This window comes from Trichogramma pretiosum, unplaced genomic scaffold, assembly GCF_000599845.2.
Source record: "Trichogramma pretiosum strain Unisexual culture from Peru unplaced genomic scaffold, Tpre_2.0 scaffold37, whole genome shotgun sequence".
NCBI lineage: Eukaryota > Metazoa > Arthropoda > Insecta > Hymenoptera > Trichogrammatidae > Trichogramma > Trichogramma pretiosum.
In genome coordinates this window covers 833,115-1,099,329 of record NW_019641622.1, presented here as the reverse complement: position 1 = coordinate 1,099,329, position 266,215 = coordinate 833,115, and the positions used below count along the sequence as shown (strand labels likewise).

General features: G+C 41.2%; 10 protein-coding genes across 28 annotated transcripts; 6 read left to right on the top strand and 4 right to left on the bottom strand.

The window, feature by feature from the left end:
* Positions 1-1,552: 1,552 nt before the first annotated feature.
* Positions 1,553-6,397, bottom strand: LOC106649484 (FK506-binding protein 5-like). Its single transcript, XM_023458985.1, has 3 exons — positions 4,544-6,397; positions 4,153-4,309; positions 1,553-4,062 (listed from the first exon to the last, which is right to left on the bottom strand). Exons 1-3 carry the CDS (start codon positions 6,395-6,397, stop codon positions 1,553-1,555), a joined length of 4,521 nt encoding a protein of 1,506 aa, XP_023314753.1.
* Positions 6,398-12,131: 5,734 nt separating this feature from the next.
* LOC106649610 (SET and MYND domain-containing protein 4-like) lies at positions 12,132-15,508 on the top strand. 2 transcript variants are annotated; one of them, XM_014367082.2, is made up of 6 exons: positions 12,132-12,838; positions 12,915-13,473; positions 13,550-13,827; positions 13,901-14,248; positions 14,325-14,614; positions 15,046-15,508. In XM_014367082.2, exons 1-5 carry the CDS (start codon positions 12,437-12,439, stop codon positions 14,595-14,597), a joined length of 1,860 nt encoding a protein of 619 aa, XP_014222568.1. In that variant the 5' UTR covers positions 12,132-12,436; the 3' UTR covers positions 14,598-14,614; positions 15,046-15,508. The 2 variants fall into 2 exon arrangements, with proteins under 2 accessions (XP_014222568.1, XP_014222569.1); XM_014367083.2 differs by lacking the exon at positions 15,046-15,508 and having other exon boundaries at positions 14,325-14,651.
* Positions 15,509-18,367: 2,859 nt separating this feature from the next.
* On the top strand, positions 18,368-51,617 carry LOC106649701. Of its 4 annotated transcripts, none has more exons than XM_023458926.1 (9): positions 18,368-18,413; positions 19,504-19,831; positions 31,749-31,904; positions 37,603-38,306; positions 38,401-38,683; positions 46,907-47,185; positions 47,668-48,004; positions 48,090-48,346; positions 48,885-51,617. In XM_023458926.1, the coding sequence occupies exons 2-9, from the start codon at positions 19,667-19,669 to the stop codon at positions 49,005-49,007; spliced, it is 2,304 nt and encodes a 767-aa protein (XP_023314694.1). In that variant the 5' UTR covers positions 18,368-18,413; positions 19,504-19,666; the 3' UTR covers positions 49,008-51,617. The 4 variants fall into 4 exon arrangements, with proteins under 4 accessions (XP_023314694.1, XP_023314693.1, XP_023314691.1 ...); XM_023458925.1 differs by having other exon boundaries at positions 38,377-38,683; positions 46,910-47,185; XM_023458923.1 differs by having other exon boundaries at positions 38,377-38,683.
* Positions 51,618-95,013: 43,396 nt separating this feature from the next.
* LOC106649706 (putative ankyrin repeat protein RF_0381) lies at positions 95,014-97,700 on the top strand. The gene is made up of 2 exons (XM_014367280.2): positions 95,014-96,625; positions 96,836-97,700. Exons 1-2 carry the CDS (start codon positions 95,095-95,097, stop codon positions 97,456-97,458), a joined length of 2,154 nt encoding a protein of 717 aa, XP_014222766.1. The 5' UTR covers positions 95,014-95,094; the 3' UTR covers positions 97,459-97,700.
* A 1,542-nt stretch (positions 97,701-99,242) lies between these two features.
* Positions 99,243-129,909, top strand: LOC106649641. 12 transcript variants are annotated; one of them, XM_014367144.2, is made up of 19 exons: positions 99,243-99,728; positions 105,537-105,950; positions 113,225-113,413; positions 113,541-113,790; positions 113,854-114,120; positions 114,182-114,466; positions 114,555-115,202; positions 115,273-115,526; positions 115,604-115,806; positions 115,881-116,184; positions 116,322-116,508; positions 116,981-117,526; positions 118,217-118,253; positions 119,376-119,518; positions 122,448-122,813; positions 123,562-123,567; positions 123,890-124,321; positions 124,405-124,878; positions 124,961-129,909. In XM_014367144.2, the coding sequence occupies exons 1-19, from the start codon at positions 99,697-99,699 to the stop codon at positions 125,030-125,032; spliced, it is 5,109 nt and encodes a 1,702-aa protein (XP_014222630.1). In that variant the 5' UTR covers positions 99,243-99,696; the 3' UTR covers positions 125,033-129,909. The 12 variants fall into 12 exon arrangements, with proteins under 12 accessions (XP_014222630.1, XP_014222628.1, XP_014222633.1 ...); XM_014367142.2 differs by having other exon boundaries at positions 116,307-116,508; XM_014367147.2 differs by having other exon boundaries at positions 116,301-116,508; positions 116,981-117,511; positions 119,397-119,518.
* A 386-nt stretch (positions 129,910-130,295) lies between these two features.
* On the bottom strand, positions 130,296-133,357 carry LOC106649642 (ubiquitin-conjugating enzyme E2 N). 4 transcript variants are annotated; one of them, XM_014367154.2, is made up of 3 exons: positions 133,164-133,357; positions 131,449-131,712; positions 130,296-131,367 (listed from the first exon to the last, which is right to left on the bottom strand). In XM_014367154.2, the coding sequence occupies exons 2-3, from the start codon at positions 131,691-131,693 to the stop codon at positions 131,157-131,159; spliced, it is 456 nt and encodes a 151-aa protein (XP_014222640.1). In that variant the 5' UTR covers positions 131,694-131,712; positions 133,164-133,357; the 3' UTR covers positions 130,296-131,156. The 4 variants fall into 4 exon arrangements, with proteins under 4 accessions (XP_014222640.1, XP_014222644.1, XP_014222643.1 ...); XM_014367158.2 differs by lacking the exon at positions 133,164-133,357 and adding an exon at positions 132,891-133,115; XM_014367157.1 differs by lacking the exon at positions 133,164-133,357 and adding an exon at positions 132,757-132,884.
* A 531-nt stretch (positions 133,358-133,888) lies between these two features.
* Positions 133,889-134,588, top strand: LOC106649483 (tctex1 domain-containing protein 1). The gene is made up of 3 exons (XM_014366919.1): positions 133,889-133,928; positions 134,008-134,320; positions 134,394-134,588. Exons 1-3 carry the CDS (start codon positions 133,889-133,891, stop codon positions 134,557-134,559), a joined length of 519 nt encoding a protein of 172 aa, XP_014222405.1. The 3' UTR covers positions 134,560-134,588.
* Positions 134,589-136,370: 1,782 nt separating this feature from the next.
* Positions 136,371-245,006, bottom strand: LOC106649660 (inactive rhomboid protein 1). Its single transcript, XM_014367190.2, has 18 exons — positions 244,967-245,006; positions 229,546-229,806; positions 194,893-196,554; positions 193,104-193,715; positions 192,411-193,001; positions 158,756-159,196; positions 158,489-158,675; positions 153,481-153,570; positions 144,551-144,915; positions 144,111-144,239; positions 143,767-143,937; positions 142,129-142,312; positions 141,102-141,338; positions 140,915-140,941; positions 140,530-140,720; positions 140,145-140,444; positions 139,912-140,065; positions 136,371-139,830 (listed from the first exon to the last, which is right to left on the bottom strand). The coding sequence occupies exons 3-18, from the start codon at positions 196,521-196,523 to the stop codon at positions 139,399-139,401; spliced, it is 5,742 nt and encodes a 1,913-aa protein (XP_014222676.1). The 5' UTR covers positions 196,524-196,554; positions 229,546-229,806; positions 244,967-245,006; the 3' UTR covers positions 136,371-139,398.
* On the top strand, positions 170,153-173,284 carry LOC106649661 (ankyrin-1-like). Its single transcript, XM_014367191.2, has 2 exons — positions 170,153-170,589; positions 170,812-173,284. Exons 1-2 carry the CDS (start codon positions 170,393-170,395, stop codon positions 173,120-173,122), a joined length of 2,508 nt encoding a protein of 835 aa, XP_014222677.1. The 5' UTR covers positions 170,153-170,392; the 3' UTR covers positions 173,123-173,284.
* Positions 245,007-264,149: 19,143 nt separating the features above from the next.
* LOC111693658 lies at positions 264,150-265,190 on the bottom strand. The gene has a single exon (XM_023458983.1). The coding sequence runs from the start codon at positions 265,188-265,190 to the stop codon at positions 264,150-264,152; it is 1,041 nt and encodes a 346-aa protein (XP_023314751.1).
* Positions 265,191-266,215: the final 1,025 nt, after the last annotated feature.

The following is a 266,215-nucleotide window of genomic DNA, read 5'->3' as shown; positions in this document are numbered from 1 at the left end:
CCGAACATCCCGGAGGAAGTCGCCAAGCTGTGCGCCGCGATCAGGGAGATGCAGAATAAGCAGTAATCGTAGAACCACCGCAAGGGCTCAATCGTATCTATTATATTGTACGTGATTATTAATGAACTACCGACCAAAAGGATCTGTTATCCTGCATATGAAAATTTTCACGAGTTTGTATGTTACTTTCAAGTGACTCGAATAAGTTACAATAAATAGGACATTTTCAATGATAAACGAGAGCAAAATAACCATTTCATTTCTGTGACGCGACTTTGCTTGATCATAATAATGAAAAAATATACACTCGGCAACAAAATATCGCAACAAAAAAATTCATTGAAATTTTGTCGATTTTTAAATGCTTCTATCTTGGGCTAGATTTATCGTATCGACACGCTTTTTTTTTAATTTCTTGGAAATTTTGTCCTCTTTAAATCCATATAAATTAAGATAAGATTTGAGTTAATGTTGAGTTACCAGTAGTATTTGAGCGTGACCCTAAAAATTACTGAAAAAAAAATGACTGTTTGAACGTGTACCAGTACCATAGTGATTTTTTTATCGAAATCTAACATACACCATCGCAAAGTGCTCTTTTTAACGAGTAATTTAAAAAAAAAGACCTCTCTACGATTTTTTAACGCTCTGCTGGTCGTTTTGAAGATACCATTTAAAGTACGTAAAATCCCCCGTTTAGCTGAAATCAAGACGATTTTCTGGGCATTTTGCGTACATAAACCGTACCTTCAAATCGACCTTCAGGGCGTTAAAAAAATCATAGAGAGGTCTTTTTAAATTACTCATTAAAAAGAGCACTTTGCGATGGTGTATGTTAGATTTCGATAAAAAAATCACTATGGTACTGGTACACGTTCAAACAGTCATTTTTAGGGTCACGCTCAAATACTACTGGTAACTCAACATTAACTCAAATCTTATCTCAATTTATATGGATTTAAAGAGGACGAAATTTCCAAGAAATTAAAAAAAAAGCGTGTCGATACGATAAATTTAGCCCAAGATAGAAGCATTTGAAAATCGACAAAATTTCGATGAATTTTTTTGTTGCCGAGTGTATAAGAATAAAAATGTCCCTTTCTCATCTCTGAACAAAATCTAATTATTATTATTTGTTATTCATTTAGTTGAGTTATTATTTAATATTCGTTTGAGAAAAGAAAAACATTTATTTGAATAATAACAAAATATTGACGATTCAAATATTACCAATTTATTCTAGCGCAAAATATTTTTATAATTTCAAGAATAAAATTTATAATATTATTGATTCACATCAATATATTACAATACATCAATGTCTGAGCTTTGTACGTTGAACATCGTACAAATTTATCGTATCATACTTTCCTTACAAAGTACTCAATCGTTGCTTTTATTGTTTTTATCGATCTTGGGTTATTCATAACTTCGCAGAAAACATAAAAGTCCATTTGATAATAAGATAAATTGATATACATGATATTATGTAACGAGATAATTTCTAACTTGATTATTTTTGATTTTCCCTAGTAATTTTCATCGATGAAAACTATCTCAAGTCCCATTTTTCAACATACTTGTAGAAGAGATCGAGCTTATATGAATCATCTATATATTCGCCGATTGCGTCATAATTTTCTTCGTCCGTAGAGTTTTTAGCTTCGCTAGATATTTCAATTGCCCGAGGTTCATCGGCGGGTATAGGTTCTTCAACCTCATTGGAATTTTCATATTCCTGAGGGTCCTCGATGGGTACAGGTTCTTCAACCTCATTGGAATCTTCATATTCCTGAGGGTCCTCGATGGGTACAGGTTCTTCAACCTCATTGGAGTCTTCATATTCCTGAGGGTCCTCGATGGGTACAGGTTCTTCAACCTCATTGGAGTCTTCATATTCCAGAGGGTACTCGATGGGTACAGGTTCTGCAACCTCATAGTAGTCTTCATATTCCAGAGGGTACTCGATGGGTACAGGTTCTGCAACCTCATTGTAGTCTTCATATTCCAGAGGATCCTCGACGGGTACAGGTTCTTCAACCTTATTGGAGTCTTCATATTCCAGAGGGTCCTCGATGGGTACAGGTTCTTCAACCTTATTGGAGTCTTCATATTCCAGAGGGTCCTCGATGGGTACAGGTTCTTCAACCTCATTGGAACCTTCATATTCCAGAGGGTCCTCGGAGGGTACAGCTTCTTCAACCTCATTGTAGTCTTCATATTCCAGAGGATCCTCGGCGGGTACAGATTCTTCAACCTTATTGGAGTCTTCATATTCCAGAGGGTACTCGATGGGTACAGGTTCTTCAACCTCATTGGAACCTTCATATTCCAGAGGATCCTCGACGGGTACAGGTTCTTCAACCTCATTGGAGTCTTCATATTGCAGAGGGTCCTCGGAGGGTACAGCTTCTTCAACCTCATTGAAATCTTCATATTCCAGAGGGTCCTCGATGGGTAAAGGTTCTTCAACCTCATTGGAACCTTCATATTCCTGAGGGTCCTCGGCGGGTACAGGTTCTTCAACCTTATTGGAGTCTTCATATTCCAGAGGGTCCTCGATGGGTACAGGTTCTTCAACCTCATTGGAACCTTCATATTCCTGAGGGTCCTCAGCGGGTACAGGTACTTCAACCTCATTGGAGTCTTCATATTCCAGAGGATCCTCGGAGGGTACAGCTTCTTCAACCTCATTGAAGTCTTCATATTCCTGAGGGTCCTCGGCGGGTACAGGTTCTTCAACCTCATTGGAGTCTTCATTTTCTGCAGCGTCTTTTATCTCGTTAGAGGCCTCAGTTTCATTTGAATTTTCTTTACTTATAGAGCCGTTGATTTCTTCAAAATTTTTAGATTCCAAAGAATCATCTGCACTCTTGGAATCTTCACTCTTTTGACTGACTTTTACATCATCAGATTTTTCAACTTGCTCGTCTGTTTCATTAGAGGCTTCAGATTTCTTAGAAACTTTAAAACTCACAGAGGCTTCTAAAGCATCGCGTATCTCTACGGCTTGAATCATATCGTCGATGTCGATGTTATCAGTCTCTTCCAAGATTTGGATTGAATCCTCGATAACGGAGACTGTTCTAGAACTATCTAGAGAGTCCTCCAGTTCCAGTTTGCAGTCGTCGCTCTCGTCAGAGTCTTCCTTTTCATTGGCTTTTTCTTCGTCTTCAGGAGCTTCGGCTTCCTTAGAGACTGTCAAGCTCGTTGAATTTTCAGCGCCATTGCAGTCGTTACTCTTGTGAGATTGTTTCGTTTCCTTGGATTTTTCTTCCTTTTCAGAGGTTTCAGATGTCTCCGAAATTTTAGAACTCGAAGTGCCTCGCACAACGCTGCGCATCTCTGATGCGTCTTTAGTCGTATCAGAGACTTCGATGTTGTCAGTCTCTTCAGAGGCTTTGGTTTCCTCGGAATCTCGGAAACTCGTACGAGCTTCACCGATACTACGGTCATCAGTTTTATCACAGTCTTTTTTTTCATTGGATTTTTCTTCATCTTCAGGGTCTTTGGCTTCCTTAGGGAGTGTCGAACTCGTTGATGATTCGTGAGTCTTTTTCGTTTGGTTAGATATTTCTTCATTTGCAATGGTTTCATTAGATATTTCTTCATTTGCAGCGCTGCGAATATCTGATAAGTTATCGGTCGTATGAAAGACTTCGATTTTATAAGTCTTTTCAGAGGCTTCGGTTTCTTCGGTAACAAGGAAACTCGTACGGGCTTCCTCGATACGACGGTCATCATTTTTATCGCAGTCTTCCGTTTCATTTTCATCTCCAGAGCCTTCGATTTCCTTGGAGTCTTCAACCGTTAGGGATACATCTTCCTTCATAGCAGCTACAATTTTATCCATGAAAGAATTCGAGTCAACTGCCTCGGGAGAGTCTTCTTTTTCATTGGATTTTTCTTCATTATTACTGACTTGATCATAGACAGTTAAGAGTTCCCCCAGTACAGAATTAAACGCTTCAGTAGAACCGCCGGGCTTGTTATTGCAGTTCGCCGTCTCTAATTCAGCCTGGGCAGCTTTTTTTCTTGCCTCATCGGCTTCTCTCAGACTTGCTACAAAATCAGGATCAAAAAAACTCACCATCTTTTTTTGTGCGACCCCTACTGAATTCATGAATTTTGCTGCCCGGCTCGTTTCCTTACTCTCCAATAACTTTCTTAACCTCTGCTGATATTCGTTGTTTACCAACCGCATCTTAGCAGCCACTTCGATAGCCAGTTCGTCGCAGTTGTCCGTCATTTCTTTCTCACCGTCTTTGTCATCGTCGACGGTCTCGACTTTGCCATCGTCGAGGCTCGGCTTGGCGTCGCTGCTCGCCGGCTTATTATTTTTCTTCCCCTTCTTCTTCTTTCCCTTCTTCTTCGTCGTCCCCGTGGAGGAGGTTGGAGTTGCTGCTGCTGCTCTGGCGGAGGCGGCGGTGTCGTTCGTCGGAACTTCCGCAACCGGTGACGTAGGAACAAGCGGTGTCGCATCGGCGGCGGCAGTCGAAAGGAGTCTCTGTTCGAGGCCCTCGGGGCGTCTCGTCTGACTGACGCTTTGCACGCGTTCGGTGAAGGAGGCGCCCTTCGTCTTCGTTAGATACCCATTCACTTCTTGTTTCATTTCGTTGATCGACCGGGCCTCGGGCTCGGGACTCTTCTGTGGCTCCTCGAGACTATCGACGCTGCAGCTCCTCTCGGCGGGGACCGACGGCTCTGGCCCAGGAACACGAGGCACCGGAAACGTCCGATTCAGCAAGAGTGCCGAGACGTCGAGCTTCAAATAAGTAAGCTCCGCAGGTGGGATCGTCGGTAGCGGTGCGACAGAAGCGTTGGAATCGCGATTCGAATTGTTGGAGGGCAGCGAGGTAGGAGTCGACGGGCGGGAAGTGGCGGATACCGTCGACCGGCGGGAAGCAGACGACGCCCTCGATCCCTCGGTACCGACGGTGCCCTTCTGTATCTCGAACCAGTTCTTCAAATGAGGCTTCGAGCCCGGCAAGATGTCGTCGGTCGGTACAGCTGGTCGTGCTGGTCGGGCTCGTCGTGGTTGCGCTCGCGGTAGCGGCGGTGGTAGCGTAGGCGATAGCGGCGGTGCGGCGGCGACGCTGGTGGCACTGGTGGAGCCACTGGTGGAAGCGACCGGCACCTGCTGTTCCACTTGGACCGTCGGGCTCGACGAGTAGGCCGGAGGTGGCGAGGGTCCGCGATCGTCGTCGCTGTCCGGACCATCGGCTGGAAGGGAAGTCCGGTCGGGCGAGCTGTACGGCGGAGGTGGCTCGTCGGGCTCGCCGGGAAGAGAAGCTCTTCGATCTTCCAACGGTATTATGTACTGGGGCTCGAGGCTCGTCGACGCGCTCTCCTCCGTTCCAAGCCTGCTGTTCTTCGTATTTTCTGCCTGCACGCTCGGATCGTCTTTGCCCTCCTCCTCCACCTGCACCTCCTTCTCCTTCTTCTTCGTGTTCCGCTCCCTTGCCTTCTTCAGTTCTTCCTCGAACTTCGCTCTGGTCCGAGCGTGCTCCAACTGTAATGCCTTCACGTCCGCGCCGGGATTCGAGTTAATCTTGACGATGTTCATATAGTTGATGCACAATCGCTTCACGCAGTCGACCTTGTACCTCTGCGCGAGCATGAGCAACGGCAAGCACCACCTGTCGATGTTGTCGACCTGGCCCGTGTAGATGCAGCGCAGAAAGACCTGAAAGGCGTTGGCCTGAACGTCGTGCAGCGACACCCAGACCGGAAAATCGGGCGAGGCCTGGACGCGTAACTTCTCCCGGAACGTGTCGCTGCTGGCCGCGAGGATCTCGCGGTGCGCCTTCATGATCTGACCCTCGACCACGAATTTTACGTCGGCGCGCTCGCCCTTCCACCAGAGCTCGTTGAAGTACTCGCACAGGTCTCTGTGTATGTGGATGGCGGGAATCATTATCCTCTCGGCGATGTCGGCGGGGGGCCGCTCGAGGGTCACGACGATCGCGAGTCTCGAGCTGTCGCGGATCTCCGATACCGCGATGAACTCGTGATAGAACAGTTCGAAGGAGTGGCCGCAGACTCTCACGGGAAGGCCCTCGGCGCCCTTCTTCAGCTCGAAGCTGTGTCGCTTGATGTCGCTCCTCTCTTCCACCATCACATCTGTCTCGCGTGGTACGATTATCCTCCTCTCGTAGATCCAGATGACGTGGTGCAGCGTCTCGCCGCACTCGCGGCACTTTCCCCCGGCCATCGGGGCCGTGTCCAGCGTCATCTGGTACTCGCCGAACTCCGTGTAGAAGGTGGGCGACTCGAGATGCAGCGTGTCCCGATCCAGCTCGGGCTTGATGTCGATCAGCCACGTGAACGTGGGCCGTGGCGCGGCCTCGATTTTCCCCGGAATCGAGCAGAAGGTTTGATCGAGGGGTACGGCCATGATTACGAGACGATTTTATTATATATTAAAAACAGCGAGATCGACGGTTGTAATTTGACCACTGGCCGATCGATCGTGATGTACGTAAATCCGTACCGGTCGGTGTGTGTACAGACCGTTCGAATTTATTGACTCGAAAAATCGACGGGGAGGTTCGGGAGTGGGGTGCGCGCGATTCGTCGTATGCGTACGAGTCGAAATTCAAACGCGTTCGCGATTTCGATCGCGCTGAAAAGTACACGGTAATGATCGATTAAAATTTAATCGGATCGAATTGAGGTGGCGCATCTCCGAGCTTTCGAAAAAGTCGACCGATTTATTCGTTGGTTTATTTATAACGTCGGTTGTCAGCCACAATCGGTGCCTGACACTGCGACGATAAATTTTTATTTTTATTATATACACACCGGCACAAAGAAAAAATGGACCATCAAAACGAAGAGCATACGGATACGGATACGAATACGGAGGAGGAGGAGGAGGAGGAGGAGGAGGAGGAGTTGTTCCAAGTCACGAAAGCGCCGCTGACGTGCGCGAGCGTAGCCCCGGTGATGCTCGAGCAGAGCTGGGAGAGCGTCGTCGGGCCCAAGCTCGAGGAGCTCGTGACGTTCGAATGGACGGTGTATAATTTTCAACTTGTGCAGGGCAGAAGGCAATCCCCGAATTTTTACGCCTTCGGCCACCCGTTCAACTTCGAGCTGCAGTTCATCACCAACGACGAGTGCTGCCCGGGTCTCCATCTGACGGTCCTCCTGTACAGCGACGACGTCGAGCTCTTGAAACCGTCGGACTTTGAGATTTACGTGCGAAATTCCAAAATGGCTTACGCGTTGACGTTATATTCCGACGAGTTCTGCGAAAACATCGAGCACTGGGTGGAGAGCTTCTGCCTGTTCGTCGGCTTCGTCCACTACGACCTCGTGAAGGATTGCAATCACATCAGCGTCATTTTTCGAGCCAAGCAGGATATTTTGAAGGAGAGAGTAACGGGAGCTGCGATCGCGAAGGACGAGAAGCGGGAGATCGACGACGCCAACGAGCTAGAGCTCGCTTCGAAGGACGACGATTCGAGCAAGCAGCTCAACCTGGAGCCGCTGTGGAGCTCGCACGAGTACCTGTCCGATCTGGCGATCCAGTGCGACGGCGAGCGCTTCCACGTGCACAAGTGTATACTGGCCGCGGCCTCTCGCGTCTTCCGCGCCTTCTTCTGGCTAGCCTCGCGCACGAGGACGCGCTGCGATCACCTGGTGTACGACGACAATATCGGGGGCCGCGATCTGCAGGCGTATCTGCGCTTCCTGTACACCGGCGAGCTGCCGGCGACGGCGGCGGGGTCCGATCTCGCGCGCACGGCCGTGGCCCAGCTGAGGCTGGCCTCGAGGTTCGACACGCCCCGCCTCGAGGAGCGATGCCGCGGCTACCTGCAGGCCTGCGTGAATCGCGCGGCCGACTCGATCGCCACCGAGAAGTGGTACGGCTACTGCTGGATGACGCTGAGCGACATGCGCTACGGCATCGACGACCATCCGTCGCTGCTTTGAGAAAGAAGAGAGTCGTCGATCGTTTGCGCGTGACTCGCTGAAAATGTCGATGCAAGCTTTTATACCGACGAAGAGTGTCGACTTTTATCCTAAAAATGTACATAGCTTTTGATCGATATGATTTTTAGCATCATAGATTGCATCGAGTTATGTGATAATTTGACTCGTTCGCTTTGATTCTTAACTTTAACATAAAAAATTTTTAATTGTACGAATTGAACGTAGTTTGAATAAAGAAAAAAAAAGATTCAAAAACCCAAAATTCAGTTCATTTGATGAAATTCTAAAATATGAAATCATTTGTTTTGATCGTACAAATTTTATCTCGTTTAATTACTAACGATGAAATACTCCTAGTTGTACACGAATTGGTAAAATATCAATTGAAATCGTTTCAATGAAAATCTTGGCGCTACTGCTCCTCACGAATCCAGAACTTTAAAGAACTGATTCAGTTTAATTTATATCATTCCAATAAGTCCTTTTGATGTTTGATATAACGCGAACGATTAATAATTTTTTTTTTTTTTTTTTTTGAAAATTTGATTTATAGGTCGTAACAGTTTACGAGGATATAATTTTATTATCATATATACAATATTTACGTATTGCCTGTGTAAGCGAGGAATACACCGGAGACAGAGTGTAATAATAATTGACACATATTTTCAATACACAATTTACCATCGCGTGACAATGCGAAATATTGAGATTCGTGAAAACGCGTTCACCCGATGTTTATGATTATAAACACTGGAACTCGAGCCTCGTCGTAGAGATCTGAAAATTTATAATTATTACGTCTATATTCAAATAGTAAAATCGCGAGACTCGCGAGTTTGTATGTGTACGACTTTCGTAGATCGCACATATAACTATCTCACAAATTATAAAAACGAATAAATATACTTTTCTTTGAAAGTATTTACAATTGCGCTCGTCGTCGTTACTCTTACGTATAAAAGGCTCTTGGGAGCTAGATCGAGAAATAAAAAATGTTTGGATACAAACTAATTTCTAAAATTAATCGAGTCGCGGGACGGGGAGATCAGATTATAGTCCTTTATCGATTTACAGTTTCCTCGCGCACAGAGTCTACTTGTTCCTCTTGGCTTGCCGTTTACTCAGTTTTATCGTCCTCCTCGAGGCGACCGGTTGGAACGCAGGCTGGGCTGGCGCTCGCGCTCGCTCTGGTTCCGGCGCTGGAACCCGTTCCATTTCGGCCCGCTGTTCTTCCTCGGCTTGCCTCGCAGCTTCTCGCTCCACCGAGGCTCTGGCTTCGTCGATGGCCGACAGTTGCGGTGGCTTTTTCTGAACTTTTTTCTGCTTCTTTTGTTTGCGCCTGTTGATGGGGTTCGTCGTCTCCGGTGCCGACGCCGCATCCTGTTGCTGATCCGAGTCCGTCGCATTGGCCGCGTTTCCATTCGCATCGGCACCGGGTCTGTTCATCTCGATGATCTTCCTCTCGAGCTCGCTGCCCCTGGCTAGCTCGGCCTCTAGGCACAGCTGCTGGTACTCGTGGTCGAATTCGAAGACGAGGCCGCTCGAGGCGGGCCGACTCCGGAGCGGCTCGTCCAGATCGATGCCGGCGTTCGTCAGGACGATATGGGCGAAATTGTTGAGGACGCGAAGCAGGCTAGGCACGTCGAAACGATGGGCCAGCAACAAGTAGTCGTGGAAGTGCTCGCGCAGTCCCTCCACGACGCCCGTGTAGATGCACTTGAGGAAGACCTGGAGGGTGCGCACGGGCACGTCATTGATGACGATGGACTCGAGCGGCTGGTCTTTGGGCGCTTTGTCGAACAGTTCCCTCAACACCACCGAGGCCGCCGACAGTATGTGCCGGTGCACTTTGAACTCGTAATCGTCGCACTTGATCGTCGCGTCCGAGTATTCGCCGCTCTTCAGCATGTCGAAGTAGTTCGCGTAGATGTCCTGGTGCACGCCGATGCCCAGTGACCTGGTGCGCGGATCTTCGCGGGTCGTGTCGAGAAGGCACGAGTCCGACAGCCGGCACTGGATCCTGAAGATTTTTATGCCGGACTCGGTCAGGTTGGGCTCGTGCGCCAGACCGATCTTGCCCTGGAAGGTCGGATTTTGGTTGTCCAGCCGGCAGAAGGAGAACGCGTTGCCGGACTCCGTGGCCATGCGGAACTCGAACTTGTTCGACAGGTTGATTCCGGCGGCGCCGCAGTCGGCCCGGCAGTACAGATGCAGGTGCCAGGCTTTTTGCTTCTGGTCATTCTGGCAATTCTGGCAAGCCTCGTAGACCGGCTGGGCGCTCATGCTGACCTCGAGGTAATTGGTCTTGAAGATCGACGAGTGGACGACGACATTGCGCTTGATGTGTTCGGGGTCGAGGACGATGTGCCAGTTGAACGTGAAGTACTCTACTTCCTCTTCCTCTTCTTCTTCCTCTACTCTTCCTTCTTTTTTCGCTTCCTCTTCTGGCCTCCTGTGGCCTGGTGGTTCCGATATCCTCGGCAGCAGCACCACCTCCGGCTGCGCTACTTTTTTGGCTTTGGGCCGATGATGATCGTCGTTGCTGATCGCGGCCGTCGTGGAAGCCTGGCCGATCTTCGCCGCTCGTTCCGTCGCCTTGCGCGTCTCGATCGACTCTCTGATCCTCTTTTGCTCCGCCTCGTTCTCGGAATTGGGCAGATCGTCGTTGGTCCCGATCGAGGACGAGTCATCCTTGTTGCTGATCGCGGCCGACGTGGAAGCCTGACCGATCTTTGCCGCTTGTTCCGTCGCTATCCGCCTTTCTATCGCTGCCATGGTCTTCCTCCTCTCCAACTCGTCCTCGGAATTGGGCAGATCGTCGTTGGTCCCGATCGAGGACGAATCGTCTCCGCGGCTGCTCATTTTCGCCCGATTATGATTATTATTATTATTATTTGCGGACAGCGCAACACGGCACACGAACTCGAGCAAGGGAGGAAGGTGAGGAACTGTAAACCGCTTCGCTGGGCGAGCGACTGGAGACTTGTGTGTCCCGGAGAGATGAATAATAATCGAATCGATGTACTTCCACAGTTGAAAGCGGATATTGTTATTGTGGAAGTGGGGCGATATAACCAAGTATTTCATTGGTCGCGGCTCTGTCGGATTACACGTACAAAGATACCGATTTCATTTATAAATTTTGGGTAATAATACGCACTAATTTTGAACGCATAGTTCTTGATTAAAAAGTTTCTTGTATATATTAGCCATGATATCGGAGTTTTTTCGCTTGAATAGAAAAAGTCCCTGCATTTGAATGGACTAAATTTTCAAACTCAAGTTAATCAAAGACTTAAAGATCTTAGAATCGAAAAAGAAATGTTGGAAACATTTTTCCCCCTTATTGATTCGCTCAATTGTCATTCGAATTGCAGAAAAATTATGATGAAAAGAAAAAACCGTTTAAATTTAATCAATTTTTTCGATTTCAAACATTTTTCGGGCCTTCAATGTATTAATAGTGCCTCAAAATAAAACTCATCACACAGGAATTATTAAATTATTAAAAAAGTTCGTGAATAATCTTCTGTACATTTTTTTATGTAAAATGCTGTCGTCAAAAGATAGATAGCAGATCATCCACACGTAGTAACCCAGAACGTATTTAAAAACGTTTAAATTAAAGTACCTTCGAAGTAATACATGCAGCAAATTAGTTTTTTTTTATTAAGTTCAGTAGTCAACAATAAAATTCAAGTCTAATCATAATAACATTTTTTTCATGATAATTGATTTTGAATAATTGATATGTAAAATTTTATTATACGCAGCGCAAAAATGTTTCAAAACTCGGATATTGAAGGAACTTTCCAGCTTTGTAAAACGGACGATGTATTGATTGAGATAAGAAACGAAGGATCCTTTATTTTGTTGCATAAAAACCATGCTGATAACTTTGATCGAACCAATTTGAATTTCAAACATAAAAAATTTCAAAATTAGAAAAATTTTCCAAGAGGGTAGAAAAACTCTTGCAGCAGTTAATTCTACTTCGGAATATTTTTCAGTTTTTATTTCTGTTTATAAGGCTTAAACGTATGAAAATCCCGAGAAGTTCATCGGTCGTAGACATTCTGTTCAATTCAAATGGCAAACGTACAGAAAAGTGCGTTATCAAACCTGAAGCGTCGAAGAAAACACACGAGCCATACGCTGTGGCGCGAATCAGTCAGTAACGGCCGAAACGCTCGCACAATCGTCTCGACCAAGGTGACCGTGAGCCACGGAGCAATCGAGCAATCAGCGGCAGCTAAGTAGCGTCATCTCGACGTACGAAATTCGCCCAGTCGCTCTCGAGTCGCACTGTTGACGATACACAATAAGATTCTCGGAGAAACGTTTTAAAACCGCCGCAGTCTGCAGTGTGTGAATCGGTGTTTTTATATAGAATAGAATCACATTCGATTCGATTGCGCGTCGTTGCACGATTCGCGTCTCGTTCGAAACGTTCGTTTATTTATTTTCTTTGTCTAAAGTTTTAAAGTTCGACGCGATGTTGAAGCAAGAGCGAGAGTTCATCGTCAACGAATTGCTGAGCTCCAAGTTCCTGAAGGACATCGCGGCGAGAAACGTGCACAACGAGGCCAAAGACCCCGAGGAATCCGACAGGTACAGAAAGGAGGGAAACGCGCTCTACGCCCTGAGCGGACACTCGGCCGTGATTCACGAGAAGATCTTGACGCGCTACACGCAGAGCCTGGCTTTCGCACCCTCGAACTCCCTGCAAATGGCCCTGGCCTACAGCAATCGATCCGCACTCCTCTATCATTGCGGCAAATACGTCGACTGCATGTTGGATATCGAGAGGGCCATGCGCTACGAGCCGCTCTGCATAAAGATCAAGAAAAAATTGATCGACAGAAAAGTCATGTGCTTGAAATATTTCGACGGCGAGGTGAGACGATATGTTTTTTTTTATCGGAAAGGTAGTTTTTTTATCGACAACTGAAAGATGTTTTATTATTGTGTAGGTGTTTGATCGTTTAACGGCTAATGATGAATCTTCAACAAAAGACGCAGATCGTATTGAAATGCTCACCAAATTACTCGAAAAGTCCAAACTCGAGGATCAAAAACTTGTTTCACAAAAATTAGTTGAAAGCACTGACAAAGTAGCAATAAAATACAATGCAACTTTTGGCAGACATTTAGTTGCTACTAAAAACATAGAACCCGGTGAAATTATTTTTGTTCAAAAACCTTATGTTTCTCATCTAAATGTAAGAACACCTTACAGTCAGTGCTGTAACTGCCTATCGTACGCATATTCGTCCATACCTTGTGAAAATTGCAACTGGTTTGTATTCTGCTCAGAAAAATGTAAAGTTGATGCATTGGAAAATTCTCATCCTATTGAATGTAGCATCGTACCATATATTCTTCATTTCCTTGGTGTTATTCAACAGCAAGTTGATGAGAAACTATCGTTTGATGGTCTTAGCATTAAAGCATTTTTAAAGTATCTCAAAATTCATGGTAATAATTTAGAAAAATTATCAAAAGAGTTGGAAATCATTGAAAATTCCAAAGGTATGGATAATTTATCTAAATTTATTTAAAAACTTTCTTATCCCTACATTTAAATAAATTGTTATTTTTAATAAAGATGAACGCTGCAAAGGATTTATCAAGAATGGAAAAATTGAAATTGATGATTTTCGTAGTTTATTTAGTCTAACACATGAATATCCTGTCACAGAAATGAGAAGATTCATTATTTTTGCTTCTGTAACACTTGTATGTCTAATGAAATTCACCAACATTTTTGGAAAGGTTGAACCATTTCCTAATCTTCAAGCAGTAGCTAATTTGGACTCTCGTGCTGTATTCGTTGGTGCTTTGCTTCTTCGACTAGTACAAATAATCAGTATTAATAGCCATGTGGTAAGAAATATTATTTTTTAGTTACAGCTTTTTGAACAATTTTTAATCAAGAATAATTAATAAATTATTTTAGGTAATGAATTCTAATGACAATTGTAAGTATGGATCCTCTATGACAAAATGTAGGGCAGAATTGACTTGTATCAGAGGAGTTAGTATTACGCCATTAGCTAGTTTGATCAACCATAGTTGCAACCCTAATGCAAGAAGGTGTTTTGGCAAGAATCAAGAATTTATATTATATGCTATACAACCTATAAAAAAAAATTATCAGATTTTTGACTGTTATTATTGCCCATTTTATGATGGACCAGTACTGGAAAGGGCAAATATGTTAAAAATGTTTTTTGGATTCAATTGTAAATGTGATGCATGCTTAAATAAGTGGACACATTATTCATTGACTCAACTAAATTCAAAAGTAAATTTTATCACAGTGCAAAGTAAATTCCAAATTAAAGTTTTTTTTCTTAATAATATGAGGATTTATTTTACAGAATCTTGATAATGTTCCATTGAATACAAAAGAAATGAGTACTTGGAAAAAGAATCAAGAACTTATAATGAAGATTGAAGCACAAGATAATTTTGATAAAATTGCAGCTCTGAATATCATGTCAAAAGCTATTTCTTATTCTGTGTTACACTTGCCTCAAGATTCTATCATTACTTGTAAACTATTTCGAACGTTAGTAAAGTTATTCGAAGATACATTTGGATATGATACGCAAGTCTTCAATCATTGTTATGGTCAAAAAAATGTTGACTGAAAATTTTTTTTTCAATTGTAAGAATACATAGAATACATTTCTCTTTTTTTTTAATCTTTCTGAACAATTTCCATAAACAAAGAACGAACATTTTTTTTTCTAAATTACTATTTTTTCATTTTAGTTAACATAAAATTTATGCTTAATTTTAGAACAATATGTTATAAAATTTCAATTGATTGATTTAATTTTAAATGATAAATTATGAAATTTTAATTGGTTTGAAAAAGTAGTAGTATTAATTAGTATTAATGCTGTACAAGCAATGAATGTGAATAGACACTTTTTTGAAAAAGGCACGATATTTTTAACGTTAACTCGTTATAATGAAACTCCTAATTTTATTTGTCTATTGGAAATTAAATGAACACTATGATATATTGTCATAGATAAACGTAGCAGTCTAAATGGAAGAGTGTAAAAAAATCAGACAATTGCATTTTCACAGAAGTTCGAGTCAGCTACGAGCAACGTATACAATCAATGCACGCAGCAACGGAAGAACGAGGGAGACTCCGGAGCATTAATATCTATCTAAAGCGCTGAGATCTCGTCTAATATAGAAGGTCAAATCACGTATGAATTTTCTCCGAATGGTCATCATTTTCTATAGAGAAATTAATTGATATCCATGTGAAATTATGGGTGAATAATTAACTCTGAAATCAATTATCGACACAATCACGGTGTTTACCTAATTGGAGATTCTGTTGCTGGTCTAGCCATATACAATAAATCTAATTTCTGAGTAAGTGCTCTCAATAAGTGAGTAATAAAAAAGTACATCCAAAACTTTCACTTACTTATCCAACAAAAGATCATAAAAAGGCGCACAGGCATCGAAACAATCCGGTCAATAAAATCGCATAATTTGTACCCGACAGAGAAGATGAACGCGCAATAGTAATACATAAAAATAAAAAGAGAAAAATCATTGAATAAAGGCGCTGATTTCGAATCGCATTTCCATAACCCACTAGCGGCCACGGTCGTATAATCGAGCCAATCTATACATATATCTGAATCATTGCATATTATAAAATCGTAAAAATAATGCGACGACGCAACGTGTATAATATCATAACGGTCGATCGGCCGTCGCCGTCGTCGCTTGCGTGCAGTGCCAATGCTATTACGTGGGTGTACACTTTCCAGGTCATTAGTCATACATGAAAAATCTTATTTCCCATAGGCAGTGTTATAATACGTTGAATGAGAGAATCGGTGAGATATACATGGAAAGTAAACGAATGATTACTCAAATCTTTGCTTGAGCTTTATTCGCGCATCCTATATATGTGTAGGCTAAAAACTGCATACTCGAAAGCAAATGTTTTTTAGAAAAAAAAACCAATGCCCTAAAATTTTCCACCAGCTATCAGAATGTTGTCAGTTTGATATCAGATAAGTAAAACGCATGTACGCGTGATCGTAATTCAGCCACATGATTTTGACGCGAGATGTCGTAAGTAGTTGCGTCCATGAGTAGTTCGTGTCTTTTAGGTATATGTTTGTCAGTCATGCCTCGCGCGCTTATCATTCGAGTCCGCGCCGTGCATCCCTCGTGGCGGCGTGTACAGTATACATAAGACGTCGAGAGTCTGCCGCAGCCAGAGCCGCATATAATGCAAGATTAGAGGCAGCCCACAGGCGGGCAACTAACAGCAGCAGCCGCTCGGCGGACGATTTGTAATATTATCATCTCCTCTCTCGCGGCGAGCGATTATTTTCGGAGCGAGTTATTTAAAGATTTAGAGCTTATACGCACACATACGTACACCTTGCTCGACTATAAGACGACGACGATGATGATGATTATGTGAAAAAGCTCCCCGCCGCATTATCTTCGCCGCACTGCTTCTGTGCGTTCGACGCTTTGGGAGAAAAAACTTTGCGTGAATAGACGCGCAGCATAACAGCAGCAGCAGCCGTATACGCAGCCTCCCACGCGCCCGTGACGATGATTATGTAGATAGGTGCATCTGGATGATGGAAAAGTTTTCTCGAAACTTAACAGCCATCATCGTCTTTGCATAAGAAAAAGTGTTTATAGCTTTTTCTTTTCGTTCATCCATTATCGCACAGAAAAAGTTATAATACGTAATACACACACTTTGTGCAGGTGCCTGTATATGTACATACGCGCGCTCAAGGCAATGATTCGAGCAATCATCAATCTTTTAACAGAAAATTTGACGAGTTAAAAAGTCTCTCTGAGAAACGATCCATATCCGCCAAATAAAAAAAAAAATAATAAAAACGTGACTTTGATTTCTCGGAAGGCGAGTTTGTGCGTGTGCTGTGCTTGTGTGTGCGTGTCTGATGACTTAACACCTGGAACGGACCTCGTCCGAGAGCTGCAAAGAGCTTCGGGTTGTAGATAATAACGTCTTGAGCTTACCTTATACACTGTACCCGTCGTCGTTGCGTTGTGGAATAAATATTACATCATTTTTAAAAGTCCATATGTATGGATTTGAATCAGTCGATTGTTCTTCAAAATTATATTTAATGATGAAAATGATTGCGATGGTGTGCGCGCTGAACGGATTACTTCCATGCCGGCCACACGTACCAAATCCATCTAACCATCATAAATCATACTTGCTGCCAAGCGCATCAGGTATAATCAAAAATCGGACTTACGGTTCATCGAATTTGAGAGAAAAAAGTAAATAAATCACATATCTACTTATACATTCATACACGAATTCATGTAAAGAGATGCTCGCAGGCACATATCGTAAGTGCAAGAGCCCACAGCTCAATTACTCTAAAGTTGTGTGCAAGTCATCGCCACCCGTTTAATAATCCTATATGCGCGCGACGCATGTACACGAGAAATTCTTTGGGAGGGGAAAGTAACTGGAAAAGTGTCGAATGATCAAGTGTTAAAGGTGATTTCGAACCTATATTCGTGTTCGACTTGTCCAGAAATCCGTGCACCTCACAGTAGTCGACTGCATTTCGGCGAGAGCACACGTACGTTTTCCAACTGTTGTAATATCGTTCGGTGTATCCAGATACAATATTCAAACGCTGCAGCTCAATGTAAGAAACAATAATTTATTTTATTTTATTTTATTCATTTAATAATCGTAGCAATAAATATATCTTTAAAATCCGATTCTTCATTTTCGTATTCAAAATAGGGTACTTATACCAGTGATTGACCGCTTTCGACCAGTAAATGACCACTTTTGGATGTGCAATAATTATCGTTTTTCCTTATTAAATTATGATCAAACATAGAAAACAAGATGCATCGTTCACTAAAAAATTGAATTACGTCCATAGAAATATATTTTTAATTGTTTTTCATATGATATTTTCTAAAATGGTCATTCACCGGTACCCGGTCATTGATTGGTCTGACTACCCTACTTATCATTCTTAAAAATTGTTTGCATCTCTACTATTCTTCAAATTATGATCGCGCTCTAGCTCTCCGAAAAACGCATCTTTGACTGGCGCGCGCTCGCGAGGCAGTTAACGGCTATTGGTGAAATATAAAATTTAACACGGCAGCAGCAGCAGCAATTTACGAGAAAAATTTATATCTATATATCTTTGCCTGGCTATCGAGAGGGACGATATACTTGCTGTACTATACTATAGTACTCTACTCTCTCCCCACCGCTCGGCGTCGCACACACACACACACACACGTACATGCGCATAATCAAAGCCGCGCATGAGGCATGCGCGCCGCACACCGCTACGCTGCTGGCTCCATCGGTGTGCCCGACAACGACGAGTCGAGAGAGATACGCGCTGTCTCTCGCAGTAGTGTCTGATTCAACGTCGAACGGTGAGGTACTGCTGGATTTTTTCGTACCTTTTAAAAACGTGCCTGTCTCTCTATCTGTCTCTCTCTCTTTCTCTCTTCTCTCTCCTGGTGTATATAAACGCACGCGCCTGTACATATACCCCTGTCGCCTTCTATCATATCTATCTCCATGTCTGCGTCGGTTTTCTCGTAAGATTATTTATTATCCTCGGCTCGTATCTTTTTTTCTTTTCTTTCCTCCTCTTCCCCGTCCGTCCTTCTCTATTTCCTTTATCTTTGCTCGTGCTCCTCCCTCCCCTCTTTTTTTTTCTTCAACAACTCTCTTGTGTTCTATTCGCACACGATACTGATATTGTATGATATTGTGCGTGTGTGCTGTGCAACACTGTGATAACAAGAGATAGAGTATCAAGAACAAAAAAAAATAAAGCATCGGATTCTCTTCGTCTTATCTTCTTCTCCTGCGGCGGATCATCATCATCATCATCATCATCATCATCATCACCATCTTCATCATCAATACGCACGATACGATACTACAGCGAGGCACACACAACAACGAGCGAGAGAAGGCCAAGTTTTCTGCGTGTGAAATTTTTTTTCTTGTTTTTGCTATGACGATAACAGCGACGTTATAGTCGCTGCCCACCGCCGCCGCCGTTGTCATCGTAATCTTTTGCGATCGCTTATACGGGACGTCGCGTTGTCTGGCGGCGATCATCATTCAATACGCATCGTACGCGATCGTCCATGTACAACAGCTCGTCGTCGTGGTCGTCGCGGTGCTCAAAGTCGTTATCGTCACCCTCGTGTTGTGCTGCTGCTGGTGCATCATCGATGTTGTGCGCTACTATAAAACTGCACGTGCACGCGCGCTTCGACCGAGAAGAAGATCGCCAGAGTTTCGCCGCCACATAGTGCTCTGAGTGTTGTTGTTGTTGCCGTTGTCTGTTTCGTTCTTATTGTTGTTGTTGCTGTTGCTGCTGCTGTTGTTGTTGTTGATGATAACGGCCCGTACGAAGAAGAATAGTTGATAGAAAATAGTTTTAATATATTAAAAAAAACCAGTGCAACGAGATCAAGTGATTGATGTTTTTTTCGTTTTTTTTTTTTTAGTTTGCAGCTGTTCCTCGTGTACCCGAGGTAGCCTTATCAGTGCATGCAAAACCAAATCAAAATTATTTGCTTTTACAAGATTCGTGTAGATTTTAATCTACACAGGCAATATATATACAATATATATTGCACGTAAATAAAGCTTCAAAGTGTGCTCACAGAAATGTGTTCGCCAATGGACAGTGCAAAGATGTTATTACCGCCCAGATATCACGAAGTTTGCCGATTGTGCCTATCAACTAGTTATGCCTACAATGTTAATCTGTTCAAAGAACAAGTCAAAGGCCAAAAATACATTGAAACGATCCTCGACACTCTTAAGCTTCAGGTAAGAAAGATTCATTAATGCTATCTTTTTTATTCACTGCTTTTTTGATTTTTATAATTAACAATATCTTCCCGTGAACGCTTCGTCTAAAATATTTATAGATAAGGCATAGGCTCATCGCTTATAAAGTTGTATATCTATAAAACGAGTTTGAGAGGGGGCACATATACACATGCACGCTTTATACTATACACACGAAAGGCAAGGATATGCCTGTTGCTGCTGGTGTATGTTATATATTATAAAAGGCGCGAGAACGTTTAATCAATGTTTACTTGATTATATTTAAATGATAATATTTTGATGATATTTGAAAAATAACGATTTTTCGTTCCTTTCGCTCCGAACTTTTCGCGCAGTTATTTGTGTATACACGGGCGAACAAACGGACAGTAAGATGTTCACACACATACATACACGATTAGCAGCAGGCCAATGATTCAAAGGGAGAGTAATACCTCTATCGCGCGAAACGAGACACAGGAGATAAGATGGAGGCAGGCTTCGAAGTTTCTGTAGTATGCTGAGCAACTATATCTATAGGCACTCATTGATATTTATATACTGGGTATTGTTTTTCAATGTTATATGACTCTAGCAATTTTTCATAATAAAATCATGAGCTTGCCAAATTAATGAGAAATTTGATCAAGAATATTTTCAAGTATTTTAGCACTTGTCTTATTATTTAAGTTGAGTAAAACTTTAGTACCTATGTTGACATATACTTAAAATAATAGATAGTATAAATGAGCAGTCAATAATGCAATTGCAATAAAAATACAACATTATAGTATTCTGAAAAGATTATCAGAGTAGATCAAAGGAATTTTAAAGGCATCTTTTGAGTTATATCAGTTTTAAATTTGAAAATGATTGGTCTAATGTTTCAGGATAGTAGTCATGACCTTACTATCCTTTGTTGATGAATTAATGTCAAATTTGTATAATTTTCACATTAATTTGTAGTAGAGATACCAGTACTTTTAGGTGTACTAGATGATAAAATTTGTTTCCATATTAATACAGTATCATGAATATTCTCTGTCAATGTTTTCAAAATGATTGTTGTCAAATCAGTTGTAGCTTATACATAATCAGATTGATACATTCTTATTTCAAATGATCAAACAAATTTAAGTTTTAAAGTTACAAAAATCTTTTAAATTTTACTAATATCACCTAGATAATGCATCTTTGTGTAAAAAATAATTGCTTTTTGAATGAATGCTTTTTAGATATATCTCATTCATAAATTTTATATTTGTAATAATTAAGAATGGTGAAAAGTAAATACTTTAAAATATAGGGCACTTTAGCACCTTCATTCTTAGCAGCTATTAAGGCAACTGTTCATTACTAAAAAATAGTCAATTGCTTGGACCAGTAAAAAAAGGAATTCCTCTCAGCTTAGTTAGATTGAACATTTTTTTTCAAATTATCATTTCTGATCATGATACTTCTAATGTATATTAATACACTCTCATGAATGCTATTGAACACTTATAAAATATAAAGTGCACAGTGCACGCTATCCGCAGGCAGCTTTGCAGGTTATGTGTTTCCTGCTGCATCGTAGCAGCAGCAGCAACAGCAGCTCCTGCACAAGCAATGCCGTCTTATCTTTCGCAAGATTCAAAGCTTTATTCAACATTACGCAATTATTTAAAAAATATACCGCGATCAGCGGCGACTATTTTGCATATAATGAAATAATGCTATAGGTTATAATCGCAGCCCAATATAGCTACATACGAGTGCGATCGCGTATTATAGGTATACACACGCAGTAGGTATATATAAATTGCATTATGTAGGTCAGATGTGCAAAGCTCTCGATCCCCGCGCTGAAACGAGCGTGGATATAACGTCTCGCTTCGGCTCTTTCTCTGCATTATATATCCTCTTTCTCCCTTGCATCGACACTGATAACAAAGAAAGACATTTTTTTTCGCGCTACGCTCGTGTATACAAACACCAACGACGCGATCAACAATGAGAAGACGAGCCTCTTTTTACGCGTCGTTCTTCTTCCCTCGCCTTTATAATACTCGGGCCGGTTCAAGGCTGTGTGTGCCGCTACACAAGATAAGAGAATTACGTATTTGTACGATTACAAATTGTGGGTCAGAGCACACGCACACACAACAGCAGCTACCGTTGGTGCTGGTGTCTCGTGCCGCCGCTTCGTGCATCGTAAGGTGCGAGACTTGCTTACGCTACGAAGATAACACACTTCTCTATACTTGCGGCTGTACGCGTGGGCGTCTTGTGTGCGCATCGGTCTCTCCGTGTGTTTGCTCGTCTGCGCGCGCGACAACTCTTTGTTTTCTTTTTTCTTTTTCTTTTTATTTTTTATAAAAAAGCTATAGCTTAATCTATTGAGAATTCGATATTAGTAAGAAGTCAAACCGAAACGATTTGTTGTGTGTACGCACACGCTCGCATCCTCACACATGTAGTGCGATGAGCCGAGCCGGGCTCAGGTGCTCACGTACTGCTTCTCTCTTACTCCGGACTGCGAGAAGCACGTGTATGCTGCTTGTGTCTGTGTGCCCGTGCCTGTGTGAGTGTATATATTTTGTCGGCGCGCGCGCGCGAACGAAACTATTAGCATGGGAATCGCTGAATTAATGCTAATTTTTTGTTCCTCTATTTTTTTTGTTTTTTTTTTCGAGAGCGAGAGAGGAAAAAGAGGAAGAACACTTGTATTTACACGCGGATCGTGTTTACACGGTTGAATTTACGCGCGGACAACACGTGTGTATGCGAATCTCGGCACCCGATGACCCGATGGTATCGCTCGGATATTTTGTTCCTCTTGACGTTTACATATTATGTATGATCAATGTTCTAATTAATTGCACTTTATCGGAAATAGATAAAGAAACGTTGTTTGAGGAAGCTGCTGTCCGGTGGCGCTCGACAGTTGAGTAATAATATTTAATTTGTCTGTACACACACTTGGCTCTGTCGCTTCACAGATAAGACGCCTTTTATTTCAATTCATTTTTTTTTCTCGATACAAGAGAGGAATTGGATTTCTCTTTTCCGTAGACTTTATAATGCTTATCATCCTGGAGCAGCTGTTAATATTGATTTAGAATCAGATGGTATCGATAAATCCATGCAGTATTTTTGAGAAAAGAAAGAAACTGATATCTTATTCTTGTATCAGCCCAAATTTCCATTGAGATTTATTTCGACTTTCGGACCATAAGAAATTTAAATGAACATCTGGACGTTTTAGGTACTCTTTTTATTCAGAAAATGACCAATCATTATCATAAAGCCATATACCGGCTATCGTGGAGTCTTATTTCTCGGAACTCATAAAAATTTTTATTTGGCTTAGCATTCCTCCAAAATCTGATATAGAAATTTTCTAATTGATGCTGCAATCAATTAAAATTGCTTCAAAATTTTGTAAACCCAGTTTTTTTTCTCTAATCACACGCTGCCTTACGTAACGACAAATTTCGGTACCAGACGAATTGTCTTTAACACTTGTTAAGCTTAAAACACTTTACTTTTTTATTCCTTACACGTGGTCAATCTTCTATTCCACGAAATAGAAATTCAACACCTACGCACGCGAGCTCGCATCCCAATAGCTACATTACACTATAATACACAGCGGACGGAGAATCCAAAAAAAGTGCGCGTCATCGTTATCAATGCAAATGAAAAGAGAGGAAAAGAATAATTTTATTTCATTTTTTCTTGATCTCACTCGCTCGAGCCCATTCACACGTCCCTTACTTAACTCTCTTTATCTTGGCTCGATACATAATGTAGGCACATTACCGTGAATTCACGTGCGTGCGGTTTCTTGTACAACAGCAGCAGCACAGCACGAGTGAGATGCTGAGACCGGAAATTCGACAAAAATTTTTTTCTGCTTGTGCGCTCTTATTCTCCATGCATCTTATATGTATGTGCGTGTGTCCATGCTGTTTGTGTGCGCGAACCAGCTTCTTTTTCTCTATATACTGTCAGAGCGCAGCAGCAGCAACAGAAGCAAACGAGAGAGAAAGAGAGAGAGAGCAAAGCCCAACAGAACAATGAGCTATATAAGTGAGGGTAGAGGCAGGCAGAGGATGATGTTGGGGAGAGGGTACAGAATGCCCAAGTATAGTGGAAGAATATATATATAGAAGGGTTTAAAACAAGAATTGATAAAGGATTCGTTTTTCTTTCTCTCTCTCTCTCTCTCTCGTTCTCTCAAATCGTTTCTTCTACTGTTGCCCGCTGCTGATGCCGTGAGTATGCGCGCATAGGCTTGTTCGCTCTCTCTCCTTCTCTCTCTCTCTCTCTCTCTCGTCCTCATTATCATTCTCATTCTTCATCCTTCTTCTTTCGTCCGCTGGTTTGCGTATGTTTCTCTCCTCTCTCTCATTCTCTCGGTTTTTTTTTTTCCTCCACTTGGTCCTTTCATCGGCTTGTACTATATGAAGATAAAAGAGCAGTGTACAAAACGCGCGTGTGCTGCGCTCGTTCGCTCTCTCGCTTGAGAAACGTGTGCTGCAACGACACGGGACGAATTAACATTTTAACCGAATGATCTGTTGAGTCTTGACGTGATAAGGACAATGGGATTGGCTACGTCACGTGCTTGGCCGCTCTAGCCCATCGTATGGAAGAAGAAGATGATATTGAGGAGAGAGATAGTAAATGAGTGTTACGCAGCCGAGTGCGAGGCTAGTTTTTTTTTATGGAACGTATCAAATTTCTATTATTTCCCGAGCATTCTCATTACGAATTGAATTAAAGTGTACTTTCTAATTAAGCAAGGATTTTAAGTTCAACTTCCGGTTTCGATGGTAATTCATCATTTTCAACTTCAATTACAACTTGACTTTTGAATTCAAGTGCTCATAATCCGCATTGATAAAGCGCAATGCACTTGGAAAGAAATTTCTAAATTTCCCGAGAAATTGTACTTTTTTCATATTCTCAGTTCTATTCACTTTTACTTATACTCTCTTTTGTAAATCGTACTTTAAAATTTGTTTTCATGTTCTCACGTGTAATAATTTTTATTCTACAATTTTATGTCCGGTGATTAATATGTTTCTTACGACATTTAATTCCCTCCGAATATCGAGAAAGAAATGAAAAAAACAAAAGAAAACGAATCCACGGGGATAAACACGTTTTCTATTGTTTCTGCTTATTTTTTCTTTCGATACCGTCAAAAAACCAGTCGAATTAACGTTTTCATATACAAAAGTAATTACGAGCTATGACGAACTCCAATTCACGCACATAATAGACGCGGAAGATTTATGAATACTTCATATATATATTACGCATATAATACAACAGTCGCACGTGTGAGCAGAGCACTCACACACACAAACAAACACCACCAAACACATGTACGTGTACGAAACGTGAAAATGTTGTGCCTGCCTGCCTGCCTCGTGCTCGCCACGTTATATAGGAAGGAGACCGACCTCGATCCTTATGCATTGCTGTTGCCTGGCGCTGCTTTATGCATTGCGCGGGAGAGACACGCGCGCTGCACTCGCTGAGCTCATGCCGCCTGCACAGCCGCCGCCGCCATCGTGCACAGCACAGGGCAGAGAAAGTTTCGGCGCAGTTGCCGAGAGCCGCGAGTTCTTATACGATGTGCCCGCGAGATAAGAGAAAAAGAGAGGCGGCCGTATCGTGTGTGTATGCATGTGTATGTGCCGCTCTCTTATCCTCCACGAGCATGAGTACGTGTGTGGGTGAACCTCGCATTTCTTACCCCTCTCTTACTCTTTTACCTCTTTATACTTTAACGTTAAAAATATTCATTTATGCTGTGTACGGCGTATGTATATTCGTCGTGTTTACTCGTAAACATTTTTGATAACGATTTCCTTTAATTTACGCATTAAACGCTTACGTGTATAAATACACGATACGAGTTTTATATCTCGATGCCATGAGAGGCAGATTTATTCTCTGCACCCGTGAGAAAGATAGAGAGAGAGAGAATTTTTGTGGGAGAGAATGTCAATTTTACTATCATCGATGCTAACGATATTTCCCCGAAAAAATGGGAATCGGCAGCAGCAGCATACAGCGACGCATAATAGGTCCACAAAAAAGAAATGACCACCAGCGAGCAGCAGAGACTTGACAAGCGATTCCTAGAATTATTTATGATACCGTGGTCCCGAGAAACTCTCCGCTATATACGCGCGGTGTTATATGCGCAAAAGTATAAGGAGAGAAGGAAGGAAAAAAAGGACTCTCTTAATACGCTCGCTGAAAGATCGTCGTTAAAGTAAAAGTCGCCGTGTGCACGCGCGCGTACATACATATATACGGTATAACTTGTGTGCGCGGGCACGCGCGCGGCTAGATCTCTGCCAGTGCTGCTGCTGGACGCCTATAGGTTAATTAGCGAATGTAAACGGACACATACATAGGAGCACGTGTACGTGTATGTGTGTGTGCATTTATCGGATAAATTTTTCCAGCTCTTGCGCGTACGCTTACATCCTTATATACTTTTGAGTTTAAAAACCGTAGAATATTGTATATTTATCTTGCATTGCTCGGCGTGCATAGGCCGCCGCGCTGCGCGACTCTCCGACTCTCCCTCGCGCGCGCGCCGATTGAAACGGCGCCTCGAGGAAAAACATTCGGAAAGAGGCATTGCATAATATGCTGTCTCTTTCTCTCTCTCTCTCTCTCTCTCTCTCGCTCTAATCTGCGTCATGCTGAGCGGTAAAGAAAGAAAGAGTCGAGTTGGATTTTCCGGGATACGAGCTGAAAATTTGCCTCGCAAATCTCACTCGTAGCAGTAACCCCTCCCACGCATTGAGATGCACTTAGGCGCAGAGACGTATATCTGTGGTTAATGCTGCTTCTTCATCTTCGCTTTTTTTTTGTTCGCGCATTGACCTCGTTGATCGACGAGTATGTAAATGACGAGAGAGAGAGGCAGTAAATTTTATTCAACTGCACTTGCCAGCTGAACTTCCGAAGTTTTTGGGGTACAGGCGAAGATAAAAAATCGTTATCAAATTAGTACTGCAGCTTATACTCCGGGCTTGCTGTACGCGTCTAAGATGCGTAATGCACAAATCGAACTCACGAGTATAGAGCGAGCGAAAGAGACAGATATGCGAGAAAACAGTTAGTTAACCATGATGGAACGTGGGACTGATTAACGTTCATTCACACTGGCGCTTGGCTGCGCAGAAAGAGAGAGAGAGAGAGAGAGAGAGAGAGAAGCTCACACAAACATATACACAGACGTACTCGAGGCTCGCTCGCGCTCGTCAATTTCTCCCGATGACTGACTTTAATACGTAATGCATGCAGCACCGACTGACGCACATATGATATGTATGCACGTTCTCTTGTACAGATATGTGTTTCTATTCGCAAAAAAAAGAAACAAGCTATATTTTACACGTATTGTTATTTATAATCTTCTTAGGAACAACTGATCCAATCGTGTGTTGTTTAAAAATGCACTTTAAAGGTCTTGAAATTTTTTTCATACGATTCGTTGTTACGCTGTGATAAGCTCAATACTTTTCGAGCGCTCACTGAAACATTCGGAAAGCTCATTAAAAAATTGTTCAAAGTCTACGCTTCATAAACTTGTTTACAAGAATTCACTTTTCACGATGGAATTTTCGGCGCTAAAAAAATCAGAAAAATTATAATAATTCCATATGTTGTGGCCTAGTGAAGCATGCACCGACTCGCTCGCTCGCACCCATAAACTATATGAATTCCTTGTACACTTGTATGTGTGTGTGTTTATTATAGCTATATACCAGCGAGTACTCGAGACAGCAGCAGTAGGCGCACAAACAGTAGTATATAGTAAATACCGAGGAGTAGGTGCTCTCCTCGAAGGATGAATCAGCCGCGAGATGATTCCGAATGATTATACCGATGGCGATGACGACGATGACGCCAACAAGGGGGACATTTCCCAAACGAGATCGTATTGAGTTTTAATAAAATGTATATCGCGTTGCTCTTTACGTGTTTATAAAAAAACAATGCTGACGTCTATCGAACCCCGCGCGTATTACGGCCTTACCTTGTGGTTTCGTTGTCGTCGTCTCTCTCTCTCTATGAGTAAACTCTCTCGGCGCATCTGTGCCTCTCTCACTCTCGCTCACTCCTTCGCTCTCTCAGGTATATATATATTAATAATGACTTCATCGACGACAAATTTCATATCAAGATTACATAAAAAAACTCAACATATATATAATGTATAATACAAGCTCGCTCGCTGATCGAGAGCTGTTCTCCGTGGAGAGTCGAACGTAGGTATATAATTGACGCGGGCGGCCGCGACGCGTCATTCGTGTCAGTTCCCTCCCACTCGTCGTCGTCGTCGTCGTTATACTCTTATCATTATCTCTCGCTCACTCATGTTGGCTTGTGCGAATGGCCCAATGAAATACGTTCACTGCTGCTGCTGCTCGCCCGCCGCAGCAGCTCGGCAGTGCTTCCCGGCCAAGTAAGGTAAAAATCATTGGAAATCGCTTGCGCCGAGCGCGAGGAGAGAGATACGTGTGCATCATTACCCCCACCTTTTAACGAGCGCATATATATATATACACATACATGCACACATGCTGCGGAGACACACAGACTCGGCAGCAGCAGTATCGAAGAGAACCTCGATTCTCTTATCTCCTATCTTTCTTTTCTCTGTTTCTCTCGCTCTCTCCTTCTTTCTGCCCGGCCAGAGCTGCAGCAGCGGCAACAGCAGCAGCAGCAGTTGTGTATATAGTTCTTTCTCTCTCGCTCTCTGTCTCTCCTCCTCCTCCTACTCGCTCTGGCTCTTGAGCGCAAAACGAGCCAAGAGAGTTCAAAGCAGTAATAGTATACAGAGACAGCAACAGCAGCTTGCTCGCCTCGAACGAGTGGGGATAAGAAGAGACAGACGAGAAGAAGTAAAGGAAGGGACGGGTACCTCCTTATTTGGCAGGGCCTCTCTTATCAGGTTTCACGCGACGACGTTCCTTGGCTATCTCCTTCTTTCTCTTTCTCTCTCTCTCTGGCCCGCGTATGCAATGACTCTCTTTTATATTCTCTGCATCTGGCAAAAGACAGTTTTTATCACGCGCTCCCCAACACATTCACATACAGGCACGTAACATTTATCGGCGGATACACTTATATATAATATTATATTTATATGTGTATCTCTCGGTATAAAGCGCTGTGTTATAACACTGATACGCGCGCAACCTGCCAGCCTCAGCTTTAGCAGCAGCAGCCGCCGCTGCATTATTTCGAGTTACATTATAGAGAAAATAAATAATATGATTATTCAATTTATCGTAATGCAGCTGCAGCTGCTGCCGCTGACGACACGATACCGATTTTCAAATCAGGTTGATGCGGAATATTTAATAATAGATTCAGATTATCGCTCGCTCGTTCGCACGCGCACACAGTAAGACACATCGACAACGGCAGCGGCTAACTATATATCTTTTATATATTATAATCCCCGCGAGATGACAGAGATCGTTTCTAATCTCGTATACACCTTTTTTTTCATTTCGTTCCGTCTCTCCGCGCGCTCTCCGATATCTGTGTTGCCGCTGCTGCTACTGCGTGTGATGCAACAGCGAAAAACTCGCGCGCGAGAAAGAGAGATCGAGGCACACACAAATGCATTATACCATTATCATGATCGGCCGCGTGAATACATCCATTTGCCGGCCTCTCGTGTGCGCGCTGTAAACGAGGAGGAAGGTGGTGGGCGACGCGCTATATACTATACGAGCGATATGCATTTATGTAAAAATGAACTTGATTTTGTAACGATAGTATATTAGCCGGTGTTGTGTGTGCTGCGTGTGCATCGTGTGCCCGCTCGTGCTCGTCGCATTAATTGGTCAATCATTATCATCATCATCGTCGTCGTCTTCGTCGTCGTTGTACTGTATGTGCACACAACAACAACAAAAAAAAGCGCGTTCGGTCATATGCACGCTTTATTACTCTGATAATGATATTTCTTCTTCCTTTTTTTTTCGTAACGGCTATTGTTTATTCAGTCAGGCAGGCAGCAGCAGTGGTATATGGACTTTCACGTGGTCGTTTAAATAAATGCAAGCAGCAGCAACAGCATAAAACTAAGGCGGAGATGAATCGAGCGAAGTGCATAATTAATATCCTCTCTTTATGATTTTGTGTCAAGGAGTGTGCAGATATTATGCATATGTTTCGTATATCCGATGTATATCTATATGGATAGCGATGCTGCTGCCTGCCGTTTCTGCGCGCACCGATTTATTTTGCAATCGTTGCACCGATACATATAGGCAACGAGAGAGACGCACATGCACACACACATAGACACGCTACTTCCTACAAGGAAATACGTGAAGTCATTGTTCCTTCTGTCTTTCTTTCTGCCTGCTTGGCTATGTGCGCGCTCAATCGCTGTCGTTTTAGTTTATGTGAAGCAACGTTTACCTTTAAATATATATCTTATAAAGAAACAGGCGCGCGCACGTAATGTCTGTCTTTTCTGGCCGCCTGCAGTGTGAATGCCTATAACATTAAGAGCGGCCTGCCCCCCACCTCCCGCTCCAATATTAAAATATATAATAATATACACATGCATATAATATGTATATATAAATACGGTAGGATTGACCTGATTTAGGGTCAATTGCATAAATATCAATCTCGATTACTTTTAGCATCAAAACCCGCGCGCCCGCGCCGCTGACGCGAATGATTACGCGATATTGCTCGATTTCTACACGAGACTTTTATGTACACAAGCACAACATTAAGCCAGGCGTGTGATGTATTTTATATCTATGCGCGTATCTCTGCCTCTGGTGTATTATAATAATATAAGCAAATAAGCCAACGCCAGATTTTAATGCATCTGCGTGTATATCGTACACGCGATGCGAACATAACGCGCGCTTCCTTCCGCTGTATAGCCCATGGGCGCAGCAGCAGCATGAGCAGCGCGAAATATCATCTGCTTTCGATTTCTCGCTCTCGTATTTCCAAAATATATATTATAACGCCGCTCGGCGCACGGCTCAAACGGGACACGCTGCTGTGTGCGCCTATATCATATCGTGTTATATTTTGGTGCGCTCCGTTATCTCGCAACACAACGACGACTCGTCGACGACGACGACCAAGAAGACAAAAAACCTTGAAAAATCTCGGGAGCGCAGACGGGAGCGAGAGAGTCTCGGAGCAGCAGCAGCATAAGTGTCGCACGATGTTATATACATCGGAGATGTTTCGCCTCGAGAATACGAGCGAGAGAGAGTTTAAATCTGTCCTATACGCGCGCCGTTTGTGTGCGCTACCGCTGCTGCTGCTGCATCGTTATCACGTCTGGTGGGTCTGGTAACACAAACTTAGTAGCCTCTTGCGCCATCGCGTCGAAAAGCTCGCCGCACTCCGTCTTATATACGTACATGCACTCGCACACAGTTAGAGAAGATCGTCTCTCTTTTTGCAGTAGTTGTAGTAGTAGTAGTAGTAGTAGTAGTAGTAGTCATTTAAAAATAGCCAACCGCCGCCCCATCGCGCGCTTTGCGAGAGATAAGCTAAAGTTAACGCGCCCCGGCTACCGCCCGCCGACTGCTACTACTACAACAAGCGCGGCGACTCTCTCTCTCACTACATGCGACGAGCATGCCTAAAATTGCATGTAATGTATATACGAGCCAGCGGCGGTGCTCTGCGACGAGTCTCTCTTTATAAACGCACGCACATGAAATGTGCATTATTATAATGTGTCGCGGTCCTTTTAACACCTCGACACAATGTTGATCCTATATATATATATATATATCTCTGAGAGATACATGTTGTGTACATGCTTGAAGGATGAAGATGTATCGTTCATTTTTTTTATCCTCCCTTTTTTTCTTTTTGCTGCTTGCAGGTAAGCAATGAGGACCAGTTACCGCCGGTCATATGCGGCCGCTGCGTCTCGAGGCTAGAAGCGATGGAGAAGTTTCGACTGACCGCGCAAAAAGCCGAAGACTCGCTCAAGACGTACGTCGAGGAGGCCAAAACAATGAACTCACAAGATGAAATGGTAAGCGTTTTTCTTTTCGCATTTATAATAATATGTATAAAAGTCTTCGTTTTTCGACATTTACATTGTGTATATCAAACGTCGTGTACTTTGCTTCCTTTTCAATCGCTTCTCTCTCTTTCTCTCTCTCCGCTTCTTCCTTCGAAGAAAAAAAGGTGCAGATTCGTTTAAGAAGGAAGTGCTTTTTGCATTTACTTTATTTTTATTTTATTTTTTTTCTCTCTCTTTGCTTGCTTGCTCGCTTCTCGTTTGTAATTCATCTTTCGCCTCCCATTCGTATTTACTCGTGTATGTATAATAATGGGCATAATACGTTCGTTTTCATTGATTAAAAACGGGAAGAGCGCCTCTGCGTGTACTAACGCAGTACCACGTTGTAGTTTAGCAGCAGTTCTCTGGCTCGCCCGCGCCGCGTCCAAGAAAAATCTCGTGAGAAATTATTATAATACACGCACAACGTGTTATATCGCACGCATGATGCCTCTCAAACTACAGCGTGCGTACGTATTAGCGCGATTTCAGCGTAACGCGTCCAAGTCCCGAGATTCGAGTGAAAAAAATATTATTCATCGATTAACAGAGCCTTCCTAAAATAATAATAAAAATTCTGAAATCGCGCGCGTACGTACGACGCCTTTATTAACTCTCCGGCCCGTATTATAATAATGTATATCGCGCGATACTACGGCTAGGCTACATAAGACGCGCGCATACACACACGGCATTCATTCAGTGATTGTAATGGAATTCAAGGTGACCGCGATATCATAACGCCGCCGAGCTCACGCACCTTGAAGGTACATTATAAAAATACATACATATACACGTGTATTTTTTTCATTTCGCTTTTCCCACGTGACTCATTCGATAAAAAAAATAAGAAAAAAAAAATTACGTGTGTATATAATATGTATTTATATTTGTATTTCTGCTGCGTGCGCGCACTTCGCGTATAATAGCGCCGCGGACCTACGTAATCGCAGGCGCATTGCGTGTATATGTGTGTGTGTGTGTGTTTGTGTCCACCAACGGATTAACGAGCGCGCGCGTACACAGATTTTCACGCGTCGGCCCTCGGTTGACGCATTTTTCAATTCCTCGATATATACGCGACGCGAGAGATTCGGATTTTCGTCGCGTTTTTTTATTCTCGGATCTCTTTTTTCCTTCCCGAAGGATCGTTAAAAACTCATTAATCTCCGTTGTTAATGATTGCACACGAATAATGAGTGGGATACTATTCCGTAACACGTTGGTAAAAGTTCTCTAACGAAATCAAAATTAAAAAAGAAGAGAGGCAGCAAAATCGAAGGCGTTTGCAAGCCCATTTAACGGATACACAGGTGCATTATGGTCGCAGAGAGGAAATAGGCGTTTTCGTACGTCGTATACCCAAATCGTAAACACGAATTACTTATGTATTAAAGTAGACCAGAATAGCGATATGAGAAATAATTTCACATAACAATCGAATTTTCTTCTCTTTAATAAACTTGGAATGTACGAGAGGTGTGAAAAAATCTCAGTTACGACGGACACTCGGTAATTAATTCAAAATTAATCACGAATACGTAACTGTGACTGCTACGTCGTAGATACGGAGGGATTAACGCGTCTTTTGATAAGCGTGGAATTATTTTTTTTTTCTTTTCGAGGCGTTGTTGTTGTTCAAAGCCGTGAGATTACAGTCATTGACCCGCATCTGCGATAGATACGAGGCACGTACTAGACGCAAAACGGAGTCGTCTCTTTAAATTCTGAATATTTTTCCATCACTACTTATCTGTGACGTAACGAAATATATTATACGCACACATATGTCGAGTGAAAGCCCGGCATTAGGATTATCTCTCCGGGGTATCCGACGCAAGCTGGGGAATCACCAAATTGTGATACGCATCTGATTACAATGCATAAACGTGCAGTAACATAAATCGGACGCAGATCTTATATCATCGTTTCGGGTCATCGTGTGTACTTTTTCTCTCGGCCTGGTTTCCCAAAATGGAAAGAAAAAAAAATCAATTAAACGCCCCCTGACCGTCACGTAAAACATTTCTGATATACGATTGCGTATAATACACGATACGAAAGCTCATCCTGCAGCATCGTGCGTGTACGAACTCCCCACTCGCGCGACATTAGCTATCTAACTGTATATTTTCTACACATCGCAAAAGGTTTGGCGATCGCGCTGCTCCTTAAACTTTTTCAAACTCCGAGCGTACAATTAATTGGCCCACATTTCGACTGTGCACGAGTTGCTCTATTTTTTCCACGGAGTTTTAATTTTTTTTCCGCGATGCACTGCACTTTTGAACGCGGTTGTCGAAATCCACCGTACGCGCACTGCAGCGCAATTTCGCTTTATCCGCGATTGCGAATCGATATACATGTACGATATATTTAAGTATGTATACAAATTTAAATGTATCTCGTGTGTGTGTGTGTGTGTGTGTGTGTGTGTGTGTGTGTGTGTGTGTGTGTGTGTGTGTATACATACGTGTGCGTACCAACACGCGTATCTGTCTCTCTCTCGGTGCCGTATACACACATACGAACCGATTTCAATTGAAAGTTTTTCGGTACGTACACACATCGATATCTCCATGCACGCGCGCGCGCGGCTAACGCTCTGCAGTGTGTTGTATATGTATACATCGAAAATTACGCAACAATAAATGCGCCGCTGTTGCTGTATATACAACATGGCACATAGTGTTGGCCACTGGCGCGGTGCACAGTAGCTGCTGCCTGCCAGTGCCAGTGCCAGTGAGCTCTCTCGCGAACGGCAAGGACTGTATAGCTACTACTCCACTCGTGCCTCTTTTTCTCTCCCTTACGGTGCACCACACATACAGAGAGAGATTATGCGCTATATATATATAGCGCAGAAACGGCGACGACGACGACGTCCAAGCTTTATGCTATAGAGAATTACGAGGCGCTCTCTCTCTCTCTCTCTCCCGCGAGCCGCCGAGTTGAGCCAAGCGAACGAACGCGCGGGTATATATAATGAGGCTCTCGATGGCTATCTTATCGACAAAGCACGGCGGCAAGCAGCGGTACGCTTTGAAAAAGACGGCAAAACGGCACGGGCAGCAGCAGCAGCAGCAACTCTGCACAGCGCGGCGTTCTCTCTCTCTTTCTCTCTTGCTGCTATACGCTCGCCTCTCTGAGAAAGGACATGCACACACAGACACACACGTAGAGCACATTTACAAACGTATATATAAGAGGCATACATTATATGTGAGATCACCGCGAAAAAGAGAGAGAGAGAGAGAAACTCTTTGACGACGATGCTTACTGCTGCTGCGTACATGTAAACACGCGTCGTCGACTCCTTTTCCCGAATGATAAGGATGACGTATAGGTCCACAACGAACGTGTGTCATATTTTCGGGTGAAAGTCTCTCAAAAGATCAGAGAGAGAGAGAGAGAGAGAGAGCAAAACCCCCGCGCGCTGAGCAGATATCTCTTCGTGTGGTCGCTCCGAAAAACTTTTCGCGCAATTCGTGCTGCATTCAAAGCAGTATATTATATTCCCTTATGCAGTCATTACATATACATTGCTCCTGCTCGAGCTGCCAAAGTCGCGGAGAGTAGCGAACGTGCGAATGTGTTTGTTTGTACGTGTGGGTATAATGTATGTGTGCGAGCTTGTATTTGTACATAATCGCGCATGCACTCGTGCGCTGCTGTTGCCGCTGCTGCCGCTGCTGAGTGCAGCTATATAGACACCGCGCGCACGAAAGAGCGAGAGAGAACCGAAGGTTTTGCTATCAAAAATGGAGTGAAAGTAGTATCCCCACCGCGCGCCACGCGGCTCACACAATCCTCTCTTCGTACGGTCGTCGTCGTCGTTGAACTCTCTCATCTTGGGTATTTGCGGCTCGGATAAAGTTTGAAGTATTTTATGTACTCACTCACTCATGCACACACGTATACGCATACACGTACACATTTACAATTCGGTATCATGCGGACTTGCTGCATATGATGTTGTGTTGTGTAATTGCTCGATCATCATCATCGTCGTCGTCGTCGTCGTCATTATCCCTCCCTACCACCGCGATGCACTTTGTTCTTCGGCTTATCTCTCGCGTATATTTATTAGGCAAACCGATACGAGCGTGTTCTTTTTTTTTGCTGATGCTGCTGCTGCCGCTGTTGCTCGAGCGCGCGGGTTTTTTTCGCGCATTTTTAAGTAATTAAAACCGACGCGCGACCAATCGCAGCAAACGAGCTCGTCGGAGCTGCCTCGTAACTCTTTCATTTTCTCCATCTCTCTCTCTGTCTCTGTTTGCCTCTTCATTTCTCTTTAATCGCGTATTATACCAGCGCGATATTTTTCTCGCGTAAAAACGTTTCGTGAGTATCGATGCCTGTGGGCGATCGGTCACACCTGTGGCTGTAAAAGCCGCTTCGACGTCGCGCGTCTATCTGCTACGCGTGTGTGATGTGCATCACAATGCGCAACGCGATAAGCGCAACCGCGCGTCGTCGTCGTCACATTTTACGTGCGCAGCACACATAGAATTCATAGAGCTCTAGCTGCGACCTCGATACACATGCACACTTTTATATTCTCTGACTCTTCAATTCCATGCGAAATGCACACGTATTATATGTACGTATCCAACAGTACTAGCTGCTGCTGCTACTACAACATTCATGCGAACGCAACACTAACAGCGTCGTAGTAAGCAGCAGCAGCATCGGCAAAAAATTCTCCGCGAGCATGTGTCTGTCTCTCTGCTGTGTATGTACGTGTGCTGCACCGTACGCTTAGAAACGAGTAAAAGAGAGACAAGTGGTTCGGTTATCAGAAGCGCGCGATCGACCTGTGTCCGTGTGTTTGTCTGTGTGTGCGAGCATGTATGCGACACGTGAATGTGTTTGTATGTACGTTTATATGCGTCTGTTCGTTTGATGTCTGCACATTCCCGTATCTATGTGTAATACCACCACGAATATACGTATCTGTGTTGTATTCGCGTGTGTATGTGAGAGCTCGCGATCGCGAGTACCTACTAGCGTTGTTGCATCATTACATGCGCGTACGTACGAATATATACTGTACTCGGAAGAAACACTTTATACGGCGCTGCTACTGCTGATACGTGCAACTTTGAAAAAAAAAATAACATAAGACAGTAGCGCGCGCATGCAGCAAAGATTTTTAATTTTTTTTTTTTTGCAGTATTAAGAGAGAGAGAGAGAGAGAGAGAGAGGAAATACATTTTTCTTGTTGCCCATTTTTTTTGTTTGTTAAGCGTCGAGTAGTGCGCGTACGCGCGCAACAGGTACCCCATGTGCGCGCGAATCTTCTAAAAAAATGAGATAAAAAAAAACAACAAAATATGTATATGAGGAGGTAAAACTACGGAGCAGGAAGTCGAGTCGGTTGAGCATGGTTTCGGGTATATACCTGCTATAGCGCTGCTCTGCCGATGCACGGCGCGCCGCGATCGTTTTCTTTGTGCCTCCGGTAAACGCTGTGAAGTGTATACAGCGAGTCTCTCTTACTCTCTTAAGGGTATCCCGGAGAACTGAATATCGATATATCGATGAACTTTCCTTCCTCTTCTTGCCTCTCGAAAGCCAATATCATTTTTATGTTAAAGAGATACGTCGAAAAAAATAACAGCAACTTGGATTCTAATGCGCCATTTTTCTTTTTCTTTTGACGCAGGAACAAAAGCTGTCAAAGATCACCAGTTCGGGAGAAGAGGACCATTTAAGGGATATCGATGAGCCGTTCAGTAATGATTTGCCAAAGCAAGAACCAACAAAGTTGGAAAACTCAACAGAGGACGTGCTCGTGAAAACCGATGTCCAGAAGGAGGAAGCAGGAGAAAAAGAAGCGCCACAAAACGAAAAGAAAGAGTCCCCGAGGCCGGGGTCGAGCCCAGTGGCACCAACAGAAGAAGAGCCCAGCGAGAGCAGGGCGAGCGATACCAAAGTTTCGCCAGCGCACGAAACTGACTCGAGAGGAGAGCAAAATTCGGTAGTGGTCGAGTACCCTCCGAGCCCCCTCCAGACGACGAACGACATCAACATGATGGACACCTCGTCGGTGGACGATTCTGATCCTGAGAGATTGGAAATCGAGGAGGAGGACGACGAGGAGCCGCCCCAAATACTGCCGGAGGTCACGATCAGAATCGAGAATGGCCACGAGCAACAGCAACAACCCTTGAACAAGAAAGCCAGATTTGCGGACTACAACACCAATGGCATGAAGAAGGTCCTGTCGCCGAAGAACGACAACGCGGCCAACAGCAATTCCAACAACAATCACGACAGTGTCATCAAGCCGGACATGTTCGGCGGCCGCAACAACGGGGTGCAGGAAGCCGACGTTGAGACGACGAAATTGTGGAACGCCCTCGCAAGGTAACGCATCGTGATAACGACTCTGCTTTTTCCTTCTACCCCCTTCCGCGATCACAACCTTTTTTTACAGTTTCCAATCGATGCCTTTTTACAGCAACAGAAACATCGAGGTGACGCGGACCAACGGCGACAAGCAGCATCCCATCCTGCCGATGGCCAACAACAACGGCTTCGACATGGCCGAGCTCATGCAGTCGTACTTCGGCGCGCACATGCTCTCGGGCATGACGCCGCTGCAGCAGGCCATAGCCATGGCCGCGCAGAAGACGGCGCTCATCGGCGGTATGGCCCTGACCAAGGACAACAAAATCTTCATGGACTCGCACTCGCACCAAATAGCCAACGCTCTTGCCCAGCAGCAACAGCGTAGCTTTCAGGTAAGCAGAGAGTATTATAACGATAGTCCCACATGGCAGTAGCAGCAGTATTGTACAGAAGCCGGCTGCTGCTGCTGTATTATTAATATTCCCGGGGATTGATTGGTTTTTCCTGGAAGCCGCACTAAGATACTTTATAAGACTGATAGATTTTTCTACTCTTGTGCTTGAAAAAGTCGCAAGTCATGATTTTTTTCTCTCTAACTATCCCGAATAATCAACTGATTAACTGTAGGCCTTTGCTGTTTCTTGAATTTTTCAATAAGTAGAACGCGCGTGATTTTATCAAAAGCACTTGTAACCATTAGTCGCAGCTCTGCGTGCTGCTGCTACTGCTGTCCGTCTCTTCTATTTCTTTTGTTTTCTTATTTTTTTTTTTTTTTTTTCATTAATAAAAATGACGAAGTATATCCTTCTTAACGAGACAACTCGTGCTCGGTCCATATTGTCGCTTCGTCGAATCTACAACTTACCATACGTAATCAAGTCTTTAAACTGGCCCCCGCTTTGTAGCATTCGTGGCAGCGGCAGCAGAGAATTTGTACCTAATTTTTTTTTCTCTCTTTTTTTTCGAACGTGTATACGTTAACGCGAGTTTAAGAGAAAAATAGGCCTCTGCTACAAGCGCGCTTGGTAGTACACCCCCACACACTCGCGCGTCCGATAGAATCGTGGCTGAGTAGAGAGCACAAAGGAAAAGTAAGGCCTGCTGCTGCTGCTTTAGCCCAGGAGAAACTTGTTGAATGGACTTGCACACGCGTATGTGTGTACTTGTGTGTATATGCGCGTACGCATACAAGCTCGCGTTCTGATGGACTGGAATGTCTATACACGCACTTTTTTCAGGGATTGAATGTGCTGAATCTTTGAAATTATGCGCTCGCTGTGCTGCGCGCACCGAGCACACATTTATAACTCGCGAAGCACACACTTTATTTAGATGTCGTTGACGCGCAACCGCTTGTGTTTTATATATATTTATTTCGTACGCGAGCCCGACGTATTAAATTGCGCACTGCACAAGGTGCAGCAAGCGCACTCGGATAACAGAAATGAAAAAAAAGAAAGAAACATACAAACGAATATAATAATCGCTGCGACAGGCGTATTTCTCGAGGACAAAAGGAGATTTCGGGTATACGTTCTCCTTCCTTTGTTGTTTCAGTCGGTCTTGTGATAACGATGATCTAGCTAATTATTCTTCCGAGAAATAGCACGAGCCATTACTTCGTGGATCTCGCGCGCGAGCAAGGCCTTTATATACATATTGTGATAAGTGTTGAGCTGGCCGTAGGAGGAACAAAAAAATAACATAATGAATTCGTCCCAGTCTTACGAGCTCGAAGCGTAGATACGAACTATAATAATGTATTAAAAATCAAAACTGCTCTCCGTTATACATCGTATAAAGAAGCACATAGGCGAGGACAAACACTTGTAATAATCGAGATGGACATTCCGATATCCGGCGTGACTTTTCGAAACGAAAACCCACACATGTGTATGCGAGCGCACAAATTCATACAAGTCGGTATAATACAAGTATGTATATCAAGGTGGTGCGGCGCGCAGCGCATTTACATTATTATCGTTGTCATTCTCCTGCGAAATAGTAAAAATGAAAACGTCGAAAAATCCCCCGGGCCCATTCATATCATGCCGTACAATAACAATACATTGTCGCTGCTTCTCGTCTCTATGTATAAAAATTCGAGGCCCATAGGTCTTGTACAATGCGCTCATCTCTCTCGCTCGTTCGGCGCTCCATTATCTCTGGCTCATTCACGGCTGCTGCTGCTGCTGCTGCCGTGGCGAAAAAGAAAAAAGAAGGAACATTTGTATAAATCTGGAATAGCGAGCGAAATGTAGGAGAGAGAGAGAGAGAGAGAGAGAGAGCGAAAAAATTTCCTCGAAACCGTAAAAGGCGCAAAATCTTACTATCATCTATAAAAATCCCCTTGGTTCCGATACACACGCACGAGGCACAAATACGGAGAGCAGCGGCGGTGGCGGCAGCGGCTTAAAAATTTTTCTGCGCCGGAAAAGCCGGACAATAGGTGTGTGTGCTGCCTATAGGGCCCCCGAAAGTGTCTTACAAAAATCTCCTGAGACTTGCGGACAATAATATACCAATATCTTTCGTCGTGCTGCTCTTGTATCTCTCTACACGTGCATGTGTTAGTTTGTGTGTGTGCAGATATAGGTACTACGCGCATAAAAGTATGAAAAATTTTCGGTTCCACGAATGTCTCAGGTACACACAGGCGCGCAACATATAATACGTATCGAAGAGCAGAGAGCGAGCAACTAACAGCAGCGGCGACGAGCGGAGGGGACATTGCCGAGCGAAAAAAGATATACTTACTACAGCACAAAAGCGCTTATAGCATTCGGAATCCTTTGAAAATTTCGTTCGGAGAGACTTATCTTGGAACATCTGTTAACAGAAACTCACACGCAGACCTTCGTCTCTCTCTCTCCTCCTTTTTTCGCCATGGCTACCTTTTTTTCTTCTCTCTCTCTATCTCTCTCCTCTCTTCGCTCATGAGTTCGAAGAAGCGAAGAAGAGAGTAAATCTTTTCTTATCTGCCGTGTTTCTCTCCGGCCTTTTGATTATATTATACGCGCGCGTGTTATTGTACCATTAAATACGTAGACGATTATACACAATCACGGACGAATCGCGTTATTTTGGAAATTCTTAGTCACTCTTTGATTTGTTATTTTTTGTCTGACGTTGTTGTTCTTTTAATTTTTTTAAGCCGTGACGTAATTACCAACGAAAGCACCAAAGAAGAATTCACTTTCTTTCTCGGTAAAAATGATAACGTGATAAAGTCTGGGGAATCATGGCTATAAATATATATAAATTCTTTTTTTCAAATGAACGGGGAGAGATGATCTCTCGTGGTATGGAGAGCCCCTCCGGTACGCGCATGTTTGTGTGTGTGTGTAGTAACCTCGATTGCTGATCGATAGGTCTGGTATAATGACCTGCGCAATCATATATTAAATCAGAATTGTCTTTGAAAAGTCGCGATATGCGTATGTGTTATTATCGACTTTCTCTGGTTGGTGATTAATTTTTTCACAGCTTGGTGTGGTGCTTGCCTCATCCGCGCATAGCATAATGGTATGTCGCACAAAATGCTCCCGATGTTAAAGCCTCGTCGCGATGCTTTATCAAAATCGACCATTTTTTCTCTGTCTCTCTCTATCTCTCTTTCCATTATAATGAGATTTTATAGAAAGACGAGAACACGACTGGCCTATGAGATTTTCAAGGGAACTCGAGGCGCGGAATCTCTGATTCTTCGATGAGAACTGATTGATCGGTGCGATAACGCCGTGGACCGTGATTTTATACATACATATATAACATTATAATACATTGACCAGTGATCCAGAAAAGTCTGTCTTACGAATTATCGGGCCGCCTTATCCGCGCACTCAGCCATTCATAATCACTCATATTATAAATCTACGCGGCGTGTGAATATATAAATATGATATCGCGGCCAGTATATAAGTACCCAGAAGTGTAATCAGTCAAATAAAAATATAAATACGAATCTCGGGATATTTTAATTTCTGCTCTGTTTTTAATTTTAATTTTTTCTTTTTCACAATCTTCATCTGTCATACTGCTGCGGCGGCGGGCATCCAAACGTTAAAACCATGACGTGATCCGTGTAAACTTTATTAACGTACGTTATAATTTATATAGCAATATGTGCCGAAGTGAATGAGAGAATCGCGCGCAGACAGAGGCGAGCGCGAGAAGAAGAGAGAGAGAAAAAAATTTGCTGCTCGCATGACGCATTATCAGAAACAATATCCCGTTATATCGGTTATTCGCCCGATACGGTTGCTTCGCCAACCATATACACATGCGTGCGTACATATATATCGCACGTCGTTACAATAATATAATACATTATTATACATTACACACAAACGAAACGAGAAATCCGGAGCGTACATAATTTTATTTTCAAAGAGAATCACACATAAATATAATATACAAATATATGTGTACGTATTATGAGCATTTATAATGTCGAAGCAACGTGTATACACGATCCGCAAAGTCTGTGCAATATTATTCCTTTATCGCCGTGCTCGCTCGCTTACTTCTCTCTCGTTCGCGCTTTGCGATGTGATATACAAAAGGGTCTCTCTCTCTCTCTCTTTCTCGCTCTTTTTTCGGGGGCCTTCGCTTCCTCCTTTCTTATATCTATTATCTTTAAAAGAGAGCCCCACATGTTTGCGCTCGAGCGTGTGCTCGCGTATGTGTGTTGTGTGTGAGTGTGTATACCTGCGCTGCTGCACGAAGGCAGGTGGGATATAGGCTACCACCGGCTTCGATTTTAAAGAAGTAGGGATGCTCGTTTCTTCTTTCTTTGTGCCAACAGCGCGCGGCGCACACGGCACATATAGTGGTATATATATATATTGAGAAGGACTCCTTATGGGATCTTCGGTTTCCCCCCTACCTTTCCTGTGTGCAGTTACATGTGTATGGGTATACACATACGAACACACACCACCAGGACGAGTGCCCATCCGCGGCGGCACACGGTGATTGCGCACTTAAGTCGCGTTCACAGCGCTGCGCTGATACCGAGAGCGACGGCGACGGCTGCGGAGGATTTATTATTTCAACGTGTATTAATCCTCCATTTATGTAATTGCGTAATTCTGCGTTGTTTTTTCTTTCTGTACTGTTAATGCGCGCACGCACACACACATTTGGTCACTTCAAAGAGTAAGGAGAGGAGAGAAGATTACGCGACCAATGGAACGTTACACAATGACAAAGCGATCCGTGTGATACTACGTTATATTATTCTTTGGGCTTTTTTTCGAAAGCTCGCGGCTCGTCGTGAGCATAAAAGTACTTATAGTTTGAAAATCGTAACCTTGAATGATTACAATATCACGCAATTAACATACAGCTTCTAAAAATCATCTCTTTCTCTTTCTCTCGACGCTACTCGTATCTATTTATCTCTAACTATAAAAACACGATGTTTTCATAAGCTGCGAAAATCGCTGAAATTTTTACGTCACGTAATATATATATTACATATCTGTACATATGAATCCGCGGTGGCGGCTGCTCGTACAGCCGTTTACGCTCTGTACGTATGTACGTATGTATGGTGTGAGGCCAATGATTCATTGTTGCACGTGTTTCTCACATTATGTTACCCTTCGGCAAAAATGTGAACTCGGCTTTACGCGCCGCGGCGTGAGAGAGCAGATACACAAGCTGCTGCTTGCCTGCTGCTGCCGTTGCTGCTACCGATGCTCACCTGACCTGGTCTCTCTCTCTCTTCTCTCTTTCTTGCTTATCGTCCGCACGTCCTCTTTCTTCTCCTTTTATACCCACACACACACACACATAAGTGTATACGTGTTTCTGTACGGTAAAAGGGAAGCCTTCTTATCTTTCGGTTATACGGTTCTCGTCCTTACTCGGAGCTCAACTGCTACTACTACTACTACTACCTGCTGCTGCTTTGCCGCCGCGCGCCTCTTCGATGTTTCGCGGAGAACGATTAGCTAAACTCGATCCTGTTTCTTTTCTTTCGCTTCTCTTCTTTTTGCCCTTTTTCTTCCTCTCCTACCTTTCTCTCTCTCTCTCGCTCAATGTTGTAGGAGGAGAGGATGAATATGCTCGAGTTTCGATTGTGTATTATGTAGTCCTTTTTGCTCCAGCTCCGAAGTATACCTGTGTGTGCGCGCGCGCGTGTGCATGTGTGTATGTTTGTATGTATGTATACGAAAAAAAAAAACAACGAGAAAAACAACTTTGAATGAGTGAGTGAGTGAGAGGCCATTATGACGATAAAATGTATTACAAACTGGTCGTTGAGATTATTTTCGGGGGCCCTCCCCGATCTTATTATACTGGGTCTTTTTTTCCAGGAGCCGCGCCGATGTGTTTGTACGCAAGCATTTTACATAATGTATCAATACTTATTAAATACACACATTATGAGAAATCATACTCCTTTTTTCTCGGGTTCCCTCCCTCCCTCTCTTTTTTACTGCTTTTGTGCTCCTTATCTCTTGTCTATATGCCCAGCGTCAAGTTATGTTTATTCAGAGCCAACATGTCGCGCGCGCACACACGATGTTTGTACATCGTAGGCGTGTGTGTCATGTTGTGTGCTCTGGCTACTACCTAAATCAACATTTGGAATATTCAAAATTTCGTCCCTCTCTCTCTCTTTTCTCTCATACCATTACACTCGTATGTACAAGCGCGCGGCTTTACACGAATGTCCATCTGCTACTGTCGTCGTCGTCGTCGTCGCGTGCGCTCCGCATTATATTAGGCTCCAGCGGTCTCGATTTTTCACAATGTTTCCGTGTATTATTTGCTCGAGGACTCGTCTCGTGTCCCCGCGACTCACTTCGATTATACATACATGACAGCGAGCTTACATTATATAGGCACATGAGACAAAAGAGACGCAGGAGAGAGAAGAGAGACGTGGGTAAAAAATGAAATAAAAAATAAAAATAAGAAATCTTTTTACGAAATTTACATAGAGCGTTATCCATCACGCGCTAGCCGTACTCCGCAGAGAGGCTATCTATCAAATCGCCTGTTATATTGGCCCATATAAAGAGCAGAGAGCGGTATCTATTGGTTCCGTGAATTAACTTATTGATATTTCAAGGTCCTTTAATATTGGATACGTATGGGTACGCGATACACAGCGCAGCCGCCGCCGCTGCTTTTTGCCCACTATATGTATACGAGTATTATGTATAGCTTTATATACCTTGCGGTGAGCGTCAATTTTTTTTTCTTTCTTTCTTTCCTTCTGATTAAATGTATCATTATCGTGGAAAAAAAGGCGCACGCGAAATACTACTCAACTCCAGGCCTGTTAAGAATGTGTGCGAATTTAAGGAATCGACTTTACAACGTAGGTAGGTAGACAGGAGAGAGAGAGATAAAAATGCGAAGGTATACTGGTTTACCATCGATTTCTATGATTCGGCTTTTACGAGTTATTCGGCGAAATATCGTGCATCATCGGGTTCCGCGTCTCCGTCTTAACATTCCTTATCTGGTGCGAGCATGCTGGTATTATAAAAAAAAAACTGACTCTGAATTTTCACATGATTCGTAAAAATTTTTATACTTACGCGCGCAAGCAGTTTGATGATCACGCAGCAGTTCTCCACAGCTCGCATTTTGATTTATGATAAAGAGAAAAAGAAGACCACCGCCGCTATCTTGCAAGAATCTAAATTCAAAACTTAAACCTGGACCGGGGACAGATGTTCGTCGATATCGTATTGCCAGAATAACGTTCGTCGCTCGGTTATTTGATAACAGCTGATAAGTTCGTATTTCGGAACAGCGCAGCTGAAACTTGATTGCAGCATGATGAGCATATATTTAGGGAATGAGCCGACGCAGCCACACGTAAAATCGAGAACCGACGAGGTTTTCTTACGTTTATCAAAAAAAGCCATACTCTCACGAATATTAGCGTTCCATTATAATGTGCGGAAGTCGATGCATTGGGAGTTAAAATTTCGAGAAAAATATACACGAGTCACTGTGTTCGTGTTATCACGCAGAGCGAGTCGAGACAAGTGTTTGGTAGACCCGACAGATGTTCCATAAGCGATCGTTCGGGTATAAAGAAAAGTCGATGTCTCAAGGAAAAGGAAAAAAAAAATGAAAGCGTACTCGAGCGCATTAGGATTATACGTTTGTAATGAGCTCGCGCGCTCTGTAGCATACTGCCTTTATCGTTTCAGCTTTCCAGCGATGAGTTTTCGAAATTACCCAAAGTAGATAAACAAATAAAAATTGGTCCACTCGCTCTTCTTCATAAGTAGTGTTAAGAAATCACTCAAATGAGAAAATCTCGAATTCGGGCAGACTAAAAAAGCGGCCCGCCAGATCTCGCTCGCTCATTAGCATGAGACTTTGATCGTTTTTTTCCCATTTTTTTTGTTACTACATCTCAAAAGCCTCGCGAGCGAAGCACATAAGACTATTCAATAGCCATGCATCATTGATGAGAAACATCGTCTCATCGTGCTCGGCGAAATCGGCCCAGATAAGATCAACGAAACGATTTTCAGAGATTTTCGTTCCAAAACTCCCGATTCTAAATCCCTGCGATTAAATTTGCTTCGAAAATGTAACAATAACCGAAATCTCATTGATTATTTGATTCACAGCAGGCATCGATGGACAGTAATCCATCGAGTCCCGCATCGACCGGCCGCAAGGAGAGCAAAGGCAGACGCAAGCAGAGCTACCCCAGCAAAGCCCCAACTACACCCCCACAGTCGTCGGAAGGCGATCATCAGCAGCCCATGCCTCTGCAACCCTCGTTGCAACAGCATCACCAATTCCCGCAGCAGACGCAGACTCAGCGCCGGCAGTCGAATTCCAGTGATGAGGTGGCGAACGATTACAGCAACTGGGCAGTCGCTACTGTCAACAAGGGAGGAAAGGTCAGTAATTTTTTTCTATTTCAGATGAAATTAGAAATGTATAGAAAGAATTACAATGGCAAAGTAATCGTAGTAAAATAAGCAGCGATCAGTTGTATTGTTTACATTTAGGTCGTAAGATGACTAGACCCAATTTGAGCCGTAACTCTTTGATCACACGAGAGATTTCGTTACTTTCAAATCAATTAGCGTGCATTAATCATTTTAATAGTAAATTTTTCCATCGTTCGTATTCAAATTTAAATTACACAGATGAAAATGTAAAAAACCGCGAAGAAATTTTAAGTAGTCGCTGCATGGTTAAAATTTGAGTCACAATAACAGAAAATGGGACATGTTTTTCCCATATTCAATCTTTGCAGAAAAAAAGGAGCCCATGAACTTTGAATTTTTTTATGAAACCCTATTTTATCACGAAATGATGTTACACCAATATCGAAGAAAAAATTGACGTTAATTAATATTATTTTTCACTTTTGCAGTATTATGATGACACGAAGCAACACAATGAAAATCTTCATGCCTCTGCTATGGTAGGAATGAACTTGACTAGTACTAGTGGCGCTCTGGTTCCCCAAAATAGCGACAGTAATTCTTCCTCCACTGCTGGGGGTAAGAAGATCGAGATGTCCTGCACAAATTGCGGTACCATGACCACTACCATATGGAGGCGCAATCTCAAGGGCGAGATGGTTTGCAATGCTTGCGGACTGTATTATAAATTGCACGGCATCAATCGTCCGGTCACCATGAGACGCGACACCATTCACACACGAAGACGCAGACCCAAGGGTGAAAAGTCAAACAGCAGACAGCGAAGTAAGTGTTCTTTGGGGTTTTTAAGCACGTGCGCTTCACTTACAAAAGCTCGAGTATATTTATACAAATTTTTGTTCGATCGTAGGGAGGAGCGAAGCAAACGCAATAATGGGCTCCCCAGCTCAAATGGCAGGGTTACCGTCGATGGAGCCCATGGATCAAGAAAGCGCAAATATGCTGGTGGCCCTCCGGTCCCAAATACAGCCGCACTTACTGCTAGCCGCTGCAATGACACAAAATCCAAACATGTCTAACCCATCCGCATCTATTAGGCCGCCACAAATGCCGAGGTCATCAATGAATTACAACATGCCAATGACTACATTTTTGCAGCAGATGCAGGTTGACAAGCATTTAAGATTTTAAATATTACTTTTTAATGGATAAGATCTACCTGCTTATTCCTGCAATTATCCATTAAAATAATCGCTTGCATGTTGACTTATCATTTTTTTTAACCTCCTACACTTTTTAATCATACTAACTGTCACTCAAGAAAGGAATCATGAATAATTTTAACGATCATTATAGTTAATATAATGATAGAATTAATAAATATAATGATCATAAACAATAGTGAACTTTCTTGTTAATTTATTTTTATTTTTTTTATTTTTTTGTGTGCTGTAATGCTTGGATATTAAACCTAAAATAATAAAAAAAACTAATTGTATTTAATCGCTTTTCAATTCTGTCCTCTTAAATAACAAATATCTTCACTAAAGTGTGGAAAATTAAATAATAATGAATTATGTAATGGCTACTAACATACTTTTTCAGTAAAGTTATAATAACGAACATTTTCCGCAATTTATGTTAAGAACAGAAATGAAAATGGATGAAATGAATACAATTTAACATTTCTTATAATTACTTCTAGAACATCAAAACTGAAGATGAACGACAAGATGAAAATGGAGAACTAGATGATGATGACGACGATAATGTATCAGATTTGCCGTTGAACTTGGTTTCAACGTCACTTGCTGAAGAGGCTCATTGATCTTCGATGTCGTACCAGGATCGTGGGTCAGTGACGTGTTTACAATTGTATCATAAGCGGTGTTATGCAGTCTCGCCTTGTATAAAAATCTGATGTTACGTCACTTATTTTGCGTGAGAATTACACGCTGAAAATGTCTATCTTATTTTTTGAAATGTTTTTTCAATGCTAAGCGAATGAATACTAGAACGCCCTTCTTCAAATACTTAATGATATTATAATATTTGTCAAAGACACAGTATTAAGTTCGAAAAAGAAAATCATTTGGGCGATGTTACGTGATGATGTAGGTTGAAAGCATTAGATAAAACAAATTGTACATAATAACATGAAGCAAACAATAGGATATTGTTTTAGGATTGATCGATGAATATTTTTATATAAGATGTAAAGAAATGATGAAAAAATATTCTATAATTTATGAAATAACGAATCTCATTCAAGACGTAAGAGTTGGAAAATTAAAACGTCTCTGATAAACTAAAAACGTTAAAGTTGAATGGTATGTTGTAAATAGAGGAAAAGAGTAACTCGTAGAAAACAAAAATGATGTATTTGGTGAAAAACTTTTGGGTATCATATTTTTTTATCGTCGTTGACGTTTTCGTCCAAAGATGCGATATTGACTTTGCGTTAATAGACGAGACAGTTACTCTGGGCATTTTTCAACGATACACGTTGCAGAAAACAGTGTAAATGTTTTGATCTAATTCGAAACAACAACGCTGTCTTTTCTGTTGATAAGTAGCGAGACTGAATTGTATACTTACCATATTTAACAATGATTTACTCGTTGCCACGATTATTAATTGATAATTGTAATTTTTCTTCGATTTACACCACTTAATTTTACTATTAACTGTATTTTTGAAGCCTTTTGGCTGTCCAATGTGAAATTTTATTACCAATCTAAACGTAGTTGGTAAAAGTACTCTAAAGAAACTTAATGCTCTCTATTTTGACTCAGTCTTATGAGTATTAGTAGAAATTTTAAGTGCCTTTTAGTTTTATTAGTCTATTTTTTGATTTTTAATTCAATTTTTAATATACTTTGGAAGCTTTTAACAAGTATTACCTCTGATCGAACTATCAAACAATTAAATCTAGTTCGTTCTCAAGCTTGATTATACTTAATCAGAGAAAAGATGCGACTTCTGCTGTATTAAGATGGTTAACTTTGTCTTTACTTTGTTCTTACATTGCTGAAATTCTAATTTCTAAGATTGATGAAAACTCATGAGACTTATGTACTTAAGTTGGAAGAAAAACTAATCTCATTATTTCACGTTTTCTCGTCGCCGTGTTAAATACTCGTTTAGAAATTCTTAATCTTGTAGTATTTCTATTGAAGACTCCCTTGATAATTTCGGCTAATGCACAAAAAGACAAATTTCAACATGAACTTGAAATTATTTTTAATTGAACAGTATTATCAATTGATAAGGAGCAAGTAAAAATGTTAAACTTTTCCAAAAGTTTTTTTAATAATAAGTTAAAAAAAAACCAATACGGTTATTTTAACTAAAAAAATTTTAAAAATCAAATTTTATTTGCTGATTTTATCTCTAATTTTTTGGTCTTTTATTGTTTTCAATTCGGCACGCTGGAAAAAACGATAATTCTCAAGTTAATCCAGTTCATTTTAGCTCTAAAAAATCTTAACAGTTCTGTGAACTGGCAGGCCTTAACAATGTGATCTTGTGATTTCAATAATTTATAGACTGGCGAATGAAAAATGAAATAGGGTTGATTGCTTCGGCATACGAAATAAAACATGATTACAACTTTTTAAGTTAGTTATAACCGATATCGTTATAGAGAAATCTAGGGGGCAGGTGCCTTTCGATAGCAAAAATATATCTTCATTTCACTGTGTCAAAAAAATTGGTAATTAAAATTGTTTGTTTCGTTATTCACAAAAAATATAACTTGTTGCCTAGATTAGAAAAAATCATTTGAGTAGTCAGTAGTAATGACACCACACAAATGGCCAGTGCATCATTTAGAGATGCGCACTTGTTTTACATAAACCTAATGTACTTTGCCAAAAATAGTTTTTAGTTTATACTTTCTTGTAACATAGAACATTATGTAGTTAAGTTTATTGAAATGATTTTTTTACTACCATTTTCTTTTCGAATCTCTTTCTTCTTCGTGAATTACACTTAGTCCATACAAGAGTATTTTAAGTTACTTCGACTCGAGTAATCTTGACTTTTTGCCGAACGTACTTAGTTTTCAGTATTTAACATGGTTTATTCGAAATCAACATTTACCAGTCGGTAAATTATTGGAATCACCAGAAGCATAGTCAATCACACATATTCAAGGGAGTTGATTAGTTTTTAATTGTTACAGCTGCTTAAAATTTTTTACAATAACTATACGGGCGTTGTAGATTTGACATAAAGTTTCAATACTTACAAGAACATACAAAGTGTATATTGATGAAAGTTGAGAAAGTAGAAATTTATTTACTTTTTATAATGTTTCATTCTTACACCGTAGACTTGTAAAATATAATTTTATTGATCATGCGCAACGTACGATTAAGCCTGTTTTTCGCACTTCCGAAGCATTTTATTGTTTTAATCGTATCCATGATTGTAATATTGAAATTTTTGTTAATCTGAATATTGTCATTTCAAACTTGAGCCAAGTATCAAAGCATAATAACTATTTAAACGAATAATGAAATAATAATATAATTCGATCGACTCAGACAGAGTGTGATGATAATCAGCAATTGATGTTTTTTATGATTCGTTATACGTGTAAATAATTTAATCTAACATATTAATATAGTTGTAACGTAAAAATTAATTAATTTATAAATATAATTGTAATAATACAATGAGATTATTAGTAAGATTATACAAAATAGTAACAAACTTTCAAGAGCAATAACTCTGTGCCAGTGTTTAAAAAAACGCACTCGATTCTTGTGTATATTTAAAAGATCATTTTTCATCAAAGATTATGTAAAATGATTTATAAAACTTTGTAATTTATTTTTGATACGCAAAAATACTCAAAATGTTATAATCTCATCACTCTACCAAATAGGTCTATATTGTGTATAAAAATCGCTGGTAGCGATATCTGCATTCTCTCTAAGAGCTATAAGCATGGCAACACATGACGGCATTATAAAATAGGCATTTTCTCATTAATTATTATGAATAAAAATGTTTAGTTTCTTCTTGCAATAATTTATGTTTTGATTTTTTTTTATTTATCCTGTGAAGTGCTGTTAACAGATGTATAAAATTAGTTCATACATTAAATGTTTAAAAGCAATGTGATTAATGGATATGGTTCGTAATCAGAACAATCGGTCCAGACTCGACTATTAATACGCTCTCTACTCTATGAAACTTGAAAATATTTTTATAAATGGAAGAAAAACTTTCTTGACGAAGTATAGTATAACTGTTATCAAATGTTACAAAAAAATGAATAAGAGCAAAGAATTGTAAAAATTATTATGAGGTACAATATCAATGGAATACTGATCGAATAATATAGTTTTGAAAGGTTAGCAATTTAAAAACAATCAATATTCGCATAAGATGGTTTACAGTGTGAATACTTGAACTCGAAGTTTTTTTATATTTTTTTCATATTCTGTTTGTCAATGTTAGTATTTTTTCAGTTTCTCGATTTATTGTTTTTTCCACTAGTAAATTTTTTATAGTTTTCAGATTGTCTTAATATTTTTATTGCATAATTTCTTCTAATAACTGTAAGCCTCAAATTTTTAAAAATGACTCTTGTTTTATTTTGAAGTCATAAAATGAATTTGTAAATCGTTTTCCATTATTTTTTATTTCGAATCATTTTCCAATAATACATTTTTTTGTTCCAAAAATGCAATAAATTTGTATTCATGCGAAAAATTTAATAGATATAAAATTTAAGCACATAGTAATATATTTTTCTCATCGATAATTTTCTTGCTCAGTGTATAAATGAGTTATAAAAGCGAAATTTTCTATTGGCCTATACTTATAAGCAATATTTATTCATGAGAATCCGGCGATATCGTTGATTTGATACAAGAATTGCGTTAAACTTATACAAAAAAATTTTGATGTGCATATATAACCGTTTCCGTCCCGAGGATAAAGCCTTGAAAACGAAAGAAATCTGTCAAAAAGCGCATAATAATCATTCAACTACGATATTTAGATTGTAAAAATTGTACGAATTTGTGTGTTTTATTGCGTCGACCGTATGAATATGTATATTTTACGAGCTGTTGTTTCCCCGAATTTCGAACGTTATTAGGTTGTCACGCATATTACACCGAGCAACGTTGAGGGGAGGGTGATGAAAAATTAAACTTAATCATAATGAAACGAAAGTACGAGTGGAGAGTTCGGAAAATTGTTATCGAAAGTCAAAATATTTTTGTACTTTAACCATTATTCACAGTTGAAAAAGCGAAAGAAAAAAAACCCGTGAAAACAGAATTGTTATGTATGCCGATTGAATCGGCTTTACCAATAAATCGTCCTGAACTTGAATCATAAATTGTGCGCGTATTAAGAGCGAAAGAAAAAAAAATAGACTGGACATCGTTATAAACAGTTGTTATTATCCCAAAGATTTGTCACGATGTCAGGTTTTAATTTTATAAAATACAAAATGCATTGTGACGGATGTTCATCACAAAAGGGATGCGCGAATAAAACGCAACGATGTCGATGAAGGAAGTAAAAATTCATTGTTTCACGAAAAATGTTAACTCGATGCATTTTTCGCGTTGTTACTTACAAAACTTGCGGACACTTTCCGCACGCTGAAAAAATTCATTGTAATCCAAATAACCGTTAGGCAGTTATTTCGCACACACGATAATGATGATGATGATGACGGGGCACACACACGATGCCGTTATTATTCTTAAAAAAACAAAAAATTACTCATTATCATTATTCTTCGATTATAAATATTTATATTATATTTTATTATTAATTATTCTTATTCTTCTTAAGGTGTGAACACAAATTAATAAATAATCCGAGAACGAATTGATTGGTGAATTTTTTTCTCTTCCATTTCAATAATATCCCATTTCCGGTAATATCGATCTGACACAGTTGTATAATAAGTAGGTATATAATGGCAGAGAATATAAAGAAATGCCGAAGAGAGCCGAAAGTAAAACAAAAAGACCGTACAAAAATAACAGGCACGCGCGCTAAAGTATTATAAGTAAAAAATCGATAGAATCATCTCTAAAGTACACAAATTTGCGACCCAATTTCCAATTCACATAATTTCTCAATCAACCCTCTCTCCTTTCATTACATCGTAAACTAAATTTCAACTATCTTTCCGCGCAAGCTCCTTAATATAATACACAGAGAACGAGAGAGAGAGAGAGCGCGAGAGGGTGTGCTGCCGCGGCTCTCATACATCCTATATTCGAACGCGTTTTCGAACGTCGCGGCGGCAACGGGTAGTGCAGAGCGGAGCGCAGAGGGGGTTGGTCGTCGTCGTCGTCGCCGCAGCGGCTGTACAGTGTCGCGCTCTATACGCACTGCATTCGGGGCTCTCGTGCGCAAGCCCCCGCATTTTCCACCACTACCAGCAGCAGCAGCAGCAACGCCACCCCAGCGCAGATAACATCGTTATATCGCAGAAGAGAAAACGTCGTCGTCGTCCCCTATACGTGTGCCTACGTACCACCACCACCCCCTCCCCTACTTTTTCTCGCTCTCTACATGTAAAACGTATACATATAGGTTTCTGCCATCAGTAGCGAAATCAGTCGCTCAACGCCAGTCGTGCAGTTCGTAACGTAGCGAAACGCGACCCATCCACCCGTCCGACTATACATCTACGTTACACTGCATAGAGGGAGAGAGAGTACAAATCTCTGCCGAGTGTCCAAAGTTATAGTTAACTTCGATTAAACAAAAGGATATATCGGTCGAAACTAGTGTCTGTGCCGCGTCCGTATGTGTCCGTGTTGATCGTCGCTAAGTTCGTCGCGTTCCATATTATTATCCGCAACTACACTGCACCGACCAAAGTGGTAGTAGTAGCAGTGGTAGTAGTATAGTAGCAACAGACGTGATAGGCAGTGTGCTATATATATACTACACACGACACGACGACTGGGATTATGCGCGAGTGCGTTTACACCCCCGATATGCATTATTTTACGCATACGTAGCCAATGATACGTAAGCAGTGTGTCGTTGCACGTCATTATCCCTGCTGGCTGGCTGGCTCGCAGTGATCGGTGCATTACACGAGTGCATTATAGCGATACGTAAACAACGTCGTGTGCTGCTGCATCGAGCAAGTTCCGCTCTGTGCTGCTACTCTCTATACCCGATCATCCTGCCTATCTCTCTCGCTCTCTTCTGTTTGTCTGTGTGCGCGATGCGCTGCGACGAGTGAGTAGCAGCAGCAGCAGCAGCAGCATCGTTATCGACGTTACGTATATATGTATTATATGCACACACACACACACGTTCGTTCGTTTCTCGAGTGAGTTTTAAATACTACATGTACGCGAGTGTTTTTTTTCTCTCTCTCTCGCCCGTTGTTTACCGCGTCGTTTCTTCTGAGTAGTTTGTAATTGCGCGTGTATGCATAATATCATAACGACACGAGTGCGCGCGAAGGATCGTCGTCAGCTGTCGTAAAGTGGATTATCATTACATTGTTGCAAATAAAAATTACCCTTGGCGGTACATAATGTCACGGGGCGCCTCGCATCAGTTTTAGCTTATTATTATTATCAGTGTGATCGTTACAAAGAAAGGAAAAAGGAGCAACCCATCCCCTGTCGACGACGGCGGCGAGAAAGTCGCGTTTTTGCGCAATCACGATTCCACAGCAGCATCAGCAGTGAATCGCCGCCGAGAGAAGAAAAAAACAACAAATTTTGAAGATTTTTCGTTTGATCGAGCGGATGTGTACATCTCGAAGCTAAAAGACCAGGTAAATGGGGCTGCAAACGCACCACCACCACGTACATTACGTTTATATATAAATTAATATATATGCCTCTGTCTTACTGTACATTATATTCGTATTATACCTATGTATAGCCATATATATATCCATACCTTACTTATCTACGTGCACAACATACACGAGGGGGGCCTTCGCGTAGCTTACATACATATATACATAGAAATGTCTACGTCTCTCTCTCTCTCCCTGTGTAAATGTGTGTGTGTGTATACCTTCTCCCAACCAAGTCCGTGTGCGTTCGTGTGGTTCTTACCCTGTATACGTGTGTAGTTCTCTTGCTCTCTCTCGCTCTCCGTATACACAACGTGTTGGATCGATTTCCTCACTTACCCCCTTTCATGCTCTTTTGTAAGTATAATATGCATTTGCCATTGCACGTAAGTAGATATGTGCTTTTTTTTACTTATTCTCCTTTCTTTCTTTTTTTTTTGTTTTGTTTAACTCTGTTTTTCGTTTACGACCGCGAATAAAATTTTTAAAACAAAAGAAAGGTTAAAAAAATAAAAAATAAATATCACGGTAACTTTTGTGCAAGGTTCGCGCGTTGTTTTATCATCACGATTCTCCCCGCGCGCACAGTACAGGGTGTGTGTAGTTTCGAATCTCGACTCCGTATATACACAAAGCTTCTTGCATTTCGATGCATTAACTTTGCGTGCGTGCCGTGCATGAGAGGGGAAGCACACGTCTTTCCGAGAGGAAAGCGTATATCGCGATATTCTTGTGTGCCTGTATGTGTGTGAGCTCACGGTACACAAACATACGCTATGGTTTTGCCTCGGAGTCTATGCACACGACAGGATCTTGCGTTTCGGCTTGCTGCTATAAATGCAATTAAATGAGATTCAGCAACGAGAGAGAGTTTACTAGCTCGGAGCGAAAATTTTGGCCAACAAACATATAGCTGCCACGCGACACGAACTCTCTCTCTTTCTCGTGTCGATCGACGTTGAAAAAGCCCCCCTGACGCGCACGCGAATTTCATTCATCGATCAAGGGGTGGTGTGAAAAAAAAAATACGGCACACGCGTGATTCGACTGTACACATCGTGTATCGGAAGCTATATAAACGTACAGAAAAAGCAATACAGTCCCGCGAGTTCGCGCCAACGATACACGAAAATTTAGCGGCGTATCGGATTTTTCGTTCCAACCAAGACTCGATAGACGTTGTGCACGAGTGTGTGTGCAGCCGCGAGACGCGATTTTATAAATAAACTAATACTCGCGGGAAAAAACTAGGACGACCACAGTTAACGATATTAAAAAGTCGCAAATATAACCCACAGAGTCGCGCTACGACCCCGCTCGCGCGCGCGACTCTTTACTAATTAAAAAAAAAAAAAAAAAAAATGAAGTGTACGTAAGCATACATACGGTAATGCATGTATGTACGAAGGGCGAGAGCCGTATGTATACATTTGCTACCCACCAAAGCTAAGGCAGCAGCAGCAGTCCTCTTTTGAGATGTACTTTTTAGGTTAGGGGGTGCTGCATACACACAAACACACACACACACACCCACACTCACGCTCAGCCGACTCTTTCACCCGCTCTCGTCGAGTTTTTAGCATTAAGAATCGAGGTGCAAAAGGACGACGACGGCTTGGCCTGCTTCCATGCCGAGAGAGAGAGAGAGAGAGAAAACACCTGCACTTTTCGTGCAAGGCACGGTCCGTATGTGCTTTTGCTCTTTTCCGTCTCTCTCTTATTTTTTTATACCATTTTACACGCGAGCATAAGGTACATTTCGCTCTCTTGCTCACTCGTGCAACATTTTCTTTTTCTCGCGTATTATATACGCTTATTAGAAAGGAGAAGAAGAGTAAGTAAGCTCATTCAAGAGTAACAGCTGTATTTCATACGATGAACTATCTTTCGGTACACATACACTCTTGGTGTCTGAGAAAAATAATATTTGCGGAAAACGAGGCATTATTACACGTGCCATTGAAAAGTTTCGATTCTTGCTAACGTAGCTTTAGATCGGATGTCAAAATTGTTTAATGTAGTTGATGATTTAAGTATCCCTCGGTGGAACGAGATTGAATCGATTGAATTTTTATCGACCCTGTGCTGCAGTAATAAACTGCCAATATTAACGCGCAATCAATTACGTTGAACAATGATACATATTTTTATAATCAACATATATATCTGCGAGTTGAATCTTATGAATCGCACGTCGTGTCAAAATATAATGCATCGTCCGCGCTTGGAAAGACCATTCCACCGAACGATATCAGATTTTCGAAAATTCCCCGGCTTGACGTTTTTATCGATAATGATACGGATCCGTTAAATGCTTAATTACATTTCACCGAGGGCAACGATGATGAAGTGCCTTTAAAGCAAGCCTATATATAGCCGAACCACCGCCGCTCCTCTTCTCATTTTACTTTTATCTTCGTCGGTTAATTTAGAGAACTATTGAAAAGCTTTTTGCGCAGAGAAAATCCTTCAACTCGACGATAGGCATGCGCCTGCTACATTATTACTATGCGGTATTCAAAAATTCATGAAATGAAAAATACAACAATTTTTTTTTCCTTTCATCACAACAGAGTAATATGAACGTAGCACGAAGCGCATATTACATATAATAAACTTTGCCCACTTCTTAAGCGATGTGTACTCGACAATAGTTCCAAGGTGCTCGCATGGCTTTTCTTTTATTTTTCTACACATCGCCTGGCACGACGCGAGCTCGTGTGTATGTGCGTGTTATCTATATAGAATTGGATTTCTTCAGGAGCAGCTTGCTTTTATTGCGTCCCTGCCGGGCCTGATAATAGATCTACATTATTGTGTGTGTGTGCGAAGCGAGATTTTTACACGCCTTGTATTTTTCATTTTTTTTTCTTGTTTTCATTTCTTTTTATTTTGTCTTCTTCGAACAAAAAAGAGACGCGCGTGCAGCATTGAGAACGAGACGAAAAGTGGTCGAGGCGCGCAATGGAGTGAAAAAAATAATTATATTCCTCGCCAAGTGTGTAAACATATCAGTAACGAGAACTCGGTACTTTTCACGTGAACTTGGGCATCGTTTCTTAAAATTTTCTCCTGGGATTGTTTTTTTTTTTTTTTCGTAAGAAAATTTTTTTCCCAGAAATTAATCGTAGAGCAGAGTAACAAAACGTATCTTTTCCCGGGGTGTACTTGTGTGTACATCATTATTTTCGCTTTGCCACCGAAAAGAAAAGAAAGAAAGAGAAATACACGCAGAAGAAAGGAGAGTCGCAAGTCTCTCTCTCTCTCGTTCTCGTCGTCATCATCACGGAGGTCTCGTTAAAAAAATGTTCATGCGAGTGCATAATGCCCATGCACACACCCACATCGTGCTTTTTCTCGGCATCTGACAAGAAGTTCATTTATATTATCGTATAATAGATCGTTAAAGAAAGGGCCGTTACATTATGCACAGCCCGCGCGCGCGACCACGAGACTCGTAAGAGCGAGCGAGAGTAGTAAGTGAGAAAGAGCAAAGTAAAAAAAAAAGTCGCGCGTAACATTCAAAAAAATTTTTACTATGAGCTTTGACGCAGCTGCGGAAAAAAAGCTCAGGAGCGGAGAGAGAGAGAGAAAAATATACAAAAAAACACAAGAGAGAGATGCGGCTGGCTAGAGGCTTTGACAATCTTCTTGTTCGCTATTATTATTATTTTTTCATATTCGCATTTCATCCGCAAGATAAAAGGAAAGAGGAGAAAAAAAGCTGAAGTACAGCACGAGGTGACAAAGTAAATGATTAGTTTTGTAAGTTACACTACTATACCTACGATGGTTTTCTTCGTCATGCATCTCTCTTGCGATGGGAAAAAATAATCGATAAATTTTGACAGCTAATATAATCCATATTCAAGCTCAAAGTCAGTCTACTATAATGAAGGCGCTCGAATAATGATTCTCTTGTCTGATCAAAGCGCGAGTAGTACCACTTAAAAATCGATCGGCGCTACTGCTGCATCTTCTCGCTCGACTCGCTCTCCCCCCTCTTTATATGTACATATACGTGCTCGCTCAAAAAATTTTTCCTGTCTCTCTCTCTCTCTCTCTCTCTCTCTCTCTCTCTCTCTTTCTCTTTCTCCGATCTCGCGTCCATATCCATACATTATTCATCCCCTCTATAAACACATTTTTCATATTAGTTCGGCAGCGCAAAGGTAAAAAAATATCCTTCCTTTTTATACCTCAAATTTGCGAATCACGTGTAGGCATACGTTGCATATTACATATACGATAACCGTCGTTGAAAAAGGGCAAAAAGAGAGAGAGAGAGAGATTTAACCCGATGGTGAAAAATCGATGCGGGTACAGTCGCTTGCCGTGATAATAACATCTCTCTCTCTCCACAAAACGAAACGTCGAGCGTTTATATGAAAAATTCATTATCTGTCCTTTTTTCACGCTTGCCTTCCCAAGCGCGGTGGCGGCGGTGGCACATACGCTTGTGCGTATATTACACACACGCGTAGGTATAAGCCAAGTGCAGCAAACGCAACGCACATTGACATGTAAATGAGTAACAATCGTTCTCCGCAAAATATCGCGTATTACCGTATTTTTACCTTCAATGATGAAGGTAAAATCGCTATGTGACGAGAGGCATCGAACGTCATTGAATTTTTTCCCCTTGCTTTTTGCCTCGCGCGCGCTTATTCTCGATTCTGCACTGCCAGCTATATAAATGCACAGCAGCATGAGCAGTGGTATAGCAGTGTAGATGATATAAACGAGAAATAGAATATAAAAAATCTCTGCTGGCCATTCAGCAAAGGCAGATATTTCGAATCGAGGCTCTCTCTCTCTCTCTCTCTCTCTCTCTCTGCATGGAAAAAGAATCAATTTTTTCGATCATAGGATAGGATTGACTCTCTTTTCTTTTAGTTTTATATACGACGTACGGTTGGACCCTGTTGTGCCTGTGTGTCGGGCACCATGTGTTCTATAATTTTTTTTTATGTACGATTCACTTTTATTCGAAACAGGGACGAAGAAAAGAAACGACGTGATTTGCTCGCGCGCATATCCTCTCTTAAAAAAATGCTGGCCTGATCGTCGAAATAAGCGTGTTGAGATTAGTCGATGTACATTGGTGCGATGGCGTGCGGTGCATCGAGTGATGGTATGAAGTTTCTGCATGCGAAGTGCGTTGACTTGTATCTATAAATCATTTCTTTATTAAAATTGTATGATTTTTTGAACAAAGAGAAAGTTATAGTTTTACGACACTCGTTGGATGGGGCTCGTAGAAGTAAATGAAGCGCGAAATTTCACCTGACACTTACAGGACTATAATACTGTGATCAAAATTTACGGAGGTATTGTTCTTGGCTCGTACGACCAAAGATTCGATTGGATTATAGCTGTGAAATTACTTTTTGCACAATTGTTGATTATATCCAAGATTTTAATCCGACTCTTGCATGCACGATACTGTGGCAACTTCGCATTCGTGTATACATATCATATAACATAACATACGAGCGAGAGAACCTAATTACCACTTTTTGTAGAGCTTTTTTTATCGACAAATGCACAGTTGTTCAATCTGATGTATGTACAGATATTAGTTGAAGGGAACCGAGTACGAAGTTAAGGATAATTCAAGGCAAGGATTTTCTACTGACATGCCAATAGATAGCAGGTACTTGGGAAAAGGTTCAATTAATAATTGGAATCTTAAAAAATGTTTCAAGAATTTGAATATTTTATTTCTCTTTGAAAAATTGAAGGATATACATAAGAAAGCCTTTCGAAAATGACTCATGTGAGTGTAAAAGTCTTTATTTTATTCAAATTTCTTAGGATAAATTTTATCTTACTAGGGTTTGATCCGATAATGTACTGTATTTATCTGGGTTTTTAGTTGATGTTTTTGTTCAAATGCCATATTTAAAGGATTTGCTACGAACATGTACTTCATTTATGTGAGTATTGAGGTAACTTTTTTGTCCAAATGATTTGTGACAAATATCACAATCGAAAGGTTTTCTACCATCATGTACTGTCATAATGTGCTTGTTGAGGTTACTTTTGTGTCCAAATGGTTTGTGACAAATCTCACATTCAAAGGGTTTGGTAAGATTATGTACTGTTATTATGTGTCTTTTGGGTACATTTTCGTATCCAAATGATTTGTGGCAAATCTCACATTCGAAGGATTTACTCTGATTATATGTACTGTATTGACATGACGTTTGAGATGAATTTTTTGTCCAAATGATTTGTGACAAACCTCACATTCGAAGAGTTTGCTCTGATGATGTACTGTATTGATGTGTCCTTTGAGGACACTTTTTTGTCCAAATGATTTGTGACAAATTTCACACTCGAAAGGTTTATTCCGATTATGTACAGTATTTATGTGAATTTTGAGATTACCCTTGGATGAAAACGATTTGTGACAAATTTTACATTCATCCGGTCTAATGCCCTTATGTGTCGAGTTGATATGTACATTTAAACTCGCTTCGTCTTTATTAGTTTTTTGACACAGTTTGCACTCATATGATAATTCGCTTGGAGTCTTTTTTCTTAATATTTTAACCGTCTTATATTCATAGATTTTTAATCAGGACTTTTCTTGAAATTGAGTATTACCATCGTAATCAAATCCTTCTTTTATTGAAATTTTGAGCTTTCGTTCGTTCGAACGATTAGTCTCAATTTGTTCTTCTATTTTCACAATTGGTAAATTACTTTGATACTCAGTTTTGCAAATGGTTCTCAATAGAGACTTGAGTTCAGGTTTAACGTCTTTGCACTCGAAATCTATAAATATTTTCTTGTTGAACTGTACTTGTAATGCCATATCCTCCTAAAATTAAAATCGTGTAATAGTTGATAGTTGAAAATTAGAGCATAAAACCAATATTATTTGACTCACTAATGGTTCATAATACTTGGATGTTTCACAGTTTTCGGTTTTGCAAAAGTCCACCGAATCGAAAACATAATCTTTACCTGGATCTGACCAAGTAAACTTTGGTTCTTCTTTCATCCTGAAGAGTAACAGAATTTGATAAAGTAAACACCAGTAGAGTAGCCAATACTGTTCCACGATTTTGCCAATTTGTAAACAGTCTGCTCACTGCAAGATTTTAGCTCCTAATCAGCGACTGGACGCACTACTTGCAATGTACATTAGCGAGGGCTGTGATTGTGATAGCTCCTTAGCGATACTGTCCCCCTCTACCGTCGACTGATCATAAGCAGTAATGTCTACGTGATATTTAGAGGCACTGCTGTGTCATTGAAACTACGCCGTAATTGAAATGAAAATAACATTCACACAGGCGCACGATTAGCGTACACCCACGTGAAATGCATGTGAAATAACATTCACGCAAAAGAGAACCCGCACCAATAAAATACATGATGGCATTACATACGTAATATTAGGTACGCAGTTTAATTAGTCATCAGAGTTACAGGTGGTAGTAAAATATGTATTTACGGCAGCACGCGTCGATAACTTCACAAGGTATATCGCTATATTTTTTTATTTTTTGTGTTGTTAGTAGAATAAGTATTATTGTATTATTTAGAACTTTGAAAAGTGATGTCTCAATGGGGTTTTGAAATAAACGCTTTGTCATTGGCCGTTGGATTTAGGTAGCGTTGATATGGTTTTTGCCCACGCAGCTCGCTGAAAGGTGTTAGTATATTATTTTACCGATACAAGTGTGCGATTGTCTCGATATTTACGCGAAAACTTAACACACAAAATTCGTCGAGTCACAATGAATTAGAAAGAGAACGAAAGGAAAAAATAGAGGGCAGAAAAACTCTCTTATCGCGTACACGTAGTGTTCGCTTGCAATGCTATACGTAGGTAGTATATAAGGTACGTTGTCTCGAGGCTCTCAAACGTCGCGAGTTTTCAAGAGAGAAGAACCGCGCGCAGTAGCATACAGCTCTAGCACAAACTATACTATTTGTACTTACACGCGCACCCACACATATATAAATACACACAGACAGACACTGCACAGACGAACGCGTGGATGATGTGTATAGATGAAAAACTTCTTATACGGATAAGCACGCGGTGCAGCGCATTCTGCTGGTGCCGCCGTGTGTGCAGTGCAGTGCAGGTACTTTATTTCCACGCGAGCGGAAAGAGAAGTAGAGAGAGAGAGAGAGAGAGAGAGAAGCTACATACTGTGCTGGCTCGTGCGGAGCTTGCTGCACACAGCGCGACTACTCGAGACTTGTATCGTCTATGTGTTCGAGTGTGTGGGTGTGGGTACGTACTGTAGTGCACAACTCGACGATGAATGAAAAAAACAACGAGAACTGCTGATCGTGCGGCAATTTTCGATATATCCTTGCGTACGCGAGCGCGTGTACGGCAATTGGAGTGCAAGCGAGGAAAACCCAAAGAAGAAGAAGAAGAAGAAGAAGAAGAAAAAGATGTAGTAAACAATGTTCATTAAACGATGGACGTATAAAATTCAAATTTTTGTTTTAAATCAATTACGGCACATAAAGATGTCGCACGCGCGTAGTAAATGACGCGTGAAGAATGCTTTAATGAAGCTCGTCTGTGGCTCGACGAGCGTCGGTGTATAGGTACGCGCACAATGTGCGTATGCTGCTGCTGCTCCTGGCGAAGATTAATGCACGCCCGAGTGAGAGAGAGAGAGAGAGAGAGAGAGAGAGAAGCTCGTTTTTGGCATGAGCATGCGAGGCGGCAGCGGCAATGGCAACAACTATCCTCCACGCAGCCGGTGTGGATTATCGATTACGACAATGAAATATTGTCCGTATGTGTGCAGCAGACGTGATTCGGAAAATTGTACTCGCATGCATCGCGGGAGGCGAAAAAAAAGAATGAAAAATAAGAAATAAGCAAGAGGCGCGATAAAAATTTGTTGAAAAAAAAAAAGAAGTTAGCGAAAGACGAGAAGCGGCGAGCGAGCTTGCAGACATATATTATAAGGGAGGCGCGCGTGCATGCGTGATACAGATATAATGCATCCTATATTATGAAACAGCTCGGCAATAACAAAAGGCGGCCCGTCTGGCTGGCCGAGCTGCGCCGCTGCAGTGTGCGAGGCAAGCAATCGACTCGGCGGGGGGTGCCGAGCAAAACAACACTGAACGCGCACGAATAGACAAAAGGAAGAGGAGGAAGAAGAAGAAAATCGAGAGTGGCTTTACGCGTATAATAGAGTGAAAGAGTATGCGATATATATGCGAGTCTGGCAAAAATATAATGGCGAGGAAGCAGATGCAGCGTGTAACCGTTGAAGGGCATCGCACTCTTTTTCCGAAGCACTTGTTTAAATTCTGTATACCCCGTATACATATATTCGGGTAGCCGCTTGTAAGCTCGCAAGTTTCCATCTATAGCGTACTATTCTATATGCATATAGAAGGGTCGGGAACTTGGCAAGATCATCCGAAACTTTCGATACGTATATAAGGCGATACGTTTAATGAAATTTCAAAAGATTGCGCCACGAGGAGCTGCACACACGTACTTATGCATGCATGCGTGTACGCGTACCGCTACTAATATATGCTATACTATACTACCCTATATACATTATAAGTCGAGAACTCGAGCTCTATTTTTAATACCAAAACTCCTCGCTGCACTTGGAATATGAATACACAAGGAAGCTTATTTTCCTGGCACACACAGCAAGGGTGTGTGTGTGTGTGTAGGTGGTGCAAGTTCGTTTGTTCGATAATTTCGCGAGGCACACACGCACGCACACACTAGCAGGGAGACGTGTTAAGCTCTCTGCGCGCGCGCCAGCTCTCACGTTCAAGCCGTGTGTTAAATCAAAATTATTAGACAAACTCGCGCTCCTTCTCTCTCTCTCTCCCCCTAGTCCGCACTTTGCCCCGAAACAAGAAGGCAGCCTCGCGCGAGCGCAATATATATCGAAAAATTTTCAAGTCCACTCAATTAGGAAAGTTGTGCAGTGGTGCCTGCTGCCTCCACCCTCGCACCATCAACTCTCCTGGCTGTATACTGTACAGCATGAGGCAGTGTAGACAGAATGTGCTGCTGCTGCTACTACTCTCCGCTCCGTCTCAAAGAGAGTGAGAAGCTACACACACACACACATATTACGTATATATATAGCCTAGCTCGTGCTGGGTGCTGCTGCTCTGCACGTACACAAAAATTCTTCGCGCAGCTCTCACTCACTCGCTTACTCATGAATAAGCAAACGAGTTGGATTGTTTGCCTTCTCGCATACACATACATACACATCCAAACACACGGAGAGAGGCTCGCACGCACGCCGCGCGCGCAAATACATATATATTATATCTATATATCACAGTCACTCAGTGCGCAAAGTAATGTGTCTATGTGTCTGTGTGCGAACGCGCGCGCGGGGCTGGAAAGAGAGAAGGCAACTTTTTGGTCTGTGAGCGCCGCACCGCTGCTACCACCGCCGTTGCACGCTTAAGCGAAACTCGATCCTACTCTACTGCGAACACACATACACCCACACAGAGCTCGTCTCGTGCCTCTCGGCTCCTATATTACACGTATATAAGCATCACCCTTTTATATATAACGGAGGGCGCCGCCGCACTACACTACGTTACACGCTTACGCCTGTGTGCGTGTGCTCTTGCCCCGTAGATGTGTGTAGTATGCGTGTGCGAAGCACAAGCCGTGTGCGGTGTATAGTCATCATCAAGCCTCGCCGCGCGCGCGCGCGCGAGACTGCAGTCGGTTTGGCTTGGCTGGCTCGGCTTTTGGTGTGAGAAAAAAAAACCTCAGAGGAACTTGTACAACTTCGAGTTGAGACTTTATACGTATATATACATCGTATAATATATACCTATGTACAGAGACTTTGGGCTGCGCCCGAGCTAACTTCTTCTGTGTTTTTTTCGCCTTCTTTCTTTTTATTTTTTTGTATTTTCTTTTTTGTTTTATACTTATGAGTATGGCGACGACGACAACGACGACGATGGTGCTGGTGCTGGTGCTGGCGGGGTGGGTATTCTACAAAATAAGGATTATTTCGCTAAAAAAGAAGTTTTTTCCCTCATCCCCGTCGTCTTCGTCGGCGGCGGCGATGCGACATATGCTCTCCTGCCTCTTAACCGTTCGATAATTTCATCTCACACATCCGAGTGGAGAGAAAAAAATATATATACACACAGACAGTTTTTTCTATATATAATTTTACTGTGTGTACAAGCATCGACTGGCATATACGGATGTATTGGTGTGCGCTGTTCGCTCTGGCGTGTAAGGGCGTGCAAAAGCTCTGAAACACGACTCTACTCGTCGTCGTTGTCGCGTGGATCGGAGAGAGAGAGAGAAATGTATCGGGTTATTAGTGGCGCGCGTTGCGATATCGAGATTTCCCTCAAGAAATCGACGAGCGAGTCGAGTCGGGGCGAGAGGGCGAGTCTCGTGTGACAATCGTTTCTCCCCTGCCGCGTTGACTGCCGTTGCTGCTCTTTCCTCTTCGACGATCCTCCTCTGTCCGCAGTTGCTGCTGTCGACGCAGCTACAGCACAAAATGGCATGCGTTGCGGTGAGGCCATCGACGGAATTAAAGTTGTTTGCAATTTCACTGCTGCCGCGCGCATATGTATATACTGCGCGAATATGAGTATCGAAAAGCTGTTCTCGTTCGTTCGCTCGTTCGTTCGTCGAGAGCTGGCTTGAAAAAGTATATAATAATAATAAAAAAAATCTTCATTTCCCCACGCGATAAATGTATGGATATACGAGCTCGCATGCGAGTTGGAAAAAAAACCTGAAATATTCAAATCTCATCCGATGTTGAAGGAAATCTGTATTCCACACGTGAGCAAAATCTTTCTCTCTTTCGCTCGCAGCGTGTGTGTCTGCGTGAGGTGAGTCTTTTTCCTTACCTCTTCTTCTTCTTCTGCTTCTTCGTTTTCGTTGTATGTACTTACGCAGAGAAGCACGAAGGTATGGAATTTCCTTTTTGCATCTAACGCGCGCGAGCGACGCACATGTGTGCAGCGCCCCCCGCCTTACTCCCCCGCATCGCATCTAGTAAAAATATCACCTCCTACCTCCACCCCTTGCGTCATCGTCGCGGCGTTGCAACACAAAGCTTTGCTACACACAATATGTTTCGGCGTGCGCGGCGCTAAAGAAGTATGAAAGAGAGCGAGAAAAAAAGGATGTAAAGCTCGAGATCCGGTGTTACTACCAACCACCTTTTTAACCCAGCTCGTATATATACCGCAAGCTCTCATCCTTGTGTTGTGCCAGAGTAGAAGAAATACGAATCTCGCGGTGCGCGCGTTTTTCTTTCGATATTGCATTTACGCGCGTCTCTCGATTTTCGCTCACTCCCTATGCATAAAGATGCACACGTGTAAGAAGCGAGAAGATCCGGAGGAAAATTACCGAGCGTAATGTAATAGTGATTCGCGCGCGCGCGAGTCGTATATCTCCTTTACTCGGATGGACTTTTCGAAATAAACCAAGGAATAAGTTAATGGATTCAATTTCTCTTTCTCTCTTTCTCTCATTCTCGTTGCAGTAAAAACACGATTACTATAGATAAGGCTCTGTCCTGTAATTTATCGAGTTCAGTGTATATAATACACGAGAAACGGAGACTCGTACAGTGCTTCTTCTTATATTTCCCGAGTTTAATAATAATAGTGATAATAATATCGTAGTTGAAATAACTTCGGAGTTTACCCTTAATTTATAATTACTTTTCCCATGTAATATCCGTTGAAGATGGATATAAGATGAAAAGAAAAAATTTCTCCATCCCTCTGCTCGTCGATGTAACGGCGGCGACCGCGGCCTTCAAACGCGCGCGCGTCAAGTTGCGGGACGGGAATCTCAAAGATCCATCTGAGAGCTTAATTTTAAGCGCCACGGCGTTCCACGTTGCTGCGTATCGCGGTATATACGCAAATGAATTGTCTCTTGCAGCTCTCGCACAAGGCGCTTGCACAAGCAAGGAGACAGGGGTAGGGTTTATAAGTGCAACAGCGTAATCGCTGCATTCGCACTTTTGCGTCCCTCGCATCTGTCCCTCTCTCTCCCTCTCATCGTGTTTAGTATAACGCCAACCTTCAGCAGCAGAGCAAAGGCAGAGAAGAAGCAGGTTCTCAGGAGGGGAGCGGTATATGTATAGACTCGCACATACATTCGCATGTTCAGCCATAAGCACACGCACACGCACACACACACACAGTCAGTGTGAGTCGCTGCTCTCTGAGGCTATCGATCGTTTGTTGCTCTGCTGCGCTTGCCTCATGCACCACCATCACTGGAGTACCACTACCACCACCACCTCCGTAGCAGCAGCACTGCCAGCGCCGCCTCCCCTCGAACCTTTATGTATGTAGCGTTTCGCCCGGCAGTTATACGACGCGCGCAGCAGCACCTCCACCAACCATCCCTCTCTATATAGCATCGTCGTCGTCGTCGTCGTCGTCGTCGTCGTCGTCGTCGTCGTCGGGTGGCGGCGGCGGTAGCGTTCGTTCGTGCCTGCTTCTGCTGCTGCCGTCCCCGTTGAGGCTTTCAGAATTGTATGGGAGAGATAATTCGATGTAGACTCTCTCTCTCTCTCTCTCTCTCTCTCGCTTTCGCTACGATGGCTCCCAATACATAGGTATATATATATAAAGATCTAGAGCAGCAGCAACTAACTGCGCCGCTTGCGCGACGAAGGTTTTGAAAAAATATTTACCTTACTCGACGATTCGCAAGGAACATTTTATCCGTGAAACGTGTTGATGCTGTGTTGCTGTTTCAATTTTTTTCTTCTTCTCTATTTCTTTTTATTTTTTATTCTTTTTTTTTTATTTTTTGTTGTATTTTTTCTCGTTCAACGATGCAGCGAGACTCGAGAGTAATCGATGTTATTTCTTTTCACGCTTGTTAGGCGATTTTTTCTTACAGCTATAGTTATAATATCGTAGGGTACCGTATGTTATGCAAAAATTACCAGCCGACTCTCTCGATAACTCGAGAGACAGAGAGAGATGTCGCGACTTGCGGAACATCGAGCCTGGATAAATGCGTATTGTACTTGCGCAAAGCTCATCAAGACAAATGCAGCAGGCGGCAAAAACAGACTCTGGCGCGCACTATCGTACTAGGGAGGGTACGAACCGCACACGATCATCATCATCTGCCGTATAACTACTGCTACACGTACCCACACAAATGCACATGCCCATTCCGGTACACGAGGTACGTGGCAGAGACATAGACAGGCATAGACAGGCTGCTGCTGCATAGATTTGCAAACCAATCTCGAACTCTGCTGCTGCTGTTGGAGTCGTGTGTGTGCATACATTATTCGATGCCAACGCACCCCCTGCCACACACCCTGTGAATTCATATACACACACACGAGTATATAGCCGAACGCACATCGATAAGCTTCGATTTTCAGAGGTATGCCGCGCAACCCCTCATCCTCCTCGCAGCAGAAGCACACGTATACACAGACACTCGGGCGTATTCTGACCACACACACATTGCGACGCAATAATAATAAAACAGCGATCTCTTTTGTCTGATGCGTCTTTGTGCGCCGCCGCTGCATACATATACATAAATACGCCGCTGCTGCCGTATAAGTGTGTGTCTATACGAGTGCAAGTATAATACAGGGCTAGCTCGCTCTGCACGACAGTTAATAGCGGAAACAATGCCGCGTATTGTCTGTGTCTGCACGCCGATGTATCATCCCCTTATATATAGGTACAGAGAGACCTATAGTCGGCGCAGCTCATTTCTGCCGCCGCCGCTGCTGCTGCTGCTGCTGCTGCAGTCGTTGCGCGCGCGCGACCACAACGATGATAATTTTTTTTTCGTTCCCCTCCCCCCACGCCCGACTACGACGACGACAAAGACGATGATGAACGATCCTCCGGCTGCGCGCAAGCTCATCAGCTGATACCCGGCAGCAGCAGCAGCAGCAGCAGCAGCAGCAGCAGCAGCAGCAGCAGCATCGTTTTCAGCCTGTTTTATTATTATTATTATTATTATTATTATTATTATGCTTATCATTATGACGGAGCCGCGGCAGAGTCGGAGAAAAAGTATTAAATATAGATGCGCGCTTGCTCTCTGCGTACACAGCAGCCCGGTGACGCCGATCGATTTATCAAGCTGATTTTACCCTCGGTAGAAAATTATTCATAGACGTTTGTGTCTATATGCATGCACAAATCTCTCTACGTATATATATATATGGATACGTGTGATTGCGAGTGCGCGCGCGGGCAGCGGAAAATTTTTCATTCGCTTCAATTAAAACGTTTCCCGGGATGGGCTAGCGAAGCGAGTCTAAATCTCGTTATTACGTTCGTATATAAATTCGTGTATGTACGTAAACAAACGCGTGCGCCGAGAGGGTTTCGTATGTATACCGTTATTGTTAAAGAGGTACCTGTACAAAAAAAAGCAGAGGAAGAAAAAGAAATAATAACCACCACGGTCACGCGTATAAAAAATGTTATAAAAGGAATAAAAAGAGGAGGAATGCTGTAGAGCCCGAGAGAGCTGACGCAGCTTTTCGCGACCGACGTCGAGCGCGCACGCAAAAATGTATTCACTTCTCGCGGCGATACTTTTTGTATTATATTGTTCGTCATTCGAGACACGTCTCCGTCGTCAGCGTTAGCTCTTTCTCTCCCTTATATCACCTCGAAAAGAAAGAAAAAAAAATATATATATACGCACGTCTGCGGTGGCGCGAAAACTTGGCTGTGCCAGAACGAGAGAGAGAGAGAGAGAATGAAAAAAAATTGCTTTATAACATCGATGGAAATTTCACGCACAATAATCATTCGTACGGAGCTGTGCCGGTGGCAGTGCTTATATGCATTATTACCCGTGTCGATGTATGAAGAAAAATAAAAAAAAAAAAAAGATGAAAAAGGGAACAGCGTAAAAGAGAGAAGGTAAAAGAAGAGAAACGATTCAACGAGCCGTGGTTATAATCGTCATTGCCCATGGCAAATGAAAAATTAATTAGCCTGTACTTCTCTCTGCGAACGGCGCAATATAGGCAGCAGCAGCATTAGAACAGAAGCCATTACCGACTTTCATTCCCGCTGTAATCAAGCGAATGTAGTGTGAACAAGAGGAGAAAGTGGGTAAAGAAGAAGAAGAAGAAGAGAGAGAGAGAGAGAGAAAAAAAATGAAAGAAAACACGCTCGCACGCGAATCGAAAAGCCTTCTATCGAATGTCAAAGCTTTATAAAGCGCGACTACCAATTCTCTCTCTCTCTGTAATACGCCTCGCCTCCTGCGGCTCTCTGCATACTATCGGATCGCGTTCTAATGAGAACACAAGACCACACAATATACATGCAGCGCACGATGATGCATGTATACCTACGTATACACGATCGAATTTTACACTTCATTTTCCCGTGTCTCTCTATCTGTCCTTATCCATCCCATGCCGTCGTCGCCGTCGAGCGCGCGCCTGTATATAATTCCGGTGTATATATTCATACTTTGTCTGTGTGCACCTGCGCTCTCTGCACGCGGAGGTCTGGAATTATACACCCCAACAACGTCACAGGCGTCGTTGGGTACCCAAGTTACTTTGACGCTATTTTTTTTTCCTCTTCACTTGTATAATTATATACAGAAGTCGAACTTTCATTACATTGCGCGGTATGAATAACAATGTCGCGCGCGCGCGCGTCAGCTGATCAATATTATTGACTTTGTTCATTTATTTTTGCTACTTTGTTTCATGTGATACCCTACATCCCTGTTTGCACGATGATAAATAATACTCGAGGATTCAAGCTGAGAACTTTGAACGTATTTTATATATAATATATTGTTCTACTTAGGTCGCAGGCACTAATGTCGCCGTGGATGGCGAACGTTTTTCTCGGTATTCTAAATTAGCATGTAAACACTGCGGCTGCACACAAATTTGCATTTTACCACGACTGAAAGTGAGCCTTAAATTTTTCAAGTAAACTTGTGAAAACAGAATGTCTATTTATACTTTCTGTAATTAGCTAAAATATTTCGTTGGCTATTTTACGAGTTTCAATGAAAAAATCCAGGATTCCTGATATATATTATTTAATAACTATAATAATGAAAAAAAAACGAAAATTGGTAATCGAATTACCAATTAATTAAATGGAAATTTACAAAGTGATTTTTAAAATATAACTAAAATTATTGGTAAAATTTTCAAGTATTCATTTGGTTAATGGTTGGAAGTTGGTAATTTTTGAATTTTTTTTTACAAACTTGAAAGGGTTAAATATTTAAAATATGACCTTTGTACCTGGACTAACTGTAAAATCCAGTTATGCGAAAAGATCCTCCGTGAGAAGTCATCGTCATACCGAGCTATCGTGTTCTATTGAAAAAAATTAAAAATTCAATTAATTTGTACGTCCGAACGCCAAGCAAAAAATCATTAAATTATTGAGAGTCGCGCCTTTTGTCCTCGAGAGCCGCAGAAGCGCCTCGATTTAACGACACAAAAAAACATTGAAATATTTCCCGCGCGCGTCGGGACGGCAAAGCAGCTTTCTCTCTCTCTCTCTCTCTCTCTCTCTCTCTTCCTCTCGCAAGCTCATATATTTAAGCAATTTAAAAATGAGGAAAAAAAACTGCATAAAAAGGCATCCCATATATATACATATATACTTACACAGGAGCCTCGGGTATATATCTAGAAAAGCCGTCTGCACCTGCAACCCTCCAAAGAAAGACAATAGCTAGCATTAAGAGACCTTCTCTCGCTCGGTCGTACGCCGGTTATCGAGAAACAAAAGACTCGCCGGCTACAACTACTACTACTACTACTGCTGCTAACTACTGACTAGCAGTAATAATGCCCCTTCTTGACACATACAAGAGCAGCACGACGACGACTACTATACGGCGCAGGGCGTCGGTGACAAAAACCTTATCATTTTCATCTATTTTCTACATCTCAATTGTAGTCTGTGCCGCGCGTTTATATATCTATAGGATGATATAGACTGCGCGCGTCTATCACACTTTTAATTACTATCCGACCATAAATAATACTCGAGAATCTTTTATTTATGGCTTTTATAGAGAGAGATTTTTCTCGCCCCCGTTCCCATTAGAGGTCGTAAGCGCCCAAGAGGACCATTTAAATGCCTCCGCTCTGGCACTGGGTGCAACTCAGTGGCACTCATAGCGCTTCATTTCGAATTGTGCATTGCTCATCGAGGCCTCTAAGCGGCGGCGGCGGCGGGCGCTCCGACGCCGTTCGTTAGCGCTGCTGCTGTTGCTGCGACAGAGCCTCATCCCGGCGACCTGCAGCAGCAGCATCAGTCCGGCCCTCTCTCTGAACCCCTCGCGCCTCTCTCCCTCGAAACAGGCGCGCGCGCGAGATTGACTTGTCGCTCTATCCGCTACATATCTATAGGCGTTATAGCACGGATGGGCGCATATAGTCGTGTCGATCGGCTAGCACATCCCAGAATTGCAGTTCTACAGATGTGATTTGATTAACTATGAGTATTGGCCCCTGCTGCATTCTCTGTATGTATATACCGATGTATACACGCGCGCTTCCTCGCTCCCCTGGTCGCTCGATTTTCAATTTCTCCAAATATTTCGCGAATCCTACGAAGCTTGCGCGCGTGTGTCCGCTCTGCTGTGCTCCTATACGTTATTCCGATCGATGACCACTTGTTCGTTCGTGCTCGTCGTGTGTCCGCAGCAGCAGCAGCAGCAGCAGCTCGACACTAACACGCACGTACGCCAAACTGCCTTCGATCCGCGCGCGAGCGCGCGGGAAAATGTCGACATTAACGAAAATATCCTGCCCGATTCTCATATACGAGCCAATCAAATCATCATTAATGTAATGCGAAAAGCTTCATTTTCGTGCTTGTGTGCTTTTATTTTTTCTCGATTTTTTCGAATTTTTTTTTTCTGTTTTACTCGATATGACTTTGCTTTTTGCGCAGTTGTTCGCTTCGAAAATGTCGAAGCCCGGGGATCGGTGGCATAAAAAAAAACGAACCTATATTATTCGTACCCATTTTTGGTTTAATCAGGTAGAAAGCTTTTGGTTGTATTCTATTTGGATCGGCTCTATATACGTGTGCCCGGAAAACAGAGGATGGGTTAAAGAGATAGAGAGCGGAAAATACGCATTCGTGAAAATCACGAATAAGCGTGAAATGACTGTTAAATAATATGATTATTTGTGTTGCAATATTAATTAATTCGCGCGAAATATAATCAATATGTCAAACAATTCGTCATTGGCTATTAATTAAATCTTTGAACGTGACGTTTTGGCATAAATCGCGAATGTAAAGTATAGGTAGAATTTACATTTCAATCTATTTTAAATGATAAATATTATTATTGTACAAACGAGACTAAATTATAGGATCTTCGTTGTATTCCAAATATTATCTCAACATCAAATAACATACCAAAGCTACACAGAAATTGTATCAAACAAACTGGGACCTGCGACTCTTTCGTTTTCTGTAAATACTTTATACTCTGACATTAACTACGTTCATTAAAAATTAAGAATCTTACAAAACTACCCGTAATGAACGATTCTGTAGAAAAAAAATTCTTGCGATTCCAGAGCTGCTGTAGCTTACTCAGTGGCAATGTTGATCACAATTTTTTTAATTAATTTCTTTTTTACTCCGATTTCATAGATATTAAATTTCTGCACAGAAAAAATCTTTTTCTACTTTCAATTAAATCTGGATTTTTCATTTAATTGTTGACTTTATAGGGCATCCAGTTAGACACGCTTTTTTTTGCTATTATATGAATCCGTACGCGCGTCTGTACGCACCTATATTTCAGGTGAAAAGCAGAAATTTTTTTATTACTTTATCAAAAATGCAATATGGCTAATAATTGTAAGCTCTCTGGAAAGAAAAAAATTATACATGCAGTGTATTCAAATATTCTATACATGAAATGTCCTATCTCTGATTTTTGTTACGAAGCTTTTTTTAGTTTAAAATAGATCCACATCTCTGGAGATAAAACATCTTTTCAACTTAAATATTACATTGGTAGATTGAATATCAGAACATTACATTTCCGCAATCTCGACAAAAATAAATGAATTATTCACAAATTTTCATAATCTCTGAAGAGAAAATACACTCACATCAATAGAAATATTTTTCTTGATAAAATTTAAATCTAAAAGATCGACATCACGATTGTGCTGAAAAAGTACGATTGAAAAGCTTTCATATTTTCATACATTTCTACAAAGACGCACTGGTCAAAATGAAGTCATCCTCAATTTATCTAGAACTAATTTGATCAATCGAAAAAATGAACAATTCAACAAAGCTCCCACGGAAAGAAGTACAAACAGTTTTCCCGGGTCCCATGGCTATAAATTATGTCCCGATCAAATAGAATGTCAGTCGCGAACGAGCCGCAAATCAATGCCCCAAGTGAGCAAACAAAAATTAAATCAAGATTGAAAAAATCTCTATCGCGTAAAAGCGTAGCGTCTCTTCGATAAAAATATAACACGCTTGTGCAGGAGTGCTGTTGATGGTGCTAGTGTTCGTGTGCTCGTGTGTGTATGTGCAGCCACACCCGCGCTCAACTTCCGCAATCATTTCGTTTATTATGTCCTCCTATACACACACACGCGGAGCACGAGACTCGATCTATTGCATTCCTCCCGCGGGTGCGTGTGTATGTGCGTGTGGGTGGGTGTATAGACGACTATGGAGCGAGTGAGAGAGAAAAAAAGTGTAAGCGAAACTTTTTTCTCTCTCTCCTATATATCGCACGGCCTGTGTAGCGTAGAGCAGCGAATTTGAATAAGCGAGCTGTGCCGTGCACGTTATATACACTGCTCTCTTGTGTTGTAGCACAGTGCGTGTAGTATAGTGTATACTGCTACACGAGGCGCGACTACGACGACGCGAACCTCTGCAATGAACGGCGCTCGTTGCTGCTCGGCACCCCCTCGCCAGCTTTTTTTCGAGTAAATAGGAAAACTTTTTTTTACATCCTGCAAAAGATCGAATCTGTGCGGGCTAGAGCTGTATTACGACGAGCGCCCGTATACATGATACACATGGATTACGGCGAAGAAAAAATAGCGTCTAATTTATGAATTTTAATTAAGCCGATGTTCTGCGTGTGTATATGGGCTAATAATGGATTCAAGAAAACTTGTTATAATTTCTTTTTCGTTATCGGAATCAAACTTAGATAAGAAACTTTGATAACTCGAGGTCCATGTACAGATCGAAGAAATATATGTGCGCGTGGATGTGTTGAGGTAAAATCTTGCTCACACTATATATATAATATGTGTTATAACAAATGACTCCTCGAGTGCGGCGCGTGCGAATATTAGGTGAAAGCAAAGTGCGCGTCCATTAAGCTGAATTTCTCGCGCGCAAGCAAACTCCTCTCCTCGTACTCACACGCATTAGATCGTTCGCGCGTGTGTACTTATACATGAACTATTTACGGATTTCGATCCCTTGCTCTCCTCCCCCCCCCCGTCCCTTCCACGCCCTTGCCGAGTATTACGGGCGTATAGATATATATTATATTATCCGCTTTTGTATACTATACGCGACGCGCAGTGCAAGAAACTCAACAACTGCAGCGTCGGGTTTAGCTCCTCGAGCGTCCGAAATTTCGCCATGAATATACATGCTACAGATCCTATATATACCGATGGAATATATAGTCGTGAAACTGCATGAATTTCGTGTCCTCGCTCCTGCCTGCCTAACATAGCTCATACAGCTATACTGATTGTATATATATATAGAGAGAGAGAGCCCCGAGAGTGAGACAGAGACGCGAAGGCGTATAACTTGAGCCAGAGAGAGAAAGAGAGAGAGAAAGAGAGAGAGAGAGAGAGAGATGAATTCATCCTTTCAGTCGGGGGTGTTAGCATCTGCAATTGGAATAACAGTTTCTGGAATTTCCCGTAGCGTTAATCGCTCGTGTGTTTCGGATGTATAACATTGTATATGTATACACTCGCGCACTGCACCCATAGAAGCTCAGAAGGTGCAGGTAGGAAAGGGGGATTAATTGATGGCGAGAGTCTCAATTTGTCTTATAAATTTGTAAGCGCGACTATACCTACTGCGTATAACGCAGATGCACTACAGCAGCAGCAACAGGAGCTGCTCTTATATACATGCAAGTATGAGCCCTGACGTATTCCATTGGCATTAACGCGTGCGAGGGGCAATTGAATTTGCGTGATTAACGAGAATACAGGACGGCGACGCGTACACCCCCGCGCACACGAGCTTTCGCTGAAAGCAGCAACCTAAACCCATAATACACGCATTTACCTCGTCCGCGTATCGTAGTAGAGTATATAGCGCAGGAAGATTCGCTTTATCCTCCGGCTCTTGTAGACCTTAACCGTGCACGCACTCGTAATACGTATTATTGCGGGGCGATAGGCCCGAGGCTTGGCCTCGGAGCACGCAGGATATCGACGTGCGCGCGGATGGTCTTTTGGCGCGCCGAACTCCGACAAGCCGCCCACGCTGCGTGTGCTATATACAGGAGGGAAGGGGGAATGGTCATCGTGGTTTTGGGATAAACCCAAAGTGTGCGATCGTTCGACGCCTATTACAGGATACTATACGCAGACACGATCGCACCGGATCGCAATTCGAAAGGAATTTTTCAATCGCCGCACTTGCCTGTACGTGTCGTCGTCGCATCGTATAACGATTTTGTGCCGCCTTTGTACATATAGCTGCTATGCGCGCATAATACTGCTGCACCGGGGCTAACTCATTCCAGAACTATACAATTGCGCGCCCTCGTAACGCGCCGCGCTAGCTAGCGACGATATGCCGGGGGTATAGAGAGAGCGAGTTATTTTACGTGCGAGCGCCGGAGCCGCCGCCGAGTTCGATGTGTGTAAGCGAGCTCGCTCGGCTCGAACTCTGCGTGCGCGCACTTTAACACACAAAACGAGCGCCGCCGAGAGCGAGTAGGCAGCCAGCCTCGCGCGTAATTGCTCCCCAATTAGGAGCTATAAAGACTCCGGGGGAAACAATATTTCCTAGGCGACGATATATATTATATAGCGCCGCAGCCCCGGAGTATACCGGAAAATATTTGTCACTCTTGAGCTAGCTTGTGCTGCTCGCGTATATACACACACACACACACGTATATGACGTACAATGTGTGTATATGTGCGAGCTTGCGTACGTCCACATGTGGGTATGTGTGTGTGTGTTTGAGGGTTGGCAACTTCTGGCCGAGGCACAAGTTGCCACGCGCGCGCACGAGACTTAATCATCTTTTTTAATCCTCGACAAGGTTGCAGAGTCACGAGAGCAAGGAAGAGAGAGGAGAGAGGAAAAAAAATAACAGGAGAGAGAGAGAGAGAGAGAGAGAGAGAAAAACGACGAAATCTACGGCTTTAATCTTCAATCTAACGATTAATCCGCACCGGTATTCAACATCGCGGATGATTTTCTCGTTAAGGATGTCCTCATCCGTACATTATATATCCGAGCACGAAGGGCAAGTAGAAAATTTTTTTTTACCTTGGCTATATAACGTACTATTACTGGATCCCGTCGCCGCATGTATACATATATATATATGTAGCAAAAAAGAGTGAAAGAGAGAGAGAGAGAAAAGTAAGTCGTGCGAATGGTATGAAATGAGAGAGGAGAGCGCGATATAAAGAGCCCCCGAGTCAACAGCATGGCAGCCGCACTTATATAGAGACACGTATATGGATGAGAGGACCATGTGACAGTACTAGTGGTAGTGCTTACTACTGCGCTGGAAGCTTTTGCTGCTGCTGCACACACACTCTCGTTCCTCTCTGGCTCTCTCTTTCTCTCTCGCTCTCTCTCTCGCTCTTTCAGCACCGAGGATGACGACGTCGTTAAGCGCAAGTGTGTTGCCCTTTACAGGAACGACCATATATAGTTATAACGGTATATACCAAGCATGCATGGACGACTCTCTCTGCTCTCGCTCGTACATCCTATACGTACACACGGTAGCATGTAGCGGAGTAGAGTAGCGGACAGTCTGTCTGAAGCGTTCGATATAGCACACACATTCGTACGAGTATAAGTCCGCGTTGCAGCAGCAGCAGCAGCAGAACCACACATAGCGTCGTTTACTCTCGAGTCCTCGCCGACGACTACGACGACATTGCCTCTTCCCCTGCTGCCTCCTCGCCTCGCCTCGTCGTATTCCGCGCAAGAGAGGCTGAACGAGAAAAGAGAGAAATTGTACGAGTGAGATTTTTTTTGCCTCTCGTTTTACCTTTTTTTTGCAAATAACCTCTACCCTTCCCCCTTTTTTTATTAGATCGTATAATGGAGGCAAACGTCTTGGGGACTTTTATTTTTGTAATAAAAATTTCGAGTCGGTTTGGATTTGATTAATGGCCCCCTGCGCGTGCGCGCCACCGCCAGCAGCAGCAGCTTTATAACTGGCTCGTAGTGGCATATAGCAGAGTACATACTGCATCAGACACTTGTATTCGAAAAAGCTTCTTCTTCTTCTCTATATAATATAAAATGTGTGTGTAGCACAAGCCAAACAAACAACGCCTATCCTGTACGTGTATGCAGGCGCGCGCGCCAGTTTTCTTTTCGGTCTATATCTCCGTATTACACATAACAGGTGCACTATACCTCCGCCGTCGATGGAGATTTGTATCGTCTGCTTTATTCGAAGAATTATACACACATACACAGAGAGAGAGAGAGAGAGAGAGAGACGTTTACTGCGCGAAAGAGAGGAGGAGGCGGAGAGAAGAAGGACGCGCAGGGGGTAGGGGGTGTGGGGGTGCAGCTCGGCAAGACGCGATATAAGGATTTTATTTTACGTCTAGGCAGGGCTTTAGACTTGTTTCTTTTTTCTCTTCCTCGCTCTCTTTCTCCTTCGGCACACACCACCGTACGTACTACAATGTAATACGGTGCAGTGTAAGGATGAGTTCAGAGCCGTTGTCGCAACAGATGGTGTATAGTACACATAGACGAGTCCAATGCGCGCGCGAGAGCTGTTTTCCTTTTTTCTCCCTCCCATCCTCTCTCTCTCTCTCTCTCTCTTTCGCTCTGGCTCTCGCTTCATTCCTGTGCTGCTGCTGCTGCTGCTCGCGTTACTTGTACCTCGTAGCCTTCTCTCTCTCTCTCGCAAATCGAAACGTATACGAATTGAATTCGAAGCATATATACCCAGGCCGTTATATATATTCGATTTTTACGCGGGACAATGGAATTCTTTTGATCTGATATATAGATACAGGAGGAGGCGTATAGTAAAATGGGATTTGACGCTGAGGTAGAGAAGAGAAAGAGAGAAGACTTGGGAAGGTATACGGGGTGGTGCGCTGTCGCGCTCCTTGGTATCTATAATGCTGACTCAATGAGATGAATTTTCTTTTTTTTTTTTTTTTTTTCATCTCGATTACATCGGAACGACGTAACTCTTTACAATCTTTTCTTTTTAAAGGATCCGAGAAAAAACTACACGAGCGATTATTGTTGCTCTTTCGTCTACGTATAGTCTCGACGCGGAGAGTCATTATTATAGACTCTACTCTTTCGCGACTCTTAAGAAACGATAAGAGCCCAGATGCTATATTATATACTTATACCCATAGAAGCTATGTACAGATGGAGGAATGAAAAAAATGTCCGAGGCGTGTGCACAGGCGCGCGGCATTAACAATGATGCACGAGATGGAGTTGGCGTCGCGCACGGGGAATCCCCCTTTTCCTCCTATCCATTATACGCGAAGTAAGAAGTAGAAAAAGACGAAGAAGAAGAAGAAGTAAGAGACAGGGGGAGGGGTGATGCGGTGCTCTGCTGCTGCTGCTCCTGTGCGCGATAGTCATCGTCGTCGTCGTGTAAGGCGAAAATTGAACGTCCAAATGCGTGTCGAGGGTCTTGTCTTGGCAAACGAATTCGTTCACGTATATCTCTGACTTCGTACCTACACCTACAGTTTTACCTTTATACGTTACATGGAAGCACGTGCATATGGAGCGCCAGACACATTGGGGATCTATCTCTCTCTCTACACACCACCACGTCGTACACCTAGATATACGCGGAAGGGCGCGTGGCGGGCTTATATACGTAATCGCTGACATCATATGCATGGTGTATGTGTGGTTGGCGCACGAGCGGAAGAACGAGATATTTTCAGAACTGAAGGGCAAATACGGAGCATGACGCACGCGTAATATATTCGCGTCTATATACGCACACAAACACACAGGGGAGGCCTTTACATCGGGCTCGCGGGTATATGGGTATTGGGTAAGTATGTCTGTGTGCGAACGTGCACAGGTGGTGGTAACTCACACGTAGCGGCACAGTGTCCGCGCCGCGCTGCGGTGACGAAGGGGCGGTAAGCCATTAAAAATCCGCTTTATCGGTAAAATAATAAACAAAGAAAAAAAAATTATTACGCACGCAAAGGACGCGCTGCTGCTGCTGCTCGCTCGCCAATTAATGGTTTTTCGATTGTTTTCCAGCGCGTATAGCTCTCGTACAGCAGCAGCAGGCAATATAGCGCGCGTGTCAACCGGTTGACGTTGTACACGCACGTATACATACTCGCGCGCAAAAAGTTATGTATTAGATTGGAACATGTTTTGCGTTGCAACGCGACGCATACACATATACTATACGCGCGCGGGACTAAAACTATCGGCAAATTTCATATACGAATGCGGTCGAGGTAGAGAGAGAGAGAATTTTTCTCCTCTCTCATCTCTTTTTTTTTGCAATTATCCGCGAAAAGTTTTTCCGTATAATAGCGAGTTAGGAAAAATATTGCCAGCTCGCGAAGCGCACGTTGAATGCATGCGCAACTACTAGACTATACACCAGCTTATGCGGCACGAACAAAAAAAAAGCGGGCAAGAGAGAAAGGGAGGACGAGAGAAGGAAAAGAAGAAAAAGGAATGTGGAGCTTTCCCTCGTGGCCATGCCATAAAATTCCTCTCAACACATCGGGCCTTTACAAGTTGGTCGGAGTGTACATACATCGGGTCCTGCGAGCACTGCACATACACACACACACACACACACACACACACACACACACACACACAAATACACGCGCAGCAGCATATAAGCTTCATTTTAAAGCAAATAGTAGAGAAAGAGAGAGTACCAACTACGGGGTGTATCTGTCTGCCTCACGGTCTATATATATCGTCGGCGGCTGTACGTATGTGTGTGTGTGTGTGTGTGTGTGTGTGTGTGTGTGCGAGAGTGAGTGTGCTCAGCATTCCTCTCCAGGAGAAATAATCGTGCGTCCCGTGTCGGTTGTTAACGTCCTATACACCAATGTGCGCGTTGCAGAGGCTAGGTATATTTATATATATGGCGCACTGAGCTGTTACTGCAGTGCTGCTTTATCCACGGGGCTCAGTGTTAGCGAGCGAGACTAGCGAGAGAAGTACTACCCTTACACCACGGGGCCAATGGCAGAGTTTGCTATTCTCTAGCGGGTGTATTGGTTCGTTGCACGAAATATCCTTTTAGCCTCGTCCTGGTATCATGCCTACATATACACACACGTACACACTCGCGAGCAAAGCCGACATTCACGTGTATATGTATATATAAAGCGCCCAGCAAAGCCCCGATATATGCGCGGGAATTGTTATTTCAATATAATCGGCTGACATCGGGATACCAGTAGCAGCAGCAGCAGCAACAGTGTGCGCAACACAGCAGCAGCGGTATAAGCTAGAACTTATGGATATAGAGCTGAAATCTTAATTAAATTAAATCACGGATCGAGCTTGCGAGCGACCACGACGATATACCATAACTGCTATTGCTGCTACTAGATAGTAGTGCTCGCGATTTGGTCAATATGCGGCTAGCCACTACGAGTGCAGCGAGCCTCCCGTACGACACGCATCACGTTCGCAATTATATTGTTACTATATATAATATCTCGATGATGCTTGAGCACTGGCGCGCCGATGGCAAAGAGCCTGTCATACATACGTGCGATCACGACGAGCTGCGCGCATACACACGCACCTGCATGCCTGTATATCGATTGATATTTCATCCGTTAGGCCGCGCGTTAGTTTACTTTTGCCTCTCGTGTTTGCACAAATATCTGCTGAGCTTGAGAGTGCAGACTCTCTGGGCGCCGAGCTTGCACAAGCTTCTCTCTCTCTCTCTCTCTCTCTCTGTCTGCGTATGTATAGACTTTTTCTGCATGTATGAAGCCCGCCTCGCGCGAGCATCATCGTGTATATCGCGCGCGTGGAACGCGGCGTATATAAATACATTTAATCCGTTAAATCGTGCTGCAAGCTCGAATTTGAATTAGCTCAGCAGACGAAATTTAAAATAAATAGCCGGATGAGCTTGCGTTCACTCGTGCATATTACGTGCAGTACGTATACGTATAATACGTACGTAGTTATGTGCATGCGGCTTGCGAGCGCGCAAGCTGCCTTTTATATATTGTATATAATAAAAAAATAAAAAAACAAAAAGCAAATGACTCGGTGAAATATGATCGATAAAAAGTGCGCTGGAAAAGCATCACATGCGCAGTGCGTTCCTGAAGTTCTGAGCTTTATGTGAAAAATGTATCAGAGTATCCCTTAATAAGTTTTTTTTTTGACGCTTGGACCTATGGATTCTTTCGAAAAATTGAAATGTATCTTTCAAAAAATATTTTAAAATCCAGATGAAAAATTCTACACTTTAGCGCATACAACCTTTTTTTCTATAAAATTGCTCGCTTTTTTTAGTTTGTAATTGTCGTAAAGACCTTCAAAGGGTCAGAGAGTCCGGAAACACTTAAACAATAATCTTTTAATAGTCATCATTTATGACTCGTCGAAGCAATCTAAGCGAGAGGAGAGCCAAATAAAAAATAAAAATAAATTAAGGGGCACTCTAATTTTTATTGTTCTTTGAAGTCTCGGAACGTTGAAAAAAAAAACAAACATTTTTACACAAACACAAACAAGCACGTAGCGCGCGGCATAGAAGCACGCTGTTGCAGCATCAAGGCATTTATGTTCGAGCGAGTGGACCTTTGAAAATGACGAGCTGGAAAAAATGAATGCAAGAATTTATATACGAATCCTCTGCGTCACCGTACATTTAATGTTCACGGACGCAAAAATAAAACGAGAAATTTGCCCGATCAAAAAACGATTTTAACTGACTGCTTGTTGGAAAAAAAATCCCTTTATCAGCTGCAGCTCTCGTAACTCATCGACCAATTATACGAAATGAAAGGTGATAGGTCTCATCAAGTGAACAGCCGGATAGCGCGTGTGTCTAGCCGCGCACGTATAAAATTAAACAAAAGAAACGAGAACGCACACACACACACCAGAGAACAAAATAAAATGAAAAAAAGAGCCGAGCGAGCGAAATAAAATCGACGCGATGCTTGAAATGTCTTTGTTGCAAAGAGCCCCGCAACAGCAGCAGCAGCAGTAGCAGCACACTTGTTGGACATTACAAAGTTATATACGGAATCGCATCGCGCGCGCGCGACTCATTTTTTTTTTCACTCGACTCCTGTCGCTCCACTTCTTTTGTCGCGCGTCAAAAGAGCGTAATAATGTCACACCGGTGACGGTGCCGCCGCCGTCGCTGCCGGGATTGGAAGACATCGGCAAACTCGCAAGCGCGCGCATACATAGCTTTGTAATGATCTGCGACATGTCGCGTGGCTGTCATATACGTGTTTTCCAGTTACTTCCCTGACTTTTCTCTCTCGCTCATCTTTTTCCCCTTTTTACCCGTTTCAGCCGAGTAGCCGCGCTGATTGTGGAAAATGAACTCGAAGTGCGGTTTTCATGTATATACGTATATACCGATGCCTTTTAACTCTGCCCTATCTCTCTCTTTCTCTTTTTCCCTCCATGTATGTCGTGTTCGATGTACGTGTAGACATCCATTCTTCGACATTTCAGCGGGTAAAAAATATTTCATAGGTTTCGAGGGAGGAGGAAAAAAAAGAATAAAAAAAATGATCGGAAGGGAACTCGGTGAAAGAGGGCAAATGAAAAAATATCTACGCTCGTGTGTAATTAAGCAAATAAAAAAAAATTCCCGATTCCATTGCACAAGCTGGCCATTTTTAACGAATTAAAAATCTCTCAATGTCGTCGATGAGCGTCGTGTATGCGTATATACGTATATTGTAATTAAGCGTGAAAATCCTTCGATACGTTTCAAACGTATATGGAACGAATGAGTGAATGAATGAGAGAGAGAGAGAGAGAGAGAGAGAGAGAGAGAGAGAGAGAAAAAAAAGTCAAATAATCGCGGATAATACCTCGCTTCAGAGTTCTCTCTTCAATGGTGTATATCTCTTCGTGAATCAGCTCAGCCGAATATGTATGCCAAAGCAGCAGCAGCTCGAGCGATTAAAGGTAACGCACAGAAGCGTCGCTTAATTAACCAAACATCGCGCGCGGGCGTATGTGTATTGGAATCGGGGTATCCTCTGACTTACTCGTCTATACACACAGACATACATACGTGTATAAATATACTCGTATGTCGAGTAAATCTGCTGCGAACCTTCGTGTCGTATCGTATATAATAAGCACACACGAGCGCAAGAGAGCGTAAAATTGAGTGCTTTGTATTTCGGAATGGATCATCTCTCTCTCTGTCTCTCTCTCGCGAGCACTGCTCCAATATATCTATATTAAATAGCACAAAAGATATTTTGCCAGGCGCACGTATATACAATATACTTATACTACTACGCTCGATCGATATATCGGCGCGGGAGGTCAATGGCATCGGGCTAACAGAGGAACTTTCAACCCTATATATTGTATACATCGTCGTCTACCTATAGAAAAAGAGAGTGAGAGAGCGAGAGAAACAAAAAAGACGAGAGATCGCCGTCCCGATGACTCGCGCGCGCGTGCGACAATGTCTCTATATAGCGCAGTGTCGAGGCTTCTCTCTCTCGTCGACGCGCGCGATTTCTTTTATTTCTCTTCCTCCTTCTAGTCGGTACCGCCACTGCCTCCGCACACCCCCGATATTTTCTTTCAGAGCTTCGCGCTTCGATCCGACTTTAATTGATATCGTCGTGTGCGAATGCCGCGCGCGGAATTCGCACGTATAACATGCCGTATTATATATCTGATGAAAAATGACGAGCTAAGGAGGAAGAGGAGAAGATTATTATCGGTGTGTATAATGTAATATTGAACGTGCGTGTGTGTGTGTGCTCGTGCTCGTGCAAAAGGGGCGTCGCACGCGTTGATGGCGTCAACGGTGAAACACCTAAAGCTTTCGTTTTTTTTTCTGCTGCTACTTCGTATAGGTACGAACTGTCTCCCTCAGTTTTTCATTCGCATTAGATCGAGCAGATTATTGGTGCCTTTAAACGTACGCGCTACATAGGCAGGAAGAATAAAAAAAGTATATACGTCGACGAACCAGAGAGCGAACGAAACGAACCATTTGCGATTAGAAATCACAATTAACGCGCCAACTCTGTGCTTCGTGAGTGTGTGTGTGTATGTGATATACGTATATATAAGAAAAGCTCCGCGTGTGCTTGCACCATGCTCGAGATAAACATTTCAAAAGCTTTAAACTCTCTCTCTCTCTCTCCCGGCTGCCGATTAAACCGCACAGCCCGCAGTCGATCGTTCGCCGAGCTCGCTCGAGCTCGCACACCGTATTCATACATATACGCACGCAGTAATTTACTAAAGTAAACGTACGAGGCTACATTGCGTGTGCGGGTGGTGCTTCGTGCCTCGCACGCACGCACGCGCGCGCGTACACCTATACCTGCTCTGCTCTGCTCTATTCTACTACCACTACTACTACCACTACTTCGACGAAAACACGCAATATCATGTCGATCGATCGAGTGCGACGTCGTCGTCTCTCGTTCGTATGATTCTTTTTGGGGGTTTTCTCTTATACTGCTCTGGTGCGTCAAGGGAGAGCTTTTTTTCAGCTGTATGTGTATATAGTCGCGCGCGCGCGCGCGCGTGGATTAAGCTCGAGAGAATGAAATTTTTTCTCCGAGTTTCAGGTAAACGTGTATTAAGTAAAACGAGACACACACACACACACACACACACACACACACACACACACACAAACTCTCGTACAAGATCGAGTTTTTATGCGTCGCAGACATTTTAATTACACACACTCTCGAAGAAAACTCCGTGAAAATAATTGATTTCCAATATCCTTTGATGCGCGCGCCACGAGAAGAAGAAGAACGAAACGATCATATGTCACCAAAGTGCTCTCTTGGATTTTTTAATTAAAACGCGTGCCCTGTACCGCTGCTGCAATCGCGATACTTCCTGCTCGTCGTCGCAGCTCAGACTCGGTTCAGTATACGTTTATTTTACTTTAAAACTTTCATTCGATTTTTTTTCCATTCGCGTCGTGATACATATTCAAACTCGATCGCGGAATGATATAAAATATTTCATTGCCTTTTCTTTCTCTTCATTCAAACGCAAATATAGAGAATAGGAGAGTACTGATGGATCGACAATCGGATTTGTATTACGCAGCTCTTAGGCTCTAGAGGTCACGCTACTGCGCGAGGTTTATTATAACTACCAGGAATATTTCATAGACCTCGCCGAGTCTCTGTTATCTAGCAGCTGCTGCTCACGTATATAAGGTTGACGTACTCTCTCTCTCTCTCTCTCTCTATCTCTATCTCGCTCTCGCGTCCACGTAGCATGTGGTTCGCTTTTAATTAACGAAGCGCTTAAATGTTATAGGATCTTTCTCTTTGATTGCCAATTCATTAGCTGCTTTGCGCTAATAGTCGACTTGGTACGTTCATCCTATATATACTTGAACACATTGTACACGCTCGAGCTGTCTGTAAATAATGCGTTTATATACATCGCTTACGTATATTGTACGATCGGCATTGTTTACAATTTTTCGCCTGTATACTCGTTCGATGTATCGTGTGTTGCTGCTGCTGCTAGCTTCGCTAATTCTTTCGGCAAATACGCAATTAATGCATTTAACCTCCTGCGCGCCCGCGAGTGTTTCCATTCTCTATCCGCGCGCACCGCTAATTAAAAAGTTCGGCTCGCTCGAGCTTGCACGCGCGTGTACATAGCAGTATATGTACGCGGGACTTGGCTTAACTTTTTCAATAAACTATTCGGTTTTTTTTCCATCTCTAGCGGTAATACCGCTCTGTATGCTGCGAGTGTGATACAGCTCTGGAAAAGGTCTGGTACAACAGCAGCAGCAGCAGCAGTAGCGGTAGCGGTAGTTTAGCGCTCGTGTGTCATAAGTCGAGTACTTGATAAAAAAAATCTAGCGGAACGCGAGTTCACTCCCGCGAAAGTAGGTGCAGTAGTAGTCGTCGTGTACATGAGCTATATATATATATTAAAAATATATAGTATGGAGTAGCAGTGCAGCAGCGTAGTGCCAGACATGCGCTAGGCATTTCGCGCATGGACAATTTCTCGAGAAGATTGTGTGACTTAGTGCCCCCTATATATAATATAGAACGTGAGCTCTATACGTTTGTGCACTGTGCATGCGCTCTTTTTCGCGATGAACTTGCAGCCACTTGTCGAGGCAAAAAGCAAAAATAAAACGAGTTAGAGCAGGGAAGCAGTACCAGTGCCGTTTCTGTTTATGGATAATTATATGTAAACGATTTAATAATTTTTATTTTTTCCGACTTTTTCTCTGCCGTGGCCCCTCGCCCTCAAAAAAATATAATGTTTTTTTGCGCGTTCGCAACCGGCAAATGCAATTCATCTCTCGACGTACATAAAGCCGTGCATTGTTTCTGGCTGCTGGCGCTGCAAAATGTGGAAAACATACACAGCTCGTGCGCGAATACTCCGACCCGCGGCGCACACAGCAAATGTTCCGCGGGCAAACCAAAGCGTTTTATTATGAATTCCGAATGCTTGATTGACCCCTTTTTTTTCGCATGCATTCTGCAGCTGCTGCCGCTTTATTTGCCCTTTAATTTCGCTCCGAGTCATTTTTCAATTTCATCGCTCGCGCGGCGTTCCTCCTCTGCCCATTCATTTCATTATTTTATGTAAACTCGGGCGAGAGAGAGAGAGAGAGAGAGAGAGAGTTTGAATTTAATATTTCCTTTGCGTGTTTACAAACTCAATATAAGACGTAGAAAAGAAACATATAAAAAACATAAAAAAGAAAGATCCATATAAAGCGTCGAAATGAGTAATGTGAAAAGAGAGACGAGGAGGATGAAATCATCCAACATATAATGAGTCGTTTTACGTATGGTACCTTTGAAACGGAACGAGTCTCTCGAGTTGAGCGCTTTGCTTCGCAACAGCAGCAGCAGCAACGGTCGACGATCAAACTATATATATTATGATACGTATACTCGACGAGTCGTCGGGACAATTCTACAGGGTACGTTTCTTTCGCTCGACGTCGGCAGGGGAATGATATTTTTCTAAAAAAGTTACTCTTTTTCCCGGCGCAGCAGCAGCAGCGGCTCGAGTATTGCAGAGCGGTGCGCGCGCGCCGCGATAAAGTGGTATCGTCGCATCCCTCTTAGATACAGATATAGTATAACTGTATACATAATACACGGTCGCGAACGCGGAAGCTCCGAGGCTTTCTGCGCTAACTTTTACCGAACAACTAAAACTGTAAAAGCTTATCACTTAGTTTTAGAGCTTTTTCTGAAAAATTAATCGGCCGATATCTACCGTCGAGCCAAGCCGGTCTTGTATTCTATATAATATCCCCCAGCTGATGAAAGTTCGGCTGGCTCGAAAATCGATTAATTTGGACGCGAGAAATTTCATATATAGTATATATATCGGGCATCGTCGCGACCAGGATCGCCACTATAGGTGCTGCTGCTGCTGCTGTGTCAATGGTGCTCAGTCAACTAGCTAGCTATATACTTATATACACGATAATAATTCGCTAACGTATACCCGCCGGCCCCCTCGAGGGATCGAATAACAAAAGCGATATTATATAGATACTGTACCTATGACGCGCAAGCGGAGATCGACGAGAATCTGGATTTGAAACCGAAGGAATTCCTCCAGGCTTACGACGATTATTAAATTTTCTTCTCGACTAGCGTTCAGGAGCAGCAGCCCCTGTATACACCCTACTGTGCTGAATACTGCCGATATAATACATGACACTTTTCGCGCTACTGCAGCTGAAATACATATCTCAATCTTCGGCAAAACAGATCGCGCGGCTCGTCGAGTGAATTAATATATACATGTAGAGAGAGAGAGAGAGAGAGGGAGAGACCGAAGCGCCCCGCTGCGCAAGACGACGAATCGCATTATGTAAATTATATCGCGCGTGGAAATATTATTAAACGATAACATATAATGTTATTATATTATATACGCTTGTATATTGGCGTTCGAATCTCTTGTAATGCGCTCTTCGTCGTCGTCGCGTGCTGTGCTCCTAGGCTCCGCTGGCTTCCAAACATTAATATCAAGCGATACACACACATGTATACACTGTATATAAACTTGGACTGCTTCTGCCATTTAATCCGGTTATTAATACTACCGAGCGCTGCGCTTCGTCGTCGTCGTTTGTATGTATGTACGTCGTGCGCGTATATAGGTAAGTCGCTGACAATCGTCGATGTATACACATACACGATACATACACGTGTGCATTAATGGTGTATACACGTGTGCGGCAGCGCGTCGCGTCGCTGCCTTGTTTCTCTCTATATATATAACTATACCTACTCGCAAAACTTGCCATCGCCGCAGCAAACTATCTCTCTCTCTCTCTCCCTCCACTTTCTATATATGTACGAGTCCGAGAGAGAGCTTGTAATCCGCTCCTCGCGCGCGCTCGCATCATCCTCTGCTGCTGCTACATTTCCGACCACCAGCACCACGATGCGCATAGCGCGGGCGAGAGAGAGAGAGATAGAGAGAGAGAGAGAGAGAGGCATCGAGCTTGTTGAAGCTTAAACCGCTTATATGCATAAATACGATTGCGCCGCAATTTATATCCTCTTTCGTGTGGATTGCTCATACAACGCGCGCGGCTATTTATCAACTGTACTAGCTCCCTTGAGAAGCAGTAATGTACTTTGACGATCGTGAGGGACTTTTGCGATTTGACCTATTGGAAGCTGCTGCTGCTGCACTGCTGCACGTGCCTCGTGCGTTGCACGGTTGCAAGCACGTTGCACGCGAGCGTGTATTTATCAATATAGCGCGCGCACGTGCCGCTCGCAAGCTCTATACTCCACGCCTCGCTCGGCAACTTGCTACTCTCGATGAATTAACTGCACATGTTCGTAAGTAGTTGCAACTTTGAGTTCAAACGGCCTACTAGCTCTCGCTCGCGATGTGTGTGTGTGCGTGTGTCTGTAAGGGGCATGCACGAGATCCGATGGCATTTGCACGTATAATGTACATGCATGCATGCAGCAAGGCGCGTCGCCACTTTGATTTCCCAAACTCTCTTACCACCCCCTCTGTATTATGGACCGAAGTCTTCGTTTTGGTCGACGATTGGACGATAAATCATTGCATTTACATCGATTTATTCAATATTAGTATAAACCTTCGTTCGATCGTTTTTGTCGTACGAGACAAAAGAAATAGAAGCGAAGTCGAGCTTATTCCCCTGTGTAATGAAAAGTGAAACATTCCATTTACGCAAATGGCGCGGACTATATGGATACAGTCGTCGTCGCAAGCTTGAATTAACTTCGATTCGGCGATAGCTCGGGAGAAAATCCAGCAGTCTCATAAATCTCTTTCCTCCTATGTATCCCCGCAGCAGTAGCAGCAGCAGTCGCGCTATATACAACTACACACATACACACAACAACAACAAAAAAAGGAGTAGCAAGAGAGTAAAAGAAGGCGGGTGAGCTGGTGAGTGAGTTGCCTCCGTGCACTACTAGCAACGGCAAAAAAATAAAGGACTCTGGAAACGGCGGCGGCGCATTACACGCGTGCCGTACAAACGCGCGCGCCGAGCTCAACTGCCGAGTCTCTAAGTAAAAAGTTTACAACTATATATGGCGAGATTCCGTATATACGATTCTCTGGCGCTCTTTCCCAGCTCGCGCTGATCGGCACACACACACACACACACCGAGATTTAGGGGTGTATGTGTGCGCGCGCGCACTTGCCGCGCGATCCGTGTGCACCGCTAAAGGCCTTTTGTGCACCTATAGCTCACCCCGTCTCTCGCTCTCTTACTCTCGCGCTCGCACCCGAACAATGCCAATCGATTAGCCCGAGATTTATACTGTATAGCGCCGTTCTTTTTTTCGGCTGCTGCTACTGCTGCTTCTGCTCGAAAGAGATTGATCGTTGCGCTCGAGGCTTTTTTGGATTATTTCCTCCTTCTTTTCCTTTTTCCAGCAGCCCCCTGCTCGTATATACCCTTGCGCGCCGCGGCAGGTATAAGAGATGGCCGCGCGTACCAGAGGCGCCCATAAGTAAGCCGAGCGTCTGTTTTAAAAGCATTCGTTTATTCGCTCAACATACGACGATGCCGTGCGGAGTAAATGGTATTAAATCGGTTATGCGCAAAGCTCGATTTTTGTGTGTGTTCAAGTACGTTTTACATATACTTGCGTGTATGTGCGAGTATTATTGCACATCGAGTCTTAATTCAACAATGAACGGGGGGAGGGGGTGGTTGGGGGCTGAGTGTTACACACTTCTCTCCGCTACGAGAATACGAGCCTGTACGCTGCTGCCGAGTATGCAAATATACGCCTACGAGTAGTAGTAGAACTATATACACCATATATACTCATAATGATATACGCTCGAGCTGTATATAGGCTGCGTACTATATGCGTACACTTCCACACACACACATATATATGAATTGCTAACAGCGTTAGCTCTAATACCTGTGTGCTTTCCTATTATCTAACTAATCTTGTTATCTTTCATCTGCCCCTGGTACTTATGGTAATAATACAGCGCTATATACATCGTTGTCGCTGCTCGTCGCTGCTGTTGCCGTAGTTGTCGTCGTTTTCGTCGGAAAAACAGCGAGATGGGAGAAAAAAAAGGAATTATAATCAATTTTTAGCGCTGACGAGCTCGTATACTGTTTTATGTGTAGTATATAAAGTTTATATCTGCGCATATGTACTCATTAGCAAGATATACACACGCATACATTTGCGCGCTCTCTCTTTCTCTTTCTCTCTCTCTCTCTCTCTCTCTCTCTCTCTCTCATTTCATCAATCCATTTTAAAACAACTTATAAGCCCCTTTCTCTCTCGCTCTCTCTCGCTCTTGCAAAGTCTACTTGGAAATTGAAATCCAATTACTCTTGCATTAACTGCCTTGTGCGCATGCAGAGCGTGAAGCCTCTGCGCCGATGCTCAGCGGCGATGGAGCAAAATCCCTAACTGCTTTGATTGGTTTTACCTGGACGGATCGCAGCAGTGGCGCGGCGCTACTGCCGCTGCTGCATATAATCCAAAGAGGTCTATATATATCGCATAAGCACGATTTCGGCCAGGACCGTAGCAGATTATTCTGTATTTTTGCTTTTATTTGCGTCAAAAATCAGCCGAAGTGTAACTTCTGAGTGACTTTTCCTTTTTGATTGAATTTTTTTTCGCAGACTTTTAGTTTTTTGCGTACTTTAATTTTTGACAATTGCATTTGCATTTAATTGGGAAAGTAAATTACCTCTCTGCGCGTGGCTGCATATAAAGCTAGCCAAAATCTCATTTCGACTGGGCGCTGCAGAATAGATTTTGCGTATGACGTAAGCAGGAATCTCTAACGTAGTCAGTGTTTTTCTCTCTCTCTTTCTCTCTCGTACGAAATCATATTTAAAGACTTACGCTCACACACATAATACACGCTTATATAATTTTTAAACTATTCGATCGCTGACATAAATACCCAGCAATAATAACGGCGACGATGTAAATAAGGAAACTTTTAGAGTCAACAAACTCTACACAAAACGAGTAGAGGGGACGAAGGAACAATCAGCAACTGGCTTTGCGGCTTAATTTCAGTTCGTCGTTATATTTAGAGCTGATTAAAGCTCACAGTTAATTTAGTGTGTTTCTGTTCAAAAACGCGAGTTTCACGATGTCTGAATCCAAAAAATTAGTGTTAAGACCGATACACAATGCTATTGAAATGGACAATTTGGACGAAGTAGAATCGGCGTTGAAAAGTGGTATCGATCCAAATACGACTGATGACTCTGGCAAGACAGCTCTAAATTACATATGTAATCTACCTAAAATTACGAAAACCCATTGGAAAATGGCTCAAAGTCTCATACATTATAATGCTGACGTCAACATCAGAGATGACAACGATAACAGTCCGATAATGAACTTGTTTGATGAAAAGCGTAATTATAAATTACGTAAGAAAGTGTTTGATTTATTATTGGAGAATGGAGCCGATGTCACAATCGTAAACGACGATGGCGATACCGTACTGCACATAATTCTTCAATGTGGTCACCTTTTCCCAAACATGACAGAAGAAGTTGAAAAGCTGTTGAAACGCGGAGTCGATGTAAACATCAAAAATATAAATGATATTTCTGTACTTCACTCTGCGGTTTCATATTCTGCGAATCTCAAAGCGGTTGAGCTGCTTTTGAAAAATGGTGCTGACCCGAATGTCTGCGACGCAGAAGGAAAAACACCCTTAAATAGGCTCTGTATCGAAAAATTATTGACAAAGAATGATTTCAAAATGATTCAACTTCTCATCCAATACAAAGCCGACGTTAATTCCAAAGATATTGACGATACGAGTGCTATAATGAACCTCTTTGAGCCTTGCTACCAGTACAATGCTAAATTGTTGTGGAAAGTTTTCAAGTTATTAATATGTAACGACGCCGATGTCACAATCGCAAACAAGAATGGTGGAAACTTATTGCACGGAGTACTTCCTTATGGATCATTTTTTCCATATTTAGCAGAAGTCATTGAAATACTATTGAACAAAGGTGTTGATCCAAGTAAGGCCGATCAAGATGGCAACGCACCCTTGAATTATATATTTCGTTTTGGCGATGTTGAAGTACAAAAATATACTTTGAAGAGATCCGATTTAGAGACATATTTGAAAGTACTGATATTTTTGGCGAAAAACAATGCCGATCTTTCACACATCGGCAATGATGGCAAAACTGTATTGCACTCACTGGTTATCAAGCTAAGCTCATATCTTCAAAGACTCTATGACTGTTACTATGAAGAGAATGGTCAACTAATTTTGGAATACATGCATAAGTACATTGACATTCTTCTATGCCATGGACTAGACGTCAATGTTCAAGATCGAGATGGATTTACCCCACTCAACTATGCGATGTTGCACGGCAACTACGACATTGCCAAATTTCTTTTGTATCGCGGAGCTGACGGATCCACTGTGCAATACAAAGGCGGATATTTCGAGGCTGAAAATCGTATCTTACGAAATCTACATATAATTGATAACATACATAATATGCTAAGTGTTATCCACCATTTGGATAATGAAGGTTTTCAAATGATGAATCATCAACGTTTATCACTGTGCCAATTTTTGATTGGATTCGATTTTCCTTTGGAGGCAAATCCTCGTTACTTAACAAACGTTTTGAACTTAGGTGAGAACACAGAAATCTGTCTTTATACGTTGGCCATAGCACACATAGATAAGTCTTTAAAATCAATTTCTAGAAAATATTCAATTAGAAAATTACAACACGAATTAAAAAATAAATAGTATGAATTTATTGTATGCTACGGTATCCGTGTAATTCACTTTAAACCAATAGTAATAAACATAGCTTTAATGACAACTTTTTCTTATCTAGGCTCTGATTCTACAATAAGAAGCTTCTTTGAAAAACTATTTTGTAACTTTCCGGACCTTATCAATGCACCAAACCAATGCACCGAACCAAATCAATGCACAGTGGATCATAGAACTGCAGCATGCTATTATATTTATCGATATCTTTTCATGGTAGAATATGTAAAAATGTACATAGATATTGAAACAAACAATTTTTTGCGGGATATTTTAATTTTGCTTGATTCCAATAATTATGAAATATGTAAAACTTTTATGGAACATGTAGATTATAGCGTTGTAGGACAAATTGAGTTAGCTAAAACCACGATGATAGGCAATAACATTTCACTTTTAGATCTTTGCACTTCTAGTCCTGAGGAAACGTATCCCTTATTAATGAATAATGATTATGAATTGGTATTCGAGTTAGTAAATTCGAAAGGTTTCAGGAAAAATTTTTGTGAAATCGGAGAAATTATTAAAGGTTGCATCATTAAAAGTTTAAGTCATCAATTTACGTCCAAATCGCTTGGAATATTCTCTCAGGGTAAACTACCCAATGAATATTGCAATAAAATCATCAAGTTTTTAAAAGATGAAGATTTGGTGTGTGCTTATAAATTATTTATGAAGGAATCTTAATCCAATGCTCATATTTATATGTATACATTGTTTATGATCGTTGTAACCAACAAGTAAAATAAAAATATCGCATTGATTAAAATTTTTATAAATATAATTATTAGTTTATATCTACTATGTATGAAGTTGATTATGCGTGAACTATCTCATAAAAAATTTTTAAAATTTTGTAAGAACGTATAACAATTTCATTGACTGAAATAGTAAAAATCGACTTATAAATATAGTTGTTATAAAATCTATTATTTGTGTATATTTTTTTTGCTAGCCATACTTATTTTCCACATATACGTACAAATTATGCTGTTTAGGTGCCGGAAACAATCAGTTATCGAATCTACTTGAGAATCTAAAACAAGCCGTGTCAATTTGATAGCGACCAAAATTTTTTTTAACAATCCTACGAATTTTCATGCTATTCCGTTACCGAGACTTAATTCGAATCCAGTATGTATCCAGATACGAAGATATTCAATTTTTTAATTTTTTTACATCATCTCATTTTATTTTCACAGTTACCATTAATTTTTGATACGATTGACTTACGACCATATTTGGTCTCTTTCATGAATTTGAGGTCTCGTTTTGAACAATTTTTGAGCAAAGTATTACATGTTTTTTTTCTACAACCAGTGAAAATAATTTTAGCCTAATACACTTGCCGTGTATTTAAGCATACGCAATTTAAAAAAACACGAATTAGAATAATATATTTCTGTTGAAGATGTTCGATTCATTCAGTCAATTATTAAAAAAAAAGTTCTTACGTACAATTAAGTTGTTTATATTAATTATTGACCGAAAATAGGGGCAACGAGGGAAAAGTCAAAAATCTCGACCACGGCTATTTGTCGATCGAATCTTTTTGACGAGCAGTGACTCCTATATAATACGATACCAGTTAACGTACAGTAACTCATCATATCCAAACGAAGTATCTCTCGAAAGAAAAATATTTTCAGCTCGACACGTGCAACGAAAGGTCCTTTCCGTTTTTTTCGCCCTTTGTCCCTCCCTCCTGTCCTCCGTGACCATTGTGGTATATAATATGCCTTTTATGCGGCACACACATGTTTCCATTCATATTTCATCTGCGTCCCTTTGGCTCTCGGTGAAAATGTACGTATATATATTTTTGAGCTTGCGGGGATCAAGAGTATGCCGCGCGTGTCTTTTATGTATATATATGCGCGCTGGTGGTATAATAATGGTGCCCGCGCGCGCGTTGCACTATATGTACCTTGGCCACATATATATAAATGAAAGAGACTAGCAAATCCTACTCTTTGGCCATTAATAATCGTCGCTGAGCCGGTCAACAATGCCTCGAGCTCTTTTGTTTTCTTATTCGGCTTCATTTCATATCTATGCCATCGTGAATTATTGTTACTCATGACCATTTTTTCCCTCTGTTGTTCGCACAGATATCATCCATATTGAACTCGGCTCATAGGCCGATCGAGTTGAAATGAACCAAAGAGCATCATCGCTCGCCGGGCACCATCAGGCATCAGACGATGTAGGGTCGCAGTGCCACGTGGCGCCGAGCCAACAGCGATGACAAGCTTGATCTCGGACAGCGCCGATCTGAGCCGTCTATTCCCGAAATGCCGGCCTAGGCTGCAAGCCTCGAGCCCGGGCCAGCTGAACAACCGCGTCAACCACGACGACGACGACTACGACGACGACGACGACAATAACAGCAGCAGCATCCACAACGGCGGTGACGTAATCACGCAAACCAGCAAAATTACTACCACCAGCAACAACAACAGCAACAGCAGCAGCGGCGGCGGAGGAGGAGGAGGAGGAGGAGGAGGTGGAGGAAAAATCGTCCCACCGTCGAGGATCGCCCAGACGAGCGACGTCGACGACGACGAGGACTCGAGCAGCTCCAGCTCGAGCTCGAGCAGCTCCGGCAGCGACAACAGCGTACTGCCGGGCCTGGCGGTGGTCGGCCAGCAGCGCAGAAAGAGTTTAGCGAAGAAATTCAAGACGACGACGAAGACGCATGATCATCAATTGTACCATCGGCTCGTCGATCGTCACCGCAGACGCTCCGAGCTTGATAACAGCAACAATATCGTCAAAGTGGAGCTACAGCAGCAGATCAAGCAGCATCAAGAAGCAGTGGCAGCAGCGGCAGCGGACGCGCTCAACGCCAATCTGGAGCTGTTGCCCGGCAGCGGCTCGCAGGCTAGCAGAGCAGCAGCCGTCGTCACGGACCAGCACGAAAATATGATTGACCTCGAGCGAGACACCTCCGAGAGGTTTGTTATTACGTATACAATATATATATATATAATGATATAATTCGTATGCTAACGTAGAGTAGTGCTGCGAGCCCTCGCCGCGTCCTACGGCACACGAGCATAATATAGTCAATTAAAAACGCGCATACACTAGCATTTTAAATGTCTCTATCTCTGCTGCTGCTGTGAGGCGGGCAACATGCTAAACTCTCCCACTGCTGCTATACGGTGGCCTTGTCCACGCGCATATGTTCCGCACGGCTACCCTTTATTACTCTACTCTACTCTACTCCACCCTCTCTTTCTCTCTCTCTCTCTCTCTCGCACGCCGCGTAGTGTGCGCCCTATGTTATATGCGGAAACCGCACGATCTCGTGTGCACACACATACGTATCTTATATAATACGCCAGCATATGTTGGTGTGTACATCATAATTATAAGCAAAACTCCTTCGACATCGCTCGAGAGCTCATCGATCGACTGGGAGCTACACTGCACATCTTTGATTTATTTTCGGAAGAACGAAATTAGAAAATTAAAAAATCAGGGCGAGCTCGCAGCTCTCGCGCCAACGATAAAGTTAAATTAAATGACGCGGGCATGACGTCGTCGCCGACGTCGAATAATAAGGCTACAGGGCCGGCTATACTATACGTATAGCGACAGCATCAATTATATTCGCATCGGAGCAGTGCCGCTGCATGTCTCACACACACACACACACACACACACGCACGCGGCACACTTACACATAACACCCATATAATTTAATATCGGCTCGCATGTAACTTACAACCGAGGTTGCGCGCGTGCGAGCGTCTAATAGAACAGCTCGACGCGTTGTATATAGGACCGTTAGAGTATAGCGCCGGTGATGAGCGGCTGCCTGACAGTACCTAGTGTGCACGTCGCACCCGCACACACGCACGTATGTATATAATATTGTACAATACGCGCGCGCCATCGGAAGAGAAAGTAACACGGAGCTCGAGCAAATTAGCATATATCGGCTAGTGGCAGAGCGAGAGAGAGAGAGAGAGAGAGAGAGAGAGAGAGAGAGATATAAATGAGTAACGTGAGTGATCGAGCGGCCACCATCCCCGCTGGACAGTTGTAGTCAGAAGCAGCAGCCATTCGCCTCCGAGAGCAGAGAAAATCAGTGCGAAACGCATATGCGCGTCAACTGTGAGCGATGCGCTGATTCGCGCTAAATTAATTAAATTATGTAATATTGTCAAACTCGTCGTACCCCCCAACGCATCTTTCGCTCGCTTTCTCGATTACACGCGATATTAATTATAAACTTTGCGCACGGCTGCTCATCTTCGCACGATGCGCGCGATCGCGAACCAATCGAATTTGACGCCCAGAATCGGTGTTGATTGACGCACCGTATCTATATAATAGTTCCGCAACTATGATCCAGCCAGGTATATATATAATATTATAGCTATAAAATAGTATCTAGTCTGCAATCGTATATATGTATACTGGCGCGCGAATTTTGCGCTGTAAAAGATAGCTAGGTATACGCTGCTGCACTTTCTGGCTTATAGCGCGCGCGCGCCAGTATATGTACACTCCAAATGATGGCATTAAATTTTCAAAGTCAATTTCTCTCTCTAGCTCTGCCCTTTAAACCCAATGATATGCGTTTGCTCGCGTTCGAGTGTATATATCACGTAGCCGCCAGGTGCACACACATACACATACATAGCAGTAGAGTAGAGCCGTATATATACAGCCCGGAGGAAAGTCTATTGCTCACCGCGGCCAGAGAGTAAATAATTTACAACTAACTGCTGAATGAATAATCGTTTTCTCTCTGTCTGTCTCTCTCTCTCTCGCCGCCGAGTTATATATAGGTATCTATGATGCGTGAGCAGTATACCACAGCTCCATAATGCATATCTCTATATATACCTATCTACTGTACATTGCGGGGGTGCACGCGTGTTTGCATCAACGATCAATCATTCATCGGCATTTTCCGAATGCGCACGGCGAGAAACATCATTTTTCGCTTCTCCTCCCTGCGCCACCACCCCCTGCCGCCGAACGACCGCGATCTTCGACGTATAAATCTCTCTCTCTCTCTAGCTAGGCCTCCCCCGTTTTTTGCACTTCACAAATTTTTCTTCTTTTTTTTTTTTTTTTTTTTCGACCNTTTTTTTTTTTTTTTTTTTTTTTGTCGACCAACTCGAACTATTTATCGCTCGAGTTTATATTACGCATACATATATAACTATATAAATCGTATCCAGGCGCGTTCGAGCTCTTCTCTTCGACTCTATTTTTTTTCTTCCCTTTTATGGATATCAAAATGATCTTCCTGCCGCCGTGCTCTCCGTGCTCTTCGTGTAGTTGGCGCATGCGTCGGGCTCACAGGTTGATCCAGCAGCAGCAACGGCAGCAGCGTGACTTTTTTCCGGATTATTTACCCTAGACGACTACGTCATTTCACTTTTGCCACGTTTCCGCTCCGCGTGTGCAGTGTGCATGTATGTGTAGTGCGCCCATCCGCACGCCTCCATATATCTATATACGGTGTATATATATACATGTACATTTAAGCTCGAAAAGGGATTTTCCGTGTGCGCTCGAGGCTACATCTCGACTCTTCTTTCGTGTGCACGTATACTACAACTACTACTACTACCTACCTACCTACCTACCTACCTACCTACTATATATATAACTAAAGCTCGAACTGGCGACGTGAAAATTCTCACGGTTACATTTTAACAGGGCGCATCTCTCGCTCTCTTTCTATCTCTCTCGTGCCACGCCGTGCTGCCGCTGCTGCTGCACTGTACCTACACTACACTATACGTACGCTATGTCGTGGCTCATGCGAAACGAAGAAATAAAGTCGAGAGGCAAAATCATCCCTTTGCAGTTCTCTCTCGCTTTCTGTGTGGATTTATGATAATTTATTATATATTATTTTCGTAAAAGAAAAGCTCAAAGTCGAGCACGCGCAGCATAGAGAGAGAGAGAGAGCTCGTTTGTGGCAATATTTTTTTATATCCTCGTACAGCTTTGAAGCGAGAAAAGAGAGAGATGTATTATTTATCTATCAAGTAAAAAAAGGAATAAAATCGATGTAACGCTATACAGCGCATTTTTTTAGATTTAATTCAGTTGAAATAACAAGAAATAAAAAAAAATAGATCAAAAATAAAAAAAAAATGAAACGCGCTATATCGATGCAATGCAATATTACGCCGAAAAGCCGAAGTCATATATCTCTCTTTCTCTCGTTGACCAGAAATGCTGCTGTGCACAACGTATGGAAAAAAATCGTGTGCAATACCCAGGTAGCACCAAGCCATGAGCGGCCTATACATAGTATGTTATACTGCACACACACACACACACACACGGACATTCTGCGCACCTCTTCAATCATGCACGCGTGTATACACTTGTGCGCGGACGTAAACATGCACTACTACACTTGTTTGTGTGTGTGTGTGTGTGTGGGCGCGTGTGTATGTGCGAAAGGCTTTATAAAAGGAAACACATCGTTTTTGTGTACATATTTGCCTCTCTTGTATTTTATAACGCTCGAAGTATCCTTGCGCGCTCTTTTTTTTCGCTCTCGTTCGGCCAATATCAATGTCGCTAGATCGCCACCGCTTAAATACCTATAACGGATGTACCTTCGCACACATGCGTATATATGTAGGCCGAGCAAAAATTTTAAATTAAAAGTGTCGCGTTATTGCGCGTACTTTCGCGGATAACGAACGCGATATTATCAGGGAAAAAAGGAGCGAAAGAAAAAAGACTATTCTCGAAAATCGATCGATTTTCTTCCGGGTTGGCCAATATGCACGATGGATACGTGTGTGTGTGTGTGCGCGCGCGCGCGTATGATAATAAAAGCTCTCGCGCACGATGGCGCAGTAAAATATCCTCGAAACGATCGGAAATTTGGCTATTCACGCGGTGAAAATACACGTACACACGAATAGGCAGAGAGGCCAGGGGCTCTATGTGTGCGAGTGTTTAGATATATATATATATAGAGAGAGAGAGGAGTCGCGCTGTTGAAGAGAAATCGCGTGCGACGTCTCTTTTGTGCTGTGAAACTCTCTCTCTCTATCTCTCTCTAGGTTGCCAGAGGCCATTGTCCTCCGCCGCCGCCGCACACACTACGGGTAGAGAGCTTGCCTGCTGCCTCGCACAGTCCAAAGGTGTGCATCGATCTTCTCGTTTATATATAATACATAGCCGTATACCCAGATGTAGGTATTCAATGCGGAGCTTGCAAGCTCTCTCGCGCGCGACCCTCGACAATACCACACGATTTAATTTGAATTTCAAAGCTCTTTCCATCTATTTGGATGTGTATTACACATATCCTATCTATACCCGTATACACACAGCACGGCCACTCTCGGAAAAGCCGAGCGTCGTCCCATATGATATACTCCAATAACAAGCCTTCTAGAGCTTCGACTTTTTTTTTCTTTCTGCTCTCATTGTTTTTGCTTTACAATTTCCATTTTCTCGCTTTTTACCACTCGCGAGCGCGTACATCTTGCGAGTGTCGCGTCGCGCCGCGTATACGTACATAACATAAAACCCGTTGAAAAAATCTCAAACTTCGTTTAAAAGTAGGTCGAGTTTTCCTCCTGCGCGTTTCGCGTTACAGCGCGTACGGGCGTACCTGTTCGTACATTATACATACGGACACGCGCAATGTAATCTGGAGCAGCATATTCGCGCGTCGACGTGCATTACATCGTCGACGTCGTCGCCGTTGATGCACGCGTATCCCGCACGCGGGGAGAAAGAAACGCGCCCGCCGCGCGCCGCGTTCGAGCGGCAAAAGCGCGAAAGAGCTCTCGTACGACGATTAAAGGGATGCTCGCGAGCAAGCCAGCGTTTTTCACGAGATTATATTCGAAACGGAGCGCGCGACAATCCTTTATTTCGGGATATTTTTGTTTTATTTCCATCCATCTCTGCAACCTGGTTTATTGCAAAAACACATTTTCTTTTTTGCGCTCTTTGCTGTGCCAGTTTGGATAAAAAAAACCGTTTGACTTTTACCTGAAACGAGAGCGGCGCGAGATCGTCTGTTTTTTTTTCCAAAAAGGGCGATTATATACGCGCCAATAAAACATCCGCATGCGCGTATACGTGCGTGCTTGTATGGCTCCGATATATATACGCAATGTTAACGTTGTAATTAATTTTTTCTTTTTCTAAAATTCGCACGCACGGCAAAGTACCTATATGAAGCGCAAGCCTCATATATACACGTAGCAAAGTTCGAGCAATTATACACGTATTTACAAAATGACGATTACAGCGCAAAAGCACATGAACATTCGCCGGTAATAATGTTGAATTCCGAAGCTCTATAGAGCGAGAGAGAGATAGAGAGCAAAATGTACACCCGCTAAATGGCATGTTTCGCGTTTCTCTCGCTCTCTCGCGACGCGCGCGAGACATTTATTCGTTTTCGTCGATGCGTCGCGCAACGACGGTATAAATGTGACGCGAGGCGCTATTATCGCGCACATAACGAGCGCACAACAGCCGTAATATATAGAGTTGAAATACGTATTATAGGCAGGCGTCAACGCGCGAGCTAAAAGTCATTTTCACTCGATAATTTTTTTTTCTCCTCTTTCCAACGCAAGCAAGCAATACGACGCAATTTTCTGCGCTTTTCACCGGCGCGCGTCGACTTATACGCTCCATTGAAGCGATTATATATATATATATCAGAAAACTTCCAATAAAATTAATTTCGTTATATATATATATATTTTATCATTAAAGCGACATACTATCGTGATTTTCAGGTGCAACAGAAAGCGCACGAATGGCCGCAAAAAGTCGAGCACACTGGCGTCGAGACGTCAATCGAGCTTCGGCCTCGACGCACTGACGACGACGACGACGACAGCAGCGGCAACAGCAGCAGCTACGACGGCGATGACGGCGACGTCCAATAATACGTTGACCTCAACGCTGACGTCCCCGCTGACGGATAACGTATCGAAGCAGCAGCTGCAGCAGCATATCGCCAGCAACGCGGTTGCTGTGACCGCAACGACGACGACGACGTCCTCGAGCTCGTCGTCGGCTTCGGGCCGTAGCGAGGACGTGGCTCAGGCGCAGTCGTCCCAAATGGACGACAGCGGCGCCGAGGAGAGTCCCGTCTACATACTCACGTCGTCCAAGGGCGATCGCAGCTACAAGCTCAGGGACTCAAGGTATTATATACGCATTACGTGTACAATATTGCAGCGGCAGCGGCGTACACGAGTTGCGTACATATAGAACGAATATCTCTATGCGCGTGCTGCATGGTATATCGCAAAGCTCATACATATACAACGTTTGTATATTTTAACGACCAGCGCGGACTTGTATTATATTTGTATTATACGGATTTGTCCGTGCCTATGTGCGTGTGCGCGAACGAGCGCATTCAAATTCACCATGGCTGAGAAATTTAATTGAAAATATTCGTCAAGCTGCTAGCGCCGCACGAGAGAGAGAGAGAGAGGGAAGCAGCGTGCAATTGTCGTTGGCAGTAGCGTGGCGGTGGCTCTCTTAGTTTCCATGCGTACATATATAAACATAGTTATTATTACAATTATTCGACGAAACAATTTAATTTAGCCCCCTGCCCGGCCGAAAATGTTGGTAAATAGCGTGTCCAAGCGTGTATAATAAACGCATTATAATGACGCGAACCCGCGCACTCGTTGGCCGTATATATTGTTATATACGATGATAAAATATATACCAGTATATACGGTGTACACGTGGAATTGCATATCGCTGTGGGCGACAGTAAGAGCCAGGAGAGAGATAGAAAGAGAAAAGTGCGCTCCGCGGAGCTGCGCGCAGTGTGAATTCATATCTGAATTAACTTAATTAAAAATAATCATACATGCAATGTTTATATCAATGCAGTCCTGTATATTATTCACGTGTTTGCGCGGGCATAATCATAATGTTTACGTAAGCCTCGTATACACTCTCTACTCTCTCGCTATAGCTCTTTCCATCTTTCTCTCTCGGTGTTGGTAAACACGAAGCTTGCGCTCCGCAGCTCTCTCTCTCTCTCTCTAGCTAGTTCGCGCGACGACGCGTTTAACATTGGCTCCTACATTATGTAGCCTTCATCTATATGTAAAGCAAGCATTAGGTGCGAGCGAGGTGCGGCAGCGGCGGTGGCAACGATAATAGAGAAAATTTACGAATCACGTCGTCGCACTCACTCGAGCTAGAGAGCAGCGGCAAAAAACGCGAGAAAGATGAAAATGAGAATAAAAGGAAAAATGACGATCGTAAAAACCGCAAGTGACAAAACGAAAGAGAGCGAGAGAAAATGAGAGGGCGCTAGAGAGAAAAAAGAGGAGGCACTTTACAGCTTTATCTTCGGCTCGTGTACGCTCGCGCTCTCGTCGTCGCCCGAAAAGCACAAAAGATCGAGATGTCTTCTCTATGAATATATAGATGGAACGAAGTGGGCATGCTACCACGACGACGACGAGGAGATAGCTCTGTACATGGTTGAATGAGAGATGTACGAGAGAGAGAGAGAAAGAGAGAGAGAAAAGAAAAATTGCTTCATCGGCCATTCATCCGTGGGATCAAAGGCTTGCGACGACAGCGGCGGCGGTGGCGGTCGAGCGCTGCTGCTGCTGCTGTAGCGAGCTTTATACCTAAACCACGATTGTACCTGCACTTTACCTCTTTACACTCTGTCGATTTCGTTGACGACGACGACGACGACGACGATAACGAACGAGAGAAGAAAGACTTGATATGGGATACAGAATATATGTGCATAAAAGGGCCAACTCCCTTTGTTGAAAATGTATGATATTATGTGTTCCCGAAATACTTATATACATTGCTCGCTATAATACAGGCTCTATACAGTGCAGGAGTTTATATTCCCTCGTTCGCGAGTTTTCATATTTAAATATATAGTGAAATTGTTTTACGTGTCGTTCTTTTTGTTTTCTTATTTCATTCCCTCGCCTGTAGCGTCGCGAAGCTCGCGAAAAATTGAAGATTCGAAAATAATGATTTTCTTACTCCTTAGCCTTCTGAGGGTATATACAGGTATACGTTGTGGAACCCTTCGCGGTGCTAGTGGATCCAACAAGCAACTTTTTTGTGTAACCGGGCTCAAATTGAAGTTTTTATTAAATTCGATATATACTTTTATTTTCCTCTATAAACACGCGAGCGCAAGTCAGGGATAAACCTCTACCTACCTGCACGCGTACAGCCGTGGAAATAAAAAAAGTTTAGGGTCGTCAGAGAGAAAAGAGAGAGAGAGAGAGAGAGAGAGAGAGAGAGAGAGAGGAACAAAAAAGGGGGAAAAAGAGGAAAAGAAAGAATTTCATTGCTTTCACGGATATTTAACTAAAGATCATGAGGCGATATTGCACTTTTTATATGCTTTGTGTAACGTTCAATTTTCGAAGAGATTGAGCGAGAGAGAAGAGAGAAGAGAGAGATAGAGAGGAAGGAAGGAGAAAATTCCAAACTCTTGGCAACACTCGGTTGCCTTGCGCGCACGCGGCAAGAAAAGGCCCGCAACGCGCGCCGCGCAAGCTCGTTTCTCGTAAATAGCTTTATGGCTCGCGTATACGCGCAGTGGCAGCAGCAGCAGCAGCAGCAAAAAGGGCTAAATTTTCAGTGAATTAAATCTCGAGCTGCATTAATGTCCGCGCGCGCGCGCGTGCCCACCCACCGCTCGTTGGAGCATCGAAGAGCTGTAACAGATGGTCGATTATATATACGCAAAAATGCCATACAGCCTCTTTCTCTCTCTCTCTCTCTCTCTCTCGCCCGCCCGCTTGCCTGCGCTCCTGCCAATGCTGAATATATAATGGACTCGGAGTGCAGCAGCAGCGACGGCTGCGAGCGGGCGGCTCTGCTTTTATATACACCAACCGAGAGCGAGAGAGAGAACAACAACGGATAAACTTGGCCCCTTTGAGCTCGCTATGCATACATATAATAATGGATTGTTTGAAAAGAGAGGGAGGGTGGTGGTAGGTAGAGAGAGAGGGTTGAGTGTAGTGAGGCGGATGTCCCACTTTTTTTTTATCATCATCGACTACGTCGTTTGGGAAAACTCGAGAATGTATCTCTTATACAGTTTTTGTTTTCGTTTCTTTTTACGCTCGTTTGAACATATGATACACTTGAAGATTTTAAATCATCGATAATCGCTTAGAGCACTACGGCCTTATAGAAAGCTAATACAATTTATTCATTCACCCTCATTAAAACGTGATTTCGAACGAATGGAGCAAACACACATACACACACACACACACATTATATAGTAGTAAAAACAATCTTTCAATAGACCGAGCTTTTAAAAAGTCCGGGGAGAGCGGGTTAGACTACTGCTACTACTACTACTGCGAACCGGAATTACGCGGTGCTCTCGGAGGCAGATTAAAGTCATATTATCCAAAAGATAACACACGGCCCGGAGGAGTAGGAGAGGACATTGTGAAGTTTGCCCCACGCGCGCTCGTGACAATGGGCGAGCTTTACATACACATTTATACAGCTCCTGTCCACGTAAACACACACACACACACACACACACATAGAGAGAGAAAAGAGGGACACTCTAGGAGTCGGCTAAACACGCTTGACTTTTGTAGATTTAAGCAAATTTTTCGCGTATTTCCGAGCTGTGCGCGCTTTCTCGCGCGTTATTCGTGCAAAGTGCACGAGAGAGCGAGAGAAAAGAGGAAAATTTGCATAAGCCGCTGTGTCGGGCCACCCCTACCCCCCAATGTCCCTTCTTTTTTGGGCGTTATAATAAACTCTCTCTCGGTCTCTCTCTTGCTCCGTGTCTCTTTCTCTACAGCTTGCTGCTAGTGGGGGGATATTATCGACTAAGAACTTTATTAAAACTTGCACAGCAGCATGAGCTTTTACTGGGCGCGAGTGTAGGATAGCTTTCGAATTTGCGCGTTTATTAGCTTGTTCGTCGTCTTCGTCGTCGTCTCGTTTACATTTAGTAATGTATGCCGTATAACGTGCGAGTGTGTATGGGTAGAAAAGAAAAACGTATTATATTTTCTCTCTCTTGCGCTCGGAGCGAGCCTGTGTGAGCTATTGTGCCGAGTGAGTTATAAAAGCCCCGGCAGCTGCCTATTACGCCAAATGCGTGTGTGCTATGTCTGTTTGTGTGTGAGTGTGCAAATAGGATAGTATAGAGTAGCTCTAGTCTTGCTGCTGGTGTATACGTCTGCACCGGTGTCAATGGGGAAGTTTTACCGCGCCGACCTAAATTTCGTTAAAAACACATACACGCACTGCCGCCGCCGTCGCCGCTACTCTGTGCGCGCGCCATTTTGATTCTCTCTCTCACTCACTCTGCACTTCTTGTATAAATAGCCGAGCTTTTGTTTACGACTCAGCAGACACTCTTGTTCGTATAGATATATACACGCGATGAAAAAACAAAATCTCAGCCGCGAATATAGAGCCATGTACATCTCAGCTGTGCTCTTTTTTTCTCTCCCTCTCTCTTACTCTGTATTTTTTAAGCTTAAAACAACGAAATTGTAATATGAATTATAATGAGCTTTTATGCGTGTAGTATAACCGTATCAAAGTGTGCAGCATGGTATAGTACGCGCAGCAGCGGCGGCATGGCCCTCGTCACATAGAGTCGTTCACCTTGTTGTTTTTTTTTCTTCTCTCTTTTTTTTTTGTTCCATGGCGCGCCCATAACGGAATCTCTTTCAAAACGTCTCTATATACGTTGGCGCGCGCGTTACATTATAAACTCCGTTTGCTTTTTTTTTTTGCTCGCTCCTCGACGATGAAATGATACGCGCGCGTTGCTCTCCGATACGAGAGAACGAGCTGCTGCTGTTGCATTACACGCGTGATTTCGCCTTGTTTTTTTCTCTCGCTCGTCTGTACAAAACAGTGAGAATGCATTTACTTTTTTTTGCTGTACTCGTTACAACAACAACAGCAACGGAATACGGGGCCGAGAGACCGTTTACACACTCACGCGAGCGCACTTACTTCTTGTTTCCTCTCTCTCGGGGGTAGCGCGGGGGTGGGTGGGGGAGTGCGTAATCCCAAGCATTGACTCGTTTCACTTAATGCATCGTCGTATCTTCTCTTTACGCGTAATATGTGCGCGCGCGAGAAAGTAATGCTGTACACACACACTCTCTGTATACCCTTTTTCTCTCTCTCTCTCGGCCGCAGTTATAATACACCTCGGTGCGCGCCGTATTATTATAGCGAGTAAATAATACGCGTTGTCTGCGCGGCGGCCTTTAGTCGCTGCTCTCGGGACGCCCTTGCTTTTTTTTTTCTTCTTTTAATGCTCGCCACCTCCGCATATGTTCCTCTCCCCTGTAGTGTAGTACGTATGCGTTGTACACAACATGCAAGAGACATAACTTAAGCATTTACGGGCGCGCAAAGCAGTTATAATACGCGCGCCGCACACGTGCATGTGCCTATCTTTTTCGCGCTTACCTGCACACCCACCCACATACAGCAGCACTGAATCTCCGGAAGAGTTTTTTATAATCGCGTTTTTATGCGAAAATATTTATACACACACGTGTGCACAATAAAAGCCATGGGTCACGGGGAATGCCGCTGCACAGAAAAAAAGACGCATCGATCTGTGCCGCGACGTATCGTCGCAACGTGACATTTTACATCCACCGCCCAACGCCATCGTACGACCGAAAGTCGAATGACTTTACGTCGTGCTCACGAAGACGCCTTTTTTTGCATTTTATGCAAGAGATAAGCGTGCGCGGCTGTACCATCCTATTGTCGTACACTCGCGACACTTTGTCAACAATCTTTATGTTCGAAAAAGTTTTCCGTCTTTTCATTGCCTCTCTATATAGTTACGCGAATGGCCATGATCGCGATGTCTAGATGGATGATTGCGCAGTCAAACTTTATTTTTTATGAGTTTCCAAGAGCTAATGAATCCTGTCAAAATATTTTCCGAGTTTTTTGTTGTTGTTGTCATCGTCGACGTTTCCACTACAGTTCAAACATTATCCGCGTTTAGCCAAATTAGTGGCTACGATACTTTTTAAACTTTAGTGCCGAACACGATACGGCCAAATCGAGACATCTTTTAATTGTCAACTACACCGACTATTATAATGTCTTTCCTTATAAGATTTAGTTTAATCAGTTATGACTTTTCCTTTCGTAAAAAGCCCACAAACCAGATTTATAACATTTTTTTAGTAACTTCGACGTAAAAAAAGTACCCGAGGAACTCGAAAGCCTTATTATATAAGTCCTTCATTAATATTTGAAAACGCCGCATGTAAGCTATTGGCGTTTTCCAAGCAAAATATCGATAATTATAATTTTAAATGGTGCAATGCAAATATTCGTCTGCGGAGCATCGATTCGTACGATAGCATAATGAATGTTGCACTCGGCTGTCCTTAAATTTCATTAGAATTTATTGAACTGATTTAATCGATAGACAGTTTCTTATTCTTAATTAATTTCAAGTGGGACAAACTATATCTGGGCTAATTAAATTTTCCTCATTTCCTGGCATTCGAGAGGGTATAAGATTTCAAAGGCTGCGAGTTTCGAACACGCCTTGAGTCGGAGCATAACCTAACCTTTTTGCGCGTACACATTGTACAAAGGCTAGTTTTTTAATTTTTTTGTATACAAACACTGCGTGCGTGTCTTCGATACAGTCGCTGGTTGTGTTCTTCATGATCGTATGTACTCGATTCTTTAAACTTATCCTCGTGTTTATTTTAATGTTTTTCTACCACCCACTTGTTTATTTATGCACTGCATTATTACAACGTGCGTGCACCGAATTCGTCGCAGCCTTACACGAGCTTTCTGCGGGCGAAATTGTTGATATATACCAATTTTACGCGCGATTCTCCTTGCTTGTGTGCGTGGCCGACAGTGTTGTCTGTACGTGTGGATGACAACTGACAATTCATTTTTAAAGGTTATTCGCTCATAACATCTGGTGATGTGTGCAGACGCTATACAGTATTAGTATACACTGTACAGTGCGCGACACGATACAGTCGTTATAGTGTGTAGAGAAGAGAAAGGTATATAAACTATGTCATGCGTGTTGTGTATCTGCCGTGTATGCGTTTGTTTTCGTGATGTCATGCATATGCATTCGACTATATATAACACCGCGAATACATGTGCGTCTATGATGTCAGTTGCTTGGAATCTGCTTTTGTTTAAGGATACATTACACTTGAATGTTATATAGCTGATTATCTCATCTTACTCTTCTTCTTCTTCTTCTTCTTGAGTGTATGTACTTGACACACCTGCAGCACACAATACTCCAATTGTTCTGTGCAGGCAGGCCAGCACAGCTGAGAGAGTGACTGCTGGTAGTGAAAGCAAAATATGACAATAAATTGACTTTTTGAGCATTTGAGCATTTAGCATTTTTTATTGATATACTGCTTCGATGCATGTGTTGCAGAATAATCGAGATAGCTGGCGGCAGAGAAGTCTTTTCTCAGAGTCGAGGGAAAGTAGCTGCTCGTAAACCACGTTTTCTGGCTGCATCAAATTCATTGAACAATACTGAGGGTCAGACAGACAACAAAGTAACCTTAAAGAAGAATAATAAGTCACCCAATAGGCAGTCTGTATGGGAACTAGGAAGTCGGTAAGTCAGCACTATTGTCACATATATATGCTATGAACTATCTTAATAAAAAAGGTTCAGATTGCAAGTGTACAAAAGTATTGTTGGGATTTGAAAAAATATTCATAATATTGTATTAATTAAATAGATGTGGGGAGCAGAGGAAACAGCGAGTGCAGCGAGAGGTGACAGAGACAGTATTCTCCAGCGAGGTCCACTCGGTGCGCAGAAATCCTGGCAAATCAATCCTTGACTACGAATCACCAAAGAGGCATACAAGTCATATACTTAGTTATGATTCTATATTGAATAGCAACAATGTAGAGCATAATGTGACCAGGCCCAAGAGCATTACAGATCTTGAGTATGGATTGCCTAAAAATTGCTTAGATTCATTGGTAAGTTTTCCTGATATTTTAATGTAAATAAACATATTTTAAAATCACATTGTCTCATTGCAGAACTACCCGACGTCGAATCACAACACGACGCCGGGTCGTATGAACAGTCGTGGCCTGTCACTGGTCAATGACGGTGAAGTTGTTGTTTTTGATGACATTGACGACAATTGGATGAGCATCACTGCTACGTCACTACAACAGCAGCACGACGAAATGCTACAATCGCACTCGGCTTCTTTGAAAACGAGAACTCCCCCAAGCTCGAGTGCTTGCAGCACTCCCAGTCCTGGAGCTACTTATCATCGAAATTCGACAGATTTTTTCAAGGTATTTATCGCTTAATTTGATCGATAAGAATCAGATTTTAAAAAATGCATCTTACTCGCAGATGGTACAGCCAACAAACGACTGCGACTCAACGAATGACATAGTGTCATTGGACCAACAACTTGGAAATCATAAACCTATCACCATGGGTGGTGGTTCGCGTCAACTAATCGGCGAATTACCCATTGCCCAGTACACCAATAGTCCTCGACGTTATGGTGTGCGTTCCGACAGTAATGCCCGATTGCCTACATTACTCGCTTCACCTTCATCCACGTCGGTATACGTAGCTCCCAGACCTGGTTTTCCACAACGCGTACTGCCCACTACACCGAGCCAAAAAGAGGCATGTTACAATACTCTCGCTTTACTGATTTGCTCGATAATTTTTTTAATTAATCTAATTGATGACTTATTTTTATTTTCGTCTATAGCCGAAAGAAATATCAGAAGTCAATAATGGCGATTTGATACTTGAAAATAATTCGACATTATCGTTGTCTCCTATTCATCAGAATAATATAGCGGCCTCGCCGCCACCTATCGATTTATCATCGTCTCCGCAATTACTTATGAATTCGTTGAGCTTCACACCGATATCGACGTCACCGATTGCTTGCGTCAGATTGGGAACAAGGGAAGACGACGAAGATGCCGAGGCGGAGGAAGAAGAAGATGAGCGCGACGTCGACGAGGAAGAGGCTGTTGACGCCGACGGCGAAGAGGAAGAACAGCGCGAACAACCGGCTGCTCTCGAAAGGAGATCGGATAGTCCTTTGAAGTCGTTTGTGTTGCCCAGTGAAAATAATCTAAGTAGCTTGGAGTCATTGGGCGGCAGTACGTTCGACTACTTGTACGAATTCTCAGAGACGAGAAAAGTACTCGAAGAGTTCTTCAAATGTCCAGCTCCAAGCGAAGATAAAGATAGCGCCGAAACATTCCCATTTCAAGATCTCGATTATGAACTTCGAAGACAAGGTGGTAGTGCCTACGTTGGCCAGAGACTGGCCACTGTACCACCGTCAACAGAGGAAGTTCTGGTACATGAGTCTCCCAAGAAGCACAAAATTGACATCTCGCAGGTACGTCATTTTCATCACATAATATTTCCCAAAACAGAACATATTGGTTAAAATTATGTTAAACTTTCAGGCCGAGCACGAGAATAACTTTTTGGACTTGTCCGTGGGTACAGGCAGCAGTGGAGATCTTGGTGAGACAGAAGTCGGTCTGCAAGTCGGTCACTCGCGAAATTTCACTCTTAGTCCAGAAACTACCGAGTGCGATAGCAACTGCGGCGATCTTGACAGTGAAATGTCTCTGATGATGATGGACAATGAACTGATGCCGGCCAGTGGTCTACTTGGATCTGTCAATGATCTGGGCAATAACAGTGATTCGCTGAGGTAAATTATCGTACTTATTGGCTTAGGAGTGTATATAGAATCATAATCGAGCAATGACAACTAAATTGTTTTTGCAGAATATACACGAGCATGCCGGTATTAGAGGACGGGTTGTCTAGCGGTCACGCGAGCGACACAGACAACAACAATCCCACCGTTATACTGATGAAACGTCAGATAAACGAGATCGATAAAGAGATTACGCAAAAGACTCGTAACGATTTGCTTGCCACCGATACCAATGATAATTCCAAGGATATCAGTTTACGGCTCCAAAATGGTAATTCGATCATTTTAACAATTTCATTTCATATTCGAATCAAATATTTAATTGTTAATATTAATCAAATCTAGTGTCACCTGAGCTGTTTATAACGAAAAAAGAAAACTCTTACGATGCAACGAGTGAGCTGCAACTGGATGGCTTAGATCCATTAGTAACCCCGCCGCCCCCAGCTCCACAGAGCCGACAAAGTCTAGGACTGATGGAACAAAATAATTGTCTGCTAATGAGTGGCAATGGTACTGGTGGAGGCGAAGTCGAAGCCGCAATCAAAGACATAAGACTCACGTTACAACGGACGAAAACGTTACCTATTGTGAAATCGCCGCATAACGAACCTCCCGAGCCAAGTGTCAGTCCAATTTGGATACCTAGGTACGCATTTATGTTATTACTGAAAATTTTACTTTTAACGAACAAAAGATGAAATGATAAATCACGATTCTCAATGATAACGATCAATCCAACTGAAATAAGTGCGTCTAACTAAGATCTAGTTTGTTGGACGGCAGGCGGAGAATATGCAACAATGAGAGCAACAGCGAGGATTCGACCGACGCCGTGCGGCGCAAGAATGACGTCGACGCCGAGCTCGAAGCCGAAGAGGCTGCTGACGAAGAAGAAGCAGACACAGATCTCGAGACCGATAGATTACTAGGCCAACAGCGAACCGACGATCAAGGTTTCTACGACGATAAGGTCAGTGTTGTTATCTTATTTGCAAGTTCTCCTTTTACCCACACCCCTTCGAAAATCAAGACAAGAACGGAGATCCACCTGTAATAATATAATATAACCGTCATTGGATTTATTCAAATTTAAACCCTTTTTAATCCAATTAAAGTACTTCTCGTTAATCTGCCAGATAATATATGTAAAATGCTAATGGTAATGGACTCAATCAACTTTTCCCATCGGTGTTCGATGTTAACATACTAATTTAGTTAACGCACTTGATTTGCATTAAGTAATTAAGTAAAAACAGTGTAAAAAAGAACCTGTAAAATAATTCCCGTGTTCTGAATTCTGGATAAAGGGTATTTATCGTAAATGCCAGATTTACTGTGAAAAGTACGCAAGTTTTCTCGATTCCTTTTCCCCTGTAGTTTGGATTAATATGTAAATAAAACCAATTCCACAACCTATCGCGAATTGTCCCCCACGCACGCAGGGCTGGCGCAAGCCCAAAACCAGGACACTTCTGCCAACGTCGTTGTCGTCGTCGGATCGCACCAAGTCCAAGCAGCAGACGTCGTCGTCCAGCGCCGGTCTCATAACGAACAACATGAGCGTCGTCACTGGAGTCGGAAAATCCACGTCGCTGAATTCGCATGACACGCTGCAACTGAACGCCGCCGAGCCACTGGCCTCGTGCTCGAGCTCGCCGCAGACCAACAAGAACGTCCTGAGCAATTCGCTGACCTCGCCGACGTCGACGACCAATAACGCGTCGGGGATCACTACGCAATCGGCCATAGTGGCATCGGTCGTTGCCACGACGAACGCCGTGAGCTCCGCCAAAACGAAGAACGGCGGTGGCGGCGGCGGTGGCACAGGCAGTCCGGTCGGCTTGCAGAAAAATACCAGTCCCTCAAACGGAGGCGCCAAAGTGACGGGCACGACGACGACGAGCTCGTCGTCGCCGCAGTCGAAGCAATCTCCGACGTCACCAAATAGCTTGAGCAAGGAAACCGTCACTAAGGTGAAACATCAAAAGGTGCCCCCCATATAGTTGTCGTGGTTTGAACAGAGACAACACGACACATTTCTACATTATTACAATTACTACTACACGTGCTCACGCTCTGATATGCTGCTTTCTACCTTCTGCTACCTTTGTGTATAAACGTATATATATATATTCTGCGCATGAGCTGTTTGTTGATGGAGATATAGAGTTTCATCCCCCGTAATTAACAGTATTGCATGTGTATGCGATGCTTTGTATACCGAATCCCAGACACATAACGTAGCACGTAAATCTTACCCTGGCCGTTATAACTCATGCTAATTAATTTACAAAAAATAATGAGATTTCGTATGTACACACTTCTCTCTCTTTTCAACATGCACATGAAAACACAAACACACCCACACTGATTATTAGTGTGTGAAACGCGTAGATGCAGTTAATTCTCATCTGCGCTTTTCTTGTAATGTTTGCCGTTCGTTTTAATCTTTTTTTTTATAAGCACGCCGTTTACCTTTGAACAATCAATAAGTATAATATGAAACGTTCAATGATGTCAAGTTCTTTTCGCAACTCTTATCGACGACAATTTTTCTGCATGATTTCTATTTTTACAGCCGTTTTCCGAATGTATTGCGATTCAAAGATGCATGACTTATTTTTTCCGATGATACTTGTTTACTTATCCAATCGATTAATTCGCCTGTTTTTTTCCAGGATAAGGAAAATAAAAAGAAGAGCCGGAATAAAGAAGGTACAGCAAACCATTTCTCATTCGTTTATAGTCTTTAACAGAAAAGAATTTTATAAATAATTGCCTCGACGTTATACGCGTTATTTGCCGTTGAGTGTTTGATTTTATGATGTTTGCTCAAGACACATACAATCCGCCGCGCGTTATATACATATATACAAAACTTAACGATGTATGGCAAGGTCGATCTGTTGAATGATCCCAGTAAACCGTCGAAAGTATAATAAATACGATTTGAAATTCGTTTTCCTCGTTGAGGCAATTTTTTTTTACTTATACATATCATCAATAATAAGTCTATTTATGATTAAAACGACTAAATTAAAACTCTGTATTTTCATTTTCGTACTCACTAATGGGATAAACTACTTTGGTGATTGGTACTATCTATGACACTTTGTCTAACGTATTAAATGGTACGTAAATTTTATCTCTCTCTTAATATGAATATCTTGATCTCGTTACTAACAACCGCTTATAACTGAGCAACGATCGGCGGTGTAATAATCTCGGGCACGCGGCGCGGCACGTATACAGAAAAAAAGTGGGAGGTGCACAACCGATAATTTTGGTTGATGCGTGTATACACGTGACGGCCCGCGGCGGCTAACTGCAATTTTCTCCTACTATACACGAAACAAACCGCCAGCGTTCAGCAGTTAAGCCTCCGATTGTGTTAGATAAGATCGATTTTTCATTTTTATAATCATCGCGGCAGACGTACGCTGACAGTGCTGCGCGCGAGATCGTGTGTTTTTCTCCGTGCGCTTGTCGCGCTCGAATGTTGTTGTTACGAGTTTCGAAAAATTTCCGAAATAAATAAAGAATTGTACATTATGGACACGTACGATATGGACGATATAATCGAGATGGGCGAGATCGCGGGCGAAATTTCGGGCGGCGATTACGACGATTACGCCGATTACGACGTAATGCTGGTGATTCGCGGTTGCGATGGAAAAAGCTCTCGCGACGAGCCGCCGACGTTGCGCCTCAACAACGACCAGCGTCTGAACGATTATTACACCGTTTACGGGGACATCGTGCATCGCGACGAAATAAACATACCGAGCTGTGACAAGGCCAGCAATAAAAATTGGATCGTTTCCCTGGACGTTGCAGGTCTGCTCGCCGATCCGACAGTTCTCATCGAAGGTGTGCTGTTTCGCGCGAGATACCTCGGCTCGACTCAGCTGGCCTGCGAGGGACAGCCCACGAAATCAACGAGGATGTGTCAAGCCGAGGAGGCAGTTTCCCGAATCAAGGTAAGCCCATATACGTACGAGCAGCTTCTCTCTATACCTCCATACCACACCACCACCACCACCACTACCACCACCACACCCCCTTAGTGGTAAAATCATGCAGCAAGGCTGGACGCTGCTGGTCCACGTCGCCGCTCTGCGTGTCAAATGCTAAATTCGCATTGAAATGTGGACCGTGCGTGGCTTTTGGTTGCTCGCGTATGCTACTATAGGTGCAACGCATCGCATCGCGCATACATGGAATTGTGACGATAGAAAATTCGATAAATTACACGTGCGCGCTCGCGGCCGAACTTTACTGCCTCCGAGCTCCGCGTGCAAATATATGTGGATGTACACGTTACGCGCGCGTCGAGTCAAAAAGCGTAAAAAATAAAAAAAATAAAAAAACTTTCCGTGCCGTAAACATCAACAAGAGAGGCGCAAGAGTACGAAAAAACAGCGACGAAAAATTGCATCGGCCCGTTGGTGCTGGTCCATAGCCCATGCCGCGGGCTCGTTTGTGCAAAAAAATAAAAAAGCCTCGCGCGAAAAGAAAGAGACAACAACAACGTAAAAATAAATAAATAACGTATTTCGTGATACACGTGATGGATTACTTTGTCACGAGCAAAGCACGCAAAAAGCGTATATAACTCCGCAGGGATTGCGCGCGGAAAAGAGAGATGCACGCGAGTTAGAGAGAGAGAGAGAGAGAGAGACAACGAGGATGAGCGAGACGAGGAGAGGCAGCAGACAGAAAAAAGGATCACGGATATAATTTATAAGTCTTGTCCTCAGTGCCCATGGCTGGCGTTGGGTGTGTGTGTGCGTCTGCCTTGCATTACGGCATTGGCCTTTGTTTTCCGCGCGATCCCTCGCAAGCACCGCCCACGGATTAATTTATTTTACCGCAAGCTCTGACGTGATTTGGTTCATCAATCGCTAGCGAAGATAGGGGATGTAGTGTGTATGTACAGTAAGGAAAAATAAAGTACCTGCGCAGAAGCCGCTTCTGCTGCTGCTCCTAAACCCTCCGCGTGTATATATACGTCGGAAACCAAAAGCCACGCTCAGCTCCCGATTATTGCCTTGTTAGAGATAACAATCGGTGCAATTAATGTTTCACTTTGATTAAGCATTGTCGACGATAATTCCTTTAAATTGGTCGTAATACAACCAAAAATAAATTAATCTAGATCTATTAATAAAAAAACTACAAAAAATTAACAATAACAAGACCTGAATGTTATTATCGATCTTACAAAACTAATTTCCATTTTCCTGATGACGAAATCCTCAATATCCCTATCCATTCAGAACCTAGCTAATACTCTTCCATTACGATGATCATATAACAATTTTGTTTCAATTTATTTTATTGTCTACAACATTATATGTATATCTGCCAACGTCTGATCAAGGGTGAGTGTACCTATATGCCTGGTTACCGCCTACAATTCAGACTTGAACGATGACTTTTGAAACGCGTCTGATTTTATATGAAATTAAAAATTCTACATTGACCGAGCATTAGTACATGCATCCTTTTTTTTCATATTAAAAATTGTACTTTCACTTACCATTAGAAATTGATTCACAGTATTCAGAATATATATTTCCTTGTGTAAATAATTATTAATATAAATTGCTTGTGTGATCCCTGATGCATATATTAGACACTCTCTACAATCTCTGTAATACCTTATCTTCGATGTAGAATACTATCACACAATACTATATAGATTTTCCTTTTTCTTCTGTATACAAATAGAAATTCATTAACATAATTCTTGATTCAATTACTTTAATAATACATACAACTCTATCGAATTTATAGACAGTTAAAAATACACAACATAATCAGTTAGCATAGAGTCACTACAAAATATCAAATTAGACCAAGCTTTCGTTGAAGAGAAAGGAACGATTGATTCAATTTAATTGTCAATTATTGAATTAAATACAAGAAATTGTATAATCAAAAAAAATTTTGACGTTAACGAATTCCTTCTGTTTTGATCCATTGTTGTAAATATTTATACCCTGGAATGGTGATGCACTTGTACAGTAGTCAAAATATCACCCATCAATCTATCAAAATAGAGTTGAAGCTTAATGAGAGATTATAGTTGATAACTAAATGAATGTAGGCTTTACATTTTAATTTAGATTAAAAAAAACTAATTCATCGTAAATGGATTTTCAATTTAATTTGTACATAAAAATTTATTAGTCATAAGAACTTGTGTGAGTATCCAAATTCATCTGTATTGGCAATATTCAATTTCAATAAATAAATGAAAAAAATAAAAAAATGTCATGGATGGTTTGGGATACAAAAATTTGGCATCTGTGTTATTGGAGAAATACTCGTCTCACATAACATCCAAAATTAAACACACGATTATATGTGGAATGCTCCCTGTATATAAAACATGTGATATTACTTGTTATTTAATTGGAATGCGCTGGAAAAACGAGAATGCATTGATCTTCGTCCGCATTATAGCTTGTACAATTGAAAATATTACATGATACGTTTATTACATGAAAGCATGAGTAAATATAGAATTTCTCAGTTTATCAGATAATTTGTATTATCTGTTGTATTATTTTGAATTTTTGATTTTACGATATTAAGGTGAATTTTATGCTACCCTACCAAATTATTATTATCATCATGTAAAATATCAGTGTAGACTCCAAAAAAACTGCTTTATAATTGAAATTATCCACTTAATACTTTCAAAATTAGCGAAAAAACATATCTTCAAGTTTGCATCGCATTTTCCATTACCATTGATGTGGAATGATCAATTTTATTTCGTCTACATTCAATTTTTTATCGAGCGAAACTTCCATCAAATAAACAATCCTTGTCTCCATATCGTACAAAACAAAAAAAATTCGTACAAACATGGCCATCTTTTTCCTTGTGTGACAAAAGCCCGAGGACGAGGATGTCGTCTCCTCGCCCGTTGTCGCCGTCGGCGATGGCGACGACGACGACTACCGTCAACAACAACAACAGGCCTCGCAAGACATGACGTTCGCCCAAGTTTCGGCGTCCTCCGAGGAGGACGACTGCGACTCGAGCGAAGAACTGATGGCTGCCGAGCAACAAAAACAGCAACAGCAGCAACCTCAGCAAGCTAAAAATCAACAGCATACATTGACTAGCGGCTCTGAGCCCGTGGTTTTTAGATTGCAATTTTTGGGCAGCGTTGAGGTCGACGAGGAGAACGGCGGTGGTCGTCGTAGACGCAAGAGACTCAAGAAGCATATGGTTGAGGAAGCCGTTACCAAAATCAAGGTGCTCTCATTGTGATAAGAACAAAAATAAACAAAAAAAAGCGCTCGACTTTTGCTCGGCTTATAAATATTATGACCGTGTACAAAAGCATCGTCGAATGATGATTGCGCGAATCGACGTCGATTCCTATTTATTATACTTTTGATTATAGCCTGTACATTATTATCTTAGTCTCACGTAATTTGGAACTTAGGTTTTTCACAAAAACCAAAATATGAACTTTTGACTTAGCGATTTTTACGAATTAGATTTGTACATAAAAAATTGAAAATTTTTTACACGCAACTGATTTCTCTAGGTATATCGCACAAATTTATAAATTACACTTTATATAAAAACTCTTACAAAATTTATACTTATACTATGATATTTGCATCAGGAAAGTGATCGCACATTTTTGCTCATGATAATTATGCTCATTTGGAATTTTTTTATAAACATTATTCTTTTACTACGTCCTTCCCTCCCTCGTTTTCCTTCATTGATCATCGAATCTTAAATTATGGAAATAACCATTTCAGAATAATAATTATGTTATAAGACCAGTTGCTCAATAACATATAACGCTACCATATTTAAAAAGCTCTTTAACCATGGATATAATATTAACATTATCTGACATACAGGTTGAGAGATAAGCCAAGCAAAAAATAATGAACAAATTATACATATGTGTAATTTCGCATTGCTAATTAAATTAACCCATTGCATTTTTTTCATCTTTTCCATGCTGTGCTTTTGCGTGTAGGCTCTGGTAAGTTATTACTCTTTTTTTTTTTAATTATTGTTAATCGTACTGCTTGTAAAATTTTACTATTTCGCATATTTGACATAAAAATTGTTCAAAGGGGATAGAAAAGCAAAGTATATTTATCATTCATCAGCTATTGTATATTTTGGTTAGTTCCATACACAAAAATAGCTAGAAAGTAAATATTTTGCCCGTTCTCTCCTCTCGAAAAAAATGTGAGATAACTAAATTAATCCTGTATAAAATTTTGCCGCATATAAACTTTATTATTTCGCTCTTTTATTATAAATTGAAACAATTGATTAATCGACGATCGTAAAATCAGGCACCCGATGGCGAGTCGCAACCCAGCACGGAAGTCGATCTGTTTATCTCAACGGAAAAGATCATGGTGCTGAACACGGATCTCAAAGAGATTATGATGGATCATGCGCTGCGAACGATATCCTACATAGCCGACATTGGCGATCTGGTCGTGCTGATGGCCCGTCGGCGCTTCGTGCCCCACGAGATGGACGAAGCTCCGAAGAATCGCACGCCCAAGATGATCTGTCACGTGTTCGAGAGCGAAGAGGCGCAATTCATCGCACAGAGCATCGGCCAGGCCTTCCAGGTCGCTTACATGGAATTCCTCAAGGCCAACGGCATCGAGGATCACAGCTTCGTCAAAGAGATGGACTACCAGGAGGTACTGAATTCTCAGGAAATCTTCGGCGACGAGCTGCAAATGTTCGCGAAGAAGGAGATGCAAAAAGAGGTAAGATGAAAATTCTCTACCCTCTTATTTGTTAAACAGATCGAGATTAGTTCCATTCACGAAAAAAATAATTTTCTTCACAGGTCGTCGTACCCAAAGCCAAAGGAGAAATCCTCGGCGTAGTCATCGTGGAGTCCGGTTGGGGCTCGATGCTGCCGACGGTCGTCATAGCGAATCTGGCGCCGTCGGGAGCCGCCGCTCGCTGCGGACAGCTCAATATCGGGGATCAAATAATAGCCATCAACGGCGTCTCGCTAGTCGGTTTGCCGCTGTCCACGTGCCAGACCTACATTAAAAATTCGAAAAACCAGACTGTCGTCAAGCTCACCGTCGTCCCGTGCGCTCCCGTCGTCGAGGTGAAGATCAAGCGACCCGACACCAAATACCAGCTAGGCTTCAGCGTTCAGAACGGCGTGATCTGCAGTCTGCTGCGCGGCGGTATCGCGGAACGCGGCGGCGTGCGAGTCGGTCATCGCATCATCGAGATCAATAATCAGAGCGTCGTAGCGGTGCCGCACGAAAAAATTGTTAATCTACTTGCTACGTCCGTCGGCGAGGTAAGTAAAATTCTTCTCTCGATATGCGTCTCGGCGTTTGAGAGACAGCTAAAAACTGAGCTTTTGTCTGAATTCGTTTCAGATCTTGATGAAGACCATGCCGACGTCGATGTTCAGGCTGCTGACAGGTCAGGAATCACCTGTGTACATATAAACACGTATAGTTGAATGAAGTCGTCAGCTATGTCGATGAAGCTAAACACAGACAATATATGTGCCGGGCAAAATTTTCGCTACTGCTGCTGCTGCTGTTGCTACACATTCGCGTGAACCTTTAACTGCAGTAGTGGGAAAAAAGTACCGATAATAGAGTAAGAAAAAAAGGGAAATCAAATCAAGAACTAGAACACAATAATCCGATAAACGTCGGATTGCGCTTGATTATAATGTTAAGCTACTATGATTCTTCGCTAAGGTCAATCGGTCTATACGAAGTACGGAAATTCTTTCGTCGTTTTTTCGTGCATTAAATGATAAACATAAATACACGTATATCAGTTCTACATCCTTAATTTTTTACTTTTGATATAGTCTACTTATAATGCGTGTATTAGAATCTTTCATTTCGTCACGATATAGTTTTCACAAAGTGACGACGTTTATATTCGAAATTAAATCTCAGTCTCCGCTAAAGTATTAACGCTTTCTTTACAATAAATGAATATGAATAATTTTTACGGACATCCATGTCGAATCTCGAGCACAAACATGACGCTCGCATGTAAACTTATAATAGACACACAAGAGATCCAATTGCTATGCACACATTGAAAATCGCGCTCAAGCGTATTCATGAATGCAAAAAAGATAAGGTGAACGAAAGAATTTCAGTACGACAGCAACATATTATATTATATTATATGAAGTAATATATAAATATGATACAAATCAAGGCTACGTAATGACAGAGGTATGAAATCATAATAGTTTTAAGGCCAAGCAAAGAAAATAATTAGATGCACATGATTTTAAATATAGCACAAAAACTCATCTTAAATCGCTATGAAGTCTGAGCATGTTCGTGTGTGTAAAGCTATAAAACTGTATAATATTAAAATTAATAAGTTAACTAGACAGATAATAGTTTTATCGAAGAACGATTTATTAATGATTTTGAATGTAATCTTGCGTACCGAATAGAAAAGCAGAAAATTTAAGCGAGAAAAATAAGAAGCTCTACGTGTATGCAATCATGGAAATAATTGGGAAACCAGTAATTATAAGTCAGTCTATAAATATAAATATATTATATATACATCGTGATGGATTTCTCTTAAGAAAAATAATAATTTGTACTAATGTAACGTAACTATACGAATACTAAAAGTATAAATATATCGACGTGAAATTCATGTCATGGTATATAATTGAAGCTTTTTCGAATCTGACTGTGTATCTTATTGATTAAGCGCAAGAAGTACAAGAACAGTAAAAATCAACGTATTGCACTGCCTGTTTGTACCTTGTTTGTTTTTTTATAACTTATATCATGAAGAGAGAAAATAGCATTATAGTGAACAATATTTTCAAGTAAAAATGTTTAATTGTTTTGTAAGAACTGTAAATATTATAAAGGGCAGAATCTTAGCGATTCTTAGTAGCAGCGATTACGTTTAGGTATCGCCTACAAACTATAGCTCGTAACCGTGAAACAAGGTAATTGCATCAGTGCAATCGTAGCTAAAAAAATATTTATTTTTGTGACAACGGAAGAGAAAATTACCAAAAGGACATGTAAACAAATCGACTATAGATGATATTCTAAATTTAGACTTATTCCAAAGAGAGTTAAGGAAAAGATTATATATTTATCGCCATACTGCATATTCCTGTTCATTTTACTCGAATTAGAAAATAAATGATTTTTTTACAACGTATAACCATATAAATTGTAGCAATTGTGCATTCGCGTTGATATTTACTGTACGTACTTCACGCAAAAAAAAAATGAAACCGAGGAAGTAAACTCCTTTTAACTGTCCTTGAGTTGCTTTATATTGAAAAAGGAGTGTGTACAGTGTTACACAGAGTGATTTATAAATCACAGATTTAAGAGAAGCTATAAAACTTTGCTATAAAAGAAAATTAAAAAATATCATATTATATATCATAGGTTGTCTTATACTGACGCCTGTCTCTACCGATCAGTAACGCAATAGCACGTTTGTAACTATTGTTATGTATATTTTTGCTTACATGACTTTTCGAGTTTATAAAACCCAAATAACAATTCGCTTTATAAATGTGTACTTTGAACGATGATTGAAATTCAACAGCTCAAAGCTTCGATTGTATTCATAAGCGTTTTATCATCAAAATGGGTTGATTTCGAAGCCAAAGTACGTGGAAAAATAAGCGTTAGCAATGATACATTTTATGAAGTATGATATTCATATATTTTTTGGTTTATTTAATTCTTTTAGTACCTACGTGACGACGTAATAAATTGTGTACAAGTTGAGTATGTTTTAGGAAAATATTTTATAAGTTTACATTTTTAATGAAACGTTACCTTTTGATAAATCAACACGAAATCTGGCCATTTTTGAGTTGAGATTATGGCGATGTTACCGATCATCGTATAGATTAATAGTTTATATTCTGTTCTTTAATTAAACGATATTGCCAGTAGAAAGTAAAGAATAACTCATACAGCTAATTTATCAGAAGCACATTATAATAAGCTGAAATGCATTTCGAATGGATGCACGTGTACCTGTTGTTTGGAAATAATCATAAATGAACGATTCCATACTCTCATGAAAGTATCGTCGTTGCGTTGGTAGCAGTATAGTAATTTAACTCTCTCGTTCCTCTCATAATTTTTTTTTGTATACGAAAAAATTATGAGTACATGTAAAATGTAAGCGCGCGAGTAAATGAAAACGAAATTAAAAACGAGACGCTTTATTTGAGATAAATCGCTCATCCATTTGCATATCAGTCGAAATGAGTCACGTGTAAAAGGATCAAATTATCGTGAATATGTACATTTTTAAAAAGTTACGTGTGATAATGCGATTATAAAAGTAACTATTACGTAAGATAATCTTGTATAGATTAGTAAGATATACAGTAGATAGCAATGACGTTATTGTAAATGGTTGAGATGATGGTTGAGTGTGAAAAAGGTACGTCTTGAACTTGATCCTACAATTACAAATGTAACCTCAACATTGCATTAAACATGAACTTATGTATTTGCGCGCAAAAACGCACGAAGAGAAACTCGCTAAAATGAATCGTTCATTCATTAAAAGACAGTGAATATCATTTCAATGAAGTAAAAGTACAATTTATAGAAACGCTTGTGCATTCATATCTTATAATCGCATAAAATATCTAGCCTTATCGTTAGGTATGGTTTATTTATTTATGATCAAATTTTTTATTTAATTCTTTTATTTCATGATAGGGAAAAGAGCGGCAGTAAAAAGAAGGTCGTGCACAGAAGTCAAACTTCGTTGAATATAATGATAAGATCATGTTGTTGTAACATATAAAATATCTAGTCAAAAAAAGCTTATGGAATCGTAATGTATCAAGGCAAAACAATTCAGATTCGACGTGCGATATTTTAAGTGTAATAATTATGTATACAACTATTCCCTATTTCTATTTTTTCACTTTTGTCCATGATGCGTTAAGCTTGCCGTTTTTATAAATACTTTTTTTCTGTATTATTAAGCAGCCCAACGTTTCTTTTGTACCAACGCATATTACATGCATTTAACAGGAGCATTTTGACGCGCAGAAAAAAATAACTCTGAAAATGCTTCAAAAATATTGCATACTTATCATCCATTACAAACTATGCTAGAACATTACAATCACGCTAATTTTTTAAACTCTCATTTTTATTCATTATTCCTACTATCAGGAAACTGTATCCATTTATCTTTAATTCAAAGAAAAATTAAGGTACTGGGATGAAAAGAATATGTATATATGTGATTCGGTGATAGTCGTACCAAATTGAAATGATCTTTATTTAAACGAAAAAAAATGTTATTTAAGCCAGTGATAGTGAATAGTAAAGTAGACAACATGAGTTTATTGACTGCTGCCCGGGACGAATTATAAAGAAGTAATAAACAAAAATAAGAAATAGCAACGTAAACTAAATTTTCAAAAAAAAAAAAAAAAAAAAAAACTGAGACTGTCTAAAAGAAATTGTTCATTAATGAATCCTAGTTTTTAGAAATGCTTCGATTCGTTTAATTTTGTTAGTTTTGTTAGAGTGATTATCCATTATATCAAGTTTATGCAGAAGGTGGAAATAAAAAACACATGAAAAGCGCGCTGATCTTTTAATGCAGAAAATAATTATTATTAATGAATAAATGGTTGACAAATTATATAATATATACTAATGATAAATGAGCATCTGGAGCTTTTTGCATTAAAAAAATTTTCAAAATTACGCGTGCGCTTGATTATAACAAAAATGAAAAAAAAGATTCAACTATATAATAAATACCTAAAGCATTATAAGCGAGACAAAAAATAACGGTGCATAAGTGAAGTTTCTTTAAGAAAAACATAGACAAAGAGATAACACAAACATTTAACTATAATAAATATATTATAATGAAAACAGTAAGATTGAATGATGATAACATACTGGGCTATATTGTGTGAAATGAGGGCAATAGAAAAAAGTAAGAATTATATATATTATATATATGAAAAAAAAAAAATAAAAAAAATAACAACTATACATAAAGAAAAGTTATAGAGCTTGTGCTGATTATAGCTTTGATGACAGGTCATGATATATACAAAGATGATTTTGAAATTGCATAATGTTTTTGAAGAGGTTGACTCAAATGAGCAAAGATTGATGAGGAAATTGAAACGACAAGATTAAAATGGGTAAAAAAAAAGATTCATGACTAATCTTTATCAATGTTTGTGAATGTATTATAAGTTATGTTAAAAAACAAAAAGTAAGCGAGCTATTGAATGTGTACATGGTAATACTATACTAGTCCATACAAAGACAACAATAAACGGTAATTTTGAATTCAATTGATTATTTTCTTTCATTACCCAAAAAAAACACGTTTTGCATATATTTCTGAATTAGGTTGAATAAAAACAAGGTTGGCTTTAAATATTTTCCATTTATTTTACTTTATAAAATTACTCGCTTCTCAAACAATCATCTCCTTCATTCAATCGATTCGTTTTATATAAAACGATTACGATCTTGAGACTTATCTACAAAAAGGAATACCTTTTTCATGTATTGGCGCAAATTAAATCTAAGATATCAATTATTCACTTCTCTAAGATTTTACAATCTCACTTAAGGATAAAGATGTTAGTTTGGACGCCTGGCAGAATAATCTATTTGGGATTATTTGTCTACGTGTGATTACAAAACGCAGAATAGTTCAAATGAAATACATCAATTCAATTACACGTATTTTATTTTTATAAAATTCACTTTACAAATATATATTTTTTTCGTTTGTTTTCAGTATTAGCAAAATTTGTTGCACTTAAAGATTTACAATATATAATATGCTTTGCTTCTTTCAAATTTTATCATTTGTGTAAGACTTACAAGCAATTAAGAGGCAAATAATAATCTACCATTTTTGCCAGACTTTTCTTGCTTTTTTAAAGCCTCTGGGTTATTCATATTGGTCTTTTTTCACTATTTTTAACTTCAACACACTAATAAAATCATATGAAGAAAATTTTAAGCTCACTTTCAGAGTATTTGATGCACATTATAAATTTTACATTAAATTCATGTGAGAGTCTTAACGTATTTCATAGTTATTTAGAGAGTGGATTTTGATAGAAAAATTTACAGAAACATAATTTCAACGTGTAAAATTCTAAAAATGTTATGGAAAAAATAAAAACTTAAGCAGTCATAATTTTTAAACAAACATAGTAGTATCAACAATAGAAGAGAAAAAAGTCAAAGAACTCACATTAAGTTACTTGAACATTCTCTTACTGTACATTCATAGAAAATTTGTTTTTATTTTAAGCTTATGTTTTATTCTTAAATAGCAAAAAGTAATTGAGTTTATTAGCAGATTTTATCATAACTGTTATAAGTGTTTGTAATAAGTGTCTTGTATTTTACATGAGGTGTAAAATTGACACGAAATACTATAGGCGAAGAAAGAAAAGTTTGTGAATAGGAGTTTTTATTTGTGTTGAACGGATGTCTGTATGTATGCGTAATTAATGTTCTTGTCTTTTGCAATCCATGTGTGTGTATCTGCAGTTTCTCAAATTTCTTCATTTTGAGATCAATTATCCATGGCATACCGGCGTGTCCATTCTTTAGCATTGCGTATTGCTTCACTTTCATTGATTTTCCAAAGTTCAGCCACATCATTGGCAAGAGGATCATCTGGATTGGGAGCACTCAACAGTGCCTGAATAGATAGCAGCACAGTTCTGATTTGTAGTGCTGGGCTCCATTTGTCTTTTAAGATATCTAAGCAGATTCTACCAAGCCTGCAGAAGCATTCAATTTTATAATTAAATAAATTAATTAGTTAATTGGTAATTTAATATTTTTGATATTTATGTTCTTACCGGTCAATATTTGGATGATAAATTTTTGTGATAAACCTAACTTTAGGTGCAGACATAGGATAATCTTCAGGTAAAAACAGCTCCAGTTTGAAGAGTCCACCTTCAAAAGGTGAATCTTCTGGACCTGTCACAATCACATGGAAATATCTGGCATTTGTTTCATCTGGCACAGCACTGATGCCGGGGACTGGCTCTTGCATAAGCCTCTGTGTTTCTTTGATTATTCTTCTCGGCAATGCAGCCATTTTAGTCACTGTTTATTCTCTGTATTAAAGTACCAATGAATTAATAAATATATAAGTTGTTTACTTTATAATTACTTGCTATTATTAAACACTTGTCTTAATGTATTGGCATACATTTGACTGGATGAGAACAAACATTTAAATAATTTCTGAGTAGTTTGTATTTGCTACAGCAATGAATAAAAATTCAACAGAGAAGAATTTAGTTTATTATAATTCACAAAAAATCAATTAAATTATTGTGGATCAGTAGAAAAGTGATAGTGGGAAACTAAATAGTTTACAACTCATTGATACATCAGAACGAAATCATCCATCTATCAATGTATCCCTTTAAAATCCAGCTCCATGGATGGATTGTATGTGCCAAATAATTCGCGGAATTTGAGGTTATGTCAAGCGATTCCGAATAAGCAAGTGCAATTAATGACCCGAAGAAATTGTCCAAAAATAGATCGCAGAATCTGGAGATATGGCCAAATAATACACTCGAGAGCGAGCGTAAGGATAATTCGTGAGCAAAAACATCGATCGAACCTGCAGCAGAAGAAGAACAAGCCAAGTGCGGACTCTCAGCGAAGATATGTTATTTTGATGCGTGCGTGAGATATATATTTCAATTCGAAAAACAATAACTCCGGTTTACATTCGTTTACAGCGACGAAGTGCAAACACTCACACACACTCGCGTTATACGGATACACAACTGGCGCGCAGTCACGCACCACAAGTAAAGCAGCAGTAGCAGCAGCAGAGGCCACCCCGAACACGACAATCAATCGCGACGACGTCTCGTCGTCAGCTGTAAACAGAATAGTTCTGGAAAGAGAAGAAGAGATAGATGCTATTTTATTGAACGAGCTTTCTTATCGTTCGTCAAGGTCTAAATGGCTCGATAGGTATTGATACGAGCGAGTAACAACTCGACTTATCGCGAGAAAGAGAGAGAGAGAGAGAGCGAGAGAAAGAAAGGTGAGAAAGGTTTAGGCAAGAGCTGTGTTGTTGCCCGAACGGTCGATCGGATCGATAAGTAGTAACTTATTTTAATATATATAACACTCACGCGTACGCAAAAGTTTCTATCTTGCTATAAATTATCGAGTACAGTAGAGAAAGAGAGGAGTGAAACGTCACAAATTTAATTGCGAAGTAAGATTCTTCGAGGCGGCTCGAAGGATGTGCAATTACAAACAATACCCAGATCAGCTGTCCGTCGATGGCGGCTCTATTGTAACAACGATCGTGCGTACAGTAAAATTGCGCGAGTAAATTATATCGTGCCTCAAACACTTGTTATACGGTCGACGATGGCTCGCACGCACAGTACTCGATTGATAATCGAAGGGAAAATGCGAGCCGAGCCTGTATACTCGGAGAAAATACTTGCGTTACAGATCTCCGCACACAGTTTTTCTTGGCACACAAACACGCACGTAGAATAATACAGCATGAGACAGCACGCACACTCACCTATACAAATATATATTTTAATAATATATACAATTTTCCTAGTGTCTCGATGCGGCAGATTCGAGCGTGTGTATACAGCGCGACTAATTACGTAGTGATTTCGGCTTTTTCGTATATACCAACGAATAGAGGAGCAATTACAATTATAAGTAGTATGCGTGTATGCGTATACGAGCGCCGAATTGAGCGTTATAGGCAGATATTGTATAGGCGTATGTACTGTGTATGTCACGCTGACGCCTCTATGCTGTGGTCTATCTCCTTTCAGCAGCAGCGTCGTCGGTGCGGTGGCAGATAACAAGGCAGTCGCGTATTATTATTGCAGCGGTAGCTCAATATGAGCGCGATGAATCATATTTAAAGCCGATGGTATTTATTTTATTGCAGATTGCAGAATCGAAGATAGCTGCGTAAATATATTAATAATGTGTACGCATTAGACCGTCCGAATGATAAATGCAGCTCCGAGGGTAGAGCGAGATGTCGTTGTTCCGCAGCGTTGTTGATAGTTCAAATTTGCGTGTTTTCGCGCACGCGCCAAGCGGTATCGATGACCGTCAAATTTTTGCAGGCTAAGTAGTGGCGGCAATTTTTCGAAAAAAAAAAACCATAGAGCGATTGTTTTGTAACATGCAATTATACTGAGAGTTCAAATTTTCAAAACAGTAAGTACATAACGTAACCTTTATACCTCGGCAATCGATCGAGAGACGCGCGTCATCGAAATGCAACAGCAAGATAAGAAGGGGAAAAAAACCATCGACAGTGAGCGAATTTACATCCATCCATGCAAGCTGCGCTACAAAATTATCATCCATCCATCCAAAAATCGATTCGTTCTTAGGCGTGTCGCTGCATCCGTCGGTGCTCGAGCTCGAGGCCGCGAATCGTCGCTCGGGTCGGCGCAGCACCTTCAACGGCCAGCGACCGAGCATCTCCTGGCGCACCAATGCCGGCTTCAAGACTCCCAAGTTCGCCAACAGCTATCGGCTCGAGCCGATGCTGCCCTTCGACAAGAGAGTCTCGGACAAGTTCCTCGTCGCCGCCATGACCGAGTATCTGCGCGATCGGGTCTACTGCGCCGACGAGGCGGCCAAGTGGTGCAGCGACATCGCCATCCAGGTCAGGGACAAACTCTACAAGACGGACTTCGATCGGTACGGTAAAAAAAACCTCGATGGAATTGTGATTTCGTTCATTTTCATGCATCTCACCGAAATTTCTCGTCAGCGTCAAGTACTTGGTGACGGTCTCGATTTACGAGAACGCGGACCAGGGACTGACCTGCGTCCAAGGCAAGATGTGGGACCCCGAGCGCGATTATTGCTCCTTTCACGTGCACGAGGAGCTGTCGTTCTTTGCCGTTGGTATGGTCGTCGTGACCTATTACGAGTAAAAGTGAGAGAGACAGAGTAAAAAGAAACGAATAATTTGTTTTCATTTCTTTTTATTATTATTAAATTAATTTGTATATACTGTGTTTTTCTTTATATATATATAATATTTATATCATATATATATACGTATATAACAGCGACAAGTACAATGTATCGTTTTTTTTTATGATTAGATAATAATAATCATAGAATCGAAGACACCATTTTTTCCCGATTATCCAAGATTTCGTTCTTTTATATTTTCTGTTGTAAAATCAAAAGCGTCGAGGTTATTTAACTTCGTAATTTTTACTTCGTTTACTTTTTAAAGGTTTTTTTTTCACAATATTCCATTCTCGCCGTACTTCTTTTATTACATGCCACACGCAGACTCGGAAACACTTTTTGTTAAATGTTTTTTATCTTGTAATGGTACTTTTATTAATTCATTATAATTCCCCCCCCCCCCCCCCCNCCCCCCCCCCCCCCCTTTCACTCGATCTTTTCACTCAATTATGTATAAATACAGAAATACAGAAAAATAATACCCTCGCTCACGCTGTGGAATACTTTTGTTTAAATTTTACTTTTATCATTTTCGCAACTTTCATTTTTATATTTAATTTTTTTTTAATTGTATTATATACACGCACAATTCTTTCTTCCTTTTTTCAGCTTTGAAACTCCGCATATAGATTGTTCGTCTAAACATTTCAAATTATTGAATAGTTCTAAAGATATTCTCGAATGAACAAAAAACGCACTTGATACTCATAATTATCAACAACATCGTCGCATCAAATCTATTATTTTTTCTGTCCTCTTAAACGACTCCTAAACATTAACATTAACTCTGAATACATATCATTACATTATATCCGCACAATATTCCGAAAAAACGTCTAGTACCCAATCAGTGGTAATGCTTAATTCCTTTTGAAATACTTTTTTCAATTTCAGGTTTACAAATGTGATTTACAAGTTGACACCCCTTCATTTTTTCCTTGGTCCATTATCTTTGACGCCTCCTTATTTTTTTTAATATATACAAGAATCTGTGCGACCGCGACAAATGTTTTTATCCATTTATCTTTACTCAACTTTACGTCGTCGATAAAAAATCATCGAAAAAAAGATTGTAATTTAAAATCATTTCATAGGCATCGAGTATTTTTATGATATTCCACATCGTAGCGATAAGGCATGGAAATATCATGGGTTCGTTATAGTTTTCATTTTCCTTGCTCACGAGGGTGATTTTAATATTTTTAGTCTTGACATAATTTTTTTATTTTTCCATACAGCATACTTTTACAGATATCGTTCATTGATTACACACTGATTTTAAAAATGTTCGTTTGCTATTTTCCTCGATGAGAATTAACAACTTAAAAGAAAAAAAATGTAGTGTCAAGGCAAAATGACGGTGTTTCAAAGACTTGCTCACACACACTAGCAGCAAAGTCAATTTTTTATTCGCATTTGAAATAAGTACATTTATTTCAATATCACTGTGACAATTCATTCGTGAACTAATCCATACAATATTGCTTCGATTCGCAGATTGAACACATTAACTTTAACATTTGGCATCGTTAAACGAAAAAAGGGATAAGAAAGTTTGATTAAAAAATTCAAAAAAACAAAACAATGCATTTCATAACACATGGTACTTTTACATTAGCACACGTCTACACGTTATATCATATTGTATATAAAAAAACTTTAATGATCAATAACCATCGTACGCTTTTAAATATTATTATAAATATTATAATTATCATTAAGCTAATACAGTCGAGATAAACTTTATTTATAAATGACAAAATGAAAATCGTTTGCTCAACAGACATTTATTAAAAAGTATTCTCATAAAATGCTACGTATTGAATTATATATATATATTAAGTAACCAATCCACATCTAATAACTCTCATTTTATATAAATCCAGATTCCTACATTTTCGCGAGAAATAAAACAATTCACGTTTGTCGAATTAATGTATCCACGCTCCTTCATTGTGACACGAACAATTTTACTTTCGTTTCAAGGCGCTCTATCAAAATTTCACTCATTCTGCCTATTATTTAATCGAAACCAATTCACTAATGAAATATACGATCAATTTCGAAGTCTCGATTTTCTCATAAAATAATTATTATAAGAGTAAAGCGATGTACACCACAGCCAATTTGATAAAGATTCTCACGTCTCTCTTTCGTTCAACAATACAAGTACGTTTTTATAAGTGGGGAATAGGGGCATTTTTTCAAGAGTAAAAAACAGAACAGTATTTCGTGGCACAAGATTGATGATTCACACGCACCCTCGCAAGCACTCCGACTTACACATTACGTGCGATATTACCGCCTCACTCACGCGATTAGCCCAATTTTTCTTCTGCCTCTTATTTAATAAAATACACTCATTCGCGTCAATGTTACACAGTACTGATAATTAACTTTAATCGTCGCTAACATATTTTTTTTTGTTATACTTTAAACGTTCTTTCATGCAGCATGTATTCTCTGGTGTGAAAGTTACGTTTACTTTGTTTAGCTTAAATACACTTGAGAAAAATCGAAATAATTTCTTTCATATATACTGATAGTCTTATAATAATCGTGTATTTGTTTCTTGTCTGTACGCTTTATTATTGAGTGTAGATGTTACTTTGGTTTTTACTTTTAATAATTATTAAAGAGTGTGTCTTATTTATTCATCTCACCATTCGGCTGTTCTTTCATATACATAATGTCAGATGTGCGTAATAATAACTCTACAAATCACTAATACCATTTTTCGTTTTCCCCGTTTTGTATTGGTTACAACGTTTTTAATCGTTTCGTTAAACTTGACGTTTTTTCTTACTTATTTTTCAAGCATATGTTGCGTTAATTTATATTTGTAGCTAAATCGATAATCCTCCTGATCGTTTCATCATCTAATTGTATTTTCATTAATATATACAGTCGTCGGGAAAACATTGATTTAGACTTTTATTTTTTGTTTGATATACGTTTAATATCATTAATATCGTATCTTATACTCACGGACTCACAATAAATATTTTCAACAATCGAGTTTTATGTTTTTTTCTATCGTCGATTACGGTAAAAAATGCACTATCGAGATCATTTTGCCGCGAGTACACCTTGGATTTTTTCCTCTTCAATTTTTAATCGTTGCGAACGATCCAATAAACACTTTGTAAACCTCAATGTGATTTTTTTAGATTATATCATCTTATTATACTACTTTTTTTTAATAAAAGTCGTTTATATCATTTATGAGGTATTGAACAAGAATCTACCGATTTTTCTGCCCTTTTGTTTTCAGCGATTCTTCGTTCTATGCTCGACATTTTTTCCGGGTTTATTTACACGCACACATAAGCAAGAATTCTTGCAATCTTAAAACGCCTAACATTGCGAAAGACTTTCTTTTTTTTTCAATTTGCAAAGTCCACAAAGTATACGATGGTATATGTCTCCTCAAGATGATGCTTTGCATTTGAGAGTTCTTTTTTGAGATAATGTCTATTTAACTCGTTCATCAATCGTTCTTTAATATGTTAATACTTCGAAAAGGGATTAGAAGATACTATAAACGGCGACTTTTTTAAATTTTTTCGTATAATTTGTTTTATATCTATTAAGTAAAGTTAAATACACATTATTTATAAACCTATATGAAATATATACAAACGCCCTTATACGGGCAAATCACGTTTTATTTTCTTTTTTTTCATATCACGCGTCACTTTGCTCGCTTATTTTATTATTCCGTCATCGGTTGGTATGGGATCAATTTCTTACTTTTTAAGGCATTAATTTTTAATTTTTTTATCGTCGGCCATACCGATGAACACGTTATTTTATCATGCAGCTGTTGTCGAATAAGAATTTTTATAGGAAGAAAAAAACTGGCAGTAGCAAAACAAACAGTTAAAAGTCGAACTCTATCGCGTAGTTATAGTTCTTGAAAATAATAATCTTGCTAATATTGTGCCGAACAACTCTGTCCACAGATCTGTGAAGTAAAGTGTGTATCCAATGATTGCTCTTCTATGTTAATTCTGTTCAAACATTACTAACACTGAAAATCGTATTTTTCATTATCCTCCACCTTGTGATTGACTTTTTGTTTAAAACAACCTATGCTTATATTTATTCTCCAATTTCGCAAATGCACAGATATCAGACTTTTTCTATAGATATTGTTATTGGGCAGTCTGTATTATTATCGAGGACGATACTTATGTATTTATACATACATATATAATAGTGCACGATATATTGTCACTATTGTTAGTATTTAATTTTCTGGCTCGTGCATTTCGCATGCATACGTTATTTGAGAGTGGTTCGATAAAAAATACCTTCCATGCTTGTTTAATTATCATTTATCGTAATCACTGCACAATAATAATAATAAATGCTAGTTATATCGTGAAATGAGAGCAACTCAACCCGTAATTTCTTATTATTACGAAGCTAAGTCTTTTTAAGTAATCGAACAGTCACATTGCTAATCGTTACGCGTCTATGTCATAATTAATGCGTACGTACGGATTTTGCTACTGCACTAGTCACAAACAAGAAAAAATAGACAAGTATAAAAGAAGTGTTTAACAGAAACAGCAACAACGACAACAGATAGCGTCGACGGCGAGTCTGAGACGCTGCACGAGTCCAGGCTTTTTCTTCAAGGTCTCGCTATCACCGAACAACAAGCGGTAGTAGTAACTCGTGAATAAACATCTTTTGCTCGCGAGAAGCAGGATAATAGACGATGGGCCGAGCGGCTGCCAATAAGCGCGCCCCGCTGCACCGACCGGTGGCCGCGGCCCCCTACGTCATACCGGCTCCTCGCGCTTGAAATTGATGTTCTGCGAGGCGCAAAAGTCCCGCGTGAACGGTATGCAGTTGAACAGCTTGCAGAGCTCACACTCGTACATGGGGACGTTGTAGAACAGCGCCAGCAGCAGCCCGAAGAGGCCGAGTATGAGGAGCGAGCAGATCCAGATGACGAAGATCTTGCGACGGCGATCGTAGTGTCCGAACGAGATGAACGGCATGAGGGCGTACGCGGCGAGAAAGCCGAATATGAAGCCGAACAGGTGGGCGTAATTGTCGACCCAAGGTAGAACGCCGAGCATCAGCAGACCTACTAAGATGATCATGAGCTTGCTGAGGGCTCGCCGGGGATATTTCAGCATCGGCCAACAGTGCAGCACCTCCACGACCAGAGTGGCCAGCAGAGCGAAGTGGGCACCCGCAGGACCGACCTGAAAGAGGAGCATAGAGAATTTATAGACATCCGTTATAAGTAGTTTATAGAATGATTTTCGAGTAACACGAATGCCTACCTCTGCTCTGTAGGGCACGAAAATGGCACTGGCAAGATTACCAGCCAAAGCACCGATGAAGTAGATCAGCGCTATGCGCACCGAACCAGTCAGTTTTTCCAAGTCTCTCATCAAGAAATATTGAACCAACAGCGTAATGGCTATGTGAAATATGCTGCAAAGAAAAACGAAATTAAGTTTTTGCGTGTCAAATTACCCACAATGGCATTGAATCGTCGGTCAAACGAACTCACCCAGCGTGCAAAAACGTCGTCGTGAACAGTCGATAGAACTGATCCGGCCACTCGGGATGCAGAAACGGTATCATGCCGCAGACGTCGTGCAGGCACTCGACCTGCGAGCAGAGCGAGGCCTCCTCGTGAAAGTAGCCGTGCACGAAGTCGCAGTACTCCTTGGTGGTGATGCGGCACGTGCCGTGTATGCCGATGCAGCAGGGATGACCGATCACCTCGCACACCATGTGCTCTGCCATCTTATCCTTGTAGCCGATCGGAAAGTTGGCGTTTCCCGGCCCGTTGGACTCTTGCTTGCTTCTGTTGCGAAAGAAGTAATACACGTACGGTGTTTAGTCGGGCACGTATAGTTGATCGATTGAATTATAAAAGGCGGCCATAATACCTGAAGCGCTGACTGAACGGATTGATTTTCCGACAAATGGGCCATTTCGTGATGTCGTCGGGCCATTCGTACGGTGCTATGCTAGCTGGAGCGTCGCAGAATTTAGGATCTAGACCGCAAACCGAGCCGCTTATGCGACCACCGGGTCCGCTGTCCGCGGGGCCCCACTTTTTCCACGTCGATATTGTGTTCTGAAGAAAGGCCAAGAGTTATTTATGATTCGTGAGAAATTTCATTATTACTGAGAGATAAATGTTTAATATAATGAATGTGTAGTATAGGTTTTGCATATATTATCTACGTTCTAACCAAAATAAACAAAGGGAATACTGAGGATAAGAACAACTCAATAATCATAATTCATTCATATTGCGTTAGAAATTACCGTAGAAGTGGAGCTCATCCCCCGGACCAGTTGGTTTAAAAAGAGAGAATTAATATTATAATTCACAGTACAAATATTTATACTTGATTGTAATGCAATTAAAATGCAAATAGTTCATTGAAAATATTGTTTCATCGATTTATCGATAATTATAAAGTTACGCGATAGGTAATACGTCAAAACTCACAGAGCACTCGGCGCGACTAGACTGCACGCAGCCCGAGTCGTCGTTCCTGATGCAGCAGGCGGTGTCTCGCTCCTTTTCCCGCCACACGTCGATCTCCTTGAGTATCTTGATGTCGCGTCTCATGCAGGGCGCGAACTTGGCGCCCAGATGTATGAGATCGGAGGCCCGGGGGCCGAGCCAAAAGTTCGCGGGCTCTTGATACTCGACCTGTTGCAACGAAAGCGACGTAACCAGCACCTGAAAATAATAATATTAATGATAAATTATCTTTGCGTGTTTTATTTTTACTCTTATCATTATAAATGTTTCGTTATATTTATTTTCATCGTCATCAAGATAATTACTGGTAAATATCTTCATTAAAAGTACTTTCACGTTATTTACGTTAATTTTGTTCTCATTATTTTCTCGCTCGTATTCCGCGTTATACACGCGTGAAAGAAACCAACTAAATCCGGAAGAAATTACATTTTTTTAAAATCAATTACGAAAGAGATGTGTGCGCGCCGCGCCGAGGCGTGAAATTCGAGAGTGAGCGAGAGAGAGAGAGAGAGAGAGAGCTCCAAACGCTATGCTGCTCCGCGCACGGAAATTGTATTACTCGCTCGCGCGCATGCTCCGCGCTCGCAACACCGGTGCGCGCAGCAATATTGCATCGAGCTCGTTCTCGCAGTTCATGATGAAATTCGTAATTTTTCGATTTATATTTACTCCTCTATGTTACATACGCGTATAGTAAGAACAAAAACACATGAGGTTGCAAGCACGAGGTACTCGCGCAAATTAATAATAAATTCATCCACGAAACAAAGGCTGATTTTATAATTCAATGCGTGTACGTAGGATTGAGAATTATTTGAGCGAATATCGCGCGCGCGCTCCCACGTTTGTTTACTTTTGTCCATAGCAGTAAATTTCATGTGTGCCTACACACGCCAGAAATTCGCTGTTTGACAATGCCTTGATTTATCGGCTTTCGTTGTAAATATTCGACACATAAATAATTGTACGAGGAAAGGACTTTTACCAAGCTCGAGCGATGATGAAGATCGAGGCCGACGGGCCCGAAGCCGTAGCAGGCCAGCGAGATGATGAGTATGAGCAGCTGCACGGTGGTTATCCAGTAAGTGAAGTACGGCCGATGATCCTCAAAGTCGTCCAGCTGCCTCCTGACGTCCGGTTTCTGGGCGACGCTCTTGCGAAACGATCGCCTGCAAAAAAAAGAAAGAAGACAATGAACCAAACGTTACGCGATACGCATTGTGTTGTACTACTCCATTGTCAAGCTGAAAAGAAAAAGGAAGTAGTATGGCTCGGCTTTCGGTCAGGCCACCAAAGTGCCACCCGAGTAATTTCACGATAAAAATATTCTCTCCGTTACAATGGGCGCTCGGTGGAGATCCCTCGAGAAGCTTATACCTTCGGCATAAGTATAACGCTAGGACTGCACTGCAGCTGCAGCTGCAGCCGCACGCAGCAATCAAAGAAACAAGTCGAGCATAAAAACCACCTCGTTCGCGCTCGTTTCGCGTCGACTTGTGCCCCCGTGTCATGAATAGCAGCGGGACAGGAAAGAAAAAAAAAATAGTAAATGAGTAAATAGGGTGTAAAATGACGCTCGAAAAAAGTGGGTCGCCGAAGAATGTGTGTATACGTATACGCGAGTGCAGGGTTGTACGTAATACATATATAGGTATAGGCGCGCTGTTACGAGTGTGTGTCGCGAGCATGTGGCGCGGCCGCAGCAGCAGCACGGGTAAGCCGAAGGAAGTAAAAAAGAGGAGAAAAAGAGCGAAGAAAAAAGAGGCCAGACCCTCTCGCTCTTTCGCTCGCTGTATAGGTGCGATACATTACAGTATAGAGGAACATGCGTTAAATATTGGAGTTTATAAGGTGAAAAAAAGTGTATATATAACACTTTTGGAGGGAAGGGGCAATGGAGAGGAGGCGATGGAGCTGCGTGAACGTCTCGTAACTTTCAGTTTTCGATGAGTATAAAAAAACTTGCGCGCGCGAGCTGCTCGCGAGATATAGACGAGGGTGAGGGAGTGGCAAAAGTTTCTCCACGAGGGTTATATACGTTAAAATTGAACGAAGGAAGAGCTATAGAGAAGAGAGAGAGAGAGAACGGCTAACAGCATATAAATTGCTGACTTTGGGGTTTCTAGGTCGATCATCGTGGCACGCGTGCTGTAAAACCCTTCCACCCACCACCCCCGCTCTCGCACATACGCCTGCTCTGATCTATGTGTACTATACATAATATGCAAGCGTTACTACTACTATCACCGTCGCGCAGCGATTGTGATTTTTTAATTTTTCATTGCGCGCGCGGAGCTATTTATCATCGCAGCGCCGCGCAACTACGTATTTAGAAGCAAACGGAGGGAAGAGGCTTCGCGCGACCGTGAGAGCAGGTGCAAATTTTTGTTTCGCTCTTCTTCCAACGGCGGCTGCGAGTACAAATGAAATTTCCGATATTCATGTATGCGCGGCCTCGCGCTACGACCGTAGACCAACCGACCTATTAGTGAAGAGGAAAGAAAAAATTATGTATACACGATGAAAAACAGTTATCGGTGGTGGTGTCCGCATTATACGAGAAAAGGTAAAAAACGTAAAAAATAACACAGACACTAAAGAGAGACACTAGCTGCAGACTTACCCGAAGAAACGTCCAACGATGCCCATGCCGTAGAGCCTGCGGTTGCTGTTATCGAAGACGCGATCGATGGTGCTCGGGTGTATGCGTTTACCGCCGAAAGTCGTTTTCACCCTTGGCAATATTGCCTCGGCTTGCGGATGGTGATATTGCACCTCTGGCTCTGGCCTGGTTCTGTTGGTTGGTTGGTCGGTCGGTCGGTTAGTTGGTTGATTTTTTTTTTTGCAAAATAAAATTATCCTCGTTAGAAGAGACGAGAAAAAGGAGCAGAAAAAAAGAAGAAGATAGAAACAAGGTATATACTTGTTTCTGCCTTGCAATTAAGCAAAGCAAACATTAGCAAGTACCTGAGCGTATAATGGTCCTTGGATGATATAGCCTTGTGAGCCGCCGCTCGTCTAGAGTGACCGTCGATGCTAGCCCTTTCCTCCGGATGCTGCTGCTGTTTATCCGCGCTCGTTAAGCTTTCGGCACTCCTGAATATCGACGTGAAAAAAGAAAGAAAAAAGTGAAAAACGGGACAATAATTACTCGGGGTAGTATGGACGGCATTAGGGCGCGCCGCGCGCCGAATAATTAGGGGAAACGAAACTGCTGTTTTTTGAGACTGCGCAGAGTCTTTAAGCTTGCAGCGAGTAGTCGCTTTGCTCGAAAATTGAAAAATTACACGAGACGCTTTTGTCGAAGCGATTGCTTCGTTAAATGCTCTCGAGTGTTATTTTCAGGTCGAGTACGGCGACGTTGGTATGTACACGAAAACTTGTACATATAGCAAAGTAAAACTCACCACATCGAGTCGACGCCAATTCTAATGGAATCCAGTGTGGCCGCTGCAGCTGCTCCCGCACCAGCACCTCCACCGTCCTCGACGTCGATGGATTTTCCTTGAGCGGCGGCGGCGGCGGCGCTCATTATTTCGTCGGTCAATTGGCTTTGGCCGTCTATTTGCTGCTGTTGCTGCTGCTGTTGTTGTTGAAGTCCTTGAGGAGCTCGAAAGAAGGCTTCCTCCTCGTCGTCGTCCTCGGCGTTGGGATCGGAGGTGGCCCCCTCGTCCGTGTGCAGGACGTCCTCTGTCGTCGTGTGCGTGGCACTCGGCGGAAAACTCCGGGAAGTCTCGCCCCGGTCCGACAGCGGTCGCTGACGTCTCAGCGTCTGTAGAGCACATCGGTTAAAAAGGTTTATTTCCCTTCGTATACGAGTCGAGTAATCATTCTTTACGGTATTACGGTTTTATAGTTGCTTCGAACGGACGGTTACATTAAAGAAAATGAGAAAATATCAAATTGCACGGGAATTTTCACGTACAGACGTTTTTGCTTTAATTAATTATTATTTGCTGAATAACTCAAGTTAACTTATATTATCCTCTTCAACTAGGGCTGTGCGAGTACTCGAAAAAACTCGACTCGTCCAGTTCAAGCTTTTTCCTTGAGTTCGAGTCGAGTACTCGCGTTGTTTCGGGTACTCGCGTTCTTCCGAGTACTCGCAATGTATTTAAGTCACACTTATAACCATGTACACACAAAGGGAGGGGATCTAGAGACTGATAATTCATTATTTATTTACTTAAATGCACTGCGTGTACCCCAAAAATCTCGAGCACTCGAATCTTCCCGACTTGACTCGAACTCGAAAAATCGGATACTCGCACAGCTCTATCTCTAACCTAATAAACGCACCATCGCCGCGTTGTTCTATGTACTCTTTTAAAATTAAAAGTATTAAATATCGCGTGCAACTTGTACGAGTGTATATACCACTCTTTCGGTATGAAACTCGTTACCTAATTGAAACACCATACCTGAATCTACGTTAAAATGAAAAAAAAAAGGTACGCGAAACCCTTAGTAATTTCAAGTTTTCATTGATAACACGGGTGAAAATCTATACAACGTTTGTTATCGAACTTTAGCGCTTTTATATAGGCTCGAGGGGTAATTATAACTCTCAGCGCATAAAACGTTATGAGCGTTAGCGCAGCAGCGCAAGTTCGCGCCGAATACTCATGAATGTAAATACCGTGTTTTGCTCAGTTTGACGAAGTATGTTTACGTACAGAGAAATAGTACTAGAAGCCAAGACAAACTTTGCCTCTGCTGCCGCTGCTGTTGCTGCTGGTTTGGAGTATATACCATATACTCCACTATACATACCCGTACAAGGATAGATTCTTGCCCGCGCCGAACAAGCAGTCAAGATTCTCTGATAACTTTAAAGGGACGTTACACGAGGCGTGCATCACGAGAACTTCAGCTTATATAACTACGTCGTATCTATCTTTGACCCCGTCGACGTAAAACCTTCATTTTACACGTGAGCTAACTTCTTCCACACACCCACATGTATGTCCATCTTCAGCGTGTGTAAAGGGAAAATCCTTGGCCCTGTCGTATTTACCTTTTCTTTTTAAGGGTGAAAGTTCCTGACGTGCAGCAGCAGCGACGTATAAAGTGCGTTCGAAATTGATCGAACACATAGCGTGCGCGCGACTTTTGTACTTTTGGGAATGAGAATTTTCTCTCTCGCGAAATCGAAAAAATAGGTCGTAAGTTTTTTTTCTCTTTCACGCGAGTAAAATCTTTTCGCAAACGAAAAAATTTAATTTTTCTCGACTTATATGGGTGATGTAACGCAGTACGCTCGGCGAGAAGCATAAAAATCGATTCACAAAAAAAAGACAGAAAAAGGAAAAGACACAAAGCCTCGACCTATAAGAGAGAAAGAGAGAGAATTTAATTTTACAGCCTCATATTCTCGTTCTTGAAACCAACTAGCCGCACACACGTATACGCACGCGCCATACACACACCCACACGAACATATCGTACACCCAGGCGAGCTTTAATCGGGGCTTCGGATAAAATACACGGTCGAGCTTTATTAATCACCTCCGTGCTCGCTCTGTTGTGCAATTAGCCCCTTCTGACATCGTATTTCGTTTGCCGAACTTAAGCTGCTAGTGCTGTTGTTGCTGCTGCTGTGGCTGGCTGGCAGCGAGCAGAACACAAAAAAAGAAGGAGCGGGTGGGGTGGAAGGTATAGAATATGTTGTGTACGTGTATGGATAAGAATTGGTTTGCGCTCGTTAATTGCGGAATCGGCTAAGAGAAAAGACGCTGGTGTTTTGCAGCTTGTGCGTTCTCCATTACTTTACTTTCCCCCTCTCTCTCTCTCTTTTCCTTTTATATTCATTCCCCCACTTTCGACTAAAAGCGGGCACACTCGTACACGTCGCGTAGCAAAATTATCGCTTGTATACATTATATAGCGGTATATATGTATGTATGCAAGATTTAATTCGAAGCAGCCGTTGTAAATTGCCAGCTTATTTTTTATACTCCCGCCGTACTAGTATTGCAATAATGAGTTTGGCTACGTGCTCAGTTTACGTATATATGTACATAGAGGTATACACGTGCACAAGCTCGAGAATGAAAAGACTAAAAAATCCGGAAGGAAAACCGACGCAAATGGTAGAGAAATATTTATGCTTATATATATAACATATAACAGCGATGATGAAGAAGAGGAGGCAACAATTTTGTAAGTGTACGTGGGTGTGCGTGTGCGTATTATACAGTATATGCGCGTGTGTTTTTTCGCCGCTACAAAGATGAGGGCTGCTGCTCTGCGCCACACGGCACTAAGGGGGTGTGCGGTACGAAGTAAAAAAAAAAAAAAAAGAAAGTAGTAGAAGAGAAGAAGAAGATGATATACATCAGATTCTCGGCTGTGCGCAATTTTTCCCGACGAATAATACTGCGCATAATATGAAAGTACACCGCAAGCTAAATAAACGTATATATGAAAAATATAAGAGATAGACTCGTGTGCAGGTGCACGAGAAAGAGAGAGAGAGAGAAGCCTGTTCTGTGTATATCCGTACGCGTGTGTACGTGTACAAGAGTGCACTCGCTCACACGTATACAAACACACACAGATGCAGTGTACACGAGAGCGAGAGAGAGAGCGCAAGGGCCAAAAGAGAAAAGGCAGGTCAAGAGAAAGAGACTGGCAACAGCAACAGCAAGTAGTACCAACCAGCAGCAGCAGTAGAGGTAGAAGTAGTTGTAGCACAAGAAAAAAACATCGAAAAGAGAGCAGAAAAATCATCTCTTGGTCTCGCTCTCAGAGCCTGCCTGACTGCTTGCATGCTCTACTACTCGTTCGCTTTGTTGGCTCTGCTTCTCAAGTTCCATTTTTTCTTCAAGCTCGCTCATTTTTCAGCTTTACACTGCTACTAGCACTAGGCTTCTGCAGCCGCTACTATGTTGTGCACTGCCTCTCTTTTTCTTTTCGAATAGGCCATATACAGTGAGTTTAGACTATGCTCGTACATATCGAAAAACACACGTACGTACACTCGTACCAGCCGAAGCATCTGTGTATACCAGCCCGAGAGACCGAGTATATAAATAATATTTGCACTCGCTCTGTTTGCCAGTTACTGCTGCTGCTGCTGCTGCCTGACACGTTTGTTCCTATCCAACTCGGCGTGTGAAAAGAATTTCAAAGTGATTTTTTACGCAATATATGTCGAAAGGAAAGGAAGGAATGCTCCTCGCGCGTGTCCACTTGAACGCCGTTAAATTTTTATTTCACGACATAATCGCGACGACCGATTCAGCACTGAATCCGTGCGCGATCACCATGCGCGCGATATCGTCGTCGAGTCTCGTCTCTTTTTCCTTCGGCATGTGTGCACTGCACACACCTTATTATATTATTATATATAGTATATTATACACGCGAATACATATAACATGAAGTTATCCTATTAGAAAAGATCCTCCCGCGCGCAAATGTACATACCGCGCATACGGCATCTGGGGTACATATAAGGCATATCTAACTTGTTAGCATAAGTGGTTTACAGCGCGCATACTCTTGTGCGCGCGCGGCCGAGAGCTGTATATATATATCATACTCCAAGCTGCAGTACAGCAGTAAAATGTATACGAGAGCGAGATCTATGCGCAAGGAAAAGAGAGAAAGGAACAGGTGGAGAGAGTGTGGGCGGGCTAGAGCGAGGGAAATGTGTATAAGCGAGGCATTTTCCGAGTCGTTAGATATATTTTCTCCCTCGAAAACTTGGGTTTTTTTTTCGCGCTCTTGAGTGCGGGCGGGGGGGTCATTTATCCGTATATTATACAAGTTGTACATCGTCTGTGCGCTAGAAAGAGAGAGAGAGATGAGCCGCTCGTTAGGGCGGGCATATCTGCTCAGCTGCTCGTTATTTTTTTCTCTCTCGTCGGTTGCTCGCTCGCATGTCTATTACATATATATACGACGACGCGGCCCGCTCATCTGCTCGCAGAGCTTCCTACTTTTGGGCAAAAGGTCATGCAAGGAACGAAAAAAAAGAGAAGAAGAAGAATTGGTTCAATCACGAGCTGGCTCGTTGGTAAACTCGACTTTTGCAATAACAATAGCAATTACCCGGATTATACGAGTGCGCGTACCTATGTAAACGTTTACCGTCGGCTCTCGCACGTATTGTATAAATAAAGAGCAAATCAAATGACGTACAAGTATACACGCGCGAGCGCGGCGCAATTATTGTCACACGGCTATATGTGGCACATTAAATAATATTGTGCATGACTACATGTAAACACACATACCCACACACATTCGCACACGTACGGAGGCCAGCGTCGAGATATACATTTATAGCTATATGCGAGCACTATAGCGAGCGCAAGAGAGAGAGAGAGAGAGAGAGAGAGTGAGAGAGAGAACGAGGATCAACCGTTGAATATTCATAGCTCTTGTTCTCGTTATTGGTTTAGAGCCGCCGCCAGCGAGCGAACGCGCGAGCGGTTACATGCCTGTCAATCGTTGTTACCAGCCCATTTGTACATCACGTGCACTAGGCTTCACACTCGTACCCCGCATACATGCACGCGTATACCTGCCACTGCACTGCGCAGACGATGGGGTCGAGTTAGGCAGGCAGGTAGGCAGGCAGGCAGGCAGGGAATGGAAAGGGAGAGCTTGCACGCCGCTGCGCTACTGTGCACAGCTCGACTCGCAAGCTCGCCGCTTGCATTTTATAAAATTTAATGCTACGCAGGAGTGAGTGGATTCTCTGCAAAGACGAGTCATTGACCCGACGCTCGTAATATACCTCTTTATACGGGTATACATTGAAGGAGAGCGAGAAAAGCAAAGTAAGTCTTATAACAGGTGAGATTCGTGGAAATTCTAGTCCTCGTAGTGTGTCATAATATTCGTTGCTCGGCATATACGCAACCGTTGAAAAACAATTTTTTTTGAGTTTCGTCATACAACGCTCGCTCACTCGCGCTAATTAGAATCCGAAGAAATCGATAACGTTTACGCTCTTTCTGCCGAGGCTTTTTTCCGATTCTCTGCACTCTCTCTCTCTCTCTCTCTCCTCGTTGTGTGTGTCTCGCGAAGCAATTAGTCGCTCGTCTCGTCCGTCCGTTCGCTCGCTCGCTCGCTCGCGCGCACGTATGTATGTAGATATAGTAAGTGCAGCGCACACATGCACACACCACCGCGCGGGCGCTGCAAGCTCTAGCTAGCTAGCTGCCCTATATGAAGCAAAAGAGCTCTCGTGCTTTGCTGCCGCTGCTGCAAGCTCGAGCGAGTAACCCCCCGAGTTTCGTATAGGTGTGTGTGTGTGTGTATATATACGTTCGTATTACAGTACATAGCGCTTGCGCTTTCGCTCGCAACCCCCGTAGTGTGCGCGTCTCCCTTTTTCTCTTGGCGCAACAGCACCAACAGCAGCAGCGGCGGCGGCAGTGGCAATAACGTCGATAACTCCGCTGCGCTCTCTGCTCTCTCCAGGTGGAAAGCTCTACTGTGCGAGGTAAAGCTCGCAAGAAAACAGAAAAAGGAACAGACAAGATTCGAGTAGTAGTAAAGCTCATTTTTATACAAAGAGTAAATGAATAATTGAAATATACGAGCTTGCATCGCTCGCATGTGGTATACTTGCAGTTACATTTATATTTTTTCTTTCTCTCGATTTGCTTTGTTATAACACACAATGTGGCAATGAACGTACAAATTGCATTGACGAAGCTGCTCGCACAAATCATTTATGAATAGACAAAATTGAGCCGCAACAAAGACAACAACAACAACAACAACAACAACAACAACAACAACAACAACAACAACAACAAACACAATAACGTCAAGAACAATAACTATTTCCTACAAATTTGCAAACTATAGAGCCAAAATTTTGCCGCGCTTGTCCGAAGGATTATTACATTGGTCAGGTACGCTCTCTCTCTCTCTCTCTCTCTCTCTCTCTCTGGCGCGGCGCAAAATTCAACTATTACATCCATAATATAAACACGTAATATATCGTATACACGATACAGATCCTCGACCATACGTATACTTCCTGGAATGTGTATTGCATATTAAAAAAGCCCTCGCCTCCCGCCGCCACACGCAGTTGAAGCGGTTAATAATTCCATCCGCTCGTTTACGGGGAACCGGTCAATTACACGCGCAACTCTTGGCGGAAAATTGAATAATATTGCCAGCTGCTGCTGCTGCTGCTGCTACGAGCGTCCGCAGCGCCGCGTCTCGTCGAGCTTATTCCGCGGCGTGCGGAGCTTCGTTTATAAATATATATAGCGCGCGAGATATTTCGCTGGCTGCCCGTCAGCGCACGCCAACGAGCTTTTCAGGGCTTGATAAAACGCGTCAATAATTTCCTTATATAATCCGACGTCGACTTTTAATTTTCATCTCACTCTTGCTCTCTCTCTCTCTCTCTCTTCGTAGCGCACGGCGTTACATACAAGAGAGCTCGATATATATAAGTGGCTTCAAACGGGGCGCATTATTGACGCTAATCTACTTGTGTGCACGACGAACATTAGAGAATAGGTTCACCCTCCCACTCAGTCCATGGGCACTCGTGCACACATTCTCTATGACTCGCCTGACTCTCTTTTCCTCTTTCTCGAGAGTATACGACAGAGTAGAGGGAACGAAAGAAGCGAGAGAGAGAGAGAGACCGAAAAGGGGGAGAAAAAAGAGGTTCGCATTCGTCACGGTTCAACGAAAGACAAAAGGGTCCGCAAGCTCGGGCGGTTAATGGGGCGCCACTCGTTCGTTCCCTTGCAAGCACGCATACATCCACCCCACACACATACACCCACACGTTAGCACACAGATATTGTAGAGTAGCTCAGCACACACGTACGAATCCACCCACATATACACGTCGGTCGCTACGGAACAGCTCGACAAAAAGCCACTGCCGCCAAGTGGTTTCTTTGTGGCCACGTCGTGACATCTTGAGGAGCGCTGCTGACCTGCTCTCTCTCTCTCTCTTTCCCTTACTCTCTGGCTGGTCGTCTGCTCACTCGCTCATTTTGCTCGATAAAAACACCGTGCTCGATACCTACGTATATATATGTGCGTGGGTGTGTGCAGGTGAGCTCCTTCTCTGTCTTTCTCCTTCCTTTCTCTCCCTTTCTCTGTTTCCCTCGTCCGTGCTAAAAGCTATCTATCCGTTTCGGTACGAGTGAGCGATATTCTTGGGGCTCCCCGACGCGTGAACACTTCTGACGATTTCCGACTTGCCGCTGTCGTGCCGTGCAGTAGCAGCAGCAGCAGCAGCAGCAGTGACTGAAGAATATATGGGTAAGGCTCAGAATTTTTTAAATAAACCTGCGCTCGTATGTCACCGATCTTGACGCGCTTTTGGTATGTTATAGTACATGGTAAAAAAGCCCCAAAACCAAAATTTTAGACCCCCTCCCCCCTCCTACCCCCACTTCGGTATAAACGTCCATTTTCTATCTATATTTTTTCTGAAGGCCTGAAGCAATTAAAAAATCTGAAAAAATTCACAAAAATACTTTTCAACAATCCAAACAACCTTGAATTTTTTCAGATTTTTTGAGTGCTTCAGGCTTTCAGAAAAAATTATGGAAAATTTTGAAAATTCATATACGGCGCTACGATGCAATACAAAGCCCGATCTTTTTTTCCACTTATTTTTGACATCAAAATACATAACCTCAAATTTTTTCAGATTTTTTCAGACAGAACTCCGGCGGTTATTTCCGAAAAACGCACTTTTTTTACGAAAATAATTTTTTTAGGGCGATACGAAGCTTTAAAAATCCGGAAAATTTTTTTCTTGTTTCTCAGGTCAAAATACATAACCTTGAATTTTTTCAAATTTTTTAATTGAAGGCGATAGCATCTATGGCTAAAAAACGCTATTTTTATGAAAAACGGTTCCTGGAACCCAGAGGTTCCGGTAAAAAAATTTGAAAAAATTTTTTTCGAATTCCTTGTCAAATTTTAATAAATTTTGACCGTCGCAAAATTTCGATTGGAGCTTCCTAGCTCATTCTAGAGCATAACAAAGATTCGAGCGAAATTCTGAAGACTTTCATCACAATTACATTATTTTTCAAATTTCTTCAGGTTTATTTAAAAAATTCTGAGCCTTACCCATATATTTAGCTAGACTGACGTGTCTCAACGCAATGCGACAGAATCAGGATGAATTTACATTCCTCGGGGAAACTGATATTTACGTATTTTATTTATAAAACACAAATGATTTATGTGTATATACAACTCGATATTTATACGATATAGTTGTTACTCTATAACTTTTGGGTCAAGAAAAATAAAACCAGAATAAGGAAGAAACGAAGAAAAGAATGAAAGAAAAGAAGAGATAAACGTTACATATACTTACATCGACCAAGTATTGGATGCCCGAGAGCGTCATCCTTGCGACCGAGTCTTTTGTTCTTGCTGGTCTCTGCCATTTTCTCAGCGTGACAGACTGCAAAAAAAAGGAAACAAAAATACGTTCAGTTATGTGTAGATGTTATAATATAGATTTTCAGCCAAGCTATATTTGCTGTACTGCTTCTTTTTTTTACGCGAAACTTCTGATAGGACGTTTGGGATAGGGATAGTGTAGTGTAGTACTATTTCGCTTTGGTAAAATGAGGTAATGAATGTCATATTCAGCTGCATCGTTTGGCATTATACCGGAAGTTGTAATGCCGGGACTGGCATTATCTGCTGGGCCGCCCTGACGAACCATCGTCGACTTGCCGAGTATATTATTAGTTATAAGAATCGTTATTGATTATTGTATTTTGAATCTGATTTCATGTGAGCGCTAAGTGTGAAAGGATAGAACGTGAACACGCGTATACGTTAAGATACGAGAGCGTACATATGAACAGAGGAGATAGTCGAAGATTTGCTTTGAGAGCGAACGGAGCTCGAGTGTGCGACATCCTCGGGAATGTCTACGTCGGATTGACGAGTACCGCGCGGGCTAGTAAGATCCTACGTCGCCCGAGTAAAGAGTGCGAGTGCCGGTACGAGTCGATCCGAGTGCGCGAGAGAGAACCAGCGGATCCAACGGCCGAGCAAACCACAAGGACAGCCAAGGGTGGATCTGGACCAGGAGAAGATCTCGACATCGTGTGGTGAGTCGGGCGGTCCAGCCGTCGGTCGTTGTATTTGTGAGTCGTACGCGCCGACGCGCCCGACTACTCTCTGAGGCCGTGTATAATGTTTATTGCATAAGAATAAACCTTGTAGTTTTTATTGTTAATATTTAGTGTTTGTTTCTTGGTGTGAGTGAGTGTGAATCCCGGTATACCCTGTCTTTCACCCTCTAGGAACATACGCTGAAAAATTCTCTACGCGCTAGGACGGACCTGCAGAGCCAAGGGACACACGTGACCCGCACGGGCTCGTTGAGCGAGGTTTAAACAAAGTAATGTAATTGTTCGATAACTATCTACGTAATGTTCTACAATAGTTTTTATTTTACTTTTTCATGTAAAAGCAGGTTGAAAAAAAAATATTTGAAAAAAAGTTGAATCAATGAACGTTAAATCATAAATGATTTGAAAATAGACTTGTTACACAATACCAAAACCTAAGCCTTGTTAATTTTTCAATTCGATGTGAATATACTTATTCATTGAACTGATTAAATATTAACTTTACATGCATTGAACAGCACTTGGATTGCAATACTTTTATCCAGTAGTAGTCGGCAAACAAATGGTTTTTGATGATCTAAATTGTTGAAAAATTTTCATAAAATGGAAGAAGAAATTTTATTAATTAAATTACACGATTTTTGCGATATTCATTTCTATTGGCCTAAAAAATTTATAAATATTTCTTGCATTTATCCATTGAAGAATAGATACATCAATATGATAGGTAGAAGCATCATAAGTTTAATAATTTTAATCGTAATAATAACAGAGGTAAGCAGTTTAATATCAAAATTGTTATTAAAATATTTTATTTTTAATAATCGGATTTCAGATATTGAAATTTCATTCAGTCCTTATCAGAACAAATATCCATGAAGCTATTTTAATTGAAATATTGATTCAAATTTTAATTTTTGTGGGCACACTATTTTGCTACATTTATATTCTGAGCAAAGAGAATGAGGTTAAATAATCTAAAATTATGATACGAGCCATGACTAGTATAATTAAATTTATTTCAACATGAAATCATATATTTGGTATTTTAGGTAAGATGTTGGATACTTATTCATCAATATATACTAGATTCATTAGAGCTTCAAGAGAAAGCTTTAATTGTAAAGAACCTTAATAAATTTTCGAAAGTCATAAATATATTATCAAGTGTGTAATCTTCGATGTATCAAATATTAGATACATATTTTATAATATTTCAACTTTATGTACAGGTCTTTTTTGTTCTATAGTATTTATGTACATGGTAAACCCATTAACTGATCTCACAATATTAGATTGGATTTTTCCTGAGAATCAAACTCGTGTAAAATATTTACCTTTTCATACTGAATTTCATCTGAACAAAAATCGATATTTTGCTGTTATTTATTTCATTCAATTTTGTGGAGCATTAGTACTAACAATTATTATCAATTCATTGAATTGTTTACAATGGATTTACATATGTTTGATCACGATTTTATTAAAATGTGTAGCGTAAGTTAGGGTGGTATTATAATTTTATCAATGATTTAAAAACTTTGATCGTGCTAAAAAATATATTTCATTTATTTAGGATTCGCTTGGAACGAATCGATGAAGAATTAATTCACGAAGAACAATCAAATATGAAAGATTTAAAATTTATATTCACGAGGATCACTGGCATAATTAAATTACATTCCCTTATTTTGGAGTAACGATTAACGAATTCGTTTAAAAAAAGTCTCATCTTAAAATAATGGGTAATATTAATTTTTTAGAGCATCTCGCTTGTACAATAATGTAATAGGAGGACTTGGATTTTTTGTATTTTGTTCGACTGCAATATATGTCATCATCGCATCATCTACGGTAAATTATTATGAAATAATTAACCACCTAATTATCAGCTTGTGATTATAAATAACGAAAAGAAAATGTTTAGATGATTGTAGTGTTCAAAACGGATCCAACCACTTCCTTTAAAATGTTTTGCGTTTTTATCGGAGCATTAAGTATCATAATTGTCATATGTATACCAAGTCAATTACTTGAAAATACTAACATCTGCTTATATTACTCGTGGTAAGTTGAAATCTATTATTTTATAAAGAAAAAATATTTCTTCATTGACTAGGAGGAAAATTGTTACAGTTGTTACATCGGTTGGTACAATTATCCATTAAAAGTAAGGTCTGATTATTTAATGCTCATCATGAGACTATCAAAAAAATTAAACATCACAGCTGGCCCAATAGTTTTTCTGAACTTCGAAACTTTCGCAGTTGTAAGTGCACTCGCTAATATTATTAAATATTGAATAGTTCGCTATCGTAATGAAAATTCTATTTGTTATTCAGGTTATCAAAACTTCATTTTCCTATGTAGCCACTTTAATATCCATATATCTATGAAGGGTACTAAATTTAAATCTTATTCAACCTCAAACTTATGATAGTTGTAATAGTGGTTAGCTTAGTTACCCACTAAAAATACCTAAACTTTTATAATTTAATCAATTGATTTTTAACGGAATTTTTCATTATTTTAACCTAAGGTTATTATCCAAGAACCACCATTTTAGTACAATTGTAGGTATAATTTTTAGCATAATTACATCATATGTATTTTCTTAATTTTTTTGATTTTTAATTGTTTTTAATATTCCATTATGTATGATTTTATTTTCCACAAAGAAGGTCTGAGGCTTTAGTAAAAATATCTGTTGGAAAGATTGTTGCTTTTCATCAATTAACAAGTACACTTTTTTGCTAAGATGTTTCAGAATTTATCTGAAAAACTAAAAGTAAAGCTTGTATATTGAATAACTCATAAAAAATAGATACTTCATAATTTAAAGTTATCATATGACTGTCAATGTTATTTTTATGCATGAATTATTAAGTTGGCAATGGAATATAATTGAATAATTTTTCGCTCTTGGCATATTGTGTAAAAAATGAATAAAATAGAATACGTATTAAAATTCTAGCGGGCGGTTTTTTGTAGTAAGCAGTATCAGTTGTTCTCTATACGAGTAAGCAGTTTCGTAGGTCAGTAATCATTCATGGAGCTCTTAATATCATTCAAGCGACCGCGAAAGTTTCACACGAAAAAGCTAAAAAATTTTAGTAATAGCCGCTTTTATTGAACTGAAAAAATTCAATCGTTGACGTGAATATGAGCATATCTAAATTTTTAAGAAAACCTATTGGTAATTTCTTATTTCTTCGTTCAGGCCAGTACTTTTGAGAAGCTTGATAGTCTTTTAACCGTTAAATTTAAATAATAGTTTTTTTACTGAATATATTATTTCGTTTGCAATTACATTTTAGTTCTTAAAGTTGCTCTCATTTCTCCAATTGTTTTCCAATTCCAATTCTAATAGAAATACTTTGGTCAAAATTATAATCTAAATTTTAGCATTAGATCAAATACTTGACACTTTACCACGATCGTCATAAAAAGCAGATTTATTGCCAGAAAAGAATTATGATTTGAAGAAAAATTTCGCCAACGACCATCAACGCTACAGCGAGACAACCAGAAACGACAAACAAAATCCAGGGATATACAGAAAATACTATAAGAGAAAAGGTGAAAATCAAGGTTCTAGCTAGTAAATCAGGTCAAAAAGAGATATACGAGTTTATATTCACATACAAGTCAGATGTACGTGTATTCTAGTCTTTTTCTTGGATGTCTTATCTTCACTGCAGAGTCGCACACAAACACATACGTATTTATACGGATGTGTGTTACATTTTAGTCACAGACCTGTCTGACAAGTGTAATCAGACTCGCTCACACACACACGCTCACACTCACACGTGAGGTTGGAGGCTGGAGAAAGAAAAAAAAAGAAAGGGGTAAAAAGAACAAAGCCGAGAGATATAGGCGAACGTAAAGATACATGACTCGAGTTGCAAACACACATACACACACACACACACACTCGGACTGAGATTCCTAATTATTAATGCAGCTGTGACGATGTCAGCTGGGCTTCCTTACATTACGTGTGTATATATACGTATGAACTCTATCTTTCTGTTGACCCCGTTCTTTTTTTCTTTTCTTTTTTGAAGCTGTACACAAAAAAAATTTTTTTCACAAGCCCTTCTAAACATACACACATGGACTTGATGAAAAATTTTGGTTCGGTTTAGGGGGCATTTTTCGCCTTACAGTCGTGGCTGTTGTATGTACAACCAACGACAACGAAAAAAAAAGCAACTTGTTTGTACTCACGTCGGTGACTTCTAAAGCATCCGGCACATCTTTGGTTATATCGGGATCCGGCGGTTTGTACTCGGGCAGCAGAGCGCCGTATTTTCTCGAGGCCATTCGCCTTCGCCGGTCGAGCCATTTCTGCCTCTCCGCCGCCTCGCTTTCCTCGTCGACGCCGAAGAACGTGGCAGTCTCGCGTTTGATGTAGCTGAAAAAATAACAAATTTATAATAATTATTAATTTTATATGTACATATTACGAGTCATGTTCGTGGTAATGATGCTCACTTTTTGATAGCTTCGGTGCGGCTCTGATTTCTCCTCAGAGTCCTGTTGCCGTTGTTAGCCTGTCTCTGGCTAGTCCCGGGCAACGGTATGCTCGCCGTACTGGTATTGCTGCCGGTCGAGAGCATCTGCGGCCTCGGGCCAGTCGGTGCCGACACGCTACGCTGTACATTGCTCTGCAGCGACGATTGCGGCTGGTGCTGGTGGTGCTGCTGCTGTGACGACGAGTTGCTACTGCTGTTTCCGCTTCCTGCTGGACAGGTGGCGGTAGACGCCGTGCTACTCGTCGTCGGGGTCGTCGAGCTCGATTCCGTCGACTGCTGCTGTTGACCGACCGGGTAAAGGTTGAGACTCTGCTGTTGCTGTTGTTGTTGCTGCTGCTGCTGTTCCGAGCCATCGGATATCGATGAACTATTGGTCGTCGCCGAATTGGGCGAGGCTTGCCTGCAATTCAAAAAAGTGACAATTATAGTTTCATCGTGATAGTTGGATAATTTATGTACGTAATTTTGAAAATTGTTATTCCAACGTCTCGCCGCGAGCACGAGCTTACGTAAACGATTTAGTGTATATACGTAATAATAACGTTGACAAAAGAGATTCGATACAGCGCATACCGGGTGCGCCGAGTAAACGTTGAAGAGGCATTGAATTTACAATGACCTTTCGGCGGGGCGCCCTTGCGAGCTGTGTGCCGCCAAGAGTCGGATCGGGTGGCCCCTGGCAGGTCGGGTTCAACCAGATATATATCTACACACACAGGCCGCAGCACGCGCTCTCAAGCATCGAGAGGATCAATCCTCTCGCCCGCGCACCCGTTTAATGCAAAAGCATCGGAGAGATCGTCCTACATGCGTTTTTGTCAGAAATACGAGCGAGCTGTGTGTTTAATTAGAGAAAACGCGAAAAGTTTAGAGTGAGAGAGAAAAGAGAGGAAAGCTTTTCTCTATCTCTCTCTGAGTCGTGTGCGAGGGAGAGCTCATTTGTGCGCGATTATGTTTCGGTTAATAACAATGAAGGGCTGGGATCGAGAGTAGTTTGAAAAAAAAAAACTGGTGTTTACTGTTGAATAACGAATTAATTCATGGATTGCCGAGCTTCAAAAGAGCCCTCTGAGCTCGGGCAAAAGCTAGGGCAGGATAATTTTGGGGGCAAAGTTTTGGGAATCATGTATAAGCGCACAAACACACTCACACAGACTTACACTCTGGTGTATAGGTGAGCTGAGAGGAGAGAGAGAGAAAGCTGTAACCTGAATGTTATCCGAAGGTCTTATCTATTCATGGTCTGGTACGTGTAACTCGTTTCACAAAGAGCAGATTCAAAGCTGTATTTTTTCTCTCCTCCCTTTTTTGCCGAGTAAACTAGTTTTGACTTTTTTTTGCGTACAATATCCCTCTTTCCTATACTTCTTTCACAAGTGAAGTATAAAAAATATCGAGAATTTACAGAGAGTGATCCCGGTCGAATTGAATGTACAAGATCGGCTATTACAGAATTCAGTTTGAATTTAATGCCGATATAAATTCGAAAGAAACGTAATACATACATCGTAAGAAAAAAAAATTACAATAATAATGCAGATCTGAATTTATAAATATAGATGGGAGTGTGTGGGCTGTGTGTGTAGGCTGTGGAGTGTGCGGAGGTAGAAAGCAAACTTTTATTTTACTCGCCGAGCATGAAAAAGATTTATTCAAGCTTGAGAAAAAAAGGGTCGCTTTTGCAAATAATTTAATCTTTTCACATTCTCTACCCCCGCTCTTTATACAATACAAAGCGTCTATTTCTCCCTTTTTTCTATTTCCAATATATGACGTGAATTGAATTAATCTTGACGCGGATTCTTTAAACTTCGACGATTGTCAATAGCAGGATCAGAGCTCGACTGAAGCAGGGAGAGAGCCAGGGATTGAGCAACGAGAGAAAAGTGAGTGAGACGCGCTTCATTCACATGATCGTATAAAAATTGAAAATCCATGAACCAACTCCATGGAGCTATCATGTAACGAGAAGTTCATCTTTTGAAAAATGTAATCACATTTTTTTTGCATCATCCTCATATTACATCGACATAATTCTAAGAAATAATTAACTAGGTAGGCTGATATCTTTACAAGCGAGTTCTTTTTAGCTAGAATTAATGACATAAGACAACACTCGAAACAAAAGTAGCTTAGCCAGAGAAAATGTGTCATCTGTTGGCGCTTACATTACGATCCTTGTCAACGTTGAATTAAGAGATGATCCTTGCCATCCTATCATTTTTATTGAAATGTTTTTTTCTTTCAAAACTAACGCCAGGTACATTTTTAATTTAGCAAAGAAAATTATAAATTTTTTCTCGACAAAACATAACTCTGTGACGAAAGAATTATTTAATATGTTGCGTTTCGTTTTGCAGGAGGAAAGAGACCGAGAGTGCGTATGAAAAACGATGAAGAGAGACGCAAATGGAAAGGGGGAAAATGAAAAAGTAATTAAGAATATGAAGAGGAAAAGAAGAAAAAAAGAAGAAGAAATTAGAACGAAGTCAGAGTCAGACTATACGATAAGAGTTGTATGAGTGTGTGCGCATGCGAATGTGGAAAAAAAGGCTAGGTTAATGTTGAAATTACGCGGCACCGCTCGCCCTGCTGTTGCTGTTGTGGATCTCATTGGAAACAATAAAATGAACGCGAGCAACAAAAAAGCAAATGCGAGAATAGTCGAAGAAAGGAATAAAAAAAAAAGAAACTTCACGAAGATCGAATGGAAAATATTGTTTTCATATTGCTATGTGAGGATGGAATGCCAAATACAATGAATTTATAAGAAAAAGGGGAACGCAATCCATAAACGCGCCGAGAGAGAGAAAAAGAGAGAGAGAGAAAAACATTTTTGACCCACTTTTTCCTCTCGAGCTGTGGATAATAATTTTTGAGACGCAACGCAGCGAATTAGCAGTTATTCAGCAGATATATTTTTGAAAAGCTGCAACTTGATATCAATCTCTATAGACGCACACTCCGCTTTCATTACTTATACGAATGATTTTTATTGCGCTCGACTAATTTTTGTCTCGCTCAGGATTATTGAACGACCTGAATACGACTGAGAATTTAATCAATGTTAAGGAAGAAAAAGAGGATGATGCACTTTTCGAAACGTCAAATATAAATAGTTGAAATAATGTTTTTTGAATTTAATGGAAAAAAAAAATTTTCAGAGATAGAGGAAACATTATTTAAATTAAAAAAGTAATTGCTAGTTAAAATCGACTACGTCTACAAGCCCCTTTGATAATCAGGCGTATATAATTGCCGCTAGAGAGAGTCTCGAGAAAATTGGCATGGCTCGACTATTGAGTCATTTAAAATTTAAAAATCTATTAAACGCGCTTATATACATTATAACGAGCCAGGGCCTAGTCGTAGGAAGAAATAGTGAAAGAGGGAGAGAGAGAGAGAGAGAGAGAGAAAGAGAGAGAGAGAGAGAGAGAGAGAGAGAGAAAGAGAGAGAGAGACAGAGCCGCGCGAGAAGAACGAGAGAAACTCGACCCACTTTTTTCTCTCCGCGCTTTTAATGCAACTGTTAATTTATGCTCGACTAGCATAATTTTTACAGACTGTGTTAAACTCAGCTCTTGTGGATGCTTGACTTATTTATTCGACGAATTGTAGTTGTAAAGTCCGCATTAAGCTAGAGAGAAAAGGAAGAAAGAGAGAGAGAGGAAGAGAGAGAAAACTTGCGGATTGTGCGAAGGGAAAAAATAATAAAGTATCATTATGGAATTATACAGGTGTATAACTTATGCGATTTTCTTGCTATGCAGCATAAGCTTTAGAATCCGTTGAGTTGAGAAAACAAAAAGGGAAAGAAAAATCTCGCCTTGGATAAAAAATATCAGAAATACCGATGAACGTTTCGAATCTTCATTCTTCGCTGAAAAGTCTTTGTCGGTTCAGCCCCCGGCCGATGTCGATGAACATGACAAAAAGAAGAAAAAAAAACGAGGAAAATTCCATTAGCGCAAAGGACCGGATCAACAGAAAAATGGACGTCAGGAATTCGACCTTTCACCGGTGTCGTCTTTCTTTTTCTTTTTGACATTCAAAAGCAGCAGAGAGCATGCGCGGAATGAAAAATAAATCGTCGACCGGTGCCGTTTAATTATATTAAAACATACGTTGGATGTTCAATCGTTTCAGGAGCTCTCGCGTACAATGGCATATTTAATTAGAAAAACGTTATACGTCTGCACCTCAACGTATGTTATATGAGTCTTTGTGAAGGAAATTTGAATATTTATAAACAAATAAAGAAAAAAATCCATTCTAAAGTCCGTGTCATTTTTCTGCGCTCTAGCAGATTTCTGTATACATGCAAGTTTAAACAACCCCCGGCTTGAAAGGTAATGTGAATATTCATCCCCTCGTCCCCGTCCCTCTTCCCCAAAAAGCTCGCGGGGAGGCAAAAGGTGTAAATAATGCATAAAATTAATGGTAAAATTACTCGTCGATTTTCCTCTCGCCTCGATTCATTTGCCATTCATTCGCGGGCTGCTGCCGCGGCGGCGATATTTATAATCAATGTTTTCCGTGGCGCGACACGACTTCGACGCGAATTCGCGTCGCATTTGCATAAAATACATTTCTGTATTAAGTATAAAAGCCGAAGAATCAATGAGAGGCCACGGCGACGAAGTTTGTGGCTTTCGCGAAACGCGAACTTGTATAAATACTCGATCGCGTACATACGAACAACTTATATACGCAGATATATATGTTACGGAAATTAAGCTATCAATCGGGGGGTCGGTCGGACTGCGAAAGAGGATGGGTGTGTAACGTGACTACTGCACTTATAACACGAGCTATATTGCCATATACATAGAGTAATGATCGTTATTATCGCAATAAATATCTTGCTTATACGAAATGATAGCAGTGCGAGAGTTGGAAATGTCGTGATAATTTATTAAATATATGCGTACGAGTGTACAATCGAAGGGATTGTAAGTCACAATGTCACACGATGATTACGTATCCCCCCCTTCAGATCCGCTTATGCCGCGCCGCGTGTATGCACACTTGCGTTAAACGAAATTATCGCGAATTTTCCGCCTTCCCTCCGCATACATCCTCTCATTTCCACTTTGCGCCCGGTGCAGAATTTGCGAAAACATATAATAACGATGTTATCCTTGCCGCCGCGAGCTTTTACGACGCTTCGCGTTAAATTAACGTTCGTTTATTATACGCGCTCTTCATTATTTACCATAGACGCACCCCCCAAAAATACATACGCACACGGTAGCGTAACGCAAAATATTAATGAAAATACGAGCTCTAAGTATTTTCCTTTTTTTTCTGCCGAGTGCGCATATCGAACTAACTCTTTCTCTCTCTCACTCTCTCTCTTCCTCTTTGGTGTGCGTACAATAAACTAATGGTTATGAAAAAAAAGTGGAGGATGGAACGAAAAAACCAACAGCAGTAGAATCGGCAAACGTAAAATAATAATAACCGCGCCAAGGTTGGTACCGCGCGCGCGTACCGAGTCGTATAATTGAAAAATTGGTTGCTGTTGTCGTTGCTGCTACTGCCCTCCTCCTCCTCCTCCTCCTCCTCTATCCCTCGCTTTTTATATCTGCGAGCATTCACCGTATAGTATAGTGACCCAACATTTCATAAAGTTTAGCGTTGGATGCATGTATACCGCCGCTGCACGAATTTTTCAAAAAAAGCAAAAAACAAAAAAAAAATGAAAACGAAAACGAGAAAAGGAACAAAAAAATTTACGTCCCTGCATAGGCGAACCGTACATATACAATTCCAAAGGGGGGGGGGGGGCGAAATTTGTGTGAATTTAAAAAAGTAAGATAAACAGCGAACGTGTGTGCTCCCGCGGCTAGCTCAGCTACGCGTAGTATATTATATATTTGAATGGGGCTACGTTTTACGCTCGTGGGTGTCGGGTCGAGTTAAATTACATAAAAAAGTAACAAAAAAGAAAAAATAATAACAAAGTAGATGCGTGCGTCGGAACTCGCTCCTAGGAAAAAAGAATGACGAATCGTGCCAACATGGAGAAAGAAATATTTTGACGCGTATACACATGTTTTGGTTATTTCGGGTATGAATTTACCGACACGCCAGCAGAGCCTCTATTACTGCCGCGTTGGGTCGTACGTTGACTCGTACTACTTGCACAGTTTGAGCAATTGACCTTTGAGGTACGACTCTCCAAGTAGTATATCGTAATTTTCGACCAGCCAGCACGTAAAAGGCACGTCGTCGTCGAGGTCGTCTCGTTCGTTGTTAAATAATCGATTCGTTAACAGTTCCGCGGGCTGCCGGTGGCGAATTAATTAAGGACTTTTCTATCAACGAGTGGCTTTCCGCCCACCTAAACCCACTATTGCAGCTAGCTCACTGATATCTCGAGTAAACATTGTACATCCCGCTCGCGAGGTTAAACGAGCTCTCTCTTTTTCTCTCTGTTTGATCGTCGTAATTTTGCGAAGAGTTCGAGCCGTAAGAACTGCTGCCAGTCGATATTTTGGATTATCGAGTTTTTAACTATTTTTCAATATGGGATGAGTTCCGAGGTAATATTTCTCTTCTTTTTATACCATATGCTCGAATACTTGCAAACTGTCGATGTAATTTCGCAAAGTTTTTTTTTACTCAACTCTGCAGCCGAGGATCCTCAACTTGATTATGGAGTTGGGATTTTATATTGAACGGAAATCGTTCTGCATCTCGCGCGCGAGCACACATATGTGCGGCGATCGAGCAATAAATTTTCCTGGTCTATATATATACGATTGGAATGGAAAAAATTACTAATTAAGTGTCGGGAAATCACTATGCTGTTCGATCGTTTTTAACGTATAATTTCGAAATCGTTGAAATTAGTTACATTCGTGTAACTAATGTTGTAACTAATGAAACGACACGGGTCCACGTTAATTAAATTTACGGATCTTGCGCACAAAGAGAGAGAGAGAGAGAGAGAATCGCGCACAGCGAACCAACCAACAACGAAAAATCCAGCAACCTGTGTGCACACCTCGGATACATATACCACCTACATATATAGTATATAATAATAATAATGAAACATTGACGTCCCGCGCGTGCGAACAAAGCAGCGGGGGAGGATGGAGGAGGGGGGGGGGGCGCTTTAACAAAAGCAAAATCAATTAAGCCCATAAATTAATAACACGGTATTATACGACCCTAGGCAATTGTTAGCATGCCAAGCCAAATATGGCAATTCTAGCAGCTGCTGCCGCTGCAGTATAAGCTCATAATAATTATACGATCGCGTGCGCGTGTCAGTTATGACTGCCAGCACTCGCGTTTTCTCTCTCTCTCTCTCTCTCTCTCTCCTCTCACCCTGCGTATAGTCAACACTCGTACACGCACATACACATACACATACACATACATATAGACGAACTTCTCTGGTTATATGTAATATACGTATTGTTCACTTCTCTCTCTCTCTCTCTCACGAGCGATTGATTATTGTGTTTTGCGCGATGAAACCACTAGTTACACGGACCCGCGCGGACGACTCCTCCGCCTAAGCTAGTTTCAAGGGTCTTCTCTATTCTATAACTTCGATTCCGCACCGCGCGCAGTATATGTATTATAATCCCCTTGAGTCTTGAAATGCGCGCCCCGCACACACAGCACACACATACATACACACACACACACACACACACACACACACTCACCCACACAAGGCAAAGTTTGATTTTCAGTTTTCGGACGCAGAAATATTACTACCAACGTATTGTGTATGCATATAAGCGGATCGTTACCCAAGCCAGGATTTATCGATAAATAATGCCGATGTAGCAATAATCTCCCACTCTGTATGCCCGCGCGCTAGTATTATTTCACATACACAAACGCATAGACATCCCTTTTATTAGTATAATTCAGACGCAGAGAATTTCGCGGAGTCTCTCTCGCCGTGTGTAATTTGTGACCTACTTTGAGTGCGGGGGGAGGGGGAGGGGGCACCGCATTAAATACATGCACACACATAACGCGAGAGCGCAAGCACAGAGCATAGTGAGAGAGAGAGAGAGGAGAGAAAAGTAACCTATCTGCAGCAGTGCAAGTACGCCAAGTGCTAGTCCGAAAAATGAATTACGACGTCCCGTTACACTTCCTCGACGGAAATGGAGTTTCACCACTATGTGCGTTATACAACGCGCGCCGTAGTAGTAGTACCTAGTAGCAAAGCAAAACGTTGCACATAGCTGCACACACACACACACACACACGCACAAAGACACAGAGATACGGCACACGTAGAAAACACAGAGAAAACTAGACGACTGTCATTCGTCGCGTACATACATATATACACTCTCGCTCTCTCTCGCACTTTTCCCTCTTTCCCATAGTATAGTGCACCGAGCAACACACCTATGAATTTTCGAAAGCTCGTCGTGGCACGCCTGGCTGTCTGTCTATCTCTGTCTCTCTCTCTCTCTCTCTCTTTCTGTGCAGTAGTAGCTCCGTATATACACAGCGCGCAAAGTGGACTGAAAATTACATTAAATATTTGAGCGAGCGAGAAAGAGAGAGAGAGAGAGCGTAAGATTATCTGCACGAGAAGCTGTTACTGGTGGCTAGGGTTGGCCCACAAGAGAGACAGCCGGTTTTAGCGGCAATTAATTTAATGAAAAACAAATAGAATGAAAAACGACGGTAGGAGAGAGGTAGGTGCATAATATGAAAGAACTACTGCAATAAAGATCGGAGCAGCTATTGCGCGCGGGGAATCTTTTAAATGCAGCAGAGAATGCTGTTTATTAATCTCTCTCTCTCTCTCTCTCTCTCTCTCTCTCTCTCTCTCGCTCTATCCTTTCAACTTTTATTTTTTTTTTCTCTCGAATTTATATAATGAAAAGCGTCCTAGAGAAAGAAAAATCTTACTCCATATATACCCGAACGATTCGGTTACGCTTTTGCGAGTTCAATTCTTTTTGTTTTGTTTGACCTCTCTCTCCGATCTTTTTTTATTTTTATCTACCTACGACTCTCCGCAGAAAGGAAAGAAAGATTGGTGCGCACACACACGCATGCACCCACACACATTTTACACGAACACAGTGGATCGATTTCTATTTCCGATATACAAAAAAAAGGCGCGCTGCAGTACACAAAGGAGGATAATCCAAGAGCGAGAGAGAGCGAATCGTATATATACGGTTATTATGGTATACATGCAGCTTTAAAGAGATGCGCCGCGGCAGAGGCAGGCTTTAATTTAAAACCAATGCCCCGTGTGTGCAGCTCTCAAATCGAGCGGCTAATTCGATTAACAGATTATTCTCGACGCTCACTCGCGAGCACGCGATAATGCACACACCGCCTACCCGGGGATATATATATGACGTGCCGCGACCTCGGCTGCGATCCGCGAGCGAACGAGGAAGAAGAAAAAAAAATATTATTTTGAAATTTCGCGTCGACGCGCTGATCATGGAAAGTTATTAATAAACGCGCGCGACGGCCGTTGGCGAGCTCGAACTTTTATGAAGTTAGAATTAAAAGCTCTGTTATGATCGAGTATCGAGGATTGATCGCGTCCGCGAGTGCGCGCTCGCGGATTTGCGCTCCAAATGCAGCTGGGTTATTGCTGTTGCTGCGACGCACATATCTATTATGCTGCTGCGTATCCGAAACATCGAATTCCGCGCGCGCGCACTTGATGGATGATTTTTTGAATATAATCGGCACGTATACGGAGCCATTAATGTGTACGACCGAGCTCTCTCTCTCTGCGATTGTTCTACTATAGAAATTCATTTCGCGAGAGAGAGAGATAGAGAGAGAGAAACTTCGCAGCTATGTATGCATGTACGCGTACGTACGTGTTAAAATATACATACGCGCGCTTCGGCTGACTTGTACGCGTCGAAAAACGTCGGGGATAAAAATCTACATTTAATTCATACGCGCGGCGAAAAAATCCATTTCAATTTTAAAATGAAAAAAAAGACAGAGAAAGAGAGAAAGAGAAAAGTAGGAGGAGGAGAGGCACGATCGTCTCGAGTAGGTAGAATCAGAACAACGACGACGACGACTACGACGACGAATATATACTTATATACTTCAAAGACAAACGGTAGAAACACGCGAGCCGAGCGCCGATCGAATTTCTAGGGCACGAGAGGAGCGTATATCTAGATACGTATATAGAACGCGCAAAGAGCGTACCTAGCGGTGGGTAGAAGGTGACTGGGAGCCGGGAGCGAGAGAGAGAGAGAAAGAGGTGAGGGGAAATTGCGCATCGCGACGAGAGGAAACTGCCGCTTCCGGGTCAGCGGATAGCGGAGTTATTTCCATTTTTTTATTAACCATCCCTTGGTTCGCGCGTAATTGCCTGCAGCAGCAGCAACCCCAAACGCAGACACCTTCTTGTACTGCGGATTAGCCGCGCGCTTGTGCTTATATAAGGCTCGTAAGCGATGAATCTTGGTTATTGTATATGATTTTCAATTTGTTTAGAATAATAGGTAAGACTGGGAATTAATTCGGAATGTTTTGTGCATTTGGTTGCAAATCTCGTTACGGGAAGGTCCACAATATGCTAATCAAAGACCTATGGCTTTTGTTGATTCTTTGATAGATGCGATTTTATTCTGACGTCGTACGTGTTAAATATATTTTGAGAATCAACCGACCGAATCAAAGTCTACCACATAGTTGTAGCCTTTTCAAAAACTCAATTTTGATAAAAAAAATGAGATTTAAACAAAAAACCTTAGTCCATCAACGTCATTGAGCATGATCAAAGTATTTTTAAAATTTTAATGGTACCTAATAATAACTGCCTTTAATACAATCCTATCCAATAAAAGTAGTGAGGATTTTGGCGTTAGCATTTTATACGCGCTGTGATTGGTTGTTCAGTAGCTTGCTTTTGTTTTGTAGCGCGCAAATACGAGTATTATAGTAAGTTAAGATAAGAAAGTGGAATATTAACCTATGGACGGCTGAAGACTAATTTTGATTGGTTTTCTCGAGGAGACGCTGAGGTGAAAAGCCGACCTATTGCGTATTTTTACAGTTTATAAAATAACCTTTATTTAATTTTTCTATTTTAAATGTTGAAAAATGGCAAAACGGAATAAGAAAGAAGAGAGCGCGCTGAAAGTCGAGCTAGTTCCTTTAATAGGAAATAAAACTATTTAATTCGTATAGCGAGTAATTCTTATTCAATTTCAATTATTCAATTATTTCAAGAGCAATTATTTCAATTATTCATCATCTCTTCATTAACATAATTTGGCTACATTGCCATGGGTCTATAAGACACAGTCGATCGGATGTTCGTTCGCCGTGTGTATTTATAGCTCATGACAACACTGCTCCAGGCCAGCAGACGCGAGCCTTCTATACTTTTGTTCTTGTTGTATCGAATAATTTATCATCGTTGGTATAAATAACAATTAAGAGCCACAACGTCTCTGTAGGCCAGCATATCCACAGTACACGTTCCCGCGCCACAGAGTAAACAAAACGAAGGAAGATCACGACGATCGACTACAGCAAATTATTAAAGCTGAAAAAATATTTCAGATCGTAAACGACTTCGCGTCGTACGTAAGTGTGCAGAAAAATGGTCCGGTCCAAAATTTTGGAAAAATTGACGAACTTACTAGAAAATTTAAATTTGGAGAGCGAAAGCGACCGATGGGAATTTCTCTGTCAACTTGAAGATTTAATCAGCAAATGGAAGAGTCAACCTCTGAGTCTTCGAGAAATTTGTCGGCCCGAAGACATTGAGCGTCTTCTCTGGGATTCCATATATTATAAGTAATACATTACATTTAAAAAAAATTTTTTTATAACTTTGATTATGAGCTGTAGCAGCACTCAATAGCTATGATCATCCAATGAATTGTTTCGCACACAGGTGTACGACCCGTTCGAACCCGTTTGCTCAAAAAAAAAAAAATATGTCGTATAGTGTTCGAACGTGTCGTGCGTCCATAACTTAATTTTTAATTTTTAATTAATGATATGTCAACATCCCAGGCAAATCAATCGAAAGGCCAAATTCATCCGTTTCGTGGCTCGGGGCGGCTACAAAAACGAGCCCAATGTCGATGCAGACGGCAACCCACTGGTGCAGCGCACCACACCGTTGCATCGCGCGGCCGCCAACGAAAACCTTGACGATAAGATCGCCGTCCTCAATGACCTCTTTGAGATTTACAACAACGTGAATTACATCAACGAGGCCGGCCTTACGCACTTCCAGGTGGCCTGCAATTATGGCTGCGACGTCGCTGTCCAGAAGTTTCTCGAGTTCGGCCAGGATCCCAGTGGCCCCTTCATAGAAAACGGCGATTCGCTGCTGCACGTGGCTATGAAGCAGGGGCACGCGAAGGTGGCCGAAGCGCTGCTGAGAAAAGGCGCGAACCCGAACGTGACCAACCGCCAGGCACAGACACCTCTGCACATTGCTTGCGCGAGGAAAGAAAATGCTTATGCCTTGTCGAAGTTGTTATTGAACATCTGCTACGACATGGAGACACGGGTGGATGTCGATGCCCAAGACATGAACCGTTGCACGCCGTTACACCTGGCTCTGCTTAAAGATGATAGAAAAACGGCCCAATTACTGCTGAGAAGAGTCGCCAATCCCAATTTAACCAACGCGAGAGGAACGACAGCTTTGCACCTTATTTGCAACGCGAGCGGAGACGACGAGGGCTTGCTGAAAACGTTGCTCGCTGTCAACGAAGTGCACAATCGCAATGTGCTCATCAATGCACCGGACACGGGCGGCCGGACAGCGCTGCATTTCGCTCTCTTTCGCAACAACAAGAAATTGGTAAAGTTACTGCTGAAAAATGGCGCCGATCCGACCATGATCGACAAGGAGGGATGGACGACTCTGCACATCCTCTGCGAGAAAAAGAACGACGGCGACGAGTTGCTCAAGACGTTGTTCGAACTCACCGACAGCCAGCGTCAGCTTGCGCAGATCAACATCGTCAACAGATCGGGCAGCGCGCCGTTGCACTTGGCCGCGCACAACTGCAATCGGAAAATGTGCAATTTTCTGCTGAAAAACGGCGCCAATCCAAACAAAACCAATGAAAACGGACTGACTCCTCTGCACATTATTAGCCAGAAATGCCTCAATGGCGACCTGACCCTCAAGCGATTCTTCAAGATGTGCGACAAATATAAGCGAACCGATATGGAATTCGATGCCGAAATAGAAGTCGATACGGCTGACAAAGAGGGTAACACGCCGTTGCACTTCGCCATCCTCTACAACAACAAGGAGGCGACCAAGACGCTGCTGAGAAGAGGCGCCAATCACCAAGCGGCCAACAAGGAGGGATCGACTCCTTTGCACTTGATCAGCAGCATAAGCAATTGCGTCGAATTGATGGACACATTGTTCAAGGAAGTGCGAAGGAGGGTGGACGTCGACGCCCAGGACAGTAAGGGTAATACAGCGTTGCACCTCGCCATGCTTCACAACAACGAGAAAGCGACGGAATTGCTGCTGAGAAGAGGTGCTTGTCCCTTTTCGACCAACGCGGAGGGATCGACTCCGCTGCACTTGATTTGCAACGGTGGACCCGATAATATTACATTGTTGAGGACATTCTTCAATGTCAATCAGGAGCAGGGTTGTCCGGTGTTGATCGACTTACGGGACAAGCGGCGCCGGACACCGTTGCAATTGGCCGTGGCGAATTGCATGCCGAACGCGGTCCATGCACTCTTGTATCACGGTGCTAATCTGGCCAACTACGTCTTTGTCGCTCCTCTCCGCTACAGTACGGTACAAAGGAACCACGAAAGCAGACACAATTATAAATTGAGGCTAGCGTCTGGCATTATGGCCATCGCCGAGAGTCTCGAGAAAAAAGGATACGTGTTTGAACGTAGCGACGCCCTCGCGATAATGGAAGTGTTCGTTGAGCACGAAATATTCGAGAGTTCGGCGGTCGCCGTGAAACGTTTGTGCGCGGACGAGAGCTTCGCAAGCCAGGCGCAAAAAATAATGATCAGTGCGGGCTGGCCGCTCCACAAGTTGATCCAATTGGAGCCCGACAAGGCGGCAGGATTACACACTCACGCGGAGTACCACAAGTTCGCCAGTTCGGAAAAATTGAGTCGATTCCTCGAGGCGCGTCACGAGGAGGTTTGCGCTCTGCGTATGTGCGAGACGACGACGAGAAGATTTTTCCTGCGTTGGGCCCTGGAATGTTTCATGGAACTGACGAAAAATCGACTGCCGACCGAGTGCAGCGAAATGGTCATCAAGAATTTAACGAACCAAGATTTATATAAAATTTGCTTGGCCTGTTCAGGGAAGTGACAGCGATAAACATATTTGCAATATTTTCTATATCTCATATAAAATTTTTTATATTCTTCATATTCTAAAACATATTCCATGAATATATAGTCAAAGTATATATATTCCATTCAAATAAATAAATGTAAAAAGTGAGTTTTTATGTTTCTATTGACAAGCACACGTTCACTTGAAATAAATTATCTTGAGTTGTGTATACATTACCACGGCACCTGATCGAGACAAAAGTTATCTTTACAAACGTGAAAAATGTGAATATTAAAAAAAAGTATCCAAGTCGAAGAAACTCAAAAACTCGAAAAAATCGCGAGTACTTGCTCGAGTTCTGCTGATCGTCCCGGTTCTTGAATTTTTTCAATTTGACTCGAACTCGCCGAGTCGGGTTAGATTATCGCGCGCGCGTACTCCCTTTGTACGATTTTTACATGTTTACTCTTCATATCCAACACACCGACAGAAGTTTCACTTAAAAATAAAAAGAAATGAATAAAAAATAAAGCAAAATGACTAATCGCTGTTCCATTACACGGGGACAAATTATAAAACACTCTCGTTTTCATTAAAGGTCTAAAAAGTTTCGCTCGCGTATATAATGCTACATAAAATAATCCCGCGCCCTCGCTGTCTGCAAATAGAAAATCTGTGTTAACGAGCCGACTTCGAAGCTGTATACAAGCCAAGAAAGAGAGAGAAAGAGCGAGTCGAGCCATGTGAGCCCGATTTTTACTACTCAGTGCCTGCACTGTGCGTGCTGCGAGAGCTCGCGAGCAGTGTGAAGGTTGAAATCTAATTTTCAAACTTTTGGCGCACACACACACACACTGGCTTATACATACATGTACAAACTGATTCACAACTCACAAACGGACGCGTGTGAGTGTGTCTGTATGTGTACCTCTTAAAAACTCTAAAAACGTGTCTATAGATCGAGAGAGAGAGAGAGAGAGAGAGAGTCGAAACGAGGAAGGGGAGAAAAAAAGAGAGCCGGCGCACGAAAGCTTTGCTAAAAAGCCATTCAAGCCTCGTGTGCGTGTTTGAAAAAAACTGTACGAGGAGCGAGAGCCAAGTGTATATATGTCTATGGAAGAGGGCAGTGAAAAAAAAAGAAGAAGAAAGTAGTAGGAAGCGATGAGCGAAGGCAGTTATTTTATGCAGCAAGTTAAGTGTAAATCTGCAGAAAGTGCATCGACGAGAGATAGTAGATTTTGTACAAGCGACCATTAGTACATAATAAATCTCAATTAATCAAAGAAGACATGCGATATCGAGTTTCAGTTTAATAGCCGATCGACGTTGCGTATTATATTAAAAGAGAGCGCCGCGCGCGTAGGGATTTAATCAAAATATTTGTGTATATGTGTGATCACTGCGGTGACACCGGCACTTTTCAATTGATTGGCTTTAGAGTTTCGACGAATTATATTTTGATCTTGTAATTTATTCAACGGCCCATTCGATTATTTACAATTCGATTACGGTAAAATCATAGAGATGTTCGGGTAAAATCTTTTCGAGGTTCCGTAATATATTATACCATTAATGTATACTAATATTTTAACTACACTTGCTTGATAGAAATAGTCAACAGGTAAAGATAGAGATTACAATAATACGAGCGTTAATCAATTTTTGTTTATCATCACGCTTTTACTTTGCCGCTTGTAGCTTTACAAGTGAAGGTATTCGCCATCAAGCGGTGGAGGCTTTAAGTAATATTAAAAGCTTAATTAAGATTTGTAATTTGCCAAATGTCATTTATAATGCGTAAATATTTATAAAATAATTGTAACATAAAAATTTCCAAAAATAAGTCAATCAATGGTAATGTAATAAAGGGTATTTTTTATCATCAGGCTATTATCAATGCTAAATGATTTTTACCAGTCAAACTTATATTGACACAGAATGCGGAGATTCAATGTTTAAAGTAAACGCAAAGGACTTGGCGTTTTGTTTTAATTCAGGCATCTTTACAAATTCACTGAATCAATATAATTCTAAATTAAGCAAAATTAATCACGAATAAATCGCATTTTTTTCTGATAAGTAATCGATAATAATCTTCCGAACTCGCCGTCGCAACGGATTGGGCGCCAAAAGTTACTCTTTATTCGACTTTTGCGCTGCGAAATGTTGATCATTATCTGTACACGTGTCCCATTAATGCACGTGCGAGTGATCTGCACTGCACCGAGAGGCGCTTTCTCGACATCCGGGCGTCATATTCCTGTACATAGAATTTTGTGTGGGTGTGTTTGTGTGAGTGTGTGTGTGTGTGTGTGTCTGCTGCACGTGCATAATTTAGTTACTAGCTCTACGCGCCAGTATATATGAGCTTTGCGCATCGTTAATGACCATTAAGGTTAGTTACGAGGTGATGCCGCGCGCGCGATCTAATGCATCGACATCGAGAGAGAGAGAGACAGAAAGAGCTGACAAATATCAATCATTCGTGCGTGACACACGCATGCCGATGATGTATCACTCGGAGTTTCCAGCTCGAGTCAGCTTGTTCGTCAATATCAATTATCATCGTTTATTACGCGTACTTTATAACGTCGAGTCTTTTTTTTTTTCATCGAATCATGCCACAAGTAATCGATCTCGATGTCTGCACTTTAAAACCTATATCCCCCCCTAGAAGTTATTCATCCTACTTGAATTATGGAGTATACCAAGCTTAATGAACGAGATTTGTGCAGGTGGCGCGCGGCTTTTGTTTTTTTTTTTAACTCCACCCGCCTCTAGCTTCGCCACCTTTGCAGAAAATCCGCAGGCTTCTCTCAGCCTACTTCAGCGACGGAACTTTATGCGCTACATACAGTGTAGCTGCGAAAGGCTTAAACTCAAGATTACCCAAGTTTCTTGCTGTATGCACACACACGCCCGGGCTTAATGACATTGCGCGTGAACAATTTCTCTCTCCTTCTCTCTGCGCACCTCGATGTTTGTTTTACAATTCGTGAGTTACGCGCCGAGGTATAAAACGAAAGTAGAGGTATATGCTATATAGTCACGGGCTCATCTGCGGCTAAATAATCAAGTCAATTGGCAACTTGCCCCGAAATGTTTAGTCGATGAGTTCATTTTTTTTTCTTCTTCAATTCGAGAACCGTTTTCAATACTTACTATATACGTTCGACAAATCAAACGTGAAGACTCTTGAAAATGATGAAAAAAAAAAAGATCTATGATTATTTGGAACACTGCGGAGTTTCGATATGTATAAGGGCGTGCGAGATCTTGTTAACTCTCCTTTCGTATGAATATTTCAACGACTCTCGTTATATTTATATGTCGCGCGCGCGCGGCTGTATGCAACTGTGTCAAATGGAATCGGAAATGATTCAATATTAAATTCAAAACTATTCTGCCTTTTTCATTTTTTTTTACTTTTTTTTTCCTTTTTCATGACAATGATTTATTCGCATTTTTATTATATTTCAAGGCAAAGTAGGTGCCAGCAAATAATAGAGCCTGCCCAAGCCACAATGTAGCTCTCTTGCGAGCTTCACGCGTGCATCCGACGTTTGATAATTCAGACGTGTGTGGCGTGCAGTGCGCGCGTGGGATAAGACACTATAACTACACACACACACACCCACACACAGTGGCCGTGACGGCCTTTAGAGGCGAGGGTATGGGTAGGGTGGATAATGCAGGAAATGGTCAGTATAACCGAGTATATATCCACGAAGCAGCCCGGGTTCATGCGATAGATAGATATATTGTGTGTGTGTGTATGTGTGTGTATTATAAGAGAGTGCGGTGGCTTGTGCTGTGCTTTTCCCCTGACGAATTATGGAAGGATTTCGCCTGCCACCGAGGAGGATACCTAAAAGAAGTAACTCTCGGCCTCGATATCCTTCTTTATTTTTTTCTCTTTGTACCTCGCTCTCTCTCTCTCTCTCTTTTCTCGACTGTGTCTACGTCACAATAAAATTACGCAAACAAAGTCAAGGGAGAAAGATTTTTTTCGTGAATTGGCGTGTAACGAAATAACGATGTTAAAATCGTTTTCAGTTTTTATATTTAAAATGTTTTTTTTTCACTTTTTAAAATGGGAGAGGGCTCGCTCATTTCAAGAGCGATCAACCTTTTTTCGTGGATTTTATGAATATTATTCCGATCGGTCGTGAAATAAATGGAAAATACAATTCAAAATAAATAATTGAAATATAATTTAAATTTTAACTATTTAACCATTCTTCCATTCGAGCGGCTTATTGATTATCTCGAGTATTCATGATTTTTTTCCGCTTTAATCTAAAAATCTCAATTCCCCAGCTAATTTTAGACTCACGCAAAAAAAAATATGTTTTCAACTTGTGCAAATACGGTTTTTTTGTATCACTTCAAAGTTAAAATCTCGCAACTTTGCCGCTACACGCGTTCTTGAGCCATAAAATATTGTGCACAACTTGTATGAATGTGCTCTTTCAACGTATCGTTACAGCGCGCGTATATCGTTAACATATCGTTTCAACTCGTTACAGCGTATCCTCGTTTTGCCGAGAAGCGATACGCTCACTCATTGTAAAATATATACTGTATTTGTAGTTTATGCTCTGTTAAAATGTACACCGTCAAAAACACGAACATACACACACAAAAGCTAAATTCTTCGGAATAAAGGGTAATGATCAAAGTAAAGCATATATACATTTACAATGTAGCCTCGCCTCTTGACCAGAATCAGGTCAATGGGTCGGGCAATCTTTCTTTATTCTATTTGTTATAACGCAGGATTTCCTCTTTCAGTGCCTTATTATGAGCTATGTATAATATCGAACCTGAATGTGCCATTAAAACACATAGCTTTTTTTATAAAATTCACGTCAAAAATGCATGACGAACTCTCCATGTTATATATGATTAAGTTTTTGATAATTTATTATTTATTTTTGTTCTCTCCAAAAGACTCTTTAATGATTGCACTGAATTATTTCAAAAAAGCTTTGGCATTATCGTGGTTTCATTATTTTTCTGTAACCATAACCTTTATATAAAATAAGCTGATTTATAAAGGCTTTTGAAACAACGTTTGATAGGTTGTAGATGTACTTTATCGTGCATTTACTAAAAGCAGAAAATATCAAACAAAAGTTGCATTACCGAATGTAATGCCGTTGTGCATCGGTTCAATTGGGTAGAGTATGTTAAGAACACATCGATGCTCATCAATAGCTCACTCCAAAATTAATCATATCGGATTACTGATGAATGCATAATCCAATTAAAATGATTTCGCTTCGTATCCTATAAAGTTCAGAGTTGAAAATCATCTTTAAATTTATCAAAAGATATATTCATAACAAGAAACAATAAACTTTGATGATTAAAAGTTTTTTCAAGCCCTTTTTTAAAAAATATAATATGAACAAAAAAAAAATTTTGAAAAATTGACGCACGAAGAGATATGACTTTTCTACGTTGTGACGAATTCATTTTAATACAAAAATGTTATCATTTAATTTAATTCAATTCGCTTGACTCCTCATAACATAAACTCAATCTAATTTGTTTTATCTCGGCTCTTTATCATTCTCAACTCAACCCTTTTAAAGGATACTTGAGAAACGTCTGTATCTCTCTATTTTTCTCGTTTAATTACACGTAGTAAATGAGCTGTTGTATATAATGTACAATATGAGCTCTCTTGAGTTGAAATGAGTTGAAAGCCATTTTATTACTTCCTACTCTAATGAATTATTCTTCGATAGCTTAGGAACATGCCTAACTTTCATCTTCCATTTTCAGCCCAATCAAAAATGTATCACTTATCATTTTTGTTGTTTTAGTCCTCATTAAATTCATCAGCTTTAAAATAAATTGTTTTCATTTGAAAAACTTTAAAAAATTAAAAATTTTTTTAAAGAAAAGTGTAATTTTTTATAAAACGATCTTCATCATCTTGTAAAATTGTAAAATTAAATGTCAATGAAAAACAACTCTCTCACGAAATTACACTACTATCTTAAGCATAGCAGATCGAAGCTTTTATCTTTCTGTAAAAGATATGAATCTTTGCTTCAGTCTTTAAATTAGTATTGAATGTAAAATGAAGATTCAGTGGAGTTATTGTTAACCTTAGAAAAAATGATGAAAAAGTAAAATAGTTTCTGAAGCGATGAATAGCAATGACGAAGAATATAAGAAAAAAGTTATCCAGTTTTAATTAAATAATTTGAATTTATGCAAATCCATTTTCAAGCTAAAATTTCATTTTGAACATATTACACATGAATCTCGAAGTTATTTTCCGGATTTACTCTAAAATTGCCAAAAAATCTATTTAATAAGTTTTTCATTCTTATTGCATTTTCACGTTTACTCTATTATCTCGAATTTGAATTCACAAAATATTCTGCTCGTCATTTAAACTTATCATTTTAGAACAAACTTTTTTAGACAGCAAAAAGGATAAGTGAGGTGCGAGAAAGAAAAAAAGCCGGACCTTTAGCAGCGTACACAAGACGTGTAGCTTTTGCTCTCCAAGGATATCTGGGATTCTCTCTGAGATGAATATGTGCTTTATCGATTTTGCCATGTTTGTGTATATATATGCACGTGTACACGTTGTACACACACGTGTGTTATATATACACGCGCAAATCTACGCAAGACATCAAAGCTACTCAGCCTGTCGAAAGAAATTTTTGTTCGTTTGAAAACGGGTTGTTTTTCAGAGAGCACTTTTTCTTCAAAGTAATCTTGAAGTATTGCATCGAATTTTATAAAAAAAAATTTCAGAGATATTTTTGTGTGATTTTTTCTTTTTTAACATATAATAACAGCACGCTCGGCAATTGAATCGAAATTTTTCCCGATTTTAAGCCTGCTTTGAGCCCTAAATAACTTTGAAAACTCGATTTCTCATTCTCCGTCTCGGAATGAAAAAATTGTTTCAATAAATGAACCATTCACAATGTAGTTAACAATGTAGTTAAATTGTATAACGAAAAACAAAGGATTAACGCAGGGGGTTGAATGTTCTCTCGAGTATTCAAAGTATTTCGTGGGATTTTGCGTGCTATATACTCCGAACAACCTTACGTACGTAGATCATTTTTGTTTTTTTTATTGTATTGTATACTTTCGGTCATATACCATACCACGTTGTTAAAAGACAGAGTAAATACAAAAAACCCAAAGTTCAAGTGCTCGAGAATACGTATACTCGGGTTTCTAAACTTGCACAGAGAAAAGCATATAAACGTGTACATCGATACGCCGCGGCCGGAGCTCGTACAAGCCCTTTATATACGCAGCGATAATAGAAATTAAAATTGGGAAGTGAATTTCTTTGACTCGGCGATATACAAGTGCAGCAGCGTTCGTTTGAAACGCGATTGCGCGCGCAGAAGTGAGGCAGAGCACACTGCCAATTTTCAATATATAAAGTGTATTTATGCAAGGCTCGCAAATGCCTTTGTCTTAATCAAAGGAAGTTTACCGAGTGATTAGTTATAGTCCTGAGCCGAACCCGCGATGATATATATACGTGCAGATGTATCGTCTCATATAAGCTATCGACCTAAATCGATATACGAGGAATGAAATATTGTCTGTGCAGTAGCACACTTTTAGGTTCGTTTTGCGATTGGTCTATATAGTACAATGTTCGATGTGTGCGCGGCACGTCGATGGAATGTTTCTGGCTAATCAGATTACATTATTGCGGATGCGCCTTTTGAGGTTTCCGCGCGCATTATTTATACATATAACAGTTATAGACTCGTTTCCGAATATTCGCGATTATCAAATATATTTCATCTGCGTATCGGGGGTAATTGTTGTTCGTTGCGATGCACTAGAATTATCGTCGGCTGAGCGCGATCGCAATAACGAGAAACGCATCGCTACTTTATTATTATTTTGCATTTTATTAAAAGTATTCGCACCAACCTGCTTAAAACTGCACGCCTGTCAGACTCGCAAGAAATGAGCGGAAGAAAAGGAGCGACATAAAGCCTTCGCTTTTTATTTCGGCTAAGTGGAAAAACTTTTATGTAAAGAAATGTAAAGTTAAACTTAATCAAGTCCAACTGCGGGAGAGACACGGCGCGGAGCGCAGCTCGCGAAAGAGAGAGAGAGAGCTGAAAACATGCAACTGTTTCAAACAACAATGACGAAAATGTCCCAACGGGCATAGTCTTGAATTAGTTCCCTTTTTCTCCCTTTCTCAGCAGTAGCAGTAGCAGCAGGCGCAGGAGTAGCAGCAGGAGGAGATCTCGCGTTGTTGTCGAGAAAAAAAGGAGAAAAGTTTTTCTCATCTTCCACGGTTGCTGCTGCTGCTGCGCACGGCTACATGTTCGCGCGCCCTATTGTATTATTATATCTGTATCGCGCTTTTCTACGGGGAAGGAGAACAACACAACGCGCAACAGTCCCGCGCCCGCGTCGCACAACTGAATTCACGCGGCACACAGAAGTAGATACAAACTAAAATGTTATGCTTCTAATGAAATTATACAAAAGAAAATGGCTCGAAACAGTAGTCCAAGTATTATAAGCCGTGTTTTATTGGAAAAAATTCTTTCTTTCTTTCTTTCTTCCTCTCCCTCTCTCTCTCTCTCTCGATCTCTCTCTCTTGCCCTCCCTGTTGCCGTGCAGCCAAGACGCGCACAGTGCAAGCCCAGTCTTGTATGACGATAATTAAAATTCAAATAGAACGAACGATTTAATTAAGTTTTCGTGCGTGTGATGTATATATTCTTCTTTCCTCCGAGCGAGCGAGCGAGGGGGAGATGCAGAACTGCGTCATTTTTATATCGCAAAGAAAAGTTTACGCTCGCGCGCGAATGTATATTCATACTTATTTATACGTGATATTAAGTTGACTTTAAAACACAGTCACAGATGATAAGCAAAGTAAAATCTCGTCATTAAAAGAACATTTTGGCTGTACAGAGAGCTAGCGAGAGAGAGAAAGAGAGAGCAGGAAAAATGAGTGAAAGAAGACAGGTAATGCGTGACACAGTATACAGCGTGCAGCAGCAGCAGCAGCAGGTTTTTTTCTACATAAAAGCAGATAGAAAGAAAGCAAACACGCTTGATGTTTGCAGAGTGGAAAAACGAGCGATCTCCCTCTCTCTCTACCCGTTCACTCCCCAAGGATTACCCAAGATAATACGCAGTTACAAACTTCTTTTTCCTTTGCGTAAATATAAGCGTAAGCGCGAGGTTTTTTACACTGTAATATATACCGTGTGATGACGAAAGCTCGAGCGAGAAATTTGTACGCTTCTGCGTGTGTATATCGCTTAAAACGGCATATTAAGGGAAACATTTTTTCTCTCTCACTCTCTGACGCTGATTATAAAGTATGAGCGATGCGTCGCCCGCGCTAATCTCTCGATCCCTTTATATACACGTGTACGTGTCCGAATTATACAATTTGCGCAGAGCTACTATTTTATTCTATGCGTCTGTTTTGTCGCGATCGATTTTCGTTCGTTTATAAACGCAAATGAGTTTAGCGAGAAACGTATTTAACGAGGACGACGGACGACGAGGGCGCATATTATAATGCAATTGTCGTGTCATGGCACTTGTCGTACATTACACGCAGCGAGCTCGAATGAAATATCGAACAAGTGCAATAGGTATATGCGAAATGCAAAAGGTTATGTAATTTTGATTTCTAGTCTCTGACTGCGATTTGACGAGATTACCTATTACAAAGTTTTACCATAATACGACGATGACGTTTGATTAATACGATTCGAGTCGAATAATTTAAACTAATTTCCCGACTACTAATTAAGAGGGAAATTTATTATTTTTGACAAAGATATAGTTCGTCCTCGCATGTAAAATACCGATAATTCAACGGATATTGGAAATTTTATTTGCTATTTTGTCGAGAATTATAGAAAATTCCAAAACCTTCGCGTATTTTCGAGAGAATGTTCAAGAAATATCAGTTTGCAAAAAAAAAGAAGAAAAAAAATTGCGAAATTATTCGAGAAGAAAATTAGAAATTTACGTTCACGGTGGAGTGCTTCATTAAAACTTTTAATAAGTATTATAAATAAATTTAAAGTTGATGTTATAAATTATCAAGATGTTATACAGGAACGAAAAATTACTCAAGAAACGTCTACGAGTGCAATATTTTTTCCTTAGATTGGTATTTTCATCCGCCAATAAAAAGGTTTTTTTTAAACGATGTAAATAATGATGGAGAAAATCGATATCGTAGTTGTTATTATATGTTAAAAATATTGATATTTTATTAGAAAATACATTCTTAATCGATCGGATTACATGATATAATAAAAAACAATATATCATGGTATTTCTTGAACATCTTTACATGCGACGATAAAGTTCATATAACATTTGCGTAAATAAAATGAACGAATCGTAAATTTGATATTTTCTTTTAGAGTAGTTGTATTTTCTTACATTGTCTCAAAGTAACTGGTGATATTTTTTTCACCTTTTAATACTTTATGATACCCACGTTAATCGGGTACTTTATGAAGTATTTTGTAACAATAATATTTTCGCAAAAGATAATATGATGTATTAAAATTATCAGCCGTCTTTGCGAATAAGACTTTTAAATTTGCATCACTCATTTTAATAATAAAATCATATCGTTATCAAAATATTATTTTATTGGTGATGTAATTAGTATTAATGATAAAATTAATATGAATTTAAAAAATTAAATTAGAAAAATTTCACATTCAATTCACTACGCAATTCATCAAAAACTTTAGCCTTTGTGATATTTTTCAGGAAAAAATGCATGGATATCTTTGTCAAAGCTCGGTACATTCACATCAGTACATCCACGCATGCACACATTCGTGACGACTCATTGGTAGAATGGGGAATAGATTTATTATGTTATAAGACCGAGTTTTGAATGTCTAGATCGTGGGCACATATGAGCGCACATTACGAGTGGAATATTGAACTGTTAAATGATCTGTGCGTTATTTGACCTTGGTACAAACAATAGAGTTATTGATTTGAACCTATCATACAACAGTAAGATAAGAAGTATATTTTGAAAAATGCACAATGTACCTAAAAAACCAAAACAACAATCAATATTTTCAAAATCAAGTTGCGTATAGTTCATTTAACGATACAGGAATACAATATCGTTAGATTTATGAAGAGCATGGTGAGTATAAATTTTTACTTATAAAACTTGCCAAAAGTAACAATTCATGTTTTGTCGTGCATTACAAATTCGTCAATTCATAAACTAGTTTGATCAAACTCAACTTCGAGCTCTTCAATTCGGTGCTTAGTTATAGAGAACGAGCTAACAATAGTTCAATATGAAGTTCGCTGTTTTGACACTTTTTTTCGCGGTGTTCTGTTATTGTCAGGCTCAAGATATTGTTTTCCGCGAAGAAATTCCTAATAAACCAGGATGGGCTGATTGGGGTGACGAAGAGGTAACTTACATAGCTACATTTAATTATATCCCAAATTTTAACTTATTTTATTTCTTTAGAGCTTCAAATCTAATAATATAACGTTAATTTGATTCCAGATAGTTATTGGGTATAGATTACCAGATGAAGTTGAAAATCCAGAACAGTGGGTCGTTCTTAGGCAAAAAACCCAAAATGGGTATAATTTATAGCAACATTCCATTTTCAGGCCAAATATATGGATATAAAATAGATTATAGAATGGGGCAATGATGATGGTGGTAATTCGGTAAGTTATAGCTACGTATCATTTTATACCAAATTAACACTTATTTTATTTTCTGAGAATTTTCATTCTAATTAGAGTATAAACATTTAATCATTAGGTGGGCTATGACTAAACAGAGGAAATAATACTGAATTTCATTAGACTGTGCCCAATTCACGATATAAATCGATCCATTTTTTAAAGTTTTACAACTATATGTTTTCAATCTTTGTATCATTAAATAATTTTCACTCAAGTTACTCAACGAAATAAAATTATTAATTAAAATGACAATTACATTTACATTATTTTAAAAAACAAATCCCTTGCGAAAATTGAAAAACTGGGTGAAAAAATACCATAATGAATTTTGTTCATAAGGTTTGCACGAAATTCTTTGAAAATCGTTGAGAAAATTAAATTATTCATGAAATTATGAAATTCGATTATGTAAAGCTTTTTAATGAAAAAAATTTAAGAACAGGTTCAACTTTTTACTCAAATTTACAAGTTTTGATTGAAAATCAACGTTTTGTAATTTTCAATTGTAAAACGAGAGTTATGAAAATTTAATTTATTGTGATTAAAGCCAGCATTTACCACTAGATGGCGAGTGCCTTTATCTGTGAATCTGCAAGTAGCAAAGTAAAAACAATTTTATAAGTAAAAACAAGGTTTGTAAAAATAATAGTAGTTAATATAAAATATTCTCAACAGCGCATCTATGAAAAACATTCTATGTTCGCTATTTCTTCTTTTATTCTTTTTTTTTTTCAAATAATTAAACCTATTTTTTTGAAAAACAGCTGTACAAGTTTTTGAAATTGAAACTGCACTGAAATAAAGCTTGCGCCCAATGTAAATTTTCACTTTTTATAGGAAATAACAGTTCAGACTAAAGTGTTAAAAAAGAGATTTTTAGTAGATTTTTAAAAAGCGAGAAAATTGGATAACGATTTCAATCGTTATTCGCAAAGCTCCAAAATGTCAAATATAATGTGCTATCTACCCAGCGCAAGTTCTAACAGGAAATTTGATAACGATTATGTGTTTTGATTCGGTTAATAGTGTGAGACATTTTATTCAACAATTCAAAACTCACTAATGCTAGATTAACGATTTGCAAAAAACATTTGCGCGGTCTTTTAATCCTTTTTACATTCAACTCTTTTTTGCTGCAGATTTTTGATCTGACGCCGCATACGGTCACAAACCAAACGCAGACGAGCATCGAACGTGCTACCGAAGACCTAGACCCGATTCGCAGCAGAAGCTGAAATTTTTTACGGTCTCGCGTTTGTGCTACATCACTGTGTGAGCGTATATACGCGCACGATGTCACCTGCCAAGTGCAAACGACCGACGATCAGATATTGTAAAATGCGAGAAAGAATAATTTTGTTGACGTAAAAATGATATTTTTTTCTAAATTTCAAAGCTACTGAAAATCAGAGAGAAATTTTTGAATTTTAATTTAAAGAATGTGTAAGTTTTCATTTTTCCTATCACCGACCCCAAAAAAAAACAGTTTGATTTAATTAAAGGTACCCCCACAGCCACGCAACTCACCTGACTCTAATATCCTCCAATTCATTTTCTTCTTCGTTATCGTTAGATTTTTTCATAGTCAATCGAGTAGTTCGATAATAAAAATCAAAACTTCAAACGATAAGCTTCACTTTGCAATATCTCGAGCACTTCAACTGTCATAACTTTTTTTTAAAAACAAACAAACAGATGCAAGTACGAGTTCGTACGCGCTTGTATGCGTTGGTGTACGTGTGTTTGTAAACACTGTATCGATTCGCAAGAGATTATAGAAACAATCGACCGCAATCTCGGTTTATCCGTTGTAAAAGATAAAAATTAAACTCGAGCCTCGAGTGACAAAATAACAGCGCCTCGATGATGATAAAATAAAGCGTCTTTATACATGTTTAAAAGTAATAGTACAAACTGCCTCGAATTTATGTAAAAACGCGTAAACTAGGTTATACGAGTTCGCTAAAGTGAGAGATCTGTAGAAATGCGTTGCAGCAATACATACACACACACGCAGCTCAGTCATAACAAAGAATCGTGCGCGTGTGTGTCTATGTATGTATGTATGCGTGTGTGTGCGTGTGTGTGTGTAAATGCGTGTATGCTGCTGTATAGTCAGTGAACGCGGTGGACACGCGATTGACTTTCTAACGGAGTGGAGGGAGAGAGGTAGGATGAATGCGAATTGCCTCGCACAAAATCCGCAAGTTATGAGCGATGCAGTACATTGGCAAAATGAAGATATTGGTTGGGGGCTTGGGGCTCGTGTTGATAATTGATATTTTCATTAAAAAAAAAAAAGTAAAAAAAAATACGCCATCAAATTAGTTTTCTTTACATCACGTTGCATTACATCCAATGTTTCATGTAAATGCCTACAAGATTTTACATTCGAGTAAATTTATTTTGTGAAAATGTCACAGTGGTCGGATTTACGGCAGAGAGACATTATTTTCCTTGCATATTTTTCTTTTATTTTAATGAGACGAGAGAACAGGGCAGAACCATGTAAATCATTCGATGCAATGGTTATGCAGTGCGTGCGGGATGAATATCATATACGAAGCTCTAATAAAATGCGGGATTTATATTGCAAGCGAAAAAAGCTCGTTTATTTTGTTAACAAAGATACAGATAAAAATATGTGTATTACATCGCGTACGCGTATAAAAAGAAAAAAGGAGTAACGTTTCAATCAAAAATTCGTCAATGAAATGAAACTCGAGGATTAAATATACTCTTCGAGTGGGTATTTTTTTTGTGTGGCTATCGATATCATCGGAGTAATAAAAATTTCATCAGTTACGTGAAACTAATTTTTTTTTTTGTTTTTTTTATTTTTTGTAGCTTGATGATTGATTTTTATATATATCTCGTAACTTTCAATCAAATTCTATTGAAAAATGTCCATACGGCTTGAAATGATAAAACTGCTTTTCATTTCGAATGTATTTTCATGATACCTCGTGATATTGCAGCGAAAACTCGGAATGGACTAAAAACTAAATATCACACACACCCACACACACACGCACACACACTCTTGACACGTATGAATATTCGCAAAAGGCTTGCGAGTTCATTCGAGGATGTAACTTCTGTATTATGGTTACGCTCGTTATAAACACTCGGCCATAGGAAAATGTCATTGAAAATGGTTTCAAACGTGTACTACGCCTAAAGTATATACTTCCGACGCCTGTAATTCGAACTTATTCTTCAAACCACTCGACAAACCGTCTCATGGAAAATTCTCGACTCAAGTCGAGAAAATGTCGTTGATTTTTCTCTCTGGTTTTAACAACGATACCGCTGAAATATACAAGCTTGGCCTGTACCACCACGCCCGAGCCAAAAGCGCAAAACAACAAAAGAACGAGTCTCGCTATACGTTATCTGTAAATTTCGCCGTCCTGCTACTGCTGCTGCGGCTACGGCTGCTATAATGCAGCATTCGAAGTTTATATCATAGGGCAGTAACGTAACGTCACAGCAGCAAGATTTTACGACTGGTCGTCCGAGTTTTACGAGTCCAGCTGCGTTGGACGGTGTGAAGTTTCGCTTGGCTTTGGAGCTTATAACTATGAATAAGAAAAAAGTCGAGCCCTTGGCGTATATAACGATATTGATTATTGCAGCAGCAGCAGCTACAAAAAAAAACTAAGCAATAATCTCGGCCTCGAAGTTGTGGAAGTATTCGAAGCGTTCGCGAGAGTTTCTGTATATAATAATAAGAACGACGTAAAGTCCGAGTTAGTTTTTTTTTTTACATGAAAGCACAGCCCATTGCAAGGCTATTACAAGTCTAATTATTTCCAGCCGATCTAATCTTTCTCTCGTTCAACGAACCCTTTAGCGCGCGCTTCAGCAGCAGTGCTCGCAGCTCGCGTCCAGCCCTTCTCCCAAAAAGGAATGCATGAAATGTATTATATGCGCTGTGCGATGGATATATACATACCGTAGAGAGGAATTTATAGGATATTACTATATATACATTTTAAGAGGATCGAATATGCTAGCCGTAGCCACACACACACACACACATATACAGCACACACCGCACCGCGAATCTACGTTATAATTGCGCGGTTCGCCGCATATGCCCTGGTGCAAAAGCAAGCGGGCCATGGTCTTGCACGAAAGCTATTTCAGCACTTTTTTAGCGAGAGTAAAGAGAGATAGAGAGAGAGAGAGAAGAGAGCGAGGGGCTTTATAGATAAACCGTAGCTGATAACAAGCCACGAGTTAGCCCCTGAAGTGCACACACACACACACACACATTAATAAAGCACATACATACTCGAGAGAGAAAGAGAGATGCAAAATTTCGATTACCTAGCTGGCTGGCCTGGCGCGAATGAAGAAAAGTCCGTTCGATTTCGTCGCAAATTTTGTAGCTACTACGAGAGAGAGAGAGAGAGAGAGAGACAATAAAAGAGAGTCGAGGCAAAAAAACTTTCATAAAACTATATGCGCTCGGGTGAGCTGGCAAAACTTTCTTAATCACTTTCTTTTTGGATCTGTGTCTGTGTGTGTGTGTGTGCGAGCTTGCGCGAGCCAGCCAGCCAGCTATATCCAGCCAACGAGTGCTGCTACGCGCGGCTTGGCCAGTATTGCGTGGTGCTGCTGCACCAGTACGGCTCAGCCAAAAAAAAAACGAGAGAGAGAGAAAGGAAAAAGGCAAGTATATACGTATATACCGCCGAGGCGCATATTGCTCTCTCAGTCTGGCTGGTGTAGGTAGTTTCTATATGAAAGCCACCAACTGTTATGAGTTTAGATTCTTCAAAGTGGTTAATTAAAGCTCGGCCTCGTGAGCTCGGCGCGTCCGCCACCGCCTTTTTTCCTCCCCGACGAATGTGTATAGGTATATCTTACGTGTGTATTTAGTAAACACACCCACAAGCGGCATACTTTAACTGCGTTTCATAGCTTGTGCTACGCGACGGGCTTGGTATAAAGGAAAAAAAAATGTGAGAATATTAATGAGCCCAGCTAGATATTTCTGCAAAGAATGAAGAATTTTCGATAATGAAACAAAAAAAAGAAGAGAAAAAAAATTGAAGCACAAAGTGTCTCTTCTTCTTTCGCATTTTTCTCTACTTCTTTCTCTTTTTGTACCCTCCATAGTCGGCACACTGCGACTTATAGTATCGCGAGGTGTCGTTAACCCGAACTTTATACAGCGACAGCTCGAGAGAGAAACATCAACGATCGCGCCGTACGTACAACGTAATACAGCGTCAGATCGGTTTCGAGTTTCTTCTTTCCTTCTTCTGTATACAGCTATAGGCCCGCCCGCGCCCTCGGGAGAGAAGATTTCTTCGCTCGAGCTTCACATAGCTTTCGAGCTACCCTTTTGCGACAATTGTTGTATACGTATATATATATCGTCGCGCGCGAACTTCGATAAAGGCACTACTACTGCAGGGCTGCTACTGTTGCTGGGGTGGGTGGCGGTGGTCGGTTCAACGCACTGAACTATAGCGATGCCGATAGCGACGGCTCGTTCTTATACTCTCGCGAGGCTCCCGTTATATACGCGTGCATTAGAAATAAGCGAAATTCTTTGTTCGACACGTTTTCAGCGCAGCGCTACTACGACTGGGAAGATTTTCATTCCTTTTTCTTTACTTTGTTTTATTTTTTTCGAAAACTTGCCCTTAAGAAGATCGATCCGCACGAGGAATACTTCGGCGAGACTCGGGGGCAAAAAGGTACAGTTCTTATTTTTCTTTTTTTTTTCATCGCATCAAAAAAAAAAAAAAAAAGAAAAAAAAAGAGGAAGTTGTAAAAAAAGAAAGTGGAAGAAAAACAACGAAATAGCTGGCGCGTAAATAAAGTGCGAAGAATCGAGAGAGAACAGAGAACTGCCTCGTCACCGTTGTGCGGGCACAAGACAAGCTAGGTTATACTACGTGATAGACAAAAGAGAGAGAAGGCAAGAGTAAAAAAAAACGTACCTACACGTTATACACGGGGTGCGCGAAAACAGCCTTGGTAATCTATCAAATTACAAAAGAGCCCTTGCTGCTTGGTGCGTTGGTTGGTGGCGGATGGGAGGAGGAGGAGGAGGAGGAGGAGGAGGGCACACGGGTATGGGCACAAAAGTCTATACGGAGAGCAGCCGCTCGCTCATGCAAACCCTTCATATATATACGCGTGTATAGAGCGCGAGGCACGAGGGAAGGAGAGAGAGAGAGAGAAAGAGGCAGTCGGTGCAGCGCAGCGTTCACTACTCGCTCGCTCGCTCGCCGACTTTCTTTTCACTCGCTAATTACACTTTTCGCTTACTGCTCGGCCAAGCATGCATACACGCGTATACCCTCGCACACACATACACATACACACTCGTATAATGTACACCCGCTCACACACACACACACACACACACATACAAATAGCCGCACGTTGCGCGGGTGTGTCTCTGTATGTGCGTGTATGCAAGCTTTGCTTGCGGATTAATTAATTCGAAGTCGAGCGCGCAGCAGCAGCAGCAGCAGCAGCACGCTTGCACCGAGCGAGCGAGCGAGCGACAACGAGGTCATTGCCTATTGTATTTATTTTATTTACTTTAGAGAGTCCTCGTTTTCTCTTTCTCGCGCAGGGCCGTATTTTATATAGACAAGGAGCTTTTGTCTAGTCGAAGTGCGCGGGAAGCCGGAGCGGACAATTGTGATACGCGAGAAATTTTCCTAATCTCCGTCGTAGTAGTAGTAGTTGCAGATCCGTATCACGCTGTTCGCGAGTCGCGCAAATAGTGCGCAGAGCGGCGCGTGAAACTGCGTGCGTATAAATATTCATATACACGAATTCGTGTTACATACGTGTGCGTGCATATCACGTAAGCGACGCGTGTCTTCGACACTTTCCTCTCCTCTCCCTGTAAATGCATATACAGCACGGCTGTACACGTATAGTACTGCATATCTACAGCAAAGGTATGGAGTGGTGAAGGAGGAGGAAGAAGAAGACGAAGAAGCTGGTGCGGCACACGAGCTTGTTAGCGTACGACGAAGGGGGGGGGGGGGTATAAACAACACTTATTTCCTAATTAAGATCCCACCCTGCGAGCTGCGTTGCTTTACTTTCCCCATGTACTACTATATGTACTTACTGCTGCTAGTGCTGCTGCACACTAGACTCGTGTGCAGCTCGCACCGGATAAGGCTTTTTAGCGCGAGGATGCGCCGCGCGAAGTATATATCAGCGAGTTAGCGGTGAGAGAGAAACACACCAAGTCTCGGATAGATAAGTAGATAAAGTAATACACGGTACAGCGCCCCGGTATATATATAACAATAATAAAGTTAACGTAACGTAGCGAGGAGATACATTGGAGACACGACGACACACTGCGGTTGTTTATTACATCAGTCGATGGGGAAAAGAAACGGCCGAGTTAGGTAGACGTAATATAGGGTTGAGACGCTCGAAGGGCCGGACTTTGCTCGGTTCGGCTCTTCCGATCGCACGGACACATTGATCGACAAATTGAATTTGGCTCGTTTTCGGCGAGGCGTGGATTAAAAGCTTTAGTATCGTAGTACAGAAGTTAGTTATTCGCACTCACCAACTGGCTGCTGCCGCCGCCGCTGCGCTGGCCTGCTGCTGCTGAGGTATCGTCGACAGGGCGCCCGGAGGCACGGATCTCCTAACTTGTTGACAGCAGCTCGCAGTTTGTTGCGTCGCCCTCGTTTGCGACTGTTGCTGCTGCGACGACTGCGACGACTGCGACGACTGCGACGTTTCGGCGCAGCATTGCGGTTGCTGCTGTTGCTGTTGCTGTTTCGAGTAATCGCGATTTTTCGGCCTCAGCAGAGGCGAGGTGGAAAAGCTCGAGTCGCGCTGGGCGTTGGAGCTCGAGCTGCCCGTACTGCTGGAGCCCGGGCTGCCGCTCAGACGCGCCGGCGATTGATAATTCAGACCGCCCCTGAGCCGGAAGTGGCCCTGATGAGGCGCCGTCTGATACGGATAGCCACTGGGCGGCAATCGGTAGTGAAAGCCACGCAGGTAGGATTCGCTGCCAGCGGCGCTCGTACCACCGCTCGCGGCCGCCTCGGCCGCCAGTACGAAGCGTTCCGTCGTCGTGGACGTGGTCGTCGTGTAACGGTCCGAGAAACGCTCCGGATACAGCACCTCGGGCGGTGGCTGCGGCACGTACCTACACACACACACAGACACAGACACACATTTCAGAGTTAAAGAGGTTGGAAATGACGGAATTCGTTCGATGATGGTTTGAGAGAGAGCTTTTGCGACTTACCTCTCCACCGGTGTGTGAGCCGCCGGTGGAACGTAGCTACCGCCGGACGACAACGAGCCGGCGCAGCTGCTGCCGCCTATCCTGCCGCTCGTCGTGCTGTATCTGTCCTTGGGCTTGGGCAACGACAGGTACTTGTCGACGTGGTGATGGCCGTGGGCCGGCGAGTAACGGTCCGTCGTGGCGCAGTGATACCTGTCGCCTCGACCGTATCTGCTGCTGCCACCACTGCCCTCGAGATCGCTGTAGCGATCGCTGCTGCTGCCGCCGTATCTCGTCGGCGCGTGATCGACGTCGGCCAGATGATCGTAGCTGCTCTGCACGGATTTCGACATCTGGTGCTGAGACTGGTGATGAAGGTGCTGGTGGTGCTGATGCTTATTGGAAGACTGCTGCTGCTGCTGCTGCTGCTGCTGTTGGGAGTAACAGTGACCGGACGGATTCGCGCCGTCGGATGTTGGCGATAGGTAGCTGCTACTACCGCCGTTTACGACACTCTGGGAACCAACGGAATTGCCGTAGTGATGATTGGAGCCACCGCCGCTCGTTGCTTCCGTTAACGACGGCGACGAGGACGAGGACAGCAGACGCTCCGTCGACGCGTTGCAAGTATACCTGCGAGGACAACACGTAACGAGGATCGAAATAAGATCGAGATAAAATGGTATACAAAATGAAAGGGTAAAAGAGCAATTCTCTGTCTATTCCGAATTTTTTGACCCAATCTTTTTAAATCAGCTTTTGTGCTGACAGTTAGTTCAGTTCAAATTCAGTTTTAGGCTCCCTGGTAAAAATTGACTTAGCATTAACGTAGATGGGATGAAAAGTAGCTGACCACTTAAAATGGTTAAATTACAATAAATTGGCTCATTATTGACGATTTTCCTATTACAATTATATTATAACTTTTAAATGCCCTGAAAATGACAATATAATTGTTTCAAAAAATTTAAACCAGTTTTCAACCACACTAGCCCGACTTTCAGCCCGCTCTCTTCTTTCTTATCCTGTTTTGCCATTTTTCAATTTTTAAAATAGAAAAATAAAATAAACGAAGATTACATTATGAAATGTAAAAATACGCAATGGGTCGCGGTTTTTCGCCTCAGCACCCCGTCGAGAAAACCAATCAAAATTAGTCTTCAGCCGTCAATTAGGCATTGTCCCGATATAAGTTGACCGCGAGCTGGCGCACTCATGCGCACGATACGTTTTTCGTTTGCTGCTATATATAGCGAAAAAAAATTCGTCGCCTGCTTCACAGACGTTACACTGTAGAAATAATAATAATGGTAATATTTCGGATAACACAAGTGCGCCAGCTCGCGGTCAACTCATATCGGGACAACGCCTAATAGGTTAATATTCCACTTTTCTCAACTTACTACTAGACTCGTATTCGCGTGCCAATAAACAATTGCAAGCTATACTGAACGACCAATCACAGCGCTTATAAACTGCTCGCGATAAAAACCTCACCACTCTTATAGTTAAAAAACCACATTAAATACGATGATTTTACTTTTATAATCTGCCACTAGATGGCGTGTACCTTTATGTGTAAATCTGCAAGTGGAAAAGTGAAAAGAATTGTATGTGTCAGAGCAAGGTGTTTTTGAAACTTCAGCATATTCGTCGAGGGATGTTGTTCTCTATCTATATTTTTATTTGAATTTCAATTCGTGACAAGTGAAAAATCGCCCCAAATCTCGTCTCTGATCAAAAATTTCCAGTCTGAGTTGAGAGAAAATTGCCCATAAACAAAGCTGAAAATTGATTTCGAGCAGCTCACCTGGCTATCTCGACAGTATTGGACTGTCGGACGTCGTGTCCAGTGGTTCCACCAGCTCCGCTCGACAGGTATCTCTGCTCGGCGGCAGCAAACCTATCAAGCGGCCTGCTCTGAGCCGCGAACCTCTGCATGGCCAGATCGTTGAAACGGTCTCCGCTCTGGTACGCCCTGCTCGATCCGCTTCCTCGCTCCGAGCCATTTTGGCCGCCGCCGACGCAGTCCTGGTAAGCTTGATACCTGGCGCCGTAGTCCGGGGCCGGCGAAGCCGACGTCCTTGGGTCGTGAGTTTCGTACTTTTGACAAAGCGACGAGGCTTCGCCCTGGTCCTGCGAGTACCTGCGCTGCTGCTGCTGTGACTCTTGCCCCGAGCTGCCGAGGATCCTCTCGCTCGAGGAGTAGCGGCCTTCCGGATTCGGCGAGCTCGAGACGTACCTCGAGGAGGACGACTCCGAGCACGACGAGCCATGATGGTACCTGTCGTGCAGCGGCGAGGACTTGCTGCCGTTGTTCCCGCTGGCGTTGCCGTTACCGCTGGCGAACCTCTCGGGCACGGGGGCGTGTATCGGCGACGAGCTGAGCAGTCGGTGGCTCTGATGGAGCCCGACGGCGCCGAGGACCGGCGAGGCGAGTAGTCGCTCGGTAGACGAGCTGACGCAGTATCGTTGCTGCTGTCCTGGCTGCTGCTGCTGCTGCTGCTGATCCTTGTTGTTGGCGGTAGCTTCCGATGAGCCGAGCAGTCGTTCCGACGATGCAAACCGTTGCTGTTGCTGCTGGTGGTGGTCCTTGGCCGGTGACGCTGATCTACCGACGAGGAGCTGCTGCTGGGCGATCGCAGAACCGGCGGCAAGAAGACGATCAGCAGCAGTATAACCAACCAGAGACTGTGATGCGCCTGACTGATTGTACTTGTTGGCGCTGTTTGACGATTGCGAGGCCGCGCTGGCGCCTGGGGTGCCTGGCGACAGCGGCGGCGGAGGTACGAAGCAGTCGCTGGCTGGTGCGGGCGACGGCGGAGACGGGAAAGTTTCCGGAGAGAATGTAGGGCCTGCGCCGGAAGGGTGAACAGACCCCCCGCCACCCTGGCCACCCGCAGAGTGCTGCTGGTGGTGGTGGTGGTGGTGGTGTTGATGGTGGAGTACGGCCGCTGCGTTCGCGTACTCGTTGTTCCCGTTGCTGCTTTTTGAGTTTTGCTGCTGCTGCTGATGAGAGCGCTCGGCAGCAGATGGCAATTGGTAAGTATTGGCTTCAGAGGCAGCAGCAGCTTGGCCCGAGACGTATCCATGGCGCACGGCCCCGTAGCGATGGTGCTCGCCCATGAGACTTTGCGATATCTGTCGGGCGAGCAGTGGGTCATTCTGCTGCTGCTGCTGCTGCTGCGACTGCTTGGAGCCTGCGTGATGATGGTAATAGTCGACGTTGTTGCTGTTGCCGTTGTTGCCGGCGGTGCTGCTGTTGTTTCCTCCACCGCCTCCTCCTCCTCCTCCAGCGTGGAGCGGCGAGGCCGAGGGTAACAGCGATTGCTGCTGTTGATTGTTGCTGCTGTATTGGCTACTACTGGATCCTGACTGTTGCTGTTGCTGCTGATGCAGTAAGAGACGTTCTCTTCGGCCATAGTCATCGTCCGTCGGCATCCTGCTGGCCCTGGGCCCGCTGTCAAGACATCTGTTTTCAGAAACACAATAAAAACAAACGAGGTTATTACTCCGTATAAGCTCGATAATTCATACTTAACGTAATTGAAACAACTTTATGGGTACGGTGTTGTTCTTTTTTTTTTTGACCCCGGTCTGCAGTATACTGCAGACAGGCGGCGGGACCGGGAGAAAAAATATACCGACGTCGTTACGGTAAAACGCGAAAAAAGGGATTTTAATTCCTTGTAATATAGTATCCCTGGCTCTCGGTAAGGGCTGTGTGCTACGGATGGAAAGCGAGTAGTAGAGTGGGACGGAGGACGAAAAAAGCCGAGCGCGCGCGAGCCATCGTAAACTCGTATTATGTACAGTATTATACGGCGAATGGCTATACGCCGCTGCTGCTGGGAAAATTAAAAATGACGAGCGCGTATATAATATAATATAGCATATAGCATATACAGCATGCACGCACACACGTACAGGACAAAACGATAAAAGTCATTAGCTCCCTTAGAGCGAGCTTGATTATTCGTAAATTTGCCCGGTCAAGCCTCTTTCTCTCTTTCCCTCTTGCGCGCATTTTTCGACTCATTTTTGTCGTTATATATATACCTATATACACACCCGCATATATACGTATATAGATGTAGCGCCCGGTATTATAGTCGTCTCGGGACGGAAAAACATTAGCCTCACTCGGTGCAGCTGCGCGCGCGGAATTTCTGAAAATGGCCTGGCCGTTCATATTATATACGTTACATATCGCGGTAGTACGGTGCAGTAGGCTGATTAATTGTAGCGGGGTTGTTGATGTTGTTTTTATCGTAGCAAAGTCTGTCGACACAACTCTTTCTCTCTCTAAGATTATATCTGTTGTGTGTGTGTGTGTGTGTGTGGGCTCTGTGTATGACAACAACAATAATAACGATGCGAGCCGCACAACATTGATCGATCCCCGCGTCCGCACGTAATATATTATAAAATTTTCGCTCTTTTGTGCCATGGAATCTTACGCAACTTCGCTTTCATTCGTACCTACATACGTATAAGAAAATGATTCGCTTCACCAACGTCGATTGCGTAAGAAATTTATAACACGTACATATATAGACCTTTTGCGTCTTCAGGTGGTTGCAGTGCTATTGTCGCGGCGGGGGTGACAAAGAAAAAGAAAGCGAAAAGTCCACGCTGCGCCAGCAGAAGCAGCAGCAGAAAAAGAAAAAAACGATGCAAGAAACGAATGGAAAAGTGCGAGTAGTTTCTCGCATTGTCTCAGCGCGCAGAGAGAGAGAGAGAAACGCGAGTCGTAAGGATAAAATGCACCTGCGTGAAGCCAAGAGAGAGAGAGAGAGTCAGAGCGCGCCCGTGAGCTAGAGACGAAGGAGAGAAAAATGACGTTCATACTGTATAACGTTTTACGAGTTATAAAAAAAAAGGGACGAAAAAAAACGAAGAAAGGAGAACAATGGTAGGAATTTCATATTTTACGAGCAAATGTTATGTGTTAGGCATATTCAAAGAGTCGCATATTATAGCAGTATATAGGGGAGGTTTTAGCGCCACATTTATAAATCAGAAATACGGTGTACTTGGAGGTGCAGGAAAAGTTTTTACGATGAACGAACAACAAGAAGGTCTCCATCGTCTATACCATATACCGAAAGAAATTTGTTGCATCGCGCGTCAGAAAAAACTGCGTTTCACGTGTGAAAAATCGTTTCTTATAAAATTTCATTGACCATCTTGCACGAATTTTTGGTTTTCATGGCGCACGAGAACGCGTATTTTTTGCGATACATCATACATTTCCTACCCATATATATATTCCACTATATCCATGACCGCGTATTCGCTTAGTGATCGTTTGGAAGAAATTAGCCAGCGCAAATACTTCATTTTTTACCCCTTTGATAAACGCTGGCATGATCATATCTTTTTCAGATTAAAATATGAAAATTATTTTTAATATAATTTCGAGATAAAATCATTTTTACTGATAAAGGTAAATTACTCGAGTCAATTATAATTGATTGGAACGGGATTTGACAATTAGCTGCCTGAAATTCAATAAAAATATAGGTCGTTAAAAATGCAGCGAAATGAGCGAACACATTTTCATCGAATTTAATAAGTTAAGAAATAATCAGTAAAGTTTATTTTAATTAAATAAGTTTAGAATATTATTGATCGAAAATAACGCCGAGGGATGCCGGGTAATTGAAAATTTGAAATGTTATTGTAAATGGAAAATGGGCGAATATTTCAGCAATGTACTAATTGAATTTATTCGCAATTCTTCACTCTCTTAACAAACTTGCAAAAATGTTTAACCCCCCGGTACATACCCGGAAGTTTTAAAGTTCTTCGCCAAAGATTTTAATCAAAATCATTGATTTTGTTCCCGGAGTAATCATACAGTTTCGCACGCGGAATTTTCTCCTTGGCTTTATTGCTCAAAAAATCGGCTAAATTTTTCGGTCGTGCCCATAAATGCGATACTTATTTATGCAGAAAGAAAATTTCTTCGATATTTACGTATCGTTAATGTCCCCAGAGGTCTCGCTGTTTGTTCAAACAGAACTTTAACCTTTGTATATGTATCGTGCATACAATTCAATCGCTACAGCTGCTATAGAAAAATTTGGTTTCCCTTCACTTTGTAAACTCGTCAATACAGCTCGCGCGGAGCGACTATACACAAAAGCGGCAGCAACGAGAGGCGATGGAATATTCTCGGCTGGATTGGATTTACTCCTCCTCCCCCTTCGTCCATATATGTACGCACTATACATGCAATGCTGAACACGTGTATACAGCATATATGCACACGCGTAATTATTGAATGCGCCAAGCTGCCGCCGACGTTGCCGCCACCGAGGCCAGGCCACGTCGAGATAGAGAACTTGAGCTTTTGTTGGGCGCAGAGCTAGCGCATGCACACGTGTGTTGTGTAAATAAGGTTTCCCAGGTATTATAGGGTACATTCGTTGGCTTTGAATTAGTGATCATTGTTATGAGCCGCCGCTGCTGCTGCCAACGCCGCTCTGTTACTGCTAGAGCCGCGCCGCGCGCTTATTATTACCTCACAAGTGAGTGTACGCGCGTTCGCATGTGCACCACACGCATACGTACACGTATGAAGTTCGCCTAATTACACCTTTGAATCCGTGTTAAAAAATAAGGAAACAGTCGACGGTTAATTAGATCCTTGCACAACATTGTTGGGCAATCGCGCGATATGTATACATTCACATGCCGCGTACAAGCGAAAGCCAGCTCAAAGCATGAAAAAAAAAATATGTGTATGAATATAACGAAGCTCGCACGCTGCCTAGCATATCGAAGAAATAGTATAAAGTCGGTCTTCTGATGTAAAATTAAATCTCGCGGTACGTATCGACTTTCTTTTGCAAACGTAGGATTATAAAAAATTATGAAAAAAAGAAATAAAATGGTATACGCACGCGAGATGGGGGGATTGAAAAAGAAAATTCAATCGAAAATGCGTTATGTAGCTTCGAAAAATAAGTATATTAGATGTGAAAGCTGCCTGCAATCGCGCTCGGTTATTATTATTATTATTATTATTATTATTATAAACGGACGAGAATCGGAGTATAAATATTTGTGCGCTCGCGTGTATCAAAATTATATATAAAAAGCACTACGGTATGAATTCGAAAAAAAGTAAGTATAAAATTTTTCTGCCTTCTCAATTTCCAAGAGCTTTCAAAGATATGAAAAAAATAAAAAGGACAACGTTGCCTTTTCTTACGTTTCGAATAATGATATAAGAGTTCTGAGCCTGAAGAGAGAGCTTTGTGGCGCGATTTTCGATCGAAACCATAATACAGTAGTGACATGACATGTTAGCTGCCGCTGTAACTATACGCGCGCGCTTAGCGTGCCTTGCCGCCTATCGCAATGTTTTTGATGCCTGTTCATGCCTTACTGTATATATATACCTACACTGCACTACACAGACCTATGTCCCATGCATGGGTATATATAAATACATGTCAACGACAGGCACTACTGTGCACATTCTCGAGAGCTAGCAGGCAAAGCAGAGTAGAGCAGAGCAGAGCTCACCCACAAACTTACACACACGCACACACTCACACGTACACATATAGAGGGCATAGATTTCGTGCTCGAGTATCGAAGTGCACGGAGCGTTATATGTGTATACGAGTACGTTCGCCACGAGCTTATACCACCACCACTACTACTACTACTGCAGCTTGGGAGAGAGAGAGCGCCAAATGTTCGGAGGGGGCAGCCAACTTTGTCGGGGGTGAATTGTAATGTATAAGTGTTTGTACAATCCCGTGCACACGCTGCAGCTCTGTCCTGCTTGTTTTCTAGGCAATAGTAGCGGCGAGCTCGCACGTATAGCCATTAGCGAGATAGAGGATAGAAGGATAGAAAGAGAGAGAGAAAGAAAGAGAAGAATATTTGAATCCTAATTTTTACCACCCTACGGTATTGCCTATACGATATAAAATCACATCGAAATTTTTCGAATATCATCGATCCTCTTCACCGCGAGGAGAGAGAGAGAGAGAGAGATGAGCGCGGGAATGACAATACGCGCAAAATATCAATTTATTTTTTTTCACGCAAATCTATATATAGCCATCATATAGCACTCGATAGCAGCAGGCAGAGGCAGTATACCGGCGGCAAGTATCGTCAAACCCACCGCGACCTCGTTGATGCACTCTCTCTTCTCTCTCTCTCTCTCTTTCTCTCTCACTCTACCCCGGAATCGAGAGAAACTGGGTTAAACTGCGGCAACGTTTATTCGCGGCCAATGCACCCGCGCAGCAGCAGCGACACGACCCTCGCTCCACGACTCTCGGCTGACGCACTCCTACTGCTGTGTGCTGTGTGCTATAACCCCCTCATTTTTTTACTTTTTTTTTTTTAACGATCAAGTCGTCCCCTTTTTTTCGGGGTATAGTTTTTTTTCGACTGTTTTTGGGTGGATGCATTCTCGCGAGAGTGTGAGAGAGAGAGAGAGAGAAATTCGTATATACGTTATGATCGAGCTGTGCGAGAGCAGCAAAAAACTTGACACCATGCAGCGGGAGATGCTTTCACATACGTATACATACCTATACGCTTAGAAGTAAACAAATTTTTATAGTGCTGCGGGTGTCAGTCTCGTGTTTGCGTACTGCTGGCCAAACAAACAGCATTATCCCTCATTCTCAATAATTCAGCAGAATTCGAGTCTATTTTCCGACGTTTTTCCGAACCGAAAAAGAAGAAAATAAAAAAAAAGGAGAATAATACGTTACGAAAAACGTATATATACAGTATAACGAAAAAGCAGCAGCAGCAGGGGGCAATATGTGGGTAGACTCGGGAATAAACCGTTAAATTATTAATGATCGGCAAAGGATGCGCTGCAGTCGAAGTTTATGCCTGTGTGTGTGTGCGCTGCACTGGCAAACGCGCGGCGCAGATCCGGAGGGAGACTACAGCGTGTATCGTATATATACACGGAGTATACGCGCGTGCTATGTACGATGTATACAGAAGCGATAAAAATCCACCCCATGCCCCGACACAGCATCCATCGTCGTGTTCTTTGACCTTCGTGGAAAAAATCGTTTCGCGAATCAGCACAAAAAAGGAAGAAGTAAGAAGAAGAAGAAGAGGTCTGGCAAAAAAAAGGTCGAGAGCTTGCGAGTTATTTAGCTCGCGCGTAGAGTGTTCATAAAGTTTCATCGAACAATGCGCGCGCGCAGTGCAGAAACTAAGTTTTCGGTCTTTGATTTAGATTATACATCAACAACAGACAGAAACTCGTCTTGTTGTAGCGGGTGGAAAGGCGGGCAGGGCAGGGGGCAGAAGGCAGGGGCGGGGGATGGTAGGTAATATAATGCACTCTGCAAGCCTCCAAAAACAGAGACAGAGAGACAGCAGCAGCAGGCAGGCAGGCAGGCAGCGAGCGCATATAATGCTGTAAGTGGAGAGACAAAAGCATCCTTAGCAATAGAACTTTGCTCCTCGTACTGCTCTCTCTCTCTCTGGCTCTGAGTACTTTGTAACGTCTAATTCTTGCCTCTCTCTCTCTCTCTCTGCCTCTGCCTACGCTTCATTCGCATACGACGTTGTGTATCATATGCACGTCGCGAGTCGAGAGTCTCTATATGTGCAGCAGCGCTTGTAAGCGACGTCGATATATATTAAAAAATATTTTATAACTTGTTTCGCGTCGTTCTCGTCGTCGATGACGCGTCGAGCGAGCAATAAAGGAGATCGGCGCGCGCGCACACACACACGCACACATATCCAAAGAGAGAAAGAGCTTAAGCCGATAAATCTTTGTTGTCAAACGCATTGGATCGCGGGCAGCTCGGCCAGAAAGTACAACAATTTTTCAAATCACTCGTGCGTACGCCACACAGAGAGAGAGAGAGAGAGAGGGAGAGAGAGAGAGAGAGANGAGAGAGAGAGAGAGAGAGAGAGAGAGAGAGAGAGAGAGAGAGAGAGAGAGAGGAATTTTGAACCGATACAATGTTTCATCCTATTTCGTATTTGTTTTGCTTTTTGTTTACTTCGCAACGCTTGCATCGGCCAATAGCTACGTATTCGACGCACGTGTGTAATGAATAATTAGATTTTCTCTCGTCTATGCGGGGAGGAGTGGGAAGAGTAGAAGCTGCATACAGACCGCTACAGCCTTTTACGAGAAGCGATCGGGTGAATTTTTCCTGCCCGCACTATCTATCCCCGACGCGACTGTTGGTGTGCGCAAGCTGCAGCAGAGCAGTTGCAAGTTGCAACAATTGGAGAGAGAGAGAGAAAGAGAGAGAAAGCCCAGGGACGCGATGGTGGCTAGAATAAAACTATCGCTCGTAAAACGTGCAGCAACGTGCTGCAGCGCTGTTGCTACCAAACCCCGCGCGCGTGCACACGTGAAAATCGAAATTCGAGCTTTTCTCTTTCTATCTATATCTCTCTCTCTCTCTCTCTCTCTCTCTCTCGCTTTTTCGCACGCGTGCATGCTACTGCTACTGCTATATAATATAACTGCTCGCGCGCGTGAACAAACGCAAATAAAGGATGAAAATTCACGTGGGAGAGCTTTTCCGATTTTCTCTTTTACGCGCGCGCGTCTCGACAAAAAATTATTGCGGAAAATCCGCTAAAATAAAAAAAAGGGAGTGAAACCGTATAAAAATCGTTCCATCGATGCAGACGATGCAGAGTTCTCGTTTGTTTGGCAATAAAGAAAAAAAAGAAGAAGAAGACAAGAAGAAGTAGAGAGAAAGAAAGAGGAAGAAGAAGAAGCTCTTTATCAGTCGAGCTTGAACTTGAATGAAAAAAAACGCGCGATCTCTGTATATAGCCTGAGTAATTTACAGTCTACGTCGAGAATAATGCGAATTTATTATTTAAGCCAATTTTTCTTTTATGAGGCCTGTTAATTCGATTACGTACGGGGGAAATATTGTTTAACCAAACCTGATCTCGAGATTGAGAAATTTTCCGTTTGGAAAGAATAAAGTTTGTACACACACCGATTGCTACTAAGCAAAGAATAAATGTTTAAATTAACCCATTAACGCGGAAAAGTGCAATGTTGTGCATGAATTTTCCATTGTAAAAAAATTATTGATTAAGTTAAAATATTTTCTTTAAAATCCATACCCAGGGGTTTTTGGGTATGCTCTTTCAGAATCCGTTGTTATCTTTGCGATAAATAAAAATTATCATCGTTAATTTTGCAATTAAAAATAAAAAACGTGATTTTTTTACTAAAAATTTTTTTTCAAAGCCAATTTTCTACCTTGCCTTGCCTTCGGAGGGTTCCCATAACACCAACAATCGTGCACTTTTTCTCTGAACATTCAAATAACGCGATGCTGCGATTTTTATCTAATCCCTATGTTTCTAAAATGGCGAATTTACACCGAGCGGCGATATCAAAATTCCCTCATTTTTTATTCGGGAATGATTGACTTTATAATAAAAAGTCATATAATGAAAAGGGTTCAAATTTGTTCAAAGAATGCATGTGAATTTTTTCAGAATTTTTTCAGAATTTTTTTGGAACATCTTAGATTTTTTTGACAGGCCGGGAAATGGTCATACTTTGCAAAATTTTCAAAGTAGTCTGAAAAATTCTGAAAAAATTCACACGTATTCTCTAAACGATTTCAAATAAATTTTTGAAGGTTCAGAGAAAAAGTGTACGATTGCTGGTGTTATGGGAACCCTCCGAAGGCAGGACAAGGTAGAAAATCGACTTTGAAAAAAAATATTTTTAATTGCAAAATAAACGATGATAATTTTTATTTGTCGCAAAAATAACAACGGATTCTGAAAGAGCATACCCAAAAACCCCTGGGTATGGATTTTCAAGAAAATATTTTAATTTAATCTATAATTTTTTTACAATGGAAAATTCATGCACAAAATTACACTTATATATTATTTTGTTGCATGGAGCGTACCGTATATTCGTCATCTCTACATAATCCGTCTAAACTTATATACTTAACTCTCGCGTGCACTTCGCGTTTGACGTAATTTACATTGTATTTCGCGAGCATTGGACAATTTTATACTGACCCAGTGATATAAGTAGATCACCTTCACTATGCAAACTTCAGCGCGCGCGCAACTTTGAAAAAGCTTTTAGTCTTATTACATTTTTAACTTTTTACTCTTTGCTAAGAGCCATTGGCTTTTGCTGCTAACTTTTTACTTTTGCTTTTTTTATGTACATGCACAAGAAAGATCTGTCTGTTTCATTATCATTTCCTGAGCAGCAACGAATTTTTATTCGCAGCGTAGATTCGATCGATCGCCGAGGGGAAAAATCATTTCGAGTCTCGTGTATTTATAAATATAAAGCGCAGCAGTTTAGAATACTCGGGCTAATTTTGTAACATTGCTTGTTTAACACGACGTCTCGAGCAGATAAATACGAGCTGTATCACTCGTTAATTTAACTAATCAAGAAGAGAGATGCATATTTTAGAAAGCAATGATTTAGTATGCATCGAACAATTGAATAGGGGTGAAAAGTTAACTCGTTCAAAGCGTATTCGTTAGATAAATTGGTGTCGTATTTCAGCAAGTTTGAATTATGTCAATAGATAATTGAATTAAAGGTGACATTTTTATTTTTTGATTGACTGGAAGCCACGAAAAATAAAGAAGAAAATGATTTTCTACATAATAAAAGCAATTTTTTTATAGAAAGCATTGACTATATATTTTTATCACTTTTCCACGATGATGCACGAAAACTCCTCGTTTCCTGCCTTCCTATCTCTTCTCTCGGGCTCTCGCTCACTCTCGCAAAGCATCTTTAAACGTTGTGGAACTTGGAGCCAACGACGTGTTTTTGCTCACGGGCGAGCAGCAGCAGGCGGCGTCGTCGTTATGCAATATTTAAAACGTAATAATGCCCTCGACCAAGAATAACAAAACTGCCGTATAGATACTCTCGGAGAAGAGGAAAGAGGGAGGGGTGAGGGGGGGGCGGGAGCGGAGGACAGCCGCTTAATGGCCGATCAAGTTCTTCGACGCGACAAATTATACATCGTGCCAGAGAGAGAAAGAGAGAGCAGAGCAGAAGCGACGGCGGCAGTATAGTGGCAGCAGCAGCGAAGACAACGACGACGACGACCAGCCCCGAGACACGATCGTTCAAAAGTTCTTGCAGCGTCGGGAGAATTTCGCCGTGCTTTATCAAAAAGACTCGCAGTGTCTTCTTCTGCGCCAAGCGAGAGTAAAAGAGAGAGAGAGAGAATGAAAGAGAGAATGAAAGAGAGAGAGAGAGAAAGAGAGGAAGAGTCAAGATAAGATGAGAGATGGATATATAGAGTTTTTGATGGATTTGCTCTCTTATTATCGCTTTTACGGGACGATGAATAAAGCTCTAGGCAGGCAGACGCGCCGCTTTATATATAAGTATATTTTTTACGAAAAATAAACGACGCCAAGTTCGTCCGACAGCTTTGATATACCCATCAATTTTTAATTATTAACTGTGCAAAATTTAACTATCTTACATGTATCTAGTTCACTGCAATAAGGTAACGTGCGCGAGTTGATTAAAATGGTCGATGCGCAGACACAACGAGCTGCCTGCCCCTCTCTTTTGCCTAGTAATACACGCTCGAGAGTATAATATCCGCGCTAATACATCTCAAGGAAGTCTTCATTTCATTTTGTGTATGTATATCCGGGTACTGTATGCGAAGCCGCCGCCGTTGCAGCAGCCCGTGTAAATGCAAGCTCGCTCACGATCCAGAAAAGCTCGAGCTTTGCACGGCTCGCTCTCTATCCTATCTACGCTGCAGCGGCTCCAGCAACAGCAGCACAGCCATTAGCAAAATGATAATATCAATACTTAGCCCCGTTATACATTCCCGCGCGGCTCGTGTCTGCATCAATTAATGTTCTACATCGAGTTTTGTCAATTTATATATATTTTGGAATAAATTGCAGCGCGAATTTTGTGCCACCCGACGTCGACGACGACGACAAGCGAAGGGAAAAAACTCGTTTCTCTCTCAGCAGCAGCACGACTGCACAGCTCGCACAGTGTCAAGCCAACTCTCGGGGCACATGCAGCTACTATCGATGCTCGACCCCCCTCAGTTCGAGAGCTTTTTCTTCGTCTGCTGCACCCATTCGATACACGGCTATACATGTATATTACGTGTGTGTGCGCGGTGTACTTGCGTAATTTATCGTATATAGAGGGACCATCCATAAAGGTTAGATAAAATCGTCGCATTACGGAGGGCAAGCTCGCGCGCGATCGAGTGTAGTACGCGGAGAGCGCGTCGCACTGCACATTTCTCCGCGCGCGTGAATATCTATGCATCGATATATAGAAACGAATAAAGCGAGACGCGATACTTGGGTCTCCTTGGGTATTTTATGTATTACAGTAAAAAGGCAGGAAAATATGCTGAAAAACTGCGCAGTAGCTGGAGGAGTATACAATGATGAATTTTCGCATTTTTCGATTCCTCGCAAGCTCTCGCATGTGTATACTTTATGAAATTGTACGTATCGATCATCGACGTGAAATAATCGCTCTCTTTCATCTCCAATTTTCTCTCGCCTGCTCTCGCTATCTCGGAAAATATAGTGTATACGTACGAAAGACGCGTCGTGTGGTGTCGTTAAAAAATGTTTTCCATGAAATGTATATGTAATTCGCGTATAAAGACTCCTCGATGATATTACTCGCGCTCGTCGCGTAACGACTGAGAGAAAGAGAGCGAGAGAAAATGAAAATAGAAAAAAGAAGAATCAAGAGTAAGCGAGAAAAAATACGCTCATGCATATACGCACACGCGCAGCCCTGGCAGCAGCAGCAGCAGCAGCAGCAGCGGCTGAAGGGAGCCCGAGAGCGAGAAGAGAGAGAATGTACTCTCTGCTAGTGACATCATAAAAGTGCAAAATAAGAGCGAAAAATATCCCTACCTCGCGTCTGCTGTATCTATATGCTGATATGTCTTTGTATGTATATGTGTGTGTGTGTATAAAGTATAGAGGAAAACGCGTCGAGAGCGCGAGAGAGACAGTTATAAAGGCAAAAAAAAGGAAGAAGAAAAGAAAGAAGAAGAAAAACTCGGGGAAGTATTATCGCGAAGAAGCGGTCGGTATATAGTCTGGCAGCTGCAGCGGAGCAACTAGCCTAGCTTGCAGTAGCAGTGCGTGTATATACGTTGTTGTGTGTGTATATATTGTATGTGATTCATGCACAACGTCTGGCGTTGTTCGTCGTCGTAAATAACGTCAAAGTAAGGGAAGGAAAAAGCGAGAGAGAGAGAGAGAGAGAGGAGAAAAAAAAAGAGTAACACAACGCCATACACAGCGCTCGAACTCGCCTCGCTTCGCGCGTTCGCGTACATACACTATGGTACTATACGCACACCGTGCGCACACGGGGGTGGTGTACAATAGAAGGAAGTTGCCGATGCTATATAAACGTGAACGCGCGAGCGAAGCTAAATGTACCTTATACGTGTATGCAGCCGACGACGCGAGCGAGAGAGAGAGAGAGAGAGGGTTAAAGCACAGAGAGCGAATATGTGTGTACGCTGAAAGTTACCCATCGCTTGTTGTATGTGTACGTGTGTGTGTGTGAATGCTACGAACTACACATATGCTAGTTACAAGCGAAACTTTGTACTTTGGATCCGCGCATACATACACACGTATACACAAACGCGCGTGCGCGCGTTCGCACGCTTCCGTGTTAAATATCTCGTTGTACGGGGTATGGGTGCGTATATATACCTGCGCTACTATTCGCTGCGTTTGTTCCTTGCGTTTATAGCCAGAGCTTTTATATGTATAAATAACGCATATTACCGTGGGTACACACGGACTGGCCAGAGTTGCTTGTTTTGAATTTTCCACTGCATATTTACATATACGTACTCGGTGCGCGGGGTCCGGTTCTGTATACGTGCCCTACTTGCGCTTTCCCTCGCAGCAGCAGCAAAAAAAAGGGAGGAAGACGAAGTAACGCGACGTAAATCAGGGGAGATAATTATTAACTATTGAGCGCGAGTTCGCGAAGTGTACTAGCAAGCGCATGCACTGGCAAAATTCGCGCACAACTCGGCGGCGGGTATAAGTGTAAAGCTTAAAAGCTTTCGGTATTTACGAGGTTCGAAAGGGGGGCAAAATGAATTTAACGCGCGCACACAGAGGAGGATGGATATACGGGGGACGCGGTCTTTGTTGTCTTTCTCTTTCTTCTTTTCTTATAAAGTGCACGCGGCAGCTACGACGACTATACGACGACTACGACGATTCTCCTCCCCTTTTCCTTTCCTTTTTTTTTTTTTTTTTTTTTACGTAACTACTCTCTTCTATCTTCATCTGGGCTTTATGACGTTGACGAAGTTTAGTAGAAAAGTCACGAACGCGCGACGCCCAACGACGACGTGCCGCCTCCGCGAGAAAATGTCAATGATGCTGTTGGTAGCACAGAGATATTTATGAAATAATACTCATCGCCGCGCGCGCTACTTCTTTGGTCATTTCTTCTGCTTAATTCAATAAGTTCATTGAGCTCGCGTTGCTGCTGTTTCTTGATCAAGTTTCGGAATATTTTTGAAAAGCAAAACAACTCGGTCATAACTGAGTTGCTGCGCCCTTGCAAATGCAATTTTGCCGCGTTGATGAAATTTTACCAAATACACTGTCGCCGTCATAGATTGAGTTTACTCTCGCATATAGCTCGTTTGAAAAGGCCAATTTTGCGTTGAAAAGAATTTCGTCACCTGTACATACCCTACGTCAAACTATGCGAACTGTGTATGCCATTTTTTTTTTTGCGCGCGAAATACACGACGAAAGCGTGCGTGATTTTTGTGCCTTTCTAATGTGCGTGTGTGCGAAGTACATTGAAAAATACCGATGCGTGATGAAAAATTAACCAGAGCGATCGTTTCGTTTCGTTGCGTAGAGCTCTTTTTTGCCCTTCTACTCACACACTCGCGTGCGTGCATTGTGCGCGCGCGGGCAAAATTTTCACGAGAAATTTCTCACTCGGAGTGCATATAAAGACTTCGTCATTCGCACAGAAGCCAAGTCAGAGAAGAGAGTGAGAGAGCTGACTATATTTGGGCTGTAGGCGAGCGTCCTGCTGCAGTATGTGTGTGCGAGCGAGCTTGAAACTGGGTCATCGTCGTGCTCTCTAGCGCGCGAGCGCCGCCCGCCAACCCCGTTTAACCGTCAGCTTGATTTTTCAAACGAGAGAAAGGGAGAGAGAGAAAAGCTGGGAAGGGAGATTGTAAAATTTAGCTCGTCAAATGAATTACGCATAAACTGTTATGTAGGCGCGCATGCTGCTCTGCCTGTGCAAATGGGATTAAACGGGCGATGAAAATTTTGGATTTTTTTCGAAATTTATCCGATAAATTATACATACTTCGGCATCGCGCATCCTTATACCATTGGGGGGAGAATAATGAATGACGCGAATAACGCTCGGAGCGCATAAATCATCGAGAGCTCGCGCGGAGATGAAAAATGCATCGACGCATCGTCCCGCGTCCATTGACTTTTATTCGCACACGCGCACATCACATTGGGCATTAGTGGAATTAACCGCGCTCGCGTAGGCAAAAGCGCACACAGATAAGCGTAAGATGGTTTTTTACGCGCGCGGAGAGGAGATTCAATACCACTACTACACTATACGTGCACAGAGAGAGAGAGAGAGAGCATATCGGTAAATAAAATCGTAGACTAGTTTTCATGCGTACTCGAGTACGTACGTGTATTTTTGAAAGTTTAAGCGCCGCGCCTCTATGCTGCAGTAGTGCACACAGCACACGTGAAAGCATTAGGCAAATTGAGAAAACTACAGCTCGCGCGCGCGCACCCTCGCTCCATTGCAACGGAAGAATGTTCTTACGTGTGTATAGCCAGCCAGTATGTCAGGGAAAAAAAGAACGACTCTCGTTTTTTTTTTTTTTTTTTCATCATCACCGGGCACAATAAAGAGAGCGCGAGTACGTGTGGGCCACTAGGTCTTTGAAAATATTTACTTTTCATGCAGCAGCCGCGCAGAATGAGATGTAAAATAATCGCATCGCAAGAAAAAGTGAGTGCATATTATAATATACTCTCTTGACCAACTCTCAGAAAGATGAGAATAGATAATAATTTAAAAGGGCAACAAATTAAAAAGTTTTAATATAATTGTAAAAAATTTTTGAAAAAAAGGTATTTGGTGTATGTACTTCATTATTTCAGTTTTATGTGTGTCACGAATGTTAATGTTGTAATTTCATTACTTTCTGAAACTGTTATTTTAAGTAATTGATGTATCAAGCCTAAAATGAATTGTTTTCCACATAAATGTTGTAATTTACCATCAAAATATACGTACAAAGTACAAAAACGTTTAAAAAAATCACATACGAAATAATCATTGAATAAGCTTGAACGAAGAGAAAATGAAATTCACATCAGAAAAGTAGATTCATTTTTATTCAAACTTGAACTTCCTATTAACAAGATAATAGTTATTTATGCAATAGTATGACGAAAAACGTCTTTTTTCGCACATTTTTTAGTGCGCAAAAAGCGTTTTTGGACACTCGTAAATAACTATTATGTAACAAGTGCCCAAAAGGCATTTTTGGGCACTAGTGTGCGGAAAAAGACACGAGTGCCGGATATGCCGGCACGAGTGGGTGTTTTTTCCGCACACTGTGTGCAAAAAAGCTGGGCACGTGTTGCATACAAAATTTTATGCAATAGTAGGCGAAAAATACGTTTATTTAAATGAGGCATTTTACCGCACACCCGTGTCCATAATGAGGCATTTTACCGCACACAAGAGTCCAAAAACGCTTTTTGCGCACTAAAAATGTGCAAAAAAAGACATTTTTCGTCATACTATTGCATAAAAAAACATATTTTTAGCTTAGTCAATTTTGTAAAATTCATCTCAAATTGGTGTGTCACTCGCCAAACTTATATGTCTCTTTAAACTTACAAAGATCGTATAAAAGTCTGGTCGAACTAAATTGAAAATAAGTTTTGGCCCATGTAGCGTGCGTTTGTTATTTTTCCAATGTATCAACTATAATCTAACAAATTTAACTAAATTTCACCAAAAATTAATACAAAGTCGAGATAAATTTGTGAGAAAGCTAACATTTTGAAATTTTGCAGCATACAGTATGTTACGACTGGTAACTTATTTCAAGTCGTTCTTGTTATTTAAAAATAAAAAAGAAAATTTTAAAGTTAAATAATTTATCGATAAAATATTCATGTGTGTTTCCAAGGTTTTGTCATATTTCATAACTTTAAACGAATAAAAGGATTTTTATGCCTTCGAGGCTCTTTCCCTATAATCGTGTTTTAATTATTTTAGTTAAATTCATTTTTAAAAAACTATTATTTTATCAATAATGATGAAATACAAACGACAATGAATTCAATTGAAATTTATACAATTCACCGTAACATTTTCGAGATTTTGCTTCGGACACACACACACACACACACACACACACACACACACACACACACACACACACACACACACACACACACATACACAACAGCCTCCGTTGTGGGTAGAGGCGTTGGGCCACCTATCTGCTAAACCAACGCTGTGCTGAGAGAGCGGGTTCGATCCCCACTGAGGGAAATTTCATTCGTGATTTTTCACGAATTCACAAGATGTAGCCGACAGAGCAAATTGGGAACTTGCCATCGGCGGCAAAAGCGAGAACCACACTCACAAGATGGCACTTGACAGCGAGTTCTAAGAAGAGAGGCCCAACTCAGGAGGAGATGCCAGCAATATGTGACCACGCAGACGGCTCTGAAAAAGGGGATACGACAATCGACGATGGCATCGCGCAGGATCGGAGGTTCACCAAGTAGAAAAAAAGATGAGTCCCTGAACCCCTAATCGTCGCATATCACTATGCGACGGATGGGGGATGTATGGAAAACAACGACTAACAGAAGTAGCAGAAATGCTCAACTAACCCCGGCCTCACCGAAGCAATTGAAGAAAGGCGTGCATAATGTCTCCGACCTCGGTGAAGAGCTTGGTAAGGTTAAATACACTGATTTTTTGAGTAATTGTAAGACTTTTTTATTCTTGGTAATTTTTTCCTAGAGTCTATATTTCTCGAGAAAAAAATTCATGAAAGTATACAAAAAAATTTTGCAATCTAGACGCCATTTTGTTAACTTCCCGGCAAATTTTTGGTACAAAATCTATGTCATTTTAAAGGTAAAACAATTATGCCACGGTTTAATGTGTTTCTAAGGTCGTGGCAAACTCGAAACACATTTTAAATTTGGTTTAAAAACAAAAAAACGTGAAAAAAATGTACTTTTTTTTGTTTAAACTAATTTTTCTCTATGTTAATAACTTTTTAGCACAATTTAAATACCATTATTGGAAAGGAGAGCTTTCAAACTTTAAAAATATGTAGGTTGCATTTTTTTCTAACGCCAATTGCGTAAACTGTACAGCTTCGAAGAGTGACGTGTTGTTTGGGTCGTTTTGGGCCGAAAAGGGTTAACCTAATGTAAACTTCTACTTCTACTTTCTGCTCAATAAAATATATTAATACATCCTAAAAAAAAAAAAAAAAAAAAAAAAAAAAAAAAAAAAAAAAAAAAAAAAAAAAAAAAAAAAAAAAAAAAAAAAAAAAAAAAAAAAAAAAAAAAAAAAAAAAAAAAAAAAAAAAAAAAAAAAAAAAAAAAAAAAAAAAAAAAAAAAAAAAAAAAAAAAAAAAAAAAAAAAAAAAAAAAAAAAAAAAAAAAAAAAAAAAAAAAAAAAAAAAAAAAAAAAAAAAAAAAAAAAAAAAAAAAAAAAAAAAAAAAAAAAAAAAAAAAAAAAAAAAAAAAAAAAAAAAGAAAACACACACACATACATACATACGGACATTTGTTGAGAATTCAATCAAGTTTACAAATATGTAAACCAAATTGTCCTACGAGGTCTGGTTTAAAATCTCGTTTTCGAGCCCATCACAGAGCTTCCTCTATGAGGAAGCAAAATTTTTTTTTTTTTAATTTATTATTTCAAGATTTTTCGCAGTACAAGCATTATCTATTATTTAGTTACAAAAAAAGTCACAATCCTGATAGAAAATAGCTGCAATTTTCCGCGGCTATTAACTTTGTAATATGCGTACTTGAAAAGCAGAAATATAAAATAAATATATAATTCAACCTTTTTTTTGTCGACAAATTGCTTGAATACTTTACTGACTTTAAAAATAAATAAAAGTCACCCTGAAATAGTTTGAAATTTCAAGCGAAAAAATTATTATGTATAAAGATACTGTGAGTTTCGACACATGCATGTATTTTCACTTATTTTAATATCTAGTGACTATTATTTGTTAACATTTTTTTTGGCTTTATTTTTTGGTTGGGCCTATTAATATTTCTTCTATTATTTGTGCAATCTTGACCTTCTTTTTTATTTGTCTTAACAGATACTTCGAATTTTTTGTCAGTAGTATCATGTCTCGTGAATCAACCATAAATGAGTACGAACTGACTACAAGATCGATCAAAATATTGCATTTGCATCAACTCACTTTAATTAAAAAATCACTGCAGATATTTTTTCTTTTACCACATCAAAATAAATTTATTCATTCGATTGGGAAATGTACAATTCTCCTTTTTTTGTGCTCTATTTTGGTTTGCTCGGTAAGTATTTTCTATAAATTGTGAAGCAGTTATTTCAATTTTATGAAATTAGGGCTTGAAGCTACGTAACGAATGCAAAGAGGCCAACATCAACGTAAACATTATAGTTAAATGTATAGTACAATTATCGATTAATTTAGATTATATGTGTATTTACATGGTTTTAATTTTAAATATCAAAAAGGTAATCACGGGCTTTTTAACCATTATCATAATCATATAGCATTAGTCAAATACCTACCCTACGAATTCTATGTCAATATGTATGTTTTAGGTCACTATAATTTTGAAAATGATGCTACAAATATACGAAAGCTATGATATGGTATGACAAGAAATAACTAGAAGAGTAGTCAAAAAAGCTTCACAAATTATTTACTATTCAGCTGGTGAAAATTGTATTTTCTACAAATAAGGTTAACGTAAATTAATTTTTATATCTTTTTTCAGTGATGTTTTTTTTGCTATGTGTAATATATGCTACAGCACCAATAATTTCTCCATTTTTTTTATCATGGTTATTATTTCAAAATGAAACGTTGAGTAAAACTCTACCGTTAAAATTAGAATGTTTTGTAGATGAACAAGAATATTTTTATTATATTTTTGCATTCCATTTTTTCACTATAATGGTTTTTTGTTGGTTCCCCATATCATTCAATAATCTCCAATGCATGATTATATCATTCATCATTGGTCAACTCGATTGTATAAGGTACGTGAACTCTTCATTAACATTCCTTCGACTATACTTAATAAGCCACTCATATAATTGATAAAGTAAATTGTGGAAATGAGATTTTTATTTATGATATTATTCAAAAAAATTATTTATTTAATAGATACTACTTGAATGAAATAGATATTATGCTCGATCGCAATATTCTTCACGGCAAACAAACTAAAAATGATTTAGTATACAGAAAACTTATAGAATTGATTCACCAACATCAAAGTTGCATCAAGTGAGTTTTTATCTGCATAAAACTTTTCAGAATTACTTTTCGATAAAGTAAGTTAAGATTACTTGTCAGTATTTTGAATGTCAAACAAATATGTGAAATAGCTTTCATTTGGTGTAAAACGGGTTGATATATCTTACTTCTTCGAACTGTTTTTCGGAAAAACCTGAATAATTTTGATTATTTAAATGAGTATGTTCCTAGACTTTACGAGTATCTGGATAAGATGGGGAAACCAATTTTTTTCATAGTATTTGCTTCTCTTGTTTTCAATCTCGTTTTTTGTGGCACAGTGGTAAATATTACATCATTAAAAATCACGGGCCTAGTAAAATTAAATCCTACGTAGATTAGTATATTTCGTAACAAGTGCGCGAAGCAGTTCACCCGAACGTAGCGAGGGTGAAAACACCTCCTGGATAAGTCAACTTCCTCGTGGACTAGACAACGATATTTTTTAACCCTGATTGTGAGAAACTAGGGTTTTCTGACGATTTAAGTTTAGAAAACATGTATTTCGCGCACGCAGTGTTAAAAATACTTTTAAATATTATAAAAATTTAAATAAAATAGTGTCATTTATTATTTACTTAATTTAGTTATTATAAGTAGATGACACACCAATTCTTGAATAATCTTTAATCTTATATAAATATTTAATAATATCTTATCAATATTTTTTTAATCTAAATGCAAATGGTAATTTTATTTAATTCAGATTTGCTAGTAGCAACAGAAATGTTTGTTATTTATTCTATGACAATGATGTCAGTTATTTTAATTTGTATTCCCAGTCAATTAATGAGTAATGCTAGCTATGATTTATTTTTGGAAAGGTATAATTAACCATAATATTTTTAAATGAAGATAAATACTTAAAAAACACAATATTTTAATCAATCCAGTAACTGCATCGATTTGCATAAATACTCGCCAAAAGCTAGATTTGTTTTGATAATGATGATAAGGAAAACAATGGATACTCTACCACTACGAGCTGGACCAATAATTGAATTGAATTTTGAAACATTTAGCCTAGTAATTCGATCGCTTTAATTATAAAAAAATGCAAATCAATTGTAATATCCACCTTTCATTTTATAGGTTATGAAAAGTTCAATGTCATTCGTTGCAACTTTTCGAACTTTGTATGACTCACTTCGAGAGTAAACTCACATCTAGAAGTTACTATTACTGGAAAGTGTAGTCTAAAAGTAACATGGAAAAGCAATTATAAGATTTTCTAAATTTTATTTCACGGAAAAAAGTTAATAAAGCACAATATTTTTAGTGGTTACTAAATATTTTTAAAAAATTTTTTAGCCCAAAGTACCGAATATTTAAATGTTTTTAAACATTTTTTCCAAAATGTATATTATTAATTTAACTGTTAAGTTTCTCAAGATTCATTTTAACACCTCAGAATCTCAAACATTTAGAATTTCCTTTATTAGAGCGCACGCATTCAGTTAGCAAACCCTTTTTGCTTATTTCACGGTTGACTCGTCACAGCTCATGCAATTGGCGTGTACGTCGGAGCGATGATGCACATCTCGTCGCATGCAGGTATTATTCCGGTGTACGCGTGCAGGCCGAGCAGGCGCATACATAGATCGCAAAACAATTGAAATTTCACGCAACGGGCCGATTTCGATTGGCGGCGACTGACTGCGTGATTAATTAAAATTCGCCAATTACAGAGAGAGATGGAAAGAGATAAAGCTGATGTGAGTATAGACGGACAGAGCGTATAAGCTTTGCAATATTGCATTGCAATGGCGATATTGGGGTATGCAATGTTTCTTTTATTAGAAATGAATGGCATTGCTAACGGTGCAAAATCGCCTGCTCGCTTTCTTAATTTTTGCACAGAAAACAATTTATGTTGTATCATTCCATAACTTAAGGTAAATCGCCATCTAGCACAGTAAAGTGTCACCTCCAACGAGCATCAGCATGATGCTGTTTTAATTTCCAGATCAACAAGGTGTAATGCTGCTTTGGCAATTTTCGACTGCAGCACACAGTATTTTTGTGATCAGAAAATATCATATTTACTATAAGAAAAGGTATGAGTTTAATAATAATGTAAACAATTATATTATTTAGACGTTATTACCGCATACGTTAACACAACTAGTGTGTCAAATTTAAAGAAAATGAGTCAAATGGATTTTGAGTTACAGTAGCCATCATATTTTCTCAACTGTAGAAGAAAATTTTATATAAATGTGTAAGAACTTTTATAAAAGTGGCTAGCATATTTTTCGTTCTTTCAAACTGAATATGCCTCGTCCCACTCATTTCAAATTAATTCTTAATCCATAAAATCGAAATTAAATCTTACTTTAACTTTTACTCAGGTATCCCTCTAATACGGTCTAGTTTACTTGATTATTAATTAAACTCTTTTTATCGCTCATCTTCGAATTTCAAAGACAATGAGCGAGAACGACGTATCTGCAGCAGTTAGTCCGAATGAATAATAATTTGCTCTGCTGCTCATCATTTATCTTTGTGTACCGACTATCACTTTATAAAGTACCTCAAAAATACGCGTAAAATATCTCCTGCTATTTTTAAAAATCTATCGTAGCTTATTAAGGGCTCTCTCGCAAAGCAAAAGAGATAACTCGTTTTTCCGTGCTCAACAGAAAAATTGTTAGAAAGATGCCAAGGTTGAAAAGAGTACGATTTTTTTAATAATGATAATAATAATGATAGCTGCAAAGCAGAACGTATAAGCTTGCGATGTATATATAATAAATAATGAGGAAAGTTTTGGGTTGTAAAAAATGTCGCCGACGCAAATGATCAGAGCCAAGGAAAAAAGATATTAACGCCAAATTCACCAAATATGATGTTCGGTTATATGATACGTACATAAGCGCATTTTATACAGTCGACAAGACGAATGCCCTTTGAGGAGGATGCCAAGATGTCTATATAATGCATTGCTGGCTCACTGCTCGGGCAAAGATCGAATGAAAACCTCCACAAAGTGCTGACCACGGTAGAATTCTCGAAGAGAGCGAATATAGCGAGGGAGAAAAAACATCAAGAGAGAGAGAGAGAGAGAGACATTATATTTTTATTGCGAATGAGATATCGATTTTTCCCGCCCCGCAGTCAGTCGGGGCAGTAATACTATTCGCCGCGAGCTGCAGCACGACCGGAGGAGGCCGATATTACATTAATTTCTGAATATTTCCTCGTTAACGAGTTGCAGTATTGCGACGACGACGACGACGACGACGAGTTATGCGCGCGCGACGGAGGAGACATGCTCAGGCTATAGACAAGCTAATCAAGTTTTGGCATGCCGAGAACGCGATGCATTGCAAATATTTGGACAAGGTATGCCCGCGTAAACGTATATATACGGGTGCGCACTCGAGACCAATAAATACGAGATATGTGCGTGATGCGTCGATGCTAGAGAGAGAGAGAGGCAGTAGCCGAGCGCCTCCACTGCCACCTCAACCCCTAAGACAATTTTGATTGGCATGCATATGTATGAACGAGCTACTTGGGCACGAGCATAATTGGCAAGCCGCAGTATCAAATTGTCTGAGCTATAATTCTTTATAGCGCTTATCGCTCGCTCGATTTAATTTCCTTTTAATCAAAGTTTTCGAATTAAGATCGGAGTCGTGTTCCGCCAAGTCCGTTGCGCGAGCGCGAGCACAAGTGTCCATTTCCTTATATATCACTTTGATGGAGAAGGGGCGGAGGGGGGGGGGGTGAGAGAGAGGCGCACACTGTACAAGTTTCGGTCCGAGTGCGAAACTAAATTGAAATTTGACAATTCATTCAGCTTTGCGTCTCGAAGTTTCACGCTTCAATTGTTCGCGAATTACCGATGGACGTCCAATTTCCCCGAATGGAAATGATCGACGCGTAATCTTTGATAATATCATGCGAACTCAAACAAGATATCGCAGAGTTATATATCTGACGACGAGTTAGTCCGAATCGTCGTACGGTACACGAGAGATCTCGTTTGAACGCGAGCGAAACGTTGACCAGAACGAAATCCCAGAATAACGCCTCCCTCCTCCTCCTTTGCCCTTATATATCCGCTTAAACTCGCGTAAAATCTTTTCAACTCTTGCAGATTTTTATCCCAGAAAGGGAAAATGCAAAAATAAAAAAAAAAAAAAAAATGAAAAGAAAAAAACTCACCGACGCGTTACTCCAGGGGGCTCTTATATATTATACGCGGCGCGCGAGCTTAAACCGACCAGGCAGCAGCAGAGGCTATCGGAGAAAAAGCTCAAGTATAACGTGTAAGCAGCTCAGCGTAGCAGTAGCAGCAGTGGCAGCAGTACAACGCGTACTGCTTATGTGTGTGGGCAGCAAGTACATATCATGTATATATACGAGCCGTGAGTTCGATCAATAAACCGTGGGATATCTGGTCGAGGGCCGCTTATATGCTATATATAACACGCGCTGCACACACACACGCCAGCAGCAGCAACTTGACTTTGAATCGAAGCGAGAGCTCGACTCTCTGCTGCTGTTCTACATCGTGTCGAATTCAATGTGTGTGTGTGTTTGCTCTATGCGTGTACCGTAATTTGTTCAACAAATATCAGTACAGCACGAAATTCGGTTTCTAGTGCCCCGTAATTACGTGCGCTCTGCACTCGCATTATACATATAGACACCTTTTACACACCGCGAACGACACACTCGAGCTGCCTCGAGATAATAATGGTAATAATCAAAGATCGTTGTTGTAAACTTTCGCGCGCGCGGAGTCGAAAAATACGGCCTCGTTTAAGTTTTTACGATTTAGCCCCGCGCACACACACATTAACGGTATATAAGTACGGTTTCGTACGGCGCGCGAGCAGCTTACATCCTTATACAAATACAAATTATTTCGAGGTGGAGAAGGAAGGAGGGCGTAGGGAGGGAGGGACTGTGTGTAGCTGGAAAAAGGAAGAAACTCCGCAGGGCTTATCATCGTCGTCCATACGGCCCACGAGTGAGATAATTGCCTTTTGCACGTATGCGTGCTGTATAAGTATGTATAGTAGTACCCCCCCCCCNCCCCCCCCCCCCCCATATATATATACTTGTGTGTGCGCGCGTGTTTGTATGTGGGTTCCTCGCGCATGATTAATCACGCAGCCATTGTTCTCGTTAGCAGAATCGTACGTGTATGCCGCGCATCGCATGTGTCTGTTTATATAAAGTATAATACGTATATATGTGTGTGTGTATGCGTGAGCTTTTAAGCACGAAAAGATACTGTACCTTTGAACATCGCTCGCGCAAATGTATACATTTCAGAATTGCTAGTAGTGCACAAACGATTGTTTCGCGGAAAACGCGCAATGAATGCGAGCACGTGAAAAATTGCTCGCTTGTTGGCAATGAATCAATTGTTGATTTGCAAGTTTATTTTTGTTTTTACTTACACAATAATTACAAGTTGGCGAGTATTTTTCTAATTTTTTTGTGTCGCAAAAAAACATACATTGAAATACTTCGATGAAACAGCTCGAGACAATTCTTTTTTAGAGGTAAAGGATTGAAACTTAGCTATATCTGAGTAAATTAAATCTCACATTCAAAGGGTTTACTTTGTTCATGTACTGTCATAATGTGCTTTCTGAGGTTACCTTTTTCTCCAAATAATTTAGGACAAATGTCACATTCAAAGGATTTGCTCCGATTATGTTCTTCATTTATGTGAGTATTGAGGTGACTTTTTTTCCAAATGATTTGTGACAAATGTCACATTCAAAGGATTTGCTACGATCATGTACTAAACTTATGTGCTTGTTAAGGTTACTTTTGTATCCAAATGATTTGTGACAAATGTCACACTCAAAGGTTTGATAAGATTATGAACTGTATTTATGTGCTTGTTGAGGTTACATTTGTGTCCACAGGATTTGTGACAAATGTCACATTGGAAGGGTTTACTCATCGTTCGTTCATCATTCATGATTCATCATTCGTTCATGTACTGTCATAATGTGCTTTCTGAGGTTACCTTTTTCTCCTGTTAATTTAAGACAAATCTCACATTGGAAGGGTGTACTACGAATATGTATATATTTATGTGTATTATATTTATTATATGTATTATATTATATTTATAGATTGGTTTGAGCGTTTTTTTAAATATTCTATCCTTCTTGTGTTCACCAATTTTCAATCGTGGATTTACTTTAAATTGACAATTATTATAATAATCGAAATCTTTCTTTATCAAAATCATTAGGCTTTTTTCGTCAAAGTAACAGTTCTGAATTTGATTTTCTGTTTTCACGATAGGTAGAAAATATTGATGCTCAGATTTACAGACGGATGTAGAGAAAGGCTTAACATCTTTGCACTCAAAATCTATAATTAATTTTCCATTTAACTTCTTCTGAAACGCACTTCATGTACTTTCATTTCATGTATATGATTAACTTAAAATTAAAAATTTTAATTGTTTTTGACAATGGAATGTTAGAACGTAATTCAAATCATTAAACTCACTGGTGATCTATGAAACGTGAAAGTTTTAAAGTTTTTCACTTCGCAAGAGTCCACCGAATCGAAAATATTATTTTCACCGGCATCCGGCCACGGCTCTTCTTTCACTCTGCAGAACAATTGAGTTTTATGAATCGATCGATTCACAAAATTTCATATTATAAACAAAAAAAGTATTACCTAACTGTGTCCCCTTTGCTTTCTTTCATAACTCGCTTGATTACATTTAATCACTGTGAATTTTGAGAAATGGTTCGAACAGAATATATTCGAGATTAAGAAAACTTACAGGTTACAAACGAGAAAATATTTGAGGTTAAACGTCTCAAGTACCTTATATCGTACCTCGATTTCAGCTATACACTTTTACGGATATAATTTTTTAACACTGCAGGGTACTTAAATGCTCGCCCGTGACTAAACGCACTGATTTACAAAGAGGCCCTCACTTGTCATCATGACAACATCGAAATTGTAATGAAAAATGTCATTCATGCAGGCGCACAATTTGCCAACGAATACTAGGCAGAGAAAAATTCACAAAAATGAAAATATAACTCTCAATCCTCACCCATATAGATGTTAGCAATAAAGTTTAATTAGTCATTGCAGCGCCAAGTGGTGAAATAACTTCGGCAGTTACGTTGATAATTTTACACAATATATTTTAATACTATTAAAAAAGTGATAATGGCTTGATTGTATCTTTGAAAAAAAAATTGTTGTGATTTTTTATCGTTAGACGAGGGTAACTGAGGTTCCGGGCATGGAGCACGAGTTTTTTTTTTTAAATCCTGATTAGATGATGAAGTAAAGTACGCGTGTGGTTGCGCACACGCAGCGCCCTGAATGATAAAATTTGAAAATGTAATATTGAAAAGGAAAACTATAGAAGAACTTTCTGTTTCCCGAGATAAGCTTTATGATAGATGCAAAATCGATTCTCATAAAGAGAGTCTTGCAGCTGCTTTCATTTATGAACACTCGTTGGTCTTAGCATAGACCCCAAACAAACTATGAAATGTAATAAAAATAAATACAATTTTCAAGCGAAATTAATACTTTTTTCTGCAGATGAAATTTTTTTAATTCGATACAACGTAATATTGTTTTGCAAATATAATGTAATTTCATTGAATTAACCATACATTTACCTAACAGAGCTTGCAAGTTTCTTCGGAGACCGAGGCACGAGTATATTAACGAGCTTCGACGTACGCCACCGCCGCGCTCGGAATAATTTTTAAGCTCGAGACGCGTACCGTATTCAACGGTCAACTCCATATACGTTATACACACAAGACGCGTATAACATTCGTGCTTGCGGTTCGCTTCGTCCCGCTCGATCGATTTGAGGTTTTGCCCCCGTCCACATGCAGGCAGGCGTATAACACGGCCAACGAGCGACTGCCCACGGTGCATGGTACGGTGAACACACACACACACACACACACACACACACACACTCGCACATCATTAAATGTATCGCGCGCCCAAGCGGAAGGAGAACGAATAAGCACATTTTATCCGTTATAATAACGACGTAACGTTATCTCGCGCACGTACACAATATAGAAGTACATATACACACCGATACATATAGCGGCGGCAGGCGTATAATAATACAGGGTAGTAGGATAGCAGCAGCAGCTTGGCTGTTGTGCGTGTATATTATATATAAATACTTTGGTGTGTATACGTATACACGAGTCACGTCAAGCGCTCCACGCTCGCTTATACACTCGCTGCTGCTGCTCTTGAAACGAGATATCAACGTGTCGCCGTCGTCGCTGTTGTTGGCTATGTTTATATTATATATATAGTGTAAAACAGTAGACGCGCAGCGGCGGCGGCAGGTACATGTAGGGTCATAGGGTATATTATTTGTCCTAAGGGAGTGACAAGCAAGGGGAGCTGCTACTCTCGCAAGTATAATACGCGAACTCGCGAGCGATAGCCGACGCTTTCTCTCTCTCTCTCTCTCTCTCTGTATGCCTTGTGTGTATAATACGTACGCGTTACAGCATTACGATATGCGCGCGTGTGTCGTTTTATTATACGACGACGACGACACAAGGCCCCACCGACACGTATCGTACATACGAGGCGACCTTTTATGTCTGCTACATATACGCGCGAGTACATTTTATTGGCAAATAATGCAGGGAGCATACACGAGAGAGAAGCTCGAGGTACAAATTGCTTTTTCCAAAATTGTCGAAAATCAATAAATTTCCAACGCGTTCATCTAGATATAGTTGTTACATGCGATATATATAATATGTAGAACGCAGTGTGCAAGTATCTGGAGCGAAAATCTAGCTGCACGACGTGATCATATCCGAATCCAGTTAATATCTAGTTTTCCCCACTTTCACGGGTCAGCGCGCGCAAGCGCCGAGCTCCTGCGTGGACAGAGGAAAAATGATCCATCGTGTATTACATACATTGTTGTAAGAGACCCGTGTGTAAGAGCGACATAATTTCAAAGATCCTCGAGGCAATTCAACTTGTGTATAATATACGTGAAGTGGTCTTTGCCCGAGAGCTCTCGTGTATCAATCAATCGTCGTCGTCGACGTCGGACGCTAGCTGACACCGTCGCTGTTACAAGACTGCGAGAACGTCCGCATGGTTTTAATGCGACCTCGATTCGAGCTTTCTCGCGTATATATATTAGAAATAATATATAAGACAAGAGAGAGAGAGAGAGAGAGAGAGAAAGAGGGAGGGAGAGAGAATCCCGAGAAGCTGTGCAAGGCCATTGGAGATGGTCCAAGACGATGACGCTGGTACGCAGCAGCAGGCTACACCCACGCGCTTGAAACATGTCCGTGCACATTTGCTACGAGGCATTGCGGTTCTGCACGCGATTAAAGACTTTAATGCAATTTAGTATGTAGCATCGAGGATTGGTCTAAGAATGCGAATGACATTGCCGATCATCCGTGGTAATTGATCGCACACGCTCCCTCTGGAATATTAAATTTATTTTTGCATACATGCTATACGCGAAAAAGTGAAATTTCGTATAACTTTGGAAGATGTTTGCTCGCGAGCACGTGTGCTCGGAGCTCAGCTCGTTTTTTTTTTCAATAATATATATTCTTCGAACGAGGTCGCGATATTGTCCGAAGTAGGGCATAACTAACGAAAAGCATGTGGAACACATCGCGGAGCTAGCAATCCCTCTCCAGTGAAATTCTCGCGCTGCATTTTATTCGGTACTCTACATATGATATAAGCTCGTCGGCGAGCTAGCGACTTTCGCTGGACATTGGCGCACACGCGTTTAGTGCTCGAAAAATATATCCCATCTTAAAATTTCTCTTCAAAAAAAGTCCGTCGTAAATCATAAGTAGTTTTGGGAAAGCAGCTTTACGGGATTGCGATTGGATGTTGTCCTTAACCAGTTAATTGTGAATTTTCGTATGTTTTTTTTCATATGAGTCAAGTTACAATGATGCAGATTTGTTTTTTACAATCTAGGACTGAAAAATTATAAATACCAAACTTTGTGTAAGAAGGACTCATCAGAGTATTTCTGATTGTTGCTGTCGACAACTGTACCGAATTTCAGCCAACTTTATTCAGTTGTTTTACTAGAAAACAGAATTAAAATCGTTTAATAACGTTTTACGAACAATTATGTGCTACACATTGCACTAATTCCAATAATATTAAACTTACTTTAAACCTAAAAATAGCAAAAATCACAATGTACAAAATGTAATAACCAATGTAATAAGCATAAAACATTTCAATGCGATAAAAAGTTAAATTTTCAATGGACTATTCTATAATTTAGCGTCATATTCTAGTTTGTTCCGCGAACTATTATAAATGAAGTTAAAGCTCAAGTAAAAGTTAAAGTAGCAAATTGAAAAGGTCTGAGCAGCTTGTCATGCTCTGCAATATCTTCAGCAATACATTTTATAGTTAGATCATTGATTCTAGATCTCGCATCGTCAACCTGCAAGCGGTCAAGTTCTACTTCGAATACATAAGAAAAGGTTTTTAGCTCCTTTTAAATGAAATTTTGTTATTTCGTAATATCCACGATTTTATCGTGGCGTGGCCAAAGTGACTTGATAAAATTATCGCGTGCATTTTAAAATCGAGTTTATACGCGACGTTTTATTCGATTTTGTAATATTCCATTTGAGCGAAATTCTAAAACAGGGACGAATCGTCAAAAGCTTACCCTCGAATTGCCACGCGCGCGGCAACAGCAGTGCTGGTGGCGGCCTAAAACCAATTTCTAGGTACCTATACATACGGAATCGAACAAATTTGACGTACGTGCCTATGCGTACGGACCTGTATGTTCGATCGATCACCGCCGCGCAAATCTACGTACGACGGCAAACAGGGAAATCGTACGCCTAGTCGAACCGCAAACTCGTTCTCTCACCCCCACACTGTCTCTCTTCTATCTCTATCCCTCTCTCGGTATCAATCGAATTAGTAGGCATTGCAGGCATTGTTTTCCTTTAATTTCTCGGCTCGGCTTCGCCACTATCCGACGCTCTTTCTCTTTTTTGCACCGCTGCTGCGCGTTTAACTTCGCATACTAAACCACGACGACGCGCGACTGGTATACGCGCATGTGACTGCGCCTGTCTCTCATGCTCTGTGCATTGTGCGCGTGTGTACATACACCCGCGCGCAAAACGCGTGGAATGGATATGTCTATACAAACACAGGACAATACTTCGCGTGCTCCATCTACAGGTATGTGTTTGTGTATGTGTGTGTGCGCGCGTATCTGCGTGCTCGCGACAGACGGATTGATGCTGCCTCGTTGGCTGACTGTTGCAGAGTTAGCTCTATTTGCCTCGAGTGAGACCTGTATAAAAGTCACGTCTCGCGATCTGACTTGCGCTGGCCCGCGCCTCGTGGCTACGATGCTTTTCAATTTTATCTTGCTGCATTTATATTATTTGGTATTTATAAAAGAAAATTGTGCTACTCAATGGACACAGGAGAACCAAAAGCTTTGAATGCTATGACACGAGACTTTATGAGATTGACATTTTTTATCACAACAGTAATTTAATAAGACCACATGAGTACCATTTATTTCTAAGAACAAGCATTAAAGATCACGAAAATTCTAAAAATAAATCATAAAATTGAGCATTTTATTCCATATGAGAATTGAGAATTTTATTCCATAATATTTTTCAAAAAAGTTAATGTTTATCGAAGAAAATTTAATTGGATTTGTGTATTGACAGTGTAAAATGCACTTAAAATTAAACTATACAAATCCCTTTCTTCGAACTTTAGAAACATTATAGTTAAATATTCGATTTACCTGAGCCAAAAAGGGAGTCAAAATTTCGAATGATTTCGACATATTCAAACGCGGAAATGGTCGTATTTACTGAAAATAGTATATTAATGCCCTAGGCCGCGAAAAATAGAAAAACAGAAGAAAAACATAAAACTCGGCTTCGCCTTGGCCACTAATTACACGTACTCTGGGGCTTTCTTTTTTCGCGGCATAGGCCTGTATACTATTTTTCATACACAGTGGCCCGAAAATCGCTCTTCCCGCTTTGCGCAGCGGCAGGAATGTAGTCAGTTTCGGGCCGCTGGTATGAAAACGCGATTTTTCTTCCTTTGAAACCAAACACAGCCATAAACAAAATACCTGTGAAAATGTCCAATTACATTACCCACATTGAGAGACAAAAAATTTCAATGGTAATTTCAGCCTCAAATTTTGAGGTTTTTTTTTATAGAATTCTGAGCTCGTGCTCGCGGATTTACCTCTTCTATGCATTATTAGATTTTTCTATTATAAATATTAATTTTAAAAAATTTGATATGAAAAACGTATATAGAATTACGGGTTTTCTGGGTCAGTGACGACTTCCACGCACGCTCTTGTTTGCATAAGATAACCTACATGATGATTGGAAATTCGAAACGCGCACGCTTGCATTCGCTCGCGAGGTAATGCAATTTTTTTCTGCTACATGTGCATTGCGTAAAAACAATTTTACAGAATAAAATACGTCGATGCTCGTGGTGTGTAGTTTCGAATCAGAGACGCGCACGCTTTCATTGTACACTGGGCGTTACGTTCATTTTATTTTCTATACATAATTTCAAACCAATGCAGGGAAAAAAAAGTAAAGAGAACGAAGCTATCGTGATACGCATAAATACGAAGCCATCGTTCGAGCATCATCTAATTAGCGCGGAAATTCAATGCGCAATTGCGACGGCGATTCTCGAGAACACGACTCAAGGCTCGAATTGCCTCGTTTCTTTTTCCTGATCTCCCCGTGGTCTCTTTTCAATTCAATGCCTTGAACCGCACGCGGCACGCATATGAGGCAGGTAAAATCTGAATAACATGGCAAAACGTCAAGATGTTCAACGTATATAATGCAATATACATTGTGAATATAGCAGGAATCTTGTGGCAGGTCGCGGTGGTGGTGGTGGTGGAGGGCTCCGAGGCTTTCCCGCTTTCACGAGCCATTGGCGCATATCGTGCAGCGGCAGCACAGTGGCTACATGCTATATAATATTGCACACGACGAAAGAGTAAAGCCACGCAAAAATTCAGTTTATTCTCTATGCACATACAGAGCATGAAGACGAGGGAGGCAAAAGTATAGAGAGACGACGACGAGGCAACTCGCTCTGGTATTCACTAAAAAGAAGCCGATATATGCACACACACACAGTTGACTCGTTTCTCTGCTCTGCTTCGCAATATATACGTGTGTGTGTGTGTGTGTGTGTGTGTGTGTGTGTGAGCATGTTTGAAGAAAAGCTCGACCCAAGCGAAACAAAAGAGGCTCGCGCGCGTGGTCCACTCGACATTACCTTTTCAGCTTTACACATGCACACACAGCAGAGAGAGAGAGTCACAGGCTAGTGTGCTTTATGTTTGTATATGTATCGTGTGCCTACAGCGCAAACCCCCTTCACCGCTTCTTTTACTTCAACTCTTTTTTTTTTCACCTTTGTCTCCTCCGCCCCCACCCTACCTCTTCATTTTTCGGCAGGTTGGCGTGTAAAGCCCGAAAAAAGAGAGAGAGACTTTAGCCCCCCTTTTCCAAAAGAAATAGCATTAAGTCTTTGAAGTAGTGCGCGCGGACACGTTAATTTCATTTCCTAAATTGAAACCGCAGCACGCACGCACGTGGTCAATTTACTTTTATAAATGAAACGAGAGCAAAAAGATCAACTATTCGGGTCCTCGCCCGAATCCGCTTAAAATATATTTATGTAATACGGCGATATCAAGAAACGAGAGGGAGAAGTTGGTATGTACATGAAAAGTACGAACTGCATCTGTATATAATATGTACCTGTTCTGCTGTTCGTCGACTTTGCTTGTGCTGCTAAAAGTCGCCGATACTCGCTGCTGCTGATTTTGGCAACGGGCCGCTGCGGCCTGCTCGGCCCGTCGCACTGCTCACCGAGCCTCGGCGCGGCTGCTCTCCTCTTTGCGCACGGTGCAGCCCTGCTGCTGCTGCTGCTCTATGTTAGCGGCACAGGCCTTTTTCGAAGGTTCCCGCTCGATCTGTCCTGCCTTTTGACTCTGCATCACAACACGCTTCGAGCTCGAGCTGCAAGCACAAGGACAAATTCAAAGTTAATTAAACTCATGCACACGAGACTGGAGATCTCTTAATTAAAAAAATAATCATAATAATAAAATAAAAGAGTAAAAGTTTTTTAATAAACTGCAGTACGCTCCGGTTGACACATCTGCCTCTGCCTCTGCATGACTGCGCACACACACACACACACACATACCCTTCATGCTCACGCGCCTCACGACCCTCCAAGGTTAAATAGTCATTTTATAATAATAGCCGCGCGCACGAGCGGCTGATAAATCACGCTGCGAACGCGTGCAGGGTTGGAAAGCTTAGTCGTCGTAGACGCGGTGAGCGGCCGAGGCTTTAATTCGAGCTCGTTTGTGACCCCCTTTTCTTGCCTTTCTTTTTTTTTTTTACTTCTTTTAAGCTTCGCTACACACGTAGGGCTACGCAGTAGTAAAGCGGCGGTGGCAGACGTGCGCCGCCACGCGTACGCAGGCCAACCATTCGCATTCAAAGTACGTAATATCCTCCTCGGTCAACGATTGACCCACATAAATGTGTATATAAAAGCGCGTTTTAAACGAGGTCATAATTGCAGGGCGCTTGAAATCTTTGCGCGTATACACAGTTTGCGATTGTTCGAGTATGATCGCGCGGCAGCGACGACGACGAATCGTATAATACGAGCTTCAAATATATCCGATAGGAATTTCTCCAGGGTGCAATCGCGTAAAAGTTTATTTTTTGGCCTGAATTATGCAACTCATCCTGGTATATAGCACAAGATAAATAATGTAACTTTCGCGGTTTCGACGCGGATAAAATTTCTAGATCCTAAAAGTTCATCGTCGTCGTTGCACGGAAGGGTTCTCCCTTATTAAGCTCTCGCGCTCGGAAAGCGTCGGTCGCCGCGGTTTAATATACATAGGTATATATATAACATAAAGCATCGCGTCCCTACGGAGAAAAGCCCAGGGAGCTGCCGGGAGAGAGAGAATATGCTTTTAACGAAGATATTTCACAAGATATTATGTACATGGACGCGCACGCGTGTGCGCACATGCTCGACAAATACGTATATACAGCGTCACGTCGAGCAGCGGTAGTCTGCGTGTGTGCCCTGTGCATGCGAAAAGCGAGTGTGTTGTAAGGGACAAACGATGTATTACCGCGCGGCCAGCAGCAGCAGCAGCAGCAGCGAAGCCAACAGCAGAGCTCCGAATAAATTAACCGTTGGTGCTGCCGCTGCAAGGTAGTGAGCTTTTGCGAGCAGCGGGACGTATACGTACACTAGCGTGTACCGAAGGATTACACGACGATGTAATTTGTTGATAATGAATATATTAAGGGGATAGAGCGAACGGGTATAAAGCTCGAAGGAATTTCCGTGCGCACACAAAAGTACTTATCCACGCGCGCGATGTTTTCCCAATTATGCCATCGCGCTCGTCGATACATGTACATAAACGCGTATTAGTGAAGACGCAACAGCAGCGCACGCGTTATATATAGGTACGCGCAGAACGATCCAATTAAGTAATTCGACGAGGAGAGAGAGAGAGAGAGCTTGCGGTTCGATTATAATCGAATACTAAATCAAACCGGCGCCCATAGGTACAGATATATAGAATGCGCCGTCCTGGGGAGTTTAAAGTAACAAAGTAATCGTGACTGGCAGGGATAAGTCCGCAATCGAGCGTGTAATCTCTCCCGCCTACCCACCCTAAATCTTGTCTAACGAGCGATTATATATGAATTACGCGAGGCAGGGCAACGACTTGAAACTTTTGCTTCTCTCTCTCTCTCTCTCTCTCTGTCTCTCGCGGGTGCATGGCGGGCTCGCCGAGGGACGACGAGAATGACTCAAGCTGCTGCTGCAAGCTCCTGTCTACTTGATCGTGTCAACCCAGAGCAAAGGAGTAAGAGAGGCAGAGAGAGAAAGGATGAGCTAAAGAGCACCTGTCTGTTTTTGAAACTTCGAAGTACGAAAGATGTATGGTACATATAATTGAACGCTGTCTGGAGTGGATTTATAGCAGCGGTAGAGATGCTTAATATTTATAATTACCCAATAACCAAAACATGAAATTTTTAATTGACCTGAATCTGACAATTTGATTGTTTCAAAAACTTCAGACCAGAGTTCATCCACTTTTTGTACAAATAGTACTGCTTTCAACGCTAGATGGCGACGTACTTTTATCTGTAAATCTGCAAGTGGGAAAGTCAAAATAATTGTATATCAAGTGTATATGTAGAAGTGTATATTAAAAACCTAATTATATATATGCATGCCCCCTGCAGGCCTTTGTAAAAAGGAAGGTTAATAAATAAATAAATAAATAAACAAATAAATAAATAAATATAGCAGAGTTTGTGGTGGTGCACTTCCGTTCGTTAAAAATAAAATTTTAAGCATTGCTATCACAGAGTCAATATTTTCATGAAAAATGGTTAAATAATAATTATTACGCTTTACACATCTGGAAAACCCATAATAAATATAATATGCTTACGCATACGTGTCTTTCGCGCGATATCGCGCCTCGAATGTAAACGAATGAATATGTATGTAACGTTGACTTGGACGCGTTGGGCCATATTCGGTTTAATTTATATATCTTGACTGAGGGAGCAGTGCGAAACGACGCCGACGACGACGACGAGTAGATCTAATAGCTCTGTTACGTGAAAAGAGCGAGACAGAGAAAGAGAGAGAGAGAGAGAGAGAGAGAGAGAGTAGCGCCCTACGCGAGCTGAGCGTTGCCTCAGACACGTCATATTTTCCGCAAGACACAGAGAGGAAGGTAATGTATGAGTAAAATCGCATTAATCTTCGTCCTAAAGGTAAGATGTATGTGCGCAGTCACCTCGCTTTCTCATGCTTTATACTGCACACGCACGAGCATACATACACAAACTCTGCACATATCCTCTCTCTCTCTCTTTCTCTCTGCACGAAGACTCGAGTTATTATTCTACGTTGGTTCGTCGGCAATTAAATTAATACGGGATAAAATATATATTCTTGCATAAACTTTTTAAAATTATAAGCGTAAAATAGAGGAGCAAAGAAATCTTTGGAAAACAGTCATAATGCAGCGCGAGAGGAAAAGCAGTGTGAAAACAAGGGAAAAGAGCTTATAAAATTTAGCAGCCATTTGCTGGGCACTTTTCTATTTTTGTTCTCGCATACTCTCCTTTCTTTCGTTACCCGCACTCTCCTTCTCTTCTCTCGCTTATTTCGCTCTCTCTTTCTCTTTTCGAGCCATCAGCGGCAGGAAGAGGGAACGAAAAATTGGATTACCTCACGGAAAGTCGCACGCGCGCGCGCGCTTCACTGCTGCCACGATGATGAAGAGGCAAAAAGGATAAGTGCAGCGAAAAACGAAGAGAAGGAGAGGAAGAGAGAGAAAGAGAGAGAGAGCAAGCAATAGAAAAACGAAGCTCAGTGGCGTTTACTATGTGAGAAATATTGATCGACGACGTCGGCCTTTTCTGTCTTTCTCTCTGGCACATCTCTATACCTCGACTATCTACGCGCTCCTTTATCGGGCGGGCTATCTGTTATTGGCTCGAGATAGGTGAAAGTTTTTTCTCCGTCTCCTTCTTTTTTGTACTTCGGACTTTTGGCAACTTATTGACTCGTTAAATTGTCCGAGATGGACGAGTTCTTATTGTCACACGCCATGTCAAAATCAACAGATTATCAGCGAGCGTAATTTACATCGAGGAAAAAAAATGCGGTAATCCGCGGGATAAAAAAATTTTTTTTTAATTTTTTTGACGTTCATCCGCGAAATGAAAAGACGTGAAAAATGCGAGGTAATTTTTTCAACGAAACTTCTCTTCTAAATCATCCCAAGTATTACCGGGGGGCAAGGCAAAGCGCGCACGAAAGCTCCATACGAGAAAAGCTCGGGGATCTATAAACGCGGACTTTTAGCTGCTCTCGAGACTGTCAATAATATAAAATACGAAACGTATAAGTCACCGCGAAAGAGCGAAACCAATTAAAGAAAAACATAACGAACGTACCGGGCGTAAATAACCCGTTATAACTGCTGCTGCTGCTGCTGTTGGAAAAATATGTTTGCTTTCTGTCTTCTCGCCCGCCCGCAACACACTGCCGCCACTGTCCGTTAAAAAAAACAGAGTCAGTCGTGGAGTGCGATATCGATTTCCGAAGGAAAAAAATTTCTCCTAACAATAATTAAGCTTTGTTTTCGCGCTGTTATTTTCCTCGGAACGCAAGGAAAAGGAGCTCGAATTATAATCTTTTTGTCAATTGGCAATAAGCGTGTACCGCATATAACGCGCGTAGAAAAAAAAGAAGTAAACTCAAGAGTGGAGAGACCGAATTCTCTGCAAGCTCGCTCGAGGTAGAAAAGAATCCGCTGCACGCTCGCTTCGCACATACATACAATGGCATTTTCGCGCACACACACACAGGTGTACCGCACATGTTCTCTCTCTCTCTCTTTTCCTCTTTCACCGTGTATAGTGTTCCGATGCCTCTGCGCGACGCGAAATGAAAATTGTCTTCTTCGCAGATATTGCTCGAGACACGTCGATCGGTTTAGGATTATTTCAAAGAGAGAGAGAGCCCTCAAACGCGCTGCTATATACGTGCAATCACGGCAGCTCGTCATTTTTCTCCCTTTTTTCATTCTTTCTTGTCAATACGTCATACAGAGCGAATTATAAATTTTTTCTTTTCTCTTTTTTAGACAGTGGTATTATGTATTATATATCGATGTCACGTTGTATCGAGAGGTTACGTTTTACGCTTCGCAAAAACACGGTGTATTACATTCCATGGCGATGATGAAAATATGGAGAAAGAAAGGGGAAAAAAGAAAACTATTCAAACGGTCGTCGTGTGCACACAGACACGCGGACGCGTACATAGCCCTCGTCGTCACAGACAAAACAGATAGTTAAGGAAAGGCAGAAGAAGCAAAAAAAAATCAAGAAAGGAAAGAAAGAATTACGAAAGGTACAGCGCGCGAATAAAAGCTTGTGCAGTGCATGCGTCGTAGCCGCGTGTGCGCGAAGCGCCGCCACCGCCGCGCAGCATGGGTCTTAAGAAAATCTTCGCCTACTTATACATACGACAGATAAAGAGTTGGCAAAAGTAGGTCGTACAAGCGAGAGTATAAGTGGGAAATTCCGTTTCGTTTCCTTGGAGCACACATATAGCTCGCGAATATACATACACGCGAGAGAGAGAGAGAGAGAGAGAGAGAGAGAGAGAGAGTGCAGAGCACCGGACGAAAAGACGCAGCGTACACATACACATCCGTTACATATATAAAGCGAGGACTAGCAGAAATAGCAGTGCAGCGTGTGTGCGGGCCAGGCGGACCGAGACGAGAGAGAAATCATCCCAATGTATGAAAAGGCGCAAAAGTTTGCATCGATTTGAGGAGCTGGGCGAAAAAAAAAACTAAGAGAGCAGTAGCAGAAGCAGCAGGAAGTTGAATTTATTTAACCTTACGAAGGGGTAAACTTTCTACTTCTACTACGCGAGCGAAGTAAGAGCGTGAGATAAAATAAAAATAAAAGGAAAATATACCACGCAAGCGCGCGCGAGAGAGAGAGAGAGTCGACTCTCTTCCTTCTCTCGCGCGCCGAGCAATGCAAGACACGAAAATTGATTTCTTTGCGAATATGCCAATATTTGCCCCCGATGAAATAATGCGCAAGAAATTTTTATTTACCCACGCCTTCAAAGGCCTTCTCTCGCTTCCGCTTTCGGCATATATACTATGCCATTGCTGCTGATGCTGCCGCCGCCGTCGAGCAGCTCGAAATTCCGCTCACGCCCACGGGAAGCTACCATCGCGCGACGGTTTAGATCGAGCTCAGCCCTCTGCGTACACCCATTCAAATTTTGCCAGTAGTATACATTATTGTCGCGCTTTCTATCCAAGCACGAGATGATTTATACACGCGCATATCGGAGCTTACACACACACGCACACACCTACACCCACATAAATGCAACGAGAGTCAATTGTTGAACCAACAAAAAAAAGGGAATGAAAATTAGACTTTATACTCTCCGTAAAACTTTCCATACATAGCGCAGTAGTGGAGCACGGTAGAGGCGTATGCAGGACCCTTTTATTCCTTGGGAAAACTTGCCTCTCTGTCTCTGTCTCTCTCTCTCTCTCTCTCTCTCTCTCTCTCTCTCTCTCTCTCTTGCGCGCCATCAACTCTCTTTCTCTCGCTCGCTGGCGTACGGTGCTCATGTCTAAGAGTGCTATTTTATTGAAATTACACAATGAAGCTCTCTCGAGCTCGCTCGTGCGGTTATATACATCATGGCCTCCTCTCCTCCTCCTAGCAGCAGCGATTCATTTAAAACTTCATTCGAGCCGGAGAATTCTGATGCTTGATTTTACTTTAATGGTCATAATGTTGGGGGTGATAAACGTGGCTCGCGCGCCCGCGCGCGTCGATTCGCAGCCGTTAAAATCCCTCGTATATAATACCCCCATCGTATTATATATATAAAATACAAACTTACGGGCGGAAGTAAGCCCGGCCACCCCCGACTGCATCGAGATAAAATGCGAATCATTGTGATTGCGCGCCGTAGCCATTCGAAATTAAATCTCTCCGTTTCTCTTTTCTCTCTTCTCTATCCTCATTGTCTCTCTCTCTCTCTCCCTCTATCCCAAGTGTCCTTTTGCACTTAATTGCGATTGCACGTAATACAGCACGAGAAGCAGCAACAGCAGCAACAAATTGCAGCAGCAGCGGAGAAAACATTTTCTACGAGAGATCGCGAATGTATACAGTGCACGCATAGCGTAATTATATATACGAAATTTTGTGTATACGCGCGCCACGTTATAAAAGCTAAATGAACGATAAAAATTTAAAGACAATCGCGCGTCGAGCTTATCACGAACGACATTTCCAAGATTAGACCCCCCCGAATTCACTGTACAATAATAATAATTATAATACGTCGGTACTGCTGCGAGAGCTTGGGTCTATATAGCTATGGGCGGACACCTTTATATCGCTCGCGCAAGAAGTTTGATTTCAGAGAGTAAGGTAAAGCTAATTACGTGCGAGCTCTGCCCGACTAAATTTTGCTTGAACTACTAATTGAAATTGACGTTTTTTTTTGTTAAAAGAGACGAGAGGGGAAGAAATGTTTTATTAATTCTACGCGCTAAGAAGATGATCGAATTAGTGTCAGAGACATATTCTTCCAATAATTTTACTCTTGTCTCAATTGAACGTAATTAAATATTCATGCGATAACTTTCTATTAACATAATAAACGTTACAGTTTTACAAAAAAAAAAGAAAGAAAATAATATCAAAAATCATCTGCAATATTCGCATTTCACTAGTTCAAGGTTACATTTTCTTGGATTTTATTTTTTGCGAGACGAAAAAAGAAGTCGATTGGCGAATAGTCACAAGTCACCTCCGCCACCACCTCGCCAACCCAGATGCACAATCAAATTTCTGGCTAGCTCGACGCTATTTATCGATTCAATATTTGCTCGCCACATGCGCACAACAATTCGGATATAATTCGATTTTTTGCTTTTATTGCTTTTTTTTACCATTTCTGTCTTTCTCTGCCGACGAAATGTACACACGTATCTGTATGCGCTGCATGCAGTATACACACACGGCGTTGAGATAAATTTTCGCATCTCTTTTACACGAATGTATATGCCTAAGGGAGATAGTGAGAGAGAGAGAGAGAGAGAGAGGGATGGTCGACACGTGTAAAAAATGAAGAAGAAAAGGAGATAGACAACGCTCAGGCAGCATATAAATATATACAGAATATATAAATGTATATCTGCATATAGATAAGAGAGATAGGAAGAGAGAATACAACACTCTGGTAGCTCTTGAATTTCAATTGAACTAAAACTCTTCTCTCTCTTTCTCTCTCTCTCTCTCTTGCTCGCTATCTCTTTCTCTTCTTCCTTCTTAACAACGGCCGATCCGAGGAGTGCATATATATATAGCACAGCAGTGCGGCGCAAGGAGGGTATAGTACAGTACTACTATTTTCTTATTCGCGCAGCGAACGGCTTTGAAGACTAGTCGAGTGTGATGGAGAAACCAATGAAATTTCAGCTGATATTGCTAGCAAAAGAGGGAGAGAGAGAGAGAGAGAGAGAGAGAGGAGCTGAGTGTGTGCAGCGGTGTGCAGTGCTGTGTGCAGTAGCAGAGAGGGAAGGGGATGAGTAGTTTCGGGTTGGAATTCTGATGGGATACGCGGATTGATATTGGAGAGTCGAACGAAGCGTGTGTGTGAACGGGGGTGTATGGTAGGTATATGCATGCATAGCCCACTCTCTCACGTACGTACGTTGCTTACACACCGAGAAAATACTCGAGTTATAAAGATGATTACTTACGAGAAAGAGAAACAAAGAAAAAAAGGGCAATGCACTATCACTGATATAAATGTTCAACATTGATAATGAGCCGATGATCAAAGAATGACTCTTCAGGATGTTTTAAAACGCGCATTATACCATTAATTGACTCGTTTTTGGTGCTTTTTCTCTTAGAATAGTGTTACAAATATTAAGCGCATTTTAAATAACCTGAAAATTGGCAATTTAATTGTTTCAAAAAAATTTTAACTAGCTTTCAACCACTGAAAATACGGTATTACCACTTCAAGTCTTCAACACTCGATGGCAAGTACCTTTACTTATAAATCTGCCAGCGGTAAAGTAACAAAATTGTATACAAGTCAAATTACGGTATCAGACATTCTATACACATCATAATTAGTGTATTCCATTTAAATTATGACTTTTAACAGTTTCATATTGTCACAAAATGATCATAAAAAAAACGTGAAACATAAAGCTATAAAATGTTGAAAAAATATCACTTTTTCTGTTAGTAAATCGTTTAGTTTTAATAACCCTTTTATCTTCAAGAAAATTTTTCATTAGCCAAAAACTAACCAAAAAGTGTTGAACATTTTTACCGCAGGAATAAGGTCGAGATAAAATTCGATAGTTATTATCAAGTATAGAGCGCGACAGTTTATATCGTAACAGAAAATAAGTGTTCGAGACTCATTTTTCTCTGCGCGATGACACCTCTCCGTTCTTATCATCCTCTATTTTTTTCTCTCCTTTTTTTTTGTGCCGTTGAAACATCATCGTGCTCTGCTTCCTGACACCGAAATTTCAATAGGTATAAACGCACACGCGCGCGGACAACAAAGCCTTATTTATTGCAGATTGTGCGCGTCCCTCGCGCTAAAAGTGTGTACAAGGCAAAAGGTGGATAGGAGAGAAGTCGCAGCAGCGCAGAGAGATAGAGATAGAGAGGCAAAGCCCTGTCGGTGTGCCTGCTGTGTGGATGGGCGCAGAGCGCAACGCGTGGAACAGCTCTCGGCGTTACCTTGTGTATAAGAGAGAACGAGCGCATGACTCGACTGTGTAATGTTACTATATATTTATTGCAGCTGTAGCATATAGCGTTATCCGCTGCTGTATACGTATATATTCTCTCTTCGTGCACTTATATACATACAGCGAGAGAAGTAGTAGTGATAGTGCTAGTAGTAGTAGTAGCAGTATAAGGAAGGAGCTCTCTCGCGTCGGCGTTACGCTCTGGTTCTCTCTTGGGGTTTTCAGGTACTTTAATCAACGAATTATGTTGCGAACACAATCAAAACCAAAACGTGCAGCAGCAGCAGCTAGCTACTACGGCAACTGCTGCTACTGCTGCTGCAGCGCGGCTCCTCATTAAGACGTGCGAGCTCCCCCTGAAATTATATTAAGCCGCTTCGCGCGCGCAAGTCTCGATACACGAATTGCGGCGGACACGATCAAAGGCTTCATAAATGCACCGTCTTTGAAAATGAAGAAAAGCGTCGAGAGAACGGAAAAAGAATCGAAAAAAATGTCAAAAATTGTCGTTTCGAGATCGTTGTCTGTTGCACAGCGCGCTGTGGCGTACTTTACGACGTTATTGTATTATACCAGGTGTGTCCGGGGCTACGCTGCAGCTTCGATGGTCACGTTTGATGGCCATGGCCGCGTACACACTTACGTACGGGCATAACTCAATGCCAGCTTATATATACAATGCGTACAACTGCGGCGGAGCCTGGCTGTATCTGCTGCAGTTGTCGCTGCTACTGCGAGCTCGAGGTGAATATTATCGTATACATGCACACACACACTCATACAGAGACACAAATACTGCAGACAATAAGAGACACTATGTGCCATAATACGTATGCTGAGTATATAGGTATAGATAAACTCGACTCGGAGTCGGCGAAGCTAATGCGATGAAATATGTGTGCGAGGTGCGAGATTCTCGCTGTAAGCAGCGTGGAATGTGGATGCGTACACGTACCCCCCCCCCCCCCTAAGGAGGAAGAAAGACAGAGAAACAGAAATCCCTATATGTGCGGATCTCCGAGTACGAAAAAGCACCATGCATACACACACGCACTCGGCCCGTGAATATTTGCCCCGTTATATAATATATAAAAACGTTGAGCTATACGTGTGTGCGCGAGCGCCTCTTGCACTGTTCTGTTATTTTTCGACGTTCGCTTTGCTGCACACACGCGCGCGCGCGTACACGGCGTGGACAAGTCATCTTTTTTTCTCCTTCGTTCTCTTTTTTTTTTTTTTTTCATCTCGTACGCGAAATATATACATGCGTTCTTTAACAAGTTGTTTTTCTTTCTCTCCTTCTTCTATTTTTTCCTTTAAGCTGGCTCTATCTACCTCTCTCTCTTTACTCAACAAAGGAAGTAAAATGAGATTTTAAAATTACACGCTTTTTCAACTCTGCAGCTGTGTTGTGCGCGACGATTGTTAGCCCGTGTACACGCTTTCGAGATTCGGGAAGAATGGGATTTCGGTTGCTTTTAATTTTAGAGTGCGCCATTCCGTAAACAAAATTACGAGTATTCCTAATGATAATTGCAAGACATTCATCAATCGTGTGTACTGATACTGAAATAAATGTTTTACCGTTTCAAGAAAACGTCGTTTTCCTAATAAAAAGGGTGAACCGTTTATAGCTGATTACTTCGATTAACTATTATAAAACCATGCTCACTTTTACAATTATTTTTACTTTGCCACTTGCAGATTTACAAATAAAGGTACTTCACCATCTAAAAATGAATGCTTGAAGAGGTACTATCGTATTTAACAAGACTGAAGAAAACTGGTCAAAATTTTTGAAATAATTCAATTATTTTCAGGCCAATGAAACAGAATTTTTTTTTAAAAACAAGCCAATTAAAGGAAATGAATTTTATATAGATGAATTATCCTAGATTGCCCAACTGAGTATTTAATGTAATGAAAAATTATTCCTATATTGATTTTGATGGGCAAGAAATTATTTTCAAAACGATCTTGGTGTTAAAAAATGTATTACAACGTTTCGAGCCAAGTTTCAACATTTGAAAGATCATTTTTTGACCCTTATTCCATTATTAATAGAGTTTATAATATATTGCCACTACCTAACATTTATACGTCAAATAAAAAAAAAATTTTTTTGGTGCCCAAAATCTCCCTCATATAACACGAATAAAATCAAAATAAGATTTCATATCGTAAGTAAAAAAAAAGTCGAGCAATAATTTTTTTCCTCGTAACATAAGTTTTTCAGTACGTTGCGTGCATTTAGCAAATATCTTTTTAAAATGCAGCCGAAAAAAAGAGAGATCTTATCCTTAATTTCTAGTAATGGATAAGATTTTTAATTATATTATTTACTTGAAGATTACATTACATCACTTGAATTACAAAGCGGGTCAGCGATGTAGCGCAGTTCTTGCTCAGCTTCCGACTTCTTAACCTAGCTGCCCGCGTATTATTTTCGCAAAACTTAGAGATAGACGGAGAAAAGTTTGCCAAAAAGAAAAAGGTAACATTTTTTTTCCTTTTTCTCTAGCTCTTTTCCTCTCCTTGGAAAAGGTGTACTCGAACGAGACGTCAGTTGCACATACGCTCGGCCCAGCTTTAAAGCAAAAAAAAGAGAAAAACAAAAAAAAATCTCACTTCCTCTCTCCGGGAGTCGTTTTGAAGCTAGCACATACATACGAAACGAGCGCGTAATTCTGAATATATGCGTTATATGCACCGTGTACATACACACATACTCCAACTAGTATTACTGATACCGTTGTATAGTCTAGCCAGAGAAATAGAGAGCAGCTGACGTTTTAAATTTCAACTACAGTAATTATTTCGTGGCACAATGTTTCATAAATAATCTCGTCAACGATGAAATATAAAAATTTTTCAACAAAATATAAAAATATAAAAATATAAACATTTTTCAACAAAATTCATAATTGTACACAGAAACATTGCTCGCGTGCTATTCGCAATTATTCAAATGCTGACACAAGATATTAATTCAACGATATACTCATGTAATTGTGCGTAATTTTCGAGTATGTAGCCTGTGTGTGTGTATTTTGTGTTTCAATTTATACAAACGTTCTCGCGCGCGTGTTCTTGTGTATCTACAGTGCAAAGCGCGCATAAACGAAATACGAATATTCCATATGAACGACGACGATAAAGGTGCAGTTAAAGGGATTTATTTATCTTACGATATTTCCCAACCGCTCGCTCGAGCACGTTCTGTCGCTTTGACAGAGATTTTCCCCCTCAATGAGACTCGAAGTTTTAAGGATGAAAATTTACATTTTGATGATTTGCCGATCGAGCGCGAGGGTAACAATTATATNATCGGCGATATGACGCACACAGTTTATATAGTAGTTCTTCTTCTTCGAAGAAGAAGAAAACGAGAGAGAGAGAGAGCAGCAGAAGCAGCGAACGAGGAGTGATTGAAAGAGAAAAGCGCGAGGGAAGGAGAGAAGTTTCGAACGTCGAAAGTTGAAAAAGTTTTTCGGGGGGGTGAGAGGATGATGGCAAAAGGAGAGAGGCAGAATTTCTTTTCCTCTTTTTTATTTTTCAATGTTTCATAAGCAGCGCGTCGACAATGATAGACAAAGTTCAAAGCAATAACGCCAGTATATAGGCTCACGCACACACACACGCACGAGGACGAGCGCCGTGGGAAAAATAAATGTTATACACGACGAAAGAGAAGGAGAGCGATAGAGGGAGAAAGAGAAGAGCCGCTTACGGAGTAACGAATTTTCCATTCTGTCGGAAATTAATTTTCGTACGCGTAGAAAGCAGACTTATACTGCACGACGAGCTTGCAACAAGCAGCAGCAGCAGCAACCCTTCTAATGCACATGTACGCTCGCGAGCAGCAGCAGCAATATGCACGCGCGGCTGTACAACGTAATACACTCCCCTAGCTATACAGACTCCGAAAAGCACAATTGAATATTTATTTCGTTGGGTGAACGTGTATATATTTAGTGTATAAAATATTACATGGATGTTGCGCAGCGCGCGTGTGATGTAATTTTCTGTCTATAACGCATTATCTCTACCCTTTATTATGATAATGTTATATTTACGTGTTTGCCTCTTTCTCTGTGGATCGCGTGTCCTCCATACACACACATATACAGTAGCCGAGTGCGAGCGAACACACACACACACACACGCACACATACACACAGAGCAGTATCAAAAACTTCAAGTATATAATATACAGAAGTTAAATTACAATATGCGTATAATAATACACACAGAGTTCGCAGTAGAATAAATTTTCAAACTTTCGAGCTCCGTATAATATGTAATATTGTGCTATGCAGCGCATAGCATATAGTTTAACAAAAATAACAATAATAATAATATGCGAATAATCTGCGAATGCGGAGTCATAACTTTTGCAAGCTCTCGGATCAATCAACCGTCAAGTCGCGAATAAGACGCTTGTCTTTCATATTGCTCTTGGTTCGTTTCTTTTTGTCTATTTAAAATATGTTTCTCAAAGTCACGATGAGAAATCCATGCCCTAGAGAAAATTTCACGGTAACTGCTGCTGTAGTTGCATCTCAACTTCCATGATCAAGTCGAAGAGTAAACGGATTCGAAGTATATGTGCCGTTACTGCCGTTACTGCTGCTGCGTAGCACAAACTCGAGAGCGCCTCTAATCCTTTAGGAAAAGACGATTTTCATTACGTTACAGGAGTTGGTAGCTCGACAGAAAACTTTTCGATCCCCCTCCCTCAAGTCCACGTCCGCCGCCGCACGCGTGTATGTGTGTGTGTGTGTGTGTGTGTGTGTGTGTGTGTGTGTGTGTTGGGTAATTCAATTTGATGATAGTTACGAGAGGTCATCAACGCCAATCCTACAACATGGATGGCCTGTACACGCAACCCACCGCAGAACGAGAGACGAAACTGGGGGAGGAAAAAAACGAGTAAAAAGCGTAAAAAATGACGCACATTACGCATTTCGAGTGTGCAAAATATGCTCTGCTGCACGCCCCCGTGCCATCGATAGCCCTCGAAACGAGCGAGAGAAAACGAGTGTTTACTCTTTTACTTGTACTCCGTACTTTGGCGAGGTTATAAAAACAGCCTGTTATATACGCCACGCGAAAAGCGACTTCTTTTCCGATAATACATATAAAAAAAAACGCTTTTGATCGTTCGCCCCCGTTTATTCCTGCATATCATCGTCGTCGTCGTTATCATAATGCAAAATAATAATAATAATAATAATACAATAATAATGATATTCGTCGTCATCGACGATACTGCACAGCGATGCACGCGCACAGCTGTCGACGTACACCAACTGTGTCCGGCGATTTGTTGCATTATTAAAATATTAAAAAAAAAACTCTCGGAGCTCTCCGAATACACGAGTCGTTGTCGTCGTCGTTTTCTCTTATATATTTATAATTATTATACGTTTAATAAGCACTGCACCCTCCCGCCGAGCAGCATCGTCGTTTGCATAGAGAGCTTATAAGCCCAGAGAGAGAGAGAGAGAGAGAGCCGCGCCGTTCGTTCGTTGACACGTTGACCTCGTATGCGTAATGAGCATGCAAAGAGTAGTCAGAGAGCGAGTGAGAGTTGAAACGAACGCAGCTATAGTATAGCCAGCTAGCTAGCTAGAGAGTGAGTATATTGTAAGGGCAGCAGCAGCAGGCAGCGGTGCACGGCAGGAGCAGCAGCTCCGCAGCCAGCATAGCGTATAGTATAAACCCACCCAACGCTCAGCGCGCATACTCACTTTTTTCCTTCTAGTCTGGCCGCGCGTTGTTTTTCCTTCTTTTCTTTCTTTCTTTCTTCCTTCTTTCTTTTGTTGTTGTTGTTGTTGTTGTTGTTTTGAGATTATCACGGCGCAGCAACAACGACGAGAGGGGAGAACTTTGCACACTGAATTTCTTTCTCTCGGATTTTTATCGACGGACAAACGAGCGATGAGAAATGGCAACAATAACAACGCGCACTGTTTCTATCATAATATCGAAGCACTAGTATGTGTATCTTCCGCTGGAGGTCTCGAGTCACTATTGTGAGGGGGTGATGCTCTGCCTTTTTGTTGTTGTTGTTGATGAATTTTATTCGCGTTCACGCACTTTCATTTATTTATTTTTTTTTTTTCTGGAGCACAGCACTAATTTCACTGATTCACTGATATTCACTGATGCATCATATTTTTTCACAAAAACACTATTGGTACACCATATAAGCACTGACTCGAAGCCTTATATCTCTGTACGTTTTTTTTTGCTCTCTCACGTTGTCGAGTCAACGACACATGCCCACCTGGCGACGTTGCTGTCTTACAAACGCGACGACATCATTATTATGGTCGTCGTCGTCGTCGTTGATGAACACACACCACTGCAAAACTTGCACACTGCAGAAGACCCGACTGCTGCCATGCTTTTTGCGCGTTTCACGAGGCACATTACGTGTATATATCGTTGGCGAATTTACATACGACACAGATTTAGACGCGAGACACTCGACTCAACGGATCGATCCCCACGACTCGTTCGACGTCGTCGTCGTTGTCGTCGGCGTCGCCGAGAACGAGCTGCAGCAGCAGCTGCGGTGTTGTTTCGCAGGCGGCGGCAGCAACGACAACAACAGCGGCAGCTCGAAGCAGCTACGCGGTGGTGGTGATCCCGTTGTTGCCGTTACGTGCCTGCTTATACTACTGCGAACTGCCATTTTGTCACAAAACGACGGCACACGATTTTCACTGGCTGTCTCTGGCTCTGGTGGATATATCGTACAGAGTGTGGTTAAACAGCAGCAGTGGCTGGCGTTGGCTGCAGCGCAGGCAGCAGACGCTTATTTTGTTCTCTCACACTCGTCCGCGTTCACCCCCTGCGGCTGCGGCGGCGACGACAGCAGCGGTGGTAGCGGCAGCGGCGCTCGAGGAGCTTCCGCACATGCATCTATGATCGTGCACACGCAGGAGAGAATTTCTCAACTATTTGGCTTTTGATTTTACGAAAAAACGTTCTCAGCTCGTAGCACACACACACTAACACACTTTGAGCACGGTGGCGCGCGCGCGCGCATGCAGTCAGTCACGCACGCTGCTGCAGAAAAACAAACACCCGCACCACTTAGGCGAAAAGATCGAGCAGAGGACGAGCTTGTGGCGCCCAGCCCGTGCTGCTGCTGCTCATAACTCGCCGCGCGCCATGCTTCATCACTCGCGCGAGACAGAGATATGTGCCCTTTCCTTGGAATACGGGCATAGGCACACAAACACTCGATTGCGCGCGCGCACCCACACACGCGCAAACACCGTACAAGAAGATAGCGCGACCCGTTATATACGTAGACGGACAAAACGCACTTGTGCTTCTCTTCGCTGCTGCTACTGCTGTGGTGTTTTATATATATGCCGTGTTTAGAACACGCACGTTTGTAGGGGGATGCTCGAGGCGCACGAGCCGCCGAGCTTGCGAGTGTACATACTACACTTGTGCTCTTGGTGGTAAAATGGTGGCGCGGATAGAAGCTAGCAGCTAGAGCTGGTGGTGGCTGACTGACTGGCGATGGCGGTGCATCAGCAGCAGCTCTCTGTGCAGCAGCGGCTTTGCTTCGACTCGTCCGCGCGCTACTCGCAGCTTTGAGCAAGCTCTCTCTCTCGCGGCGACGGCGGTTATATATTATCACACACCCACACCCACACTTTGCTTTTCTTCCTTTCACGTTAACGAGCCTTCTTCTCTCCTGTTTATATTTATCGTAGGTGCGCTCCAGCTGTTTCAGCTGCTCTTATATAGCATGTACACACACGCGCACGCACACACTTGATACGTCTATATACGTATGTATGTACGTCGAGACTGGCGCACCTCGAGCACGGAAGAAATTATATCGCGCTTCTCTGCGGGGATATCTATGTATCTATGTATGTACGCGCGACTCACTTCTCTCTCTCTCTCTCTCTCTCTCTGTCGGACTTTGTGCTGCTGCAGCTATACACGAGCTACAGCCTAAAACGCAGAGCTTGTACACGGCAGCACCGTTGCAGTGTCTGAGCACGGAGCGGAGAAGCAGCGGCACAGGCTCTGCTGCTGCTGCTGCTGGCTCTATCTCTATCGCGCGCTGCTAGTTCGCGCACCTTCACATACACACAGAAATATACTACACCAATTTGCAGGCAGTTATGCGCGATTCCGTGAATGTGTATACGTATACGTGAACGCACACACGTTTGCGGTATATCGGCATAGGCTGCGCTGCCACGATAACGGTGTGTGCGCGCGCGGAACAGAAACACAAAAACGACACTGCTGCGCTGCGCACACACACAGACACACTAACACAGATAGAGGCCACCATACACTCTCTAGCGGTACTGGAACCGCCTTTGGCCCGTTGCTTTCTCCCCCCCCCCCTTACGCCCTCACTTCGCCCACCCGGGTATGTGTGTGTGTGCGTGTATAGTGTGCCACCCTGTCTTATATAGCGGTGGTCGCGCTATAGTCGCGTATACGTATATAGAGCGGCGCGCGCACTCCCGCTGACACACGCACACACACACACACACTTACACACATAGAGCATATACCGTTATATCCGAGTCAACATTGGGGTGGCAGCGCACGCGCTTCTGCTGTTACACCGCTGCTGTTATAACTGTACGCGTATATATAGCGGTACATTGCTCTTGCGCTCTACTGTTGTACTAAAAATTATCGTCTATTTTTTACATTAAATGAGATACATTTTTTTTTATTGTAATTTTTAAATATTATCAAGACAATCGTTGAAAACAATCTACAGGAAGTATCTCGGGCCTTCGACTCGACTACCGCACAAAAGCTTCCTTGCGCCGTTGAATGCACGAAGAGCTGCTTTCGAAGGGTTTAGTCGCGCGCGGCGCTACCGTGCGGAGACCGTGGCAGTGGTAAACACCGCGTGTGCACTGTACACAGTACATACATGCTCTTTTTTTCGTTTCAGATTTTCGTACTCGGCAATTCAAGTCGTAAATTTTCATAAATTCATCATATACCCTCTAACTTCTAAGGACAAAGAAAAAACCAATAACTGTAAATTCAATCTGCATGTATAAAACCTGCGAAAGTGCACTTGCGTGGGTGTGTTTTCGCGGAGGCCGATGCACCTGCATCTGCACCTATGCTGTCACCGCCGCGTGAACTAGCCCTTCTCTGCCCCTCTCCCCTTCCCCACTTCCCTATGATTTTACGTGTGTGTCTGTGTGTTATACCTGCCCAAGTGTATATAGACTCGCTCCCGCTTATACACCGTGAAAAAGGGATGGTGTTGCACTGCTGCAGTTGCTGATGCATATTCATGAGCACATTTGCGTATATAACTCGTGTCTATAATAAATAAGGAGGGAGCGCGAGAGCTCTTTGACGGACGACTTTTTTTCACCAAACGAAATGCAGCTGATGCTTCCTTGTTTTATGTATGCGGTGTCTCTCTCGCGCACGACCTTATCCTTCCTCATTCTTCCTTTCTTTTACTTGGGGGAAAATTCGAGTCTTTTTCGGGCAATTTCGAAAATCGATGCATTTCTTGTCCAGAATTTCCTGTTTTGCTCGGACGACATAATTGCATCAATATCGATCTGACTTAATTCGCCTCGACTCGTTTCGATAGTCTCGCGTCCATCGAAGTTGCACTTCCTGTATCGAGCTCAATAGCCTTGATATCTATAATACACAACGTGCATACAGAACTGTGCAGAAACGTTGATTGCGTCGGTGGTGCACCGTGTCGTGCAAAGAGCAGCAGCCGAGACTCCCGAGTCCCGAATCATCATAACGCGCGTGTCGACTCGCGCGACTCGAGCGCCATCTGTGTCAGATGCACCACAACGCCCGCCGCGCAATGCAAGTACCACGAATAATCGATGACCCTTTATGTATTCAATGAAATTGCAGTACGCCACCTTATCGGGCGGACTGTGCGCGTTTTCGGTATCCGCGTCTGGCCGTAAGTGGCTTTTTCTACTGCGAAACGTGATTTTTCAACTATACATCTCGAAGTCAAGGTGAAAAATTGTAACGGATTGCGCGGTCGGTGAGTAAACAGCTTTACACATTTGTGTACACTCTCTAAAACAATAGTTTACAATCCAATATCTGTACGTAAAACTTTATAAATTATTACTTCGGCCTTTACGTTTGAAATAGTGTAGTAGTACATAAAGACTACACAAGAAATGAACCAAATAAATATTTTTTCAAATTTACATATTTAGTTAATTTAAGGGCCTATAGGGAGCTTAAAAGTTTGAAAAATCGAAAATTTTTTTTTCACTTTTCTTGTAGGAAATGTTTCAAGCTTTCGAACGCCGTTTACCAAATTTAAAAAATCGAAAGAGTCCCCTAGATAGAGCTATTTTACGGCCCTAGGGAAGTTTTTTCAAATTTAAGAAATTCGCTCCATTTAGCGAATTCGATTCAGAAGTCCACTAATTCAAACGATGTTCCATTACAAAAATCGTTTTTTAACAGTATCGTCTCCAAATCGATAGCTTTCTCTACTCTTTTTCTTCTCCAGTATTCCAATTGTTTAATATTATTGATAGTTTCACAGTAATTATTTTTAGCGTACAGTAGTTTTCAGCATTAATTTAAAATTAGTAGTACATTTTTAAAATAAGAAAAATTACATTATTTCTATCATTATAATATTTAGTTTATTGCTTAGATGTTAGTGTAAAATCTTAATAATTATTTTTATAATAACTTTTAGTGAGTAGATTAAATTTAATAATAGTATTTATTGTCATTGCAATTCTTAGATTTTTTTATTTTCTTAGCTTTAAAGTATAGTATTAGATTAGTATAAAATATTACATTAGTGTATAATAACTATTAGTTTTTCTTAGTTTTCGATTAGAATAGGGTATTCTAAAGATTCAATTATTGTTTTTAATTTCAATTATTTAGATTATTTTATAGTTAGATTAGAATTAGATTATTTAATACTTTATAATGGAATCTGGAAGAATGAGATTGAGAAGCAATCCACACAGAAAGAGATCTATTGGGCGAGTAAAACACGTAGTTTTCAAAGGAAATCAGTACACAGAATCTGATCCTACACCAAAATTGCTCAATGCAAAGAAAAGATTTGCAGAAGAATCTGCAATTTATGAAAAGTCTGCTTCGACATCAAAATTTCAGACTCAAACGTATGATTTTGAAGCTGGACCTGCACAGTATCGTCTAATAGATTTTTCTATATTTTTACCATTTTTGCAAGAAAATTTAAAGTGTAACTGTGGTGGAAAGATAAATATTGTCGAGTCTTCAGTTGGTGGGCTTGGATTCATAGTGAATATTGAGTGCGACTTGTGTGACAGTTCTCCTTCAATTATATCATCAAAAAAAATTGGACCTAAAAAAATGTGTATGAGATACACAGAAGAATTGTTTTTGCAATGAGAAACTTAGGCTGGGGATTAGCTGGAATTGAGACCCTCTGTGGATTATTAGACTTATCCAAAGCAATGGAACAGAAGACATGATTCGATTGTCAATACCATGCAAAATGCTTCTATATGAACGTGTTGCTGAAAAATCTATGCACCAAGCTGCCACCGAAGAAATTCAGCTCAGTAAAAGTCATGAGTTGACTGTGTCAGGAGATGGTACTTGGCGCACACCTGCATTTTTTTCACTGCAAGGTGCTGCACTGCTTATTGGAAATAGATCAGGAAAAGTAGTTGATACAGTTGTCAAAAATAAATTCTGCAAACAATGTAGTACCTGGGAAAAAAAGACAAGGATTCAGTTGAGTATATTGAATGGTTTGAAAATCATAAATTAGTATGTGACGTTAATCATGAAGGTAGTTCTGGTGCCATGGAAGTTAATGGAATAATGGAATTATTTGAAAGATCAGAAGCCAAACATAGTACCAAATATAAAAATTATATTGGTGATGGTGATGCAAAAGTCTACAGTAAAATAAGTCTAAAGAAACCTTATGGAGAAAATTATACAATAGATAAAAAAGAAGACATTAATCATGTAGGAAAAAGAATGGGAAAGCGTCTGCGCACTAAGAAAAAAGAGTTTGGATCAACTTTGCTCACCGATAAAAAATCCACTGGTGGAAAAGGACGTCTCACAGCCAAAGCCATCGATCAGCTTTCCTCGTATTACACCAAGGCAATCAGAGAGAGCAAGACTGTTGCAGATATGCATAATGCGGTATGGGCTACATGGTATCATAAAAAATCCAGCCATGAAAATTCTCAGCATCAGCGTTGTCCACCTGGAGCTAATTCATGGTGCGCATGGCAAAGAGCTAAATTTAAAGGCACTCACAACACTTTTCAGCACAATCGTTGTTCCACCAGCTATCATGGACAGTATAAAAAGCATTTATGAAGCCTTGAGCACGCCAGACTTGCTGGCAAGATGTGTTGGTACATATTCGCAAAACGCTAATGAATCTTTTAACCACATATTGTGGAAATATATACCAAAAAAGTTCTGGTGTGGTCTTACAACTTTACTGGTGGAATGACGACATCGCTCGTCTGCGAGAGGGCTGTATTAGTGCACGCAGAACTGCTCAGAGAGCGCGAATTGACAGAGCACACTACCACGAGTGTTACAAAGAGGCAAGAGCGGAGCTGCGAAGAGCGATCAAGAACAGTAAGCGGCAATGCTGGAAGGACCTTGTCCAGTCAGTTGACGACTGCCCATGGGGACGACCATACAAAATCGTTATGGACAAGCTGCGAAACTAGGCCACGCCGTCACCCACAGACCTGCCCCTGGTAACGCAAATAGTGCGGACGCTATTTCCGTCTGATGCGATAGGACCTGGACTGCTCCGTATTGAAGGTCGGAAAAACCCTCTACATGTTCCCCCGGTCACGATGGAGGAACTGCGCCGAGCTATGAACCGGATAAGAGACGCGGCCGCCCCAGGACCGGATGGCGTGCCAAACAAGGTCCTAAAACTCGCGATACAAGCAAGGCCCGAGCTCTTCCTCGGTGTTTATAACGCCTGCCTAACAGAAGGAGTATTCCCTGCATGCTGGAAAATGCAGAGATTAGTATTGCTGTCGAAAGACGATATAGGCCCTTATGTATGTTGGATACAGCAGGCAAAATCCTTGAAAGGATCATATGCAACCGGATAGAGGAACACACGGAGACGGAAACCGGACTGTCCGAGATGCAATTTGGGTTCCGCAAAGGCCGGTTGACGATCGACGCCATCCGGATCGTGGTTGAGACAGCGAGAAACGCAATCGCTGGTAAACGATGGAGACACGGCACTAAGAACTATTGTGCAATAATAACGCTGAACGTGAAGAATGCTTTCAACTCGGCCAGATGGTCGAGAGTACTGCAATCGTTGATGAACCTGGGGGTCCCAGACTATGTGTTGAAGCTCATCAGAAGTTACTTCAGTGAAAGAATACTATTGTACCATACAGATGAAGGCATGAGGAGGTACAAAGTGACTGCAGGGGTCCCACAAGGATCTGTATTGGGACCTACTCTTTGGAATATCATGTACGATGGTGTATTAAGAGTCCAATTTCCCCAAGGTGTTAAAATTGTCGGTTATGCTGACGATATAGCAATTGTGGTAACGGCGAAGCACCTGGAAGATGTCACGCTGAAAGCGAACAGATCAATCAGAATTGTCCGAGACTGGCTACAAACAAATGGCCTACAGCTGGCCGATCACAAGACAGAGGCAGTACTCGTCACAAGTCGGAAGCAAACAGAGTGCATTGAACTGCGCTCGGGGGACTGCACGATAATGTCAGCTCCCTCCTTGAGATATTTGGGTGTACATATAGACTTCCGCCTAAGATTCAATGAGCATCTAACAAAAGTAGGAGAAAAAGCGTCGCGAGTAACCACAGCGCTCTCGCGCATCATGCCGAACGTTGGAGGACCTAAGCAGTCCCGAAGAAGGCTGTTGGCTTCAGTTATTGAATCTGTAATCTTATACGCGGCTCCTATCTGGCATGGAGCGCTGAACGTCAAGGCCTATTCTAAACAAATCAGCTCGGTAAGGCGGCGAATTTGCTTACGAGTTATTGCTGGCTTTCGCACGATTTCAAATGATGCAGCATGCGTCCTCACGGGTGTGCTACCCTTGGACCTTGAAGCGGACGAACGAGCAAGGCTTTATGAAATTGGCAAGAGAGAAGGCGTTCTCTTGGATAGAGATAGAACACTGGAGCGAACGCACTCTTTGGATGATTGGCAAAGACGATGGGCAATTTCAAGCAAAGGAAGATGGACAGCAAAGTTAATCCCGGACGTAAGACCATGGGTTCAGCGGGAGCATGGGGAGATGAACTACTATCTCACCCAACTGCTGTCGGGGCACGGATGCTTCAGGGCATACCTGTGTCGTTTTGGGCATGACGACCTGACAACATGCCCTTCTTGTCCAACAGAAGATGAAGATGCAGAACATGTACTGTTCTGCTGCCCGAGGTTCGCACGTGAGCGTGAATCTTCATGGAATGCAGCTGGGCAGCCGCTAACCTCGGAAACGGTTGTAGCGTACATGCTCAGCTCGCAGTCAGGTTGGGCAGCGGTGAGCTCATTCGCTTCCACTGCAATGAAGCAACTGCGGATTGAAGAAAGAGCCAGGCATGGTTAAGTGTATGGCATTTATGTGCTTAGTGTATGGCCTCAGGGGGTGCCCTGAAACCGAAGAAGAGCGAGGAGTATCGCATGAAACTAAAGGAAAGTCCTGTCTCTTAGATCTGTCTCGGCCATCGGCTGAGACGGTGAGGGGAGATTATTGCTGTTTTATGAAACAACAATGTGTATAATGATTGGCCAGAGGGATGCTCTGGACACAAGGAAGATTAACACATGATATGTGATATTAAGGTGTATGTCCCTCAGCGCTGACACCGAGAAGATGTAGGGCTGAGAGATTATTGAGCTCAGGCTGATGCTGAGGAACGTAGGCCCTGAGGTTGAATCCCGCCCTTCCCCCTGAACCCCTAAACACCGTTTGGTGGATGGGGGATGTATGGACTAGGCAGATGAAGATGCAAGCGTAACGCTGTTATAGGGGCACCCACCGAAGTAATGTCTAACGACGNAAAAAAAAAAAAAAAAAAAAAAAAAAAAAAAAAAAAAAAAAAAAAAAAAAAAAAAAAAAAAACACACACACACATCCTTGCCGGCATACCACCGCTGGCCCTTCTTGCGGACGAGCGAGCGCGACTTTACGGCCGCCGCCGAGAGGACGCAAAGGACGAGGAACGCTTGGCAACGCTAAGCAGGTGGCAGGAAGCATGGGACCGGTCGACGAAGGCCCTATGGATGCATCGACTGATCCCAAATATCAGAGTGTGGATCGAGAGAAGGCACGGAGAGCTGAACTACCACCTCACGCAGCTTTTGACCGGGCATGGCTTCTTTAAACACCACAGCCGACGCTACGACCACAATCAAAGCGCGCAGTGCCCGGTCTGCCCCTCATCCATCGAGAACGCGGAGCACGTATTCTATCACTGCCCGAGGTTCAGCGAAGAAAGAAAGAGACTACACTCTCTGCTCCACGAGGTCATGACGCCGGAAAACACCACCAGGCTCATGCTCGCGAGCGAGCCGAACTGGCTCGCGGTTGCTTCTTTTGCCTACTCAGTCGTAACTAGACTGAGAGACGAGGAAGCGGACAAAAGATAATGACCGGACGATGCGGCGAGAAGAAGACGCCATCTCAACCAAGCCTTCACGAAGTGCATAACGCCAACCCCTCCATCCCCGTGAAGTAATGCCTAACGGCGGTTTCCGCGGGGATGGAACAAAGGGAACTCGACGCGGATGTATTTACATAGTCTATGTACCCTTAAGTAATATGTTTCATTTTCACTTCTATTGATACATTTAACCTAACGTAAACTTCTACTTCTACTTTCTGCTCAATAAAAAAAATATATTAATACATCCTAAAAAAAAAAAAAAAACATAAAAGTGTACTGCTACATTTTGAACACATAAAGTCTTTGGGTGTGTTTGATCCTCAAAAATGTTATGGTTTTGACATTGTTTTTGTCATGTAGTTATAAAGTAATAATAACAGTTTTCATGTCCATTTTATTACAGTAATTTTATAAGTATTAGCTACAAGTATTTTGCCCAGTAGTTGAGTGAATATTAAAGATCAAGTGTGTATATTATCTGAAAATCAAGAATAGTACATAATCAATGTTTTGAATTTTTTATTGATTCTATACTAGATATCTTGAATGTTTCTGAACTAGTTTAATGTGCAAAATACTTGGGAATACTTGTGATTATGTGCAGACTAGAAGCTATATGTACAGCTAATTGAATCAATATGTTTTAAACAAATTTAAGAATTTTTGTTTCTTTTGCTTATTCTCAGCAGTTAGGAATTTAATCAATTTAATCAATTTTAAGCTGGTTGTCGTAAAATTCCCAGAGAACCGTTTAATGAATTGACTTCAAATTTTATACACTTCTTCAGTACATGTGTGAACATAATCGCAACCACAATCCAAGTGATTGGAGCATTAGAAAGTGCTATTTCACTATTTAAGTAAAAAGTACCATATAAAATTACATAAAATTAATCCTTTGCAGAAAGTAATCTTTATATAGAATCAACAGGACTGCATGTATCGCTTAAATAATGGTTGCGACCATGATCACACATGCACTGAAGAAGTAGAAAAAGTTTGGAGTGAGTTCATTAAACGATACTCTGGGAATTCTACGATAAACCTCATTCTAATTTTTTAGAACAGTAATCTACTCGATAGGAGCTGTACGTATACCATAAGCACATACCTCTAATATGAATATGAAAACATGTTTTCAAAGGTATGAAAAATCACCAGTTTTATTGGTGAGAGTCAATTTTCATAAAATTTAATGTGTCAGCAATTTTAAGAAAATATAGATATAAGCCCCCTGTTAGCCCTTAAACAAAAATATAATTCATTCAAATAAATGACAACCTATGTTTTATGCACAAAACAATTAAGCACGTAGTTCTTAGACCCAAAAAAGAAGGTTAAAAATTTTTATGCACAATATAATTATTGTTCGGCACAAATTATCGATTACGTAAAAATGTGATGTCATGTGCGAATATTTAATGCACCAATTGATAAAATTATAAAAAAGTTGAGCACGAAGTGTTTTGCTGTATTCAGAAAACAAATATTTTTTGCACATAAAATATTGGGCACTTTAGATCATGCACTAATTGATTGTTAATTAATTTAATACAAATGAAATTCTGCACATGATTATGATACCAATAGTTTTATTTGCACAAATTCATTGTGATCATGTACAGTGCAAACGATTTAATTTTGTGTACACTACATTTTGCACAATATCAATTTTATAAGTATATAATTTAATAAATTGATTGTGGTCTCTTTAAAGTAAAATTTGCAGAATTTTATAAGTGCATTCCGCTGCGCCGTACCGTTTCACTCTTTCTTAAGTAGAAAATGGTATTAGCGATACGTGTTCCGATCAGCTATTAGTAAATTTTTTTCTATAAGGAAACAGTGAGGTTCCGTCTGGGGAAAAAGCAAGAGTGGGCCACTTAGGTAAGCCAGTTGAATTAAATCTCTGACGGCCTTGTAATGAATTAAAATTTATTAGCATTGGTTGGGTGAAAAACAAAATTTTGGTTCACTAGACTGGACACTTTCCAGTGATATTTTCGCAAAAAAATTCCACAAAATGCACCCAGTAAGCTGACCATGCTGTTGTTAACTGTGAACATTCCATAATTTTCAAATTTGACAGTGTAGCATGCACGACCGAATCCCTGAGCATCAAAAGGACACGACTTCGTACAGCGATGTATGGGGTTTTTCGTAATCAAAATTTTTAAATTAAAAATAGGATGAATTGAATTTGAAATTTCGTCGAGAAAAATACAAGTTGCTAATTCAACAAAAACATTATCAGGAATTGTAACTTTAAATTTTTATATGAACAAATATGGAGATTACAGAAATATTAAAATTTCACGAAATTAATAATGCAAAAAATTAGTCAACAAAATTCTTATCGAAAATTTTTTTATTATTATTAAGCGAACCAATCCTCATCATCTTCTATGTTTGAGTTAGTCACCGCTAGGTGGCGTCGACGCAGATAGTCGCTCGCGCATCAGAAAAATGCTAGTTCTAAGCATATAAGAGTCGATCTCACGGAATTTTAATCCTTCCCATCACCGCAAATAAAAGGTTTTATTTCGAGAAAATAAAAGGTTTTATTGTTTTTGACCTTTCACTACAAAAAACATTCTATGTACATTAATTGCCACTCAGGATCAGCGTCTTGAGGTTCATTCAATTGTCTGTGAAGGTCTCTGGCAATTTGTTCGGACCAATCTGGATCTGAATCTGAGCTGCCAGGATCTTCGTTCCACATCTCATCTCCCACTATTCCACCAGTCGTATACGTTTGTATAACTTTCCTGCAAAGCGGACATTTTCTGCATTCCAGTTTTTTCACGCAGTCAAAATATAACCTGTGTTTGCAAGGTCTTAATACTTGCATCTCCTTTTTTCCCAGCAACTTATACATTACTCTAGGATGATGAAATATGGTAAAATTTGAATATAGCAAATGAAAAAGGTTTATTATCAAATTAATAATATTATTACAGTAGCATTCTGGTTCATAACCATAAAAAAAATGAGTTTTTTAATAATTTTTTGAAGTATACATTTAAGAATTTCCTTATACATTTACTAATTTTGGTTATACATTTAAGATTTCCTTTTAGTACGAATGTTCGAATTCAAGAGGTGTGTGTGTATGTGGCTCTTAATGGAATCTGTTTTACTCGACAAAAAATTTTTTTTAATGATAAATAATTTGATCTACTTTGTAAGCAGTCAACATTTTTTTTAACGAAGAATGAATATAATGAAAAAAATGAGGTTCAAGCGAAACATGCTTTACACCCTGGGACGTAGAAAATTAGCCATGAAACTTAGCTCGTGCAGGATCTCACGACTGCGAGGAAACATTAGGGCTAATATCTCCGGCCTACGACGTCTGTTACGACGCAATTTTCGCATCAATGCTCCATAGACCTTCTGGAGTTTTCTCCAAATAGTGCGAGCACGATCGTCATCTGGACACAGTAAAAAAACTTTTTTAAAAACATAAAACAAACGATCGATGACATTATAAAATTTACTATTCGACTTAACGAGCACTCACAAATTTCACAACAATTTCGTGATTTTAATAAATAATACTACAATGAATTGAATGGTAAATAAAACAACGAATAAAAACTAAACTCACCATCGATCGGCTGTCTCTCAGCCTGATTTAGGCGGTTCAGCGCCCGTTGAATTTTGGCAAACGCCCTTGCCCGCTTCAGTGTTGTTCCCGTAGCCTTTACATCCTGGGTTATACAGATAGTTGTGAACTTGCACTGCGCGAGCAACAATAACCTCTTGAGGATTGATAATATAATAAATAATGAAAATCTGATACTCGAAAACAAATGTGTAAGAAGACAGAGTTCGACTTGTTGTAACAAAGGGTTAGTGAATAGTGAGCAATCGAGCCAGTAATGCCGTTAAAAAAGAATCGCGCTAAATTCGCATAGACCGTTCACCGGACGCTGATCTAGGGGTCAGCCGACCAATCAGCAGTCATATGCATTGCGCAGCCGCGGCACGAATGCGATTCGCAGTCCGTTTGTGACTTGACTTGGCTAATGGTTTCTGAGTTCTGGCTATGTCATGTATGTGATGTGCTGCGACAATGTCTGCTCCGATTTGATGCGATTGTAGGAGTTCAAAGTTGAAGATGGCTCAACATCAGTCACACTACTCACTTGGTAATACATAATTTTTAATTTTTTAGTATTTCCGATTACAATCTTGTATCATATTAATGTTCATCTTTTTAGTATTTTCATATAGCTTCTTAAATCTTGAAAGAATCGGAGAAATTGACTGATCAAGAGATCCATCCACCAACTATCATCGCTAAAGTCAGAATTGCCCCAGCAGTTGCTTGCGGAGCCCTCTACAACGTTACTGCTGACAGTTCAACTGATCTTTAACGTTTACATGAACATTTATTGAACATTGCTCGTTACCACCTTGAGCTACAAAATTATGTCATAACTCAACACCATTCCAGACAGTTGGTTGTAGATGCTGTACTGTATTTTAAAGGTTCTGGTAATTCATCAGCAATTCAAATCATTAAAAAGCGAGGCTGATTCACTTTTGGATAAAGATTTTTTTCTGTTTTAGAAACCAGGCATGCATCAACCTCAAAGTTCAAGGGCTTATTAACAAAACTTCCATGGATACTGATAAAATCAAAGTTTGTTATATTTATTAGTAGCTTATTGTAAGTATTTGTAGTGTTCGCTTGAGTTTATTTGTATTGTTTAATAAAATATTAAACTGTATCTTTTTTTGTTATTCCAGTTCAAGGGTAAGTACAGACTCGATAGCGATGCAAGATTGCTGAACTCAAAGTAGTGGAAAAAATTCTTGATCTTAATGTAATTTGTTATTTTCATTATTTGGTAAAGTGCAATTATAGAATAAGTACAAAATCTTATCAAATAATTCCATATTGATTTGGTATATATAAAATTATCAATAATATACAAAATATTTTTAAAGGATTTACTGTAATTTTAGAAATTAAATTTTTATTGAGAGTGATCATTATAACTAATACCTATCATAGTACGTACAAACTTCTATGCTATATTAAGAGGGGGTGGGGGTATAGTCCTGGCATTGAAATTTTTAAAAAAATTTTCATTGTTTTATTTGATTGCTTATACTTTCAAGAGTATTCTGTGAAAATTTCAGCCCAATCGGAGCAAAATTGACGAAAATATTGAACTTTTAGTTCGATGGCTATTATCTATCTAATATATAATGTGGTATCTTTGAATTGCGATTTCTCCAAATGACATTTTTCAAATCGGTGAGAAACATCACTGAAATAGTATACGACCGATCCTTTTGGAATTTTGCGCAGTTCTTTATTAATCCATTGAGCAGGTACTGACGTCGAGATATTTTAATTTTTCCGAAAATTTTTTCGTTTATAACAAATTTTCCGGAAAAAGAGTCGATTTTCAACTTCGCGTTCGTTCACGTTCAACTTCGAATAATTCATTGTTCCGCCAGTAAAGGCTTAGGATAACTCTCTAACAGGGCGTTAGTGGTGGTTTGTGTATATGGTCTATTTATTTTTTTATCATTTTATACAATCAGAACTCAATTTCTTGAATGAAACAAATTTTTTTGCAACTCCACGATTATAAAATTATAATAAATGAAGCATAGTAGTTTACAATTTGTGGAAAAAAATTGAAACATCAAATTTTATGAGAAAATGAAAAAATCAAAAGAAAGTTTTTAATTATTCATATTCATAACATGAATATTTTGTGAGAATAAAATTTATGATTACATTATTAATGCTATTTACATTTTATAGAAGCTTGCGACTTACTTGCAGTGAATTGGACATGAATCTACTTGCATTTTGAAAAGCAATACACAACCATGAACTCTTCTTCTTGTTATAGTTAATTCTTTACATTACTAATACTTCTAATCGAAAAATTTCATTCTAGAACAGTAGTTTTTGTTTCAAGTAACTTGAAATGCTGAATAACGAAAGAAAAAATCTACTTTTGAAAGAGTTGTATAAAAGATTATTTTGGCATTTTTATTTTCTAAAAATAAGCTTTTTATGGCCTTTTTGGACTGGCATAAAAAAACAAGGCATTCCGCTACTAACAATTATTTTAAATTTTATAGGAATCTTATCAGCAGTAAATAATCTGCACGCACCGAGTAGTTGTTTTTTGATTTATTCATAAATGTATAAAGGGAAAAATTTTTTTCAGGTGATGTTGATTATTATCGAATTAGATGGAGAAATGAATTTAAACAAAATTGTTGAATGTTTTTTTCAAATAATAATTCAGATATACATTATAGAAATGATTTATCTCGGGACACTTCATGAAAGAAATGTAGCCAGAGTAAAAATGGTTTTCTCGAATAATTGGATCATTACCTATATCTCCACTCCAATTTCACAGTATATTTTAATTTTTAGATTCGAACTACTTTTCAAAAAGTCGTAACAGATTGGGTAATCTCCTCAACAGAAGAAAAAATGTTTATCAAACAATACCTTGATACTGCAAATATTATCTCCTTAATAATAATCGGTGAGTAGTAAAATGTAAAATAATTATTTTTTTATACTTTCGTTGTATGTTTCAAGGATTTTCGGACTTCTGCTTCATTTTGTATGTTATGTTTCCTGTTCTAATCCCAGTACTAATAAATATGGTATTGGGGAAAAAATTGTATGAAAAAACATTGGTGCTTCAATTCATTATGTTTGTTGATGAAAAAGAACACTTCATTTACGTATTTATTTATACATTATTTCTCACAATCGTCAACCTATTGTTTTTTTCTGTGGTAGTTTATTTTCATATTATGAGTATTTATTATAATATTGGGAAATTGGAATACTTAAGGTATTAAATTATTTATCAAATTGATTTTTATCATTTTTGATTGATTTATTTAAACATTAGATTCAGGTTTCGAAAAATGTTGAGTTTTAAAGAAATAGAAAACTTCGTGAAAAATCATCAACTTAATTCTGTTAATAAAGGCATGGCTAACATTATTCAGCGGCATCAATATTGCCTTGAGTATATTTTACATTCTCACAAAAAAAGTGTATTTTTTATTATGGGGTAATTATCAAAACAATTTTTTTTCTTTGTTTTACAGCATAACAAAATCTATTCAGATCTCTGCCAATACTATGTATCTGTCGGGGATGGCATGTTTAATGCTTTGCTGTACTGCAGCTGGTAGCATGGTAAACTTTTTTTAAATGTCAGTAATATTAATTATGAAAATGAAAATTTAACATTAATACAGATGGTCATTTATTTCGAAAGCGAAAAGAATTTCGCTTTAATGATGTTAATTGCTTACTTGATGATAATGGAATTTACAGCCGGAGTTTGCGTCTTGTCTCAAAAATTATATGATTGTAACTTGAGTATCTATTACTTGTGGTACGAAGTAGAACAAGATTGATTTAAGAATTTAAAAACCATTTATACAGTTAATAATTATGTTTTTTTACGTAATTGTATAGTTACAATTGTGAATGGTATAGATTTTCTCCAAGGGCACGGAAAATGTTACAGTTTATGATGTTAAGATCCATGCAACCATTAGGAATAAGAATGGGACCATCTACTCCATTCAATTTTGAAACTTTTGGCAGTGTAGGTGCAATGCCCGTTAAAAAAAAATCGCTTGATTTCCAATTGGAAAATCTAGCAGGATTGGACTGGAAATCGAACTCGATTCGACTAGAAATCGAGCTGTATTTGACTAGAAATCTAGTTCGATTTTTTACTGGAAATCCAGCTCGATTTTCGATCTGAAATCCAGCTCGATTTTTAAACTGAAATCTAGCTTGATTTTTGACTAGAAATTTGGACTGGAAATCGATCGATTTCAGATCAAAAATCAAACTAGATTTCAGGCCAAAATTCGAGCTAGATTTTCAAAACTCGAGCTAGATTTCAGATCGAAAATCGAGCTGGATTTCCAGTCAAAAATCGAGCTAGATTTCCAGTCAAATACAGCTCGATTTCTAGTTAAATCGAGTTCGATTTCCAGTCATATCCTGCTCGATTTTTCAACTGGAAATCCAGCGATTTTTTTTAAACAGGGTGGGCATCATCAATTTTGTCCGATTTAATTTTATCTATTCTGAAAATTTATTTTTAATTCTTGTAGATGGTGCGATTGTCTGCGTCTTATCATACCGCATTAATATCGATCCTTTCTTTAAATTCATGATCAATTTTGCGTATAATGGCAGTTTTTGATTAGGCAAATTTATTTGTCTCGTGAATAAAAAAACCACTGCCAATTTATTGGCAAAGAGCTCCGTCATAAAAAAATAATATTAATGAAAGAGTTTGGTTATTAAAGAGAAAATTCGTATTTTATTTTTGACTTTTGAACTCCGTTTTTATTTTAGTATACGAAACTCCAAAAAAACGTACACTTCTATCTTAGCCAAAAGGCCGAAAAGACAAACACACATACAGACATTTGTTGGTAATTCAATGTAGTTTCCAAATATGTAAACTAAATTGTCCTACGAGGTCTGCTTCCAAATCTTATTTTCAAACCTATCACATACTTCCTTCATGAGGAAGCAAAACCCAATAACTTTAAATAAACTCTCAATATTGAAAAAAATGCGCGCTTGAGCTTTTCTTTTGCATTTTTAACGACGATTTTCTAACCTATAACTCACCTATAGGTGAGGGAGTGAGAGAGAGAGAGTGAGAGAGAGAGAGTGAGAGAGAGAGAGAGTGAGAGAGAGAGAGAGAGAGTGGGACACCAGTGGGACAGCATAATACATACATGTATAAAACCTGCGAAGGTGCGCTTGCGCGGGTGTGTTTCCGCGGAGGCCGATGCACCTGCATCTGCACCTGTGCTGTCACCGCCGCCGCCACCGCCGCGTGAACTAGCCCTTCTCTGCCCCTCTCCCCTTCCCCACTTCCCTATGATTTTACGTGTGTGTCTGTGTGTTATACCTGCCCAAGTGTATATAGACTCGCTCCCGCTTATACACCGTGAAAAAGGCATGGTGTTGCACTGCTGCAGTTGCTGATGCATATTCATGAGCACATTTGCGTATATAACTTTTTTTTTTTTTTTATATTATAGTGCTTTTACCAGCTGGGGCATCCGCACTTACTTTATTTCAAAAACATTAAATATTTATAAGTTATAAAAAGAAAAACAAAATTAATTACAAAATAGTATCGATAGAATGTTCATTGAGACTTGGTCTTGGGTCTTCGACATCTTACTGCTATCATCAGACTAGCACTCCCAGCCCGATGAAGAAGTCGCATAACATTGTGCAAGCCTCAATATTTGGACGAGCGATCAAGCGCTCCACCTTCAGCGGAGAGAAGAGCCCGATCCTCTTCAGTCTCCCAAGCAGCACCTTCCTCTGCGTTTGGTACAATCTGCAGTCCCATAGAATGTGGTTCAAAGTTTCCTTGTCGCAACCACACCTGCAGCCCGCGTCCGAGATGATGTTCTTTCTCTCTAGCGACTCTGCTAGGCAGGTGTGGTTGGCACGCATCTTGTTGATCATGACAATGTGCCGCCGAGGTATTTTCACGTTGGAGAACCAGGGTGTAGAGTGAGTGCTGTAAAACTCCTCGAAATATTGCTTCCCCTTTTCCCGACTCTCATCCATGTTCTTGATGTTGCTGTTATTCTTTGCTTCGAGCGCAAAGCTCTCCGACAGGTCAGAAGAAGGGATAAAAGCCGGGTCTGGGGGTTGGTTTTTCGTAGCTTCCTTGGCTACTGCGTCCACCACTTCATTGCCCACGATGCCTATGTGTGATGGAATCCACAGCAGGCTCACTTTTTTGTCTAGGTTGTTATTTGCGTAGCTGGCTAGTCGTTCTTTTATATCCAGGATTAGTGCAGATATTTTTCTGCCTGCGCCTGGTGATTGGATGCTGATTATGGCGCTGAGAGAGTCCGACACGATTACAAATTTTTTATTGTCCAGGCTCTCGATGTAGGTAAGGGCCTCTTTAATTGCGCAGCACTCAGCAGTGAAAATTGAGCATTGTGGGCTCAAGCTGCCAGCACTTCGGTATCCTGTTGCCGGGCAGAAAATCCCGTATCCAACACTTGCGGCTCCTTTGATCTTACTGCCGTCAGTGTAAACGGGCAGCGTCTGCTCCGCCTCCAGGCGTTCACACAACGCGTGGTCTGGATCCGGCGAGTTCTTAATGTGGTGTCCGAGAGTCACATTTGTTTCGGCTGTGAAGGTCAGGGTATGGTAGCTGTGGTTGTACGGATTAAATCGTCCTCTNGCCCAAATATCTTTACACATTCATCTTCAGAGTAATTCGAAGAGAAAAAAGTTTTTAAAAATTGTTCTAGTTCATAAGTATTATTTTGAAAAATCAGTTAATATTAATTAAAATAAAGTTAAAGTACTCTTGAAAATTCCTTAGGTTGACATAATACAAAGAATAATTTTTTTTTAATTGGTTTAACATTTTTATTTTTGATAATAATCATAAACATTGAACTAAAATAAATAGAAATAAACATGAAACATAATATAAATTTATAAAACAAATTCATTTCTATGTTTGCCACTATTTGCAAATCGATCAATGACATTATCTACACTAATTGCTATATTCCAGTGAATGTTCATCAATGCCAAGCCATCTAGACGATCTTCAGTCATTGATGATCTTAGCCATGTTTTGATTCTTCGCAAAGAAGAAAAGCTTCTCTCTGCGCTGCAGGAGCTTATTGGCAATGAGAGAAAAATTTTAAAAAGAGTTGTAATCACTGGAAAAAACACCTCATCGCAAGAATCGAGAATCTGCAGTGCATCGCAGTTCTCGAGTTTGTACTTTTTGCAATGTAACTCATACAATTCCATTTCATTGCACAACTTTCCATGTAAAACATTTTCTGATTCACCAAAGATTGATGCATATTTGGTGACCAAGCGGTTCAAAGCATTTTTATATTCATGATTATCCACTTTACTTTCACCGGGAAACAAAATATAAAAATCAAATAATTGTAATGTTTCCTCGGGAAAACGAATTTTTAAGTCGGCAATTATATTGTCTAATAGACGAATGAAAATTGTGACTCGATAATAATCTTCTACAGATTTGCACGAGTGATTTTCTCGATTTTTTTGTTTACCAGCAAGACGAGGCACTTTTAATTCTACATCGAGTTCTTCCGCAGTAGATCTATCCTCCTCGAATAAATTTGCAAAATATTCTTCAGATTTTTCTCGTTTATTTGATAAAATTGTTATTGTATCAACTAAAAATTCTTGTGCAGATTTCATATCAATCCGAGTTTTTTGAAAATTACGCGTTG

Bases quoted from the DNA above. Each gene is read 5' to 3' on its own strand.
- LOC106649484 (XM_023458985.1), bottom strand. From the start codon at position 6,397: ATGGCCGTACCCCTCGATCAAACCTTCTGCTCGATTCCGGGGAAAATC. The intron at 4,310-4,543 runs GTCAGTCAGACG...AGCGACGCCAAG, and splicing joins TCACCGAACGCGTGCAAAGC to CCGAGCCTCGACGATGGCAA. The intron at 4,063-4,152 runs GTAAGGAAACGA...CTGATTTTGTAG, and splicing joins GTTAAGAAAGTTATTGGAGA to CAAGTCTGAGAGAAGCCGAT.
- LOC106649610 (XM_014367082.2), top strand. From the start codon at position 12,437: ATGTTGAAGCAAGAGCGAGAGTTCATCGTCAACGAATTGCTGAGCTCC. The intron at 13,474-13,549 runs GTATGGATAATT...TTTTTAATAAAG, and splicing joins AATCATTGAAAATTCCAAAG to ATGAACGCTGCAAAGGATTT. The intron at 14,249-14,324 runs GTAAATTTTATC...TTTATTTTACAG, and splicing joins TGACTCAACTAAATTCAAAA to AATCTTGATAATGTTCCATT.
- LOC106649701 (XM_023458923.1), top strand. From the start codon at position 19,667: ATGTGTTCGCCAATGGACAGTGCAAAGATGTTATTACCGCCCAGATAT. The intron at 38,684-46,906 runs GTAAGCAGAGAG...TTTGATTCACAG, and splicing joins AGCAACAGCGTAGCTTTCAG to CAGGCATCGATGGACAGTAA. The intron at 48,005-48,089 runs GTAAGTGTTCTT...GTTCGATCGTAG, and splicing joins GTCAAACAGCAGACAGCGAA to GGAGGAGCGAAGCAAACGCA.
- LOC106649706 (XM_014367280.2), top strand. From the start codon at position 95,095: ATGTCTGAATCCAAAAAATTAGTGTTAAGACCGATACACAATGCTATT. The intron at 96,626-96,835 runs GTGAGAACACAG...TTTCTTATCTAG, and splicing joins AACAAACGTTTTGAACTTAG to GCTCTGATTCTACAATAAGA.
- LOC106649641 (XM_014367141.2), top strand. From the start codon at position 99,697: ATGATTGACCTCGAGCGAGACACCTCCGAGAG. The intron at 115,807-115,880 runs GTAATTCGATCA...AATCAAATCTAG, and splicing joins CAGTTTACGGCTCCAAAATG to TGTCACCTGAGCTGTTTATA. The intron at 124,879-124,960 runs GTAAGTAAAATT...AATTCGTTTCAG, and splicing joins TTGCTACGTCCGTCGGCGAG to ATCTTGATGAAGACCATGCC.
- LOC106649642 (XM_014367154.2), bottom strand. From the start codon at position 131,693: ATGGCTGCATTGCCGAGAAGAATAATCAAAGAAACACAGAGGCTTATG. The intron at 131,368-131,448 runs GTAAGAACATAA...ATGCTTCTGCAG, and splicing joins TATCATCCAAATATTGACCG to GCTTGGTAGAATCTGCTTAG.
- LOC106649483 (XM_014366919.1), top strand. From the start codon at position 133,889: ATGCAACAGCAAGATAAGAAGGGGAAAAAAACCATCGACA. The intron at 133,929-134,007 runs GTGAGCGAATTT...ATTCGTTCTTAG, and splicing joins GGGGAAAAAAACCATCGACA to GCGTGTCGCTGCATCCGTCG. The intron at 134,321-134,393 runs GTACGGTAAAAA...ATTTCTCGTCAG, and splicing joins TACAAGACGGACTTCGATCG to CGTCAAGTACTTGGTGACGG.
- LOC106649661 (XM_014367191.2), top strand. From the start codon at position 170,393: ATGGTCCGGTCCAAAATTTTGGAAAAATTGACGAACTTACTAGAAAAT. The intron at 170,590-170,811 runs GTAATACATTAC...TCAACATCCCAG, and splicing joins TGGGATTCCATATATTATAA to GCAAATCAATCGAAAGGCCA.
- LOC106649660 (XM_014367190.2), bottom strand. From the start codon at position 196,523: ATGCCGACGGACGATGACTATGGCCGAAGAGAACGTCTCTTACTGCAT. The intron at 153,571-158,488 runs GTGAGTACAAAC...TTTTTTTTGCAG, and splicing joins ATGCTTTAGAAGTCACCGAC to TCTGTCACGCTGAGAAAATG. The intron at 140,066-140,144 runs GTGAGTTCGTTT...TTTTCTTTGCAG, and splicing joins ACGACGTTTTTGCACGCTGG to CATATTTCACATAGCCATTA.